The 280,375-nt window shown below is 41.8% G+C and overlaps 10 protein-coding genes, 3 long non-coding RNA genes and 1 other non-coding gene across 29 annotated transcripts; 8 read left to right on the top strand and 6 right to left on the bottom strand.

Moving 5' to 3' along the window:
* The first annotated feature begins 9,384 nt into the window (after window positions 1–9,384).
* On the top strand, window positions 9,385–20,014 carry tac3a (tachykinin precursor 3a). Of its 2 annotated transcripts, XM_061808020.1 has the most exons (9): window positions 9,385–9,450; window positions 9,923–10,009; window positions 18,554–18,670; window positions 18,892–19,007; window positions 19,095–19,200; window positions 19,317–19,346; window positions 19,438–19,491; window positions 19,609–19,675; window positions 19,864–20,014. In XM_061808020.1, exons 4-9 carry the CDS (start codon window positions 18,906–18,908, stop codon window positions 19,880–19,882), a joined length of 378 nt encoding a protein of 125 aa, XP_061664004.1. In that variant the 5' UTR covers window positions 9,385–9,450; window positions 9,923–10,009; window positions 18,554–18,670; window positions 18,892–18,905; the 3' UTR covers window positions 19,883–20,014. The 2 variants fall into 2 exon arrangements, with proteins under 2 accessions (XP_061664004.1, XP_061664014.1); XM_061808030.1 differs by lacking the exons at window positions 9,385–9,450; window positions 9,923–10,009 and having other exon boundaries at window positions 18,251–18,670; window positions 19,098–19,200.
* An 8,684-nt stretch (window positions 20,015–28,698) lies between these two features.
* trnaa-ggc (transfer RNA alanine (anticodon GGC)) lies at window positions 28,699–28,771 on the bottom strand. Its single transcript has one exon. It is a non-coding gene; the product is annotated as a tRNA-Ala (tRNA).
* A 5,532-nt stretch (window positions 28,772–34,303) lies between these two features.
* Window positions 34,304–49,886, top strand: b4galnt1a (beta-1,4-N-acetyl-galactosaminyl transferase 1a). Its single transcript, XM_061828737.1, has 11 exons — window positions 34,304–34,734; window positions 35,435–35,643; window positions 35,716–35,898; window positions 37,008–37,114; window positions 40,490–40,527; window positions 40,606–40,786; window positions 42,546–42,638; window positions 42,721–42,908; window positions 42,986–43,126; window positions 45,556–45,793; window positions 47,003–49,886. Exons 1-11 carry the CDS (start codon window positions 34,570–34,572, stop codon window positions 47,215–47,217), a joined length of 1,758 nt encoding a protein of 585 aa, XP_061684721.1. The 5' UTR covers window positions 34,304–34,569; the 3' UTR covers window positions 47,218–49,886.
* Window positions 49,887–50,075: 189 nt separating this feature from the next.
* slc26a10 (solute carrier family 26 member 10) lies at window positions 50,076–60,614 on the bottom strand. 3 transcript variants are annotated; one of them, XM_061828711.1, is made up of 18 exons: window positions 60,155–60,614; window positions 58,867–58,977; window positions 58,633–58,790; window positions 58,354–58,518; window positions 57,652–57,804; window positions 54,951–55,033; window positions 54,718–54,865; window positions 54,538–54,651; window positions 53,254–53,331; window positions 53,080–53,175; window positions 52,667–52,773; window positions 52,334–52,403; window positions 51,559–51,741; window positions 51,401–51,455; window positions 50,988–51,076; window positions 50,858–50,912; window positions 50,634–50,740; window positions 50,076–50,555 (listed from the first exon to the last, which is right to left on the bottom strand). In XM_061828711.1, the coding sequence occupies exons 1-18, from the start codon at window positions 60,420–60,422 to the stop codon at window positions 50,517–50,519; spliced, it is 2,079 nt and encodes a 692-aa protein (XP_061684695.1). In that variant the 5' UTR covers window positions 60,423–60,614; the 3' UTR covers window positions 50,076–50,516. The 3 variants fall into 3 exon arrangements, with proteins under 3 accessions (XP_061684695.1, XP_061684705.1, XP_061684712.1); XM_061828721.1 differs by lacking the exon at window positions 53,254–53,331; XM_061828728.1 differs by lacking the exon at window positions 57,652–57,804.
* LOC133505585 (uncharacterized) lies at window positions 60,312–69,066 on the top strand. The gene is made up of 3 exons (XR_009796293.1): window positions 60,312–60,451; window positions 68,608–68,698; window positions 68,781–69,066. It is a non-coding gene; the product is annotated as an uncharacterized LOC133505585 (long non-coding RNA).
* LOC133505595 (uncharacterized) lies at window positions 65,666–68,027 on the bottom strand. Of its 2 annotated transcripts, none has more exons than XR_009796298.1 (3): window positions 67,874–68,027; window positions 66,889–66,978; window positions 65,666–66,775 (listed from the first exon to the last, which is right to left on the bottom strand). It is a non-coding gene; the product is annotated as an uncharacterized LOC133505595 (long non-coding RNA). The 2 variants fall into 2 exon arrangements; XR_009796299.1 differs by lacking the exon at window positions 67,874–68,027 and adding an exon at window positions 67,629–67,765.
* A 10,046-nt stretch (window positions 69,067–79,112) lies between the features above and the next one.
* LOC133505591 (uncharacterized) lies at window positions 79,113–83,270 on the top strand. Its single transcript, XR_009796296.1, has 3 exons — window positions 79,113–79,239; window positions 79,354–79,561; window positions 82,116–83,270. It is a non-coding gene; the product is annotated as an uncharacterized LOC133505591 (long non-coding RNA).
* An 18,339-nt stretch (window positions 83,271–101,609) lies between these two features.
* sp5l (Sp5 transcription factor-like) lies at window positions 101,610–103,892 on the top strand. Its single transcript, XM_061828698.1, has 2 exons — window positions 101,610–101,792; window positions 102,760–103,892. The coding sequence occupies exons 1-2, from the start codon at window positions 101,739–101,741 to the stop codon at window positions 103,813–103,815; spliced, it is 1,110 nt and encodes a 369-aa protein (XP_061684682.1). The 5' UTR covers window positions 101,610–101,738; the 3' UTR covers window positions 103,816–103,892.
* Window positions 103,893–108,680: 4,788 nt separating this feature from the next.
* Window positions 108,681–169,824, bottom strand: arhgef25a (Rho guanine nucleotide exchange factor (GEF) 25a). 3 transcript variants are annotated; one of them, XM_061828677.1, is made up of 18 exons: window positions 169,805–169,824; window positions 167,715–168,567; window positions 165,962–166,073; window positions 125,812–126,110; window positions 124,822–124,935; window positions 121,403–121,536; window positions 119,239–119,305; window positions 118,103–118,206; window positions 117,929–117,998; window positions 116,074–116,163; window positions 115,139–115,231; window positions 113,546–113,596; window positions 113,376–113,453; window positions 113,070–113,261; window positions 111,898–112,078; window positions 111,531–111,760; window positions 111,334–111,447; window positions 108,681–109,370 (listed from the first exon to the last, which is right to left on the bottom strand). In XM_061828677.1, exons 2-18 carry the CDS (start codon window positions 167,808–167,810, stop codon window positions 109,248–109,250), a joined length of 2,148 nt encoding a protein of 715 aa, XP_061684661.1. In that variant the 5' UTR covers window positions 167,811–168,567; window positions 169,805–169,824; the 3' UTR covers window positions 108,681–109,247. The 3 variants fall into 3 exon arrangements, with proteins under 3 accessions (XP_061684661.1, XP_061684652.1, XP_061684670.1); XM_061828668.1 differs by lacking the exon at window positions 169,805–169,824 and adding an exon at window positions 169,208–169,327; XM_061828686.1 differs by lacking the exons at window positions 165,962–166,073; window positions 167,715–168,567; window positions 169,805–169,824 and adding an exon at window positions 148,022–148,466.
* Window positions 169,825–173,189: 3,365 nt separating this feature from the next.
* On the top strand, window positions 173,190–181,178 carry ankrd33aa (ankyrin repeat domain 33Aa). Its single transcript, XM_061828654.1, has 3 exons — window positions 173,190–175,500; window positions 176,928–177,279; window positions 178,757–181,178. The coding sequence occupies exons 1-3, from the start codon at window positions 175,243–175,245 to the stop codon at window positions 179,575–179,577; spliced, it is 1,431 nt and encodes a 476-aa protein (XP_061684638.1). The 5' UTR covers window positions 173,190–175,242; the 3' UTR covers window positions 179,578–181,178.
* A 2,626-nt stretch (window positions 181,179–183,804) lies between these two features.
* On the top strand, window positions 183,805–196,694 carry acvrl1 (activin A receptor like type 1). Of its 3 annotated transcripts, XM_061828633.1 has the most exons (10): window positions 183,818–184,159; window positions 188,955–189,026; window positions 190,251–190,487; window positions 191,380–191,585; window positions 191,671–191,770; window positions 191,858–192,004; window positions 192,092–192,367; window positions 192,456–192,653; window positions 193,882–194,012; window positions 195,617–196,688. In XM_061828633.1, the coding sequence occupies exons 2-10, from the start codon at window positions 188,957–188,959 to the stop codon at window positions 195,761–195,763; spliced, it is 1,512 nt and encodes a 503-aa protein (XP_061684617.1). In that variant the 5' UTR covers window positions 183,818–184,159; window positions 188,955–188,956; the 3' UTR covers window positions 195,764–196,688. The 3 variants fall into 3 exon arrangements, with proteins under 3 accessions (XP_061684608.1, XP_061684617.1, XP_061684626.1); XM_061828624.1 differs by having other exon boundaries at window positions 183,805–184,210; window positions 191,858–192,367; window positions 195,617–196,692; XM_061828642.1 differs by having other exon boundaries at window positions 183,900–184,159; window positions 191,858–192,367; window positions 195,617–196,694.
* Window positions 196,695–201,799: 5,105 nt separating this feature from the next.
* On the top strand, window positions 201,800–222,172 carry acvr1ba (activin A receptor type 1Ba). The gene is made up of 9 exons (XM_061828613.1): window positions 201,800–202,005; window positions 214,361–214,597; window positions 214,677–214,934; window positions 216,351–216,581; window positions 217,619–217,786; window positions 217,866–218,022; window positions 219,376–219,500; window positions 219,583–219,713; window positions 220,280–222,172. The coding sequence occupies exons 1-9, from the start codon at window positions 201,942–201,944 to the stop codon at window positions 220,403–220,405; spliced, it is 1,497 nt and encodes a 498-aa protein (XP_061684597.1). The 5' UTR covers window positions 201,800–201,941; the 3' UTR covers window positions 220,406–222,172.
* An 890-nt stretch (window positions 222,173–223,062) lies between these two features.
* Window positions 223,063–266,491, bottom strand: kmt2d (lysine (K)-specific methyltransferase 2D). 8 transcript variants are annotated; one of them, XM_061828612.1, is made up of 55 exons: window positions 263,359–266,491; window positions 260,888–260,970; window positions 260,603–260,714; window positions 259,609–259,811; window positions 259,392–259,501; window positions 259,134–259,296; window positions 258,339–258,510; window positions 258,108–258,222; window positions 257,789–257,967; window positions 257,422–257,705; window positions 250,075–250,194; window positions 249,237–249,979; window positions 249,052–249,165; window positions 248,833–248,946; window positions 248,632–248,736; window positions 248,358–248,539; window positions 247,948–248,112; window positions 247,600–247,709; window positions 247,177–247,218; window positions 246,915–247,100; window positions 246,651–246,821; window positions 246,447–246,569; window positions 245,229–245,350; window positions 245,008–245,143; window positions 244,834–244,911; window positions 244,673–244,750; window positions 244,432–244,590; window positions 244,285–244,354; window positions 243,893–244,131; window positions 243,713–243,786; window positions 243,467–243,517; window positions 241,686–243,290; window positions 241,440–241,613; window positions 240,673–240,812; window positions 238,603–240,356; window positions 238,391–238,514; window positions 238,123–238,204; window positions 237,979–238,045; window positions 237,632–237,864; window positions 234,613–237,486; window positions 234,358–234,507; window positions 234,095–234,259; window positions 233,864–234,011; window positions 233,699–233,780; window positions 233,447–233,619; window positions 232,591–232,715; window positions 232,363–232,498; window positions 230,977–231,098; window positions 229,542–230,895; window positions 229,292–229,428; window positions 228,701–228,831; window positions 227,438–227,723; window positions 226,535–226,608; window positions 226,197–226,305; window positions 223,063–225,511 (listed from the first exon to the last, which is right to left on the bottom strand). In XM_061828612.1, exons 2-55 carry the CDS (start codon window positions 260,934–260,936, stop codon window positions 225,419–225,421), a joined length of 14,907 nt encoding a protein of 4,968 aa, XP_061684596.1. In that variant the 5' UTR covers window positions 260,937–260,970; window positions 263,359–266,491; the 3' UTR covers window positions 223,063–225,418. The 8 variants fall into 8 exon arrangements, with proteins under 8 accessions (XP_061684596.1, XP_061684595.1, XP_061684589.1 ...); XM_061828611.1 differs by having other exon boundaries at window positions 263,441–266,491; XM_061828605.1 differs by having other exon boundaries at window positions 263,446–266,491.
* A 1,307-nt stretch (window positions 266,492–267,798) lies between these two features.
* Window positions 267,799–274,440, bottom strand: dhh (desert hedgehog signaling molecule). The gene is made up of 4 exons (XM_061828603.1): window positions 274,161–274,440; window positions 273,249–274,082; window positions 270,450–270,711; window positions 267,799–270,318 (listed from the first exon to the last, which is right to left on the bottom strand). The coding sequence occupies exons 2-4, from the start codon at window positions 273,642–273,644 to the stop codon at window positions 269,531–269,533; spliced, it is 1,446 nt and encodes a 481-aa protein (XP_061684587.1). The 5' UTR covers window positions 273,645–274,082; window positions 274,161–274,440; the 3' UTR covers window positions 267,799–269,530.
* Between the last annotated feature and the right edge of the window lie 5,935 nt (window positions 274,441–280,375).

The following is a 280,375-nucleotide window of genomic DNA, read 5'->3' as shown; positions in this document are numbered from 1 at the left end:
TTTTTCTCTTTCAAACATTCCTGAGTATCCGACTGCGGCTGTCAATACTCATACAAACAACACAATGCGAGGCCACTAGATGGCCATCCTGTACTGATTCTAGTACTGATTCTGCGGATGATGCATGAAAGACTGTGACACAACCTTTACTGAGTTAAGGCACACAAAATCTCACGGTGCACGACTATACAAAATATTACAAAAGGGAATGCACACGTGAATTCCCATCTGATGACACTGACATAGAAAATGACCATAAATACATCAAATAAATTGTAGTCACTATTCTGTGTTAAAGTGAGAGAATTACTTAAAAATTAAATAAGCCTATGGGGGGCATATCTAAGATGATGTGCTGAAGTTAGGTGTCTTTTTGTTTTGTTGTTACACATTCATGTTACTGCGTCACAGAGTTTTAGGTGGAACATATAAACTCTACACAGGTGAGGCCAGATTTGGACCCGGGTCCTCAGAACTGTGAGGGAGACGTGCTGAGCAATTATCGACCGTCCCACTTGTATGATAGTTATTGGCTTTAAAATTATCCTTTTAACAGTGCCTTCAGAGTTAATGAACATTTTATGATCCTGCTGCCTATAATTTTCTGTTTTAAAATGGCCATGGACATTAACCAGCAACCCAGAATTGATTGTGTTCAACATTGTTGTAACCATTGTATGTCATGTTAGCTTTATGGAGCATTCTTGACAGACAGAAAATGCCAGATGATATATCATATGTGGTTTCATCTTTATAAATTAGAACAGTGTAGAAAGCTTGTGTGTGTGAAAGACTGAAGATTGTAGGACTAAAATTTAAAAAAAATAAAACTTTCTGCTCTCCAATTCAGATGATGTAAGGATTTCAAAATCAAGATTCAATCTGGAGCTTGAGTCTACTTCTACCAGTATAATGATCCATACAATCCATTCTTGCCAAGTTCAAATCATCTCCAACTGGTTTCTGGTACTCGACTGGGAATGGCTTCACTCAAATGGCCTCCGCAGTCACAGAGCAATTTGAAAAATGTGCCCAGCACTTTGCTGAACCTTTTCTACAAAGAATTAAACATTACGCACCCCTCACAAATACAAACCGTTCCTAGGTGTCTTAATAACATCTCCAAATACCCAAGGATCATGAATTACAGGATATTGGCCACCATGCTTTTTACAGCACTGCTGAAAGCCGATACTTATTTTGTTCTTGTCGGCTCTCTTTGGGACACAGTACCATCAACCCCTGCTTTTTTTTTCCCTTTTTTTCCTTTTCCTTTTCTTTCATTTGGCCCATGATAATTTATGTTTGCAAATACTGGACTCTGCCTCACAGTAAGAATCTATGCAAACTTATGTGTCCTACCTAACTGGTTCTCCAACCAACTCTTTTTATTCTTGAAAACGCCACTGGATTTTAGCACATACAATTAGCTAGCCCATAGAGTTTGTTCGCATGAAAATCGTGACACCAAAATGCAAAAGTGACATGGGACAAACCTCGGCGTCTGTGAAAGTATAACAATACATGACTGGAGTACTCGGTGGCACAGTAGATCAGGTGGAAAGCATTGGCCTCACAGTTCTGAGGACTCGGGTTCAATCCCGGACGCGCTTGTTCTCCCCATGCCTGCGTGGGTTTTCTCCAGGCACCCCAGTTTCCTTCCACATCCCAAAAACATTCAACATTAATTGGACACTCTAAATTGTCCCTAAGTGTGATTGTAAGTGTGGCTGTTTGTCTCGATGTGCCCTGCAATTGGCTGGCAATCAGTTCAGGGTGTACCCCGCCTCCTGGCCCTTGACAGCTGGGATAGGCTCCAGCACTCCCCACATCCCTCATGAGGATAAGCGGCAAAAAAAATGGATGGACCAGAGCAGGGCTCAGCAACCTTTTTGAGGCTGAGGGCTACTTTCTGAGCACCGATCGTATGAAGGGCTACGTGACCTGTTTGTGGCAAATTTCAGATTCAGGTCATTACACGTACATAAAATATTTTTGTTTTAATTTATTGTAGTAAATGACATTACAGGTATTTTGAAATTCACATAAGCGAGTCAGATTCAGAATTTTAAAGCACAAATAATAGTAACAATTTGTGGCCTATGGTATTTTTAGAACATACCACGCCTTATATGGTCCTCGTGGGCGACCATTCGCCCACGGCTTGGTGACCCCTGGACTAGTGTACTCCTCAATTCCTGCAATGAACCCCTGAACACCAATTAAAGTATAGCTTTGCTGCCATCTTCTGTTCATGTTATCAAGGAACTATGTTGAAGCATTAAAAAAAAAAAAAAAAAAAAAAAGAGTACCATTTTGCTGCTGTATTTTGGCAGCTATGTCATTTTTTTACTTGGTTATTGGGTGTGGGGTTACTACTGGAGCAATGAGGTGGGAATACGGATACTTGGCTGCCCTAAAAATAGAAAAAGCAAGTTGTTTTTTTTAAACTGTATTTTCACCTGTGGCAGTCGTACTTAATCACCACTGGATGCCAAGTACACCGCAGTAGCTAAGAGCCCCTGTACTTCATTTAATCATGATACTCATCCTGCTGCACATCTGACACTTCTTTTGTAGCATTAGTAGACTTTACAGAGGACAAAGTAAAATCCACTCTGGTAAACATTGCACATTTCCGAACCATATAAAGCCACTCTCTTTTGACTGCCATAAAAAGTAGATTGTAAATCCTACTGTCATTGCCTGTGTTGCACACAAGGTCAATTGGCCTCGACCACCCACTCCACCAAGAAGGGCTGCAGTCCATTCGCTCACAATTGCGCTTCTTGTCTCCAGCTGCTGCCATGCCAACAAGTTAGCCGCCCGCCTTCTGTCTTCTGGCTGCACAAACTGCTGGGACATTTCAGACATTTTTTAGATGTTAGCTCAAGGTTTTCCTAACTAAACTCCTCTTTATGATGAGATCACCCGGAGGCACTGGAAGTATTTTGTGAAAACATGAAGTGGGAATCTGTTTGTTGTGAAAATGGCTGCCACTTAATTTCCCTAAAGAGAGCAGCATAGTACTGAGCACTGGACCCATCCTTGCCTTAAATTGAATTTATAGAGAAGCATTTGTCATTTATATGAAATGAAACCTGAGTTCACCTGATGAATTCTTTCTTTCATTGTATTCAATGTTCTAGGTTCTATTACGCTGAACTTTCATCCAAACCCTTACATTCCGTCAATTGCCCACCGCGTCACCCCAGCAACATTGTAAAAGTCACAGAACGCCTCTGTCCCTTCCCATTTTTAATCCTTACACTATTCTCCAACCTGAACGGCTTCCTCACACAACACTTTGGTGCCTTGAGCTCGAGAGAACAAGGAAGCAAAAGCAGTTTACTCACACAGTTAGGTAACCCTGGAATCGTGAGATCATGTTATAAATTATCAAGAGTCTCCCTGTTAGAGACAACCTTTTCTTCATGACAGTATATGATTGTGCTCCTAAAAAGTAAAATAACAATATTGTGTACTACAATAACGGTTTCGTGAGCATAAAAAGATCTAATTGCTCACGTCTCTGCCCTCTAATAGGGCAGACTGTGGATTCATTATCTCTTCCTTGAAGTTCCTCGTAATGCCAGTTCATTGCAGACGTCTGAATTATCCTCAACTGAGATGGAGAAAAATAACTCTTCATAGCAATCACGTCGGAATATTGGTGTTACACGCTGTAATGAGAATTTGCATGCTCTAGCTTGTTGGGCTCAAAGACCTGAATATGTAGCATCTTGATTGAGCTGATTATTGATTATAAGATGTCCTGTTCCCTCACCTAGATCGTTAGAATTCCAGAATGGTGATGATTGATATACACTATATATAAATATAACCGACTGTATTGTGCCAGCCATCATTGCTTGATGTGGGTCATTAAGTTTGCCCTTTAGCAATGACATTGTATACAGTCAGTGCTGAAAAGTCAGCGTCATTTAAAGCGTGCTTGGAGATGATTGAAAAGCTTCAACCACGAGATTCATGAATCTAATACACAACTCTATTAATGGAATTACATAATTGTATTCTTATTTTTCAGTTCAAAGCAAAAAATCAAGCTCACATCTTAACAAACAGAAAACTTGCGAGTGGCACCAAAGAACATTTTGTCTTCTCCCGGGTCCAATATCCACTTAGAGGGAAGTGCTGGCGTATACCGACATCTTTAGATTTCATTTGAAGACAAATGGAATCTGATTTTCTCTTCATCACTGCCACATTATAATGCTGAATGTCTCCAGGGTGAAGATGTTAGACCTGCCTCGTCTTGCTGTCAACTGCAGAAGCGCCTTGCATGTTTTTACACTATGCAATTGTAATTAATCCATGGCACAAGCATGCTTGAATAATATTAAGATAAGATGTGTGGTATAAAACCAATGGTATATACAATTAAAGCAACTGGGGTGTTTCCAACTTCCCTCCAATATACAAACAGGCCAAACTATAGTCTAAATGTTACCTGATAGAAATGTTGATTGTTCTGCTATTTCCTCCACTTAGAAAAACAAAAAAAAAAACAGTTCAGTTTTTTCCAACAGAATTACCACTTCTATACATGTATTATATTAATTCAGTAATTAACATTAATTTTAATTCTAACATTAATCACTAAACCTGATTTTTAAAACGTTGTCTCAACCTAAAAGATTCTAAGAGGTTACTAAAATATTAAAATGTTTTATTTGTAAAGCCAGGTAGATTTCATGTTGGAACATTTTTGAACATATTAGAGTAATATTAATCGATTAATGTACTAAGGAGTGTGTGCGTGTAACAGTATTTTTTTATGAGTGTTATTAGATCCTCCCCCAATTGCTACATGTCCCTGTAGTTCATTTAGTTTTACAGTGTTGTGACAGCCATGGCAATGAAGACAAGACAGTATTGCAACCATCTGTCCAGTCGGCATGCGTGTTTGTGTTGCACTTGACCAGCCAGGAACACAAACTAAGAGCTATTCTCTACGTATGCAACGCATATTACGGGGGATATGACGATAAATAACTGTCATAATGGCATCAACAGAGCCGGTAAACAGCCGTTGACTCCTTCTGATAAAACTAATCACGATAACTTTGGCTCCAATTTGGTAATGCGTCCAATTGGCCATGACAGTGATAGGGAACCGTAAATAAATAAATAGAATTCAGCCATCATTTGTTTTAGCATTTACGTGTGTGTCTTTTGACAAGAAAAATAAATGAATATATAAACACCCTGCTGGTGGAGCGCAAGTCAGCAGATTGATGGTGGTCTGGTGGAGCAAACAAATCCCTCACATCCAAACAGGTCGGCACATCTCCCGAGGTTGACAAGAGCATGTAAGTGGTGAAATTGAGCAGAGTGTTTGCTTTGGGGTCTGATAACTATGCTGACGTGAACAAATGATCAGAGTAGGTCATCAACAGGAAACGAATCGTTCCAGGTATTGTCACAACGGGGGCTGTGTCATCAAACCTATATCCATCCATCCGTCCATCCATCCATTTTCTGAGCCGCTTATCCTCACAAAAGTCGCGGAACATCTACACTATAGTGGTCCATAATGATATATTACCTTGGATGCTGCTCCTTTTGTTCTAGCATTAGTGTTGCTATTAAAATATCCGTGATTCTATCTCACCATCAGGTGTGGTGCATGAAGATTATTTAATTACTGCCCTGCAATTAGCTTTCAACCAGTTCAGGGTGTACCCTGCCTCCTGCCCGTTGACAGCTGGGATAGAATTCAGCACTCCCGCGACCCTTGTGCGAATAAGCAGCTAAGAAAATAGATGGATGGATGACTTACGAGTGTATCAAGATACCACCCTTTGCATAGTTTTTGACTTGAGTTGCGAGTAAAATTTTGAGATTCAAGCATTGTATGTTCGGTAACAGTTCTTCAAAACGGAATCTTTAAGCTGTCTATTGCCCCTACCAGTTGGAGTTAACTGTCAAACTTAAAAAAAATAATGATAATATTTACAAGGAATGAAATACATGCTGGGTGTTTCAAACAACCACTTGGGTTTCCCTTAGGATGCTCTGCTTAGCTTAATGTTGTCAAACAATTCAAAATTCCATACATAAAATAACCATGATGTGATAAGTGATAAGATTTAAGCAATGGATATTTGAACACAAATGGTCTAGCAACACATTTACTTACTTACTTACTCACGCGTAATTTTTCCTCTGTGAAAAAAATGACTAACATTACTTAGTGGATCTTACTGAGGAGTTGTCACCGTCTCAACGTAATATCTGTAATATGCTCTCAGGTGGACTAAAAGCACACAGCACACACCACAAGGCACAGATGATAAAAAGTTAATCATGATTCACAGTATCTTATTACCATGGTTTTATAAAGTACAATACTTGAGGGTGCTATTTTCCTTACGAATAAACTCATTACAATTTTTTGGGGGGAGTGAGGGGAGGCTGGAGCGGATTAATAGCATAGTAGCATTTCAATTAATTTCAATGCAGAAAGATGATTTGAGATACAAGAGTTTTTAATTATGAGTTACAAAACAAATTCTTCTTCTCAAGGCAGAACTGTGGCTTTTTTCATACATGCCACTGAAATGCATACCGACAATCAGATAAATTCAATGTTTTTCCACTAAACGGCAGAAGATGTAACAAACACGTGTTTCCAACTGTTGCCTTTCATTCAACAGAATAAGTCTTGACTTCCTGCAAGACATGATCCAATCATAAAAACCTTTACAAACATTGATGAATTTGATTCTTCAGCTTGGTCACTTCCATTTGCATTTTGTTGGAGTTTTGTTTGATATTAAAAGCTGAGCATTTTTTCCACATTCTGAGTTCTGAATTAATTGCAAAATTACTTCTGCTTGTTGACCATTGCTGCTCAACAAATTGAGCCGAACATTAGAAAAATGTACTTTGCAGCTACACTAAAGTAAGCATTGTGTACATTTTTATTGTGACATTATACAGTTAACATTTTATGTGTTTTTTATATAACCATAGCACAGGTTAGTCAAATTCCATATTAAATATTAAGATATCATAATATAATATTAAACAGCCAATGATGTTGTAGCGATACTCTCAACCGGATTTTGGTGCCGGCATTGTGGGTTCAGTTCCCACTCAGTGACGGTGTGAATGTGAGTACCAATGCTTGTCCTTGCTTATATATGCCCCGCGACTGTGTGTTGACCAGTTCAGGGTGTGGGCGGCTTTTCGCTGAATTCAGCTGGGATAGGCTTCTGTGGCCCCCGACCCTAACCATGTTAAGCGACGTTGAACATGGATAGATGGACAGATAATATTAAATATCGATGTAAAGGCCCATGGATGTCCTTGTGGAAATATCCTGATCACATGACAACAACAACAAAAGCTTGCGATCACAGGATGATGTGTGACTAATAACAATTTACGGCAGGATTACGGTCACAAGTGGAACCCAGCTAAATGGAAATGTTCCAGCGTTAACATTACAACACTAGTCTCTTTCCAAACTGTTTCCAAGAACAATTGTTTTGTCATGAGTCAACATCCTGTCAACTAAAACATATTGAAAGGAACTCTTATTTTAAGCAGTAATAAAGTGGCGAGGATTTTACTCGACACGCATCAACTTAGTCCAATTGCCTTCAAATATTAGATTATAATAAACAAATCATGATAATAATCAAGATTAAATTGCGGCAAAACTCATTACCAAAGGGATAGCAGATTTCTAATGAATTACATTGTAAGTCATCATGAGAATATAACGAGTTTATAATGTCTCACAATCGACTTTAGTGTTCCTCCTAGTATCTTATCAGCTTTTATCATCCTTTTCCGCCCCGACGTCCTGCGGCGAGGTCACAGTTGCTTCGGTAAGCGAGGGGAAATAAAGATGAAGCCCATTCGTGTGTGTGTGAATAAGCATCTGCGCATGTCTATGAAAACGCTATGTCAAGAAAGCAATGTATAATTTCACACACACTAAGCAATTTGCTTTCATGTTGAGCATGACAGACGCGGTGCCAGCTGTGTTTGCCGGGACGGTGAACGCTACGCACATAATCACTTTACCAGCCCCGGCCTGCCCGTTATGGATGGCACTTGTCATTTACAGAGTAGAGCCCGAGGCCATTGGTCATCTGAATGTATGAGCGTGCTTGTGTGTCTGTATGCATGCCGTGGCAGAAGGACTTGGCGGGCAGACAGATGAACACAAAATAAACAGGCTGGTCTCCATACAAGAAATAAGGGAAGATAAGATAGAAAATAAGATATGATGCGTTGTAGTGAAAGCAAACACCAGTAAATACCGTACGCTTTCAACCCTGCGGTTTATGTGGTGATGCGGCTAATTTGTGCATTTTTTTCTAACACCAGCAAGGGGGCACCCGAGTGGAAAAGGTACGGTGAGACCAGTGGAATATATGTGCCGAGGAAGTGACTTGTACCAGTATGTTTGTTTTTAATCAGCCCTGTTAGTGCTGTGCTAGCTTTAACAGTGTGCTAGCGTTAGCGCCACACTAGCGTGTTGCTGCTGTGTGACTGCCGCGTCTCAGTAATTTAGGTGTGTTTTTTTTTTTTTAACCAGCCCTATTCGTGCTACCGTATTGTTGCTATATTAAGCTAAGCTAAGGTATTAAAACTATGAAAACTCTTTCTGTGCACCATCTTTCTTTGAAAATATCTCGTGTTTCAATGTGGGTTTCAATGTGGGCACTTGCGGCTTTTACACAGGTGCGGCTTATGTATGTACCAAATGGTATTTACTATAATCAGCTACGCTCTGTAGGCCGAAAATTACAATAGTCATTTACACACACAAAGCACACACACTATGCATGATCATATTAATTTTTCTCAAAGAAAATTAGACATTTAATTAATTTATTCCAGGGTCAAACTGTTGCCATCATAATACCTATTAAATGTACATTTCCCCTTTTAAGATACCTGTCACACAGTACAAGTAATTAGAGTAAACCTACTTATGAGGGTTTTTTTTTTTTTAGATACAGCCGCCATTTTTTTTTCTAAACATGAGGACTGTATGGTGGCAAAGAACTCAATTCACCACAAGCCCCATGTCTGCATAATAGATTTAACTATAAATAACTTTTGAAAAATAAAAAATAATTGCAGTGGTGTGGTGGTCGACTGGTGAGAATCTCTGCCTTGCAGTTTAAGGACTGGGGTTCAAATCCCAGGCTCACCTGAGTGGAGTTTATATGTTCTCCCTGTGCCTGGATGAGTTTCCTCCCACATCCCCAAAACAGGCATGATAGGTTAATTGGAAACTCTAAATTATGTGCAGGTGTGAATGTTTTTTTTTTTGTTTATATGTGCCCTGCAATTGGCTGGCATCCAGTTCAGGGTTTGCCCCATCTCCTGCCTGCAGTTAGACGGCATAACCACGACCTGAGCAGGGAAAAGTGGTGTCTAAAATTGATGGATGGAGAATAGGTGGAGTACTTCAAAAATCCTGATGTGTGCCTCTTGAATTCATGGATGTGGCTTTGTGAAGGCTCAATTGAAAGTGAAGTCCAATAGCTGATATCTAACCTGTGGCAGATGCAGCTTATGTGAGATGATCCCTATAGAAAACCAATTTCACATTGTATTTTCTTTTTGGACCCACCTTGATGAACTACCCCAGGCACGACTCGCAGCCCCAGAAATGCTAATCTTGCTAATACCAGATACCACCACTGTCTTAATTGAAGCGCGAGTAGTTGAGTATACGTGTTATGCCTAAAAATGTCATTGAAATAAAATGTGCCATAGATGTAGTTCTAGTAATGCCATTGACTTGACAATCAAAACAAAGTTTAGCTGTGTACTGTGTGCAAGTAATCACTGAGTCGTAACGTTTAACTATTAATCAAACTTTAATCAAAGTTTGTCCTCTGAATCACTGCTTCTGCTTTCCTTTCAGAGAATAAACGGGACTCTGTGGATGTGTCAGAAACCATCAATAGGTGACCCCTCATACTGCCAAAGCAATAACAGCTGTTACTTGAAGGTATGTGGCAAACTTAGGTGAATGCACCGTGAATGATGACTTTCATTGCCTGCGTCTCTTTGGGCCAGAAAAAAATGAAAACAAAACACAACACTAAAAGGCCAGCAATCATCTAAAGGCATTTTTATTGTCTCACCTTCATGCAAGACTCACCTCCCGTTCTTCTGTGGAATTAGTACTGGACCATGCTCTCAAACCTTGTTATGCATCTAACACTTGAACCTACTGATCATGTTACCCGATGTAGAACAAAGCAATTTATTCAGCTCCTGCAGGAAATAACATCAGACAAGTGTGGAATGAGTTAGATTCAACAGATGAATATTTCACTTTAAGCATCTGAATAAAAGGTGCTGTTTGTTTTCAAATTGTGTGTCCAAGTTGTAGTTTCATTATATTGGGAGACAACTGACTAAATAACTCTTTGGTGCCCTTAAAATGGGGATTTTGCTCTTCCTTATGTGCTAAGAGCTACCTCTTCAGTGGATATATATTTAAATTAAAATTTTAAAACACGGTCGAAAACATGTTTATTTAAGCAGGCATCACTGTAAAACATATTGAAGATATTTATTTTGAGTTGATTTGACCAATTTGTGTTCTTGTATTAAATGTAGACTGTTGTGAATTGACATTTTGCACGATCCTGTGGTGGCGAGAGCTACAAGTGACCCACCCCACTTGCAAGCCATCGGTTGGATGATCTATCTATCTATCTATATCTATCTATCTATCTATCTATCTATCTATCTATCTATCTATCTATCTATCTATCTATCTATCTATCTATCTATCTATCTATCTATCTATCTATCTATCTATCTATCTATCTATCTATCTATCTATCTATCTATCTATCTATCTATCTATCTATCTGTCTATCTAGCTATTTGTTTATTTATTTATGTACTTATTTATTTTTCTATTTATTTATTTATTTATTTGCGTATTTATCTATTTTTAGCAGTGTATGTTGACAGTGAACTCAAGTTCACAACAAGCGGCACTTTGGCACTTCTTCACTAAAGAGGTTAAAGCCTTTTTGATGCCACTCCCTGTTGAAATATATGATCCAGGTGAAACTAAAATAAGAATTACGCTTTGTGCATTTGAAACAACATACACTGTATAGAGTAACTTAGATTAAACATCTGCTGACTTGATGCTAACACATAATGGGAAATGTCAAAGACAGTTAATGAATAGCATGAGTGTTGCTCATTGCGGCAACAGATACACTATTTTTATACAAACATTAGAGTAACACAAAGAGGCAGATAATATAACATTAAAATACTGGAGCAAAAGATATGGCAAAACCCATTTAACTCAATTACATTATATTGAATTATGTCCATAATTGATTTATACTTTTAAACAAGTACAACATTATAGAGTGCTATTTTTGTTATTAAAAAGCACATTACAAACTTTTTGGGGGGACGAGGGGTAGATTGGGACAGATTAATGGGATTTCAATGAGGAAAGATGATTTGAGAGACAACTGTTTTGAGGTATGAGCATGGTCACAAAATGTATTAAATCTCGGCACACTGTACACGTATGACTGCAATAGCCAATAGTATCGTGAGTCCTCTGTGGAAGGAAAGCAAGAACTGCAATAGCTGAAAAACAAAACTCGTCCTACAATTTGAATCACTTGATTTCCTCCCTCAGTTATGTCATTTTTTGAGCAATGAGGAGCAGCAGAAAGGTGGCCCGTGAGAGCATGCGTCGGTCAGTTTAATATTGAAGTGTTATGACCTCAATCTTTGCCATGGTCAGTTGCGTGATGCTAGTGAGACGTTGCTCTTCTAAAAAGACAAGAAGATTTTGCAGCAATTTAGTGCTGCTGTGTGAGATTAATGTGGCGGACTTGACAGTGAGGGGCTTCTTCCTTTGATTTGATGAAAGCATTGATGTGATAATTCCTCAATGAGGTATAGCTCTCACCTTCTCTTCACCGAGGATGCCTTCTGAAACAAAATGAAAAGTCCTCCCGCGGCGGTGCTTTCAACAGCAATTAACAAGAGAACGCGAAACACTAAGCATGCGGATGATAATTTGTCAACAGCCAAAACAAGCAGCAAATGAAATAAATATGGAGTGAGCATTCCATGTCAGCATAACAAATAGAGAAGACATCCTTCTACCATTTTTTTAATACTCCATACTGAGGGTTGTGGTCAGTAGTCCATCACATGGTCATTCACATGGTGCATATCACCAATTCATACATTCACAGCGTCACTCAACGAGAACTGAACCCACGCTGTGCACCAAGTGTACATGAGCGACCATGAATGGAGGAAACAGCTCAGTGCAAAAGATAAGAAATGAAATGGGAAAAGCAACAATTTTCTATTCCTATTTGGTGGGAAATCATAGTTGGTGAAAGAGTTGAACAATGAAATACTCAATAGTAGTGGTCACCACCCTTTTTGAGGCTGAGGGCTACTTTGTGAGCGCCCATCGTATGAAGGGTTTCATGACCTGTTTGCCGCAAAGTTCAGAGTCAGAGTTAATTACACATAAAATGTTAGTTTTAATTTTTTGATATTATGTGGCATCATTGTAAAATTTTCATTCATGTAAGCAAGTCAGATTCAAAATTTAAAGCACAAATACTACTAATAATAACCATTTGTGACCCGTGCGACGCGTTAATGCGTCCTCGCGGGCAACCATGTGCCCGCGCCCACCGCATTGGTGACCCCTGCAATATAGGTTTTTTACTGGGCACACAGGAAGACCAGAGCTGGGATTCAAACCCTCAGCCTCTGAAGTGCAAGGTAGTCATGCTAACCAGTCGCCCATGTGAACTATCTTATGTCTTGTTCAACAAATGTTGTGTTGGTTGCTGTTACAAGCATTCAAGAAGAACAAAAACCTCAATGATGTAACATTTTACACAAACAATCACATCCATATAATGCATAACGACAAAAAAAATGTTAACTCACTTCACTCAGTCGAAGTCTGTGACATGATCATTGAGCTTCCATCCACAAACTGATAAACTTACATAGATGAGAGCGAAGAAACAAACAAAAATTGCCTCTGTTTACAATAATATGTCTGCATAAATACAATATAAACAAAATGAGCAGCCTTGTCACAAACACAACCACAACACTTTTGTGGATGTGTGAGGTGAAACTAGAAGAGGAATCCAAGAGTCCAAGCTGATGTAGAGTGTTGCATTTTCTAAAGTATGGGGGAACAATACTTGCGATTGCTTTAAAACACTCAAATCAAAAATGTGTTTTGGGTCAGCACATCTCACAGTTTCACACCAAATGCACACAGTGTCTGGAAGGAGACCGTCACTCAGCTCGCCCTCCCCTCAAAAACAAAAAAAAAAACACACACACAGCCTTCAAATTTACATTTAGATGGGAGTGACGTATATGAGGACCTCACGAGTCAAAGCCCAGGGAGGGCTGCATCGAAACCAAAATGGCATCCATCAAAGTCATTTGCCATGCCTCCAAGTAAAGGACCAAGATGCATCAATGTTATAGCCCACCAATGGGATGCAAGCCTATTAACTCAATTAATGACAGGTACATCTTGTGATCTGGAGGGGCTTGATATCATTTTAATGTGCTTATTTTAGCCTCCATGTCGCCACAAGCAAGAGCAAACAGCAGGGATGGCCAGTGAGTGTCAAAGACTGCTTTTCTCTTCACACATGTACAACACCCTTTGGACTTCTCGACCGTAGAACTCCAGAGTTGTGCACGCAATGTCAAACAAACACAGAAATTATGGACACTTTTTTCACACATCATTCCAGTTTCCAAACGTTCTCATCGTTCTTGCAGACTTTTCCCGCCTCTGTCCAGTGGCACATCCTTTCATACAGCTCCCTCCCAAGCTGTAACGTCACTCTCCCGTGTCAACTCCAGACTGGAACTCGCTTGATCTTTTCTCTTTCAGGCCATGGCAGCATGAATAAAAAAAAAAAAAAAAAAGATTGCCAGCTCCATCAGGGAGACAACGTAATAGTACTGTAGCCTCTTATCTGCTGCAAAATGGCATGTGCACTTCTGGGTGCTTCCATCTGACCCCTAACAAATTGCGCTACTTGAGCTCGCCTACATGCTGTAATTTGTATGTAAAGAAACAAAAAAAAAATTACCTTCATGTCCACTATCTTAACCCTAACACTGGCCGACAAATGCGAAAAGCTAATGGACTCATAAAGATCCCGGACACTCACTTTTCTCCCCTGTTCCCTCTTGAAAACACCACAGGAAATTGAAGTCTTCTAGAACCTCAAGACTTAACAAGAGCTTCTACCACCAAACTGTGAAATCCAGCTGTCCCCCACTCCCACTGAAAGAACAAATAACTACAGCAGCCACCCCCAGCACCCTCTCCACACATAAGAGCAATATAATGGAAGGCTGTACAATATTGTTTCATCATTAACTACTAATATTACCTCCGAACAGAAGAGGTACGACTGTCTATCCACACAGTATGTTGTACTGAACCTTACTGATTAGCCGATTCCTTTCTATGTACAGCTTATCTGTATCTGTTGGAAAAGGCAAACACACATGAAGGAGCAGTACAATCTCAATTTAATTGACGTAAAAAATGTATGTTTTGTATGGATGACGCTGGGATGGATTAATGGTATTTCATTTTTTTTAAAGAAGGAATTGTGGATAAATGGCTTGGAAAATGGACATGGACATGGATTTGAGATGCAAGTGTTTGGAGATACAAGCATTTTAAGAGAGCAAATTCTCACTCAAAACTCAAATTCAATATTCATTTTTCAAGGCACTACAGTATATGAATATGATTTTCTTGGTTCATAATCCTGAGTTGGCAAACAAATTTTGTAAAATACACCCAAGGTTTCTGTGACACTCAAAATGCATGAGTGTTGTTTCCACATTTGATGATGAAGTGCGGTTGACGAGGGCAAAGAAAGTGTGACACGAGCTGCATGAATTGATCCACACGTCCTCATGCGTATTTATATTCACAGGGCTCAGCATGTTGGAGCGCTTTGTCTCCCACCCTCTGTTCTCTCCAGATATAACTGAAATGGGCCCTCCCGCTGTTGTGGATCAAGGCTTTATCGGGCGAGAAATTATCCATTCACCTCACTGATTGTCGGAGCTCTGAGACGATATCCGCCGCACACAAAGCATTCAGTTCCATCTCTTAATTCAGTAGTTTTCAAATTTTGTGGGGAGGCACCAATCCAGGGGTGTGTGTGTTGTTGGAAAAAGCATGGGGGGGGGGGCTGAAACAATCCACACCTCTTGTCATGTTGCTGCACCACAAAGGGATCCCCAAATTTGAAAACCACTGTCTTAATCGATTGAATAATTCTTAGGGCATTGAATCGATTGATTGCTTGCTTGCTTGAATTGATTGGTACTGGACTGTCCAGTTTGTCTTATAAGACGTTTCGCTTCTCATCTGAGCAGGCTTCATCAGTTCATGCAACTAGGCTTAGTGAGGACACACTTGCCTGTGTCTGTCTGGAAAACTCAACTATTTGTACTCCAACCTGTAGATTTGGGACATTCCGGTAATTTGGAGAATAAATAGTTGTGTCTTCTAAGACAAACAGAACAATCCAGTTGCAATTGGTTCAATTTTCTTAGAATGAAATCACCTAGATGAATGAGAATATTCACAGGCCAACCAACCAATCAGGGGTTAATCAAGGAAATGGTTGGTCCATCTGGCTCACAGTTCAATGCGTCGGGTTGACTCAAGGCTTAGGCCTCCCCATGCTTCAGTGTTTTTTCACCGGATACTCCCGGTTCCTCCCGCATTGCTAAAATGTGCATGGTATGTTAATGGAAAACTGTAAACTATGTCAAACACGGAGACAAGATTGAGCCCACTTTTTGTGGCCCAATAAAAACTAAAAAATGTGTCTACTTTATGTTTGTACCTAAATTGATCCCACCCACCCCCCAATTTGGCAGGACAGCTATATTAAAATTGTACTTTTACTCCACTTTATACAACTATAACGAGCATTATTTTTACCACCAGACTCCATCCATCCATCCATCCACTTTCTTCACCGCTTATCCTCACAAGGGTTGCAGGGAGTGCTGGAGTCTAACCCAGCTGTCAACGGGCAGGAGGTAGGGTACACCCTGAACTGGTTGCCAGCCAATCGCTGGGCACATTGAGACAAACAGCCGCACTCACAATCACACCTAGGGGCAATTTAGAGTATACAATTAATGTTTTTGGAATGTGGGAGGAAACCAGAGTTCCCGGAGAAAACCCACGCAGGGATGGGGAGGACATGCAAACTCCACATAGGCGACTCTTTCCTACGGTGCTGCCCCACCAGATTCCTTCTTCAAATAAACAAAAAAAATAAAATTTATACTAATTCATTTGGTTTTGGAATATAGCCCAGAAATTGCTTTTTTTTAATTGGTATTCCTCATTCACTATGAACTGTCATCTTTTCTGACAACACATTTTATACTCAGTGAAACCATAAAAAACGTTTCTCGATCCAGTGTGAGAGTCCTATCAAGCCAACGAGAATGAATGCTTTAATGGCGTCTGAAATGAGTTTTACTGAGATCCATGAAATGTGATGACATTCACCCAAAATTGTGGTGAAACTTTAGGTGTACAACTTCTTGAACTGCAACGTACAAGGGCACATAAAATAAGTGTTTCAGGGATGGCTGATATCAAAACAAAATGTTAAGTATTGGGTCATGTTATGTCGTTGAGGGTACTGTGACATCCGCTTGGCCCAGGATCCATCCCAGGAAAGCCGCTTTGGCATGTTCTGGAAAAACACCCCGTTTTAGGCTTATTCTGCTTTGATTAGCAAGGGTGTCAAAAACACTCATCAATAATGTAAAAACACTATTAATGACTTCCCCACTTCTGTCAGATCACTCAGCAGCAACCCCACCCCTGAGCTGCTGCCAACCCCTTGCCTTGCCTGTACGTTACTGCATGCAGCAACAGAACAAATATGGAAAGCGGACGTTAGCACAAAAACGTAGCAGTGGTAACCTTTTGTGAATTGACCCTTTGTTGTCTGCTAACACTTGATGACAAGCTATGTTTATAGGGCAAAAGTACCGAAGGTTGGCAGTTGCAGATACTACTGTAGCTGTGATCTCAAACTTTGATTTCATGAAATATTCACGTTGCTTTGCATTTAGAATGGGCACAACAGAAAAGTAATTGCTTGTGTAATTGCAAGATAAATGATGGATTTTGTGTGAGCACGAAATTTGGAAGTTTCTATTTCCGAGAGAGGGGAAATGGCTAAACAGAATTTAGATAAACACAGGCAAACAGGCAAAAAAGGTAAACTGTTTCAATCGGGCTACGTTAATGACATAAATGTGTGACGATTTCCACTCACACGGACAACACAATCCTGACAAATGTACACAAGATCCAACACCTCAGAAATAGCATGCTATTGTTATGTACAGTAGATTGCTGTTGTATAATATTGACCTAAGTCTTATTGAGGCTCATGATACGAATATACTACTATGAATATAAATAAATCAAACAAACCTTAGTAGTGCCTTGAGCTCCGAGTGACATATAGTGAACATTTTTTTTTTTAAAAAAGGGCTTCAAATTGTTCAATGTCAGTCCCGCAGTTGAATTTTATCAACATGTAAATCTAAAAAAAAAACAGAATCCCACATTCTCTTTAGACCTACCACTGTAGCTTTGTCTTTGATCAATCTGCTAGCGTAATGCCAACAGACAATGTAAAATGCCATGGAAGGGTGAACAAATAGCATCTATTCAGGAGTAAGTGATTTGAACACAAATGTTGGAGGAACACATGTAGACAGACATTATAGCAGTACTCACAGGCATCTATTCTTAAAAAAAAAAAAAAAAAAGATTAATCTTACAACAACATATTGAGGGCCTTATAGGAGCACTGGGGAACAACACGGCGTCCATAAATTATGTGGTGTGGATTCAACCAACACAGCAGTGTAGTTACTTGAAATAGTGTCCAGACCTTTCTTTATTTTCATACAAAAAAAAAATTGTGAAAATAAATATATATGTATTTTTAAATGTGAACATTTATTTCGTGGGAAAGTGAGCTCCAAGCGCAGCTGTGCGGCCCATCTTTCTTATCACATTCATCACCATCTTGCACTATGACATGCAGGGGCAGCTGCTATCTTTGTAATGACTTCCTAAAAAGATTAGGATCTCGACAGTGACCACGTCAACTGGTCGATGGAGTGGAAAGGCACCAAAGGGAGCACACTAGCATCGGCGCAATGAGATGGATGCTCGACAGTGAAGACAGGAAAATGGACTTTTTCATGATTGTCATGTTCTTGCGCCTTAATTATCCTTCTTCAACTCTGTGTGGGCTTCGTGACGATGGCTGTGTAGAGTGGCGCGCGCGCGAGCGTGCGTCAAGGGGTGGGGAGGACCCATCAATGAGCTGGCTCCCATCGTTTTTCATCCCAGCATGATATAAGACCTTCTACTCCACCTACGTTTCACTTTCTGATTGGCGTTCCGCAGGTATCCAGCAATTATTTATTGCCCCCCGAAGGCTAGACGCCCCCCATTTATCCGGAGCAGCTTTCATTGCACTCTGCGCTTGAGCACACAACTCAGCACCTTCTCGCCACGCACCAGGTAAGAAAAACTACTACATGTAATATCTCTGGGGGGAATTATATTAAATAATTACGTTATAGTTACAAAAGACCGAGTAATTTGGCATGAGGTGCGTTTGTCTACATGTGCGTATTTACGCACTGAATGCGCAACAAGTGCAGCCGATTCCCGGGTAAAAAAAGAACAGTAATCAGCGGCAAATTGATCTTTATGGGGCAAATGTGAATGTTATTTTTTAGGTGTTGCTGGGAAAATGAGAAGACGTTTTTTACTGGTGTCTCTGCTCCTCCTCGTCAAACTTCGATGCAGTCAGTCCAGATGCGAGGAGCCCGAGTCACGCAAAACAACTTCACTTGTAGGTGCCCCCCACTCTTATTTACTACTAAGTTTTCATGTATTCCAGACTTGATGTCTGATTTTATTTAACTGATCTTCGTTACAGCAGCAGAGTCTTGGTTTAAATTACGCCAAACCGAAGCTCGTGAAGAGACATAGCGACTGGGATTATGACAGTTTTGTGGGTCTAATGGGCAGAAGAGATGCTGCGGGTGAGCTGCTTCTTTCTTTTTTCTTTGATATTTATCCGTCTTGGTTTATTGATTTGTTGGGATTCATTCCTTTAAATTTTGCTTCAATATTATCAATTTCCCTAAAATAAATGTAGATAAAAACACCGTGCAGCACCCACAAAAAAGTAAGTCTGAATGTTTACGTAACAAGATTAATATTATTATTATTATTATTATTTGTATTGAAGGACGATATTGGATTTTGCTTCTTTTCAGGGGAAATGCACGATATATTTGTTGGATTAATGGGAAGAAGAAATTCTGAGCCTGGTGAGTGTGCCATCTGTCTTCACTGGATTATTATTGTTATTTATTTATTTTTGGGGCATATGTGTACCTAAAATTATGGCCAATTTCTTTGTGGCACTTTTTTTTTTTTAAACCCAGATAACACTCACTGGGGGAGAACACTACCTGAGAGGAAAAGGATATTTGTGAATAAGTGCAGGCTGAGGTGAGGGACGTTTTTCTTTTTTAATGAGAATTTACATGTGTCATTAAACTAAAATTTTAACAGCATACAACACCATCTTTAATGAATGGTGGAGCCTTGAAAACATTTGGTTTATGCAACTATTGTTTTGAAGTATCGGTGTAAGAATAAATGTTCATTTCAAAGCTGCCTGGTGTGTTTTTCTGCAGGTTTCTCCAGGGGCTGTAACAGCGCAGACAGCCGAAAGCATCATGAAGGAGACGACTGATGGAAAACCCGCGATATACTGCAAACCTGCCAGATGGCAAATGAAAAAGAACATGCGTTCCACTTTATTACTTGATTGAAAATTCATAATAAATAAACATACTTTGATATAAAATGTTTTCTTTTACTGTGATGACAAACACTAAATGATCAACTACATTTGTTCTCATAAATTTGCTCCACAAGGATTCATATTATGATTTAATAGTTTTGGGTTTAAGTGTTCTCAGATGAAAGTACATGGTACTTCATGGAAGAAGTTCTTTCTTTTTTTTTTTTTTTCTTTTTCTTTAATGAATTCTGCTGGCTGTAGAGTTTGGGACAAATGAGCAAGAAACAGAACAAAGACATTTTCAAGTATATAAAAAAAAAATCAAACATATAGGAAAAAAAATTGCTCGATATTTCTGAATGACCTGACCTTTAGAATTTGAAAATCATACCAATTGTGTTACATTTTACAGTGAAGAAAATAAGTATTGAACACCCTTCTATATTGTAGGTTCTCCCGGGGTCTGAAATTTTCATCGTGGTGCTTGTCCACTGTGAGAGAGATAATATAAAAAGAAAAATCCAGAAATCGCAATGTATGATTTTTTTAATGATTTATTTGTGTGATACAGCTGCAAATAAGTATTTGAACACCTGAGAAAACCAATGTTAATATTTGCTACAGTAGCCTTTGTTTGCAATTACAGAGGTCAAATGTTTCCTGTAGTTATTCACCAGGTTTGCACACACTGCAGGAGGGATTTTGGCCCACTCCTCCACAAAGATCTTCTCTAGATCAGACAGGTTTCTGGGCTGTCGCTGAGAAACACAGAGTTTCAGGTCCCTCCGAAGATTTTCTATTGGGTTTAGGTCTGGAGACTGGCTAGGCTAAGCCAGAACATTGATATGCTTCTTATGGACCCACTCCTTGGTTTTTCTGGCTGTGTGCTTTGGGTCATTGTCATATTGAAAGACCCAGCCACGACCTATCTTCAATGCTCTGACTGATCGAAAGAGGTTGTTCCCCATAATCTCACAATACATGGCCGCGGTCATCCTCTCCTTAATACAGTGCAGTCGTACTGTCCCATGTGCAGAAAAACACCCCCAAAGCATGACGCTACCACCCCCATGCTTCACAGCAGGGATGGTGTTCTTGGGTTGGAACTCATCATTCGTCTTCCTCCAAACACGGTTAGTGGAATTATGACCAAAAAGTTCAATTTTGGTCTCATCTGACCACAAACTTTTTCCCATGAATCCTCTGTATCATCCAAATGGTCATTGGCAAACTTAAGACAGGCCTTGACATGAGCTGGTTTAAGCAGGGGAACCTTCCGTGTCATGCATGATTTCAAACCATGACGTCTTAGTGTATTACCAACAGTCACCTTGGAAACTGTGGTCCCAGCTCTTTTCAAGTCTTTGACCAAGTCCTGTCGCATAGTCCTGGGCTGATTCCTCACCTTTCTAAGGATCACTGAGACCCCACGAGGTGATATCTTGCATGGGGGTCCACTCCGATTGAGATTGACCGCCATGTTTAGCTTCTTTCATTTTCTAATGATTGCTCCAACGGTGGAGCTTTTTTCACCAAGCTGCTTGGCAATTCCTCCGTAGCTCTTTCCAGCCGTGTGGAGTTGTACAATTTTGTCTCTGGTGTCTTTGAACATCTCTTTGGTCTTGGCCATGTTATAAGTTTGAGTCTCACTGATTGTATGGGGTGGACAGGTGTCTTTATGGAGCCAACAACCTCACACAGGTGCATCTGATTCAGGATAATACACGGAGTGGAGGTGGACATTTAAAGGTGGACTAACAGGTCTTTGAAGGTCAGAATTCTAGCTGATAGACAGATGTTCAAATACTTATTTGCAGCTGTATCACACATATAAATCATTAAGAAATCATCCATTGTGCTTTCTTGATTTTTCTATTTAGATTATCTCCCTCACAGTGGAGATGCACCTACGATGAAAATTTCAGACCCCTTCATGATTTCTAAGTGGGAGAACTTGCAGTATAGCAGGGTATTCTTCACTGAACATGGCACTCCACTTTCAAGAAGGATTTTGTGTATTTTTGGTGTCCCCATCTAGCAATGCTCATGACATGAATTGGCGAGGACGTCCAACTGCAATCCTTTACTCACATTTTGTCTCTGACAAATGATGTGAAATGACTTGTGGAATTAAAATAAACAGAATATCCCACGTGAAAAAGAAATCGGGCATGCAAAGAGATACCGTGTGCCAGAAATACGTCACTTTGTGTTACATTAAGAAAGAAATCTACATACCGTTATTGTCAAAGATGATTACGCAAAATCCAAATAAAGTTTTCTTTTCCGGCTAGGGTGGGGGGGGCAGTACCCTCTAACACTGTGGCCAGACCCCCCACCCCATGCCTCCTTGTCCATACAGGTAATAGGTCACTTGCACAACTTCAGACCAAGTGCATTGTGGGTAAGAATTTTTTGTGTGTCGGCCATGTTGGGTGTTTGTAAACAGTTCTTAAAGTTTGTCTACATACCAGCATCGCGTTCATTGTATCTGCACTTTCTATGGCATTTTCCAAGTATTTCGAGGATCTGTCGGCTGATCTGAAACCCTACTACAGGCAGAAAATCAGTTTATGTGAGGATCTGGACCCGTATAGTCTATTGAAGGCTGATTTTCCGACTGAAAAATGTTGGCCGAGAGTGGAATACCCCGACATTGTGAACTACTTGGTGCTTACAGCCAACAGCCTTACTAGCCAACAGATGAACGCCTACAAGTCCTTGGAGGCTTACAATTACTTTGTAAGCGGGTGGATTTGTTGTCTGAAGAAAAGGATTTAATTGTTGCCCGAGTAAGTAACTTGTAATCACCTGGGACGGAGTGCGTAACTCACTGTTGTTGTTGTTGTTGTTTCTGCTTAGCCATTATGGCCTTTTCAGGTCCGACAAATCGGACCGATTAGGGAAAAAGATCTATGACAAATAAATATCACACCATCTCTTAAATTTATTTGAAGGAGCATTAAGTAATGTGACAATAATTAAAATGTACAAGGTGTAAATTACTAAGTACTAACAAATTATAGCATATAGGGAGGCCCCGTAGCTCAGTGGTTATAGCACTGGTTTGGTAAACCAGGGTTTGTGGGTTCGTATCCCACTGGGGCCTCCACTCCCTGAGAAGGGTTGCATCAGGAAGGGCATCCGGTGTAAAAATTGTGCCAAACACATATATGCGTTCATCTGAGATGATACACTGTGGCAACCCCGAAAGGGACAAGCCGAAAGAAACACACACTATAGCGTGAATGTCTGAATGTAGCCCTAATAGTAATAATAGCCCAAATACAACAGTAGCGGCTTGCTATTTGTTCACATTTGCCGTACTCAAATGTCTGCCGCTACTGTTGTATTAGGGCTAGCGTGAATGTGTTTCATTTTGTGGCAAAATAACAAACATTTTGGTACATGTACAGATCGAAGTTCAGGATAGATGCCTTCAGTTAAGACTAAGTCAGAATTCAGTCTCAGAGGGTTTCGTATTAAAAGTTTCAACTCCATCAAAATGATTTTTTTAACTTCTTAGTTCCTCTGAAAGACAATTCAGATACATGCAATTCATTCCATTTTACTACATCTCTAATTTTTTTTTCAGTGCCCATTCTCAGCTAGAGCTCTGACTGTAGATGAGGCAGTCAAAACTCAGTCAGTAATTCAGTCTGTGTAGTGTAAACTGCATTCCACAACCCATAATCGAAAGTGTCTTGAGTATGGTTATAAACACCAATCAATGAAACAAAACAGACTGAATAAAGGGTTAAAAAGTCTTTACGTATTCTGCACTTTTACATACTCTTAGTGAAACTTTGTTTTTTTTCCCCCAGATTCAGGCTCAACTCCATGTATCAGGCAGAGATTATTGTGACTTCATTTTTTGTACATCGAAGGACTTCTACGTTGAACGAATACAAGCTGATTTCGAGATGTGGGAAGAAGCTGTTGAGAAGGCAGAGCTTTTTTTTCGTCGAGCAATCCTTCCAGAGTTAATGGGACGAGTGTTTTCAAGCTCTGCAGTCACCAGCAACACACATGTACTGCCCAGCATGCCTGATGCCGGACAACAAAGGCCATGTACATGTGGAAGAAAGCTGAGAAGCAAAATGGTTATCTGTGCTTCTCCAGACTGTCAAATTAAGACATTCCACTTAAAATGTGTGAATTTAAGGACGACACCAAGGCACCAGTGGTTTTGTAATCAATGTGAGAACAAGGAAAATTAAGTAACAAAGACTTTGATAGTTTTATTGACTATGAAAATAACAAACTATATATATAACTGAAACACCAACATATTTATTTCAGTGACAGGATTATTTGTACACAAACTTTTTTCTGACACATGTATGTAAATAGAATAAAGTGATGGTCCATAGAGAAACTTGGTGTTGTACATCCCCTAATGTGCATATATATGGGTTACATTGTAAATAAGATCTACACTTCAGCCGTCAAAAATATATTAAAGATAAAATTACATATCATACTCAAGGAAAAAAGGTGAAAAAAGGGAAACATGGTGTGCTTCCTTTTTCCTTGAGAAAAAAAATATATATTCATAAAGCATGTATATAGATATATATATATATATATAAAATCTGTAAATATTTTCAACTTCTTCTTTCAACAACCCGGTGATTTCTTGAAGTTGCAGTCTCCGCTGTGACGGTGAGTTTAGTATGACCAAGCTTCAATGTAGGTGTCCAGTCTGGGTGTTCAGGTGGGAACAGTGGAACAGGCTGACCTATCAAAGAAAAAGTATATAAATATATATAATTGTATATATATAGAAGAGGGTTATATTCCAGATTCAGGCCTTGACTTAATTACGTAACAAGTATATCTATTTACTTTGTCACATTTGCCATTTTACATTTTAAGGTACCGGTACCTAAAATATCACCCTGGTAGGTAGTCCAACAGGGCGTTATGACAGAAATACTAACCTTAAGCCTAAATACCTAATTTATCATTTTGACATTAGCTGAGTATACCAAACAAATGTCAAAATAACAAAGAAAATGGTATTTTATGGGCTGGCTCGGACAGTTTTGGTCGGACTATTTACGCATAGTAACCTGCACAGTGCATTTCACCAAAAGTACATTGTTCTCAGTTCTACAAAACGTGATTATTATGTGGGTAGGTGCTACATGCATACTCGTGTTGTTTTTAATATATATACGGTATATTTCCTTCTTAAAAATAATTTGACGTTTAGAGACAGTGAACAGACAGCAAACGCACAACACACATCCATACGTTTGTATACTAAACTGTAGATAAAAAGCCTGTCACTGGCGACCGATTTCGATCGGCAACCGAGTTGGCTGTACATGTACATGTAGACCTATCAAACATCGTTAGTCTTGTAAAATAAAACACAGCAAACAACACATACATGTAAAAATAGCGGTAGGAGGATATGGTCAAAGTGCAATACTAGGCTTAAACTTACCACTTATGACGTGATCGCTGCACACACAACTTGAAACTGTGGGACGAGTGAGATCTGCACGCGAGATATTACTGAGCCACTTCGCTTGCCGTTTGCTCGACATTTTTTCTGTTTGGGGTCCTTGGTGCGTAATTATTTTCGGAAATCGGAAAAACCGTCTGTTCCCTTCTTTGCTGAACTTGTTATAGCAGCCAATAACACAACACATGTGCACCATGGTCTCAGAAGTCAAAAAGCGTCTCATGTAATCTAATATAAACAGCGAAATGAGACCTCCCAATATGGCGGCCAGAAAAAATTCAAACGGATGTGACATCACCTGCAAGTCACCTATAGGCAGTACCCTGGCCCAAGCCCGCACCCCAATGAAATTCCTATCAAACTACCACCGAGGTGAAAGCAACTTTATTGAATATAAGTAGTATGGAAAATGGATGGATGGATGGATGTTTTGTTTTTCTCTAATGTACACATATGGATATCTAGAAAAAGGTTGTTTAAAAATTAACAACATACTCCATACCATAATCAAATCAAACTACTACACTGGCCATCTATCAGTTTCATTTACTTGTGCGTATTTTTATTTTTTTTCTTACAACAGCTATTCAAAAATGACAACAAATGTCTTCTGTTTATATATTCGTTATTATTATAATTTGACATCAAAAGCCAATTCAGTTTTATTTTTTGTCAGTTTGTTGGGCTTGTTAGGATGAATAAAAGTGGCAATCCCCTGGCTGCCAAGATCAGTAATGGATCTGCCTCATAGGAATTGCTAATGTATTTAATTGCGTCGTCAAAAACAAATTGAACAATTATCCCTTTTGTTGACAGGGCAGCGTGTCCGCTGCAATCATCTACTTTAAAACGAGCTCGTCTCTATTTCAATGTCCGTGTTCTCAGGTGCGGGTCAGGTGCACAATTTAAATGCATCAGAGACATATTCAATTAGTATTGTCATCATCTTTTTGATAGCAAATTTATATGTATATCGTTGCAGGAGAACTTCAGTAAGAAAACACAGATGTGCTTCTGAAAAAAAAATAAATGACTTCACTTTGTGTCATGAATACTGCACTCGGATATTCATGAAATTTCTTCTCTGCATTTTAATCCATCACTGTACTGACTACGGCAAACACACGCACACTGGAAAACTGGTGACACAGCACACAGAGACCATTTCAGCGTTTCGTCATCGTCTTTCCTCATATTTTAATTTCCTTTACTGGTAACATGCAATATAGCTCTTATTTGCTACCCTATTCTAATACCTGTAACAAAAAATGGATTTCCCTTGAGCACTCCCGCGACCCTTGTGAGGATAAGCAGCTCAGAAAATGGATAGATAACACAATAGACAATTTTTTTTTTAATGCAGTGTTTGGGGCACGAGTAGCTAAAATGGCTGACGCCCCAAAATTTTTGGTAATTTCCCACCAATGCCACAAAATGGTCACAAAGCCTTTTTTTTCTGTTGGACAATATTTTTACTCTGTAAAGCAACATAGCATGATGAAACTTTCAAGGTTGGATCCCGGGGTTCAGTATCTTCCGGAAGTTCAACTGTTGAGTATTTAGTAAAATCACTTTGGAATAAGATGTAATGGAAGTCATATATCCAAATTCAAAAGTTCTTATATTGTGATATAATACATGAGGTCTTAGTTAAACTGTTTCTGTGGGACCCTTGGATAGTCAAGGTCTGGGACTTCCCAGAAGTGGAATGGTTGTGTGAAAGCAGGAGGATTCTTTCTTATTTCGAGTGTGGCTCTTTAAATCAGATATAATTACACTTCGATATGCAGGCTTCTATTTTGAAATAATAAATGAGATCAGAGTGACTATTAATGGATCCAAATGTCTACCTGCACGTTGTACCAATCAATTGACCCCTCAGTACAGGGCACTTAACCACACCTCAGGAAGTGACGTCACGCCACGTGCGCTTACGTCAGACAAACCATTAGCAAAAATGGCGGCGCAGCAAGAAAAGAATAGAGCGAAACTGTCCGATTTACCGGGTGATTTCTCACTCACATTCTTAGCTAACAGTGAAATATCGTTGAAAAGCAGACAGCAGGGCTTCAAGTATTTCAGCGAGAGGTATTTCAATGGTCATTACATACATATCGACAGAGAAGCCATTGATATTGGCTCGAGATCTTTCCAGAGTCAGAGGAAGACCGAGAAGCCACATAATATAATATATTATAACCCAAAGACGAATTCGTCATTGACAGTTTCCTATTTTCGTGTTAACTATCACACTTGTGTGCAGAATCTGTATGTGTATCTGTATAGCCGTTTGTGAACCACCGTATGAAGGAAGAGAAGGCGATGCTTGATTCACGACTCGTTTCTCTCGTTTTCTTTGTGTAACGTCACACGCTCCCCTCAATAATTATTCTTAAATTAGTGCCGAACCTACGTAAGTCCCGACCGAGTACGACAATCACTACTTTAGTGTCCTCAAACATCCTTCCTTCAGTCTTGGTGTCTTGGTGCACGTCGAAGGCTTTTATGACCGCTAGTCCGGTTTAGCTTAGCTCACCGCCAACAAAGAGACACATTTGTGCAGTCAGATCATCCCAAAATATCACTCAACACAGATCAAGTGTGTCAATCATTCACACGTAGCTATGTTATGCAAGCGAAGAACTGCTAATTCATTTATATGAGACATGTATTGAAAATCAAATATAGGGCTTACCTTCGTGCAAACATATCTGTTCCGGTTGATGGATTCAGTTGATCATGCGGTTTTCCACAAAGTTTGATCCATTGAAGCCATTTTTCGTACTCGGTCTTCTGTTCCGGTTGATTTTAGATGCATTCAGTTGATGATGCGGTCTTCCACAAAGTTTGATCCATCGAAGACATTTTTCGTACTGGGTCTTCGGTTTTGGAAAGGGTACGAATTGAACTCCACCAACTAGCCTTTGAGGATACCTGTCGTCACTATTACAAAGTCCGTGACTACACCTCTTAACCATATCTATTGTTAAAGAACCCAAATACGCGATAAAACGGTAACAAAAGCTATATTGGACCATCCAACGTTGTCTGAGGGAACGGCGAGTCCAAAAAAAAGGGGCATGGTTCATGCAGATCTCTGGCCTCTGATTGGTCAGCAACACATGTGTTTCTTTCAGCTTGTCCCTTTCAGAGTCACCACACCATGTCATCTCAGATGAACACATATATATGTTTGGCACAATTTTTACACCAGATGCCCTTCCTTACACAACCCTTCTCAGGGAGTGGAGGCCCCAGTGGGATATGAACCCACAACCTCTGCTTTGCCAAACCAGTGCTCTAACCACTGAGCTACAGGGCCTCAATTGGTCAGTGACGCGGATGACGCAATTTCTACGGAGGGGTCAATTGTGATAGACAAATGCTACATTGACGTAACATAACTCTGAAACTGCAATTTGAAAATAAGATGGTTACCGATGATGTAAACAACCAAACAAGATGCGGCTTTTTGTGAAAATGAATATTGTACCACACAAGCATATGAAGATGGGGGTTGATGTATTTTCTTGAAACCACTTAATTCCAGAATTCGTTCATAGAAATGGTAATGGAGTACAAAACCAGTAGGGCTCTGAGGTCGGCTGACTCAGGTCTAAAAATGGAGCGCAAACACGCAAAAAAAAAAAAAAAAAAAAGGAAGAAGTAGCCAAACAGAGTGTGAGTGTTTCCAAAACCAGAAACCGGATTAAAACCTCTTCTTTTTCCCCGTGCATTTTAGAATACTTCCACTTTTCAGTGATATTTCTTGCACTAAAATCCGTTTTAATTGTACTTTTTCAAATGTTTTTATTTATGTGTTTGAATGCTTTTAACCATATAAAGCCATTGACTTACCTTGTGTATGCAAATAAATTTGCTTTGCTTTAGTTGGAAGGCAGCATACTGTAGCCTGAAGAGGCGAAGCACAAAAATCGTGTTTGAACATTCCTGACCACTAGATGCCCCCCTAGCAGGGCCAACAAGTACTATATTCCCAGTTTCAAGTTTCAGTTAAATGAAAGCTCTAAGTTACATTACTTTTTCACAAAAAATGAATGGCACACCTTATACAAGTCAACTAATCAACTCAAGCTGTTGTATTAAAAAAGATTTACTCATAAAGATTTTTGATATGGAGACTATTGCCCAAGATTAGCATAATTTTCACAATTAATATAAGCAGTTATTTCGGAAAAAAATGATTACTCACATTATTTTCATAATCAGGGCTCTGTCCTGATCACTATACTAGAACTAAAGATAACTTGTTTTCTCCAATAGGACCACAAGAATGGAAGGAAAATTCCACCAGTGGATTCCAACGGATCAGTTTGAGCCAAAGGCAGATGCATGTTACAGTACTTGGCAGTAGTTTCAGGATTTCCTCTTCCTGTTGAGTGTGTTTAGAGCGTCACTGTGACCATCTGCTGAGGCAAAGGTCAGGCGACTGTCCGGGGAAATGATGCCAAGACATCATTTTTGTTTTACAACATTGTTCTTCCACAGCAAGGCCTCTGTCTCAATCTTCAGATAAAAGCCCATCTGATTTTTCACATTTGCTCTGACATAAATTATACTTCAACAAGCTAATCACGACCAAGCTACAATGAGATGTGAAAGGTACTTTGTTCATTCAGTATGTGCCCTGCGATTGGCTGGTGACCACTTAAGGGTGTACCCCACCTCTCGCCCGGATTCAGCTGGGATAACCGATCCTAGAGAGGAGAAAATGAATTGGTTGATGCTTTTTGTGTCATGTCAGTCAGAAGTGTGTCGGAAAAGTTGCAGGACTGGCGTCATAAAAGATCAATTTCAAACCCAAATCATAAATTATGATTTTGTTCCTCTTTGATGTGGGCCAGACGAGCAAGCAGTGCGTCCACAAAGAGATCTGTGGAGTTTGCTTGGTCCAGTGCACAAGCAGAAGCGAGAGTTGTGGCAGGACAACTCATGGCTCTGTATATATATTGTGATATGCAGTGAAAGCAGGGAGCATGCAGAGGAACAATTAGAAAGATGGAGACATGCACTGGAAAGGAGAGGAATGAAGATTAGCCGAAGTAAAACAGAATATATGTGCGTGAATGAGAAAAGTAGAGGGGGAAGAGTGAGGCTACAGGGAGAAGAGATAGCGAGGGTGGATGACTTCAAATACTTGGGGTCAACAATACAGAGCAATGGAGAGTGAGGTAAGGAAGTGAAGAAACAGGTCCAAGCAGGTTAGAAGAGCTGGCGGAAGGTGTCTGGTGTGTTATGTGACAGAAGAGTCTCTGCTAGGACGAAGGGCAAAGTTTACAAAACAGTGGTGAGGCCGGCCATGATGTACGGATTAGACACGGTGGCACTGAAGAAACAACAGGAAGCAGAACTGGAGGTAGCAGAAATGAAGATGCTGAGGTTCTCGCTCAGAGTGAGCAGGTTGGATAGGATTAGAAATGATGCTCATTAGAGGGACAGCCAAAGCTGGATGTTTTGGAGACAAGATTCGAGAGAGCAGACTTCGATGGTTTGGACATGTTCAGAGGCGAGAGAGTGAGTGTATTGGTGGAAGGGTGCTGAGGATGGAGCTGCCAGGCAAGAGAGCGAGCGGAAGAGCAAAGAAAAGGTTGGTGGACTTTATGAGGGAAGACAAGAGGGCTGTTGATGTTACAGAAGAAAATGCAGGAGATAGGCTAAAATGGAAAAAGATGACACGCTGTGGCGACCCCTAACGGGACAAGCCGAAAGGAAAAGAAGATACACAGTTAGCTTTCATTGCTAGCTGTTGTTCTTCATTTAAATAAACGCAGTCATCTTAGTTTTGTTACCAAGAAAACGCCCTCCTCCCTGTACCTCGAACTTTCCCCAACGAGTTTTTTTTTTTTTTCTTCTTCTTCTTTTTCTCCTGCAGTCTCGGGAGCGTTTCAAGTTTACTCCCCACACGGTTGCGCCAGAGAGCCAAGAGTCAAAGATTCCCCACATTATCTGCAGCGGTCAGTTTGGCTCTTTTCGAAATGACAGGCCGGCTGGGACGTGCTGACTTCCGCTGCACCGGGCTGCGGTGAGGCCCACCCAGAGCGGCAACACGCTTATCTAGGAGCTCTCGAGGGGGTCTGGTCTCCGCCCACAGACGCGCCTCTGCGCCCATCTGGCACGGCAAAACTGAAGCAGGTCTTTCAAGCCGCTGAACACGGTAAGATTAGCACACGCGACTCACACATTCATACGGTATGGCGACTTTTGGGTCCAAAACACGTTCAGGAGGCTTGTAGGAATTCAAAAGTAAAAGTTTTGTTGTTGTTATTGCTATGGACCTTCAAATAACGTGAGCAAAATAAATTGTGCTTTGTGACTCTCCGGAATGAACATTAACGTGCTTTTCTGTCCTTCTGACCGGTCGTCATTAGACTTTAAATATTTTGTATTTTCATTCAACGACAGCTGTATCAGTTTTTTTGCTTGGCGTCGTCATAATTCCAGCTACAATGTATCTGCAACGTTAATTCGCTTTGCGGTAATGACGCCACTGTTTGACATTTGTGTGTATGAAGGATAACTACAAATCATCTTGGGAATAACAAATGGTGTCTGTGCAACTGCGTTGTATCTGTAGCTCCAGTTTGAATAGCTAAACTATAATTCTAGTTCATACGAATTTCCCCCTAGTTAATCTCTAATTGAAGGTACCTGAAAAGGAACGTAAATTAAAGATCTCTTGAACTGGAGATTATGATTTGACAGAATCAAATTGTACTTGGGGAGGATTTTATAATTAGCTATTCTTGGCCAAAATTCTATTCTGTGTAAGAAACATCATCCTTAGTCAAAAACACAATACAAGTGTTTATACTTAACCAGTTGATGTTTACAAATGAGGAACTTTTTTTTGCCATAATTAGAGTTACAAATTTATGGAAGAAGAAAACAGCTATCTCTATGGTATCGAGCTGTGGTTCCCCCCCCCCCCTGCTGTCTCCCCTCCAAAAATATAAGAATGAGAGGATTTTTTTTATCTAGCTGTCGCTTTCATTTTACTGAATCATATTATCCATCCATCCATTTTCTTTGCTGCTTATCCTCATGAGGGTCGCAGGGAGTGATGGAGCCTATCCCAGCTGTCAACGGGCAGGAGGCGGGGTACACCCTGAACTGGTTCCCAGCCAGCCGTTGGGCACATAGAAACAAACAGCCACTCTCACAATCACCCCTAGGGGCAATTTAGAGTGTACAATTAATGTTGCATGTTTTTGGGATGTGGGAGGAAACCCACGCAGGCACGGGGAGAATATGCAAACTCCACACAGGCGGGGCCGGGTTCGAACCTGGGTCCTCAGAATTCTGAGGCCAATGATTTACCAGCTGCGGCACCGTGCCGATCATATTATCCCCTTTGTTAACATTAACTCGCCAAAGTGGGGTTCAAATGTAAAAATGAAAGATAGGTCTTAATTTGAACATATGTTTGTTTCATAATATCATTGTAAATAAAAGATTGGAATGCGTAGAGCATGTATTATTGCTCAAAATGCAATGCTTTTTTGTGGGGGGGGGGTTTAAAAGTTAGTATTTTGTGAGTTCTGTATATGACAATGACTATCTTTGTTTATCTTCAGTGGTTGTGCAGACTGGAGCAGGTTTTCACCCATTTTCATTGACATGAATAAAAGCTGCTTCTACTCAGAGTGCAGTTAAACGTCCGTGCTAACTAACCAGTGTGACTACTACAATATGTTTGAACTTTGACTTTAACACAAACAAACCAACAATTTCCTCATACTTTAGAAAGATCTTATCTTATTTTACTGCATGACTAACTTTCCCTTTTCATACAGACAGTTTTGAGTGCAGTTATGTCTTGTGTGTATTGTGGAAATTGTCTGTTTTTGTTTCTCTTACATGCAACATGCATTTCCACACTTACCCAAATGAAATTGCTGCACTGTTTGGATTTGATACACGTTCTTGTCAAAAAACAGTGGCTAAGAAAAGTCTACACACCTTTTGCTACGATTGGCTGGCAACCAGTTAAGGGTGCGCCTCGCCTCCTGCCTAATGACAGCTGGGATTGCCTCCAGCACTCCTGCGACCCTGGTGAGGATAAGAGGCAAAGAAAATGGATGGATGGATGGATACACACCTTTGACAATGAGAACCCTATGATGGTGCGGCAGTTCTCTCCAGACTATGATTTGTACTGTAAAATGTGACTAAAAGTGTGCTAACTCATTAAGACTTGAATAACATTTTAAAGGCAGTCACATATCCAATTTTGAGTTTTTTTTACACATCCGTCCAGCCATTGTCTTAGCCGCTTATCCTCACAAGGGTCGCAAGAGCGCTGGAGCCTACCCCAGCTATCCTCAGGCGAAAGGCGTGCTACACCCTTAACTGGTCGCCAGCCAATCGCAGGGCACGTAGAGACAAACTGCCATTGGCACTCATGGTCACACCTCTGGTACGTTTAGAATTTTCAGTTGACCTACCCTGCATGTTTTTAAGATGTGGAAAGAAACTGGAATTCCCGGAGAAAATCCCTGTAAAGTCCACCAGGCGGGGTTGAGATTTGAACTCCGGACTTCAAAACTGAGAGGCAGACACTCTAACCAGTCATCAACCATGTGTACACTTGTGCACCCATATTAAATCACTTGTTTGCATTTACTTCCCTCATTTTTTTACATCACTTGTAGCAGATTAGAAGGCACCTTAACTGTGGAAAAAGTCTGAATTATATATCTGACACAATTTTTGATATGACAAAAACCTGGGATTTGAACAGGGTTGTGTAGACTTTTTGTCTCAGTCACTGGCTTAGTGCACTGTGCCACAATTCAGTGAGGCGTGGGCCGCAACTGAAAAATAAAAAGTTATATTTCACATGTGCGATATACATGTAACATTTCTCAGTCTTGAGTCCAAGCCATATCCTTGTCAACCCAAATTTCCACCATAGCTAATGTTCCAGCACTAAGGTCCAAACACTTTTTCTGCATAGTTAGGATTTGTTTTATTCATAGTCCTTAAACAAACACGAGATCTCTTTGTGACTTTTTCCTTCCTTATCACTGACAAAAAAGCAAAAGTGTACCCAGAGAGCACAATTTCTAATAACGTGCTATATTGTGCACTGTGTTGTCAATGTCTAACATAAACCACACAAGGGAAGTAAGCAGGGGTAATTACTTCTTAAATTCACTCTCATATTTGCCAGATAGAGTCACTGTAACTGTAATGAAATATGAGGACATGAAAAAGGGAACGCATTTTATACATGAAGAGGAAGTGAAGCGCATCTCGATAAAGGTGAGTTCTGTGACTTGGACGAGCTTGTTGTTCACTCGAGCTAACTTGTTCAGGTCTCAGATGGTTGGTGGTTGATGTGGCCACATAATCATTTTCTAGTCAAATTTCCTATTGGCTGAACTTGCTGGCTAGGCACACTTTTTTTTTTTTTAAATATCATCACAGTCTCTCGGAAACCTCTCATGCCCAAATAGCGTCAGTAATTTTTTTTTAATGAAGTAATACTATTTTTTTAACTTCTTATTAAGCAATCTAAAATGTTGAAAATAGCTTGAGAACAAATCAGTGAACTCTCCTGAACGCTGAACTGTGAGAGAAGTGCCATATTACTCCACCTCCTACCACGTTCTGCAGGAGACGTGCAGCATCATATTTCCTCAAGATTGAAAGTGTGGATGTTTTATTAACAATAAAGCTTGAAAATACCTTAGATACATGTGAGTAAGCTAAGTTTTGTCTGAAAGTGAAGGAATTGGTCAGCCACAAAGCTGAGTGAGTGCATGCAGAATTTGTGTCAATGTGGGTAAACAATCTTATATTCTAGCAACATATCTTGTAATACCAACTTGAACAATTATAATTTGGTAACTCAAGCAAGATGAATAGTGTTTTGTTTTGTTTTGTTTTGTTTTTTTCCTGCTGGAAAGTAGTTTTTGTGTACTATTTGTAGATTACATTTTCTTTGTAATTTGCCTTCTAGATGCGTATCTCCTGTAAGAAGTTTCTGCTTGTGATCAGTGGTTTCACGCTAGTAGCGTTGTTGCAATCTTGGAGGGCAGGAGGAGGCTTAGGAGTTGACCTATGGACAGGAAGGACCAGTGAAATGGAGGCGGTCATCATAGAGAACCTTCAAGACATCTTTAATGACTATAATGACATTTCCTATCACATAAAGAAGGATGTAGCATGGTGGGTTTCACTAAATTAATTTTGCTCTGCAGTTCTTGATCCTGGTCGTCACATATTTGTTTTCCGATACAGCCGCTTGGCAACAAATACGTGCGTCTGCGTGGCTGATAAGGAGACTTTTCGCCTGCCTTTCTCCAAGCTGCTTTTCCCACGCGTCCGGGCCTTACACCTGGACATGAGATATTTACAATCCCATCCCGATCCTGAGGGTGTGAAGCGTCACAGAGCTCAGGAATACAGGAGTGTTCAGATGAGGTAAAGTAAGGTTTTTGATGAAAATCACAAGTTCACTGCATCAACTAATTATAGAAAAAGTTGTCATGATGGATGTATATAGCTCAGTGGTGTGCAAAGAGGGGTGGCGCTGGCATCCACCCATAGGGGGACAAAAAATGTTTGAAATACTGTAGGTTTGGCTATAGCTGTATTTGTATTTAAATTTAGAGCAAAAATAGGTTTAGTAATATTTTAGGTGTGTCTGCTTAAAAAAACATTCATGATGAATAAGGTGGTTTCAGTTAATTTAATTAGTTTAATTAGTTGGTTTATTTTCGGGTTACATTCAAACAATAGGACCAAATCTCCAGTTAATTCCAAGTAATCATCATGGACTCTCATTGAAAGTAGCCAACTGAACAATTCCACAGTTCCTTAACTCGGAATCGAAATTATAGGTTTCCAGAACATAACCTGAAATGTTTAACCCCTATGTAATTACCCCTTTGATACACCTTAAAAACGGCTCAACACAGAGCACAGTATTTTATTTTCTTTAAAAAGATACTTGTGTGATCTGGCAGTCAGACAAGTAAAACCTGGAACCTGCATCAACCACCGGGCCTTGTCAGACATTACAGTGAACAGGAAATAGCACTGCCGGTATCTGCCGAAATGTAACCAAAACCAAAAGGCATTGCAAACTTGGTAATATTTTAGCATTCCTTGAGTTCACTAATATCTAATTCAAACAGTTGTCTGACTATCTCAATTTGTCCATCCATTTTCTGAGCTGCTTATCCTCACAAGGGTTACAGGAGTGCTGGAGCCGGGGTGCACCCTGAACTGGTTGCCAGCCAATCGCCAGGCACGTAGGGACAATGTAGAGTCTCCAATTAATGCATGTTTTGGGGATGTGTGTTAAACCGGAGTCCTTGGACTAAAACCACGCAGCCATGGGGAGAACATAGAGACTCCACACAGGCGTGGCTGGGATTTGAACCCCGGTCCTCAGAACTGGGCGGCTAACGCTCTACAGCTGCGTCACCGTGCTGCCAGTGAATACTTAATCGCACGAATCAATTTGATCACATCAACTCTGTCCCTTCATCACATAAAATATAACATACAACATTTTGTATATGAAGGTCCTCAAGCTCTGCAGATGTGCTGATCGTAAATGAGGCAAACAGTCCTCTTCAGTTTCCCTCCCAAGGTGTGGCAGTGCGACCCCTCAAGACAATCATCATACCAGGTAAAGCACTGTGAGATGTGTGATATTAAAAGCAAGTTGGCGGTCTGGTGTAATTATTACACATTTACACTGTTCTGTGATTTCAAAAGAAAAAAAAAAAGATTATTATTTTTGTATAACGACAGATTTGTATTTTTTCAGTAAATTGACACAAAATGTATATTAATTTTCCAAAATGAGTCAGTGACATGTGCAAGTTGCATTCGGCTGAGTAAAACTGACATTACCCTATGAATTGAGTTGATGTCTTTCTTGAAAAGTCTATTTCAGTATTCAATTATTGTATCCATGTACCATAATTTTTCAAAAATAATGTGCAATTTTTTTCCAAAAACATTTTCAAAAAGTCAATAGAGCGCATTATATTGAGGTATGAATGAAAAATATTTGATGTTAGAGAAGAAAGGCAGCACGTGCTCTGGCATTCATTCTTTTTTTTCGTTCTTTTCAACGCTATTACTTATATAAGGAATTGTGTGTTTAAAAATGTTCATGGTAAAGGGGAAAAATGCAGTTGAAGTGTTGGTGGAAGATCTGAGAAACACAGGAAGTAGGCTGCATATTTTATTTTGAAGCCACATTGAAGCTCCTGGCACCAGGACACCCACTTTGTAGTCATGTCATCGGATTTACGACCACATGTCTTGGACACTCGGATGAAGAGAGGGGCAGAGCTATCAATTAATCACCACCTGGTGGTGAGTTCACTCCGATGGTGGGGGAAGATCCTGGTCCGACATGGCAGGCCCAAATGTACTGTGAGGCTCTGCAGGGAACGGATAGCAGATTCCCCTGTCTGAAGGAATTTCAACTCCCACCTCTGAAAGAACTTTGCTCACGTTTCGAGGGAGGTGGGGGGCATTGAGTCCGAGTGGACTATGTTCCGCGCCTCCATTGTTGAGGCAGCCGACCGGAGCTGTGGCCCGAAGGTGGTCGGTGGCTGTCGTAGCAGAAAACCCAGAACACGTTGGTGCACACCAACAGTGAGGGATGCTGTCAAGCTGAAGACGGAGTCCTACCGGGCATTTTTAGCCTGCGAGGCGCCCGAGGCAGCTGATAGGTATCGAGTGGCCAAGCAGAATGCAGCTTCGCCAGTCACTGAGGAGTTTGGTGAGGCCATGGAGTACACCTTCAGGACAGCTTTGAGGAAATTCTGGTCCACCGTCCGGCGTCACAGACGGGGAAAGCAGTGCACCGCCAACACTGTGTATAGTGGGGATGGGGCACTACTGACTTCAACTCGGGATGTTGGGAGTCAGTGGGGAGAATACTTCGAAGACCTCCTCAATTCCACAAACACGCCTTCCCAAGAGGAAGCTGAGTCTGGGTTCTCTGAGGCAGGATCTTCTTTCTCTGGGGTTGAGGTCACCGAGGTGGTTAAAAATCTCCTTGGTGGCAGGGCCCCGGGGATGGATAAGATTCACCCAGAGTTCCTAAAGGCTCTGGAAGTTGTCGCGGTGTCCTTGCTGACACGCCTCCGCAACATTGCGGGGAGAGTACTTCTGGATTGGCAGACGGAGCCAATCAAGAAGGGGGACCGGAGGGTGTGTTCCAAGTAGAGGGGGCTCACACTCCTCAGCCTCCCTGATAAGGTCTATTCAGGGGTGCTGGAGAGGGGGGTTCGTAAGGAAATTCAATCTCAGATCCAAGAGGAGCAATATCTTGGCTGTGGAACAGTGGACCAGCTCTACACCCTTGGCAGGGTCCTTGAGGGTGCATGGGTGTTCACCGAGGCAGTCTACATGTGTTTTGTGGACTTGGAGAAGGCTTGAAGATGATTTACAGGCGAGTCTTGTGGGGGGGGGGGGGGGTTCTTCGGAAGTATGGAAAACTGAACACCTGCCCCTTGCTGTTCGGTCCCTGTACGACTGCTGTCAGAGTTTGGTCTCCATTGACAATAAGTCGGACTTGTTTCCGGTGAGAGTTGGACTCCGCCAAGGCTGCCCGTTGTCACCAATTTTGTTCACAACTTTTATGGACAGAGTTTCTATGCACAGCCGAGGCGTAGAGTGTGTCCGGTTTGGTGGCCTCAGAATCGCATCTCTACTCTTTGCAGATGATGTGGTTCTGTTGGAGTCATCAGGCCGTGATCGCCATCGCTCACTGGAGTGCTTCGCAGCCGAGTGTGAAGCGGCTGGGATGCGAATCAGCACCTTCAAATCAAAGACCATGGTCCTCAGTCACAAAAGGGTGGCATGCCCTCTCCGGGTTGGGGATGAGACCCTGCCCCAAGTGGAGGAGTTCAAGTATCTTGGGGTCATATTCACGAGTGAGGGAAGAATGGAGCGTGAGATCGACAGATCGGTGCAGCATCTGCAATGATGCGGACTTTGTATCGGTCCGTTGTGGTGAAGAGGGAGCTAAGTAAAAGGGTTTCCCTGATTTTTTTTTTTTAGGTCAACTTTGGGGGTGCGCATTATACTTTAGAACGCATTACATTTGAGAAATTACAGTATATCATGCGCGGCACGTTGGGGCAGCTCTAAAGCGTTGGCCTCAATGTTCTGAGGACTTGGGTTAAAATCCCGGCCACGCCTGTGTGGAGTTTGCATGTTCTCCCCGTGCCTGCGTGGGTTTTTTCTCTGGGATTGTCGTTTTTCCTCTCACGTCCCAAAAATATGCAACATTAATTGGAGACTCTAAATTACCCCTAGGTGTGATTGTGAGCACGACTGTTGTCTGTCTCCATGTGCGCTGTGATTGGCTGACAACCAGTTCAGGGTGTACCCTGCCCGATGACAGCCGGGATAGGCTCTAGTACTCCTGCGACCCTCGTGAGGATAACCGGCTAAGAAAATGGATGGATGGATTGGCCTCATAGTTCTGAGGACCTGTGTTCAATCCCACCCCGCCCTGTGTAGAGCTTGCATGTTCTCCCCGTGCCTGCGTGGGTTTTCTACGGGCAAGCCAATTTCCTCCCACAGCCCAGAAAACTTGCATTAATTGGACACTCTAAATTGTCCTAGGTGTGATTGTGAGTTTGACTATTGTTTGTCTCCATGAGCCCTGTGATTGGCTGGCAATGGGTTTCAGGATGTTCCCTGTCTCCTGCCTGATGACAGCAGGGACTGGATTCAGCACTCTCGCGACCCTTGTGAGAATAAGCAGCTAAGAAGATGGATGGATGAATGGATGTATATGCTTGTTCATTGACATAGCTATTGTCATGTATTATGGATTCATATTTCTCACAATACACAGCATTTCCTCAGAGGCCCTGTTCTCATCGCCCAAATACTGTGCATTACTTTGAGTTCCACTCTGTATCCTAAAATACATGCTTGGATTTACTTATTTTTTTTGGGGGGGTCAAAGAACTTGACCTCATCCTCATTATTCACTGCAGTAAATTCCTTTTCCTTGTCTTCAATTTAGGTTTGGGTCTTATTGAAGAAGCAAGATCGAACCATACAGTAAGTTCAGTCTCCCCACGATCTGCAAGATTGAAAATTGACCAATGATTTTATTGCTTTTGTGAAACGGGCTTCCAGGTATATTTGACCTCCACACTGGGGACTTTTGATGTCGCTGCGACTGTGGATAATGTCTCGCTTAAAGGAGAGGGAGAGATGCACATGATCCTCTCAAGTACTTCCCTCTCCGCGTTGAACAGGCAACTACAGTTTCTCACCTATACAAACACGGTGTTCCATCCCAGGACAGTCGACACAGGTGCGGTGGTCTCATATTAAAATAAATAAATAACTTTGTTTTTTTGTTTTTTTTTTTAAACAAATCCCGTTTGTTATATAGTTTACAACTTCACATTAGCACTTACACATATACATTACAAGATGTCAGAGGTACTGTTACTCTCAAAGGCATTGTTGAATTCAGTGCTATATAGTTAATGATCAGCCTTTGAGGAGAGCATGAAGTCTGATAGACCCATTACTACTGGCACCATTGTAAATGTATCAGAGAAACAATAAAAGGACTTTGGCCCTCTTTAAGTGTGGTTGGACCTTGGTCTCAAACTAAAGGGATGACAAGAAATGGGCAATGGATACACCTACAATTTAAGGATCACATATTGCATTAGATTACAAGCAAGAGCTGAATACTCATCGGAACCTGAAATTTGAATGTTTGAGCAAAAGAGTACGGCCTCGTGTCTTGCGTAATACCCGAAAAGCTTCAGCCTGGTCAAATTCTGCAGTTAATGCTGCTCTGGTAAGTGGTTGTTGGGCAAGCTTCGTCCTGGTTGGATATGTCACATGCCCAGTGTGTGTGTGTGTGTGGTGTGTGTGTGTGTGTGTGTGTAAACAAAGTCGTTACATGGAGGTCACCCCAAATAAGATTCAGATGTTCAAATGGGCTTTTCCTGACATTTTTGTAAATCATCTTCAAGCACAAGCTACTGATAGCTTCCACAGCATTTGATGGATCTCACTGTTCAAAGGTATAGGTCAGGAGGAGGGTACATGAGAATTCCCAAGGCATCATATACCATAGGTCACATAATCAGGTGGAGAACACATGATGGAACAGTTGCATTACCAAGAACAGGTCCCACTCATCTTGATTAAGAGATGATCATGTTTCTATGGCAAGTACTGACTGTTGAGTACAGGTCAAAACTGTTCTTTCCTCATATGTCTATCCAGTGTGGTATGGGGGCAGGATACAAAGAAAAATATCTAAGCCTGTCTATGACTTGAAAGAAAAAAATCTTCACACTTCTCACAAACACGTGCTATGTATTATTGTCTGATAATGCCATCATGTATATTTGACAAAAATACGGGGACACGGTGGTTCACCTGGTAAAGCGTTGGCCTCACAGTTCTGAGGACCCGGGTTTGATCCCGGCTCCGCCTGTGTGGACTTTGCATGTTCTCCCCGTGCTTGCGTGGGTTTCCTCCGGGCACTCCGGTTTTCTCCCACATCCCAAAAACATACATTATTAATTGGACACCCTAAATTGCCCCGTCGGTGTGATTGTAAGAGCGGCTGTTTGTCTCAATGTGCCCTGCGATTGGTTGCCAACCAGTTAAGGTTTTACCCCGCTTCCTGCCCGTTGACAACTGGGATAGGCTCCAGCACTCCCCGCGACCCTCGTGAGGATAAACACCAAAGAAAATGGATGGATGGATGGATGGATGGATGGATGGATGGATGGATGGATGGATGGATGGATGGATGGATGGATGGATGGATGGATGGATGGATGGATGGATGGATGGAGCTGTGCGTGCTCTTCACTTCAACATGAGCGTGAATGGGATCGTGTAATTGGGTACACAGAATGCAAGTCCAGATTGGATTGCACATGTCATGTGTTTGAAGTACATGTACATGTAGGTGTGGCGCTTACCTACTTGCGCTGCCCTCCCTTTGCAAACAGTAAAGATGGCAGCGGTGAGGAATGACAGCATATCCGTCAGTGATCTGAACGCTAGTTTGATTGCAGTTGTCTTCTACTCTACAGTTCAGTTTGCAACTGAGAGCCACCGCTCGTTTTTCACCATAAAAATTGGACATTCAACCGTCCCAAAGCTTTACAACTCTGGCTATTCAAGAGGTGGGCATTTTTTTTCCCTCTTTTGAATTGTTTGATCACATTCCGAAACTTAATCTGTGCCTTTGTGTTTCTCCCTCCCAAGAGAACAATATTAGCACTTTAGTCACCATTGTGACGAAGACATTTCTCCGTTATGATAAACTCAAAGACCTCATCCACAGCATACGACGGTATTATCCAAACGTCACTATAGTGATAGCAGACGATAATGAGCACCCTCAGCCAGTCACTGGACCTCACATTGAACAATTCATTATGCCCTTTGGAAAGGTAAACATTAATGCTATAAATATTGCATGTCGTGATTAGCAAACACTGCAAATTGCAGGCACTTGTTTGATCTTCAGGGTTGGTTTGCGGGGCGAAATCTGGCAGTGTCTCAGGTGACCACCAAATATGTGCTTTGGGTGGATGATGATTTCCTCTTCAGTGCAGACACCAAGTTGGAGAAGATGGTGGACATTCTTGAAAGGACCAATCTGGATCTGGTGAGATGAATGCAAGGAAACACGTGTCTATTTAGCAGCACTAAGCAAACAAAGAAGCCTTACGGAATGGAGGTCATTGTGTAATGTGTTTGTGTAATGTGTGTGCAACATATTGTGATTTTCATGGACTGTATTTGCCCATTTGTCGTTGCACCAAGAGAACTGCAATTTGCAAGCCCGTTTTCCTGCATTGCAGTTATGCTCGCTTGGGCGAGCATAAGAATTAATCACAGGTGGGTTGATTTGCCAATTATTGTACTCACATTAGAGTGCTGTTAGTTTAGAATAATACCGTAATTTCTCCAGTGTAATACGTCCTCAAGTATAATGCACACCTCCAAAGTCGACTTGAAAAATCAGGAAAACCCTTCTACCAATGTACAATGCGCATCCCCAAAGTTGACCTAAAAAAAATCAGGAAAACCCTTCTACCAATGTACAATGCACTCCACCAATTTACTGCTACTCATATGATTAAAATATTGGGAAATATCTGTATTTATATTTTTGGGGGTTTGGAGTTGTATTGTTTTTCAAAAAATTGTCCGTACAACGATCATGAATAATAATCATTGTGCATGTGCTAATGTAGCGGTAATATCATCTCAGGACAGGCCACAGGACACGCTTGTCCTGGTCCCTGTTATTGTCAGAACAGAATCCCTCAAGCTAACTAAAATAAATGCTCAACCATGGCATAACATTTTATTAATACTGTTGATAACACATATTACAGTCTTACATTAATAAACTATTTAACACTTTAACTTGATCATTTTTTTTTGCATAAAACATTTGTGCATAGTGTAATTTATCCTCTACATTATACATCCTTGGCCAAGACTTCAAAAGAACCATCTGACTCATCTCCAATCTGAAAAATATCCATTGTAGCTACCTTTGGTGCATCACTGTCGAACTCATCGATGACTTGGTACAGTTCCGGTGCTTCCTCCATTGAATCATGAACAGTGATCGTATTTTGCTCCCACAGCATGTCATCCCCTGTGCCATCCATGCCATTTGTGAGGAAACATTTTTTGAATCCCAAGAGTTTTGGTTAGTGCAGCCTCTCGCTCTCCGTTCAGCTCTAATCTGAAGCAGCTTTCCTATGGCTTCAGGTGGCTATCAAAACAACATGAGCACAAACTACGTAGAAACGAGCGTAATGGGTACATTGTTAAAAAAGCGACCATTTCAATTGTGTGCGCTCTCCCTTTTTTTTATGTGCCCATGACACTAGTATTACGTAGTTTGATACCCACCTGAAGCCATTGAGGGAAGCTATCGTTGTTTTGGACTGCCGCGCTACTTCCAGGTTGGCGGCGTCATCGGCACGAGTGATGACGAATTTCTTATACAACTAGCTGTTGTCGTCGACATCTTTTGTCTGAGTTTAAGTTAAAATAAACTCACGGGCAGTCGTTTCTGATCTTTGGTGGAGTAGAAACAAACATGTTACGCTAACGATCATAAAATGCAAGCTCCCTGAGGAGGTCTTAGAGCTCAGGTTTGGGGCGCATATTACTGTAATAAATATAAATGTGTAGCATAAAACATCGAATATCTTATCGAAATGTACATGTTTTTACAACTTTATGTACCTGTATGAAACTATACAATGTGATTTTATTTTTTATTTTTCATCCATACCTGAATATAATGCGCTCTATTAACTTTTTGACAATATTTTTGGAAAAAAATTCGCATTATTTTCTAGGAATTACGGTATAACTCAAGTAAAAGTAAAAATAGAAAATCGCCCTTCAAATAGTTACGTGAATAAGAGAAGAAAATACTACAGTGCTGTGTAACTAGTGTAAATATTGTGGGTGAGCGAATACTTTTGGCAGTATAATGTATGTTAAATTATTCATTTGGCTAAAGTGAAAAGCTTTGTACTGAATATCAGGCAAGAGCTACATTTACATTTTTTCAAAATAATCTGTTTACCATTTTAATAGAAATCCAAGATTAGTTTCAGATTATAATCAAATGTTTTGCAATGACAGTAATATATACAGTTTTAATTCTTAGTATAGGCAATTATGAAACAAAGTGGGGAGCACTCAATTTATTTTTTGAAGCAGGTCTTAAAGACTCATGATTAAGTAATTTTAAAATTTTCATCAGAGCATCAAAAAAATTGCAATGCCCTGACTAAAAGCTGTTTTTCTTTATGTACAGCGTAAGTAGAGTGAGGCAGCTGAACTCTTCATGTTTGTTAAAATCTTCTTGTTGTTTTCCAAAAACTTTCAAATATGACCTTGGCTACTATGCTGTTAGGCGGACGAGAGTGTCCTTCAGTTTCTTACTCACATCCTTAGTCAGTTGCAGAATTTTATCATGAATCTATGTTTGCATTATATATTTTTGCTATATTTGTTTTAATTGTTTCTTTTTAACATTTTGTGTACTAAACGCCACAGGTCGGGGGTGCGGTCCGAGAGGTAACAGGCTGGACTTCGACCTTCCGTCACACTATTTCAGTGGAAATGGGGGGAGAAGATGGTGACTGCATACATATCAGACGCGGCTATCATCACGCCATAGAGGGATATCCTAATTGTGTGGTCGCTGATGCCGTCATCAACTTCTTCATGGGGAGAACAGACAAAGTGCAGCAGGTTGGCTTTAACCCCCGCCTGGCTCGACGCGGCCATCTGGGTGAGTAGCTCCGCCTCCTGCCCACAAAAGTTGGATGTCGGATGGCTGAGTTGTGTTGAACTTTCTGCCTTTACAAATATAAATACTGTACAGTGGAGCCTTGCGATACATGTGTCATTTGTTATATGACCAGGCTTATAACTCAAACCCGGGGCTGATTAATGCTGGGGAAGAGCCAGGGGACGGCCCCCTCAAGCATAACCTCAAATCAAATCCGCGGAGGCTTCCTCAACTCCTCTGCTTCGTCTGCACCGAGACTAGAAACAGCCACATTATTTAAGGACAGCCATTTATTAATTACGTATGTTTGTACAATGTTGGGCGGCACGGCGGCGCAGCTGGAAAGCGTTGGCCTCACAGTTCTGAAGACCAGGTTCAATCCCGGCACCGCCCGTGTGGAGTTTGCATGTTCTCCCCGTGCCCGCGTGGGTTTTCTCCAGGCACTCCAGTTTCCTCCCACATCCCAAAAACATGCAATATTAATTGGACACTCTAAATTGCCCCTAGGTGTGATTATGTGTGCTGGATATGCCCTACGATTGTCTGGCAACCAGTTCAGGTTGTACCCCACCTCCTGCCCGTTGACAGCTAAGATAACCTCCACCACTCCCACGACCCTTGTGAGGATAAGCGGCCAAGAAAATCGATGGGTGGATGGTTGGATGTTGAATGTTGTTTGAGGAGTTAAAATCAGGTAATTTGCGTGGTGAGGCTGTCCGTCACCTGAGTTGGTGCGAATTTGAATTACAAAATAAGAGCATAACCAGAAGTATTCTGTTGCTGACTTAACATTGTTTTCATTAATTTGCTTTGTAAAGCCTACTGATTGATCCTGTTATGTGCCCTTGTCTAGTTGTTCTGTTTTTGCTCTTCTCACTTCAAAAACTGCAAAACTAAACAAATGCATGAGAGCGTGGGAATTGCATTCAAGGGGAAAACTGCAGATTATGTGAGAAAGTCACACAAAATTTGAATTTGCAACTATATTCATAAGTGCCACAAGAGTGGGTTGATTACAAATCCAATGTTGTTTTTAAACGTGTGATTGTGTGAACGAAGGTGTGTGTGTGTGCGTGTAGAAATGTAGTTTATCCAGTATCTTGAGTTGATTGTCCCTAATGAAGTGTTCAATGATTCTTGCCATAGCTGTAATGATAAAATTGCTTTATGATTGAAGTGTGCAAGTGTGTTTTCTTTATCTCCCCGCAGAGTTCTTCATAGACGGGCTTGGCTCCCTCCACGTTGGCTCCTGCGGTGATGTCATTATCAACCACTCGTCAAAGATCAAACTGCCATGGAGTGGTACAAAATCCGATGAGGCCTATAAAAAGTTTCGATACTCCAAAAGCAATGATGAAAATCACATTCATGATGAAGTCTTCTATTTCACAAACAGGTTCAAATGCATGACCAGGCATGAATGAAGTTTGTTCCTCTTTTGGATGCCAATAGCACTGTGATTATGTTCGAAAAGTGAATGTTGTATTTATAATTTGCCAAAATATGTTCACTTGTATAACGAGAAGTTTCTAACAGACGTCAAGCGCTATCGGTAAAATTTAGCCTCGTTTTCCAAAGTCTCAAAAGGCTTATTAGTGTGGTTCGGTCTGTGGTCTACTGGCATCGGCTCCACATGATAAACCGGCCTATGGCGCCCTCTTGTGGTTAATATTTGAGGCTCGCCCATCCATTCATCCTTCCATTTACCCATGTTCTGAACTGCGTATCCTCACTAGTGTCGCGAGGGTCCGGGACCCTAACCCAGACAGTATTTCACAAAGATGGGATCCTCCAAATCTGAACTATATACGTTCGCTTCCAACTTTATTTTCTCTCATATTTGTAGAAATGTGTCTCACATCAAAGTAGCAACATTCTAAACTGCCATACAAATAAATGAAAAGCTGTAGGACTCTTAGGTGACCACATAAATCTAAAATAAAATGATTAACATCAAAGGGACGGCTTACTTGGCAGTGCACATTTCATCTTTTTTTATTGCAACTTTTTTATCTCAACTTGCTGATAATATGAAACTTTCCAATTTGCATGTATACGGTAAATAAAACACCGTGAATACATTGTGGAAAAGTCCCCAAGTGCAACCACTGATGCAATGGCATTAAAAGTTTTGCCATGCATACGTAAAAGATAAAACATTGTTTTGTCAATTTGTTTTGCCCGAGTTATTCTACTAAATGAGATGCGTGTGTTGGTTGCTTTTAGTGCAGTAAGTTAAAATGTCCAACTTTATGGTCATCAACATATTATAAAATACTGGTAAACATCTGTTGTTGCATCACAAAAGGAAAAACCAACAACAGCAAGAAAGACTTGTGGGTTTTATAATACAAATGCTTGCAACTTGGAAATGTTTCTTTTTTTTGACAGATTTTAGAAGCGATGGAATTTGGAGGTTCCAGTGTAATCTGTTAACTGTGAAATATACTGATCTGCCATATGAAATATTATTAGGCTCTGTATCCAACCCATAATAGAGAGTACTGTTGACTTTGTCAGCTCATAGAAAAAGTTGTTTTTCTGTTATGATGCGAGAATGTGCTCTTCTGAGCAAAGACCTGCCTCCTGCCCAATAACAGCTGGGTTTGCCTCCGTCTCAGAAAATGAATGGATGGATTTATAATTTACAAGTATGACTATCAGCATGAGTGTAGAGGTAAATGTTGATATTGCCACGCCCCCGCGAGTCTTACGTTCTGCCATTTCCATCTTGGCAATTGTTCCAGGAAGTTTTACTTTCTTGCTTCAAGGCACTCCAACAGCATTTTACAAAGACACTTTGGGGTAATTGACTACAGAGAAAACCACTCATTGACACCCCAATGATGGGGTTATTCACTGCCATTCTTTCTATTACAATTAGGTTTAAGCATTTTTCCTTTGCTATTTTCACAGGCCTCGCCTCACACTATTCAGTCCCATGTTTCCTCACTTTATGTATTTCAATAAAATTAAAGGAACTACAAAATGAGACCGTCAAGATCATCCCGAGGAAACTAAAAGTGCATTGAAATGAGTTGGCTCGTGGCTGTTATCCATATAGTGTAGTTAATATTATTTGAGTGATGAGTCAGCCAAGTGAATACATTGTACTGTACTACAATGCCTGACTGCACTGTAAACAGTGTGTGCCTATTTCTTATTTGTGTTGGTTGCATCAACCGTGTGTCAAATACAATGGAAACTGCCTGACATATTTTGCTAGTATTTTGACCGAGATTAATAAGCATTCTTTTGCCAATTTACAAATGTTTTTTTTTTTTTTTTTTTTTTTTTTTATGTATGGTAACGTGATGTATTAAATTCAGTGACAGACACTGCACTGTCCCTTTAGTGAGAAAAGTAACCCTCTTGATCTTTCAACAGGATACCACATAGATAAAGTACATCTGCAATTCTTTCAGTTTTTCAAATAATCTGTTGTCATGGTGGTGTGTTGGACTAAATTGATTTGATGGATGATATCTAGCATTTTTTTTTCATCTATGGCTATTCTTTTATGTCATTAAGCATACCCACGTTAAGTCAACGGAAATAAAGTATTAATGCAGAAAACAGTAATGCAGAGCAAACAAATAAGCATGCTTCCACGTGTCTGTGATGGTGTTTTGCTTAAAATATAGGCCACTGTGCACGTTATTAGGCCTGCCTGTAGAATTTGGCTTGTAAATAGTTGGCCAGAACCTTCTGTACCATCCTCTAATAGGAGTGGTCTACTTTTTCCCAATTAGAGAAACCCTCCTTGAGCTTAAAAGGGAAAATCCACAGGGTACTGTGTCTAGAGAGCTCTTTGAAATATGGATTTGGAAAAAAAAATAATAACTTGGCTATCTAACATCAAGCGAGAACATAATTAGAATTTTGTCTCTTCTGTCCTTATTTTTTTTTTTGCTTTTTTTTTTTAATTATTAGGTCAAGGTTAGAGGTATGCGAGGACACGTCTCCTTTTACCACAAGAGAGCAGCAGAGAGCATGTGAGGTCATGTTTTGCCAGCTCGATTTTCCCAAATAAATTCCCATGATTAAAATGTTTCCTTCGGTGCGATCAGAGCAAAGCTTATTCCTCTTTGTTCCGGGTTTCCGTTTCACAGTCGTGCGGATATTGTCCTCGAGTTGCGTGTCTGTTTTTCATCAAGTTTCCATCATATCTTGCGTTTTATAATCCAAGCACCTGGCATGCTTCACATTCCTAACCTGTAATAAAATGTAACAAAGAAAAGTCACCAGATAATATATTGGTGAAGAAATTCAACCTTTAATAAAATATAGTCTCATTATCCTTGAAACGCAATATAGTTGTTATAAAAACAGCCGCTGGAGGATAGTTGCAGACAAATACCAAACAGTATTTGCACAGAATGTCCAATACACGTGTTTATATTTAAGCTCCTACAAAATATATAAATATACAAAGTATTTGACAGGTTCAGGGCAGTTTTCAGAATATTTGGTTCTGGATTACAATCAAATAATATGTTCTGTTAAAAATCCAGCACAGATAACACGACGATGCTTAAGTAACACTGTAAAGCCTCAATAATGCTACACGGGCTACTGCTTCTGAGAAACACAATTATTACACGTAACATGCGTCCCATGCAGGGCTGACAAGTCCGATCGTGCCTGTCCAATTTCTGTCCCAAGCACTTGATCGAGGAACACGAGCCGTCATAAATTTCCCTTCGCACTTTGCCACTTTGCATCACACCCAAACAGTCGTGGTGTTCTCTGGATGTTTTTCCTACAGGAAATAGCAAACGTTTGAGCATTTGACACATTTTTAAATCCAATGTGGCGTTATTGCTGTTTTCTATGGTACCTTCTGCTGCTGAATGTACATCACGGCATCGTGTACAGTGATGAAAATATGCTGAGGCTTCATGTAGTTCATGAGGCCGCTTGATGTGAGGATCTTTAAAACACTCTCTGGGGAAAAAGATGTCACGAATGATAAATTATTCAGCATCATGCACCTGTAAAGAACATTCACCATAACCTAAGAATAAAAATTAATAAACGATAAAAAACACACACAGGCCTTACCGTTACAGTTGGACAAATAAACGTGAACTCCAACCTTTTGGCATTCGATGCACATCTGTAATTATTAAAAGCAGGATGTTGGCATGGGGCACCGCCCAAGACGGTGTTGGCATTGTTTTTGCATGCTAACCTGAGTAAAGAGTCTCGCTCCTGCCACATCCACAAATATCACGCTGCTGCAGTCAATGAGCACGACCTGGACTTCATGCTCGGATTTTTCTGCAGACAGCGAGGGAAAAACAGAACTATTCTGATGAAATGTAAGAGTTAATTCCAATTACCATAAATTCATAAACATTACAAGTACACTAATGCCAAAACAGAATCATGTCACTGTGTTTAAAATGACAAAACAAAATCTAACACAGTCCATAACAACTGTTATTTCCGCAAGTGCAGAATTTTGCACACACCATACGTGAGTGTGTGTTTGATCATACGTGCAGCTGTAGCTCATGAAGTAAAGAGTTGACTCAATTATTCTACATTTATATTGTGTATTTCTATGGTGAGCGAGTGTGTTTACTCTATGGCATTACTTACCTGACTTAAAGAACTCGTTTTCTGAAGAAAAAGATGCGTTTGCAATGCCTCTTTCCTTAAAAAATACAAAATGATTAATTATAGAGTTCATGATACAATTTTACCATATTGTGTGTGTATTCCTGACCGCGGTCACGGGGTGAGTGCCGCACACGTACCACCGTGTTAACGTTGGTCTCTCTTTCACGCTTCTCCAAAGCTTTCCGGGCCTTCTCTCGGCTGCGGATCTTCTCTGACGTCAGTCCCAACAACTTACTCATCTCCTCCCTGAAGAAGCTCCGGTTTCCGTAGTATATGGGCCCGTTGTATGTCAGGATCTTCATCCCTGGTACTTCATAGCACTGGAAGGAACACAAGACAAGCTTTCTGTCTTTACACGGCCATAAGGTGGGAGGCCCGAATGCTATGAAACCAAACACCTGTTTAAATTTGTACTTTAAGACTCTGTGAAGTGAATTCAGACATTTGTTTCTTAATACATTATAACAAATTGCTGACTAAGAACTATGTACAGTGACTACAATATTTCTCTGAATTGTTGAGCTTTAGGATCAAACTGTTTTACCATTTTAGTTAGTCTTAAGTTGTTTGGGCCTAGTGATGCACTTGGGTGTCCGGCAATTCCTCCCACCCCTCCAAATAACCCCCCACCCTCACCCTCATGGCATGGAGTTATCTAGCTGGCGTTGGCTGGAGAGTGCTAACATTCAGCAGACATGCCCAAAATGTTTAAGAGTAGAGAAAATGTCATGATTTTTCAGACTTCTGAAGCCTTATTTTATATCCTAGGCAGTTTTTTTTTTTTAACCTTTACAATTCAGCAGAGTTGTTAACAAGACTCCCCTCTATTATTTCTCAAACTTAGAAAAGATGTTTTCTTTTCACTTTGCAGGGACTTTAAGGTGACTGTTGAGTATTCTGGCATCTCCTCACCTTGCTGTGATTCTCCACTGGTCTGTAAATTTCTGTGTTGCTTGCACGGCCGAGCACAGAGCAGCCAGCCCTGATGAATGAAACAGTCAACAGGCCTGACAGACATTCAGTGAGCTTTTTATCATTTACCTAATCAACCACAGTTAAAGGTAAAATAAAATTACTCTCAAAGAAGAGCCAGCACAAAAGTGGTGTGTACAAAAAGTGAAGTCAGTGAGAAGAAAACACACTTGCACCTATGGGGGATGAAAATGTCTCTTCTACTGGATGCAGTAAGGTTATAATGTGCAGAAAATAATAATACAACGTGGAGGTCAAAAACAACAAATTTACCTTTGCGTGCGGCAGATTACAGTCATCATTGAGAAGACCACCCCGATGGCTAAGCCGAGATCCACGTTGAGAACCACAACAGACAGCCAGGTGACCACCCAAACCATCTGTAGAAATGTAACGTTCTTAAAATGATACCAGGACACATTTTGCATCAGTAGACCGACTGCGTGATCACAACTCTAGGGCAGATTTTGTTTATATCTTTTTGAAAGCAAGATGACCACAGCTTCAATACAAAGCGAAAAAAGCCCAATTAGCTGGGTTTTTACAATTATTTGTTGATCAGATGGTAACCAGGGAACTAATTAGCCATCTTCAATCCCTGCTCACGGGAGTCTCGTCGTGCCTGGGGATCACATTCCAGAATAGATCCAATAACATCTAGTCCTTCAACCCTTCTGCGGCCTTACAAAGTCAATTTTGCTGATTCTCCACAGTTCCGGTAAGTCCTGGAACTGCAGAAACATTTGCCTGAGGCTGGTCACGTTGATGCACGCCAGTACCGCCTGTGGACAAACAAACCAAGCAGAATTTGGTGAGTTACGTCTCTTCTCCTTCAACTCCGATGTTGGACAATAACATACCTTAGGTAGGAAATGGAAAAGAGGCCCAATAAGCAGCAGAACAATTAGTACAACAAAACTGGTGAACAAGCCAGAGAACTGCAGAAAGAAATACATAGAACCGACATCACAGTCGGTGTTATTACACATTTACTTTTTCTCAAGCACATCAAATTTAAAGGAAAAAAAAAAAAACGGTGCCTCTTTATCGAAGGGCACATCAGTGTGCTGCAGGAAAATTCAATTTTACTGAATTTTCCTTAAAATGATTTATTGGCTATGAATCATGTACAGTATTTTTGTTCAGCTATCTACACTATGCCGGCAATATACAGTGGAAGGCAGAACAATTAATTAATTGCTCTTCCACAATGTGGTAGCTGATTAACTTGTGACATTTTAGTTAAAGGTTGGGAAACAATGCTGTAGTCTATCCTGAAGTTGCTCTAGTGTAGTTTATATCCATCCATCCATCCATCCATCCATTTTCTACACCGCATATCCTCTCACGCAGGTCGTAAGGTCGCAGCCGTGCCAGGGCCCATCCCGGCTCTCCCCGGGATGAGGGTTAAATAATGTGTTCTTGGTCTGATTCACCAGTCACTCGCTTGATTCTCTCTTTACTTCACTCCAGCACAGCTGCTACAGTGTCCTGTACGTTAGCTCCATTACTGCCATACGAGTGCTCTCACTCAATATATGTCCCAGACATTTTGCATGCGGTGCAATTTTGCACCACTGTACTAGTATTCCTGCATTGAATGGACTCTCAGAGCAATTGAGAGAGAAAAAAGTGATGACGAACAGCAAGAGGCAAACCTCCCACCCCCTCACACACCCCACACAGACGCACGCACACAGTGACACCTTGACCTATAGAAACCATTTTGCATTTTTTTTTTTTTTGCCTAGGTGGGTGTAACTATTCTCAATCAGTCTTAATTTTCTTAATTTTCAAAACCACTGTACTGAACTTTAGCAGCAAAATTTACTTCATTTTCACACTTATTATGTTGTTGTTGTTTTTTTTTAATACCGGAAAATCTGTGATTGGCTGGTGGCCAATTCAGGGTGTATCCCACCTCTTGCCCAAAATTAGCTGTGATAGGCTACAAGACGCCAGTGACACTAGTGAGGACAAGTGATACAGAAAATTGATGGATGGATGGATGGATGGATGGATGGATGGATGGATGGATGGATGGACGGACGGACGGACGGACGGACGGATGGATGGATGGATGGATGGATGATGGATGGATGGATGGATGGATGGACGGATGGACGGATGGATGGATGGCCTACCTGTGTGTATCCACCTGCACTTTCCAGTATATTTGTGGTGGCGAGAGTGGCCGAACTTGGGAAGCAAGTGAAAAAGGACGACACGGTGTTGGAGATGCCATGAGCCAGCAGCTCCTGCGACCAAAACATTTCAAGTTACTAGACTGGTAAGAAGCTTCAGCAAGCATTTATGGGCTTTACCTGGTTTGGATGGATGGAATAACCATGCTTGTCAGCATAGATCATTGCGAGTGACACAGACACAGCATAGCCAACAAAGGTGATAGCAACGGTGTCCCCGGCAATGTCAGGAAATGTGTGCAAGGAAGGCAACTGAGGCCTTGGAAAACTGAAGAAAGCACAAATACAAATTAAAACAACATATTTTGGGTTATTCGTGCTGTTAATGATTTTTTACCACTGAAAAATATTACCCTGCTGGAATATGGCCAACGATCTCAATGGCGTAAAAGGAATCCAGAGAGAACGCATAGGCCACACTAGTGGCAATAATCACCTAATGAAGCATTAACAAAAACACAAAACATTAATACACAGGTCTCCAGTGACTGTAATCAACATTGTGAGAAGATCAAGTCATTGTTGCAATGTCATTGAGATTTTGTCTACAATTTCGCCTTGAATTTTGAAGAAGGAAGTCTAATAAAGTGATATTTTGACGTGGAAAAAAATTTGCATATGCATATTATTTTCCTGTTGGGTCAATGCTGCTCATCGCCAGTTTTATAAGCATTATGTTGTTTGGTCATGCCTAGATCAGACCACAGGATTTTAGACCCAATGTTGGCCCGCTTAGCTGTTGCAGCCGAGTTCCCAGATCAGGCCCAGGATATTTTGTCGTGAAAAACAAAACCTCTTGTAGTGTGACAAAATTCACGGCCAACAATTTGACCCAACAATAACCCTACAACGCTAAAATGAAAATTCTAGCTGAGTTAGATTTTTTTGTGGGATATTGTCCACGTAGTGACGCATCAACGACAACTCTCTGTTAGAAGACCTAGACATCAACCAGTAGGATTGCATATTCTGATTCCCGCAAGGCCTCCCGCACTTGCAGATGTCAACATACTTGGTCAGCATTATCAATATTTACTCATGTACATAGAGCAACCTTTACCGAAGCTTTGTGCAAGCACTAGCTTGCTAGGCTATGTAACGTTGTTGCCTAGTTGTGTGTCGTATTGCATGAACAGTGTGTGAACATCCTTCAAGCTCTTCTAGAATGGACAGCCAATCCCGAGCACTTGTGACAACACTCTCTTTCCCTCTTTTTATTTTTTTTTCCCCCGAGCACAAAAAGATACATTGGGGAAATGCATTGCTGTTATCGTCACCATGGTATCGAGTCCATCAGGTCGTGTTGACTGACGACAAGTTTTGTTAGGTTTAATTTGAGATAAAAGAGAGGATGCTGTGCCATTAGAATAAATGTCACAGTTTAACCGAGAAACGGCAAGATTTCTCAGATTTCTATGTCAATGTGGTATATTTCTCAGATCAGAATTGAAAATGACAAAACTAATTGTTCAACCATCGCATCATTGTGTCATTTGTTCACATAAAAAAAAACTGTTGCAAATGCTCATCCACATCCATGCAAATGATATTGGACATTTTTCTCCGTTCCTTAATTATCGACTGCTTATGTCAGGTTGATGATGTGTTCTCAGTTGATCAGTCTAACATTTAAGAATTAGTTCAGCATATTTACAAGCAAAATTGTTCAACAAGGTATCATATCTCAAGCATATTTCTAGACATTCCCGTTAGACGTTTTTGCAAGGTGAGTATTGACTTTCTCTAAAAAAAAAAAAAAATGTGTGAATCCTTATATCAATGATCAACAAGTTCACTGAAATAACTCCTCACAGGAGAAGATATCCATTGTGATGTGGATAAAAAAAAAAAAAAATTGATCCAAAAGCCAGAAACGCTAGGTGTAGGAAGACTGGAATGTAATTTCTGCAGCATTACATGTTTTGTTTTCCCTGACTGTACTGTGTTCAATATTTCTACTTTTGTTGTTTTAAAAAAATAACAGTCTTTTTGCTATACATCACTTTTTCTTTAGGAATTGCAAGCAGAAAGACTATCAAAAAATGACAGTACAAACAGAATAAATGTAAGAGTGAAATTGTCCAGCGCCTTGCAATCAATCTCCCACATCCTCTAAGGCAGGGAATCCTCAATGCGTCGATCGCGATTGACTGGGCAATTTGGGTCGATTGCGACGGCGTGCCAAAAAAAAAAAACAAGACCTTATTTTTCTGACCTTTAGCTCACCGCGCATGTGCAAACAACGACACTTCGTACAGGAAAACACGCTTGTCAGCGAGTTCCCCCCTATTTTAAGCCTTCACTTAAGAAATCTTATCAAATATGAGTGTGGATGCTGGAGTAATGAAGAAGACAAAAACATATCACTTTCATACAGAATGAGAGGCGGACTTATTTTTCTCGATCTCATTTTCAAAGTGAGTTTGCCTCATCTGCCAATGTACTATTGTTATACCAAAGAAGGGAAATGTGGAGCGGCATTTTAGAACTGTTTATGGAAAATACGACGCCGACATTCTGCCAAAAGCAAGCTGATAACGAGAAGAGTGAACAAACTAAAATCCCAACTGGCCGGAAAGAAGTCACTTTTCACACAATATAGTTCAACAGCGAAAACCACAACCAAAGTATCTTTCCGGGTTCGTCACATCATCATTAATAACAAGGAGTCCTTCCGAGATGGAGAGATGGTTCCAATCTTTTAAAAATAAGGCGGAAATATTATCTTCCATAAAATCTCTGCAGCTGTAAAGGAGTACAGTTACACAGCACTGTGAAGCCATGGCTGATGTGTGGAAGGACATCTCAGATTGTGAGTGTTTCTCACTGCAGTTGGACAAATCCACTGATGTGAGTGACACACCCCAGGTGTGGATTTTCATTCTTATGGTGTTTAGTGATGTTTTGCAAATCTTGCACTTGATTGGAGATATGAATCGAAGTGACCGAGAAGAACCTGCAATATCCATCGCCAGGCAATTCTTTAGTTGACTTCCACTTCTGGGTTTATTAGTACCAGAGATTCACATTAAAAAGGACATGACTTGAACTGACCGTGAGGATCTCTACAGGGATCGGTGTACGCAGGCGCTGTCGGTAACGCGTGTTGATCTCTTTCACTGGGACCAGAACCGCCAGACATACCACAGAGATCAGCAGCTCCGCCATGTTAGTCTGAGACAGGTTCTCCATCACAGATGCTAAAGTCTGAATACACAAGTTGCTGAGCAGCAGGCAGGTGGTAGCCAATCACATATCACAACCCAGTTCACACAACTTAAAACATTACATTTCCCCAACATTTCACCCAAGTTCCGTCCCTGTTGACAAATTTAACACAAAAAACAATCTGTTCAAATCCACACACAAAGCTCACTTCTTCCGGATTCCCTACTCACGTTAACTTTTTAAGTTTTGTTACTTTGTTAAACTGCTTTTTTGTTTCCTTTCACTACATTTGTATGGTGACTTTTGAGTGGCCTAAAATGTGCCAATAAATAAAGTGCAATATTGACTGTGGTCATTATTTCAAGCAGGAGGTTTTTCGGGGTAACTTTAAATGCTGAGTGGCTACTACATCTGGGAAACCACTACCCACACTGGGTCATGAGTGAGAAAATTAATGAACCTTGAGTGCCTTCAACATGACCCCAGGTGTTTTTTCAGCAAACAACTGATGATAGGTTTCAAAAATTTTACACTTTTCTCTTCTAACCTAGCTGACCGGAAAGGTGTAATGTAAAAAGCTCTTCTCACCTTGAAGATGGAGAAAGTCCCCGTGTGTCGAGAAAGTCGAAGCCCTAGCATGCTTTGCAGCTGTGAACTTGTGACATGGAAAGCAGCGGCACTGGTGAAAGCCTTAACAATTGGCTCTGACAGATAGGTGGAGAGGAAGCCCAGCTGAAGACCAAACATACAAAGCTGGAACACAAAATAGTTCACTTGGGTTATTATCTTTTTTTTTTTTTTTTGGGCATAAACCTGGGACAAAGTGGCCTATGCCCTCTGTGATGGTCCACAAGTTTCCTCACATACCATAATAATTCCAGAGAGAAGTGCTACTGCTGAGGCTACACCGATCCTTTGGAGCTCAAAATCGGCTCCTTCGGGAGAGCTTGAGTTCAATTCCGTGGGTGTGGGGACCAGCTGCTCCACAACGGAACCAGTCATGAGACTCACCACAGCAAATGTACCTGCGAGATGGCCATTTGACTTCAGTGACACTGATTATATGGCTAAAGAAATTTGAAGATGGACTTTTTCCCATACCTGTGGATACATGGCGACCTGTGCCAAAAATCATATAGATGATCACGGGGAAGAAGGACGTGTAGAGACCAAATATCGGTGCTACAGAAGTGAGAAGTGCAAAAGCCATTCCTGTGTTGGGGAGAAAAGTCAAAGACCAAGTTTCAATCAGCAGCATAGCACCATGGATTTAAATAATAAGGGTTAGGAGATGAAGCGCAAGGAAGGACAATACATTAGATACACTAGTGTTTTATGCTTGTATTTTGTGAGTTTGCAGATTGTGTGGAGAGCAAATCTTACTTATGTATGTGTATATACAGTGCAATACTGTTGGGTGCATTTTTTTTCATTTAACAATTTTTTTAAAATCAGATGTTTAGTGGAAGGAATTAAGGGGGAGGGCTCTGGAATGGAATCATTTCATTTACGGTGCATTCCTTTCAACAGGGAAAAATCATTCAAGATTTAATTGTGATTTAATTTGATATACGCACATGGTCACAGAAAAATCTAAATTTATATCCCAAGGCACAACTGTGCACTGCTAATGAAATAAAGGTCATTCAAACACTCTTTAATGAAATTATAATAATGCAGAGGGCGACACAGTGTGACATCGTTCCCATCAAAGGCAATGTAGCTTTATTGGAAATAAAGCAACAAATTGCTCACTTCACAAAAGATTTGGGGATTCTGTGATTGAACCCTAGACGTCAGAACTGTGAGGCAAACTCTTTACCACTGCTACACTGTGGTACCATCAATTAATACAGAATCATAACATCATATAATATCTATGAGTATTTCCTATGCCACAGACAACCAAGCATTCAGACTCACATTCAGACTGCTGGACTATAACAGCAACATGGTTTGACACCGCTGCTGTGGGTAACATTGTAAATACATATAACATTGTAAATGCAGATAACAATCATATATAATATAGCAAACCTAAAAGAATAAATAAAATGGATAACTGTGAGAGGAATTTTAAAAATAAAGTATTGTGACTCTTAGAGTGATAAATACTACAATTAACATCATGGTAAGTATCATTATTTACTGCCTTTTCTAATTGTAATGACACTGTGACATAAAAGATTTTAACCAAGTCCTCTAATAGGCTTGTTTTGGCTGTCCTTTTTAATTCTTACTTATTATTTATCGTTTCTACGAACGTCTGCTTATTTTATTTATTATATATATATATATATTGTTGATTGGTTTTTGGCAGTGTGTTTCTTCCTTATACTGTGTGCATTATAATGAACATTTTGACTGTGGATAACTGCTCATCACTAACCTTGCGGAATGTGAAGAATGCCAACAGTCAATCCGGCGATCGTGTCTCCTAAAAAACATTTCTTAAATCGGTATCCCGGCAGCCAGCTGAAGATCGGGACTCTCTGACGTAGCAGGTGGAGGCACGCCCGCCGCGAACACCTGCACCGCGCGGCCAGCCTGTCCCGCAGCCCCACACCTCCGCTCGTGCTGTCCTCCTCGGATCCGTAGGCCTGCTTGAAGCGGTCCTCGGTGAAGATGCTCCGGTACACGGCCACGGAGGCGCTCATGTTGTCCCTAGGGTAGCTGAGACGACCAGGTGAGCCGTGTGTCTAAGTGCGCACACGCGTGGATTGCGTCATGATTTTTATAGCAAAGTGTGCCCCTGCTGCCTCGATGCTTTCCTTCTAGCCAATGACACGCTCAACTTTTCTTGTTTCACTCTTGACTTCTTCTCAAGTGGACACAGGAGACACACACACACACACACACACACACACACAAGGTGAGCTGGTGCAGGTTGTCATCGGGTCACCAGGCTCTCAAATCCTCTGGGTCCTACTGCTCAAAAATTCACACATGTACTGAAGAAGTCATATTGCAAATATGTATTATCAGTGACTCCTGAACGGGAGGCAGGGTGCAAGCACATCTGTCTCACAGATCTAAAGTTTTAGGTTTGAATCTCACCCTCTGGCCTTCCTGTCCAGGACCAACCAATCCGACAGAGTCGCAACATATGATTGCTTTTTGGTTTTCTCTGAGTAAAACGCCTTCCCCCCTCATTCCAAAAACATGCTTGTCAAATTTATTCATGGCTAGTCTAAATTGTCCATAGATGTGAAAGTGTCAGAGTATCTCTTGGACCGAATTGAAACAACTTGTTGTGTTTGGGGTTGCGCACCCATTTACACACCCCTGTTCAACGCCATGTTTTTGTGACATGACATATGAAACCAAAATAAATTATTGTTAAACGTTTTCCACCATTAACGCGACCCAAAACCTGTAAATTTTCAATTGAAACACGTTTTTTCAGTGCAGAAGTGCCACCATTTAACGGTCCCTTCTCTTGCTGTCAGGAAGTACGTGAAATGGTGTGGTAAAAATGTCGTTTGTACAGCACATACTGTATAAGGAATCGTTGCTGTTAGCGGGATTGGGGACCGAGCCTCAATGCAAATAGCAGCAATTTGCAAATAATTGATGTTTTTTTTGGACAAAATCTTGATTGTTGCCGATTGGTTATATGGTGTGAATTTTTCCCCTTGAGTATCCATCCAATTTTTACGCCACTTGTTCCTCATTAGGGTTGCAGATTACCTTGAACCTACAATGATAATAATGTACTACACTTATATTACACTTTTCTAAACACGCAAAGGTGCTTAACAATTGCACACATGATTGATTCACTGTACAGACCTTGTGGTTGCGGAACATACTCTTCCCCTCAGCGCCAGGGCACCCACAGGCCTAGACCAGCTGAGTTTGTGTGAGAGACAGGGTAAACCCCGGACTGGTCAGTCAATCGCATGGCACACAAACAACCAACATTACACCTATGTCAACCCGACATCCATGTTTTGGGCGCATGGGAATAAATTGTAGTCCTCGGAGGAAACCCACACAAGATTTTTGAGTCCTTATGTGAGATTAATCTGTAAAATTGGATGTTACCAGAGTTGGATGTGTTGTGAGCCAGGCGCATCCAAAGGATGTGCATTCGTCCAATGGTAAATGTACTAATGGAGAGTTTACTTTATTGGGTATACCCAAATACACAGACCAATCCCAATGTGTAGACATCCCTTCAGGTAACATGTCAGCTATGAGATAGGTGCAAGCTCAGACGACTCATCGAAATATATATCACTGCGACACTTCCAAGGACATCAAAGTGCTATTGTTGGTGGAGCCGAGATGTAACCTCAAACCACTTGTGTTCATCAGGAGTTCATTTCCGAGAAGGATGGATGTCTCTAATAGGTGGGTGTTTAAAGTGTGCAGCCCCAGGAAAAGAGTCTGGTACCCAGGAGACCCTTGTGAAACTCAATCACACATGTCAGGCTGGTTCATGGATCAAACCACACCTTGACTCTGATCAGAGGTTGTTGTGGCTTGATTTGGAGTGCTGTTCTTTGTCAGACAGGAGCAACTGCAAGGAAGCTGTGGATTAACATTAAATGAGATGAACAGAAATAGGATCTGTGTTAGAGTATAAAGGGGTTTCCATTTATCTGACGAGTACTGCTACACTTGGAAATCTTTAACTGCAATAAAAGTCCCTTAATTTCTCGTGTATATTATGCACTCGCATAGTCTACTTGGGCAATTATCTGAGTATGTGCACGTTATTAAAAAAAAAAAAAAAACACTGAAAATGGTATTTGATAATGCTAATCTATCTTTTCGATGCATATCTAAGGCATTTTTTTTTAATTTGTCAATCTTCGTTGCACTATAAAAATCCAGTGCGGGGTGGTAGTGTATGAATTAGCCCTGTTGTCACAGCTTAATCTGTCAAAATTCAGAAGAGTTTGCTCCCTAACATATTTTGGGAAATACACAATCACAAAATATTTACTTGGTTGTTCAAAATCTCACTTGATAGGCTGACAGGCACTCTCGAGACTATTTGTATTTGAGAAGCACATAGAGTGGTTTTGCAGGCCTATCATTGACTGGCAGTCTTTAGAACAGGTGCCACAGATACAAATGGAAGGTCTTCATGTTGAAATCTTTCATTCCTGCACGCTTTCTTGCCAACTAGATGAGAAACTTTGATTTTGTTCAGCAGGAGAGGGCTTTGCCTAAAAAATGCAGCAATACTTGCCAATGCAGTGTGTTCAAGCGCATCAATGATTGGGACTCTGTTTTGCCATTTCATATGTAGAAAACATCTAAGGCAATGGATGTGAAAACCATTGAGGCTCTTCACCTTGCTGGGGTACAAATCCAATCCAAGGCAATCAAAGAAATCTGGATAGGAAGCAACCTTGACAGATCATTAGTTCGGTCTTTTTCCTCAAAAAATGGTTGTTCCACACTCCCTTGTTAAACTTGGTCTTGACAACAACTGCATTGACATTTATGGAGGTGTTCCCTACTGTCCAGCAAAAGGATGTTTAAAACAGTACACCAAAGGAGTCCACGACCTCCAGTTGTTATGTTGATGGTGAAGACAGGAGAGGAGTCATAATCCTGCGCCGTGGTTTTGGTTTCCTTGATGCTGATCCTGAGTCCAAATTCCTTGGTTGACATAATGTCAATGAAGTGCTGCACACCCTCCATATATGTGATGTTGGAGAGTATGAGAACCTTGTAGAATTTGGTTTTAGAGCAGTCTTGGACTTTTCAGCAGTTTACCGCCAGGTGTCATGTCACTGTAAACACCTTCAGGATAGTCGACAAAGGCATGGTGAAGGAACATTGAGAAGAAAATCCCCAAAAGGGTCCATGCTAAGATGCGACCCTGTTTTACTCCACTGATGACAGGAAAAGCAAATCACACTTTGTGTAATCCTGTGGAAAGCAGAGATTGTTCTAAGGAGCTTCGGTGATTCAACCGATCCGCTACATGAGCTGGATAAATCAAATCAAATAAAACTTTATTTATATACCACTTTTCATGTAATGATATACAACTCACAATACCTTCCCACCACACACACACACAGTTTTAAAGAAGTAAGAAAGTAGACTGATTTATAGCTGGTATAGTGAAAACAAGTGGGAAACATCATCGCAGGGAGCCATCTGGAGAGCCTCGCTTGAACAAAGTCAAAGACTTTGGTCAAGTCCACGATAGCGAGGAACGACGCTGCTGCTGTTTTCAACACTTCTTCTGTAGTTGGTGGAGGGAAAAGATCATTTGCTTTGTGGATCTTTCAATTCTGAAGCCACACTGTGACTCAGAGTAGACTTGCGAGACAAGTATCTGCAGGCGGGACAGGCTGACCCGGCGGGCAAAGACCTTGCCAGGTATACTCAAAGGGGAGATACCACACTCATTTTTGCCTTTGTTCTTATAGAGTGTGACTATACTGCATTGGCATCTCCCATGTTTTGGGAACGTGTCCTTGGAGTCAACCCTAAGCCTTTACTGGCCTCGGTCCTCTCGTGTGTTCAGAATAACAACGTTGAAGACGCTCTAAGGAGGTGCAGTGGGAGATCTCTGTTGCATGACATCACGCAGGCACTCATGTTATGAATATTGAGCCACTTCCTAATTGGGTGGTGAGTCACCTCATCTGCCCAGTTAGAAGGAAGTGTGCTAATCATCCCCACATAGAGTGACCATGCAGGAGGCCGGTCAAATAACTTTAGCCTGATGTTCACTTTTAATTACTATTGTGGATTTAAACCGGAGCATATGTTGTGAAAAAGAAAACATTGCAAAAGACGCTGCAGGAGACAGGTTGACGAGAGGCCCAGTGATGCATGACAAGAGGCGATGCACTGGAAGAACACCTCTCATTGACGAAATCAACAGACATACATGTGTAAGGTCGTATTTCCTTGTCATATTTTTGAGAATAATGATAATCCTGGAATTGTGGAGATGCACTGATATAAGGGAGTTCCTTAAAATTTCAGGAATGCAGGCCATTGTGTTGATCAGCTCTGAAGGATTTATGAACATACAGTGCCAACAGTGCAGTGTGTCTACTAGCTGTTTAAACAAGATGCTAATCAGTGGTAAAAGGAACAATGTATTCAATGTAAAAGGATATGGAATGTTAACTCCAAACAAGAAGAAACCCCTCTAGTTCCTTCATAACATAAAAAGCACTCTCTACTGTAAATTAAAACAACAGCAATTTCAAATTGAGTGTGTAACTGTGCCAATCACTGAACGCAAGTAGCTTAAACCTGTACAAATATTCCTGGACAAGGAACATATTTGGTATGTGGGTAACCATGCACAGCTCACTATGAGCCAGTGGTAGCACCCAAATGCAGTATGGATCTTGGGATCTTTCTGTATACGCTTAGCAGTGTAGCAGTTCTTTATTGCCAAGGGAAGCCTATTTCTGATCCCTGATCTTTTACAAACTGCCCATAGCACAGCCAATTGTCTTTGTGGTGTCAGGACAAAGCAGTGCAACGCCCTGTAGCTGAATCTGAATGTGCACAGTTCTACAAAAACCAAGTGCAGTGAATAAGGGCCTTTATTTATACTTTTTGTTGGGTCAGAACACAGACAATTACTTGTCTGCATGCCAACAATACTGACTACCTGCTGCGAGAGAGATTTCTTTTTTATTTTTGTAGCAATTGACATACTGTTGAGACTTGCTGAGCCATTTTCATTTGCAGAATTCAAAGAATGCTTCACTAAGCTAGTTAAAATGTACACAATGCTTAAAGATAAGTTAGCAAGTAAGTAAAGGCAAATCCCCTCTCAATTTTATCCAAGTTTTTCATTTATGTCAACATTGAAATGTTACTATTGTTCATATTTTTGTTGCCATTTTGACTGAAAAGGATGTTTTGTTTTTAATAGTATTGCATGTGGCCTCGCAAATAAAAAAAATGGATCTTTGACTCATCAAAAAAACAAATTGCAGTTCATTAAGATTTGAATTTGAATACTTCTAACCTAGGCCATCTGAACTGCACTTTAGCGCAAAAGTTTTTTTTTTTTTTTAAACGCCTCAGAGTTCATTGCCATGCCACCAAATGCGCAAATCCATTCACAACTAAGACTTACATTACTGAGTCACATGCCACAGAGAGGGAAAATGGCCAATTGACATTTTAACTTGGGTGTGTATCTACTTTCGTTACCAGAGGATATCATTTATACAAATCTAAATTGCTCAAGTTCATCTTTTAACTACACATATTATAAATATTACCTTAGTGACTTATGCTGTATGTCTGTTAAGCCTAACGTATCCTTGGCAGACAATAAGCAATTTTGTCGCTTTGATGGCAACTGTTTTATGTTTAGCAAATGACTTTGTGACTCCATTTTCCCTGCTGCATTCAAGTTCACCCCGTCCTCTTCATCCAGCATGTGCGTCGGTCTTTCTATTCTTCTCATCCAAGGAGAGGCTACAGCCTTGTTGTTCCTGGAATTGTTCTTTATCTGCTTTATGGGATGCTTGTCCCGGCCCCCCTCTGGCATGTCAACCTCGTCTGTGGGCTGGAGTGCTGCTTGTGTCCCTGTCTCCTTACCTCTCCCATCCCTTTCCGCCAACTGCTCCTATCTGTCTATCAGTAGCTCCTCTCATGCTGTTAAGCTATTTACATTGTTTGATTTCATGAGTCCTGACTCTTGCCAAAAAAACAAAAATCTTCCTGTCGCCGCACGAATTTGCTCAAATTTGTCAGTCACGCCAACAAGTTGAAGTTCAATATGAAGAGCTAAGCACAGAAGTTAAGCGGGTCTTTACAAAGTGCTGAATATACATTATTTCTTAATGGGGGGCTTGTCGGCCGCCATTATTTTTTTATAATTCAGTAATTCAGTGATTCAGTGAGTGCATTGTGGCGGCACGGTGGGTCCCCCGGTTAAAGCGTTGGCCTCACAGTTCTGAGGTCCCGGGTTCAATCCCGGACCCAGCTGTCTACAGTCTGCATGTTCTCCCCGTGCCTGCATGTGTTTCCTCTGGGCACTCCGGTTTCCTCCCACCTTCCAAAAACAAGCAAAATATTAATTAGACACTCTAAATGTGATTGTGTGTGCGGCTGTTTGTCTCAATGTGCCATGCGATTGGCTGGCAACCAGTTCAGGGTGTACCCCACCTCCTGCCTGTTGACAGCTGGGATAGGCTCCAGCACACCTCGTGAGGATAAGCGGTGAAGAAAATGGATGGATGGAAAACGCATTGTATTCTGTTGAGAAAAACCACCGACTTGTGACATTTTGGCTCTGAAAAAGGTACAAACAGTCAAATTCTGAGCCTTTAGGAACAGATCAACAGTCAGATTATTAGCCTTCATGATATTTGAAGTTCGAGTTAACTGATGACTTTCCTGATTGGGACCAAGAAAGATCCAAGTATACTTCAGTGACTAATAATTTGCCCTCACCATATTTATGTTAACTTTATCCTAACATACAAAACATGACTCCTTCTACAAACTTAATGACTTGTCATAGGGTCCTCAGATGTACCAGGGAACATGTTTTACATTTTTAACCTGTGAAAAAAAAAAATCGATGTAAAAGTACATTGGAGTTAAAAACATTGTCCCATGAGATAAAGGATATTGTTCAGAGGAGGCAGTGTCTATCATATACCATGAAGAATGAAAAATAAACAAAGCTGAAATTAAATTCTAATCAATTGTAGTGCACTGCTCCTGGCTCTATGTTGATTTCAGTGTTTAATCCGGAAATGTCCCTGACTTCACTCATGTGAGCAGCTGTGAATCAGTTACTACAGTGGGTCATCAAGTGACGAAAGGGTCTCCAGTTTGAATCCCGACTAATGCTCTGTATGTCAAAATGTCCTTGGGCAAAACACTGAACGTTAACTTACTCTCAGTGTGCCTGGAAGCACCTTGCATGGCAGCAGCCACCCATTGATGTATGAATATTTATATGAAGTGATGAATGTTGTCACGTCCCATCGGAACGAGAGGTAGGACCCAAATGCAGGAACTCGGAAGACGCAAGGTAGTTCAAGAAGAGACACGTTTATTGCATGCAGAGTTCGGGGATCGAGCAGGCAGTCCGGTGCACGGGGAAACAATGCAGGCAGAAGTGTCAAGGAGTCAGGCTTACAGGGTTGGTCGGAGAACGGACGAAGGTCGGTACACACAGGTTCAGTCAGGAGTACGAGAGTGCTGGAACGGGACATAAAGCTCAACGAACTGGCAGAGGACCAGTCGTCACCGGGTCCTATATATACGGGGGATGATCAGGCCGCATGAGGCACAGGTGTGTGCCTCCCAATCAGCACAGCCGCACAGCTCGTGCTGAAGCGGCAGGATCATGACAAATGTGACGCTTTGTAAAATTTTCTCTGGGCGCTGTGATGATATAGATAATGCTTCGTACGAGTGTAGTACTTTTACCAGTCATCACATATCACAGCACATATCACACATATCACTCGACTTTGACTAAATTTGATGGGTTTGCAAGTCAACTTGGACTTGAACAGCAATGACTCGTGATTTTGGTGGGACTTGAATCCACTGACTTGGAAAAGGCTTGCTACTTCGACCAAAGCACGAAGAAACCAACACTTGTCACTTTACTTGTTCTATACAATAGAATCTATAGCTACAGTAAGTGTCCAGTCTACTGGTTTGTGACAATAAAATGCAAGACAAGACACCAGTATATTTCAGTTGTTAATTTTTTTTCTTTTATGTTGTTAAAGTGTCTCATACCGTGAGACAAAAATGTGCCCTGTTGAGTACATTTTGGTAGAGTAATCAACAAGACATCATTTTTTCACACACTATCTCAAGTATCCATCCATCCATTTTCCATTCTGCTTATCCTCACAGGGGTCAGGGGAGTGATGGATCCTATCCCAACTATCTTGGGACAGGAGGCAGGGACACCCTTAACTGTTTGCCAGTCAATCGCAGGGCACAGGTAAACAAACAACCATTCACACTATCACTCACACCTACGAGCAATTTGGAGTCTTCAATTAATCCATGTTTTTGGGAAACAGGAGCGCCTCGAGAAAACCCACGCAGCCACAAGGAGAACAAGCGAACTCTGCAAAAAAACAAACAAACAAAAACGATAAAAGAGCATAAAATAATATTCCAACTGTAATACCACATTTGGATACAGTTGTGGCTATATAACAAGATTAAAATTTGTGTTCCTGTGTTTTTTAAATCAACGCCGTGTGTTTTTGTTACTCGCAAGAAATGCCAGGTTTAAACTGAAATCAATTCATATTTGTGTTTGAAATTGCCACGCTAAAATTTAATTAGAGAAGAAAATGTACTTTCCTGCTCTGTAAAAATGAATTTAATACTGTTGATTATCCATTAAATGTGTGTGTGTGTGTTAAAATATATTTTTATCTTGTGTTTATTTTGTTGTTAAAACGACTCAACAGGTCTCCAAACTCAAAGTACAGAACTTACGATTTGAGTCGGGGCTTGAGGGCAACGACTTAACACTTGTGACTTGTCACTTGGCCTGTACAGGCCCTGTAGCTCAGTTGGGTTGGTAAACCAGGGGTTGTGGGTTCGTATCCCACTGGGGCCTCCACTCCCTGAGAAGGGTTGCGTCAGGAAGGGCATCCGGCGTAAAAATTGTGCCAAACATATATGCGCGTTCATCTCAGATGACACACTGAAAGAAACTTACTTACTTGCAAACTAATGCCTTGGTCCCATCTCTCGGGAGTTCTGCCCTGAACCCGATAGAACAGATTTGGGTAGATTTCAACTGTATAGTGAGCCGGGCCTTCTCATCCAACATCAGTGTGAGACTAAATATGCTCCCTCCTAAACCTTGTTGAAAGCCTTCCCACAAGAGTTGAAGCTGTTATAGCTCCAAAGTGAGGTAGACCAAGATAATGTTATTATACTACAGGGTTTTTTCAAATGGTATCTGACTTTAAAATCATATGCTATTCAAGCCACATGAGCAACTACGTTTGGCAATACTGCATAGCGTTAGTAAGAAGGTGCAATTGGTGATACACTCTTTCAACTGCTAGAAATTCATTTTTTTTTTTTTTTACCTAATTTTACGGTCAAGCTGCCCTGCCACTCTGTTTGACTTACATATTCGAGTATCTGCCTGCCAGTGCCTCAGCAGCCATGAACCTAGCTGTACTTCACTCATACGAGCCCACTTTCAGATGAAAACTTGCACACTTTATACTGCATCTAGGATTTGGGGATTTTCAGGGTAGCCTATACTCCTCTGAAGTTTTGTTGTTGAGTTATCTCTCTAACAGTTGTTTTTTTTTCTTTGATTGCTTGTATCACTTTCATACGGAATGCGAGGCCGACAACTTTTTTCACGATGTCATTTTCGAAGTGTGTTTGCCTTATCTGCCAGTGTAGTTTAACTGTTTATTGAAAATACGACACCGACATTCCGCCAAAAAGCGAGCTGAGAGTGAGAAAAGTGGATGAACTAAAAGCCCAATTTGCCGCACAGCAGTCACTTTTCACACATCACAGCTCAACAGCAAAAGCCGCCACCGAAGCGCCATTCCAGGTTCACAATTCCTATTCAAGAGCCATTTAGAACAAGGGAAAAGACACACCCCCGCGTGCTCCCAAGTCAATAATTTCCAATTATGGGGAAAAAAACAAGAATTGGCTGGTGAGGATCATACTGGTCTATACTCATCTACCTTATGGCCAAGGGTTGAAAATAAAAATGGAATAAAGTATTACAGTAATTACAGTGTTCATTTCTATAAATAGATACAATGCTTCTGCAGGGGGGGGGGGCACCCATTGTTTGCTTGCATGAGCTCTTAATTTCATGGCAATATACAGAAGAGTAATGCAAAACTTCATTTATTTATTTTTCCTCTCTTTTGTCTAGCCTCAAATGTTTGGTGTGTGAGTGCTGGCATTGTACAGGCCGGAAGGTGAGCCTGGTAGTGATCACGCGCACAGTTCTGAGTTCAAGTCTCCATGTTCTCCACCCAATATGGTGCACGTCCCATGTGGGGGCAGTGCAGTGATGCAACATCCTCTCTTCCATGCTGGAGCACAAACGTGAAGCTCCAGTGGCATACAAGCTTGCTCCAAAGGGCATGAGGATACCATTGTGGTATGTGAAATTTTTGTTTAGACAATGATAATCATGATTGACTGAATCCATCCATCCATTTTCTTAGCCGCTTATCCTTACAAGGGTCGCGGGGAGTGCTGTAGCCTATCCCAGCTCTCAAGGGACAGGAGGTGGGGTACACTCTGAACTGGTTGCCAGACAATCGCAGGCCACATAGAGACAAACACCTGCACTTACAATCACACCTAGGGGCAATTTAGAGTGTCCAATTAATGTTGCATATTTTTGGGATGTGGGAGGAAACCGGAGTGTCCGGAGAAAACCCATGCAGGCACGGAGAGAACATGCAAACTCCACAAAGGGAGGGCTGGGATTGAGCCTGGGTCCTCAGAACTGTGAGGCCAACGCTTTCCAGCTGAACCACTATGCCACCTAAGTGATTGAATGATTTATTTTGATGAGAGTTGATTTTGCTCAAGCCTTATTTAAAAGTAGTTAGGATACATTATTAGAAAAATATAAAAACTGAAAATAAAAGTGGTCACTGATGGTGTAGTAATCACTCAGCTGATTGGTGTAGACTGAGTGTGAGCGTGAACGGTTGTCTCCTTATGTGCCCAGTGACTGACTGCCGACCAGTCCACAGTGTTGTCTGCCTTTCAACCGAAGTCAAGCGATGTACCTACTGGTAGTTATTACAAATTTTTCAGAAGTATGCACAGGTTTATTGAATAGCATGTAAATCTTTTCATTCTCTCATTCCAGTAATGTAGCCATTTAAAATACTAACTGGGTGGTTATATTAAAAAACCCATATGGGTCCAGTACAGAATCTGTACATTTAGGATCACTGAATCATTTTTAAAGCAATAAGAGCAGCACAACATCGGCCCCCTGCACTCTCTGTGAGGTAAGACTGGCTGCAGGAGTGGCTCTTAAAGATCCACTCCGCCAGTCTCACGCACAAGACCAAATACTGAAGTAATGAGTGAAGCATGACTAATTTCACCCATGTTCAATTCGACCGTTTTATGATTATTTTTATTATTATTCAGGCAGCGCCAGTTGAGAGCAAGATCTCTTTTCCAATGACAGCCATATTACACACAACTCGTTCAAACATTTAAAACAGTAAATGGAAACTGTACAACACAGGTGTGAAAGTCAAGGAAATGGGGGCCAGATCCGGCCTTCCACATGATTTTATGTGCCCGCAAAGGCAAATCACGTGTGTCAACTTACATGATTCTTAAATCGGTATCAAAATTTCAAATTGTCATATCACAAACTATAACATTGAGAAATTATAAGCATTTTTGTGTTACCAAACATGAACAACAGATGAAAAACCCATTACCCATAAAAGTTATGTGTAAATATCATGAGGCAAATAAACATTTTTATGGTTTCAGTCATAAAGGCCCAAGAGGGAAACCGTAACTAAAATGTGGCCCGCGACAAAAATGAGTCAGGCACTCCTGGTGTACAGTAATCACAAGTAATCGAAGTATTTGCAATACAAGAATTTATGAGGTACATGCACATTTACAATGTATTGGGTCAATGATAAAATACTTGAAATGATTCAAGGCATCCACCTGAATTATTCAATCTTTGGAAGGAAAGATTATTCACCTTATGAATAAACAGTCAATAATACAATTTTGTACGCGTCACAGGGCAAAGCAAGTCCAGTTAACATTCTGACACTAATCGTGACTTATTTTCAGCTCAATTACATTTTCATCATCAAGAAAACCTGCACAAATAAAGAGACTCATCTTTGTCTTACATAACTACAGTACCTATGTCACCGTAACAGTTGAAAGTGATTCTTGAATCCAGCGGACTGGACAATACTGCGGGGGAGTCTCATATTGTGGTTCAAGGTTGTGTCAATGTTGTGTACCAGAGCTGCACAATGCTGTCGCATGTGCTAGGAAGTGCGTCATCCCACAAGCAGCCCCGTCTACAAAGAGCAGTTCTGTACACGTGTTGCATTCAAATGGAGAACTTAACTCGAGGAGATGGTAATATTTCATATTCTTTGGTCAGCTTTGACACCATGTATGATGTAAGTTAGGGAAGGAAAGTCGATTTAGTGTAAGAAATAATAAACTAAACCAGTGGTGGGCGGTCAAAGAAAGTTAGAAACCTAAATTCTTCCTTCTTCCATGCAATTGTAATCAATCTATTTTCAACGCTCTGCATTGTACCCCTTAGATTTAGTCCACACATAAAGGTAATTGGCCTGTTTTTGCTTCAGTTTAGCCCCTTCCTGATGAGCACATCCAATATAGACAATCGTAAATCTTACAAGATTATCCGATAACGTTGTCCTTAGTTTGTGACCAGTGGATGGGGAAATTAAGTTGACGGGAAGAGAAATGCGGTCTGCCACGGGTGCCTAGTAAGAATTCCAAATTTTGTGCTAATCACTTCAAACCTGCTTGTTTTGAGAAAGACTGAGCAGAAAGCCTTGTGTAGTTGGGCAGAGACTGAAACCAGCTGCGGTGCCAACTACTTGTCCTACAGCCATCGGGATGAAATCTTGTATCAAAACTAATCTTGCAGCGTTACAGCAAAGCAATTTAGACAAGAGGTGAGGATTTTCCTGCATATATGTGCAACTCCATTATGGCGCTGTGTTTGCCACTTGCACAGTCACTTGTGCAAGTTGCTGTGAAAAGAGTCACCACACCCCAGTGTCTTGAGCTTTGGGTATGTTCGAGCAAGGCTCATTATGCATCATACAACCTGAAATATTCAGCTCAACTATAGTTGACAACTTTCTGGAAGTGAAGTTCATGTATTACATTGCAAACAATGTAAATATGAATTTAGCTGACCCCATCAGATCTTTCTCCTCTAACCTTTGTACCTCTTGCCACCTTTCCCTTGCAACTGGCCTATGCTCCTCAAGCGCAGCATCAAAGAGCAGCGTGGCTCCAGCTGGGTGGCCAATAGATTCTCATTTCCTTTCAGTCTCCGCAGCCATTCAACAGAGGCGTGCTCCGTCAGGGCTGAGTGGACCCCTGGGAGTCCCCCAGAAGCCTCGGCAAAGGCGCTCACCGCTGCTTCCTGCTCATTCTAGAGAGCCCTCAGAATGGAGCGCCATTGTCCCGCCTGTTATCTGATGGCCTAACCGAACAGGCAGACAAAGCCTCGACGTGCCCCCGCGTACACACGCCCACTTCACTGGGCTGCATTGAAACTCTCCTGGGCTTGTTGACAACGCTAATGAAAGCGAACACACACTGCTGGATGTTAAAGAGTAGATACAAAAATAAACCTCGTCCACCGTCAGTAATACAGCAATGGGAATATTTTGTGATTCTCATTTGTGTGGCAAATCAGTGTCAACACCAATCGTGATGACCAATTTTTTTAATGTCAATCGACAAAATAAAAACACTGTCCATGAGCTGCAAACATGTATTTATTTCAACAATCATTTATCTTCATACCACGTACCTTCACTTGGATCGTGGGCGCCATCCAGGCTATCTTCAGAGAGGAGGCGGGCTATGCCCTGAATTGGTTGCCAGCCAATCGCATGGCACATAGAAACAAACAAGTTTTCACATTTACAATCACACATAAGGACAATTTGAGACTCCAATTATTATTATTATTATTATTATTATTGCTGTTGTTTTGTTTTGTTTTTTTTTTTGCTGTTTTTTAAAGTCAAAGTATGTTTTTGCAAAAACAAATAAAAACAGTTGGACAATAACAAATTAATGACCTTCTAAATATATATGTTTGGTTACTGGCTAAGAAACTTCTATTTTGATGCTTTTTTTATTGATTCTGGTAAAAGATAGCATATAGTTCAAAAGACATTTAAAACAAATAATTACAAATAAAACTAGTATTCCATCCCATACAATTTAGCTAGAATTGCGGCTCCTACAGATTCGTGATATCAATTTTCATTTGTATGAAGCACACCTGTCTGAGGTTCTCACGTGCCCTCTGTCTGGAGCTCCATGCAAGATCTTGCCTCAAAGAGCGACGCTGATCAGAGGAATGCAAGTCAGCAGCCACAAAGTATGCGGCAGGAACTTGTGAGTGTTCTGAAGGTAATTGGGATTTTTGTCACCAAGGAAATAATAACTCATTGCCACGTAATAGACTGAAATCCTTCTGTGCCTGCAAGTGACACCTGCTCAAGAAGGCACTCAAGTGAGCATCAAAATGACTTTGAAGGGTTAGGGATAAGTACTGTGGTCAGAGGAAACCGAAGTTGGGTTTTATGGCACCAAAGAACTGCTGCGTTTGAAAGGTGATAAATCTGAGCATGATCCAAAGAACACTACAACAACTGTCAAGATGGGAGGTGGAAACATGTTTTAGACCACTTTTGAGCTCAAGGCCACTGTACGGTCCAATTTATCAGAGCCAAGTATTAAGCAAAGCAAATATATTTGTATCGTACATTTCATACACAAAGTAACTCAATGTGCTCTACATGATCAAAAGCATTCAAATACAAATAAATAGAAATGTTGGAAAATGAAAGTAGAATTAAAACAGTGTACAGTCTAAGAAATGTTGAAAAGTGGAAGTACTCTAAAACACCTGAGAAAAAAAGAAGCGTTTTTAACCTGAATTCGTAAACATTCAGACTTGGGGCTGACGTCACTTCTGTTGGAAACGTATTCCATTTGTGCAAAGCATAATAGCTAAATGCTTCACCGTGTATGTTTTGGACCCTGCACGCCTTTATCAGACCTGAGTCAGACAATCTCAGAGGCCATCTTCCATGTATTCAGGACCTAAACCATTTAGTGATATATAGACCAGTAGCAGAACTTTAAAATCTATACTAAAGTTGACCGGAAGCCAGTATAAATACGTTAGAATTGATCTTTCGGACTGGCGATCTTAAGCTCTGGCAACTAGCTAAGGGTAGCTACAGTTGCCATGTCACACAATTTTCCAAAATGGTGACGATTCGCTATCGGGTATTCCAGATAGTATTGCGGTATGTTTTTTGCCAAATGCGTCAGACTTGTACAAGAGAGTTCTACAGAGAAGTCTCAACTATTTCACGCATGGATATGTACACAGAATTAAGATTTTGGACATAGCAGGACGCAGTGAGAGAATTACAGCAAAATGGCCTCACAAACATTATATTGAAATCCTGCAGGATGAAATAGTGGAATCGTACTGCACATGTAAAGCAGGGTGAGTACTTTTAACTTGGAAAGATCATGAGTAATATCATTGTAGTCTTTATAAGTGAGTTAGGTTCGATTTTCTACAAGTGCATTTAAAGCTCAAGTGTCATAAAATGGATGATTTTTGGTATATTATTAATGGAAAAACCCACAGCCAATATGGTCCCATGTGTTTTTTCACCACAAAACATGATTTTGACGTATACAGCTTTTTGTAACTCCCGCCATGAAAATCCTCTCAGGAATTTGTTGTCGAGAAGAAGCAGGAAGTGACGTAAAGGACAGTGGACTCGTTTGTTTCCATTAGTTTTACCTCCGGGAAGGTAGCTCGTTGTTCCTTCGTGTTAGCCAAAATCCCGGCTCATTGCATTGCTGGACATTGCTTGAACACTCGGGAGAATGGAATTACCCTTCATAAGTTTGAAAGAGACCCTGTTCGTTGTGAAAAATGGATTGCACGGGTGCAGAGGACGAGAGCTTCGTGGGTTCCAAATAACAGGTAGGTGTGTATATAGCTACTAAAAAAAAAAAATAGTTTGGGGAGCAACACGTCATCAGTCACTCTCATAATGTAACAAAAGATACGCGTATGAAATGTGTCGATGTGCGCGTCGCCCAGCCAACAATGTCTCACTCAGCCTGCAACATAGCTCTGCTCCACCCCCTCCTTACATAGCACGTCGGGCCGAAACTCAGCGGTCACATCTTCCGCGAAGCCTTCGCGTCGGGCTTTGCGACGGGGGCGGCTCTGAAGAACCCAGCCGAGAATGTGTTACTCAGTCACGTGCGAGCATGAAGTGCGGCGGCTCGACTGTGAACACAAAGCAGCACCGCTAGGCTCCGTCATAAGCCACACCGGCCGGCTGCGATGAGCCACGATGGCTCATCTCCCCCGCGGAAGTGGATCGGACGGGATGCGGTTTGGCCGTGATGGCATATTATCTGAATATAGCTTGAAACAATTGTGTAATCTTGCCCTGAGGGCTCGAAAAAATAGTGTAATATTCCCCCGGTAACTTCACTCGGTTGTATGGTGTTGTCCTTTTCGCAAAGAGCTTCCGTGTCAGAAGGGCCGTTGGAAAAATCCAAATATCTCTGCTGTTCGGTTTCCATAGTAGCAGGCACTGCGCGTTTTCAACGTGAAGTGACGATGACGTCAATGACAGATGACGCGATTAATATGGCGACCACTTGGATGTCGAGGGACAATCAATTGCGCAACTTTGTGCATGGATGACGCGCTCTCTGCTCACTTTTTTTTTGTATTGACATTGAAGTGAATACTGTTGTATGTATTTTTCATTAGACTATCTATTTTAGAATGTTTCAAGGGATCTCACCCCCACTTTAAACAATGGTGATTAACCACCATAGTCACCAGATGAAAAAGTTTGACTTGGCTAGTAATCAAAGCCGGTGCTCTGTCTTAAAAGTCTGATGTGATACAAATAGGCAGATAGACATTTCTTTTGCATGACATTGCGCATTTACGTATTATTAACCCGACTCTTTTGCATAAAACATTACACACTTCATTACTAACAAAGTGAAAGTTGTTCTCCTGGAATGTGTAAAGCACTGATAATAATTAAATCAAACTCAGAGAAGATACTTTTCCCGCACTTACCTTTGAACGTACCAACTTGTTTTTGTTGATATTTTTCACATTTACTTGTACCTGCGGTCTTTCGCGAGCCTTAATCCATCGTAGACACTTCGTCAACTGTGTTTTAGGCTTTGGAAAAGGAATCAACCGGGCCCCTTGTAATCTAGCAGGATATTTTTCATCACAATTACACGCTCCCCAAACGGACCTGAGGACCATTTTCTTCGTGAGATTAACATTTCCAAGCGCACGCTACTGACAACCAGGATTGCTTGTGGGACAACATGGCGGCAGGGGCGTGTCAAGCCAGGGGTTAAGACAATGCGGCTATCTGATTGGCTATTATTGTATGAGTGATTGACAGTTCGGAAATGTCCATTGGAGTTATATCCTCTGACCTCTTCGTTCTGGTCAGGGTTATTGTAAAATCTTTAATGAAAAAATCCTCTTGATGAGTCTTTCAGCATTACAATGACCCACAATGGGTTCAAGAAAAAGCATACTAAGGTCATAGAGTGGCCAAGTCAGTCTCAACACAATAGAAAACCTTTGGAGGAAGCTAATGCTTTGAGTTTCTCAGTGGCTGCCAAGAAATTTGAGGGATACTTTTTGTAAAGATTGAGTCAGAATGTTTGGAAGACATGGTGACCGCTGCCAAAAAAAAACAAAAAAAAAAAAAAAAAAAAAAAACTGTGCTTGCCAACAAGGGTTTCTCCAATAAATAACAGGAAATATTTGGAAGGCAAGATGAACATCCATCCATCCATTTTCGTTGCCACTTATGCTCACAATGGTTGTGGTGCGTGCTGGAGCCTATCCCAGCTGTCAACGGGCAGGAGGCGGGGTACACCATGAACTGGTTGACAGCTAGTCACAGGGAACATTGAGACAAACAGCCACACTCACAATCACAGCGAGGGGCAATTTAGAGTGTCCAATTAATGTTGCATGTTTTTGGGATGTGGGAGGAAACCGTAGTGCCCAGGGAAAATCCACACAGGCACGGGGAGAATATGCAAACTCCACACAGGCGAGTCTGGGATTGAACCAGAGACCTCAGAACTGTGAGGCCAACGCTTTACCAGCTGTGCCACCGTGCCACCCAAGATGTACATATACATTTTATATTGCTTGTCTGTTATTTATTTTTTAACCCATTTTTAATGTGTATTTACAATAAAAATCCTCAATACAAATTAGAGACTGCGGTTAAACAAAAGTTTGGAGATGCATTTACTCTATGTAGGTGAATGAAACCACAGGGATAGTGCGGGTTAAATACAACATGGGAGCGGTGCCCCCTAATGGAAGAAAGCGGGAGAACAAATGCACGAAAATGAAGCGTTCCGTCTCCAAACGCATCTGTCATGTGACTCAGGTATAGAAGAAGCTACGTGACACAAACGCACAGGTTCAAGTAGTTTCCTAATGAGACAGCATTGTGTGAGCTTCATCAAAGGAAGATTTGTCAAATTAGCTTTAGTGTTTGTGAGGTGATATCACCTGTGGATGCCCATCCGGGCTTCTCGGGTTTCGCAGGATCTTCTCTACCATGAGAGGCTAGGACCAAATCCTGATCACATCAAATTTAACTACAATTCTGCTCATCTGATACATTGGTAATAAGCAATCAACACGAATGTGCTGATCTTGACTCCCTTCTGTGACTTTGGCTGCTACCAAAACAGCACTGTCTAACTTCTACTTCTTTTACTTTCGGTTTGTCCCGTTAGGTGTCACCACAACGTGTCATCTCAGATGAATCCATATTTGTTTGGCACAGTTTTACGCCGGATGCCCTTCCAGCCGCAACCCCTCTGCATGCTCGCCGGGGAGAGAAGCTTACAGCACCTGGTATTCCCGAGCGGTCTCCCATCCAAGTACTAACCAGAGCCAAACCCGCTGAGTTTCCAAGATCTGACGAGATCGGGCTTTCTCAGGGTAGGGTAAGCTCTCAAACCATTACAGTACTATCGTTGATTACAAAAGCTTAAAGGTCAAGTGTCGACAAACGGATGATTTTTGGTATATTATTAATGAAAAACCCACAGCCAATATGGCCCCATGTGTTTGTTCACCACAAAACATGATTTTGACGTATACAGCTTTTTGTAACTCCCGCCATGAAAATCCTCTTAGGAATTTGTTGTCGAGAAGAAACAGGGAGTGACGTAAAGGACAGTGGCGCCCCCTCGTGGACTCGTTTGTTTCCATTAGTTTTACCTCCGCGAAGGTAGCTCGTTGTTCCTTCGTGTTAGCCAAAATGCCGGCTCGTTGCATTGCTGGACATTGCTTGAACACTCGGGAGAATTGAATCACCCTTCATAAGTTTGAAAGAGACCCTGTTTGTTGTGAAAAATGGATTGCACGGGTGCAAAGGACGAGAGCTTCGTGGTTTCCAAATAACAGGTAGGTGTGTATATAGCTACTAAAAAAAAAAAAATAGTTTGGGGAGCAACACGTCATCAGTCACTCTCATAATGTAACAAAAGATACGCGTATGAAATGTGTCGATGTGCGCGTCGCCCAGCCAACAATGTCTCACTCAGCCTGCAACATAGCTCTGCTCCACCCCCTCCTTATATAGCACGGCGGGCCGAAACTCAGCCACACCGGGTGAGGCGCCGCGTTCGGCATCTTCCACGAAGGCTGTGCGTTGGGCTTTGTGACGGGGGCGGCTCTGAAGAACCCAGCCGAGAATGCGTTACTCAGTCACGTGCGAGCATGAACTGCACCAGCTCGACTGTGAACACAAAGTGGCTCCGCTCGGCTCCGTCATAAGCCGCACCAGCCGGCTGCGATAAGCCTCTATGGCTCAACTCCACCGCAGAATTGGATCGGACGGGATGCGGTTTGGCCGTGATGGCATATCATCTGAATATGGCTCGAAACAATAGTGTAATATTGCCCTGAGGGCTCGAAAAAATAGTGTAATATTGCCCCGGTAACTTCACTCGGTTGTCTGGTGTTGTCCTTTTCGAAAAGAGCTTCCGTGTCAGAAGGGGCGTTGGAAAAATCCAAATATCTCAGTTGTTCGGCTTCCATGGTAGCAGGCACTGCGCGTTTTCAACGGTGGAAGTGACGATGACGTCAAGGACAGATGACGCGACTAATATGGCGACCACTTGGATGTCGAGGGACACTCTATTGCACAACTTTGTGCATGGATGACGCGCTCTCCGCTCACTTTTTTTTTCGTATAGACATTGAAGGGAATACTGTTATATCTATTTTTCATTACAATATCTATTTTAGAATGTTTATAGGGATGTCACCCGCACTTTAAGACAACCAATCACATGGCTATTAGTTCACCCCGATTGGAATGCTCCTATATTTATTTCTCTATTCTTGGAAATCTGAAAAATAATTTCCAATACTTTATTTTTTTTTCCCCACATATGGGGTCGGTGTGCCAATAAAACAACCATACTAAAGCAATTCCTCCTACTTTTATTTTGGCCCAGTTAAAAACTTTCAGCAGATAAATCTGGCAAGGCAACCTTCCAAAAATATTTGGAAGCCAATATTCGGTACAAAAGTTTCCAACATGCTTCTGAAATGTACTGTATAAATATAAACAATGTCTTTGACAATTGCTCTTTTGTCATTTAGAACAAGAGTGTCAACCATTCCACAAATGTCAGTTTTAGTGGGAACTAAATATTCTAATGGCGTTTTTGAAAAATAGTCGTAAGAGTGGCTGGAAAAGTAGCTAGTAATAGCAATCAAATTGCTAAATTTGCACCACTTAACTGTGCTTTTATTTGCCAACTGTAAACCCTCAATTTCCAGAGCCAAGTTGTTAGTGTAAGCAGGGCATATAGCGCCCAACGTTGGGTAAGTACTGAATTAAATTCAACTGAAGTTACTTTGTTTCAAAGGTGGAACGTTTTAAAGAAGCAAAGAACAATGTGCATCAATAACCTCTCGTACCTAGCCCAAAGTGAACTGGGGCAGCAGGGATTTCATTGTTTTGGTCGTGTTGTGTGTGGTGTGCACTGATCATCTCAACACAGAACACCACACATAAAGATTCTAACCCACCATTGATCTCTAATGTAGTTCTCCAAAACCGAAATCTCAGGTGATCAAATGTGATCTAACCCAAAAAAAAAAAAAGATAAATAATGGCAGGGCAACGTCAAAGAGGACAAAAAAAAATTAAAAATCCCCAAAAATTATTTCCATCTATAGTCCAGATTCAATTTGCAAACTTTCAATTTAAGATGAAAAAAAAATGAAGCTAAATATTATCTTGAAATCAATTTTGGTGGCATATGCCTCCACTCCCTGAGAAGGGTTCCGTCAGGAAGGGCATCCGGCGTAAAAATTGTGCCAAACATATATGTGCGTTCATCTGAGATGACACGCTGTGGCAACCCCGAAAGGGACAAGCCGAAAGATACTTACTTTACTTTTTATGAATACAAAACCATAAACACTGGCAATGTCCCAATCCCCCCGTACCTCACTGTGTCTTACCCACAAGCAGGGGTGCTGTAAGTGTGAGGAAAAATGGTCGGTGACTGGCGGCGGGGGACAGCATGCAAGGAAAGGGAGAACATGCAAACTTCACACTGGAAGGCCGCAGCCCAGACTCAAACCCCCAACATCAGAGCTGTCAGGACAACTTGCTGAGTGTCAATTTAGAAGCAAATGTGCATCATACTGGGGAGGATAAATGTTGATTGAACAACTGAAGAATTCTCTTAATTCAAACTGATTCATCCATCTTGATCCTCCCTACTTTTTCTTTTCTTTTTTGTGGGGAGGATATCAAGCAGTGGCAAAAAGTTGACTATTTCTGTCTCTTTGATCTGCGCACACACAAGTGAGAGTTCATTTCCATTTTTGATTTTCCTCTTCCTTTCTGTAAGAGTGCCAGCATCAAGATTTTTACCTTGGTGTGCAAATGTGCTGGAATAGGTTAAAAGGAAAGCTCGCTGCTCTCTCAAAGCACAAGTGCAGATGTTATGAAGTTAATTAAAAATTTAGCGATTCCTTTCTCCCATCCCAATTTAGGCTGCATCAAATAGGAGAAAACAGACGGAAAAACGACTTATGAGGGAAGTCCTTGCAGGCGGTCTGGCTTGGCGATTGTGTGCCAAAACCTTCTGTAATGTCAAAGTTCAGCATGTAATGAAGATGTTATCCAACGTTTGTCCATTTTCATACAGCGTGCGTTGGGGATGTAGGCTACGGCCTTAATTTAATGTGACTATATTCTCAAGTGTGGTACAAGTACCAATAGTGGTACACTAGCTGATTTAACTTCTATGTGAAAGAAAAAAAAATACTGAATTAAATGTTCAAAGTGTATATAATGTTACAGTGGTTTAAACTTTTTGTTTTTATTTCAGTACAGTACATGTAAGTACAGTTCAGGTGTATTTAGCTTTAAGTTTTTAGTTCAATATATATGCATTTAACATTTTAATAGTTTGTTTTCAAACATGTTGTTACCATCCAAATTTGATTTAACATTTGCATGTAATCCTTTTTAAATGAATCATTAAAATGATTGAATCTTTTTTTGTGTGTGTTTAAGCAGAGTCTTAATGGTAAAAATGTTCATCATGTTACAGTGACTTACAATAATATTAAATAAAACTTTCAGAAATACAACTACTGCTTCATTTTTAGATGAACACTTGGGGCTACTATACTTTAATATTGGTCTATAGGGTGGTACTTGGAGAGAAGTATTTATTAGGTGGTAACTGACATTAAAAAAAAAAAAGCTTGATCCAATGTTATTTCATCATTGTTGCTCTCTGAGTTTTTACAAAATACATTTTTTGTATCATTGTGACATCAGACTAATAAATTTTGCAAATATTTTAAAAGGAAAAGGTTGCATTACTTTCATTTATTTTGTTTTTGACCTAAATGAATTGAATACATACAATCATTTCTACTAATTTCCTTGGAAAATATTGAATATTACATATACACCTTATCTCTGTTTGTCTTTGGTAAAATATTTTGAGAATATTTTATTGCAAATTAAATCTGTATTGCACTGAAAGGTATTCCTTATATTTTTCTTAAATTATTTCGCTACTCTTGGAATCAGCATTTATAAATGCTGTGGGTTTGTAGATCATAATAAACAGAATTTTAAAATAACACCTCTTTGACAGTGTCAATAAGATTGAGCATTTTTAACTCTGAAAATATTTTTAGTGATTGATTTCTTGTCCAGGATCTGATTAGAATATGCGGTTGGACCACAAGTAGATGTAACATTCTCATTACTGTTGCTCCAAACATGGTTATAGAAATGTAATCTTACAAAAAGATCTACTGGAAGTTATTTGTTTTTGACATTTCTTGACATGCCTTGTGTGATGTCGGAGACAACTGAGATAAATATTTTTTGAAAGACTGCCCCCCCCACCTCACTCCAACTACCACAACCACCGACTACCCCCAAAGTCTCCCCCATCATCCAGTCTCCACCAACAAGTATCCATCTTTGTGTGTTTCCGAAAATTGCGTCAGTGTGTTGACACAAGCAACAAACCTTCTACCAACGGTTCAATCTCCTCCCAAATCATCTTGCCATCCAAAAGAAAGGATGTCAAGTCTCAAGGTGCTGCCCCCCTCCCCATCCATGTGTGGATGATGCTCCAGGAGGGTAGCAGCGGGGGGATTGTTTGGGGGTGGGGGGGGGGGGGGATTAGTGTCTGCACAGGTGTTGCAGCTGCATTCGTACATAATTCCTCTCTGTGCAGGCATTGCTCAGTGTTAGCCTCCATGTGCTGCCTTCCCCCGGTGGGACCCCCCCCCCCCCCCTCCAACACACACACGCACTCTCCACTCTTCCTACCAGCTAGTGATATTACAAGCAGCAGCCTTGCGCCTCTGATCTGCATGCGCCGGGCCCCCTCCTGGTCCTAGGTGAATAGCGCTTGACTTGTTCAATTTGTTTAGAAGGCTCGCTCGGTGCTTTGAAGCCACACGTTTTAGCATAAATCATAACCTGTCTCCTTGCGCACAACTGCTTTGAAATGCAACATCTGCTATTGAATCCCCTGCTTTACAATTAGCTCAGCAACATCAATAGATTGTCTCCAAATCGGTTTTTTTTTCCTGTTTGTTTGTTTTGTTTTGTTTTTGATTCTTGATGGGGAACTGCCCGAAGTAGCCTGGTTTGACTATCCAAGGTCCTGAAGGTTACATGTGGGTCACCATGTGGGGGGCGTCCTTAATTCAGACGTGTCAAATTGTTAACCTACTTTGGAGGTGTCATGGTTGTGGGCCATGTTAGCGGAGCCGTGTTGTTTACTCTTTCATCACAGCTTCTTCAGGTTGCCTGTTTGTTGGTTTGTTTTGCAAAGCACAGCCTTCTGTTCAGCTGTGGGACGAGCACGGCATCTGAGTCCCACAGAGAAACCCGACAGTGACGGCGAAAAGCTCGACCTGTCACTCTCCGTTTGTTTGAATGACGTTGACGCCCGGCCTGCTGGAAGTAGAATGCACAGGAGCCAGGTGCACGCCGTTGTGAAAAAGTCTTCTCACTCGTACTCGCACTTCAACTTTGCCTGATGAAGTTTGGCCAGCTCAAATTTGGAACTAATTGCAAAGAAGTGTACCAAAAATGGTGATGTACATCTGTGGGAGATGCATAGGAATATGTAAGTTCAAACTCTCAGAACATCAGGGAGGTGCATTAAGAATTCTTTTTGCAGCTTGAAGAGGCAAATAACAATTCCAATGATATTTTTTTAAAAGCATTTGATCAGTAGTCATCAATTAAACTTAGTGAGGTGCAAATGTGCACCACAAGGATTAGATGAAAGAGCCTCGATGTCATTCGCTCCCCTCCTCCGTCGAGCTCGGTTGGGTTCACAGCGCACACACATAAACAGTGGGCTGATCCATAGCACAGCACTGACAGGATGACACTTCGCCTCACATTACGCAGCCTGAGCTGACGGAGGAGCTTAACACATTGTGGCATCACAGGCCAGCATTTACAAATAAGTCTAGCGCTGTGCTGGCTGGGTGGGTGGCACTCCTCCGCTGATGTCGTCCCTTATAGCTCAGCGCCTGCTTTGCATGCCTGATTTCAACTGGATTCCTGCCATGAGATCCTGTTAGCATGCCGAATTTAGGCCCCCTACCCAGATGGCATGTCGGGCATCACATGGAATATTTATCATGTTTCAGGTTTGGCCTCTTATTTCTTTTTCCCACATTCAAGCATTACGGCACAAGGAATGAGAAGCGTGATCTGGATCAGTTTGTTGAGTAGGCTAAAATAAGATAGATAACCTTCATTCACTCTTGGGAAACAGGAATGAAGATTAGCTGAAATAAAACAGAATATATGTGTGTGAATGTGAGGGGCGGAGGAGGAGGAGTGAAACTCCAGGAAGAAGAGACAGTGAGGGTGGACGACTTCAAATACTTGGGATCAACAATACAGAGCAATGATGAGTGTGGTAAGGAAGTGAAGAAACGGGTCCAAGCGGGGTGGAACAGTTGGCGGAAGGTGTCTGGTTTTCTATGTGACAGAAGAGTCTCCACTAGGATGAAGGGCAAAGTTTATAAAACAGTAGTGAGGCCGGCCAGGATGTACAAATTAGAGACAGTGGCTCTGAAGAAACAACAGGAAGCAGACTTGGAGGTAGCAGAAATGAAGATGTTGAGGTTCTCTCTTGGAGTGAGCAGGTTGGATAGGATTAGAAATGAGCTCATTAGAGGGACAGCCAAAGTTGGATGTTTTGGAGACAAGGTTAGGGAGAGCAGACTTCGATGGTTTGAACATGTCCAGAGGTGGGAGAGTGAGTATATTGGTAGAAGGGTGCTGAGGATGGAGCTGCCAGGCAAAAGAGTGAGGGGAAGACCAAAGAAAAGGTTTATGGATGTGGTGAGGGAAGACATGAGGGGAGTTGGGGTTAGAGAGGAAGATGCAGAAGATAGCCTTAGATGGAAAAAGATTACACGCTGTGGCGACCCCTAATGGGACAAGCCGAAAGAAAAAGAAGAAGAAGAGGATTCTAGGGACAATTTCAACACCTGATTTATAAAAAATGTATCAGTATACTAAGGCAGAGCAATTCTAATTCTGGTGAGTCATTTTAGTCAACTATCGGCCTTTGAAGTCCTCTGAGAATCTTTTGTCATTAAGGCTACAAACTGAACTTGACTTGGTTGCTATTATATTTTGCACTTCAACACAGAATGAAAGTAGTTAAGCACCAAAATCCATTAAAAAAAAAAATCCCCCCAAAAAAGGGCCCATTTACTTCTTCTTGATTCCAAATACACAAATAACAGGCTCTGGCATGCAAAAGGGTAGAGGGTGGGGGAGACGGTGTGCTGGCCCCAGGGATATAGGTAGAGGTGGGCATCTAATGGGCAAGACTGGCACACACAGCACAAGTGCCTACTCACCCCCATCAAAAATGAAAAATAAAAAGTAAACCCGATGAATATCATTCACTTCCACTAACATATGATGACACTGGCACTCAAGTTAAAGAAATATCTATTTTTGAGTTTATTTACTTTTTTTTTTTAATTCTAAACTTCAATTTCTACGAAACCTTTGTCATAGGTGAAGCCAAGTTTCAAGGGTCCGACCAACTTCGAAATGGGAGTTGGCCCAGTTGCTGTATTGATGAGTCAGTAAAAGTGCACAGTGTAATAACGGACTGCCCTCAATATGTCAAAATTTGAACTGAACCTTGATTTTGATCTGCACTCTAATTCTCGATGACGCAAATGCTATCAAGGTCACCCAGTGAAGCTAAAAAAAAAATATATATATATGTATACATATATATATGTTTCTTGCTTTTGAATGATTGCAATAGAATGGCCAACTTTGCAGTGTTACATGAAACCAATCCTCTCAAAGGCACGGATGAATTGTTCAGCACTCAACCTCAAGTTACACTATTTCAAACCACTGTGAACAAATGGGGATGCCTGGCAAGATCTTTAAATTGTCCAAACATTTGCTACAGCAGTAATGAGTGATAGGTTGTAGTCAAACAGGATGCATGCAAAGAAGTCTGGTGGTATACAATGGGCGATAACACAACTTGGAGATGATACATATGAATCATTTTACAGTATTTGGATGTTCATTCTGTGGATGTGAAACTTCTCTTCTTGCCCTTTTGGCTTGTCCCATTAGGGGGCGCCTTTTCCATGTGCACCTAGCGCCTGTATCCTCCTCTCTAACATTAACTGCGCTCAAGTCTTGTCTCACAACATCCATCAACCTTTTCTTTGGTCTTCCTCTCACTCTTTTGCCTGCCAGCTCCATCTTCATCACCCTTCACCAATATCTATAATATCTATATTCTTCTTCTATATTTCTTAGATATTTGCATACCTCCACAGGTATGTCATCGGGACCAACTTTCTTTCCATCTTTCATCCTCTGTAGTGCCTTTCTAACTTTCCCCTTACTAATTATTGCTATTTCCTGGTCCACTATACTTTCCTTTTCTACTATTCGCTCTTATTTTCCTCATTCATCAACTCCTCAGAGTATTCTTTCCAACTATCCAACACACTACTGTCAACAGTCAAGGCATTTCCATATCTATCATTTATGACTCTAACCTGCTGCACATCTTTCCCCTCTCTAACCTTGTGTTTGGCAAACAGACATTTTTCTCCTTCTTTAGCCTCCAGCGTGGCATACATGACATTATATGCTTCTTGTTTGTCCTTTGTCACGTCTACCATTACGTTTCCATGTATTCATCTTTACTCTTCCTCTTTCTATAGGATAGACAGGATTTCTACAAATAGCATCCTGATAGAATCTTTTTCGTTTTGGCCATTAGAATGGCCGCTTGCACTGATGCTGAGTGTGCTGCCAGGCCAAGGCTGTGGACCTTCACGTTTCACCCATGGAAAGTCTGATCAGAACGAAAGAAACGTGAGGGAACCCCTCAAAAATTGGTGGGGCGGGAGAGCATCTACTGTACTGGAATCCGTGGTAAAGCATGGGCCAAAACTTTGTTTACCTTAAACCCTCCAGTGGTTAGACTGTGAGAAAACATAGCAAGACTTGTCCAAAAAATGGCCAAGATCCCGCAATGCACTATTCATCATGTAAACGAGGCGCTTCCAGGAACATGAATAAATGTAGCCTAACAGTGTTGTGTAGTCTTTTTACCGAATGTACAAAAACTCGAAAGTCCACATACCGTACATGTGCTCAAAGCATTGTACCCAAGAGAAATACCACAAAATTAAGACAATTGACTGTTTCCAAATAATTCCAATTTCATGGAACAAATTTGTAATTTTAAATTGTAACTGTACGTGTGTGCCTTTGGTAGAGTTGAGACCAGCAGAGAAGGCCTGGGTGGCCCTGATGGGTCAACATTGTCTAAGATATTCTTTACTGTATAAACATTCAGTCTTTCTAATGCTTGCCTTGTTTCATTCAGTAAACAGTAAACAACTTTTGGAACTTTAGAATCCTCTTTAATTTGAATTTCTTCTTGCTGGATGAAATGGCTCATTGGCATTTTACGTTCTGTTTTTTCCCCCCTCCCAAGTCAAATGAAATGTTATCTTGGTGGTGATTTAAAACAATTGAAGTCATTCTTGGTACTTCCTGCTAGCATCCAGCGCATGTGAGAGCAGACTGAATCACGATGACAGGTGCTCCTGTCGCCCAACGCCGAAGAACAAAGCCATCAGATAGATCAATTGGTGCCGCTCCCCGGATGCTACAATACCCACATTAACTTGATGGCTGTAAATGATATTGTCAAGCGTTACAGCTAATTATTTATCTTTGTTCGTCTTTGTCTAAATGTGTTCAGAGACGCTTTATGATTGATAACCCCTTTGTTTGTCCCCCCCCCCCTTTTTTTCCTCTGCGTTGCATTTTTATTATTCATTCCATGTGGCATTGCAACCAGAGGCAATTGTTGCAAATTCATCTTTTTAGGGAATTTACACAGCAACTGCAATGAATAAACAATTGTGCTTTTCTCGATAAATTAGTTGTCATCAATTTTGAATGGCAAACTTGGGGGGAAATGGATTAACAGATTTAGTGCATGTAGAAAAGAAGCGACAGACAGCACTTGCTACACACAGGTTCTGTGCAATACTGTGATTTGATATCAAGTAAATACCAGGCCACTGGACGAGGTGGGTGGGGAGAGGAAAGCCTGGGATTCCCTTTATAATATGTTCCCCCACCCCCACCCCCACCCCCACCCCCACCCCCACCCCAACCCCCAATTGAATGGATAATGCTACTACAATACATTTCTTTCATTTACAATAGTGGACAGTAAATATAGCATTACCAGGTACAGTATACATGATCCTATTATAGTTAACGGTAATCTGAATTGAGACCATCAAATAGGACCTGTATTATATTTTCGCATTTGTTAGAATTTCAGTAAATGTATTTATTCAATAACAAATTTCTTTGAGATATACTGCATCAAGGTCTTAAGCATAATTAATACATCGGCGTGCTAACATAGCAAAGGTCAAGTGGTGCTTTGACATTGAAACATTAATAAGCGTGGTTTGAAGATTACTGTTAGATAAAACTGCAGGAGTGCATCCAGGTGAGAAATGTGTGTATTGATCTCATAATAATGATATCAATCAGTATCAATATCAACATCAGTATTGATGGTAAAAAATATTATATTGCTCTGCCCATTCCATCAATGTACTGACTTTCAAGTATTTCGATAAAGTATTAATGCACCAGTTACGTTGTAAAAAAAATATAATGGAACTTTGACCTCATCTATCAAAGCATTGATAATTAACTCAGCTCTTCCGTTCATTACTTTTATTTCATACTATGCAAGAATAGACGGTGGTTCATCCTAATAATAAAATGGATGGATGGAAATTTGCATCGTATGAGAATTTGTATGTGTAACAATTGTCTGGACTGCTGCTTCTTTTTTCCGTCCTTGTTCAGCCTTAAATAAAATTCCTGAACGGCTTATCCGCACAAGGGTGAATTTAAATTTTTCACCAGGAAAGGAAAACACAATAGTTACTTTCTTTCTTTGGTTAAATAGAGTATTACAGTATTTAGTAGGCAACTGTGTGACTCGTTGCAAGTTGATGGTCCACAAGAGTTCTCACACACTTTCACATCAAATGTGCGGAAGCCTTCAGATGCGTGTCGTATCCTGTCGAGATGATGAAATGATTATGAAGCGGCATGAAAGTGACACGCGCCAGATGGACTGTGTTCATCTTTATCGCAGTCGAGCTCCTGCGCTACCCGCCTTTGATAAAACATGAAACATATGCTCTGCTCACACTTTCAAGATTCACCTTGATGGTTTTACGGGGTTGTCGTGAAATCTCGGATCTGCGTATTTCAAGAAGTCAATTTCATTCCTGGGACATGACATTCCTGGCACACATACGGTCTTGTCATATTACGAGTGCCGGTGAGATTGAAAATGTGTGTCGTGAATGATATCCAAGGCGGCTTTATTCGGGAGAAGGTGAAAGAGCCAGCGATGTGTTCAAGCCGTTTCTTTTTGCGATCTTCGCCCACTTCCCTTTCGTCTTCCGTCTCTGGGAGTATGGGTGCATGTCAAGTGATTGTTGAATTGAAATATTGATGTAGAGTATCAAAGCGTGGCGTAGCACTTCTGTGTTTCCAGAGCTAACCATGAAGCGCTTTGATCAGATACTCCTGTGATCTGACTTCTGAAGTTGTTAAGAGTGCTGGAAAACAAAATGCAAACAAACTTCAAGTGCTCTTGGTATTGATAAAAGTTTCCTTTGACAAGCGGAGATGGGACCTTTCTTCCTGATTGGAGATTAATGGGGGTGGGGTGTTAATGGACAAGTGATGAGGGACTTGTTGTAGTTGAGAGGCTCTCACATTGAAAAGTGGGAACAGTGCAATGCCATCAACAAATTCACACGGCATAAGTCAATTGTGTATTTACATCGCGTATTAAAAAATGACTTACATAACCTTTATAAGGTTTAATGTATTCCAGAGTGTCCACTTTGCTTCTGCTGACCTATATTGATAAAGATACAGATCTCAGCTGGATGTTGTGGGTCAACTTTGTCCCATGGACATTAATTTGATCTAGAGGAAGAAAGTTCCTGTATTCTGTGGGGTGGAGGGGTTACAGCTCGGCTTCAGAGAAACTGTGGGGGCTTGTAAAGACTATTAGTAGCTCTAGCCCTGTCTTTCTTTCTTTTTTCTCTGTAAATAACTTTTTGTCATAAAAAATACCACATGAAGAAAATTGCTTTGTTCATTATTATTTTGTGAAAAAATCAGTTTATCTTAATGCTGACAAGCAGTGCAAATGGGCTAACAAATGTGAGATATAACTTTAAGTAATGGATATTTTAAAGTAAACAGCAACACATGTAGACATGTGCCTTCTAAACACTTATTTTGTGATCTTGTGCTATACTGTATGGATAAAACATACTCCAAAAAACTCAAATATCCACCAATTCTTTATTCTAATGACAAGATAGGTGACTCTTAGGCAATAAGCAAAACGGAGTTAATCAATTATTCATTGATACGTTGCTATATATATATTTTTTTTTAATGGTGAATGAATTGCGCTTTCAAAGTTGGAATATTTGATGTGTATGCAATCAGGACCGAAAGTGTTTTCTTCCCTCTCCTTCGAAAGAAATAGACATTTGGCAGAGTAATGCACAACATGGAAAATAATTAGGTGCATGGGGACCTTGGTAATGAGTGAGAGACTGGTTTAAAATCATAAAGAGACAGGTGGCATGGCACTAGGTTTTTCAGGATGTGGATCCGCATCATGGACACATTAAAACCCGAAATTTCAACTTTGCCATCCAAAGAATACCTCTAATGATCAATATAATTCTTACGTATTTTATGTAATTTAAACATCTCATACTACAAGTCCCCAGAAGGCAGGCACCTTGATATCTAATGTGTTATTAAATTCATTCATCTACTCCTTCTGAAGAAAATTAGAATTCAGCAAGGTAAAAATAGTTTTTAAGAGGATACATTTAAAATAAAAATGTTTTCATGTTTGTTCGTACTCTCGTTAGGCTAGCTCACAAGTTCCCGAGTTGCCTAATAACCGCTTGAGTATGGCAAGCAGTCTTGGAGGGTCAAAATGCATTTGCTAGACTTCTGATTTGTGATCACTTATAGAATCAACATGTCAACTGTGACATCATTATGAATAGTAAATTTGAAGGTAGAATATGTTCTGCAGTCTTTTTATCAGCTTTCAAAAGAAATGGGCCCAGCCAAGTGGGTTTGGATCTGTTTTAATAAAGTTTATATCCATATTATTTATTCTGAATTCTTTTTTACACAAAAAAAAAACAGAACAATTTCAGATATTGGACAATCTATGCTATATTAAAAGGAATACTCCAGTGTGCATCTCATTGAAATGAGTTTTGGAGATGTGACATATTTACGATTTACCACAATCTTTGAGCCTCGACAATATTTTTGCATACAAGAAATGTTACATTTTTTCATGGAGTGTCTAAAGCATTTTGTAATTGTGATTCAATTGAAGTATATGATGTCATATTTAAAAACACTCATTGCAAAGTTTGCTGATAGAGTGGTGACTTGTGATCCAGGTTTGATTCAGTGTGTGACTGAAATGAATAAATGTTGTTTTAATAACAAAAAAAGCACAGTTTAATATTGTACTTTATAAAATCATGAAGTCCTGCTTAATCTAAATGTAACATAAACAAAATTTTTTGTCTCTTTTTGCCCCAATTCAAAGGACATTGTGCTGCTCCTTCTTGTGTCCATGCCATAGCCACTTAGCATTAGCGTTCACACATTGGGGTATACATGGAGACGGTCACGGCTCCTCAGTAAGTTGTCCTAATAAAAGTATTTCTTTGCAGAGGATAAAGAAAATGTGCCTGTCAGTATTGTTATATTGTCTGTCTACAATTCATGCATTGTTCTATCATTCAACTTTCACTGCTTGAAGGGTTCTAACACCATGCCACGGTACTATTAGTTAGGTTGTCTATGGTGTTTTTGCATTGCTTGTCAGCATTAGGCTTGTGGACAGTTCTAAGACAAAGTGATATAATAGTTTTAAATACATGTCTTTCATTATGTTTAAAATTTGACAGTTCAAATACGATTTGCATTGACATTAAACAGCTTGAAGCCTCCTTTTTATTTAATGAATCGTTCACTGTCTGTCACCCAACAGTGCTCCTACGTCAAATTCTTGATGCACATCAAAGCAAAAACTTCACCATTAACAACTCTTAGCTTCAACAACTTGTGAGCTGGGCCACTCACATCTCAATGCACCGCTATATTATAATATTATGATATTCTGATTCTGAAATTATAATGCAAGGTTCACCCCTCACGCTATGTGGTTCCCAGAAACCCATTAAAAGCTCAATGTCTGACCAGCATATGTCCCAAACACACACACACACACACACTTTGATCTCAATAGGAAGCAGGAAACAGACTCTTGTCTGAGGTATCAAATTGTTGCACTGTAAAGTCCAGCTGTTGGTGTTGCTCTTCATCCCCATGAAATCGTGTCTCATGCTAATTATGGCCCATCTTGTCCTGTCCTGGAGCCTCAACGGTTCTGGGTGAAGCAGTACACTTAGCAGCATGCTGTCTGTCTCATCCATTAGGCCACATTTGTCACACGAGGGCCGTTGAGCGAGCGGCATGCTGTAAAACGGCCTCTTTGACATGGCCACCAGCACAAAGGCCTCACTCCTCTATGGATCTCGTCCTTTTCTAGTGCAGATGGCAAAGACAGCTGGGACAATTTAGTGATGAGGCTTTCAAAACTTAAAACTGTCCTCCAGGCATGATTTGAAAAGAAAAAAAAAAAAAAACAACTTGACAATCCACTCAAATATTCTAGGTTCGCCTCTGAGCTTGAATATTTGCTGTTATTCTCAACCAAAAACTTGACAATAAGGGTATACTAAGGTACCATTAAATCCGCTTTGACACATTACATGCTGTACAGTATATACGTGCTGCATACTGAAAGTATATTTGTGTATTCTCATGTTATCTAAAATTGCTTTATGCCAAATGTGCTAGTAGACAGTTTGAAAGGCTCCTCTTAGCTTTTCACATATTTTATTATTGTAGCAATATATCGATTTTCACAAAGTTCTGGTATCATTACTATCACAAAAATATTCATACAACAAAATGGCCAAAATCACTAAAAAAGTACTTTTGATCTCTTCCTCTGGTTCCTTTTCTAATGAAAAGCTGAGATCTTCGTAACTCGAATCATATTATATGTGTAGTTGGTTAAAGGCCACTTTATACTCACACGGTCGCACGGTCGAAAATGCCCGCATTGCATCACGTGACCTACGCATTACCCTATAAATCACGAAGCTTATCTCTCGTGATTGGCCCATTTAGTCTCATGCTGGAATGACATAACCACCCATCCTCCTGCCTCCACATCCCACCTACGCCGCTTGCTTCTCAATCAATTATGCAGCATAATTAAATGTATCATCTGGTCATTTAGGTCCATTGGTTCCAGCAGACATTCTTCCACGGTCGCCATTGTTGTTGTTTTGTTCCTTGTTACAGAAAGGAAAGTAAAAACGTCTACAGGAAATAACCAAAATATGCTGAGGAAACTCCACCCTGTGGCGTCCTAGCAAACACCAACCGTAGAAATTTGAAATAGAATTGTTGAATCGGTCACCTTGCTAACTGAACCGTGTGGAAGCTCCCCCATGTGCTCAATAAATGCTAAAGTTAGCCAAAAATGTCCACCCTGTCACTAGGGTAACAGATTTTCTTGTGCGCGTTTCCATTGTCTGCCTGCAGGAAATGTATTATATCTACAACCTTTGAGTGATATTGACTCAAAAATGTAACAAATTATTGAGTTACTCTGCAATTCCCACGTCTAACCCCAAACATTATTACATACACACACAAATTGGCTCCCTCAACCAAGGTGTGGATTAGCTATGTCGCATAATGCTGGGTGGCAGCAGCTCAAATGCATTTTGGGAAGCAGCTACGATTTGAAGACATGGTTATTAAAAATTAAATGGCAGTGCGATGTAGCGATTACACGTTTCCAATGTGTTTTTCTGTAAAATATCAACAACAATAAAAAATACGTAAATTCAAGCTTTTAACCTTTTAACTGGTTCAAAACGCTTCAACCAGTATGACAGTAGACTCCTGTCTCAAGTATTTCTGATTTTAATTCTAAATCTTTTGAGTTCTGGGACTGCCATCCCTGTACCACTTGGTTGGTAGAGTGACAACAAGGACCGTGTGTTTCTTGAGATCGCTATCACAGCATTGGTGTCGGAGCTTTGACACAAAACAATGATCCTCAGAAGTGTAAAGATGGAGACAAGCAACATGCACTTTTGACCTCTGCTATCTTGGGTCAGAAAATTCTTTCAAATCAATGAAGTTCTTGCCCTGAGATTTAAAGATAGCGCCCTGGTCTATGGATTGGATTAGGCAGTAGTGAGCAGTCAGAACCAGTGGCCTACACCACTTTTACGACCTAAATTCAAAATATTCTTCCCCGAAATGGCGTAAATTTATTTCAAGCAGTGTATCTTTATCTTTCTTTCATAGTACATATTTCTTTTTGGCGCATTGCTTCCAATAATGGACGTGGGTGTTAGACTACTTTGTCCAATTAAAGTTCTCCCTCTATGTGTTCCGATGTCAACCCCATGTGCACAGGCACATTATAGTCAATTAATATAATAAATGTATAAAACAAAAATCACAGATATGAAGATATACTGTCTATAAAGTTAAATAGAATCAAACTGTACTTAACAAATTTAGTGTATTTTCTAAACAAATAATACATTTGGGAACCTTGGGTTTGTTTAAATTGTGTTGCACAAATAAAGTACATACTTTGTATGCATGTATGTTGATTGGATGATAATAATAATAATAATAACATGATGATGATGATCACGACGATGATGATGATGATGATGATGTACTGGCACATTTTTAAAAGTTTAAACACGTTATTTAGTGATACCACGTTAGTGAGCCCAAACAGTACTAGTGGTACTAGTGCAACAAATCACTGCTTAAAGCAATCACACTTCAAATTCATCCTCACAGGTTCGGGTCGGGCTGGAGAGTTGGGCTTTGCTAACATAAGCATTTTTCCACCTTCTGATGGTCTGATTGGAACACTTGTTCCAGCCAACTTTGACATTGATGAATGCATTTTAAACATCAGCATCTCTGGTGAGTCTGAATAATTTGTATTTTTGCCATGCAACAAGGTAAATATGGACTGTTTCAGATGACGTACCTGGCACAGTTGCATACTTTAATATTGTATGATATTGATGGTTTCTATAATTCCGAAGTGATAGTGGCAGTGGAATTAGGAGATGGATTAAGTCAGGTAAATCCCTACTGATGGCCCAGGTACCAAACGTACAGCCCCCACCGGGATTTGGTGATTTTAATGCATTTTCTACATGCATATAATCGTGTTCCCTCTTGAAAAGGAGTGTATGCCACTTCTTTCCCAGGATCGAAGTACACGTCAAGTTATCGCGTGGAAGCGTGTGGCCGCCACACAGTCAGTCGGAGCGGGCGCCAAATGTGTGACGGTGCGGGCCTGATTAGCGGCCATCTCAGCAGCTGTTTAATGAACACAGGGACCTCTTTCTCTGGAAAACGAGTTTTCCCTTGAAAATGGTGGAAGCCGTATCCAGGTCTATTTAAATGAGCTAACATGGGGAAGGTAAGCAGAGCCACATGAGCATTGTTTTCACAGTTCAAAGTGAGGAGAGAGTACTTTGCACTTCAAAGCCACTCATCTGGGAGGCAGCGCGCTAGGGGTGTGTGGGGGGGGGGGGCTGCGTCGGTGGGGGGGTATTTGGGAAGGAGGAGGGGGTTGATGAGAGGGGACAGGAAATAAGAGTCAGGGTAATTAACAACTTTTGCTCCGTAATAAAGCCGAGACAGCATACAGTGCCTCTGCCTCCAATGACCTCTCTTTCAATATTGGGAATTAGGCCCCTGTGTTGACCTTCCCCAGATCCAGGGTTACGCCATAACATCGTTAGAACGTTTAAAACATTAGAGTTCAATAGAGTTTTGTTCATTTGTATGTAGCAGTACAGCTTATGACAAAGTGAATAGTTTGATTGCAAAAGTAGACGCCCCAGTTTTTTTTTTTTTTTGTTTTTTTTTTTTGGGGGGGGAATTTTGTTATTTCACTTCTGGGCCAAGATTATTCCTAACCATTTTTTTAAAAGGTCTTTCATAGACATCCTTTCATTGATCATTTCAAATACCCAATATGTTCCTACGGTTATACAATCCTAACCATCGTATAATGGCACCAACTAGCAACTGATGCTTTAATTCAACCCTTAATTTATATCCAAAGCGGAATTTTGAGTGGCCCCTTAATTGTAATTTTTTTTTTCTTTTTTGGGGGGTGGGGGGGTTATAAACTTGTTTCCTCTACCCTACGTGATCAGTTAAGTTCTTCACCACTAGAGGGCAAAATCTCTTGGTAGCATTTCGGCCCAGTTCTTCTACATCAGAGAAGAATTGGAAGCTTTATATGATCAACAAATTTAAAGACAAGCCCGTCTCCCCAGTTTGCGTACTGATGCAATCAGCCATCTTCATTTTGAAGTACTGATGAAAAACTGAAGGGATGTGGCATTTTTTTCCCCTCTAAGAAAAGGACACTTTGTTGGACACTGACCAGCCAGAGCACTCTAGTATCATTTATATTTAGTTGGACTCCAAATTAGGCATATCGTATGACAGAACTGATTGGGAAGTTGCGAGATCGCACACAACTCACGGTCAAGATTTCATGCCGACAAAGTGCCACATAGATATAAACCGACTGCTAATTAAGATACACACTCAACCAAATACAGGTAACAGATGTTCGCTTGAAAGATAATGCTTAATGTCCTTACTACAGCAAAAAAATAAATACATTTTTATGCATGGCGCAATGCATGCTGGGAACCAAAGCTAATGCAATAAGTATATGAAACTGCCAAGCTCTCAATTCAAAAGTACACTAACAACAGTGACTTTTTTTTTCGTTGCGGAAGTGGTTGAGGAGTTACTAAAATGTCCTCCAAAAATGTGGACATATTGAAAACCATGATTAGTGCTGCAAATGCGTCTGGTGGCTTGGAGAAGCGGCAGGGACGGACGGGAGACATGCCAGCACTCCTTCACAAAGTAGACTGAACGGCACAATACTGCGAAGTCCAATAATTTGGTCGATTTGGAATGACACAGGAAAAACATAGCATAATATTACATGTTTTAGTTGGTTCTTAGACAGCATGGTGTAGCAGCTGGGAAAGCATTGGCCTCACTGTTCTGAGGTTCCGCGTTCAATCCCGGCTCCTCCTGTGTGGAGTTTGCATGTTCTCCCCGTGCTCGTGTGGGTTTCGTCCCTCATCCCAAAAACATGCAACATTAATTGGACACTCTAAATTGACCATAGGTGTGATTTTGAGTGCAGCTGTTTGCCTCCAGTGCCCTGGGATTGGCTGGTAACCAGTTCAGGGTGTACCCTGCCTCCTGCCTGTTGACAGCTAGCAGAGGCTCCAGCACTCCCCGTGACCCATGTAAGGATAAGCGGCTAAGAAAATGGATAGATGGATATTTGGTTCTTGCACCTAATCTTGGTTTACTTTGGAGGAATTTTGTTCTTTATTTGAGTGGGATATTTTTTATGCAAAAGAACCTTTTGGCCTCAGAAAAAAAACAAATCTGTGATTACATTTGATTGGCCTGGAAACCCTTTTAGTTGAAGAGTGGATCTTTGATACTTGCATTTGATTTTGAAATATATTAAGATGCTGCGATGTATATTTGTTCAGTAAGGAAAAAACAGACAGATACACATATTTTATTCATATTTGAAATGGCATTTTTGTCATTTGTCTGGTCGGAATGTGCATTCGCCTAGCAGTATTGAAACAAAATACGGCCCTCCATCATTTAAGTTGCACATCGCTGATCTATACAGCACAGTAGAATGAAAATATATTTCAATGCACTGTAATGCATTCTTTACCTAAATCATTCTGTTGCTTTTTGTGCAAAATCAGATATAGAAACCCCCCAAAATGCGCTATCACTTGTTTTCTTTTTTTTTTTCATTTTGTAATAAGAGTTTAGCTGCCTTCTCCTTGAGGTGTGTTTATTCAGGGATTGCAGTCGGCAGAACAAGGAGCAGCGGATAAATGGAGAGCGCCGAATTTACATGAGAAGCGGGTTCCCAGCCTGGATTTAAACTCTTAACATTGTAATGGTGAGCAGACTTACAGAATGAGATTAAGCCTGAATCTGCATTTAATGGAGCACATCTGAAGCGGCCTCCACTTGAACTCTCCAATGTGAGAATGTCACACAAGGCGGCCTATTTGATGTGTCACCTACTGGTGAGAACTCTCTTTGATTGAGTTATATCAATTAGCTTTGCGAGGGGATGTGGGTGTGTGTGCGAGGGAGGGAGGGAAAAGTATTCATTCTATTCCTCATAAACTTTAGAATTCAGAGTACCAATATCGGCAATAAACATTGATTCGGGTTTTACAATATTTCATGCTGTCACAAAAAACAAATGATCCGCGTGTGGAGATGTTGATTTTGGCGTCTCTTATGTCAGAAAAGTTTGTTGTGTTCCATTCCGGAGGTAATTGTTGAATCGGTTATGGATCATATTGATGTTTAATTTGCTGACTGTAAACCTAACGTTGCAGTTTCCCATATAAACGCGTGTGTCAGATGCTGCTGTGTTTTGAATAAGTCTATTATTATTCAAATTCCCACGGTGGAGTTGAAGCAATAGTTTTCATGTTAAAAATAGTTTTTGACAGAGCCGCCATTATGAATGTTTAATCATTTCTTTTCCTTTTTTTTTTTTAGTTTAACAGACTAAGCAGGATTTTTGTCCTCAGTGTAGTTGTTAAAAGTTGCTGAACTTTTATATTTTGTGTAAGACTTGTTCGACAACGCGTTACAAAAGTAACACACTTCCACTTACAGTAACTATTTCTAGTTTTTGTTGTAACTGAATGTAAATCATTCGTCATGAAAATAGTGAGAATACATTTTAATTTTTTAACTTTTTTCCACTTTCTCTGAAATATAAAACACTTCCGACCGGAATTTAAAAATTATTCATTCAGTTGGTATGTACCCTGTTGTGGTCAATGGGTTTCTTATTATGTCCCGACTAAATGTGGGTTGAGTTTATCTGTCAAATAAATGTTATTTGTAAATGTTTTGTTTGTATTTACATTATTGGAAGGCACTCTTTTCGATTAATAATCAAATCAAGGACTGTTATTGTAGTTGGTGTGGGTTTTTTTTTTTTCTTCTTAGCAACTTAGTTAATTTAATTAATTGTCTTTATGTGGAGTTGAATGGTCATGACTTTTAACAACAATTATCAACAATTTAACAGCCTGGCAAAGAGATAAATGTCAATATGCAACATTTTTCTTCCCTCCATCTGCGCAATCGTTAACCTGTGTAACATTCATTGGAAATCACAATGTCTCATCAAGTAAAGTAATTTTCATTAAAGATGATGTTTTATCTGTTGATTTCCTTTGAGGGATTTCTAATGTAGCGAAAAAGTTAACAATCATTTAAAAAAAAAAAAAAAGTAGATTTGAACGCGGCTGCCTTGACTGGAATTGCGTTTATTTGAGTGGAGGGGAGGAGTCACTTGCAATGCGAGGGTCATCTTTTGGTTGAAAGGCAGCGAAATTATGAGCGGCCCACCCCTTCATCTGACGACCCTCACGCCCCTCCTTTGCTCTCCTGCATCGCCGGAGACCCTGTTGAGCGGATCTTTCGCCTCTATAAAGACAAGAAGCCGCTCCGACTCCTCAGGAGTTGATCGCAGGGATTTGGCAGCGCGCATCTTCACGCCCCCCCGGTTCTGGACCCAACACCCGCCCGGACCTGGTTTTGAATGCGGCGGGATTGTCCCCGTGTGGCTGACCGTGCAGGGGCCGAGTGAGAGCGTCACTTTGGTGTACTTTCCACCAACGCGTGGGCTTTGGGTTGCATTTGCGTGGAGAAGAAGCACACATGGCTGCGCTCACCATCCAAAGGACTGACAACTTTTTGCACACCTTTTTACAGGTTGGTTGCACTGCGTGCCGATTAGTCGCATTATTGGAAATCCGAAAATGCAACTTTTTAGTAGTTCGGTGTACCTCCTGTATTCTTTATTCACACGCGTCTGTTAATAAGAATACCGCATACAGTAAGTACACAGTGAACGTCTCCGTAAGACATAGTTCAATGTAATTTCATCTATTGAAAAATGTCTCTTGATAAAAAATCTTAAGTGCAGTGACTTTGTGAAAACCACGTTTGGAATTCCATTAACGCACGATTGTGTCGGAATGATTTAAAGATGAACTTAAATGATTTCAATTTGCTGATGAATTGGTTTTTATGTGCAAGTTGCACGGTTGAGTTGAATTAGATGTAGATAGATTTCATGTTTTTTTGTTTAACTTAACTAACTGTTTAACATTTCTACACTGACCTGGTGTGGTTGAGTTGAAGGGACCAAATATTTGATTGGTATCATTACTAAGTCAATTCATACTGTATTCTTCAACAACTTTTGACAATTCAAATAATAACCTCTGGAAAAGAAGGTGATCAAACAGAAACAGATTTTTAGAAAAGGATTTTATTGAAGCGGATGATATTACATTTTTTTAAATATTTTGTCACTGCTATATATATATAGAATGGGTGGATAGTGACGGAACTTCTAGTATGAGATTTATTGAAAGAATGATTCATTTTAATTACTGATGAGAAAAAACTAAGTACATGAAATCAACTTTTCAAACAATAAATAAAAGTTATGACAGCCACTTAAGAAGATAATTCCTTTTTCTATCAGCCTGTTCCGCACAATTTTAATCTATTCTATATGATGTTTGTGTTGGATTAATTTATATTTGTGTTGACTGCTAAATACAATCATAACTTGATTGAGTAAAGATAACATTTGGCATTATTTACATTACCCGTCTTTGATGGGTACATTTTGTATCCATATTGTATAAGTGTGTTTATTCCAAACCAGGACCGCACACCCAGCTCCTCTCCAGAGGGACCCCCCAACGCCCTATCCTTCCTGGCCACCACCTGTAGCAAAGCGTGGCAGGTGGGCAGCACCACGGGCTCCGAGGGCTCCCAGTTCCCGTACGAGGGCACCGTCAGCTCCGCGTCTGGGATGTTCCAGCTCTGGAGCAACGACATGGCGCCCGGCGCGGCTCTCAGCACACACCAAATGACCTTCACCGTGCCCAAGGTGCAGTTTCCCGGACACGTGCAGTCTGGCCTGGGGCACCACCACCATCATCACCCCCACCACCACCACCATCATCATCATCACCACCACGAGCTTCCTCTCACCCCTCCGGCTGAGCCCGCGCCGTCGTACTCGTTCGAACTCTCCCCCGTAAAAGTTCTGTCCTCGCAGCCACAGGCCAACGGCTCCTACTACCCACAACACAGCAGTGTCGGCCAAAACTTCCCCAGCTTCCTCCAGAACTCCTCACCAAGGCATCACCTACCAGGAGGCCACGGGGAAGAAGGGCAGCAGTGGTGGAGCCTTCCCCAGACCAACGCGACGCCCTCCAACCATCCCTTCGCCCTGGGCAGGCAGCTGGTGTTGGGCCACCAGCCGCAGATAGCCGCCCTCCTCCAAGGGACCTCCAAGGGCCTGCTGAGCTCCACGCGGCGCTGCAGGCGCTGCAAGTGCCCCAACTGCCAAGCCAGCGGCGGAGGACTGGAGTTTGGCAAGAAGAGACTGCACATCTGCCATATCCCAGAGTGCGGCAAAGTGTACAAGAAGACCTCGCACCTGAAGGCGCACCTGCGCTGGCATGCCGGCGAGAGGCCCTTCATCTGTAACTGGCTCTTTTGCGGCAAAAGCTTCACACGGTCAGACGAGCTGCAGAGGCACCTGCGCACACACACCGGGGAGAAACGTTTCGGGTGCCAGCAGTGTGGCAAGAGGTTCATGAGGAGTGACCACCTCTCCAAACACGTCAAGACCCACCAGACCAGGAAGAGCAGGTCTGGGCAGCCGTCGCAGGGCACAGACACTCTGCTCACCAGCATCAAGAGAGAGTAACGTCTGCCGTTCCAAATCGAAATGGTCTTGTTCTGACTTGACGCCATAGGTTTGCACTCGAAGGCAAGCGGCAAGCTCCCCGCTTGGCCTGTTTTGTCAAAGCAAAATGTGAAAAAAGTTCAAATAACCCATTTTTGTTATAAATTAGAAGGAGCAGATTTAAAGGTAAGCCATCGAAGAAAGGCTAGGAATAATTGATAAAATTCCAAGATGTTGATTAGGATAATTACATATTTCAATTGTTGCCCTGACTTGTCTGCCTCGCTTTTCATTTTTTTAAAAATACGCAATCTTTAATTTTTTTGATTCGGCAATCAATTGTGGAACATTCCAATTTCGCTGTAAATAATGTACAAATGTGAATAATGTTATCGACGTTATGGCTGCATGTAAATTTTAATAAACAATCTTTGTGTTGAAAAGGACGCACTCTTCCTTAATGTTAGTTTTTCACACCTCAATAAGAAATGTATTTGCCAATGACAATGAGTTTCCCCTCATTTTTTTTTTCCTAAATGTGTGAATACCCCACAGAGCTCAGGGAAACCCTAACATTTCATGTACTTCTGAATGATCATTTGATCCTCTGCAGAATAGCAACGCTGCCCCATTGTGCCGCCGGTGGCGTGAAGGAGGCCCAACTTGGTGGGCTGTTCAAAGACCTTCATGCCTCTGAGTAAATACTCATCCCATTGATGGGCTGTTTGTCGCGCCTTCTGCAATCAAGTTCACAGTCATGTGGCCTTTTAATGGCTGTTTTCTTTCGCTCCACAGAGAAGACTGAGTCAACAGATGCACCGGCGAGGAATTCCCTGTGAATGGGACCCCTGTTGCCGAGCCCCCCTCGGTGGTGACAGAAACTCCCTTTTTTTTGCACCCTTGTGAAAGTTAATACCCCTCAAGCCGCTGCCGTTTATCACAGTCATGTTACGATAGGCGGTGTTTTACAGCCCAGAATGGGCTTTTATTCGGAGACCGGCCAACCAGATGTCTGCTCATCCAGGGGTTCCTTCTCTTTGTTTTGAAATCTGTTTGAACCTCCTTTAAGGGAGGTGTCAGAGCCTAGGAAGTATTCTTATCAAGGAATTCTAAAGCATAGCACACAAGGTTCATTTTGGAGTCTGAAAACCTTTTAATAACAGGTCTCAAAGGGTCTGGGTCCAGTGGATGACTGGCGAGCACCCTCACAGTTTTGAGGACCGGGGTTCAAATCCCAATCTTGCCTATTTGGAGTTTACAGGTTCTCCCCGTGCCTGCGTTGGTTTTCTGGGGCACGCCGGTTTCCATCCACATCCCAAAAACATGCAAAATTAACTAGAGACTCTTAATTGCCCCTAGGTGTGATTGTGAGTGCGACTGTGCCCTGCAACTGGCTGACAACCAGCTGCGGGTGTACCCCGCCTCCTGCCCAATGACAGCTGGGATAGGCTCCAGCACTCCCGCAACAATTGTGAGGATAAGCAGCTTGGAAAATGGAATGATGGATAGATGCTTTTGCTGATGGGAGGATACATTCATTCTTTTTCTTTACAGAGATCAGACATTTGGTGCCTTTGCAGAAAAACATCGCTAAAGCATGATGTTTCCATCCCCATGCTTCTCAGTTGGTATGGTGTTCATTGGATGCAACTCAGCATTCTTTTTCTCTAAACATGACAAGCTACGTTTTTGACAAAAAAAAGTTCTATTTGTTTCATCTGACCATAAGACATTCTCCCAATCCTCTTCTGGGTCATCCAAATGCTCTAGTAAATTTCAGACCAGCGTGCATATGTACTTGCTGGACAGGTCTGGAAGTGCAGGATTTAAGTCTCTGACACGACGTACTGTTTTACTGATGGTAGCCTTTGTTAGTTTAGTTCCATCTCCTTGCAGGTCATGACCACATGTGCTTCTGTGATTTTTGCTCACTGTTTTCTTGTGATAAATTTGCCCCTTGGGGTGAGATCTTGCCTGCAGTCTCAGATCGAGGGAGATTATCAGTGGAGTGGTATGTCTTCAATTTTCTAATAATTGCTCCCACTTTTGATTTCACACCAAGTTTATTATCAGTCTTCCCACCCTGGTACAGGTCGACAACATCTCTTTGGTCTTGGTCATAGTGAATTATGGACTCTGACTTGGGTTGTGGACAGGTGTCTTTTATACTGATAGCGTGTTCAAACAGGTGCCATTAATGCAGGTAACAAGTTAAAGGAAGGAGGAGCCTGTTAAAAAAAATCGTGATTGGTCTGTTGAGAGCCAGAAGACCAGCTTGTTTGTTGGTGACCAAGTACTTATTTTCTTCTATAGTTTACAAATAAATCAGTGATTTTCAGTTTATTTTCTCTCATTGGGGCTGTCATAAGTGAGGTATGTCTATGATGAAAATTAGAGGCTTTTCATCCTTTTAAGTGCAAACATGTTTGAATATAATACCAGATATAACGGACGTGGTAAGAAAAACTGCTTCTAAATGATAAAAACTCATGCTCAAATGATAGTAACTTGAATGATTTGCTACCAGAAATGTAAATCTATTTCTTTAGCAGAAATGTAATTCTATTTCTTTCGCAGTTATTGCATGGTATGTTGTGTGTTTATGTTTAAACGGACATGCAGAACACGGTAAGTAAATAAAGCATGCATAGTGGCTGAGATGCGCAGTCAATGAAATGATTTTGGATCACATGCACAATATTAAGATTTACATCATCCAACCATCCCTTGTCTATGGCACTTAAACTTTCTTAGGTCACCGACGAGGGAGCTCCAATCCCAGCTCAATTGGGATGAAGGTTACACTAAACCCTGGATTGGTCACCCATCAATCACAAGGCATCAATAAGGACAGAAAATCATTCCCACTGCATTTTCACTCACCATCAATGACCAGGTTCATGTTCTGTCCACATTGGTGAGAAATCAATCCGTTACATGATCCAATGAGGGCGTTGTAGACCACACAGGTGTAGGACTATAAAGAGGTCTTTGGTTTGCCTAGGCCATTCTGAAGCAGTAGTTGCCCCCATTGAACTGTTATATATACGGGATTGTTTTGTTTTTTGTTTGTTTGTTTAGTCGCCCACCCAAAAAAAAAAAAAGCCCTCCCAATAGCAAAAGCATTTTTCCATCTCCTGGTTGTTGGGGAATTAGAGTAGGCCTAATTCGAATGAAAAACATTTCCATTGTGATTCATGAATACATTTAGATGTTTTCCAGTCCTGAGGTTTGTGACTGAGTTATCGCTGTGCATGTTAATTTCAGAGGGGGCAAAAGTACTTACACTGGACTAATGTAGAGGTACACACACGTAAAAGAAAGAATTTTGGATTTATTTGAGTTATCGTTGTCTTATATTTACACTTGTTTGATGATCTTACGGTGGGGGAGCTGTGGAGCATTGGCCTCACAGTTCTTAGTACTGGGGTTCAAATCCCGTACTCGTGCATGAGGAGTTTGCATGTTCTCCCTGTGCCCCCGTGCCTGCGTCGGTTTTCTCTAGGCATAGATAGATAGCATTGTGTTGTCTTCTGTTGGACCCCACGGGAAAAAAAGACAAAAAGAGACATCTTCATTATCTGGTTGGTTCTTCTTATAATACATTTAAAGATCACCACTAGGGGGCTCTGTTAGTGTTTGTTTGTTTGTTCGTTCCATTTAACTGTTAAATCTTTACAGCTCAAACCGCTTCAGCAAACTTTTCCTAAATGCATGTTCATTTCAGAGCGGACAAAAGCACTGACACTGCACTAATGTAGAGGTACAAACACATTAAAAAAAATAAATAAAGAAAAACATATCACTGGTAAACGCATAAGTACTGATTAAAAATTGATTGAAGATTTTTTCAAGATAGAGACAAAAATTTAAAATGTATATTTTTACCGTTAATTATGTACAGTACAGTTTTATAACTTACCTGATAAAAGAAATAATAAAATTGGCTGACAATAAAAGGAAAATATACACTACACCTGTATGTGTGGGTCAGGTTTTTTTTTTTTTTTTTTTACAGATTTGATGGATATTTTTAAAAAACAAAAGGTAGTGATTTTTTTGTTTGCTTTTATTATATAACAATAATTCTTGTGGCCAACAATATGAAGCAATTCTCTGAGATAAGGCCACGTATTAGGACTATCTTGCTTCTCTGGACCTGTTTTTTTTCCATTCTTATAAGTTGATAAGATCCCGGCTAATCAAGTTCACAAACGCAGTTGACTTTCTCGCTTCCTATTTTGACTAATTCTGCAGTTGTTGCTGTTTTCCAAGAGAGAGAAAAATAAAAAGTCATCAGAGGGAAAAAAAAAAAACTCAAGGTCAGTACAGTACCTTAAAAAAATGGATTTCAGTACAGTAGCAAAATATTTTTACTGTGTTACTTCGCCCTATTGATTCATTTAAGCAATACTTTGGGGAGAAAAAAACAGGGGGGGGGGTTACAGGCTTTTAATCATTGGAGATCACGGTCACGGATCAGTCCTCTCGGGAAAAAAAGTCACTTCTTAAAATATTACTTTAAAAATGAAAGATACACCGGAGAATCTTGCGGTGAACAAATAAACACACAGCATGCCTCTTGAAGCCGCGTCTGCATCTTGGCGCCCTCCGGAGGTCTTCATCAGTCCGGCAAAAGCGCGTTGAAAGCAAAATGCAAAATGCAGCATATACTGCCGAAGATACTTCGTGCTCTACACTCTTCAGACTTGGCCTTCTGGTTGGGAACCATGTCTTTTTTTTTGGGGGGGGGGGTTTAGAGAGAGAGAGAGAGAGAGAGAGAGAGAGAGAGAGAGAGAGAGAGAGAGAGAGAGAGAGAGAGAGAGAGAGTGGAAAAGCATAATAGGCACATCCACCCGATGACAGCTGCTGCGTGTGAGAGTAGACCAGAGACGAAAGTCCTTCTTTTTATTGACCCTTAAGTTTAGCGTAATGTTCAGAATGTGTTACCCGAAATTAACATCTTAAATAGTCGACTCAATAATCAGCAGAAGAATTACTTGGTGTATTACTCTAGATGTCTTATGATCAGAGTACAGGAAGAGCCCATGCACATCCTTGCACACTCATGCAGGAAAAAAAAAATGTCCATATGTTGTTGCATACAAACAGAAAGGCACACTCCAGTAACCGCCCCAGTTAGGAATGAATATTTGATAGTCAAACCAACTCTCCCCACCCTTTGGCAAAACCCTTAACCTAGTAAAACGCAGTCATTGTCATCACACTGATTGTCCTTCCTTCGAGTGCCCTGCAACCTCCTGCGTGTGCACACCGAGTGGCCGTAGCGTGCCGGATTGGTCTTTTTTTTTGTTTGTGTTTATTTCAAAACGAGAAATTTTACAGGTGCTGCCTAAAGTTCTTTCATAGGAGTCCCAAACGTGGTGTAAGTTCTGCTGCAACAGACTTCTTGTCTCCATGCCGTCCCTCAGGCTAGCGAGACCATTTACAGTTCATAGGTCATCTTCAGCGAGCTGGGCGAGGTTGCTCGGGCGTCGTCCAGCTGAGGGACCCGAAAACGGAGCCTGGCTTCCAGAATCCGCCGCTTGACCCCTACGGCAGACGTCGCCTGCTCTCTGCAGGCAATACAGAACATTTGTCGCACCGAAAGAAAGTTTTTCAATACTGTGTGTTTAAGTCACCTTATTGTTTTTAGCAAAAGTGAAATCTTTACAGCATTTTCCTGCTCATTAAAATGTAACATTTATGCACCAATTTGAAAGAAAAAAAAAAGCCGTGTTTACAGCCTCAGTGTGAAGTTCCTCCTATTCACTGCGGTTCGGGTATGGGAAACAATTATCTGCTTTTGATAGGCATCACTTACCCACTTCCTCGTCTGGCTCAGCTCGCTTCCTGTTTGTTATGTACTAAGCCAGTCCAGCTTGAGTCAATTGAGAAAGCAGCAAAACTAACACCATTAGGCCCGAACCCCACATAGATGTTGATTTTAAAGTAATACTGGACATCAAGATGCAAACGTAAAAACATTTAAAGAAAAAAAAAAGTTTGCCTCCTTTGTACTGTATCTGTGATATGATTAAAAATTGATATTCAGCAATCGAAAGGCTGCTGCACAAAGTCTCTATGGAGTCTCCAGCTGTTCCAGAATTCTGTTGTTCGATAGCGGACATATGTTGTTTATATGTTACTCATTTTTGTCTTTCACCACTACACTACTTCCACAATTGGTATGTGCAGTACTTTCCGAACCCCCCTTTGCCTCTGTACATCTGTGACTACCAATAAAGCAGATATCATTCTACTGTTAAGAAAACTGAATTTATTACGCTGATCATCATCCCTGTATGGAATGTTTAATATACTCTCCACTACATATTTTGCATTGCACACAGATAGAACCATTATGCACAAATGCCAGCATGTAAAGAGAGATGTCAGTATGAAAGTGGCAAATCATAAACAGTGCTACAACTTTTGAGCTAGTGCATGGGAACAGTCCTTTGCTCAAGGGCAACTTGACAATTGCCAAGAGCAAACTAGTTCTCTACAGCGGGAATCAAACAGCTAGGTGACAAAATAATACTTAGATGTCCCATTGCCTTGAATTTATTTACTTTGTCCCCTCTGAGAGGTGAAATCCACACCAAAAAAGTATTTAGCCTTGAACATGATATATGTTTTAAAGAAATCTTGAAGTATATTATGACCAGCAGTATCAAAGGCAGTGCTGAGGTCAAGTAAAAATCCTATTCATCATGTGTCAATGGCCAAAGCTATTGAAAAAAATAGCGACTGTTGCGAGGAGAGTGATTTGCTCTGAATCCGAATTGAAGTGGTTCACATAGATCGCCACATTGAAATGTCTTGTGAATATTTACAAAAATTATGAAGATAAAGGGATTATATGACATTTGTCGATAGCTGCTTTGACTCGCAGTGTTAATGTTGCGTGTATTAAGCAAGGGTCTAATAACACTGTCTTAAAAGCTGCAGGTACAAAGCTGGAAGAGAGGGAGAAATGAATAATATTAAGAAGGGAAGTTCCAAGAATTGAAATCAGCTTTTCAAGAAATTTTCCAGGGAGAGGGTCGCACAAGCAGTTTTTCTGTTTTGGTTTCTGAAGTCTTTCAATAGTGAGAGAGTAACGCAATGAGTGCAGCTCTTCCATAGTACACTTGACAAGGAGCCTCACGGCCATTCATTCTTTGTGTGCTGCGGGAGCATCAGTACGCATTGATGTGACACGGCGTCAAAGCAGAGGGCATCCGACGCTCAGTGTTGCATCCTCGGACAGAAAATGTTTCTATTCTGGAGAGTTGATGCGATGACGTTAAAAAGGCTCCTCCAATGGAGAGAACCCGGAAAAAAACTTTCCTGTAACTTCCTGGCAAGCTGCTATATCAGCACTTTCACCCACTGCCTTCAACATTGAGCAAGTGCAGTGTGAACAACGCCCTTATTATCCCACCAGTTGAAGGATTTAACTGGGCCAAAGTCTCTGTTCTCTAATCTATTCCCGAATGAGTTCACTTTTTTGAGTAAAAACAATGTAGCACGAACAAGAGAATTTTGTTTTACCTGTGTAGTTTGAGTAGACAGTGTGTACAGCCCGTTTAAAACGGCGGGGCAGCTGGACGGATTCGACAAGCTCAGCTGAACGTGTGATGGAGAAATGGAGTCAGGAGAATTTGGCTGGATGAGAATAGCAAATATTCTGTTCAAGGGGGCATTTTGGGTCGGAACGACGTGACTGTATGGCAGTTGAAGTAACTTACATTCTGCAGTAAGTTGGTCTCACTTGGTCCTCGAGCTGGGCCTTGGCTGGGCAGATGAAGGGCGGGCAGGGATGTGTTATGGGAATGGAGGGAGGGCAGCCTGTGGCGGTCAATGGACGCTGAGGAGTGGGGCCTCAGGACACTGGCGGTGGACACAGGGGGTCTCATGCAGCGGCCCAAACTATTGGACTTGCTTTCCCGCCGTTGGTACTCAATAGGTGACTGTAAGGCTGAACAAAAACTTATTTGGATCAGAAACTGTCTAAAAGATAAAAGTTGAGAATTTTGTTGTTAGTTTTCCAATTGACTGCTGGGAATGTTTCACCAAAGCTGAAACATAATTACGGTTGTAGGATTTGAAGCTCACCGTTGAGGAAGTTGCGTTGTGTCTCTAAGATCTGAACCACGTCGTTGACCCAGGCTCTGCACGTCTCCGGCGAGGAGCCCAGCAACTGGAAGCGAACTAAGCTCCCGTCGGGATTGCGCGATGTCAACACGAAGCGTGCGTCATCACCTTCCACAGCAGGCTCAACCCCAAGGCAGCTCACCTGGAATACATTCCAAGAACTCCATCCTGTTGACTTCATATCACCAACTTGCACTATGCACAATGTTTTTTTTTTTTTGTTTGTTTTCTTCTAATGGTTTTGTCATCTATACTGACTTCACACAATAAAGTGAATGGATGTTTTTAGGTTTTATGGTTTATGTTTTGTTTGAGGTTTTCTTGTATTGTTTTTGAGGTGGTGGTGTCTTGGAGGAGTAATTTTGGCTCTTCTTTGTGTCCAACATATATTGAGGACTGACAATCAAATGCTTCTATTCCATATCTTGCTGACTTTATGGTGCCTTATATTCAGGCCCAAGTATTACACTCGCAACATGATTCACATTTGATAACTCCAAGTGTGAAAAAGAAATAAGCAGTTTCTCAAGTACTGGTATTCTCTGTTGAGACTCAGATATTCTGAAATCCCCTATTTGCAAAAATTAGAGTGGCAACCCCTGCAGATATGTTTAAATCTGGATATTAGACTTTGTGTTCTCTTCCATTTGGTTAAAGTACACATAGTAAGCAAACAGTCCTTTGACATCTTGTTTTTGGCCTGTTTTTCTGCTGCTTCCCTCCTCTCTTACCCCTGCTCCTGGGTATTGGTGGCAATGAGGGAACTGAGAGTGTTGCTGTGCAGCATTTGGCATCAAGCGACTGAAAAAAACCAGAAGGGAAGAACTTTCCTCGAGGCTTCAATCTGCAGCCTTTCATTTCATTAATGTTTCCTTCTCAGGTTCCAATGCAGCTTGGTCATCCTCAAATTGACTTCAATGCATCTGTGATCCCCACTTTAGATTTCTTCCTTTTTTATTTTTTATTTTTTTTTAAACAAAATGTGTTTTGTCAGAATTTTTCATTAACCTGATGTGGTGTTTGGCTGATCTTGCAAGGACCTTTGAAACTCTTTTGTAATCAAGGGCTACATAAATAAACTTGACTTGACTTAACCTACAGCATGAAGAGTCGCTTCCTACACAGGCACTTACCTTGATACTGCTCTTAAAGATGTACCCAGGGAGTGAGAAGCCCTTCTTCTTGTCAATGGGCTCACTGAAGATGACCAGCTGCTCAAACAGGAAGACCCTTCTTTCCTTGGCCCGGGACAGGAAGCCGCTGTCTTGCTCGGTGACGGTGAAGGTGTCCTGCTGGAGCAGCTTCCCCTGGGCTGTGATCTTCCCCTTGTACCCGCACCGCAAGAGTAACACAACAAAAAGAGGAAGTGGTTGCGCTATAGTTAGCACGAGGAGTGTTTTTTTGTCTTTTGACTCGCGTTCCAAAAGCCCGGGACTTACCTCGAAGCCTTGAAGTCGGCCCACATTCATCATGTCATTGCAACGTTTTGGCACAAAGCACATCACTTCTACTGCTTTCTGTTTAAAATTCAAAAAATAACAAAATGAAAAATATGTGAGTCAAGAGTAAATATACAACAGCATAAAACTTTATCAAGCAGAACCCCCACCTCCAACTCCTCTGTGTCCATCCCAGCTTTAGTGTAATACTTCAGGAAGTCCTGTTCAAATAAACACAGCATGGTCACCAGAGCATACCAGCTTTGCTACTCACAAGTTAAGGACATCTGGACCAGCTTTCATGGGTGCACCTTTCCTTTTTGTTTTATATTTACAGGTTTTTTTTTTTTTATCAAAACACTCTTAAATCACACCTTAAAAGTAGTTCACTAAATGGCCATTGTGTTTATACTGTATGTGCAGCTGACGCGTTATTAAGAACACCTGCACAGTCAAATAAGAGAAAATATTGTACACAAACTCTATCTGTCCTACAAAATAAAAGGGAAACATCAGAAATTTGACACGGCTGTCTTATTAGATCGGGGGAGTCAAACTTGTTTTCATCCAGATGACATCTTAGTTGTATTTGGCCTCAGGGGGTTAGTGATAATGACAATACCGTAAGGGATATGTATTTCTTTAAAAAAAAAAAAAAAAAAAATCATGAGAGGCAATGGTTGGGTTGGAGGAAAAAAAATACCAAAGTAACTTTCTTATCTTTTCTGAAAATGTAAAGATTCAGTGACAATTAAAATGAAACATTCTTCTTCTTTTCCTTTCGGCTAGTCCCGTTAGGGGTCACCACATCGTGTCACCTTTTTCCATCTAAGCCAATCTTGTCCATCCTCCTCTCTAACACCCACTGTCCTCATGTCCTCACTCACAGCATCCGGCAACCTTTTTTTGGTCTTCCTCTCGCTCTTTTGCCCGGCAGCTCCATCCTCAGCACCCTTCTACCAATATACTCACTCTCTCGCCTCTGAACATGTCTGCTCTCTCTCACCTTGTCTGCAAAACATCCAACTTTGGCTGTCCCTCTAATGAGCTAATTTCTAATGCTAACCAACCTGCTCACACCTAGCGAGAACCTCAGCATCTTCATTTCTGCTGCCTCATAACTCCAATTGATTTCGGAAAGAGGAACATCAATTGTTCTACTTATTTTTAAGAAATAAATGATGGAGACAAGTGTGACAGTAACTTTCTGAAGAGGGTCAATTATATGTATTTTATTTCACCTGACTACAGATGGGAGTGTCATTGATCTCTTCCATTTTATCAATCGAAAGATTAATTTACAATATTTAAAAATTGCAAAGGTCTCAAGCAATTGAATAAAGGGGTTCTGTTCTATTGGACTGGCCTCATCTGAAACACCTGAGAGATTACTTAAACCCTGTTAAAAGTTATGTATGTACAGCACTATTACAAACAAATGATGTAGCTAGCCAGGAGCTCTGGTAGCCAGAAGCCGAGCTGCATTGTATTTGTTTGCATACTAAGTGCAAGGCTAAAGTGCAAAGCAATTACAGTTCATGTCCCTGACCTAATTTGTTCTTAGTAGAACCGTAGGGATACAGTAACATAATTTCCCCTAGATTGGCTCACTATGACTGTTTTTATTTTTGGCCTAATTTAAAAAAAAGTTGGCAAAATTTGTGAGAACCTTAAAAAGACGTGGAGATCCAGATCAGTTTGACAGTGGTGCATTAGATTTTGCAGCAGTTGCTAATATTGTGATTATCTACCCTGCTGTTCACCTTGAGTAGCAACTGATACTTCATGATCCTCTGGACAGGTTTGATGAGCAGGTCATTGAGTTGCAGCCTGTGACCCAGTTGCTGACGCAATTCCTGGAAGCAAGAAAAGGAAAACAAGTTCAACACAACACACGAGAACATTATTATGTATTCCTAGTTTACCTTTCTATACTACTTGACGATTGGTTTTCAAGGGGGAAACACAAGATCAGCACCTCCTACCTGGTCACTAATTGGTTTTCAAGGGGTGCCACCAAAACATTGCCCACCCTGCTGAATATTATCCATCCCCAGCTTCTTTTTATGTGCTGTGGTTGAAAATTTGTGAATATTTAGATCTAAACTTTAGCTGTGTCTGAATTTCATTATGTTGTAATTTTTGCAACAGTGAATGTATTGCTTTAAAAAAAGTACAGTAATGTTTGCACAAGCGTTTTGATTTATTTAAACTATGCCCGTTCAGTGACACTGATTCTAAAACGAAAACCAGGGTTATCTAAAAAAATCTGTTGGCGTTTACTCGTTCGCTGTTGGTGAAATAACCAGAAACAGTTTCACAGATCCCCAGGATGAGTGTGTTTCTCAAAGTCAAATGTTTAGTTGCCACATATTGCAGTGCGTAACTTGTTTTTACACTTGTTTGACAAGTAGGAATGTTAAAAAGTGAGACGGGACAAATCATCTTCATGTTATGTTTACGTCATTAAAGCTGACAGAGGGGTTTTGATTTTATTTTACTGATAGTGTAAAATATACTCTTGTATATCACCTAAGAAATTGCCTTCACCGTTAATTTTGGTGATGGTTACAGCTTTATAAGTATTTTCAGTATTTCCTAAAGGAAAAAAAACAGCTGTTTCCAACAAATTACAGAAGTTCTTCTGTATTTTCAAACACAATGGTAGTCAGTTAAAAGACTTCAAAGAGTTACTCACCTCAAAGTAAGTTTCAATGTATTCCGAGACAATGTGCTCGGACTTGGGTTTGTTCTGGCAGTACACCACGTACATATGCAGACGTCTCTCCTGGAGGGCAAACATGGATAATTGGGTCAAACTTGATTTATATTCGTTTGATAAGTGAAAGTGAGGCGTTTCCCACTGCTTCACTGTGATGTGAGAGTCAGTGCTTCACAGAATTTCAAATACTGAAAAAAATATACTTTATGCAACCTCTGAAAATTATGTTTTTGGATAAAACAAAACCTTATGATCATGATTTCCTTCCCAGGTTTTAGCTTGTGTGATTAATTGACTTTGGAAGTGGGGCTGTTCTGAGAATCCTAATGCAGCATGTAAGTCATGTATAATTTACGCACATTCGCTCGTGTGTAACCGGAGACATTTTAGCGGCCGTCGACGGCACGAGGTTGTACCTAGCAACAAGCTTTGTTACTTAGACACCGCTGAGCTGCTCCACCTGAATATCGACGTCTCGTAACACTGCATGGCTGGGATTGTTATTCCATTTGCAAGTATGTTACGTGAATGTTTGTACGTGCACACATGCTGCATTAGAATCTGGTAGCTCTTGCTAAAAGCAGACTGGATCCTCTGCTTTTGATTAGTTCCCCCTATGCTTGTTTTTGCAGTGTGACACCAGGATTGGATTTAGTTACAAAAGTTTCTTTACTCCACTGCTAGTCCATTTTCTCACCTACTGAGTTTCATTAGTCATAGTTTGTTTCAAGTGAAGCGATTTGGCAAAGTTGGTCGAATTAGTCAGTGTCAATCTGTCGACATGTGTTACCACTTAACCAATAAAAACAAATCGAATTTTTCAACCCAGCGTTAGCCCTGTGCCTCCATAGCAGTACAAATTCTTCTAAGCAACAAATAATACATTTCATTCTTAAAGCAACAGTAAGGAAATGAGTTGTGTTGCTTTTTGCCTTAAAAATTCCATGTTGTTTCATGTATTTGTAATTCACTTATTGAAGTGAAAATCTTGATCAAATGGCTAATATCTCATTTAAGGAAGTCAAGGCAAAAAAATGGAGATGAGCAGAAAGCTAAAGATTTACCAGTTGATCTATTTTCCCACCATCATGAGTTGTGAATCGTTACGGAATGAACACAGATATGAGCGGCTCGAATGGGTTTCTTCTCTAGAGTGTCTGGACTCTCCCTTAGAGATAATTAGAGAACTTTGATCGTGTGGGAGGGGCTCAGAGTCGAGCCACTGCTCTCCACATCGAGAGAAGCCAAATGAGGTGGCTCGGGGATCAGGTGAGGACTGAAGATGGGTTCCAGCCAAGGGCCCTGAGGACACCCCAGGACACACTAGCTGGCCTGGGAATCCCTGAGGGATGCCCAGAAGGACCAGACAAAGTGGCTGGGGGAGGGAATTTTGGGATTCTTTGCTTGAGCTGCTGGCCTTGAGACTCAATTCCCAAGAAGTGGAAGAAAATGGATGGATTAAAGGCATGGGCACAGAAAAGTCTCCAGGTCAGTCCTTCAATATATGTGAAGCTCAATACCAACTGAGAGGCCCATGAAGTAATGTCAATAGACAAAAACAAGAAGGTCACACCCATCAAGATAAAAGTGAGCAAGTTGAACATTGTTTGCAAAGCAGCACTTTTGCCTAATCGTCCACTAACTTCTGGTGGCTATTCTTCTCCTTACTTTACCACCTCCTTTCCTTTCAGGTCTACTCAGGTGGGCTGACTGTTGGAACATCAAAGTACCACTCCATTATCAATAGACTTCCCACATGCATCCTTACCTCCATTTACCCTCTGGGATGGTTGTGTGTGTGTCAGTGTGTTTACACTGACACAATACTCACGTGTTTAATGAAGAGCTGACCCAGTCGCTCCGGCTCTGCCACACACTTCTCCAGCTCTCCCAGGAAGTAGCTAGAGAGGAAACATGAAGCATGAAGTCATTCCTGAGCCATTGTTCCTTTGTCCTCCACTTGACACAATGCAGCATGCAGGAGGAAACAAAATCAAGGGCTCACTCTTTATGCCAGTCAAATATTTGGTGAATGTTCCCAAAAACAATCTTGTCCTTTCCCTTCATGTCCTCCGGTATGCCTTTAGCGTTCATAGTGGCCATGTAGCCCTGCAAGAGAATGACAAATGCTATACTTATTTTTCACAATAGTGTTATGGGAAATGATATATCACAGGTAAACTTATGTGCAAAAACTCAGGGCCCTATACTCCTGTAGGTAACTTCAACACAATTCACCAGCATGTCAGACGATGTACATTTTACTCTAAGAACAAATGCATGCAAATGTATTTCGCGTGTTTACATTAAGCTTTATCAAGCAGGGAACCATATTTGTGAACAAGGAAAGTTTTGTTCCCGATCTAGTTTTCTACTGCTGTGTAACCGGGATGCTCAAATGGCAGACCAGGTCAGGGTGTCACGCGGACCCACAGTTAATTGCTGTTAACTAAAGGAAGAACGCGGCAATATTTTTCTTCATATAGGCCGCTATCACAGCAGTGTTGGACAAGAATGAGTCCAACAAAAAAAATGTACCCGAATAAGTTCAGATTTTGTGCGATCGTGAACTGAACATAGTTGATTTCCCCTGATGAATATTATTGAAATGTGCTCGTTCTGGCGTCTGTGAATGGTTTTTGAGTGACAGTTCATTTTTTGTTCAAGAGTGCCAGGTTTTGTTGGGGTCTTGCAGGACAAAAACTGATTCCAATAAAAAGACAAGGAAAAGTTCTCCAGGTTACACCGGTTAGGTTTAATGAGTGTAATACTGAAAACCTTTAAATTATGTTAACCAGAAAATGAATACTCAATATGTTTGAGTGTCAAAAGTAAAGAGCGCCTTTCTTTTTTCAGGTAAAATCCCTTGAAATTATCTTGTATGTGACCATGGAAGAAAAGTAACCCTGTGCAAAAGCACATCATCTTACTTATCCCAACATGATACTTTCAGAAGACGACAACCTCTGTATGAACCAAAGTACCGGGTATTTGAAGCTATCTCAGGCACCAGAGGAGACATCGCCTTGATGCTTCCCCAAGCTCATAATTCCTCAAATCTCTTTCAAACTGGAGACAGCGCCAGTTGGAGAAAAATGCCAAAATCGTCATGATAAGGATTTTGAGGTTCTTTCGTCTTACCTCCACTATGAGGCCCAGGTCTGCTACATAATGCTTCTCCGTCTCAATGAGCTCCTTTAGTACGTACCTGAAAAGAGACAAATGGTGAATGATAAGTGCATTTTTGATTTCATTTTCACTTACATGGCTTTGGAACGCTATCGTAGTGTTGTGGTAACTAAAAGGTAGACTTACAGTAGTAACCAGTGTGTTTCCTAGAAAACAAACTGAGATTTGTTTAGATCTACTGCAAAATCTGGTTAGGTCTTCCAAACATGGATGTGGAGATTGCTGTGGATTGATCCAAATTGTATCTTGACCTCTTGTGGGAGCTTACTATACTTGGGAAACAAAATGGAATATGGTGTATGTGCATACAGATAAACACATTTTTTGTTAAAGATGGAAGGAAATGATGTGAAAATTCCTAAATAAATGAACTAATTTCCATGTATGATGCAACATAAGGCTGCGTTCCCAAATTTAAAAAAAAATCCCCCTTTGATATTCACCCTGCATGTTCAACACATCTTGGCCTCTGCAAAATATCAACATCTAGTCTTCACAATCACTTGTTATTATTTCATCAACAATTTAAAAACCTCAAACATAAGTAATACCTCAAATACGACTAATAATGGACCAAAATCAGACATTCTAGATAAATACTGGCAATGACATAGTTAAACACATCCTTGGCATGGCACTAGTGAGTCATTCCACTCAAGATTTTACCTCAACGTTGCATAGAGACTGCAATTGACTTCTCGTCATTATCTGACATTTCTCATTGAGATTTCATTATGTGATTTCATTCTGGACACACATAGCTGAATAACCGCCCTATGTGTTTGTGTACGTGTAGGTGAAGACGTTCCACTGACAGAAAATCTAAGAAGTAAGAAGGAATAGACTAAAAGTACGAGTCATATGAGATGCAGAGTCGAGCGGGTTATCATTCGAGAAATACAGTGGACTCTGTAGGAGTTTCTGGACTTCATACGTTTACACTGTTTGGTAGGGGTGATCTGAAAGGGAGATGAGGCAGCCTAGAGAGAGGAGGTCCAGAAGCTCATAGCCTGGAGTCCAGGCAAGAATCTGGTACTGAACACTACAAAAACAAAGGGTTAGGGGATCATAGTGGACTTCAGGAGTAACAGAGCTGAACCACCTCCGCTCTTCATCAGCAGCGAGTGTGTGGAGAGAGTTCACACATTCAGGTTCCCGAGAGTCCTGATCTCCAATAACCTCTCCTGGGCAGACAACATCTCAGCGGCCATTATGAAGGTTCAACAATGTCTCCACATCCTGAGAATCCCCAGGAAAATTAACCTGGAAACAAAGTTGCAGCAGGCACTTGTACCACTCATCCACGGAGAGCCTGCTGACGTACTGTATCTTCATCTGGTATGGGTGCTGCACTGAGGCAGACAGAGCAAGGCTTCAGAGGACAATTAAAGCAGCACGGAAGATTGTAGGCTGGCTTCTCCTCTCCATGTCAGACAATTAAACCTCATGGTGACTCAGTAGCGCTCTAAACATTGTTAAGGACACTATACACAACAGTCCTCAACTGTTTGAGCTCCTACCTTCTACAAGGCAGTACAGATGCAGCAAAAGCAAGGACCAGCAGACTGGGCAACAGGCTTTTCTGAGAGAAATCACCACCATAAACGCTCATCTTTCTTCAAGCCATGCTACTAATTAACTGAAACCACACTGATTTCAAATCTCGTGTAACACCTTTTATAGATTCCATTATTCCTTGATTTATTTTATGTATTTATTTTCATCTTGCTTTTACAGTATGTATGCACTGACACAGGGGAAGCTCTCCTGTTTCATTGTAGCAATGTGTGCATAGGGAAAATAAATGTCATCCATTCATTCATTTGTTAACACCCACTGGCAGAACGTTGTTTGGGAAACTTAACTATTTTTTTACAATCGCTAGCCTGTGAGCTAAGGGCCTAGCAAGCTAAGGAACCAAACAGCTCACTTGAATGCAGATACATCGTTTGTCTCAATTTATTTATAAGCCTGTGGCTTGAATAACAGGTCTGTGTGCTCAAAAGATTCTCATTTGCTTCACTGCTACAAGCAAAGCCGTGAAATAAAGCATAATATAAGTACTGTACTGAGTAATAAGACAAGCTTGTGTTCAGATCTTGAATAGAAGACCCACAAGCTTTTCTCCAGAGCACTCCTCCGTTCCTCCTCAGTGTCAGCCGCTGAAGACCATTGACTGGAAGTGTCGTCCATCAGGATAGAGCCGCTGTCATCTGGCACAACAGAGGTAGACTGCGTGTCCAGAGTGTCCTGAGGACGGGAAGACAATAAGAGGAAGTTAAATCAAAGGTGGCGCAGCATTATTGTGGCATCGTATGGCAAATAATGTGCGTGAAGGGCGATAAACAGCAGGAGGTGAACAATAATGACGCAGGTTGCTAAGGTGACGAGAGGAAGCAGCGACACATGAGAAATTGAATGATAAGATCCGACGGTGTGAGTCACTGTTGAAGATCAGTCAACATCAATTGCATATAGATGGAGGTAAGATGAGGAGATAAGCATTAAAAGTTAGTAATGGAACTGAAAAATGAAGCTGTGAAGGGACTTGATTGAGTTTTGACTTCGGCGGATGAGCCACACAATGACACCAGCACAGTACAGTGCTGATTTATGAACTCATAAATGTTATTTTCTTGTTTACCATCTGACAATTTGAGCCCATATGCGATGCATCACAAGTACTGTATGTCCAGATTATGATGCGGCATTTCCGAAAACACCTCCTTCCTTGACTACGCGCATGCATGCAAAGTAGGACCAAGGTCGGTCAGAACTAATCGAGCATATTGAGTGGTATATAACGTTTCCCCTTCTCATTCTGTTTTCCTGTAACTGACACAATTTCGTGGCGCAAAATATAGAGCGCAGATGTATGTATTTTATGGATCTCGAATCAGTGCTAACTCAATCCTCCATCTCACCTGTTTTTATAGGCTATTTCTGACAGACATGATCATATTACAAAGTTGTTCCTCTATTAGGAGACACTGGTCGATGCACATTCCATGGATAGTAGAAACTGAGATTTACAGCTGTCTGTCTTGACCTAAATCCACGTCTACCTCCGTCGCAGTCAATCAGAACCTCACAAACTCAAACACACACCCTAAGTATAACTGTACACAACTAATCCTTAAGAAATAAAGATAAAGGCAGAAATGTGCTTAAGAAGAAGAGAAGTAAAGGGAATGTTTCTTTAAATTTCCGTGCCTTTTGTCACATTATCAGCTGCTGTGTATGACTGATTCAAGTTATGATCTTCTGAAATGTGGGAGTGGGAGAGAGAGAGGGGGAGAGAGAGAGAGGTGAACAGCAGGAGACAGGGAGGCTCCATGGAGACTGCGACTCCCCTGGCTGACTGGTTTTGCCCCACTAGGAGAGCTCGAGCCAGGCTGACAGATCATTGTGGATCCCTGATCACATCCAGATGTGCAGTGGCGAAGCCCACAATAAGAATAATCCCTGTCTCCCTCGGATGCATGTTTTGTTTTTCAACCAGCAACCCCATAAATAAGGAACATTATAAATCTGCAACTCTGTGAGACAAATCTTTGCAACATTCCCTTTTGCATAAATGTGTTATAATGTTGACGTTTGATGTGAAAACAAAATTGTTCCGCTTCAAGTCATGTCTGCCTGGTATTGCTTATACTGTATGTGGTCTGTATTAATTTTCTGTTTCTATCCCATTTATCAGGCACGCGGTCCAGACCCGATGAAGTCATTCAAATTCGCTGTTAGCGATGCTTGGTGGTAGCACAAATAATTTGCCTTGGAAGACGAGCCTGTGAGAAAGAACAGTTTGTTTCACATGCTCTCATTATGTCACAGTCTGGAAAAATGCATTTGAGCCGTTTTGTTGTCAGCATCCCATGCATGCCAAAGACGACTTTGACTATATCTCCCAATAGCAGTGCCACTTATTTCCTTTCTGTAAAACATTATATTGTTGTTGTGCTCTCAGAAAAGAAAGAAAACATTTAAATGTGGTCATCTGTTGCTTCAGCTTCCTTTTTAGGCTTTTTCTTGCTAATGCTGCCTAACAACAAAATGTTGCATAGAATAAGCATTACAAACCGTGCCAAGGATCTTGTGTGTGTGTGTGAGGGGGAGGTGGGAAGTGGCGGGCGGGGATTCGATTACAGACAATAGTTTGTTGAAAAGAAAAAAACAACACTGGATTTACGGTCAATGGAAGAGAAGAGGATGAGAGAGAGAAAGCAGATTTTCAAGAATGACAGAGCCAACACTTAATTGAATATACCTCCACCTCTCTGGTTCTCTGTCTTTAAAGATTGGCAGCAAACACACCAAAGGGCTGACCTCACGCGCCTGATGTAATCTTATTAGGCGCTTTTGATGTGTTGCTGAGACACACAAATTACAATATTTTTTTGCCTCCGGGCTCACATCTTGCTTTACCAGCTGTACCCAGGCACTGTCGACTCATTTGAGGCTCTGAAGCACACTGAAAACCTCACAGCATGACGACATTAGAGTATTCTTTATAAGCGTGCAGTGTTCTTCGTGGAGTCACCGGTCTGCACGTCTGCCATTGTGTGCTCTTTCACAACTCATCTCTGAGCATGTTATTTTTCTAACGTGCTGAATGTGAGTCATGCGTCTTAGAGGTTGCTTCCCTGCAGCCCTCTGACACATTGATGTATCCGGGGAGTAGGGATGGGCATAGAAAATCGATTTTTTTTTTAGAACTGTTACCCAATAATTCCTCGGAATTGTTTGTTTGCTTGCCCAATGATTACCCTTCAATCCTCTGGAAAAAAAAAAACGAAGACGCCGTAACCTGGGATTGGCTACTGGTAAGGCCGCTTGAAGCACCTCATGCTCAGACATAATTGTAACTGAATTAATTTGGGATCTTGCAGAATGCAAAAGAAGCACTGTAAATAGCCAAAATGTCATATTTTGGGGGATTTAAGCGTTAAAAAATTGAGCAAATGTTATCAAAGTGAGCTAATATCCTTGCAGGAATGAGGAAAGTTGTAAGCTTCCATTTGACTGCTATCAGTTAGCATGTTGAAAGTTGTTTTATCAGTTGGTCTTGAAACCCCAAATATTTCATTTTCTCTGCCCCAATTAAAGTGAAATTAGACCATTTTCTAATGTGCTCAGATAACTTTTAAGGCTTTTTGGAATCTTCTCATACTTGAACCTCATATTCATTCAGACCTCCTGACATGTGTTTGGGGTACATCAAATTTCTGCGTAGTTTAGCGTTTTTGTTTCTTTCTCCCATGTGGTGCACTGTGTTTTCTTTTCCGCCATAAATGAGTACTGCCCCCTACAATACAGTTAGTTATTACAGAGTTTACTCGAGGCCAATCGAGACAAAAAGAAATATGTCTGGGTCTGCACTCAGAAGAAAACCCCTTTCAAATGCTGTCTGCAGCTGTGCTGAAATGCACTCAAACTCATGTATAAAATGGACGATATTGCCAAAAAGGCCACTAATGTGCCTTGTGCTTTTTTACTACAAGATGTTCCAACGTGGAGTATTTCACAGAGACAGACCTGCGTGTGAAGCACCGATGTGCAGCCAATCAGTGAGTCAGTTATGTAAGCGGGGGACTGGAGTGTCGCCGGCGACAGATCCTCAGGGCTAGCCAGGCCATCTTTCAACTCCTGCTGTCCACAAAAACACACATGCAGTACGTCAGAGAAGGACAGATTCACAGGTCCTGAGCACTCACCGTGATTTCAGGTATTATTTGCATAATAAGGCAATGGTTTAACTTCTTGCTGTGATCACTTTCCAGCATATTTAAAGTACAGTGTGTTTAATATATACATATTTTATAAGCATTGACTGAAATGTTCAAAATTTACAGTAGTTCTTTAAAGATCTGAAATCACAAACCTCAAATATATACATATATATATCATATATACATATATATATAAATGATAAAAGTAAAGCTTATTTGCCAGTTTCAAAGAAAATATGGTAAACATCAAATGGCAATTAACCTTTCGCAAAGCAAAGCAATCAGCGTCAAAATATTCAAACAGAGATGAACATTGTTTTTTTTCTTGGTTGGTATCCAGCACTGCATAATTAATGACATCATTATCATCATACAGTTTGGAATCAAAGTTCAGGTTTTGAATAAACACTATACCCGCAGTTATTTCATAATAAACTTCAATTGACTGATGGTAAAGGACTGAGGATGAATATAATGAACATTAATCATCGACACTTTCTCTTATTTCCTCATCTGAGAATATGCATTATGTTCATGCATTAAACATACATTCAAATGTATTTTCATGAGGACTACCTAAGAGAGCCATCAATCCATTGCCATCAGCTAGTAATAATGTATTCTGTTGCATTACATTTCACTATACATATCTTCAATCCAAGACTTCAGCTTTCATAGTTCCCCTCAGAACCAGAAGTATAATGTTTATTTATTTCAAGTAAACACTGAATGAAAGCAGGCAAAGTGCTATGTGTTTGGACACATGGCGAGCAAAAATAACATTTTCACTTCTCACCAGTTCTGTATGTGTGACAGGGATGATAGTAAGAGGCTCATCAGGCCTCAGGGAGCCACCCAGGTCCTGGCTTTGACTCTGAGACGGGTGAGGAGGAGGCTTTCCCTCTAGTTTGGAGTTTCCTTTGGCCGTGGCCCCGGCGCTGAGCTTGCGAACGGGGTTTGTGAGCCACTTCTTAAGGGTGCTTACAGAACGCTTGGAGCCAGGGGAGCTGGGGGCTGAGCTGCTGGACGCCAGCGGAGGCAGGGACGCCACAGAGGTGGAGATGCTACCCTCGCTGCCTGCTGCCGAGTATGAGTCTGGAGAGAAAGCAAAAAGAGCAGAATATTATCACACCGTACCTCTAAAGGGCAAATCTACGTGCATCCGAATGCAACCTTACTCTCCATGTTCACTGTGCAAGAATCATGTCATCAATAAATCTTGGAGCAAAAACTGTCGTATTAAGTATTTTATTGGGTAATTTGTAAGTGCCAACTGAGGCAAAAATAAATGAAGGTAGTGGTGCAGGTCGCTGGGAGGTGGCTGAAGGACTGGAAGTGAGAAAGAAATAAAAACAAAGAGTGGATATACAAAAATAGCCTGGCCCCAAAGACACAGTTGTGGTCCTGTGAGCGGACTCGATGTTTACAGGAAGTAGACCATATTCAGTTTGAATCCAATCATGTGATTGAATGAAAGGTAGAAGAATATTCTGCTCACTTCAGCCTCAAAGATGAACAGTGTAAAGACTTGAACACGCCAGAGATATCTTGACATCAGACGTGCAAAAATGACCCAGAGGTCATTTACTTTGATTCATTAAAGAAAAGTGGGATGCCTGTTTCGGACTGTTTTTTTTTTCCTTGTTCCCCATTTCCATCCTTCCCTATCCCCTCCGACTCCAGCGGCCTTGTTCAAGCTCAAGTATAATCAACTCTTCCTGTGTGTATGTTCAACCATGCTTCATATCCATCTTTTGGGCCCTGACCTGAGTTTTGACCTTTGATCATTCCTTGCCGACAGATAGAGCAACATTCTAGAGCTGTTCATGAAGGAGCATTTTTAAGAATTTTTGAAAGAAGACAAACGCTTTGGCTGTTATATTTTCTGTCTAAAAACTGAAAAACATCAGAGGAATGATAGACGACAGGGCGTGTGTGTCGTCACTGAAAACTAGCTTGATAAACTTAAGTGTTACTGTTCCTGTGACCGGTGGAGACACCTTACTGCCATTACTCATATTCTAAGTAGAGCTCAACATTGTCAGAACAAGTAGTTCGTGGCCAATGGAGGCTGACCCGGGAGTGGATGTTGACTCCTGCTGCCTCCCACTCCCACAAGGGTTGAACCAACTCCCTCCTAAACCTAAATGAGAGTTAAAAGGAAAAGTGCTCCTTCCCAATCTCACAGAAATGACTCCCACTCTGTCCAAATTCCAGATGTTTAAAAAATCCTAACCAATGCTTATTTTCTGAAGAAAAAATTCCACTCACAGTGAGCTTGATCCCTATCTGGAACTAGAATTTTACAGAACCCCACTACCATTCGTCCCCAGGCCCTTCTTTATTATTTTTACTCCCAATCAGTCCTGATCTCCCACACAGTATGTTCATATAAACGTGAACAGGATAAAGGAAGACTCTCCCAAAAATTCACACGCACAATAAACCCTCCAATGTAAAGTAACATTATTATTACATATATTTTGGACATTAATTGAAAAAAAAATGGAAAATAAAGAACATTTTTGAAATCCAAGCAAAATCTGGACATGTGCCAGCTTTGACAGCCAGACCCGGAAGAAATATCCTTGACCTTGATGTCACCAGTGCTTAGCATTACAGACCATTTGTTCTAGCTAAGCCAAGATGCAGACGTGTTCTGCACCAAACTGCAGCAAAACTGAGAAAACGCACCCAAATTTGTCCTTCTTTAACCTCCCGGGGGTCAACCTGACAAAATAAAGCTGTGGCTGTCACAGTTGTTGCTCGTTCATCAGCCGGGAAAATTTGCACGCATATAATCATTACTGGTTATTAGCTGCTGAGTTATAGCCTCTCGTGCTGGTACTGTATAAGCAACAAGATACTTTATGAGATGGAACAGTGGCACAGCTGTTCAATCCCAGACCTCCGTGTGTGGAGTATGTATGTTCTCCCCGTATCTGTGTGTGTGTGGAACCTGCCTCTTGCCCACTGACCGCTGGGATAGGCACCAGCACTCCTGCGACCATCGTGTAGCTAAGAAAATGGATGGATGGATGGATGGATGGATATACTATACGTGTTAGTACACAACACTTCCCAGTTACTATATACGGCGATGAGCGCATGCAAATCCCCCTGCCCCCTCTCCCTCCATCCCCGCCGCCAGTCGATCGTGAGAAGCTCGCTGCTTGAAAAGTACAACTTGGGTTAAAAAAGTCTGGCCACACCTGCTGTATATTCTCTGCATCTAAACCAACTCCTCAGAAAATCATCAAACAAATCTCCACGGTCCATAAAATGGGAATGTTAATGTTCGTCGTCAGCACCACGCCCCTCTCCAACACATCAAGTTTCGTCTGTGTATTGTGGCTGAAATGCGTGAACATTGTCCATAGTTATTTTTGTTTTGTTTGCTCTACGGCAGGAGTCGTAATAACACAGAGCATCAGCTCGCTGTTATACTCACTTGATTGGCTCTTAGCACACAACACTTTCCGGTTACTATTTACTGCAATGCAAGCGTGCAACCCCCATCACCCACCTCCCGCCGCCGGTCGATCGCTAGAGGCTGGCTGCTTGAAAAGTAGAACTTGGGGTTAAAAAGAAGAAAAAAAAGTCTGGCTACACTTGCTGTAAATTCTCTCCATCTAAACCAACTCCTCAGAAAAGCATCAAACAAATCTCTGCGGTCCATATTTTGGCATAATTATTTGTTGTCCGTGCCACGCCCCCTCTCCAACAGGTCAAGTTCCACCCGTGTATTCTGGCTCAAGCACACAGGCTTGAACATTGTACATCATGCTATTTTTGTTTTGTTTGTTTGTAATTATTTTTCACAAAAATCGTCCACAAAATGCCAGATAGTGGACGTTCTCTATTCGGTGAAACGTATCCACGAGCAATGGCGGGGTCAGAACAGGAGCTCTGCAGGCGTGGCAAACGCTGATTGGCTGTCAGTTTTCCAGCCGGGCTCATTGGAATGTCTGAGCAAGAGAGGAATTTCGATAAAACTTTTCCAATTTAGAGATGTTTCCTGGTGAAATCTGAGGATAACTCTAGCATTAAAAGAAACACTGAGCCCTCATCTACAAACTTTTAATGTGTGCTCCCATTCCTATAAGTTTGGGGAGAGTCTTCCTTTAAGTGCTACGTAAAATGGATGGATCACTATTCATTTGGTTACTATTCATCAATATGAATTAACTATTCATATTGGTCAAAAAGTTTACACATCTCATGACATTGGTGCTAGTATACAAATATTAAGATGTCATTCATCTTTGCAAACCAAAAGCTGCCATCATATTTCCACAAGAAAGACAGAGTTTGCTGCATAACAAGAGGGTCCCCAGAAGAAATGTCAATGCAGTTGGCAAATGATATCTGGACCTTTGCAAGGTCACACCAACCATGGCCGGTTTCTCTGCCCTCTAACAGGCCGTGAAGGTTTGCATTTCCTAAAATTCCCTGCGTGACTTCATCCAGTCGGAGGTGAAAGGGTCACAGTGCGCAGACAATCCTGCTAAACAGCTCCTCATACCAGCAGGGAGAGCTTATCTGAAGAGCCGAAAATGCTGAGAGGTTGACACTCGTTCAACAAGCCAGTTGACAGAGTGGCGAGCACGTGAAGCTCTTTGCCAAAACGAAACGGCCACTGAATGAAGTACAAGTTATAATGTGGTCTGCACATAATTGGCAATGTTTATCACGACAACATCTGTCACCACGACAACTCTGCGGTTAACCAATCTGACCCAGCAAAGCCTAATCTTAGTGTGGTTATGAAACCATCAACAGGGTACCATGATGATTTCTGTGGAAGGTTTTAGTCAAAACAACAGGAAAACACAAAGGCAAGTGACGAGCTACAACTGAAAGGAACACATTCCCTCGACAACATTGCAGGATTGGTAATTTTATGTGATACACCCACACTGGAAATTGGAGTAAAAAAGGCTTCCCACTCTCCCTCGATCCTGTGGCGTGCTGATACTGTCTCGTACTATTCATTGTGATAATGGAGCTTCAAAGCCAAGCTTACCCACAGTAATTTAGGTAATGCAGCTTAACAACTGCGCTTGTGACAGTTCGGAAGCAGCAGGGCAGCATCAAACCGGTTTCATTCTTGTAGACGATTCTTGTGGTCCATGGTGCTGAAGTGTGATGGCAACCCTCAAGAGAGAAATTTGAGTTCATTTCCTTGATCAGCTATGGGGAAACCTGATTTTGTAGTATTTTTAATGGCATCAGAGACTCTCCCTCTGAATGTCTGAAACACAAGTTTCAATGCCAGTTGTGTACTGTATTGACAACACAACTGTTGATTAGGCAAACAGTTTGCCGAGTTTATCAAAATAATCAAATAACAATCTAATGGAAAGATCCCAAGATACAAAAAAATGGAAATCAGAGCAACTGGAGTTAGGGGTCGTGGGGGCACAGCCAGATGACAGGATTCGGAATTGATGCAGAATTAACAATAAATATATCTGCCCGATTGGTACGTTTATCACCTCGTTTTGATTTTTAACTGATTGTAACTTCCAAAAATGGTCAAACAATAACATTTAGTCTGATGGTAATTTTATGGAAGTAAGGCTGCAATCAAATCTTGCTAGCAGTTTTAAAATGGAAAACTTCTGCTTAAATGTAGCTTATTTTCCGATACAAGTCCTTTTTCAGGCACCCTCAAAAAACAATCAGTACCTCTTCTGTTTCTTCATTTACTTAATGATAATATTAATTAACAATCAAGGCCACGCAAAAAAACACAACACATTAATGATTTTGTTTTCTTGCCCGTGATATGGAGAATCTTCTCCCTGACTCTCATTTAAATGACACGAAACAATTACACATTACACAACAATGAAGTTTTGTACACACTGTTAAGGTTTGTGTGTAAAAGTTGAAAATGATCATCATTGAGCATGCTTTGTGTTTACAGTAAGCATGCTTGAGTGCACCGCACTTGAAAAAAAAAACAGTGGTGAGTCAGAGATTTGTTTGTACTTACATTCACTGTTGCTTTGAGTGTGGCTAATCACTGGATTCAGGAGAAAAAAACAGTTGCTAACTATACAAAAGGATATTGAAAATGATCAAACATTGCATGCATTAGCAAAAGTATTTCTGTAGGTCTGTGTGAACATGGATCATTTTAGCAACGCTATGTCTAGTTTGCAGAAATGCAAACGAAAACACGAGATCGGTGTGGCGTTAGCAGACCCTTATTGTGCTAAATTGGATAAACAAGTGACTTGCCCAGTCACGTAAGAGGGACAAAATATCTGATGGACCACTCTCCAGAGGGCCATAACCATCCATTTTCAACACCACTTAATCATGGTTAGGGGCACAGGGTGCTGGAGCCGTTCAGCTGACTTTAGCCAAAAGGCAGACTACACCGTGAACTGGTCACAGTGCACCTATAAACACAGACAACCATTCACGCCCAGATTCACACTGTCACTGAGTGGGAATTGAACCCACAGTCAAGCGAGTGAGTGTCCTAGTACACCATCAGTGACTTTCAGGGTCACAACCCTTTGACTAAATCAAAGCTGTCGAGCTTCACGGCAGATGGAGAGGAAATAAACATCAAATCACACAAGCAAAACAGCTTTGAGAGTGTGGATGGAGATGGATGGGCTGCGAGCGTCCCCCATGGTTTTTTTGTTTGTTTGTTTTTTGATCCACCTTTCCTTTAATATTGATCGCTTGGTCTGAGAGAGCTGCTGAACAGACAAATCAGGCTAAAAGCATCAGAGGTAATGGACCACACTTGTTCACAGCAACTCCACTTTGGAGGTCTCTGTCATCTCAAAGGCCCAATAGGACCATTGTACATAAGAGGCATTTGGGTGGGCCGGAACCAGATCTTTACAGCTGCAAAGATATCGAGGTGAGGCACTGCCAATCAATGACAACACCTCCAGATTACAACTGCAGGGATGTAGCAGTAGGGCAGTCGCACAAATAATACAACATCACACTTCGATCTCTTCTGCCTCACACCGATGACTTTATTTTCTCCATCCCAGATGCTACTGGTTAATTGCATTTCACCCACTCAGAGGAAATGGACACTCAGCAAGGAGGATATGCAGACTGAAAGGGAGACAACAAGGCACTTAGTAGCATAGCCGTATCGACTGGAAACTCCAAACGCTATTGTGATGGACTCCATAGATCAGTGATTCCCAAACAGTGTGCCGGGGTACATTAGTGTGCCCTGAACGCTCTTCAGGTGTGCCGTGGGAAGTTCTCAAATTTTATGTAATTGCTAAAAATAAAAAAAATAAAAACATTCATTCCAAGAAATAATGTATTTTTTTTCATCTATCTATGCCAGTGAGGGAAAATGACAGACAGAACAAAAAAATCCTCTTCTATTTGATGGCAGGAAGTACATACAGTAATTGATCGATCCATTTTTGGTGACATTTACTTTTGTTGGTGTGCCGTGGGATTTTTCAATTGTAAAATATGTGCCTTGGCTCTATAAAGGTTGGAAATCACTGCCATAGATTACCCGCTGTCATTCCCAAGGAAAAGGAATTTTAGCACTTCTACAGATCCATAATATTTCCTTTCACTTTCCACAGGCGCAGTCAACCCATCCGGTTTAGGTGGAATAACACTACTGGCTTATTTCGATTGCAGGAGCTTTACTCAAATTCGATAGATTAGAAGCACAATTGTGGGTTTGGATCACAGGAAGCTTTGTCAATTTTTTTTCTTTTTCTTTTTACTGTCACGACCCATCGGAACGGAGTTAGGACCCAAATGCAGGAGGACACGGGAGGCGCAGAGGTAATTCGGGAAAAACGTTTATTATTAGAAGGTCAGGGATCAGGCAGGCAGTCAGGTACAGCAGCGGTGGTCGGGACGTCGGGCGTAGAGAGCAGGTCCGCAGGCAGGCAGTAGTCGGTACATGGGAGGTCGATCAAGGAAGGCAGAAGTGTCAAAGGAGTCAGGCTTACGGGGTCGGTGTGAGAGCAGGCGGAGGTCGGTACACACAGGAATACGATCAGAGATACGGGGGTGCTCGAACGGGGCATGGACCTCAACGATCTGGCGGAGGACCAGTCGTCACCGGGTCCTATAAGTACTGGGCGTAATCAGCCGAAAAAAGGTGCGGGTGTGTGCCGACTAATTGGCTGGCCACGCCCAGCCTGGGCAGGATGCCAGGAGCATGACATTTACTGGGATTTTATCTCCCGGCTCAGGGGTTAGTATACTTTGTCAAAAGGTGCAGATGATGATTTGTCACGATTTATTTCACAACTCAAGTTTGAAGTCTGAACACTAGTTTTGAAATGTAATGCAGTGACGTGTGGAGAAATAAACAAATTAAGTTTTTTTAGATATGACCCGTCATTTGGTTCATTTCAGTTTGGCAGGTAGAATTTGTAAATATTCTTTTAAAAAAGAGCCATAATCTGTACATTTTTGTCAAAATAAGCCAAATGAATGAGTATTTCATCTGTACATTTTTGTCAAAATAAGCCAAATGAATGAGTATTTCAAACAACCGCATCTAAGGCTTTAGCAGTCTAGCTTTATAGTGATACTAAAGCATACTTAGAAATGGCATAGATTAGCATGTGTTGTAACCCTTTAAACAATGGATTTTAAACACAAATGGTGTAGCAAGACCTTTAGACTAACAATATAAATAATGGACACGGGCATTAATGGTATGTGCCGATGAAGTTTCTCAAAAAAAAACATTCATCATTGGTGCAGAGTGTTCGCATGTGTTGGGGAAGCATAACAGACAGAACTGAATTTGGTGTGGAGAGGCTTGAGAGTCGGGAGCCATCAAATACATTTGGAATGAAATGCAAAAGAGATTGTCAACCAGCAGCAACTCTATCAAGTACACACTGGTGAACTTTACAGATTCCCACTAACAGACTCCAAAAGAGTCCAGTATCTGTCATATCTGTCTATTGCCCAATATCTTTGTCCATTGTTTAAGTGTATACAGTACTCCCATTTTGCTCGCGCAGACCTGTATTGACTAAGCACCAGAAGTTGACGTTTCGCATCCTTTTTCCACAGTTCCTCTTTCCTTCCTCTTCATCTTGACCACCCTCTCAACCCAGCACTGTGTATCAACCACCCCCCCCCCAACCCCATCCCCCAAATACCTTTACCCTGCCACTGTGTCTTGTGCACTCTGCATTTGTCTGCACTGCATTATTGGCTGGGTCGTCCCCCTGGGATGTCAAAACATAACTCCCTCATCGACTGCAAAGCGCAGTTCCACCACAAGTCTGCTAGGAGTGGCTCAAGCAGGCAAAAGCAACTTGGTGGATAAAGCAGAGACTTTGCCTCAGACTTTAATGAAAGAAAAAATCAATTTCACCTCTTTTTTCGTGAATATGTGTTTGTGTATGTTAAATGGAAACTGTAACAACGTCAAAGTTTAAAGACAAATATAAGGGAGAAGTAGTTGGGGATAAGAGATACGAAATGAGATGTCATTTGGCTGATTTTTTGCTTAGAATTTGAGATACACGAGCTGTATGGTGGCACGAAACTCAACTTACTTCACAACGAGCAGCAGTTTAACAAATAGTAAACAATTATTCAAAAGGAGTCTAAGTTTGTTCTGTTGCCAATTCATGTTAAATGAAGCATATAAAAAGAGAATTATACACTTCTGTATTTAAAACATCCACATAATTTTGTGTATTCTTTCTCCTCGGGGAAAAAAAGTTTATTACCATTGCCCAGTGACCAATTGACCAAGTCATGCACACCAGAAGGATTAATTATTATGTACAAACAGTTTATTTACATTGTCTAATTGTGATAGTATTGTCTAAATTATGATAGTACTATATGCTTTACAGAGGCGGTTGGCTGTAACGGATTAATGGCATTTCCATTCATTTCATTGCACAAACATGATTTGAGATCAAATCCTGGTCACAAAAACAATTCAATTGGAATCTTAAAACACCGGTGTAGTTCATGAGTAAAGGTCTACCTTAAAGCCAAGCCGAGAAGAGAAACCAGTGTGTACCCACAAACGTTCATTATCATTTCATCCAGACGGAACTGCTGTTTTGGAAGACTGAATACAATCGGTTTTACTGAATACAATCATTTTTAAAACCAGGTCCCAGGGTGAGTAAATCTGAAAACACTGCCCTTGTCTTGCCGTGTTCACAAAACATATGCATTACTCCTGAAACGACAGGAAGTCCCATTGATTTCATAACCTTGCGCTTACGCCAGCAAACAGCAGCATTAATTGTGAGGATGCTTACAGCACAAGGGCTTCTTGTTCTCTGTTTTTGGTGACTTACTGTGACAGTGTTTCAGCATTTATGGACACTGGATACATACATTTCTTGAAACGTTTCAAAGGTTTTCAAAAGTGTTTGGACATGGCCTAAAACATTTAGTGGGACTTTGAGGATCAGAGGTTCTTTTCAAATGTCTTTAAAAACGCCGTTCCCTTACTTATTCATCGACATTTACTTGTTTATGTAATAATGACCCTTTTCCCTTGCAGCATATACAGTATATCTGTATATCTGTCTTTGTGTCTCTGTCTGTCTCTGAGTGTAATCAACACAGTGCAGGGAGACAGAGAAAGGAACAGAGATTTCCTGTCCTCCTACTGACCCACTTTTTAAGTAGACACACCGCCATGCTTTCAGGAGCGCACGGTCACAGTTAAGTAACATAGGAAGAAGCTAATCAGTGTGAAGCAACCGAGAAACCTCCATAGGAGAAAGGCTTGCTTGGCAATATACTTACAAGCACTTGCAAAAAATGGATGGATCCAAAAGTGTGTGGTCAGTACAGGTTTAAGTGCTGCATTTCAACTTTCCGAGCTTGGGTATTTATGTCACTGACCGCTGATGCGAAAACGTCCCCTGTCACCTGCATCAGCGATTCATGTTGAGTCTGATTGCCATCTTTGGAGGAGAGGTGATGCGCCGTCATTGGTGGTTCAGAACCTCTCAACACATTCTTGTATACTACACTTATATCAAAAGAGATTCACTATACTTGTATCAAAAGACATTCAATGTTAAGTCACTTCACAAACCCATTCCAGGAAGCTACTCTGCCGGAAAGTACCATAACATTTACTATACTAAAGTTGTCAGTTTATTTTGGGGGAGTTGTTGTTATTGTTGTTGTTCATTTTATTCATAAAGATAGCTTAAAAATCAGCTACATCAGCTATTTTAGTGGTCAAAAATTTGAGCGGACGAGCCTCGATAACTCCAATGTTATTGTAGTTGGATGGTCTGTTGCTACAGCAGCTCAAGCTCTGTCCACGCTTGATGAAGGTGACGTTATTTTTGCCCACATTCCTCAAACGGTCAGTGACTTGAACCGATTCCCCACGGTGGCAGTCGAAGAGCTTAACACCTTGGCCACAGAGGCCTTCATTTTTCTCAAAGATATTTTCTCCCTTCTCCTCAAGACAGAATCTCAAACTGGGCACACATGAGAGAAGCAGTGTGATCTTTATTTTGCTAAAGCTAATTGAGTCTTTCGTTATATGCAACTGTGGACCGGAAGTTCTGTGTCCGGTACCATGTTCATGTTCACTTAGCTAAGTTATTTTCTCAGTGCCGACTAAGAAGACTCTAGATTCGATACAGTATTCTCCTTCGATGAAGATTGCGGGCCTGCACAGAACAGACTGAAACAACATTCTTCTCTGCTTTTCGTGTCGAATCCATAACATGTGAGCCACTCACACTGCCACAACCACAGGAACTTTTCCGAATCTCGCTAAAACAACACTGAATTTGACTAAAAAGACTGAACATTATTGAGCTCAGTAGAACTTGGGGCATTTATTTATGGTAAAAATAAATAAATAAAATGTAAAAATGCCGAAGTCACTGATGTTGTAGTGGTACACACGTCTGACTTTGGTGAAGGCAGCGTGGGATCGATTCCTCCTCAGTGTCGGTGTTGATATCTGCCCTGCGACTGAGTGGTGACCAGTTCAAGGTGCAGTCCGCCTTTCGCCCGAAGCTAGCTGGGATAGGCTCCACCTTTCCCGTGACCCTTGTGAGGATGAGCGGCTTGGATAATGGATCAATGTAAAAATGCTAACTGTTGTTAGCATTGAAATGAAAATCTTTATTTCCTTTTCCACAAATAGATCATTTCTGCTTGTTTCTACCTCCAGCAATAACATTGTCACTCACCAGTATGCCTATTGTAACCCTCCTGAACCGAGTATACCTGGTCCAACCTATTAGAAAAGCAAATAACGCTATTCATGAATCAGGAGTCACTGTAGGCTTGTATATGTTAGTTGTAGGATAAAATGAGAAGAAGCAGAAATCTTTATTGTCCTTGGAAACAAGAACTGCAACAACAATGCCACTCATGACATAGTCAGCCATCCCTACATGGAGACTTCTTTGTTAACGCCCAATCATACCAGGACAGTGACCCAGTCGTGGGCTCATGCGTTCTGTTTTGATCACAGACAAAAGGGCTTCCTGATTTTAAAGTGTTTCAGTAGTGTGTATTATACTCAAGAGCATATTATACACAAGATATTTCGGTCCAGCAATTTGTTGTGGTTTAACTGAAGGAAATTTTTAACTCATAGAGTTATTTATTTGTTTTTGACTAGAAGATTTTTTAAATCTTAGTCATGGACTGTTCAATGTAAGAGCAAGAACATCTGAATCATGGAAAGAATGTAGCATATATCCGATATTATTTTATTCTTCTATTGTATGAGTTATTTTAATTTTGGTTTCACATTGTTGTGTGGCAATTAAAGAACACAGGGGGGGCCAACACATTGCTCCGGCACGCTATGCTGCTGAGATGTTTCGTTGTGCACTTTGAAGCCAGGGGTGCAGTTGGTAGCACACACTCACACACACACATACACACGCACACACACCCTGTTGATGATCATAATGATTATCTGGGCACACACCAAAGAACGGAAAGAGAATGAGTCACACATTGGTAAACAAGGCTGCCATTAAGTTGAAGATGGCTGAGAACACAGCGCAAATGAAAAGCGATTGCTATTCCATGTAACAACTGCGGGTGTCAGGATGAGTGGGAGGAGAACTTGGAGGTCAGGTGGTGCCAGCCTGGCCTGGGGGACATGGCTACAGGATAGCTTTGACCCCAATTACTCAGCTACTCTGATGCTATCTGATGTCCACTTGCATCATTCCCTTAAGTATTTTGTGCAAATGCGCGCATGTCTGGGAACTTAACAAACATTGTACAGCCCCATACGATGTGATAAATGTTGTGGAATCGCTATCCGTTGCAGCCTGGTCCTTCATCTCTGGTCGCTTCTTGAGGTTTTCTTTCAATCAAGTCAAATCAAATTTTATTTATAGAGCGTTTCTCATACAATATGCATCTCAAAGTGCGTCACATGGTTGAAATCAATCCTTCCCAATATGAATCTACACAAATGCTTACAAGTGCACACACACATGCACACACAGGGACACACAAAGAGTTAAAAATGTGATGACTTATGGCTGGGCACAGAGAAACCAAGTGGGAAACGTCATCTCAGGGAGCCATCTCCACCAAGACTGAGGTTTCTCCTTCGCATGGGGTTTAGATCAGGGGATGTATGTGATTGATCTTTTTCAAGTGTGGGCCTGCAAAGCACTTTGAGACTTTTTTTTTTTTATAGCGCTTGTGCACCTACGTCATAAAATCATGTGGCATCACAATATTGCAAGTCAAACAACGTATTGTTGAAAGTTAATTTCATTGAGACGAAACAAAAATATGTCTTACAGCACAACACCCAGAGTTTTGTCCGATACCGTTAAACATTTAGAAGGTGATAATAAACGAAGGTACATGTAAAAATGAGAAAGACTTGGCATAGAGGATCCATATTTAATGCCGCAGTCGATGTTTTCACCGATAAGAAATTGGAACGTTAATTCGCTTCCGCTTGTCTTGGACAACTGGATCTACACGTGGATCTGGTGAGTAAATTGTCGAGATTTAGACAGAAGAGTTTGAAAGAGAATACAAGTCTGGACGCAAACAAATACTTCATTGCTGGATCTGTTCTCAATCAAGAATAAATCCCACATGGTGCTGAACCCACCCAGATTTTTTCAATACAAATACCAATATTAAAATTATGACCCCTGGTTTTAGATAAATTCGCATTCATTACCTATGACTGGGAAAAAAAATTAGGGCAGGGAGTCGTCTCCTCCATACACGGAAGCTTATTGCTGCCATACGGTTACCTCCGTAAACCTCTAAAAGTAAAAGACAGACGGTTTATTTTTTTTAAATACGCATTGTTCTTAAATGAGTCAATTTGCCATTATAAATACTTTGTAATTTGAGATTAAGAATAATTCCTACCTGAAATGAAGCGATCGATACATAGGCATGAGTATTTGGTTGGGCACTACCCATCCGCTTTAATAGCCGAAATCCATCAATCCTTTCTCGTCTTTTCAGTTGGTATTCTATAAAAGGATCTCTTTGAAGAACTGTCTCATCCATTGTGACCACCAACAGCACAATAGGTCTCGGGCATTGGGAAAAAATGTGCTCCGTTTAGCCGACTCCCGAGCATCTTTTTTTGACCAACAACCCATTGATCTTTTTTGGTCTTTTCATCTGTTATTCTATAGAATGATACCTTTGAGGAACTGTAACATCTATTGTAACAACCAACAGCACAACAGGTCTTGGGCAATTTAAAAAATCTGCTCCGGTTCAACGACTCCAGCACTGCCAAGCTGCTGGGTTTGACTGCCAATATGGTGACATCACATGCACGAGCTCTACACAAATAAACTTGACTTTCTTGTGTCAAAACACATTATAATCATTTTTGTTGTTTTTGTTGTTTTTTTTTTAACGAATTAGTGTAATTTCCATTCATTACAATGGGGAGAAACCATTTGAGCTAAAAGTATTTGGAGTTACAAAATAATTCAACTTAAATCCCAAGGCACAGATTTAATCCGCAACCTTCTAACATTCTTGGCAGTCATACAAGTGTAAGAGATGTTCATTAAGAAATATGAAATGAGAGGATGACAAAAAACGATGATAGAACAGTGAGCTACAGTCATTTTTCTGAACATTACAGCAATTCTTTTTACAGATCTTTGTGAATGAGTATAATTTTATCACTGCTGTCATCTGTAATATGCAAAAACAAGAGATTTTTTTCCCCACTTGTGCTTTTTATCATAATTGTTGTCAAGTTGGCTACAGACATTTTGTTGACCTCTCTTTGCGCTAAGATTTTGTAATAGTGTGGACTTTGGGGTCCAATTGTTGAAGTGGAAAACCGATGACACGGGAGCACTCCCTGTCAGATGTCGGCATTCGGAGCACATTTGGGTGCCGTACGCGGTAGAACCGAGCTGAGCATGATAGGGCCACAATTGCAGACATGCACGTGGAACACTGACGATGTGCCCCCACTGTGCTGTGAGTGCAATTCTCAGTCACACTTGATGAGCTTTCCAGACAAATATTGTCATTCCTTTTCATGGTGCTCCACTTCACTTCCCGCTCATCCCCATAGCAACAAAACCCGAATGGAGAAAGTGAGGGACAGCCACACAAAAGATTACACAATGGTAAGCAGAGAAAACAACCTACACTTTTGGGCATCCAAACACAGGATATGGCACTTTTATGTGTCATAATTAGCATAGAATGTTCATCAATATTTATAGAGAAACGGCTCTGAATGTCATTTGTAAAGCAAAACTGTGGGCATAAAAGATGGTTTCATTTCAAATTCAAATCCTGTGCACCTGTAAGCCTTTGACTGTTCCACTTCAAATTTGGTACTTGAAGCATTCTGGCCATTACAAGGATGTCACACGCATAGCCAAAATCCTTCACCCCTTCACAAAGCCCACTGAATATGACCTGGATTTGGAATTAGCTCTAAAATATGACATAGTCATATCTCAGGTCGAGCCAATGGACTGTACGGTTAACTGCAGCAGTTGAGTGCAACACGATGTTCTCTTTTGTTATTAGTTTTAACTTTAGTGTCTTGGAATAAATACCTTTACGGAATGGTAATTAAGGTTTGTGAAGATGCAATGTAAAAATGATCCCAAGTCCAAGTTAACTTGTTGTGTTGAAAGACACAATTCTTCTGCTGTGGTATGCGACTGAAGTTCATCCATCTATCCATTTTCTTCACCGCTTATCCTGACAAGGGTCGCAGGGAGTGCTGGAGCCTATCGCAGCTGTCAATGGGCAGGAGGCAGCATACACCCTGAACTGGTTGCCAGCCAATTGCAGGCCACATCGAGACAAACAGCCGCACTCACAATCACACCTACGGGCAATTTAAAGAGTCCAATTAATATTGCATGTTATTAGGAAGTGGGAGGGAACCGGAGAGCCCGGAGGAAACCCACGCAGGCACGGGGATAACATGCAAACTCCACACATGCGGGTCCGAAATTGAACCCGGTACCTCAGAACTGTGAGGCCAACACTTCTCCAGCTGAACCACTGCGCCGCCCTACTGAAGTATTTATTGGAATTAACCGAAAGATGTATGGCAATGGTATTGGTCTCAGATGTTTCTCGGGGAGATTCTTGACAGCACTGCTAGCCTTTATTCTCAGAGCTATAAGAGTTTTTTTTTTTTTTCTTTTACTGGTGCCGGCCCCAGTATTACTTTGCACAATTCGACCCAACAACCATCACCAAAAACTGTTCCTTAAAAAAAGAACGATTTACAGTTCAGTTGCTGCTCTTGCTCTCCTGTGTTGTAGGAGAATTCTTTCTAAACAAGGTATGGAATGCACTCCTGTGTTTCATAATTTGTTCGCTCATTCGCCTCCTCTTCACATTTACAAATAGAGCCTTGAGGAGGAGAAAAACGAGCTTACATGAGAGGCGCACCGGAGCTGTGGAAATAAGTTAGGGCAAATGGAGCAAAAGGCAAAGGCTGAGCAAAAAAAAAAGAGGTAGACAGTGAAGTTTGTGAAAAGGGGGAGGACATAATTAATAACTGGTTGACTGGCTGTATGCCGGATTGTCTGAGAGAAGAGGAAGGGAGGGGGGGGGTCAAACGGGAAGGAAGAATCCTAATGCTCCACTTGCTGTTCAAATTCCAAGCAGACAAATCACACAACACTCGGCGCAAAATTCAATGCCGCCAACACAGGTCGCCTCGTCCTTTCCCTCGGTCTGTCCTCTCCTTGCAAACGTGAGGGGATTAAAAAAACTAAATAAACATACAATATGTAGACTTGTTGCACAGCAGACAGGCAGGGTGGGAGATGGCGAGGTGCAGAGTGGGCTCAGGGGCAAAGATTAAAATATCTCAGAACACGAGGTCAGGCAGCGGCAGTCCAGCGGCATACCTTCATTTCAGCTATTTTCGTTGCTTTTTCCATAATGTCTAAAGTCTGCCTTATAAGCTGATGGGAAAAACACGTTCTCCAGCTGAGACATAAAAAGGCAAGCTGCTTTTGTTGAGACAATTTTCCCCCACTTTTGCCAATAGGGCTGCTTTGTGTCTAAGTACAATCGATTTGTCATTAAAAAATAGTCACGTCTCTTAAGACTTAGACCCCGAAAAACTCTACTCAAGGACATCGACAAAGTGCTACGATTTTATATTGAAGTACCGTTTATGTACCGATATTGTATAAACCACACGAACAATTTATCTTGAGACAGTGATGGACGTTATCAGTTTGAAACACAATCTTTTTTATTTATTTCTTTAAACAAAAAAAACGCCTGAGCTCTATTGAATTAATGTCTCTGCCAGGTTGTGTCTCCATGGCATATTAAACCAAAACTGATTTTTAAGCTTTGCTCTAACTCTGACGGCTAATAATTCAATTTTGGATGAACTGTACTGTTTTCAATCAGAGTTACATTTGGAGGATACACACAAGCATTGGATTATTTGTGTGTTGTGTCTATGCGTGTTCACGTGTCTGTATGTGTGTGTGTGTGTGTGTGTGTTTGGGTTGCAATGCCTGAGGGTATCCTCATGCTAACCTATTACATGCCTCAGTCAACATACAAGCTGCGTCTTGCATTCAGTGCAAGACAAAGCAAAAGCAAGACAATGAAGAAAATTAGGAATACTGATTGTTGTAGGTGATGTCAAATGTGGGGAAATTTGCTGCTGTTCTGTGCTATCCGGTCTTCAGAACTGTGAGGCCAAGGCTCTAACCAGTTGCGTCACAATTACAGTCTTGTAATCTTTGTGCAATCTTCACTGCAAAATATTTTGCAAACATCATATCTCAAGTCACTTTCAAACTTCACATGGAACCTTAGTATGCCATGGTCCCGCTGTACCTCGTCAAAAAAGTGTGCAATTAAATCATGCGCTGGTGGAACGAGGGCAAAAATGAGTGTAGAGCCCTATGTAGGAATAAGGCAAATGCTCGACAAAGTAGCATCCAAGTTTCAAAATCATAATCGTGGTATGCAGACAATGGCTTGATTTTTCACCATTTTTGAGCTTCATTTTACACGCATTACTTCATGAATTTTTTAATCATCAAATTTCTCAGGGTTGTTCTCAACACTTTTCTCTGGTTTGGCTCAAATTGACATCTTTTCATTTTACAGGAAGTCTTGCATTGGACGTCACTGGTGAATCTAATGACATTACCAGTGAGTGTCCATGAACACTGTACACCAGGGTTGACCAGACTTTTTCACCCCAAGATCTACTTTTCAAGCAGCCAGCCTCTTGCAAGTTACCGACGACGGGTGGGTGTGGGTGGTGGGTGGTGGGGGGGGTGATGCTTCCAATGTTGTTATTAATGTTATGTGAGATATATATAATTTTATATATTTATATATATATATATATATAATTACACACCATCTCATCCTGCACTTTCTACTTTGGGTTCAGACCAGACCTTTTCCTCTCGAAAAGAGTAAATTCCATCCAGTTAAAGCACTTTTACTTCGATTATTCACATACTCCGACAGTCATTGCATCTTAAATCTTTTTTTTTTGTTTTTTTTTTTTTGGCACGCCGTTCCGTGATCGACCAAGACTGCCACGCGATCGACGCATTGAGCACCCCTGCCGTACACAATAAAAAGTGCTAATAATAATTGGTTTACTCATGATTTCTGTATTGGTTCATCAACATTTGTCATTCAGTGTTTGTGTGGTCTCATTTGTATTTTGAATAGCGGTATTGGCTTCACCATATTTGAGACGTGGCTGCATGTCAAGGGTTATCCTAAACATTAACCAACCTTTTTAAGTGAATTTCTTCTCTCGTTTCACAACCTTGATTCTGAACTGGTTTTGGTCAGTTGCTATCTGTTCCCTCGCCTGAACAGCTGCCCAAAGCACTTGTATAAGATCTGATTGGGTCAACCCACAGGTTGGTATGCTTTAAAGTATGGCAGCACATTCAACTGGTTGCCAACTACTGGGCGTAAGACTAGAAAACAGAAGCAGGAAAAATAATATCCGCTCCACATGTAGGTTTATTGCATCTTTTTGACGTTCCATTGATTTTACACTCACACCCCAAAAAATTCAAAGCAATAACATTATGATATGACTAAGAATAAGTCATGCTGTCAACATAGCAGCCTTGGCTAATGGCTTGTTTACAGTGCTAAATCTAGCTTGCTATTGCTAGCGCTGCTGCACTGTTGACACTGGATATGCGTTCTCTGGGACTGTTTATCACTTCTTCGCAGTTCTGTTATTTCATGCCAATGTGGCCACGTTTTGTGCGAGGGCACATTAGTGAGTGGCGAGGCTTTTGTTAGAGACATGAGGGCCGGGAATTAGGGATTTGAGGATGCATTCAAATTGAGTGAGCTGTTTTAAGACTGCAAAACTCCCCTTTATTGTGCTGTGAAAAACAGCACTGACATCACACAGCTCAAACGTGACATGGTTTGATGTTTACTTGCATTATACTCATCTTTCCACCTGTCCATCATCCCAGTCTTTCCACCCCAATGACCCCATCCTGATGAGTAGACTCCTTCTCCAGAGTGCATGGCTTGGACCGACGGATCCTGTTCTTACATTGGATTTTCCCTCATGAAGCCAGTGTCAGTTGGCCATAAAACAAAACTTACACTAGTCACTTTTTCATGTCTTTTTCTTTGGTCTAGGTTCCTGTGTTTCAACATTTCTTTGTATTTGTAAATAGAATTAAATAAATAAAATTGAGAGCTTACAGAGGATCTGTGTGTTGAGTTACAGGTTGTTTTAAAGCGAGGCCAATACTCTACTTAATTGTGAACCTATTGGAAGCAAGACTGTCAGTCATTAGATTAAGAGTGATATGATAGATTCAGAGAGGTGAAGGTCAAGGAATAACACATCCAAGTAAAGGCACTGTTCTATCGAGTGCTGAAGTGACAGGTACACAATTGTGTGAATGAAAGTCTACATATCGTGTCCAGAATGGCGCATGTGTGTTATCCAGCATGTACGTATATGTCATTATGCTTAAGTAGGGGATGACTCATGCCTTGTAATGCAATTTCATCAGCATCAATTGATTTTTTTGTTGTCGTTAAAATAAAAAGAATGGGGTTGAATAACTTTATGCCGCCGCTCCCTCATCAAACAAGACCAATGAAAAACGTTATGAACAGGAAGCTTCGTGTTTACTGTTGTTAAATAACTGACCATTTACAACACAAATCACTACGTTGTGATGTGCATACTAATCATTATTTAACAGTAATTCACATAAAAGAAACATGGCTAAGGGAGAGGAGTCATACAAATCAATGACTTAAAAGACAAAAAAAGTCATTCATAAAATGTTAAATTAAGCTGAGGCTCAAGCCATTTCTTTGGAAAATTGGCTTTTCCATTTTTTCTTTTTAATCATTAAATTTCTCCCTCTTCCGGGACGCTGGGTGGTGACAGATGGCCTGTTGTGACTCGTTCAGAAACAGCTGATCCACGGGGATTTGGATGCCCATCATCAACTTGATAGATTAGAGAGAGTGGCCTTAAAAATGCAAGACAAAAATATTTCATGGCTGCCCAGGAAATAAGGTTTATGACCGACATCTTAGAAGAAAGGCCAGAAGGGTGTGGGATGACAGCTGAGGCAAAAGTAATTCATGGGAGCAAAGATGCTGCATAGCATCTGTGGGCATGCAACACGTTCAAACTCAAAGCAGATGAGCTACTTTGAAAACAAGCACAGCTAAAAGAAAGTGCTGAGCACCAATGGAAGTCGGACAATTCACATGGGGCAGAGTCTCCTTTTGTGTTGAAGGCAAAAATCACTTTATCGGTTCAAAATATTGTAATTTATTGACTCCAAATAATGTATCTTTATTCGTCCATCTGTGCTGGCGACGCTTAGTGACAGGTAGAACAATAAAATGATGTTCCACAAGATGGCAGAAAGTACAATGAACCAATGGAATTGTAATAGTGTTCAGCAGGCCCAAATTTCACACAAAGTTATTATTTTGAGCCTCACGTAAATAGGTAAACTAAAAAGCCGCTGTCCATTTAAAATGGAGGCAACACAGCGCTGCCTTGATATATGAATTAAGTTCATTGCATGACCACGCTCATACTTCAAAACAGTCGCATGTCAAATTAGCTTTTCCCAGTGAAATGAATGGAATTGCCATTCATCTGTTCCAGCTCCAAATCAATACTGTAAATGCAACCTGTTTTTTAAAAAGGCAAATGGCACTCTATAATATTGCGTTAACATAGGGTAATTACATAATTAATAGAAAGAATAATAATTACTTTTTAAAACAGTTTGTGCTTCATGGTTTAATATGTTAATTCAATTTATTGAGGTGTTAAATATCCGCTACATAAAGCGTTATAACGCGGGAACAATGGATGCTAAGTGTTGAACTGTCAAAGCCATTTTCATTGTATGTTGGCATTAACTAGCGGAGGCATTCTTATTTGGCACACTCATGTCTCAAGGTAACACTGGACATAGGTTCCTATGCAGATTGTAAAACAACATCAATACATTTCAGCTTCCAACCGTGAAATACAGTGCAATGTGCATTATGGCAGCCCAAAGCCTCTTGTTGTGTTTATTCTGACTTCTTTTCACAGTGACAGCCTCCATTGGTCCAATCCCCCACATGTTTACACATCATGATCTAAGTGTCAGCATTTTGCTTCAATAACATGCCAGAGGTGCAGCGTAGAGATGTAAGCTATGGAAAAAGGAGAATATCTATTACATAAGAGATTAAATTCAAAGAATCTCTGGTATTTGTCCAAGAATGCCAGCCAATAACATTAAAGCCTTTTTTATGAGCCCCCCCTCCCCCCCGATCCTTTATACTGTATGTGGATGGCCACAGTTTATCCTTTTCATATAAACTTGTAAAAGGGGCCAAAACACACAACCTAAACACTGCAGCACATGTTGCCTCCAGACAGTATTGATTTGTTAAGTTTGTGATGCGATTGCTCAAAATAGACGGTGCATGCACACTGGTGGCAAAATGCTACACAGACTTAAATCTGACTTTTGTGTCCAACGAGAGTGTTGACTGCACACCCCCCGCTGCTTTTACTCAGCCACCCGATAGCCTAATGGACTGCTGCCGTTCCCGCTGAGCTTCATTCCAACATATACAGGACGGTTGTGGGGGCGGCAGTGTTTTGGGGAGAAGAATGTTTTCCCCCCGTATGTGTTTCATCCAGCCACGTGCCGCACGTTCCCGACTGACGCACTCTTCGGCAGGAAGACACTTCCAACTTGGCCTCACGTAAACACACTCATCCCGCTTCGGTTTTTAATGGAGGAATGTGTGATGCACATCCTCTTCTGTTCCCACTCTGCCGGTCTTTTGTGAGCGGCTACTACATTTATCACTCAGTCTCAGGAGTGTGAGTGTCACACCTGTTGTGGGGGGATTGAGGCGTAATAAATCAGAAGTGGAATCGAAGTGGATATAAAGAACAAATGTGGAGGAAAGGAACTTCAAGTTGTGTGTGCATGGCCGTGTATGTGTGTGGCCGTGCATGTGTGTGCAACACTGACCTCTGACTCGGGCATAGCAGCAGCCACACTTAGTCAGGACTTTTCGGAACAAGTGTTGGCAGCCACAGCAGCCTCGGTGGTGACGATGGTGATGGTGAGGGTGGCCCCTTTTCATGGCGTTGGACCATGAGCCAAGGTGGGCATGGCCCGGCGCTGCTGGTTGCAGGTTCAACCCACAAAGTTCAAATCCCACCAGACACAAAATACAGTTCAGTTTGGCCTCCTTCTTATACGACCGTTTATATGACGGCAGTTCTCGTCCACAGGAGTCCACCAAAGAAGCCGTGAAAAAATCCAGAGTAGGTGCTAAACAGCCACGCAAAGATTCCACTGAGCATATTGTCCTGTCATATCTTTTTATCTCTGGCTCGTCTTTATTGGAGTGTGCTCGCCTTGTTGAACTGCCTGGTCAAATGACAGACTGCTTCAGCTAAGAGAGACAGAGAAGAGAGCCAGAGAGAGGGGGTGTCGGGGGAGGGGGGACAGAGTAAGGGGAGGGTTGAGGATGGAGGGTGGAGTCTGCAAGCTCTCCTCACTGGCTATTCCAGGATAAGGTTCCCACTCCCCTAATTTTTTTTCCTCTTCCTGAACGCCCCCCACCAACAAACCCCAACCAAAGCCTCCACCTCTTCTTTCCTTCTCAGCTGTTTTTTCCTCTGCTTCCTTCTCACTCTTCGCTCATATGCTACCACTCTGCTCTCTTGTCCTCCCGGTTCCAGGATTTCTTACATTTCCACATACAAGCGCAGTTGAAAAGGGCCTCTAGATGGTCTGAGTTGATCCTACAACACACCGACAACCCTACTGGACATGTAATATTGTGAACAGAGAAGAAGCCGTGTTAGGGTGTAAGTGTAAAATAGTGCAGTTTCCTTACCAGTGACATGCAACAATGCTTTAGGCTGAGGAGTTTCTGTCTTTCCAGGTTCCGTCTGTATTCGTTAATGACTAAGAGTCCACTACACCAAGCTTTCTTTTCTCTTTGTTTCCATGCAGCGAGCAGTGGGGTCTCAAATTTCATCATGTTGGCATTCTTTGTGTGTGCTGAGTGTGTGTGTGTGTGTGGTGTGTGTGTGTGTGTGTGTGTGTGTGTGTGTGTGTGTGTGTGTGTGTGTGTGTGTCATTTGACCTGACAATTCATCTTCAAGTTCAGTGAATCTCTAATGTGTTAGGACAGACAAACATATCCCAGATGTACTTCATACACAACCAGGAGACAAGCAAAGCAAATGAGATCTGCTTTCAGAGTGCAGTATTGAATGATGGTGTCCACTGAAAAGAAATATAAATGCTTTTTTCATGAGTTGAAGTCAAATTTCTCCCAAATATTGTTCACAAACCTTTCAAAAAATGTGCTTTGGCTACCAATGTAAAAAAAGCCACTGTAAGTTGTGCAGTTTTATCACGCAGTACAATTCCAAAGATGTCCCAACTTTTGAGGGAGCGTGCAATTGACAAATTGAAGAGAAGGAACGTTCACCAAGGATTTTGCCCGTGAATTCAACGATCCAAATTTGGCACTTCATTAAACTGGTCTGATAATCACAACACCTGCAGGTACATCGGCCCAGGAGCGCCACATCTAGCATCTTCACCTCCAAGATTGTCTGAGATCAGCCACTCAGAGAGCTGCTGCAAAAATTACCTGGCACCACCAAAGAATTTCCACAAAAATTGTTAACAACCTTCTCAGGGAAGCTCATCCACATGGTCGTCGACCTCATCGGGGTCTCAGGCTGAGCGCAGGTCATCATCATTTCCAACTTAATGGCATTTAACAAACACGGTTGCGTTCCATTGATGGCATATCGAGATTCCGTGATCAGATCCTGAGGGCCATTGTTGTCCCATTCATCCACGACCATCACCACAGGTTGCAGCATGATCATGTAAAGACCCAAGTTTCAAGGATCTAGACAGACGTCCTGGAAGCTGAAAACTTTCCAGTGCCTTTGTACTCACCAGACAAATCACCCAACAGCACAGATGACAACGTATACTAGTTCCTTCCTATATCCAGAAGCTTCACACAGTCACGAAGAACAGTAGATTAACATTCTACAGACCACAATGAACAATATGATCAATCAAATCTATGCAAAGGAAATGTTTTGTATTGCCTGTTGCAAATGATAGTCACGCCACATACTGGTTTTCTGGGCCCCCAAAATATGTTCTTAATTTTCTGCCAAATGCGCGCTTTATTGTCCTATTATTGTAGGCAGCCCAAGGCAATAATGCTGTCTAATCAGCACCCCGCCATGCCACACCTGTGAAATGGATGGATTATCTCAGCAAAGAGTAGTGATCACTAATGCAGATTTGCACGGACATTTTTGAATTTTATTTCCAGTAAACTAACCTCTTGTGTACGAAGATGAAATCATGGATCTTTTAGTTCAGCTCCTGAGTTCATTCATTTTTATTCAGCCATCCATTTTCTGAGCCGCTTAACCTCACAAGGGTCATAGGAGTGCTGAAGCCAATCCCAGCTGTCATCGGGCAGGAGGGAGGGTACACCCAGAACTGGTTGCCAGCCAATCGCAGGGCACATGGAGACAGACAACAGCCACACTCACAATCTCATCTAGGGGCATTTTAGAGCGTCCAATTAATATTGCACTTTTTTCTGGGATGTGGGAGGAAACCGGAGTGCCAGGAGAAAACCCACGCAGGCACGGCGACAACACGCAAACTCCACATGGGGTGGGCTGGGATTTAACCCCTGTCCTCAGAACTGTGAGGCCAACGCTACAGCTGTTCCAACGTGCCACCTCATACAACTTTAAAATATGTAAAAAATATATATTTTTAAAACACTTCCTGGATTTTACTTCAGTCAGCTCATTTAATTGCTACTCGTGATCAAGCAGGCATGATTAAATAATCCACAAAATGATATCATCTAAATAAGGTTGGTACTGATGCTAGTACAGAGCATCTGTTTGGAAAGCTAAATTTGTTTCATGCAACAAGAAAAGCAAAACCTTTATATGGCAAAATAATGTGACTCAGAGTGTGGTCTCATCTCACATTAGCAACAGCATCATGCAGATGGGTCTGGCAAATTCTTCCGATTGCTGCGGCAACCACACCACTCCAGTTTTTGGAGTATGAACATCATCTGGCATGGATGCTTATCAAGGAGTTGCACATCCTTGAGGTGTGTTGTCTTTATACATCAGCAGAAGGGCACCCTTTGCATTGGAGAGCACTCAAAAGTTGCATTTCACTTTTGTTCTTTGAGTTCCCTAAATACAGCAAATGAGCAAAAGCTACAAAGCCAAATTTACAATAAAGCAATTTCAACGTCAAAAGTGACGGATTAGCAAAATAACAATATCAGCATTTTTTGGACCCATTACACTGAGGTACCAAATGGAATTGTACGGTGTCCCAAAAGTGGAGGATTAAGTGGATTTAGTGCAGATATAGAATGGAAATACTGTAACAACAGCTCATTAATAGACACACTTTAATAGATCTCTTAAATGGGGCCTGGTTGTACAATTTGAAACTCCTCCAAACCTTAAACCATAAAGTAGGATTGTAAAATCAGACAAAAAAATCTGATTTGAACCATCATGACCTCATGTGACGCTTAACCATACTTTGTAAGACTTCAGCTCGATGAGTGAGATTACACATTCTTCAAGTGACACAATCCGGATACCTAATATGTACATGAAATAAGATATCTATGGGTTGGAATCACAAGTGTTCCAAGGGAAGTGGTACAGAAAATGAATGGATGGATGGATGGATGGATGGATGGATGGATGGATGGATGGATGGATGGATGGATGGATGGATGGATGGATGGATGGATAGATGGATGGATGGATGGATCAATGGATGGATGGATGGATGGATGGATGGATGGATGGATGGATGGATGGATGGATGGATGATGGATGGATGGATGGATGGATGGATGGATGGATGGATGGATGGATGGTCCAGAATCAGGCCTTTTTCAATTGTGCGTAGAAATCTTGACAGAATCAAACACTATATCTGCCAATGTAACTCCAAAAATACCGCAAACTAAACTGCACCAAAAACAGAAATATGGTTTACCAGATTGAAGATCATTAAATAAGGAAAACTATGGTCAACGACGAGTAAAATAGTGCAGCTCAGCGAGAGGTACATGTAGATCAACGGAGGAAAGCATCAACGAGGGCCAACTAATTGCCATGACATGTTGAATATTATTTGTCAATTATTAACTGTTTACCTGTTATTGCATCAACATATATAGATAGAGTTATACAGGATAAAAGACACTGAAATCTGAATGTAGCTCTCACATGCACCGTAAATCAAGCCTTAAAGATTAACTCAAAAACTCATGAATATAATGTCCATTCATCTTCTATGGAAATTTGAACAAACCTGAAGTGGACCATTCAGGATTCTACTCTATTTAACCCTTTAGTGTTCTGCATCGCTCTTCCTTGTTCAATTCAGCATTAAATATGTTGATTTAATTGATTTAACACTATTGACAAGACTGTCGCCATTCCACCAATGGAGTATGGACACGGATGAAAACACCGGTTCCCTTGGAGTTGAGAAACGCCACCGTTGTGGACCAACTGTAAAACTTTGTGGGAACATGAATGGGAAGAACAGAAGACAACTCAAACCTAACAACAACAGATAACCTCATCTATTCTTAGGCATGGGAATGACACTGGTTTACCTCAACAAACAGATAGGGATACCTCCCTGTCCTCCCAGGTTCCTGCTATCTCCCAGTTTCTTTTCCTGTAAGGGATGCTTGAGGTATTAGTGATTAAAGGGCTAATATGACAGAGGGAATATTAAACAATATTGCTGAACAGCTTTACCTGTCTGATGCTAATATGGCCTCCAAAAACTGCACGAGCAGATTAGGACATGGGTTCAGAAAATGGATTTGAACAAAGAGAGGAGGATTTGACGTGACTCATCAGTGGAGGTCAGTGCGGGGATTTTGACAATGTTTTGTTGGGCGGATTCAACATTCATTAAGGTGATGTTGAAAGCAAGAAGCTGCCAACGTGTGACTGTACAAGATACCAAGTAGGGGGAATTTGTATCTATTGCATAACATACATCAAAACTGTTCATGTGGTATGGAGTTTCCTAATCATCAGAGACATTTAACAAGAAACTGACTTTTTTGGTGTCAAGCAATCATGAAAAAAAAAACCTGTCCCAATCCTGGCTACACACCCAAAATCTGTGCAGAAATATGGAAAAATGTGTTCCTAATCTTCCCCCAATTTGAAGGGGGAGTGCAAGAGAGGTGAGGCGCGTATTAACACCCATTTGTCTCTCTGCTTTTATCTTTCTCCTTAACTCACCCACGCCTCTCCCTGCATGTCCCACGTACCTCACACATGCACACGCACGTACACCACGAAAGACCAGCAACACACAACAGATGATTCAGCTGCATGTGTAAGCTTATTGGTGCTTGAGCTGTCTCTAGGAACCTACACATTCACATTCAAATTGGCTTTAAAATGTTTTCTTTTTTTCCAGGTTACATAACATTTATTTGGTCAGGTGATTTAAAGACCCTGTATAATAGTGAATTCAGAAATGTGTTTCCATCCATCCATTTTCTGAGCCGCTTATCCTCACAAGGGTCACGGGAGTGCTGGATCCTATCCCAGCTGTCATCGGGCAGGAGGCGGGGTAAACCTTCGACTGGTTGCCAGCATTTAAAGATAATTGCTCAAACTGTGAATTGTGATTTTTTTTTTTCCTATTTGGAAGTTGCATTTTGTATTCTTGGCCATATTTTGAATCATTTCAAATGCGGTCGTGTCTTTAACACTCTTCTTTGTTTTGTGTCAAATTTAAAAGCCTTCTTTTCATTTTACAGGGAGAGATGATCATTTTAATGCATCTTGCACACATTTACAGTGACCTTGTTTCCACGGTGCTGTCGTACTGAATGATGCACTTATGCTTGATTTAATAAACACAAAAAAGCTAGACATTGCAAGAGTGTCAGCTCAACAGATACGCATGGAGTTGCTTATCCACGGCGTCATTCCCCAACCTCCCACTGACATTAGCCTCAGTCCATCAACCAGCCTAAATCCTGCCAAAATGTTCTCAGATTTTTTTTTCCCATCTCCGATTCCCTTGCCTCTTCTCCTTCAGCTCCCTTTTTTCTCTACCTTCATCTCTAAGCTCAGAACCAATTATGGAAAACCGGCATCCTGGACATGCCGACGTGAGCGGGAGATTTTAGGCTTTTGGCCGACATCCCCTCAAGAAAAACAGTCACTGTCATGTTTCCAACTCTGTTGTCCTGGAGAGGTCTGTACGATTTGCAGTTTTTGCCCAATTACAGCAGCAGCAGATGTTGGAGGCGTGCAGCGGGGAGTAATTTTGGGTGTGTTGAGCCGAGTTACTTGACACCCACCATCCAGCGGCAGATCTGCACTCCAGAGACATGCACCACCTGCAGAGTTGTGGTGCCTCACCACATCAGAGTCTGGAAAATGTTACCTGCAATCGGTGATAAAGTGTGGAGAGGATTTTTTTTTTCTTTTTATGTAGTCATTTTCTTGTGGAGACTTTGAAGTCAACTCACTTCAAAACTAGCACCAGTTTGGCAGAGAGTAAACTTTTTTTTTTTTTAAATGACCCAAAAAAAAATTATGCATTGTGTATTTAAAACAACCACATACGTTTGCCTTAAGGGCCACACTCTTAATGCTAATAAATCAGATATGTCATAGAAGGGATAAGGAATAACATTGACTGGTATCAAATATTTGAACAGAAATGGTGAGCAACACATGTAGACAGACAACAATTTAATCCATCAGCGATACATTATTCACTACTGTGTACTAATGTGATGGGCAAAACGTGATTTATTACTGACAACACGCTGCAGGTTTTGTTTCCCAAAATTGTCACACAAATCCATCTATCCATTCACACACACCCATAATGTAAAAGTTAGCCTGAGAGTTAAAACTCATAACAGTTCAGTATTTTGGATCTCAAATGACGTCATTGCTGTGGCTCCATTCACGTTCAAGACTGACTGCATCCTTCCCTTTAAAGGGTGGAGGGCGGTGGGGAGATTGAACCTTCAGACAAAGGATGACAAAACTAACTCAGAGAAAATGTTACACTCGAGACTCAGAGTCCTGGGAAGCACATGCCATGGAAGCAATGAGTCTCCACCCAGGAACAATGAGTCCCTTCAATTTATCATCACCCAATGAAGATACAGTAATTCTACGTTTATATTATAGTTCTTGCTTTATGGTCCCGCTGTATTGTAGATTTTTATTGCAGGTTTTAGTCTGTTTTTTTTGTGTTTGTTCAATATTTTTCAGTCATCGATTCTTCTCTTTTCAGCATTTTATTCGTTTAGGCCTGTGATGATAGCAACATTTTTAGGACAATATATTTTCCCCAAAATAATTTTGAGAAACAATTTATCATTGAGGTTTTTTATGCCACTGACTAATAGTAATTCAAGTACATCTTTTCAAGAAAGTCTCCAGCTTTTCTTTGAATGCTGCTTTGTCAACATTAGAAATAGTTACATATTTTAGTAGTATTAATAGTAATGCCAAACGGTATATAATGTGAGCATACATGCCCCATAATCCTGTTTATATTTGCATTGGTGGTCAAATGGTTCCATAATTGCAAGGTGACAGGAAACAGATGTCTCACCGTGTTTTTGCCATCCCAGCTGGGGAAATCGGGTGATTGAATGAATTTTTTCACTTTGAGGTTTTAAGTCATGTTGTCTTTGTTCTGATTTGATACGAATTTGTCATCCCAGTTTGTTGGCGTTAGTGGGACGGCCGCATTCATCTGGCTTGAATCCGAAATGTTCCCACTTCTTCGTGGTGGCTTGAGGCTTTGGAACTAATTCCATTTATCCTGCTCAATTTTCTGTAACTGCAGCTATCTGGTCGCTGTCTGAAAAGTTTTCCTTCGTGTGCGTTCAAATGCAGAGAGGGGGTCCCCCTCTACAATATCTCTGATTGGTTTTCGAGACCACAATGAAACTCTGCTTTCAAGTCATGGAAATCATTTTTTTCCCTTTTTCTCAAGTGACTGGCCACCTGTTTTGTTGTTTTTTTCTGCACCATGCAGGAATTAGGGCCAACCCAACCAAATTAGTTACACGCAGAGGTCTTATCCTCGTAAGTTTCTTTCGGCTTGTCCCGTTAGGTTTCGTCACAGCGGGACATCACAGATGAACGCTCATATTTGTTCGGCAGTTGTTACACCGGATACCCTTCCTAACACAACCCCTTATGAGGAGTAGAGGCCCCAGTGAGATACGACCTCACGACCCCTGGTTTATCAATCCAATGCTCTAACCACTGAGCTATGGGGCCTCACAGAAGTCCTATCCTGCCCCCCCAAAAAATGAACACATCTGATTTGATACTAAGCCATGCATCTGACACAGATTGATCGTACTTTTTACATCCATGCTCTTTTGTTGTTGTTGTTGTTGTGCATTTTAGACAAAAGATAAATAACATCAAACAACAGCCCGCTAGGAATTTTGGTACAATATTGTATTCAGCACATTCTGCGTGTAATGACTTTGTAAACTTCATGGAGTACATCAGATCACCAGCGCATTTGGACAACGTTATCATGAACAGTTAATAGCATTTGATGCTAGTTATTAGTATCAGGTCAGATTAGGGCCGGGGTCGGCAACCCGCGGCTCTGGAGCCGCATGCGGCTCTTTAACGCAGCCCTAGTGGCTCCCGCGAGCTATTATGAAAATAGAAAAGATGGGGGGAAAAATATATTTTTTGTTGCAATGTGACTTATTTAGTAGAAGGACAAACATGACCCAATCATTCTTAATGTTTTCTAATGCTGTAAAAATGTATCGAATGAGTATTAAGTGTCAACATTTCTCTCAATGAAGATTGTGTCATAGCATGCAACACATGCTTCTTTGATCTCGGCGTGGCGGGTGCCTGTCTTACCATTCGCTGAAAACTAAAGAAGATAATGCACAGAAATAAAACTTAAACTGTAATTTTAATTTTATATATTTACCTTTTTGAAAGGCTGCTGTTTTATTTTTATAATTGCAGGCTGCCCTTTATTATCATGGGGAGGTCTGAAATTATAGGAGGCATGTTCCATTATCTTTATATTTGAATCGTCAAAATAATAATGAAAATTTGTATCTTTCTGCAATTTATACTTTAAACTGTCATGATCCTGCCGCTTCAACACGAGCTGTGCGGGTGCCCGCGCGGCTGCGCTAATTGGGAGGCACACACCTGTGCCTCATGCGGCCTGATCATTCCCCGTATATATAGGACCCGGTGACGACTGGTCCTCCGCCAGTTCGTTGAGCTTTATGTCTCGTTCCAGCAGTCTCGTACTCCTGATTGATCCTGTGTGTACCGACCTTCGTCCGTTCTCCGACCAACCTTGCAAGCCTGACTCCTTGATCCTTCTGCCTGCGTGGATTGTTTCCCCGTGTACCGACTCCTGCCTGTCCGCTCATCTGTTCTCGTCGCCCGACGTCACAACTACCGCTGCTGCACCGGACTCCCTGCTCGATCCCCGACCTCTGCGTACAATAAACGTGTCTCTTCTTGAACTACCTTGCGTCTTCCGAGTTCCTGCATTTGGGTCCTACCTCTCGTTCTGATGGGACGTGACAGAACGAACTGGCCATCACAAGACCCAGCAGGAAAGACCCGGCGTCGCCGGGACCGACGCAAGGTAGACCGTCTGCCGGAGGACCAAGCCTGTCCAATCCGGGTAGGCTCCCTGACGTCCTCCACTTCCGTGTCTTACGCTCCGCCAGCGAGGTATGAATACATCCCGAACACGACCCGTCCGGCTCCTCATATTCTTCTGGACTCTGACTTTTCGGAATATGAGGAGGACCACGATTTGTTTGACCGGCTGCCTGAGTACGACTCCAATTATTCTGACTATGAATCTGCTCGTCCGATCTTTCATCCCAGTCAGTTTGTTTCACCTCCCCGCGTTTCCAGCACCCGAACGTCTTCACCCGGTAGATCAAAGTACACCAATCGGTACGAGGGAACCCGATTGGCCATCTACCCGGGACCTCCGCGGGGCGGCCAGAGGAGACGCCCCGGCCGGGCGCTTCCTGGTGTCTCTCGCTGCGCGGCAACGAAGACACCGTCCTCCCACTCCTCGCCGGCAACGGTGAGACCGGCAGACCCGCAGCTGGTGGCGAGGCTTCCAGCCCAGAGGGAGGAGGTGCCGCCAAATCACGAGGCGTTCCGCCTCGAACTGCGGGCGGAGATTGAGCGGCAGAGCACGGAATTGGCGGCTCTCACGGTCCTGGTCCGGCAAAGATTGGCGATCCAGCCGAGCTTCACTGACGTCGCAACGGCGACGGACTCACTGGTGACTCAGGTTCACGTTGCCGTGGAAACCGACCCGCCCCCTTGCCAAGTGCACGCCACAGTGGGAACGGACTCGCCACTTCAAGTGCACGTCGCAGTTTTGGCTGTTCCGAGCAGAGTTCACGCGGCAGTCGGAACTGACCCGCTCCCGAGACATGCCCACGTGTCAGTTTCGACTGACTCTCCGCCTACTCAGGTTCACGTTGCCCTGGAAACAGATTCGCCACCGCGCCACGCCCACGTTGCTGTTTCAACGGATGCACTGCAAGCTCACGTGGCAGTGGGGACCGACCCGATGCCGCCTCACGTTGCTGTCCAGGAGGTGGCGACGTCTCCACAGCCGCTTCTCGTCCGTGCTCTGGAGTGGCAGTGGCGACCGGCCCGCGGCCGCTCCCCGTTCCTGCTCTGTCGGCGACGGGCACGCCCTCACGTTCCTGTCCAGGAGGTGGCGACAGTTCCCCAGCCGCCTCACGCTCCCGTCCAGGAGGAGGTGGAGTTGGTGATGCTGCTGCCGCCTTCTCACGTTCCTGTCCAGGAGGCGGCGGCGACGGGGTCGCTGCCTTCTCAAGTTGCTGTCCAGGAGGGGGCGGTACTGGCGCCGCCTTCTCAAGTTGCTGTCCAGGAGGGGGCGGTACTGGCGCCGCCTTCTCACGTTGCTGTCCAGGAGGGGGCGGTACAGGCGCCGCCTTCTCACGTTGCTGTCCAGGAGGGGGCGGTACTGGCGCCGCCTTCTCAAGTTGCTGTCCAGGAGGGGGCGGTACTGGCGCCGCCGCCTTCTCACGTCCCTGTCCAGCAGGAGCTGGGGAGTTCTGTGGAGCCACCCAGGAGCTGGAGAGACTTCGGGGTGGCGGTCATGGCTCTGGTCCTGCTCTCCATCATCTTCTTCGCTCCTGAGTTCGCCCAGCCGCTTCAGGACCTGGCCAACCCCTGGTCGTCTTGCAACGACGGCGTGGGAGGTTCTCGTCTGGAGCAGTGGCCTGCCTCGTTCTGGTTCCTGCCTCACTGTTTGGTTCCTCACAGAGGTCGTCCGCCCGAATCGCCCCATGGGGACCCTGGTGCTTGGCGTCCGGGTCGTCCTCCTGACCTGTCCGCCCGGACGCCTCGTGTTTGGTGGCCTGGATGGCCACCAGTCTGGGGTTCAGGGGGGGGTGTGCCCTCCTCCGGACCCCCTTCCGCCCACCCCTGCCTGTGTTACTTTGGTCTGTTTTTTCGTTTAGGCACGTCTGGGAGCCGTGCCTTTGAGGGGGGGGGTACTGTCATGATCCTGCCGCTTCAACACGAGCTGTGCGGGTGCCCGCGCGGCTGCGCTAATTGGGAGGCACACACCTGTGCCTCATGCGGCCTGATCATTCCCCGTATATATAGGACCCGGTGACGACTGGTCCTCCGCCAGTTCGTTGAGCTTTATGTCCCGTTCCAGCAGTCTCGTACTCCTGATTGATCCTGTGTGTACCGACCTTCGTCCGTTCTCCGACCAACCTTGCAAGCCTGACTCCTTGATCCTTCTGCCTGCGTGGATTGTTTCCCCGTGTACCGACTCCTGCCTGTCCGCTCATCTGTTCTCGTCGCCCGACGTCACAACTACCGCTGCTGCACCGGACTCCCTGCTCGATCCCCGACCTCTGCGTACAATAAACGTGTCTCTTCTTGAACTACCTTGCGTCTTCCGAGTTCCTGCATTTGGGTCCTACCTCTCGTTCTGATGGGACGTGACATAAACATTATCGTACAGGAGAGTTGTCACGTGATACGTTATTCTCTACAGGAAGCGCCTTGAATCATGAATGTTCATGATGTCATTTGGATAGTGAGACATACAGCATGTATTGCCTTCACCATAAGGCTTATATAAGGCTTTTATTTTTTTGCAGCAGATAAATTTGTTTTGGGGATTTTTGGTCCAACATGGCTCTTTCGAGATTTTGGATCGCCAACCCCTGGGGTGTAGCATACCTTTAAAGCAAGCAAAACAAATAATGTACACGAAGCTCTTTTCCTTTTCAGACAAGAACAATAACAGCAAAACTCTTTAAATTACAGAAGCAAAAAATTATGTACATTGAAATTGATTTCTAAATCCCAATCAGTTGTTTCAGAAAAGCTACATAGAGCACAAAGAGTCATTGTGATATGGAAGTTGTACATTTGTAAATAAAAACACTGATGAATAATAAGTGTTGAAATTGAAATCGATCAGTTTTAGGCAATGTTTCCCTCTAAAATGTGTAACTGCTAATGGGAATATAATCTGAACCTTTTAATGAGCCATGTAATTTCAATGGATGAGATTTATCTGACCACATTGCATACGTCTAATGTGGCTCACAGTGGTCAAAGGGAGCTCTCACGGCCTTAGTGTGTTTGCTCAGAAACGTAAAAAATTAGAGGGAACATTGGTTTTAGGAAATTTCATATTGCTCGTGATTTGAAACTAACACAATAATCAAATGTGAATATTTTCCAAATATACTTTTACCAACATTTTTCCACTGAAATGGGGATAAAATGGTAATGCCATTTTGTTTGTTTGTTTTGTTTAGGCAATGAATGTAATACACTGGTCCGCCCACTTGAGATCAAATTGGGGTGAAACTGGCCCCTGAACTTAAATGAGTTGGACAACATCACGATAGAATGTACTGGAACGTAACACAATTCACCATTATTTCAATGTAGTGCCCCACGATCCTTCATGAAATAATATAATAATAATAATAACCTCTGGACTTTCCAATGCAATGTGATGCAGCTTCAGGTTGATGTCTGCCCATTTAAGGTCACATGCACAGTTCATTCCCAGGGGCCTCGGGGATCAGAACTCTCCCACCCTCTGGCAAAACTTGAAATAAATGATTTAATGCCTATTCTGCTCACTTCCCCTCATATTTAATGCCATGTGTTTAAAGATGCTGTTGTAAGACAGATGTTGAAACAAGGTGGGCTCGGTGGTTCGAGACAGTTTATCTCAAGCAGCTCTTTTTACATTTCTATTTTAATCTCTGTTGATTTGAAACAGGACTGTTTTTTATAATTATTCAAAGAAATTAAAATGAAACTCTTATTTGTTACTGAAGAAATATGTAACCGTGATCCATATGTGTGCAAAACATTGGCCTGGAGCCCCAAGCCACAAGGGGGCTCGGGAGACGACTGATATCAATATAATATCAATGACGGAGCACAACAATGCAACAACATGTCTCTGTCACGAAGGAGCTGTTGCTGGCTGGTGGGACCAAGAGGGAGCTTCTTATTATGTTTAATTCAATGATGTTTTTTTCCATCTGAGTTTCAAACATCCTATTTTCTTGACTATCCTTGAACACACCTTGCGCCGAGGCAAAAACCGAACATGAAGTTTGGTTTTGCTTCTTTCCTAATCCTGCTGTTGATTGCTTTTACAGTTGCAATTGCCTGTATTTCATCATGTGTATTTTTGTGTTGTTGTAAACGTCAAAAGGTGACGTTATTCACTTACATTGTTTATGTTGTGCTTTTTTAAAGCATATTTGTGTACTTGTGTGACGTCACATCACGCTGTGCTAGACAAAACTGTGACTATAATGGTGGCCACAAAGGCTTGTTGAAAATACTGTGTGGTATTTGGTAAAGGAAAATCAACTTAACAATCAGTGCAGGCAAAATGACAAAAAAGCAAGAGGATTAAGAGAAATAATTAAAAGAACAAGATAGTGGTAAGTGTAAATGCTCATTATTTTCATAAGAAAAAGTAATGAGACCAGTTTGTCCCAGTACTACCAAGCATCAGAACTCTTTAATGCACATTATGAAGTAACATTAGTTTAACAGCAGACCTCAAGTTGAAACAAAACAATTCATCTATTTGAATTTGTGTACACAAAACACGTGTATACCATTATTGGCCAGGTTGCAAGAAGCATGGTACCAACACTGTGCTTCCAATGAATGCATTGGTTGTTCATCCTCATTAGGGTGTGCTGGGGCCTATCCCGGGTGACTATGGGCAACAGCCAGGGTACACCATGGACTGGTCGTCAGCCAATCGCAGGGCACATATAGAGTAAAAAAAAAAAAATTAGAGTTCACAATTAACCTATCAGGAGTGTGGCAGGATATGAACATACCCAAAGAAAATCCACGCAGGCACAGATTGAAATGCCAGACCTCAGATATTCACCGTGATGCCTCACATATTCTGTCAAAAGTGAAAATTGACATCAAGCTTAATTCTGATGTCATCTTAGTCAGCCCAAGCAGGGGTCAAAAAATGGCCTGGTTGTACCAAAAATGCTGACAGGATGGAAAAGAAAGGAAATAGAAATACTGTAGCTAGGAAACTGGGTGAGTGAGAGCAAATAATAAAAGGTAAAGCCCATCACTTTTTTTGTAAAAGAAAAAAAAAGCAATGGTCACAAGAGTAAAATGGTGGGATGTAGAAATGGGTAAAATTGAAAAAAGGATTTTTTTTTTTAGATGGTTGGCGCCAGCCTTTGATTCCTGCAAAGCCACATGGAGGCATCTAGTTTCTAACACATAACAGATGGCCCTTATGGCCCTCCGAACCATGGCAGAGGCCTCTCCTTTTCCCATCTCTTCCACAAACACGAAAACAAATGGAAACAACACACTGACCTCTGCTAGACAAACCACACCATAGTGCAGTCACGCGTCCATCGTGTCACTATCTATGTTGATGAGTTTAGAATAATATCGACACACAATAACCATTCTATATGTGATCGAATTCAATGCACAGTAAATCAAAAGAGCAAAAGAAAGCATTAATTAAATTAAAAATAAAGGTTGGGTACTTGTTGCTTAATGTGTATAGGAAACAGGTTCAATATCCAAGTCCTAATTTGACTGTGTAAGATTTTGTGAGGGAGTTCAAGTAGATTATACAGAACCGCTATACTCTATTTCGGCTACAGGTAGACAATACAAACATCATTTCAAGAATCAAGCTCTATTTTGTGATATTTCAGATACAGTGATGCCTGAGGATACGAGTTGAATTCATTCCGTGACAACACTCGTACCATAGAGCACTAATACCTCAAATCATCTTTCTCTATTGAAATGAATGGGAATCCCACTAATCTGTTCCTGCCTCACTTACTTTGCTCGCCTACCTTTCTCGTTTTAAGGATGAGATGAGGCAGCAGCAAAAAAAAAAAAAAAAAGGAATGATTACATCCCATACTAATACCTCAGATTGAAGCTTGTTCGTAACCTGTATAGTTCAAGGAAGACTGTTTTGAAGTGTATTCCAGACTGAGGATGGCGCTTTGAAATGAGGGTCTCCTGCAGAGATGTCTTGGTACAGTGGAACCTCGATAATATGGATCGGATATAACAGATATCAGATAAAACGGACCATCCGGACTGAACAATATGTCAAAAATGTGGTTTTATCACTTAAACTGCTGTTGACAAATTCTGCTAGTTCGAGGATTGGTGGCTATTCTTTACTGGCGCTGTGGTACAATATAGGCAGAGCATGACAAAGATGCATTTCCAGGTCACAGGCATAGAATATGACTAAATCCAGCCAAGATAATAGCCCGTGCCTATGCTCTAGCCATGTTGAATATGTCAAAATTCTATCAAAGGCAATCCATTGACATATGGTGACCATGTTGAATGTCGCCAGATTTCGGGGTATTGTAGTGAGGTGGCAGCCATGATCCCAAAAGTTCTATCTTTTGTTGAGCAGAGTTCTAAGATGAGAGGGAGCAGCATCAAGTGGATAGCTTTTTTCATCATGGCTCATGAAAGGGACCCGCCCAATTTTCCAGTAGTGTTCTGCAAAAGTGGGTGGAGTAGCCAAATATTGTACTCAAGTAATAGTAATGTTACTTTAAAATAATATGACTCACATGGCAGTTTTTTTTTTCCCCAAAATGACTCATTTTGAGTGGCTTGCAAAGACTACATGCACAGTCATGAGATTGCCTTCTGATTGTCATCTGATTGGTGAATTGGAGTCAAATGACATGATTAATCCCGCTAGATTGGTGCAACGGGAACCCTATGCAGAAGTCGATGACGGTACTCATCCAAAATGCTCGCTAGCCTTTTTAGGCATGCATATATGTAATAATGGTTTGGAAAATGCATTGTTGTCCAGTTCGTGCCTTGGCTTAACCATTTTGTACTTTCTACAGTTTCATACTAAATTCCCAATAATCCAATGCCTTGAAAGCAATAAAGTGAACAGCTCTGGGCTTCTAAAAGTTGACCATCTACTGTTGTGATCTGATCTGGAGGTCTTCCTGCCTTGTCTTTCACTCATTTTCCATCTAATTTCCTATCAGGAGGAAAATTGGACAATATGTAAAACCACTCAAGTGGAGACTTATGGATAGAAGTTGAATAAACCGTTTCCCTTTTGGTCACCTTGATTCAACATCACCTTGTACTGCGTATACAGTATTGCTTTAACTTTCTTTTCTTTTTCCCCCTAAGTAAATATATTTGACCGGTTTTACCAGCACACCCAATCCAAGTCAGGCCATTCGAGATAAGCAGCTTCATCTGGCCCCACACCCAGCCACTTCAAGAACCTTTTTGGTGCACCAAAAAAGCGTTGATATCCCTCAAAAGTTGGTGGCCCAGCTATATGCTCCCCACCACCAGAACTCACAGCGTATGTAGACACACCATCCAATCCAAACTCAAATTCAGCGACAAAGCTCCTTTTGTTCCACTGCAGTCATGCAAAAAAAGGAATGGAAAGCAAATTGGCTGCACGAATAAGTGCAACCAAGTGAGGTGGCAAAAGCCAAAGAACCTGTTTTCTTGACCTTACAAAGTATATCTGTTTGTTTCGTTTGGTCCTATAAACTTTTGGACTTAAATGACAGTGATAACATTCAGATTGCTTTTACTAAATTGCTGATTGCAGCAATTTATTATTGCAGCAAATTAGCAGTGTTACTTCCAAATTTATGGAAAAAATGACAAATTAAAAACTCATATCTCAAGGCAACACTCATCTATTTCCTAATTTTGTCTATTTCCAAGATGACAAAAAGGGATAATATTCACTTGCCAGATTTTAAGTCGCACTTGTACTCATCCACATCGGAATTTTTTTTAATGACTTGGACATACAGCGTGACATCACAACCCATCAGTGGTGGTCGAAGGGAGAGAGGCCATGATGTTTCACGGGTGATGTATGAATGCCAGCGGAATACTTTTTACATGTCCCACCAGTGGACAAAAGATGCTGTCTGGTCATATTTGACCACCATCAGAAATAGGCACGTGGCACTGCTTCCATTCAAAATTAAAATCATGACTAAATAAATGGCCCATGTCATGAGACAGGTATATTTTGACTGAGCTGACTCCAGCTCGTACGTGGAGCTCAAGTGATTGAGTGGCTGAGCAGGGTATTTTACAAGCCTGACATGTCACATAAAGACCCAAAGCTGAGCTGGGAGGTTTCGGTTTCTGACTGATTTGGTGAAGGCCAGTGTTTACGCAAACATTGCGCCCTGTTTTGGGGTCTGTCACGCTCGGTGGAGCTTTCAGGTCCTACCTGTTCCTTCTTTGGGCTGCTCCCAGTCCTGAGCCTCAGGCTCACACTGGCCCTGGACTGCCCCCCTTTCCTCTTCGCTTGATGGGAGGTCTGTCTCACCGCCCTCTACGAGCTGCACACAGAGATGCCTTTGTCAGATGGGGTCCTGCTCTCCAGGAGGATGTCTTGGTAAGAGCGCAGTGATTACAGTCACATAACCACAAAACCTAACTCTTGCGCTTGTATTTTTCCATAATGCCTTCAGTAGCTTTTCACTATTCCTGCATTCCTTCATGAGCAACAATTCAGTGGAAATTGTTGAGGGCCATTCTTCGGCCCTCGAGCAGAAGCTGCAGTCCATCCAAGCTCACTGGGCCAGAACTCACTCTTATGCTGTGATGGTGGTTTGAATACAATTTAAAATATATATTCATTCTACCCAAAAAAAAAAAAGTAAAAATAAAACCAAATACCAGACTCTATGTATAGTCATATAATACCAGATGCTTTCTCGCAACTATTTAGATGTCATCATGTTCATGGAATGAATTTCAAATTAATGTGGCTCCTTACAAGGCAAGGAACTATATTTGGGGATTCATAATAGAAAAAGAAATATTGTTCACCAGCACAGTGTACTTGGGGTTATGATATCTGCCTCACAGTTTTGGGTTTGGAGTTAGTTACAGACTGTAGATTAGAGTGAGATTAGATTAGAGTTAGATAGATAGATAGATATATAGATAGATAGATAGATAGATAGATATAGATAGATAGATAGATAGATAGATAGATAGATAGATAGATAGATAGATAGATAGATAGATAGATAGATAGATAGATAGATAGATAGATAGATAGATAGATAGATAGATAGATAGATAGATAGATAGATAGATAGATAGATAGATTAGATAGATAGATAGATAGATAGATAGATAGATAGATAGATAGATAGATAGATAGATAGATAGATAGATAGATAGTAGATAGATAGATAGTAGATAGATAGATAGATAGATAGGTAGATAGATAGATAGATAGGGCCAAAGTCAGTTGGGATCCACCCCAGTTAACCAGTGATCCAAATGATAACAAGCAAAAATAGAAAATTATATATAATAAAAATAAATAGAATAAAAATGAAAAATAAAGTCATAACAAAATAAAATAAAGATAAATGTTTAAAAAGTAAAAATGATTTTCAAAAAGTTACAGTTTCACACTCAACTTTAAGGCAATAAATTCCCAATATCTCACCAGCCAATTACCAATGAAAAGTCTCACTGATAAAATTTTTACATTCCATGTATTTTGTTGAGCTGAATGGGTGAAAGAGATGATGACTAATTTAATACAATTTTATCTTGCCTCACGTGTTGATTCTGCCTTGTTTCATCGCTAGTTTCTAAATTCCTTCCAGGCAATGAAGAGAAACTAGTCACAGAAGTCTCCTTCTTCTCTGACTCTCAATTTAAGATTAAGACTTTCAGTCAACTAGACGTCCAAAGTGTTCAAGGCCTCTGGGGATATGCAGCGATATGTAAGTATGCAAGTATGTATCATATACCTGTAGACTAATGAGTCTGGAATTTATAGCCCACATTGATCATTTGCCAAACTGGAATTGTAGGAAGCAGCCAAAATACCTCCAGAAAACTACCACGAGCGCATTGAGACCACGCAAACACCCCAAAGATATTTCAGATTTTGAGTTGTTGTGAGGCAGATACAATATGTTAACCACGTTCTCAGTCACAATTTACCAACTCACCCACTGTTGATTGGGCATTGCCACAGAAGTAAGCATGTCAGCTATGGCTCCCAACATCTGGTCCGTGCGTCCCTGGTTCTTCGGAAGCCCCTTCATCCTTGCCACCTAAGATTCACCTCTTCAACTTTAGTCACAAAAAGTCACCCTCATATATTGTGCTTTTTTTTCCTCTCTTTCTCGTCCTGCCGCCTTTTTTGTCTCGAGGTGTACGGAGCCTGTGTGTTGAACTGAGCCGCAGACTTCATGCAAAGGAATGATTGGTTCTGGAGGAGGAACGGGGGATGTGCACTTGTGCAGGAGCTCTTGTTCCCATGTTATAATGAAAAGCTCCTGTGCAAACACGCATTCCAAGATTTATTTGGGCCTTCTTGCGCCGTTTTCCTCTGCATCCGTATCCTCTTGTCAAGTTTTTCTAAACTGTCCTGTCCTTCTCCGAGTGTCCAACTGCTGAGCCGAGACTCATCACCCTCCCTGGAATCCTCCTGTCTAGATCTTCATTGGCTGCACAAGATCACCTCCCCTTCGCCCCCACAAACTCTCCTCCCTTCATCTTCCATTATTTTTCTCCTTCCTTGCTGAGTATCATAATAGTTTAATTTGTGCTCCATCTTCTTGCCTGTCTTTGAAGAAAACTTTTACCGCTTCTCTCCCTCACCACAAATGTGTCCAAGTTGCAGTCAGTGACACAAGGAGTGTATAAACCCCTGAAGAGTCAGGGCAGGCCCAAATAAGGTATGAAGACTCAGCCCCAGAAGCCATCTATTTATGAGACTATCATCAATTGGACCGATGTCTTCTTTATCCCGTTGAGATGTAGAGTGTTGATGAGCAATTAAATATTTCTTGATGCTACCTAAAAACGGATGAAAACCATGTGTTTAGAAGCACTGCTGAAACATGAATACTTCATTGGATATTTCATTAGTGTAAAAGTTAATTGGGTCTTTATTTGAAGTGAGTCAACTGTAACGGTCATTAATTCCAACAATGAATACACAAAGAATAGAGGTACTAAAGTCTCACAGATGCTAATTTAAAAAAAAAAAATTCTCAAAGACAACCACTCATCACACTTGAAAGTTCCAGAATGAGTTATTATAAATGTAAATTATAATTGGGAAGAATATAAGGCATGACAACTTTAGAGAACACGCTATGCAGATGAATAAAGACAATGAGGCGCACAATTCTAAACCTCCATCCATCTATTTTCTTCACCGCTTATCCTACAATTCTCATCCTCTTTTTTGGAAATATTATCTGAATTAAACTTGTTATAATAATTTATGTTAGAAAGGTGAAGAGATCGACACACATTGTGCCTCTATTTTAATGCACATCACAGATATTCAAATGAATATTAATTGTCAGAAATATCACCCAAAAAATTTGCATTTTGAGGCTTTCTTACATTTTACTGAAAAAGATACAAAAATTTAAGTTGTGCTGCAAAACTCTCTGCAAACATGTTACAATGAGCTACATCTTTTCACCTTTATTTTTCTTGGACAGTTGTTTGTTGCCATCTTTCTGCATTTTCCAAGAGTTTTCCCTTTTCACCAGATGGCATTTTGATACTTTGGGACGTGATAAATGGTAGCAAATCTCAATTATAGTCAAATGAATGGTGGTTAAACACCCGCCCCCACCCCAACCCCCACCCCCACCCCCCGTGCGCCCACCACCACCACACACACAAGCTCACATTTGTCTCTTTAGTCAATTGACCTAAAATGTTCTTAGCCACACTGGATCATATCAAACTACTGCAGCGAGGATGCCATGTACGGACTACATGGGCCCCAAATTGAGCCAAGTGACATAATCCCATGTCCTTGAGTTGAACACAATTACCCACTTCTCACAGTACTAACTTTCCCTAAAGCGTTCTAAATGTCTTTGCCTGGCATGAATACATTCGGTTCTTTGTCCTCACTGACTTCCTGCCATTTATTTGATTCCCGAAGGATGCAAAAGCAGGCTAGGATTCTTTTACATGGAAAAGTTAAGTGCTGTAAAAACCAGTCCTGGACATAGTTCCAACACTCTAATATTAGCTGAGCACATGGCTCGTATGCAGAATCACTCACTAAGTAGGCTAAATTTAGCCTGTATTTCCCAAGCCTCTCTCCATCTCTTCTTCTTCTCTCACACTGACCTCTGCTGGGTTGAATTATGGATGCTGAGGAATTGCACTTGAGAGGTCCAGAAGGGCGGCAGGGTCCTGCAACAAATTTCAAATAAAGGATTCATTAGGAAGTTAGAGTTTTGTGCAAATTAGAGTGTGTTTGTGCATGTGTGCGAGCGAGGTTGCTTTCCTGTTTACACAAGCGATATTTTCTCCTCTCAAAAGCAGATCATCTGTAATTTACTGAATTGGCAGCATTTCATTCTATTTTGTAATTTTGTGTGCAATTTGTCACAATATCTTTAAAATGGCTTGATAGTGACTAAAAGTATTGTGATCATGAATGGTGTCATCATAGAGTTTCTGAGTGTCAATGGTGCAAAGAACAAACAGGCCTACTTTGTTACTTTTCAGGTGTACTCTTTGTACTTAAAGACCAACTGACACCAAAATATTTAAAAGAGCTAGTTATGAAAACTACATATAATATTGTTCACTGCGATGTCAATACAAAAAAAAAGTGAGCGGAGAGCATGTCATTGATGCACAAAGTTGCGGAAGTCTCACTCGACATCCCAGTGGCGGCCATGTTGTTTGCGATATCATTTACGGATGTTACAGTGGGACAGTCACCATTGAGAAGACGCTGATAAACAAAAGTGATTTTCAGATTTTTCTGACGCCCCTTCTGACACGGAAGATCTTTTTGAAGAGAACATGTCAGAAGCAAGTGAAGTGACAAGGGCCGCATTACCCTATCGTTTTGAGCCATATTAGATGATATGCGGATTACTTCTAACTGACAAGAGACTCCCCGACAGACAGACGAAGAGGACGAGGACCCCAATGAAATATTCAAAATGACTGGCCCATAATTGTTCGATTTCCTTTTACAAGTCTTGTTTATATCGCGTACTCAAGGAGGACCCATGATGGGGAAAGTAAGTGCCCAGACACTGGGAAGAGCTCCTTTCTCCTCCCCGCACGTGGCCACCCACCTACCCGCCGACCCACCTCCAAGTCAACTAACAGTTACACTGGCTTCCTGGAACATTCGCTAGAAATAACATTTGTTCAAATTTGGTGACTATACATTGTTTGGCTGGTTAGCTCAAGTTACACACTACTAAATTGTCTTTGTAATCTATTTTGTTTTTGTTTTGCGCTGTATTGTATTGTGTCTGATTCAATTATCTTAAATGCAATACAAGTGTTTTGTTATATTTTGCCAGTTTGACTAAGGGAATTTATTCTAAATTCACAGCTAACATATGCTATAAACTGTGGGACAAACTAGCCCCCTCCAAATATTATTTTTTTTTAATAGCTCTATACACGGCATCACAGTGGCTCAGCTTGGTAAAGTGTTGGCCTCACAGTTCTGAGGTCCCAGGTTCAATCCCAGACTCGCTTGTGTGGAGTTTGCATATTCTCCCCGTGCCTGTGTGTGTTTTACCTGGGCACTCCGGTTTCCTCCCAAAAACATGCAACATTAATTGGACAATCTAAATTGCCCCTAGGTGTGATTGTGAGTGCGGCTGTTTGTCTCCATGTGCCCTGCGATCGTTTAGCAACCAGTTCAGGGTGTACCCTGCCTCCTGCCCGTTGACATCTGGGATAAGCTCCAGCACTCCCCGCAGCCCTTGTGAGGCTAAGCGGCAAAGAAAATGGATGGATGGATAGGTGTGATTGTGAGTGCGGCTGTTTGTTTCAATGTGCCCCTCGATCGTATGATGATATGATTGTATAGTATATGCACCAGATAAGCATGACTCGCTTACAAGTGCTGCATTTCTCTGTTTGATCTCCGTGAGGCAGACTTGATCCCCAGTCAAGTGGAAGTGTTGCACAACCTCGGCAGCATGAGCAAGGGTGACAGATAGCACAGCAGGGTTAATCTGTTTACATGCAGTGACATGTGATCGAGGCCCCGATGTGTTGAAGAAACTCATTAACGCGATGTGCTTGTCCACATGTAGTCAGTTTCTATGATGCATAAATAGGGTGCCACGGGGTCCAAAATTGGAGAAACCACGAGTTGAACCATCCTAAGAATCTTGAAATGGGATCCTGTAAGAAATCACGATCCACTTTCGTTGTTGGTATAAGTCTTGGACTTAGAGTAGAAAGAACGGCAAAACTAATACATTTTTTGAGACATGTAAAGTTCTCCATTGTGATATGTGAGTTTCGGTTGTTATATGACTATGCATTTAGCTCAAAACACTTGACAAATCATCTTTCCCTAATAATGTGAATAAAAAATGGCATTAATTAATTCCAGAATGTGTGTTTGTGCATGTGTGTGTGTTGCCTCAGCATAGCCACGTGCTTCCACGCATGTGTGTGTGTGCGTGCGTGTCATCTCTGTCATGGGAACAATTACCACCCACAGCCCCCGTGGCTTAGCGCAACGCCAGGGGTGGGTTTGTTTGTCCCAGCATATGGATTTGCATGAGAAAACAGAATCAGTAGTGACTCCCAAGACACGATGTGGCCTGTGATTCAGGCACAGATCTGATTTGGACATTGAGAGGTTTGCTCTGATGACACAACAGACGGGCCGAGGAGGCTGTCAATGGACTGAGAGAGCTGTGGAGGCAAATGAGAAAGATGAGTGAGAGAGAAAAGGCGCGGTGGGGAGGGATTATCAGACTACTTTAGCAGACTGTGAGGGTAGCAAGGGTTGCCACTGTCTGTTTCTTTGGCTTAATCACTAAATCTTCTGTAATCGGGATGAGAAGGAGAGAGCATGATGCCCTGATTTAGGACTGCACAGTCTACGTTAGGACCTGCAAGGACAAAAAACCTTACTGGCCGTTACAAGAGATGGAGGGAGGGGGCAGAGTAGAGCCACAGCCACATTGGGGAACTTAAATCTAACACGTTTCTGAGAAGAGAAGAGAAGAGAAGAGAAGAGAAGAGAAGAGAAGAGAAGAGAGAGAAGAGAAGAGAAGAGAAGAGGCGAGCGCAAAAAGATGCTTTTCAGCCATCAACACAGAGGAAAAAGAAGAGGACCCTCGGGTTGGATTCTTTTAGGGTGAGATTTATTGCTGTGAATTTAAAATATGTATCATGTGGTAACAGGGAAAAATAATTTACATTCAGGCAGCGCAACCAAGGAGTCGTGGGTCATGTTTGGAAGTTAAAGGAAGCTTGAGCAGTGAAGAGGTGAAGCGGAAGATACGGCTTCGGAGGAAGTTGAAGTACAGAACATTAATTGCAGAAGTACAGAAGTTGAAGCTAAAGAAAGGTGAGGAGGGAGACATACATTTTTGTGCTAAAGTCATTTTATTTTAGTGACAGAAAATGTGACGAAAACACAATATATGCTATAGTCGGGTAAAATGACTAAAATAATAGTGCATCTAAAAGATGCCAAGTATAACAGATGTGAGCAGGTGGAACACACTTGTTATGGTTAAGACATTATCAATTTTCAAATGTTGAGCTGTTAGTTACAAAAGAAGTACTTGCATGATGTCAAACGAAAAAACAGACAGGGCCGTTTGGAGAAAATCCAAAAGAGTTTTGTAGTTTTTGCTTCCTCTGTTTGGAAAAGAATAAATATTTTAATCATGACCAAATTAAGGGGAAAAAACAATGTATTTTGTTTTCATGCTCCTCTTTCAGTCTCATTCACCCCACATATTCAGGCTATTCAATACACATCATTCACTCAATGATGAACATCAGGGGTTGATGACAAGTAAATACAGGTGGTGTAGTACTGTACTCTGTCTCTTTTCCTCCAGATAAACATACCAGAAAAACATGGTGAACCTTTGACTGCAGCCTCTTTCAGGGTTGCTGGTAGCGGTTTAGGGCCCCCTGAAAATCCCAAATAGCATTCCACTCCAGCATGTGACGGCCGCCCTGACTCAGCCCGAGAAGAGTCACTAGCGGATCTGCCGCATGTCACTTCGCAGCATTGCTGACGTCTGGACAGTCTGACTCGCAATTCTCCGCCACATCTGTTGGTGTGTTTTGAGGAAAATGCAGGAGCCTAAATGCTCTCCGGTGTCCTTTTCATGATGTTAATAGCCCCACTTTGAGGCTAGAGGAGACTAAAAGGCTATAAATAAATAAATAAATAAATAAATAAATAATAAATAAATAAATAAATAAATAACTACATAGATCTGATTCCAAAATTCGTAGATTCCTCCTCAGCTCCTCTGATTCCAAGATGTCATTTGTTAAGGGTCATTCCTCCAAATTTGTCCCATTCGCAAATACACGATCAAATCAACTGTAAAATGTTTTATATTGAGCAAAGTGTCCTAAAAATGTAACTGACTTCATATTTAATACATACAATTTAAAATATTCATCTAAACCACCTTTGTTGCACTTCCATGCCTCCTAAATTCAAAACTTCACCATAAAATATGATAACGAAAATTATGATGAGTCATGAGCCTATCTCAGAATTCCGGAAAAGTCCACAAGTCACATATTCCAAGGAAGGTTGCATAATTCGGCTCAGATGCAGCCCTATTGGAAGGCCAAAAGTAAGTTCACGCATTTATTTTTCTGTATGTTTGACAATATTCAAAGTACGACTTGGAGGGAGAGTCGAAATCTCAACGTGGTCCGTTACTTAAATTTTTTTTTTTACTGCAATTTGGCAAGTATTAGCATGCTATTTGCATAAATGCTATGTGACTCTATTTCATATATTAATTGTATGCTTAAGACTGCTGTTATTTTCTGTCCTGTTACGCCAATGAGTAGTTTTGCTGTATTAAAAGAAAAGAAAATTAGCTGATATGGATCAAAACAGATCTTGTGTTATCAGATTTAGATTTGGAAAAGGGTTGCCAGTGTTACAGGCAAATGCCACCGATTCAGTGGAATGGCCCAAATACACCAACATTGATACTCTGGTCATAGTACGGCCTTCTTTATCTCCTTCCTCCAATGCTGCTATTCATTCAGAGTAGTTTCACAGTTTACGGTGTAAGTCAAAATAAAGATTGATTGATTTGAGCGGGTATTCAGTGATGCTACGTTAATGGTCTGGACAAGTTAAAAACCTAAACTATCCACAGGCGGCTTATGCATCAAGTAAATCAGGATAAGTAGGGCTGGGATGAGGTGAAGCACCTGATCCTCTTAAGGCCTCCATCAAGCCGTCTCAGCTCACCATCAAACCTGCAAATGCTAATAACAAATATGCTAGATTTTTATCAAATGGACAATGAAAAAAATGTGATTCTTTGTGGAGAATGAGTGCGCTCTCTCTGGGTGCTTTAGCTTAATCCACCTGTTTCGGTTAGTCAAATGACCACACAAGGGAGTTACCGGTATACATGTGTAAATATCTTTCCATTCCAGATGAGAAGACAATATACCAAGGTGTGATCCTGTCAGAAGGAGCCGGGCGGTCGGGGGTCAATGGCCTCGACATGTGACGATCCCGACTTGGGCGAGGGCCCATTTGAAGATTCTGAGAGGAATCTGGATGATTCCGACAATGAAAGTGTCTTCTCTGATGACTCGACGCTTCCTGATTTTGAGAGTGACGCCAAGTATGCAGAGTCTCCGAAGACAGTATATGAGGCATGTGTTCAGAACGATCCCGTCTCCCTGCGAAGGATTCTGGAACGAGGCGTGACTGAGGAAGAGGCTATGGAGCTGGATATTAACAGCAGGGTGAGAGAAATTGCAGTTAACCTCAAGACAATAACAGTTTTCACAAAGATAATAATTATCTACGTAAGTAACATTTCTTTGTACACCTTTTATATTGGACCTTATTGGGTCCTCACTTCAACCTTACTAATTTTATATTTCCTAGACTTGTATCTGTCAATAAAATAAAAAAAAATAATCCAGCGGTGCCTTGAGACATGAGCTCAATTCGTTACCTAACCACATTCATAACCCTAAACACTCCTATCTCAAATCATCTTTTGCCATTCGGGAAACCCATCCATCCATTTTCTTTGCCGCTTAGCCTCACAAGGGCTGCGGGGAGTGCTGGAGCCTATCCCAGCTGTCAATGGGCAGGAGGCAGTGTACACCCTGAACTGGTTGCTGGCCAATCGCAGGGCACATGGAGACAAACAGCCGCACTCACAATCACACTTCGGGGCAATTTAGAGTCTCCAATTAATGTTGCATGTTTTTGGGATGTGGGAGGAAACCGGAGTGCCCAGGGAAAACCCACACAGGCACGGGGAGAATATGCAAACTCCACACAGGTGAGTCTGGGATTGAACCCGAGACCTCAGAACTGTGAGGCCAACGCTTTACCAGCTGTGCCACCGTGCCGCCATTCGGGAAATCAACATTTTTTTTCTGTTTTGTTTTGCAATGAAGCACTCTGTAAAATTTAACTTACAAATACATAATCATAGAAAAAAATGTAGTTGCATCTAAAGAATTAAAGCCAAGTGAGTTTCACATGCATTCATCCATTTTCTAAGCCACTTATCATCACAAGGGTCCCCTGGAGCTGAAGCCTATTCCAGCCAACTTCAGACGAAAGGGGGGAATACACCCTTAACTGGTCGCCAGTCAATTGCAGGGCACAGTTGCAGGAAGGTTGGTTGTTTTTCACAGAGGATGAAGAATATACTGTATGTATTATTGTTTGTCTGACTAAATGTGTTGCTGGACAGTTTTTTCAAATATATTTTGCATAAAGAGTCAGAACACAGACACACCGATGCTAAAGGTTAGCCTGCTCATGGAGTTCTGCCTTGTTTGTTAGTAATAGGATAAGTGGATTGTTTTAAATACACAATATATAATTCTCTGTCTTATTTTTAGCTTGACAGACTGGCAATAAACAGCTTGAAGCTTATTTTTTGAAGAATTCCATCTGCCAAACAGCTGACTGTTTTGAAATGAGTTGCTTTCACTGCCAATATACGACACTAATATCTTGAAAATGACGCAAAAAAAAAATCAGCTGAACAACAGCAAATATGTGAAAAAAATCTCAAGTCATGTCACTTTTACCTCAAGGCACCCCTGTATAAGAAAAATGATCAGTGAAAGAGTGGGTAGATTTTTTTTTTTTTGGGTGGGGGGGGACACGGTTTATGTATCTTTTCTATATTGTTGCTTGTCAGAATGGACTGATGGTGGCTGTGAGCAAAGGATTTGTGGACATCGTCACCACACTGCATGTATGCCCTCTAATAGACGTAAACCACCAAGATAATGATGGCAACTCTGCACTCATGATTGCAGCCCAGGCTGGTAAGTTGCACCACAATTGGGCTACCACACACCCAGGGATCAGGCCACCATTCATTTCAGGCCAGTGTTTTCTTTATCCAGGCTTTGTCACTATTCTAAACTACATTCTCAATTACTACTCTGGTGTGGACACTGAGGTTAGGGATCCCCGTGGCTTTACTGCCCTGATCAAGGCAGGCTTGCAGGGCAGAGAGGATTGTGTGTCGTCCCTGCTTATGCACGGTAAGTCAATGCACGTCCTTTATCTATAAGAGGATGATTAAATCATTTCCATGTGCTATTCTTTTCATTGTGAAAAGCACTCTGTTAATTAATTACTACAACCAGAACTTTGAATTAATTAATCTTCTAAACTAATCCCTAATAACAATTGTTTATAATTGCATGCTACTGCAGCTAAATATGGTGTCAGGGAATGGCAAGAAAATGTAACATTGAGAAGCTAAGTTTGACTATCCAGCATTAGTGTTGTTGACATCAACAATGTCTTTCTGACTGGTCATAAATATGTTTTAAAAGTTCAAATTTTAATTTTAAGCATCTGTAATCTAAAACAGTGGAAACCGGCTATCGCAGACACCTCACAGTTCAGAGTTTGCGGGTTTGAATCCAGTCTCGGGCCTTCCATTGTGGAGTATTTTCTTTGGTTACGCTGTTTTTTTCCCACATTCCACAAACAACCGTTTGTGTTAATTGATAAAGTCTAATTGTCCTTACGTGTGAATATGAATATGTTGCTTGTCCCTATGTGTTCTACAGTAGACTGGCGACCAGTCTAGGGTGTACCCCGCCTCGTGCCTCAAGTTAGCTGGGATCAGCTTAGCAAACAGGCGACCTTAATGAGGATAAGTGGTGTAGATAATGGATGGCTGGATATCTGTAACACAATTATAACTAGTCAAAATAACTAATTCACAATAACTAAAATTAAATTGTTCCCATTCAAACGTTTCGCTTTGGATAAATGACGTCACATTTGCCATTTATGAGTATGGTGTTTGTGATACAGATGTAAATAATTGAATGAATCTGATGGTGAATTACTGATATCAGCAACTTAATTAGCGATATCTGTGATTATAGATATCTTCAACTTATGGTAATTAAAAATATCTTGAATTGGAATTATTGCTATCAAACAACCTTGTAGATATTTCAAACTGCATACGTAATTCATTTAGTGAATATCTGCAACTGAAGTGTACCTCATATCTGGAATGACATTGCATGTACACATATCCAGTCTAGCTGTTTAATGTTAAAAGGGCTTTCCATCATCAGTTGTTTGTCCAGCCACTCAATGAATTCAGTTCCAAACGAGGCCACATGGTGGGGCTATTTGAATGTCTGTGCATCCGTCCATTCCTTCTCTGAACCCATCCATCCATTATGATAAACCGCTTATCCTCACCAGGTTTGCTGGAGTGCTGGAGCCTGTCCCAGCTATCGTCGGGCAGGAGGCAGGGTACACCCTGAACAGGTTGCTTGCCAATCGCAGGGCACATACAGACAAACAACTAGTTGCTCTCACAATCACACCGATGGGCAATTTAGAGTTTCCAATTAATGTTGCATGTTTTGGGGATGTGGGAGGAAACCGGAGTGCCCGGAGAAAACTCATGCAGGCAACCAAGTTGCTGGGCGGACTCTTGTCCTCTGAACCACCCACTAAATACGTTCCCTCTTCTGAAATGTGCAGGTGCTGATATGAACGCAATGGACTATGTTCAAGGGCGCGGTCTGAAAGATTGGGTTTTGAAGACGGGAAGATTTGAGACATTGAACAGAATACGCTATCTACAGGCTCATCCTGTCGCTGAACAGTTTTGTGCCAGCTACGCACCTGAGTGGCCAGAGCTCAAGCAGCTGGTGGAAAAGGCGACCGCCACTAAAACCACGGGTCAGAAACTGCGGCAGCGCTTAAAGGACAGCTTCTCGTTCAGCTTCCCTCAGGACCCCCAGGAAAATGGGGTGATGGACCACATGGTGCGTATGACTACAAGCATCCACAGCCCCCTCGTAGCCACTGCTTGCCATCCGCTGTGTCCCAGCAGTCCCCCAGAAATCGGGAAAAGGCGCTTTGCTGTTCCCGAACTACTTGAGAAGCATAGCATCAAGGAGCTGGAGGAAAGCACCGTGTCTCACAGCAACAGCTCTCTTGCCTCCTCTTCTCCCAGCGCTGCATCGGTCACCTCGGTGTCCCTGACCTCCTGCTGCCAGAAGGCAGAGCGCAGGGAGAGCGCACCACCCGGTGGCATAAGAGGTTTTATTCCTCGCAGCATGGCACACAGGAACAGCATATTCCCCTCTGGATGTGTTCCAAAAATTGAAGTGACCAGATCTGGCGATCCTACGCCGAAGAAAGAGAAGAAGAAGAAAAGACAAAAGGGCTACCTGGAGCCTCCTGTGTGGAAGTACAAGGAGGCCAAGGAGGAAAAAAAGAGGGAGAAGAAACAAAAGGAAAAGGAATTAGAGCAAGAGAGAATATCCAAGGGGTCCAAAAATAGAAACCAAACATGACCCAAAATGAACGTTTCCATAGAAGATTGTTGATTCTGTTGAAGACTATTTTGAGACAAAGATTGTAAATGAGGTGATAGGGTAAATATTCGATGCGGACTGAGGTTTTACAAACATGCCCTGTTCTCTGATTAGGTTTTAGCCATTTGTATACTGTACGTCCATAAAACATAAAGAAGCTGTTTTAATGGGTAGTGAAAGTGTCACTTGCTGTTGCGCTGGCATTATTTTAGCAAGTTAAAGTGCCTGGAAAGTGAAATTTTACACACAACAGAGAGCTGTCGTTAACCACCCTGGCAAATTTGAATGATTCAAACAAGTTCCCAACTTCAAATTTGGAAAAAAAAATCTATTTTTTTTACCTCCACTCTTAAACTCTGTGGCCATGTCTGCTAAATGTGTCAAACAACGTCCTGCTGAAAAGGAGATTCTATTTCATTCAGCAATTTCATGATCGCTACACATTCCGTCATGTTTGATGATCAAAGGTATGTCCGGGAGATGCTACTCACCAGATACAAGTAGCTTGCAAGCTAACTTAATTCTAGGACTCCTCTTAGTCGGCAAATGAGCGGCAGGACAGTCCACAGCGTCACCTCATCACTTGGAATTCAAATAATGACACTGAGCTGTTCTGTAAATTGTGAGGGCCAGGAAAGATGCGCATTTGAGGTCTTGGCATCGCTAGCTTGCTAAACTGTACGCTGTGGTCAAAATTATAGGGTGGGGGAGGGGACAATTCATGTAGCATGCCCGAGCGCTTCACTTAGTAGCTATGCCCGCACAAAAAAATCTGAAAAACTGAAATGGTGAAAAATAGTTTAACGCCATGTCTGCACAATTTTGTCAAAGTTTTCACGTTACACAAAATGGTCTTCAAACGTATATTTACAGACAAATCTCTCGATTCACTTTACAGGTTCTTTAAGCACAGGGATCAAATTTTGACCCGTAATAAGGAGGTCATTTTTGGCCACTTTCAGTTTCATAATGAGGCAGCACGGTGACAGACTGTGTAGAGCATTGGCCTCACAGTTCTGAGGACAGGGGTTCAGATCCTGGCCCGGCCTGTGTGGAGTTTGCATGTTCTCCCCGTGCCACCATGGGTTTTCTTTGTGCGCTCCGGTTTGCTCCCACATCCCACAAACTTGCAACATTAATTGGACACTCTAAATTGCCCTTAGATGTGATTGTGAGTGCAACTTGTTCTTTGTCTGTATGTGCCCTACGATTGGCTGGCAACCACTGCAGGGTGTACCCCGCCTCCTGCCCATAGACAGCTAGAATAGGCTCTTGCACTCTCGCAACCCTCGTGAGGATAAGCGGCTCAGAAAATGGATGGATGGATTGAATGTCATAATGGGAAGCTGTTTTGACCACAATGTATGATGAATATTTTGACTAAAGAAAAACACAGGGGCTACTATATCTTTCTCAATGCATAATGTCGCATCTACCAGATGCTTTTTGCGTCCTCGTGGCAGGACTTTTATCACATTTCTCAGGGAGGTACACCCATTAATTTTCACTAAATCTTGGGTTTTTTATGCTACCTACCGCTGAACAGTCTGGAAAAAGATTTTTCTGACTCAAATGTACTGTGTGTCTGTCCATCTTATTAAATGGAGACAATTATTCCAAACATCATCAGTCAGATTGTTTGTGGATTTTTTTCCTCAAGCTAAAAATCCCATCAACTCAACTGTAACGTGTTGTTTCATGTGGTACCACAACACATCAAGGCAACGTAGAGTTCTAACGTCCTGCATCAAACCTATACTTTACAAAGGTATCTCCATAATTGTAACATAAAAGTTTACTTTTTTATAGAAATTGTGAAAACAATTCATTTACGGTACATAACACTGTAGATGATGTTCCTCGTCGGACACATAATCTTGGCTACTCACTGACAATTAAGTTTCGTTGAGTTATCTTAATTATCTAATTATCTTATCTTAAAGCACCAATAATGGCTTTTTGAACTCTGCAGCTCAGGAATCTTTTAATCCGATGTGCAGGTTCATTACGAAAAAATTAACTTTTATTGGCTAAATGTCTCTTCTGTGTTTGTGACGAAAGCTTGCTGTTGCCATCCTTTAACGAGTGTTGCGTCACGTTCGAATATTTTTAGTAATATGTCTCATTTCCTCTTCTCCAAGGGAACTTGCTGACTTTAGGTCAACGCTGGAATAAATACATCTCCGGAGTACAGTGAAGGAACGCATCAAATGAGTAAATAAGGCGTGACCTGGGCCAATTAGATCTGTGACAGTCTCCTTAGAAATATGGCCAAGTTACAAATATACAGCGACAGCTGTACTCTAAAACCAAACAAGGCTTTTTTTTTGTTTGTTTGTTTTTTTTACTGAAATTAAGCAACCACTAATAAAGGCCCGTGTAAAATTGCAAAGAACAACGTGCTCTCTTTTCTTTTCTTTTACACGGCAGCTAATGTGAGAGCATCCAGCTGTGCCTGAAGCCGGAAAGCAAAGAAATGGCAGAGAAGTGCGGGGTCGAGATGAATAACAATAAAACCTTTTCACCCCTGGCTCGTTTATTTTTCCAAACCATCTTTCTAGCATCAAAGAGCATCAGGAAAAAGTTGTACTCCCACCAATAATCCAGACTTTTATCTATTTTGCCAAATGTGGAAGTAGGTTGCAAATACCGTACACTAGATTGTGCTCCCCTGATGGCCCATAATACCCAAAGATCCCGCAAGATGGCTCCAACCACTAGAAGCTATACAATGTACTTCAACATAGTTTCATGACACCATTATGCCACAAGATGGTGCCAAATCATCTATTCATTCAATCATTTTCTGTCCCGCCTATCTTCACTAGTGCCATGGGTTCAGTGGAGCCTATCCCAACTATCCTTGTGCAAAAGGTGGGGTAAAACCTGAACTGGCCAATCACAGGGCACATTGAAAAAAAGAAACCCCTCATATTTACACCTACAGACAATTTAGTCTTCAATTAACCTGCCATGGATGTTTTGTTTTGTTTTTTTTGGGGGGGATACCCCGTTAAAACACAGTCAGGTTTGGGGAGAACATACAAATTCCACACAGGTGAGGCCAGATATAAACCTGGGTTGTTAGAACTGTGAGGCTGATGTGCTAACCAGTCGTCCACGGTCCTGCTGGTGCCAGTTTTTTTTTTTATCAGGAAAGGTGGGTAGGTTTAAAAAAAAAAAAAGGTTAATCAAAAATACACTTGGGACTTCATGTCCCTTATCTGATATGTCGTGTGATCTTGGTATGCTTCTGGATGGGTACCGGAAAATATAAATATAGTGGTGTCTTGAGAAATGAGTAACTAGACTAACAACTTCGAGGAAAGTCTACTTAGCTTAATGGTAACAAATATATATATATATATTTGGTCCATAGATGGGTGTGGTGGTCACAGAAGAGAGACGAGAATGCAAATGTCAAATATCTGGTGGGATCCAGAAATGCCAACTTTGGATTTATACACCAAAACTGGACTGTATCGTAACCACAGCAGACTGCACTTCTAATTATGTCAATCAAAACTCAGCATTTTTATGAGCGTAAAAAATGAATTATTGTGGTTGCTCCAACTCTTGTTTTAGATTTCCAAATACTTTCCACTGAGTCCAGTTTATTGCTATTTCTATTTTGTCAAACTAAAGAAATTATAAATTGTTCTGAAGTTGGCAATTGCATAATGTTGTTTCCACGTGTGTGCGTGTGTGTGCGCGTTTGTGAGTGATACCTGTATTTCCTTCTATGAACTTGCAAACGGATGTATGTGCAGCATTTTGAAACTCTGCTCACGAATCTTGAAAGCACCCAAATGTAACTGTCAGATTTTCCAACGCCATCGAGATGATATGTCCTCATTAAGAAATAAATGTTTCTTTCTTTCTCTCTCTGATGGAGGAACGTGTGAAACAAATAGTATTAGCGCTTTTGTCCCTCACAAATAAAAGTGCTATTGTGTCATCGATGGATCTTCGAAAAACATTCCTGTGAGTGTGCAGTGCAGACTCAGTCCACAGGGGAAAGGGAAAATGAGAGGTTTAGCAACAGGAAAACCGCTATGAGAACATTCCAGGCAGAGCAGAGTTGAGTTGAGCGGGACAATGAGGGGTGGGACAAAACTGTACACTAAGTAAAAAAAAAACGAAAAAAATGTAATCTTGCCTTTTGATCACGGTCAGACATCAACAAAAGGCCTCCCTTCATGGGACAGAACTTGTTTGAGCAGCCCTCACAGGGGAGAAGCAGTCTGGTTTTGGGCCGCAAGTAGATTTAGAACGAGATCCGAGATGAGATAATCTTACACGGCTGCGTCTTCGATTGTTTTTCACTTCTCCCGGGTTTATGGACCATTCCAAAAACGCCGCAGCTTTTGGAGGACAACTTTGCCCACAGGGGAGGATGCGAGTTCTCTTTGGATCAAATATCTGCAATTGAGCTTTTCGCGGAGGAAGGAAAGTCGCGAAAGTCATGGACGCGTTTGTGTTGTGAACGTGGGGCCGCGAAGTGGACATGAAAGACGTGCGGTGTTCACACGCATCACGTTAAAAGGAATACTGATAACAGGTAATGGCGTCAAATTGATTTCTGACGGATGAGTTGAGTTACCAATTTCAGGTATGAACTGCACCGCATGTCGAACCGTAAATCACATGTGTTTCAGCGAACTAACAGGTGTCGCCAGTGTCCACTTGAGATGGAGATTAAAAACAAAACTTTTTTTCCCCGGTTTCCACTCGCTACCAGCTACTTACCGCAACAGATCAATATGTTTTATTGGAATATGTCAAGGCCTTAACTAGTGCAGATATAAGACTTTTATTGCTAAGTTATCACATGATTGAAAAATCAGATTACCTGTACATCTAGTACAATATCAGTCCAAATTTCACTTACTCATTCAGTTAATGTTTTTGTGTAACTTGGTATTTAGACTTTTACGATACAATATATTCAAATGTAAATGAAACAGAAACTTGGTTTTTGTGTCTAACTTGTTCGGCCCAGTTTAGTTTATCATAAATTGACGAAATGAAATAACAGATTTAATTTATTAATTTGTATTTGAAACATTTCTGTCGTTCTTGTACTGGTATACTCTATGTAGAATAAACGTAACATTAATTGTCAAGTGTGCTGGACATGATATGACTAAATTACTCAATCAATAATTTAGCGTAGTACTTACAATTTTAAGAATATATTATATATGGATATTGTATTCATATGAAATACTGCAGTGTATACAGTAATCCCTCTTTTATGCGTTAGGTTCCCGCCCACCCCTGCAGTAGGTGAAATCCGCGAAGTAACAGAATTTAACAATGGAGGCCCTGTAGCTCAGTGGTTAGAGCACTGGTTTGGTAAACCAGGGGTTGTGGGTTCGTATCCCACTGGGGCCTCCACTCCCTGAGAAAGGTTGCGTCAGGTCTGAGATGATATACTGTGGTGAACCCGAAATGCACAAGCCGAAAGGAAAACAACCGCACAATTTAACAATGAAAAAACCACCCCACATTCTTGTTAATCTCCCCACACTCCTATGGACCTCTGCCATAAACTCTTTCTATACACTTTTTAAACTCTTTATGATTTGTTTTTGTATGTTTACAATTATGTTTTAGGGTAGGAAGTGTTAATTCTACCACCAAAAAAAAAATACAGCATACCCTCGCTATCGCTTGACATGGAGAATTGTGCCCAGTATGAAAAAGAAAAAATCTGCAATGCACTGAATAGTAAGTGAACCGCGATAAAGCGAGGGATCACTTTACAGTACAGTCTATTGACACTGCATTCGTTACATATGCACACTCGTGTTTACAAAGCTAGCAATCCTCAGTTTCTATTGACAATTTAACGTTTATTATTTATTGTTGCAGTGGTAGTTTGCAGTACTGTAGAAGTACAGTACACCATGGGAGATGTTTTACTTGTCCCATGGAGCTAAGATTGGGTCTCTGAAATATTACTATAAATACACTAGATCCATCTAGTCACTTTCTGTACCATTCTTACGAGGGTGTGTCCCAGCTGACTTAGGGTGAGAGGTGAAGTACATCCTGGACTGGTCAGCAGCTACAGCTCATATACATATACAATAGATAAATTCGCACTCATACTCACACTCAAGAACAATTCTGCGTCTTCAGTGAAGCTAGCGTGCATATTTTGGCAATTTAGGAGCAAGCTAGCAAACCAACAGAAAACCCAGGCATACACTGGGAGAACCTGCAAACTCCACACAGGAAGGTCGGAGCTTGGATTCAAATCCAACATGCTCCTACACACACATTTGACAGGGTTAACCATATATTACAATACTGTATGAATTTAAAAAAAAAGTCACATCAGAGTAGAACAACTAATGTTCCAGTCTCCACATCAGACAACTGGAAAAAAAAGTATTGATTTTATGCCCTTCTTTGCTAATCCCATAACACTCATGCATGTGAGAGCATGCAGGCACTAAGTGAGCCATGAAGGCTGCCAAGCCTTGTTTTGTCTGCCAAATGAAGACACACGTGAGTCATTCCAGTCTGGCTTTGTAATTTTCGCAAACTCCCAAAAGCTGGATTTGTGACTTTTGGATTGGGCAACATCAGCACATAACACACAAGCGAACAATCTAATAGAATGTTGTATATTATTAACTGGCAGGATTGCTTTATATTAGGACGCTTTCAGGTTATTTTCCAGAGAGGTTTTGATTTTGTACGGTGAGGCGAGTTCGGGGCGTTCGCAGAGGTTGTTTTCTGTTGCGTGCCCCCACCATCCACGGTTCGAAACGCGCAGTCATCCAGATGGAATGAAAGATCGGCCTCCTCAAGTCTAAGTTGTCGATGGGAGGAAGAGATGACAATGGATCTTTTCCCCTTGGGTCACAGGGGTGTAGCGTTGGACAGAACGGAGACAAACAGGAGAGGGCTCAGAGAGGAAGCGTGCTGGAGTCGGATGTCAGACCGGCCTACGATGGAAGACACGATTAGGGCCCCCTCCTATGTCGGTTCCCGCGAACGATAACGTGATAGCTCGATAAATGAAAGCCAGCTGTGCCCCTCCGCTTAGTATTGGAGCGAGCGGAGTTATGTTTATGCAAGACTTCAAGATTTGCCAGCACAGAGTTGCAGACTACATAATGCAGGAAGCTCGAGCTAATTTTTGGTCAAATATGGTGTGTGGTTTAAAGATGTGAGTGGAGGAGGCTCTTAACCGGATTTGCAAGGGGTTGGGGGTGGTGGCAAGTGGGGTGTCAAGTCTAAAGATAGTTCGTTAGGTATTTATCAGATTTTCATGTCAGGTGGAAATGGTGTCGAGCGGGGATTTTACATTTGATTTAAGTCATCTTTTTTATTCAGGTAGAATCGCCCCACCTCCAAAATGACAACTTTTCTGGAGAAAAAAAAGTTAAAATGACGAGAGAAACTACATAGCTGGTACAGACAACGGAATCTACTATATTAAAAAGTGGTCATTTTAACTCATATTTTATGTCCTAGACTTCAGTCAGTATCCACCCACCTCCAAAATGAAAACATTTCAGGAAAATAAATTACAGCTGGCTTGATTTTCCAGACAACAGTTTACTCAAGTTAGTCTTCTACCTTAAGTTGCTATTATATTTTTATGCACTCTCATATGAACAATATCTAGCAACCCCAAATTATGTTCAATTGCTAATTGGGGTATATTTTGTCAAACCAACTTTTTCTGGTATTTGGGATGTAATATTGTCTCTTTGGTGCCTCAGTGAACATGAAATATTAATTAAAATCGCATTTCTCGTTCTAATTTCTTATTATTATTAATGTTTCTTATCTATGTCACTCGTGCTCTCTGCCAATATCTCCACTCCTGAGCCAGTCCTGTAAATGTAACAAAAACATGCTTCTACAAGTGGGTCTTCTGCACAGAGGCAACCAGTCAGAGGAGAGGCGGCAGGCGGCAGGGCGATATTAGCTAAATATGGACAAAGTGGATAAAAAACTGGGTCAAACAGAAGTAGCTGTTTTTTCTGGACATTCAGATGACAAAACCAATGTTCATCCATCCATTTTCTGAGCCACTTATCCTCACGAGGGTCGCGGGAGTGCTGACCTATCCCAGCTGTCAACGGGCAAGAGGCAGGGTACACCCTGAGGTGGTTGCCAGCCAATCTCAAGTCACATGGAGACAGACAACAGTCAGACTCACAATCACACCTAGGGGCAATTCATAGTCTCCAATTAACGCCTGTTCTAGGGACATGGGGGTGAACCGGAGTGCCCGGAGAAAGCCAGTGCAGGCACGGGGAGAACATGCAAACTCCGTACAGACGGGGTGAGGATTTGAACCCCGGTCCGGAAAACTGCGAGGCCAATGCTCTAACCAGTTGCGTCAGCATGCCGGCCAAAACCAAAATAAATTTAAATAAAGTGAAAGTCCATGTTAGAGAGTTACTCCAGTTTAGGTCTCAATAGCCAAACCTTGCTGAATATGCTGATTTAGACAAAATACTTCAAACACACACATGATGGCAGGCGTCCGCAGTGACAGCCCGTGCCGCATATTAAAGTTTGGCTGTGATGCACAATCCCACCAGGCCTCCGACAGAAAGGCTTTCTTTGTGCTCATTAAATGCTAACATTGGTTAGAAATGTCCACTCTGTCACACTATCAGCAAGCTCACATATTTTTATTTCTGTTTGTGTGTGTATTGTCTACTTGTAGTTAATTTAAAAAAGTAAAATGGGATATTAAACTCAACTATAGGGGAGCCCCGGAGCCTAAGACAACAAACCTTGACAAGTCGTACTTCTTTAAATGATGGCTTTAATGTACTTATCGGGCAATTTGATATCGATAGCCGAAGCCTGTGAACACTGATCCAACTACGGCACGCTTCCGCATTGTATGAAGGCTGTGCTGCTTGCGTGACCCCCGGCAATGCGGCCCTAAACAATGAGCAGCCGGAGTCTCGCCGGCCAGCCGGGTGGGGCCACTCAATGGCAGGAAACATCGCCATCAATATTTACACTGCAAACGGGGCATTTCAGGAGGCGACAGGCCTGGAGCCTGGGTAGCGCAGCGCCACACGCAGTCTCAGCCCACTTATACAAACACTCTGGAGTGCTGTTACAGAACCCCGCCCCACCACCCCTTCCCCAAATCCTTTTTTCCCCCATCTACAGCAATTAGAACACGGGCAGACAGGCTGGGTCCACTGACCGTTGTTTTGGACCTCGCAGCTTCCTCTGTGGCTTTGTTCACCACTTTAGATTTCATTCACAGAGCTGCTAAAATGTCAACAAAAACACAATTCAGGTTTCTAATGGAGTTGTTTACTTTAGCTGTGTTTAATTATTTTGTGTCTTGTTCACAGAGATGGAAGGCACTCTTGGTTTCACAGTGGCACTAGTTGGACTGTTGCTGTTAATGTCTGCGTGCTATGCAGGTAAGTGAATGATAAAGCTTTGCATACTAGTGCCCTCCCTACTTACAATTGTGTCAAGTTCGTTTATGCAAAAAAATTCATTCACTCATTCATTCATTCATCTTCCATTCCACTTATCCTCACAAGCGTCGCAGGCGTGCTGGTGTCTCTCTCAGCTGATTCTGGGCGGAAGACAGGGTAGACCCTGAACTGTTCGCCAGCCGATTGCAGGGCACATAAAAACAAACAACTATTCACACCTACGGGCATTTGAGACACTTCAATTTACATACCCTTCATGTTTTTGGGATGTGGGAAGAAACTGGAATACCCGGAGAAAACCCACACAGGTACAGGGAGAACATACAAACTCCACACAGGCAGGGCTGGAATGTGAATTCAGGTCCTCAGAACTGTGAGGCGGATGTCATAACCAGTCGTTCTCTGTGCAATCGGGTTGAAGTTTAAATATTTTCTTAAGTTTATGAACTTAACTTTATCATCAGATTAAAATCTTTGGTTATGAAAACAAACTCCAAAATAGCGTGAGGTCTGGTCCCTTTTTGGGTGTATTGCAGTGTATTTGAATGCCGCATAAAGTACACATCTGAGTGAATGACATTTCCCTTTAGTCGTAAAAATAAATAAATAAATAACATCATAATTAGACAAATTGACTGGGATGCAGTTCAGGATGTACCCCTGAGGACAAGCGGCGCACAAAAATGATGGCTGGATGAAATATATTATTCCAAAAAAATGATGTGCAAATATTAAAGCCATATATTGCAGATGATGCCAACTATTTGTTAAAGTTCTCCGGCTAACCGCATGCCTGGATAGAGACGTTCCATCTACCCGTTTGTCCATTTTTTTATTTTTTTTTATCATATGTGCACTATATCCCAGCTAATTTCGTGTGAAATGCCCTGAAATGATCGCCTGTCAATCAAATGACTGACACATTGACACAGATACCGTACACGTTTTGTAAGGGAAAGTAGAGGTATGGGAGAACATTAGAATGTCCTAATAAAAGATGAAAAATAGAGCTCCATTGTCATCATCTTAAACTGCTCCTCTGCCTCCTGGTGGGCAAAAAAATGTAAATCAGTTCCCCACAAAACTTGTTTTATTAGTAAGGTAATCCCACCATACTGTCTGGATAAAAAGCAGGTCAAATCATACCTCTCCAGAATTGGGTCATAAATACAGGCCTTTACAATATTTCTTTGTAACCTCCAGATTCAAAGGATGACGGGAAGCTGCTGTGTACGTGCGAGAATGAAAAAGGAACGTGCGTGAACGACACATGCAGGGGGGACATCTGCTTCTACACGTGGGTGCACGGCCGCGAGGAGAAGGGGTGCTTCTTCAACCGCAACTACAGAGAGCAGTGCTTCACGTCCTTTGAACGCTTCCACGTCTACTGCTGCAAAGAGAATCAATGCAATGCCTTTGCAACGCCACCTCCAAACATCAGTCAGTACCCAAAATCTTCGCAGCACTGTAGTGTATATGAACTTCACACTTTGAAAACCTTGAAGTCAGTGCGCTCTTGTGTTGATAGGGCCACCCCACTTTGAACAAATACGTCACTCACAAACTGTTGGCTTTTGAATGAAATTTCATAATAAACCTTGACTGCACTGTAAATTCTACAGGTGAACTGATGCATGAACAAATATACTTGACAAAATGGAATATTTCTTTTCACAATCTACATGATTCATACTGACATAGTTGCGCGGATTCTACCTTACCCATATTTGACCTGTAAATTGGTCAGTGTTTTAGTGATTTTTTTGCACAACTTGCTGTTCTCTAACACGAGGCTGAATGGAAAAATTCACGACAGGTATTTGGTCCGCTGACATTTCAGAGGACATTCACTTGCATGGCTTTCTGTGACTCTTCCAGTACCTCTGTTGCCACCTGCTGATACTGTAACACTCTTAAGCAACTAAGATACCGCTTTATTTTTGAAATCTCATACTGTTGATCGATTGCTATTTGGTGTCTCGGTCTCAAAATGTGAGGACTGTTTAAATACACTTTCTAATCATTCACTTAAAGAATTAAACACCGGTGCAGATCTTGACTTTCAGCTCTTTGTTGTAGAACAGAAAGTTGTGCTAAAGTAATAAAACATTATTATTATTATTATTATTATTATTATAGTATTCTAAAGTTTAGAGAAGATCAAATAAGGTTCACCTGCAATGGTTATAGTTAAATGGCACTACGGCTACTGTTTTTGATATACTGTACTTTAATAATGACATCATCAGTTGCGGTCTAGTGACAGTCAAAACGGAGCCTAAATTGATATAATCCATGTTATGAAAATGAACTATGGCATTTGTGAATGCAGACGGCGAGAAGACCACAATAGCGCCACAGCAAACCCGCCCAGAGCTGTGGATCACTCTGGCGCTGCTGCTCTTTTTCATGGCTGCCAGTTTGTGCGGCCTGCTGATCTTCCTGCGCTTCCGGCGCATGCACTTCCACCTTAAAAATGCCGACGACCACGAGGTCACCATGTGCAAAGTCCCGAACGGAGAAGACCCCACTTACGGTGTAAGGGATTTGAAGTTGAATGTGGTACAGTTGAAACATATTACAGAGTTTGAATTTGGACTATCTGTGGTGTGTTGTTTTCCAGGGTATATATGATGAGTTCTGTACATCAGGGAGTGGGACTGGGCTTCCCTATCTGGTCCAAAGGACTATGGCCAGGCAGATTTCTCTTGTCGAATGTGTTGGTTAGTCTTGATTATCATCACCACTGACCGCCGTTGCCGTCTGCCATTCATGTACATCACAAAAACATTTCATTGGTGATATCGCAGGTAAAGGCAGGTATGGCGAGGTGTGGAGGGGAACTTGGATGGGGGAGAATGTAGCAGTAAAGATCTTTTCCTCAAGAGACGAGCAGTCCTGGTTCAGAGAGACTGAGATCTACAATACTGTGCAGCTTAGGCACGACAACATCCTGGGTACTGCGCTACATTTTGTACCAGCAGATGTGCAGTATCAGGCAAAACCCCAATTCTGTAAACAGCTGTCTTCTATTCTCACTTCAGGTTTCATAGCCTCTGATATGACATCCAAGAATTCCAGCACACAGCTGTGGCTCGTCACCCACTTTCACGAGCTGGGTTCGCTCTACGACTTCCTGCAATATAGCAGCTTAGAGCCCGAGAGCTGTCTGAAGATGTGTCTGTCCGTGGCCTGTGGCCTGGTCCACCTCCACACCGAGATCGTCAGCTCCCAGGGAAAACCTGCCATCGCCCACCGGGATTTGAAAAGCAGAAATATCCTGGTGAAGAGGAACGGCCAGTGCTGCATCGCTGACCTTGGTGAGAATTCAGCACAAGCCACTACGGCTCCTCACAATTTAGAAGCAAGACTTATAAAGGGTGCCACCCTGTTTTATTTCTTGGTCAGGTCTGGCGGTGATTCACTCTCAGTCCAGTGACTATCTGGATATGGGCCACAACCCTCGTGTGGGGACCAAACGCTACATGGCGCCTGAGGTGCTGGATGAGAGCATACGAATGGATGTCTTTGAATCTTACAAGCAAACAGACATCTGGGCCTTGGGCTTGGTCTTCTGGGAAATTTCACGCAGAACAATCGTCAATGGTAACCACACTAATGGCTTTGTAGAGTGTGTAGGGGAGAACCTCAAGCCGAACGGTGCGGCGGTCAAACATTTCGGAACTTAACCACAGATTTTTTTTTGGGGGGGGGGATAATAGTTGCTATGCAGGGGTGTCCAAACTTTTTCTTTTGACCGCTGCTTTCAGGAAAGTTGAAGGATGCAAGGGTAAATTATATTTTTAGTTTAGCAGGGTTAACCACAACATTTTCCCCCGTGCATATTATTTCACTCTTTGGTAAACTACTAAAAATATCTGGTGAGCCAAATAGTATCTTACGAGCCTTCCTTTGGCAAAGATTCGTGATCTCAGATTCTGGTGTCCCGGCACTTTTGTCAGTATATTATAGTCGAACTTATTCTTTTCATGTTTTGCAATTATCAGCAGATAATCATTCTTCTTGTGCGACCATTTATAAATGTTAATCACTGATTTAAACATTATTTGTTACAGTATAATACAGTGATAAACAGATGTTTTTAAAATGAACTGTGGAAACAATTTATTCTAAAGTCAAAGAAAGTCATATTTGTCGAATGTCACGACTTTCAAAGTTCTCATATTGAGTTTATGTAAAGAATGAAAGAAAATGCACTGTATTCTGGATATGTTGTGTTTTGACTGGTTCCATGTACATTAGAGGCAGTTAGTCCCATGTCTCTCAGCACTGAGCTGTTTCCCTTGTCTGTGTCGGTCTCGAGTATCCTCTCTCATGATTAGCACTACCATAATTATAAACAGTCTTATCTGGTGTCAGCACTCGCTTGTACATACACCAGACACCGGAGTCCCAGTATGCAGATGGATACATGCACATAGTTACAGGCACACATTCACACACACCAGTATCTTACCGTGCTGGATGCTTACACACATCCATACCATTTTGTGTGCGCAGTTCCCTAATCCCACCATAGTCACTTGGGAGTTTCTATCTTTTCCTGTGTTCTTGTGTAATCAAATGTGCTCCCACCAAAACCAAACTCAATAAGGATTGCTATTTCAGGCCTGCAGTGCAGAGACATCCACGTTCTCGGAAAAAAAAAATTATGTCTATAGGAGGTTCACAAGTCGTCTTCTCGCAAGGGTGATAGTCTCACAACTTGACGGCATTCCAGCTGGCACAGTTTCCCCCTCAGCCTCAAGGAATATGTTGCAATATTTCTCAGAGTAGAAGTTGTGCAGTTTAAACTTCTTTTTTCTTTTTTCAGGGATTGTGGAAGAGTACCGTCCTCCCTTTTTTGACCTGGTGCCCTCCGATCCCAGCTTTGAAGAGATGAAGAAAGTAGTCTGTGTGGACCAGCAGAGGCCCAGCTTGCACAACCGGCTGCACTCCCACCCGGTAGGCCATGAGTACATATTAAATCATCCCCTCTCAAATTGCCTTGTTCACTTGCATGGTTTTGCATTGGTTTTATTTGATATTAATATTCAGCATGCTCTTGATCTGGAGGGATACTTGTCAGACAGCAACTCATACTTTTGACACAAAGTGGCTGGCAAAGTGTGTTTCATGGGGTCAACGTCACGCCCTAGCCAGTTTTTCAGTTACAGTACTTTCCACACAGAAGCTGTCCTGCCACATACTACCTGTTCATCCGAAGAAAATAGCCTTTGTCATACACTGATGTTTATGACACTACTACGATGTTGTCATATGACTTTGTGTCGTTTGATTGGTGGACTTGAGTCAAACATCAGTGTGGTAACATTGGATTGGTGCAATGGGCGCCCTGCACGGAAGTCGAAAATGGAGTCTAAAATTAGACACCCACATGCAAGAATTGATCAATGGGGGCCCCATAGATCAGTGGTTAGAGCATTTGGTTTGGTAAACCAGCGGTCATGAGTTTGTATCTCACAGGGGCCTCCACTCCCCAAGAGCGTTTGGGTCAGGAAGGACATCCGGCATAAAAAATGAGCCAAACAAATATGAGTGTTCATCTGAGGTGGCACGTGGTGGCAACCCCTAACGGGGCAAGCCGAAAGAACGTACGTGCAAGAATCGATCAATAAAATCAGCATACGGCATGTCAATCATTCAAACAGAGTAAAATTATCAATCTTGCAGATGAATATCCAAGTAAAAGTAAAAAGTATGGTGCGTTTAAAGAACTGACAAGTACAGTACACAGTACACAGTGGCACATCTGGAAAGGGTTAGCCTCCCAGTTCTGAGATCTGGGGTTCAATCCTAACCCTGCCAATGAGGAGTTTGTATGTTCTCCCCATGTCTGTGTAGGTTTTCTCCGGGCACTCCCGTTTCCTCCCATATCCCAAAAACATGCATTAATTTGACACTCTAAATTGCCCACAGGTGTGATTGTGAGTGCGGCTGTTTCTCGCGATGTGCCCTGCGATTGGCTGGCAACCAATTCAGGGTGTCCCCTGCCTCTTACCCGATGGCAGCTGGGATTGGCTCCAGCACTCCCACGACTGTTGTGAGGATAAGCAGCTCAGAAGATGGATGGATGTATAGTTTGACTGCAAACTTTCACCAGGAGTGGCATTAAACGGCTTAAAAAATCTTTTTTGTGTTCACTCTCTGCCAAACTGCTGTTTGCTCTGAAGGGAGCTGAGTTCAGTGCCATCATAGAGCTCTTGTCTCTCATATTTTTGCTCACAAGTCAAGACAAACAAAAATGGGACCAATAAAGGCTCATTTCTTGAAAATTTGATCAGCTGGGTCACTCGTCTCTCAAGACACCATGGCAGTTGTCACTGACAACAAACACACGGGCAAATAAATTCTGACTCTACTGTGACATCAGTAATACACAAATTTTTGGGGCCTCTCCATGTGAAGGCACTCCCAAATACTACCTCTACATCCAGCCTATTTGCACCTCTATCCTGAACCACCCCATTCAGTGTCAGGGCAGAACATTTTCAGTTTTAAGAGCCAGTGTGTATGCTGTATATATAAATGTGTGTGTGTGTGTCCAGATAATGTTGTCCATAGTGAAGATCATGAAGGAGTGTTGGTTCCAGAACCCACCAGCTCGCCTCACAGCACTCCGAGTGAAGAAGACTCTCTCCAAACTAGACCATGACAGTGACTTCAGCGAGAAGAAACTCAAACAGGATATCTAGACTACAAGAAGCAGACCCAATGAGCTTGAAATGATTTTGTGCCACATTCCCACCAGTACATTGGTGAATATCACCATCATATAAGATGTTCATGACTCACACACATACTCCATTTTATTCTAACAATATTTTCAGCAGTAGTTTAAATCTTTTGCTCCGTGGGCTATTTGTCTTCCCCCTGACCAGATGGTGAAAGAGACTTTTGCGATGAATAAGAATTACTATGCTCAACATAGCACAACGCCTGTTCCATAAGCACCTTTTGACATTTTTAATAGCACAGACACTTGAGTATGTAGTTGTGTATATACTGTGTAGGGAACACAATTTATTAAAAAGTATTGTTCTAAATTTTGTCTCTTGAAAACAAAAAGGTTTGTATCTGTTTTATTATATATTTTAAATAAAGTCATATTTTTCAAGTGTTTTAACTTGATTTACAGTATGGGCTGTAATCAAATGTAATCATATTTCTGACCACTAGATGTCATCAAACATCGGTGGAATAGAAGCGAGAGTATTTAGTTTTGCAGGTTAATGATTTGTTTTTAATAAAGGGATTACTGGCATTGGAGAGGAATGATTTTATGGATAATATAATAATATCAATATTCACATTTCCTCTTAGTATCTTGTATTACATTTGAAAACAAACAGGAAATCCAAAACAAGACGCCAATGAAATTAAAAGCTCAAATGGAATAAGAAATAAATAACTTTCCCCTATGGGACTAATGAAGTAAAAAAGCAAGATTGTGTGTTTATTTCTCACATGCTCAAAACGGTTGCATCTGCCAAATGGTTAAGCGTTGTTTTCATCATGATCTATTTTCTATGTCCCATTTATTCTGTTTGGACTCACCAATTTGAAGAGCAAACACGGTCACACTGGAGCATGAAACAGTGAATTTAATGTGAAGCAAATCAGTAATAAAACGCCAGTTGCAATTAAACTCTGCAACCAAGTGTAGCCTCTGGTTGGTACAAAAAAAAATTCCATCGTGTTGTGTGGGCGTGTGTGCGTGTGTGCGTGTGTGGTTGTTGAACTAACCCCAGAGAGATAATAGACCCTCAAACCCCAGGCTGTCTGGTCAGTCAGATGCAGAGCTGGTTATTTTTAACACAGCAGGGGGGTTGTTGGAGTATCAGAGAGGCCTGGCTGGTTTGCTCCGAGTTCACTTCTTCTTCCGTTTCACTCTCGTGTTTTTGCTTTTCCTAGAGCAGTATGGAGACATTTGTTGTAAGCAAACAGAGATACAACACAGCGGACGGAAAAGCCCAAGTCGAGACACCTCGGACTCACTTCCAGTATGCTTGACCTCACATTTATGAGCATTGCAAATAGTCGGACAGGCGATGGTAGCAAGTACAGAGAAAGTCCCAATGGCAGATGTAGTACTGTACTCACTTGAACGCCATTATGATTGTGTTAACCAGCAACAAACACCTTGTCATCTGCAGCTTTTATGTTACAAGCAAATGTAACATTATATTTTTATCCATTCCCCGGAATTGGATCAGTGGACTGCAGATGGAAAGCCAGATAACACATCTGGTTTGTGGCCCAGGGCTTCAGAATTGATGATCAGTCATAGAGGTTGAGTTGACATAAACTGACATCTCAGACCAGAGACAACCAAGTTCCATTAGTCTTAATCCAATTAGGCTCTTCTAGTGCTGGCCTCAAACTAGCCTATTCACTCAAAAAAAAAGATATTTCACTAAATTATACGTCTGATATATTTATCACACTGTTTTTTTTTTTCATCTTTAGTTTGCCATTGTTTTTTTGTGTGTGTGTGTTTTTTTAGTTAATGAATGTAAATGACCCGATTAAAGCAAAATGGAAAGATTGTGAAGTATATTTTCAGCAATAAGAACAGGTGTTCGAAAATTAGAGGCAAAAACTGTTTGATTTTCTCATAAGAAAATTCCTCCTGGGGCTCAGTCTGAAGTAAATTATGAATTGTTGAATAATGTATGAAAGGAAGTCTTTTCTAATGAAATACTACTTCTAAATAAGTGAGTTCGCATGGACCACATTTGCTTTACTATTGCTTCTCTTTTACAGGTTTTTTTTTTTTGTGCCTAGTCTATAACCTAAATTCATATAATTATCACCCGCCCCCTACCAAAAAAAAAAAAAACAAAAACGCACTGCATGATGGTTTTGAATTCAAAACATAGTAACAGTCATAAACATTAGTAAGTATCCATCCATCCATTATCCAAGCCCCTTATCCTCACAAGGGTCACGGCAAAGCTGGAGCCTATCCCAGCTAGCTTTGGGTGAAAGGCAGACTACACCTCTGAACTGGTCGCAGGGCAGATATCGACACCATCACTGAGCGGGAATCGATCCCACGCTGCCTGCACCAAAGTCAGTCGTGTATACCACTACACCATCAGTCAGTAAGTAGCGATAACCGATTTAATATGTATTTGTTTAGAATTAAACAGAAACCTTACATGAAAGGAGGTAGTACGAAAAGTACAGATCCCAATTTGGATCAGAATTCAATTTTATATTTACCCACGATTTAGCGGTCCATTGTGTAGTCGGGCTTTCATCTAAAGGTATCTGGGACAGGCTACGGCTCTACGCAACCCCAAACACTATAGCGATAGAAAATAGATGGATTGACCTATTCATCACCTGGAGAACATACGAATGCCACACAGGAAGGCCAAGTCAGAACCGTGATATTGCTTCCTTCACCAATGCAATTTTTCATCTTTAGCGGGGTTAGCCATTTAATCCCCCTTCCAAGGTGGCTACCCCCGGGCCACCACATTCCCACTAATGAGCTATTTAGGGTTGCCAATGAACCTAACATTCATGTTTTTGGAAAGTGTACAGAAGAAAAGCTATTTAAGCAGGATGAGAACATGCAAAAGGCCCACATTGGAAGACGCCGAGACTGCACGTGACGTCACCATTTTCACGGCGCCATATTGCTGGCCGGTCCAACAGAGCTTCTCGACATTGTGGGAGACATTGAACCGGAGGAGAATGTTTACAATACCCAAGACCTGTTGTACTGTTGGTTGTCACTACAGACGAGACAGATATTCAAAGTCATTCTATGGAATACCAGCTGAAAGGACCAGAAAATATCGATGGATTTCGGCAATTAAACATGATGGATGGTGCCCAACCAAAATACACACACGCCTGTGTAGCGATTGCTTCATTTCAGGTAGGAATTATTCTTCTGAATCTCAAATTACCAAAAAGTATTTAAAATGCCATGTTGGCTCATTTGAGAACTGTCGCAGAGGTTTACGGAGGTTAAGTGTGTCCCCCATCGCTTCCATGTACGTCCCATGGAGACGACTCCATCCTCTTTTTTTTCCAATCATAGTTAATGAATGCGAGTTTGTGTAAAACCGAGGTTCATTTATTTAAATATTGGTATTTGTATTGAATACTACCAGAAAAGATTGATTCCGGCAAAGGTCAACGTGTTGCCTAACACACTTCCGTGTTTACAAGCTGTCAAAACCGTCACTATGTGGGATTTATTCCTGATGAGAAAAGATCTGGCAACAAAGTATTCGTATGCGTCCAGACTTTTTTTATGCTTTCAAAGTTTCTCGTTCACTTCAGCATTAAATACGGGTCCTCTATGCCGATTTTATCTAATTTTTCCACGTACCGTCATTTATTTTCACCTTCTAAATGTCTGACAGTATCGGACAAGACTGGGCATCGTGCTACAAGACATATTTCCGTGTCATCTCCAACAGACTTAGCATTGAGCAATGCTTAGCTTGACCAGCAATATGGCAAGGTAAACAAAAGTTATGTGATTTTATGACGTAGGTGCACAAGCTCTATACAGTAGTAGTACTGCAATGTCCCAGCTAGTAGCTCTGAGTGTGGGCCGTTCTGGGCGGGCCGCTGATTAGTAACTTGAGTGACTTGCAGGTGACGTCACATCCGTTTTGAATTTTTTCTGGCCGCCATATTGGGAGGTCTCATTTCGCTGTTTACATTGGATTACATTAGACGCTTTTTGACGTCTGAGACGATGGTGCACACGAGTTGTGTTATTGGCTGCTATAACAAGTTCAGCAAAGAAGGGAGCAGACGGTTTTTCCGATTTCCGAAAAATAATTACGTACCAAGGACCCCAAACAGAAGAAATGTCGAGCAAACGGCAAGCGAAGTGGCTCAGTAATATCTCGCGTGCAGATCTCACTCGTCCCACAGTTTCAAGTTGTGTGTGCAGCGATCACTTCATAAGTGGTAAGTTTAAGCCTAGTATTGCACTTTGACCATATCCTCCTACCGCTATTTTTACATGTATGTGTTGTTTGCTGTGTTTTATATTACAAGACTAACGGTGTTTGATAGGTCTACATGTACATGTACAGCCAACTCGGCCGCCGATCGAAATCCGCCGCCAGTGACAGGCTTTTCATCTACAGTTTAGGATACAAACGTATGGATGTGTGTTGTGCGTTTGCTGTCTGTTTACTGTCTGTAAATGTCAAATTATTTTTAAGAAGGAAATATACCGTATATATATATTAAAAACAACACGAGTATGCATGTAGCACCTACCACCTACCAGGGCATCATTCACGCTAGCCCTAATACAACAGTAGCTAGCGGCTTTCTATATGCTGACATTTGAGTAAGGCAAATGTGAACAAATAGAAAGCCGCTACTGTTGTATTAGGGTTAGCATTACTATTAGGGCTACATTCAGACATTCACGCTATAATTTGTTAGTACTTAGTAAATTACACATTGTAAGTTTTAATTATTGTCACATTACTTAATGCTCCTTCAAATAAATTTAAAAGATGGTGTGATATTTATTTATCATAGCTCTTTTTCCCTAATCGGTCCGATTTGTCGGACCTGAAAAGGCCATAATGGCTAAGCAGAAACAACAACAACAACAACAGTGAGTTACGCACTCTGTCCCGGGTGATTACAAATTACTTACTCGGGCAACAATTAAATCCTTTTCTTCAGACAAAGAATCCACCTGCTTACTAAGTATTTGTAAGCCTCCAAGGACTTGTAGGCGTTCATCTGTTGGCTAGTAAGGCTGTTGGTTGTAAGCACCAAGTAGTTCACAATGTCGGGGTATTCCACTCTCGGCCAACATTCTTCAGTCAGAAAATCAGCCTTCGATAGACTATACGGGTCCAGATCCTCACATAAACTGATTTTATGCCTGTAGTAGGGTTTCAGATCAGCCAACAGATGCTCGAAATACTTGGAAAACGCCATAGAAAGTGCAGATACAATGAACGCGATGCTGGTATGTAGACAAACTTTAAGAACTGTTTACAACCTCCCAACATGGCCAACACACAAAAAAAATCTTACCCACAATGCACTTGCTCTGAAGTTGTGCTGCAAGTGACCTATTGTGACATCAGTAATGATGAAAAGTGTAAAGGTACAATTAAGATTTGCACGTTGTACCTGCTTGCAGATTTTGTATTCATGTGCTTTCTGTTGCTGCTCGTGGGAATGTAACGACTGAAATCGAGCATGCACCCCAGTCCAATTACGAGGGCATTACAATAGTAGTAAATTTCAGAATTACAAAATAATGATAATAAATAAATGCAAATTTCCTCATGGAATTCCTGCATTACCAAATACTCATTGATTCACGGATTAAAGTTAATCACGCATAAAAAAGAAAAAAAAAATCTTGAATCCGCGCCTTTATTGAGATCAGCACACATTATTTTCAGGGTTCCTTTCCGGCCATTGCCCCCCCCTTCCCTCGCCACTCTCAAAGGGAAAATGAGTTCACCAGCTTTTATGCAATCCCAAATACACATGAGCGTAGTCAATATAACACGAACACGCGGTTTTATTGTCGAGTGTTTTAATAAACAGTCTTACTGTATACATAAATAATGTAATGATTTTCCAGTATGTTGCGTGCGGAGCGCCCGTGAAACTGCTGCTGTTGACCTCGGAGGAGGACACGCGGACCTCCCCTTTAAACTGGCACAGCCCCTTTAAGTACGTCACGCGCCTGGCTAGCCGTGCGCTCGTGTAGCGTGCGCGTGCGTGCGCGGCGAGTGCGGTCCGATTGTGGCTTGGCTTGGCTTGTGTTGTGTTGTAGCCAGTCTACTTTTATTTTTCTTTTAAACCCCCCTCGTGTTTAGCTTGCATAGCGATGGGAATGTGCGAGCAATGGCTGTGAAGTACACTGGCCGAGCGTTGCTGGCCCTGCTCGGGTTGCTGGCCGTCGGGGACGGTAAGTTTCAGCCGATCCGATCACCCCTCTTCGGCTTTTGTCTCGCTCGCTCCCCGCCATGGCGGCGGCGCTGCCGCTGCTGTGCACTGGAGGGGATTTGGTTAACCGCCTCAAGCTACGCGCTGACCTGAAAAAATATTTTTAAGAATATTTTTTTTTAAAGTATCAATTACTGGAAATTTGTTGTACTTTGCCGACACATTCGAACGAGCAGCTAAAGAACAGCATAACAACATGGTCGTGTTGCTTGTTTACGCCGGAGTGTCTGTTAGCTAACAAGATAACCATGCATTTATTTTTTATAAACAAGAGTACACGGACGTGTGGGGAACAAGGTTATCGCACATTTGTGCCATATTTACGAAACAATTCTCCCTGTCTTATCAGTGTGTGTGTGCGCGTGTGCTTGTGTGTGCGTCTTGTTGCTGTGCTGCTAAAGACTCAGCTGCCTCGTTAAACGTGCTCAATGTGCTTTTTTTTGGGGGGGGGGGGGGACTCTCGGAATGGAGGCCTAACCTACTTAAGTGGCTGAAATGTGTTGTTTGGGAGTAAACACTGGCAGCTATTGCATTGGTGGCCATTTGTAAAGGAGTGAAAACGGCGCTTGCACGGCGCTTGCACGGTGCGTGAATGCTGGCAGGGGCTGCCGACCGCCGCGTATTCACAAACCCCAGACAGGGAGTCACAGTTCAAGTCTGGGTGCATTGTGATGGAAATGGGGCAAGTGGGAGTCTTTAGGGGCGCTTCTACGGTCGGGGCTGGTTTGGCCTGCTGCTGCTGCTGTTGCTGCTTTCAGATAATACCAGCTGCCCACACTGCCACCCCCCCCCCCCCTCAAAAAAAAAGAGACCGTAAAAGTAGTGACTGTGCATTAAATGGTAACCTGTAAGAATGGATATTACTTGTGGGGAAAGAAAAGGATAGACTGTTAGAAGTATTGGTTCAACTACTTTACTGAAGTCAAAATATAAAATCTGCAATGTACTCAAGTACAACTTTTGGGAGTAAAAGGCCTCATCACAATTAATCATAAAACTTTTCAACTGTTTCAAAAGTGTATTAATCATGTAGAGACCCTGTTTAATTTCTTCTTGTCCAAATTGGCTGGCGCTAGACCCGCAAAAGTAAATATTTTGAGATCTGTAGAGTAGGTCTTCCTATAGATAGAATGATTCTTTTGTATTTAAGCAAAATAAATTTGCAAACATCTGCCATTATTTTAGAAAGCGATCATTTTCCTACAGTCACACATTTTTGACCGAAGCTTGTTTATGGGGAAAATCTGGCAGCTAGTACAATGAATAACCTTCACTTGGTGTAGTTAAACCTGAAGCCAGATGTGTTAAGTAATGTAGTAGAAGTACTTCGTTACTGAAGTAGATTTTTTTTTTTCCCAGGTACCATATATTTCTTGATTCTTTGCATTTGCTCTTGACATTTTCACAGAAATCTATACTTTGCTGTCTTTACGTTTTAAAAACAAGCTTCTTGTTAACTAAACAATAAAACATGCTCTTTTAGCTATGGCTAACCCCTGAAAAAAATACACACTACCCTTTTTTTTCCCCAGATTAAACAGAGAATTGTTCAATATCAAAAGAGGTGATACTTAGCCTGCCACAATAGATTCATCATCAATCATTCTTAAAACTGACATTATTAGAATTCTCTGAAATAATACCACAGATGGGGAATATCTTGCTTATCCGACTCTGTTGGGCCGTCATTGTTACTCCCACAGAAACCAGCTCAGACTTCAAAATCATGTTAGCATCTCCACTATGGTGGATGTGGAAAAGTAGAATAATTGTTGAAGATTCTTCATTTATTTCCTGCTTGGAGATCTGGATGAATATGTAATGGAACATTATATGACTGTAAAACAAATAAAACATATTTATAAACTAGAATCTGACCATGGAAAAAGCTTTGAAGTTTTCCAGTTCCATTTTACCCCCAGGGAGTTATGAACAAAAGTCAATTTAATTATCTACTTGAATCCCTTATTTTCAACCCTGCTTACTGGTGACAAGACCTTTACGAAACAATTTGTTTGTTTTTAGGTGGAGGCATAGGGAGGTTGGGGGGGTGCACACCATTGTGTCATGTTAGAGTTTTAAAACAACAATATCACTTCACACTGCCAAACTTTTCTGCCCTTTCTTGTCAGCCGTGTCATCCATTGAGGCTTCGGCTGTCTTCCAATGTTTTTTCCAAGGAAACACAATATTTTTTTAATTGTTTGATTTTTATATATGTATAATTTTTTTTTTAGAACCCCCACTGCCTCCCCCTTTAACAGTAGAGCACAAATATTAGCATCCGTTCCATGCCGCTGCTGTGTGTGTATTGGCCTAACTTGGCATGGTTCTATTGATGCCACAGGATTAGTTCAGCATGGAGCAAGTCGAATTACTATTGTTAGCTATTTTTGTTGACTGTCAGAACATGGACAGACTGTAGCCAGTCAACGGCGAGACTGAGACGCAGATAGCTCACGCCACCTTGTTGTTGCTGGCCCCTGCAAGCTTTATCCGGGGAAGCGCAGTTTTTGGTTGCATCATTACAACATTGTGTTTTGGCCACAAAAATCTATCGGGCAAAAAAAGAAAAATGGACTTCTAGGTTTCACAATTTGATGGTTGTGCAATGTCACATTTACTGTAATGTCTACAAACTTCCTTCCCCTATTGCAGCTTGCCACAAATCTTACTTTAAAGTAAAATCTTATTCCTATCGTAGTCTTTTTTTTTTTACAGTAGTCCCCTTTTATTATTCAAGTTTTGAAAGATTGTACAATAATGAAATGAGCATTGTATGCATTTTTGTCTAAATCAAGTGTGGCCAGAGAACCATTTGCAGGTTCATTTTTAGTCTGTTGCACATTCTAAATAGAAAGTTAACGTGATCTGCATCAGAACAAGGAGAAGGATTAGAAACAAATAATAAGCCATTTGAAGTTGAACTGCACATTCAAATGTGCCAGGATATGACTGATGTAACTGTAAAATTAACTATTTAGTTTGCAGCATTCAGTGACCCAAAGCTGATATTTAGGGTGTTTTTTTTCCTCTTCCCCTTCCTATAAATATTTAACTACAGAGTGTATCTTGACCTACATTGGGATGTTTTTAGCATGTTAAATGAACACCTTCAATTATAGTATTGCCATAATTTATACATACAACAACCGCTTACAATATAATGATATCCAAAACTATGATCTGATATTCTGCCTTCACAAATATTCATTTAGAAATGATTAAGATTGTGGTTGCATTTTGCTGGTGTTCCAAATATTTATGACTCAACTAACTAAAAGAAGAAAAACCTCTGGGTGAGTGTTTGTGGGGTGGGAGTGGGGGGTGTATGGGTGATTGGTTTGTCCAGCTGGCAGTGAAAAGGGGGCCACTAGTGAGTGTGAAGCTGTGGTGGGGGCACGCTGCGGTGAATGACGCAATATGAGGCCCGTAACCAGACGAACCTGAAAGTGGCTTGGCCAGAGCAGATTCCACGGGTGTTGCGAGAGTAACTTCCTTTTATTGCCCTTGTTACGGTACAATAAAACACAATAATACCTTGTTTTTGTTTATAAGTTATAGACCACTTGTGAAATAGGGGAAATCTGCAATGTAGCCATGGCCAAAAAAAATTGATACAAATTTTAATGCTTTATGAAGTTTCCCAGACTCTTAATCTTTCTTTTCTCTTAAACTTACTTTAAATTACTTTACTCTACTTTAGTTTAAGCTCTTAAGGACCATATACTATGGACATTTTATTCCTTGTAATATGTGTTTGCATATATATATATTCTTTTTTTTACCACAGAGAAATACAGCACGCTATCAAAGTCCTGCGATTTGGCAAATTCTTGATACTACAAATATGAAAGAAAAACCCACATTGCACTGAATTCGCAATTGGTGTACTGTGATATAGTGAGGGAATCCAGTGGCTTTTTTTTTTTCCCCCCCAAACAGACTGCTTTGGCAAGTCACGCGTTGTTGACTTTATTTAAATTAGGAGAGGGTTATGCGTGTTGTGTGCTTCCATGACACAGTTTGCCTTGTGTGTAGTTGAAACACTTACAATGTGATCTCAGCGCTGTCAGCCACACAGCCGGGAGGTGGGGAGTGCCTCCCTCCCATATCAGTGTCCACAGTGCTTTATCAAGGTTGTATTGGTTCTTTTTTTGGATCATATTTGTAATTGTGTTTCTGTTGGTGCCACTTCATGCCACCTGTGTCCTCTTCAGTATATTCTGTAACATCAGCAAAGCAGGAGGTTATTTTTGTCAACCAGTTTTTGAATATTGTTTTAATATGAACTGATAAGATATAAGCACGACTCCATCCATCCAGTTTCTGAGTCGTTTATCCTCACATGGGTCGCAGGAGTGCTGGAGCCTATCCTAGCTATCTTCGGGCATGAGGCAAAGAAGGTTATCCCATAGAAACAAGCAACCATTCGCATTCATGACAACTCATTAGGGCAATCTAGAGTCTCCAATTAATGCACGTTTTGGTGATGTCCGAGGAAACATGAGCGCCCGGAGAAAACCCACAGAGGCACAGGGAGAACATGCAAACTCCACACAGGCGGGGCTGGGATTTGAACACCAGTCCCCAGAATTGTGAGGCTAACATTCTAACAGATCACTCCACCGTGCCCGAAAAGCACAACTCATACGCACAATTATTTCTCATTTTGTAGTCTGCATTGTTAGAAAATGCTTCAATCAAGCAATTCTTCATAGAACCAAGGTCAGCAATAGTAGGTCTCAGGTAAAACTGACCCATCCATTGAATAAAACACAATTATCCAGTAAAGTGCATAATAACAAAGTGTCCTAAGATTATTCTGCACTGATATATAATATGGGAGAATTCCTGCTTCTATTTCATGGTATTCACATCTACAAAAAGGACATGAGATAGGGCACCTTTTGTTTGAAGTCACCCACTTTTTAAGTGAGCAAAGGTATTGCAACAGGCATTATTGAATGAAGTGAAAGTAAAGTGAAAAAAACAATATTTTCTGGCATCATCTTTACTTTGAATAACTGCATTAAGCCTGTGACTCGGACTTCATCAGACTGTTGGATTCTTCTTTTGAAATGCTTTTCCAGGCCTTTACTCCCGCTTCTTTTGGTTCTTGTTTGTTTCCTGGGGTTTCACCCTTCATTCTCCTATTCAGGAAGTAAAATGCATACCCTATGGAGTTAAGGTCTGGTGATTGACCCAAGCAGTCTAAGACCTCGATGAATTCCTTTGTTGTGTTGGCAGTGTGTTTTGGGTCATTTTTTTGTAGCATGATAAAGCATCTCCTGATTAGTTTGGATGCACTGTTCCATAAATTACCAGCGAAAACGTTTTCATAGACTTCATGAGTTACATAATCAAGAAAGACTAGTGAGCCCGTTCTAGAAGCAGCCATCTCACCTTCACAGGTGAGCTTGTGTGTTTTGGATCATAAGCACATCCTTTTTCTCCATTACGATGGCCTTTCCATCACTTTGCTAAAGGTTAATCTTAGTCTTATCAATCCATTAAACTCTGTTCTAAAACATTTGTGTCTTGTCTTTGCACTTCTTTGGTAATACCAATCTGGCCTTCTGATTCTTTTTGCTGATGAGTTGTTTGCTTCTTGTGGTCTGGTCTGTATATTTCTTCTCTCGTTCTTTGAACAGTGGATTGTGATACCTCTGCCCCCGTGAAGGTTGCCAGCGATGTCACTGACTGCTGTCTTTGGTTGTTTACTTCACAGCTACCAATGGATATGCTAAAATGGTGCATGGACTGGAATTGTATAGTGCTTGACTGATGCCTCACATTTACCCACTCACACACACATTCATAACCCAATGGGTGACTGCTGCCAGGGCAAGGCGCGGTCAAGGCCACTGGGCGCAAACTAGCGTTCAGTGTCTTGCCCAAGGACATGCAGACATTCGTAGCCAGGATTCAGATCACTGGATGACCTGCAGGACTATTTTCCTTTAAGTAGCAGACATTCCAGCCATTTTAAATGTTAACTACATGTTAAACCTGCATGTCTGTATTATCCTAGCCCGACCAATAATATCATTTTTTTTTTAAACCAATTATTTCTGACATTGCGAGTGTGCTGCACAGATTCAGGTCAGGTCTGAGGTGGTCTACTGTCAATAATGACCTCTTTTGGGCCCGGAGGCTCTGGGTCCTAATTGGTGCAACAGACAGCATGCACTATGACGGACCCGGCGCCGCTATGACTGATACAGCCCCACGAGGGGATACTATCACTGCAGGACCCACAATTTGACTCAGAAGCACCCTCTGCTCCATGTCCATGCCCTTAATTCAAATGCAGAACATTGACCAGATGGATGATCCAGTAGCAATGGAAGATCTTGTCTGGAGGGCCTTATGTCGAGCCCTTCAATCTGCTTTCCAAAATGCTGTTGTAATGCAGAGATGAGACAGATTTTTCTCTAGTACATAATGACTGTCCCTTTTAGTTGTAATAGTAACCCATTGTAGTTTCACAAATGTCCACCTGTGTCAAACTACTTTTTGTAGAGTGCAATACACCAGTCATGTGTCCAGGTATACCTATACTTCAGTTTTCTCATGAGTCAGGACCTTTATTATGGGTGGAGGTGTGATGCATTTCTGTGTTGTAGATTAAATGTTGTTATGTCATTAGTCTGATATATTATGTAGGACATGTAGTCCTACATAATACATCAGACTAATGATAAACAGCATGCCATACATTTTGTTCCTCAAAACAATGTTCCTTTCACTGATTGGAAGAAACTGTTTGCAACCACTACTGTGTAAGCCATTTTTGGCAACGGTTGTGTCTTGCAACGATGACACTTTTGGAAAACACGAGTTAATCTTTACCCGTTCTGAATAAGTGGTGTTGACAAACCTCAATCAAAAACATTGGCATAAACAAATTAAGAAGACAACCAATGAGGCTTAAAGAGTTTAAGTCCAACATTTACCCATTAGTAAAAAAAAAAAAAAAAAATGTTTAGATAAATATTGCAATATTTTAGTAGTTAATAGTAGTAAGTTTGAATTATTTTGCTCTCATATTAAATTCTAAACTTGCTTGAAAAGTCATTTGGGTGTTTTTTTTTTTTTTTTTTTTTTTGTGGGGTGGAAGTACTGTTGACCATTCATGCAAGCGTTTTATTGTGCATATGGGATGGGAATTTGAAATCGTGACGATTTCTTATTTTGTTAACGGTGTCACGATACATCAACTGTACGATCATTGATGTATTGGAAGACAATCAGCTCAGGATAAAAAGTGAAGTCAAAACACAGTGAGACTTTAGGCATTCAAAAACCAATCACATGAATTAATTGAAAAACGTAACTTTCTCATGATTCCATCAAATAATTTGATAAACAAGTAATCTGTGTTTTTATGAAATTTTAAGTAATCAAACACGTTTTGGCTCAAAACTGCATACACAGTAGGAGAAATGTAAACGCAAGTGGATTTTTATTTTTGAATACATCCGTTCTCCGAGCTGCTTATCCCCACAAAGGTCACAGGAGTGCTGAAGCCTATCCCAGGTTGTGATTTGGAGAAAAAAAAATTGTTGCCTTTAGACTCAACATTGAGCACAATAAATTTTATAAATTGTACTGATCCGGTTTTGACCTTGTCGTGTCAGTCATTCTGTAATGTCTTATAAAGATTCAAAGTCAGTCAGCCCTGGTACCACAAAAGGTATATTTCAAATGCAAACTACTATATTTCACCATGAAAGTAATCTGATTGGATTCGAATGTACTTTTTGAGCCTTTTCTGCCACACCTTCATGCACCCTTGGTAGGATTCTTCTGGGAGCCTCCGCAGTTCCGTCGCCCCATCCGTCTTTCTTATCCACTCTTCAAAACAGGTCCCCTTGCTGACCGCCTTGAACTTGGGAAAGATGGGGGGGGGGGGGGGGGATTCCATGGAGCCATGTCGAGTGAGTAGGTGATGTTCCGCCTGATAACACAGGTCATTGTTGTCCTCCACAACTCTGGACTCCTCTCATGCAATGAATAAAGCAAACCCCATGGATCTGGTTGGTTGGTTGTCCGGTCCCTGCCGAAGTAGAAAGCTTAGTTTGGGTTTGAAATTGAAAACTTTTCATCTTTTGTGACACCAGGTCTTGGAACTTTTGATCCCTTATAAGTCACTGCAGCGTGACTGACATGACAAGGTCAAAACCAGATCAGTAAAATTTAGACTGTCCATTTTGCTCAGCGTTTTTTGACACCGAGCTTTTAATTAGTCAATCATCTGTTCAAAACAAAAATGTGTTTGCACTTGAAACAAATTAAGAGAAGTCTGTCAAGTTCTCCTTGATGTGGTTGTGAGTCTTCATCCAAAAAAGGAGTGGTGAACAACAGATAGCCAAATGTTGCAAAGAGGACATTTTGATTGGTTTTAGACTGAGCTTGATGTCGAGCCATTGTGCGTATTGATGCCGGCACGACAATACTGTTCCAAGAGATAATGATGCAATATATCAGATTTTATTATCTACAGCTGCAAACTGTAACCAGAATAATCAAGTAGTAGCATTGGTACTAGTTCTGTGATAGAGGTTGCTGCAGTCCCAGAGACCGTAGAATCTGATCAGTCATTTGACTCTGAGATGTAGAAAAAACTAATGACCTTCGCCGTTCCTCTTTCATTGATTCAGACACACTTGTGCATAGTGTGTGTATGTTTTGTGTGCTGCAACTGTCTGGTGGCGGCGTTTTGTCTTGATCAACTCTGTCTGGTATCTGTAGAGATCCAATTTCAGCCAGTACATTTGGATAATGGCACTGTGCTGTTCACACACGTGCTCACAGTGCCTATGTGCTTTTTGTGAGTCTCCGCTTTGACGCAACTGCTCGGAAAGGGAAATCTGAACAACACGTGAATGCACTCAACGTCGATACACTTAGAATGGAGTCAACAAGGTGTATTGTATGCTGTTTGAAATGAATGGAACTATGCTGTGGGTTTGTTGTGTGGTCCAAGTTGGGGCAAAGCTAGTTTGGGCAACAACGTTTTATTAATCCCTTCCTTACTACAACTGTCATTTCCTGCCTCAGCATGCACGGAATGATTGGAACTTGACAAACATGCACAGTGCTCAATGTGTTCTCCCCTTTTTAACTTCACTGTTCCTGATAGTTGCCCCCACCCTCCAATAAGTCAAAGTCTAGACTGGGTTTTAATGACGTTTACAGCTGGTCCCTTGGGCGAACCCCAATCGCAGCTGGGGGCCCCTATAAGCCCGGCTCTTTTTACACCCGCCCCTTTTATATTGTCCAGCCCCTACACCCCCCCCCCCACCCTGTCTGGCCCTCAAATATTGGGGTTGTTGCCACTCACCATGTCGTTCCTATCCACCCCCCACTCAGCTCTTTGTTCATGCAGGGGCTCTGCAATCCTTCCTCATGTCGTCTTAATCCCAGCACAAAGCACTATTGTAAAGACCAAGAGTAATGTGCATACAAGAGCAGAGTTCACCAAAAATAGCAGTCGAGTACATCAACCCTATTTTTGGTTCTGTGATGATGTTTCTTGAAGTATAGCTGCTTTAAATCTAATACGCAGACCTGGTGTTAATAATTTGTCATTTTTGCTTAGTTGCCCCCGTCTTTCGCCAATTCCTGTATTTTCTCACTCTGCTCCATTCATTGAGTGCAAACTGCCACAAAACAAACTTTTGGTTGACCGCAAACCATCAGTGAATGACCTCTAGCATTAATGTCGGCCTCCAGCCATGTTTGCTCTCATATGTGTCTGCGCGAGCCACCTTAAACCTCTCTCTCATTGGGGCACCGCAAACTGGAAAGGGACAATACTCGATGGATTTCTACTGCGTTCTTATTGTAAGGAGCCATTTGGCCATTTTCCCCCTCAAAACTATTTTTTTGTATGACCCAACTTGCTTCACCTCTCCCAGAAATTCCTTTTGTATGAAAACCTGAGTCAATTTGCCAAGATTCAAGCCTCTTCCCATTCTCGTTCTGTATAGCAAGCCGTAGTAGAAATATTCCTGTAAGCCTGTTCTGAGTGCTCCTTCATTCCAGTAAACAAGCATAAATTAGTCACGTCGGCATATGTGACGTGTGAAGGAAGAAAAAAAAACTGCTACACAGGATGAGGCCTCTGTTTGGGCAGAAAAAAAATTCTCTGAAATTGCAGTTCTTGCATCTTATGTATCGATGGTGCAATTGATGCAGTAACATTTTGGGATATGTTGTAAGATAGTCCCAACATGCATCAAAAACTGTAAAGAAAAATCTGCTCAGCCGTAGTTGTAGCAGCGAAGTTTTGCGAGAGCGTCTCTGGTCAAAGAGACCCTCCGGATAAGACAAGATTAGTGGAAGCTTGCCATACTTAAATCTTTTCTTTCTCTGTGTCAGACATTGTTACTGCTTGAACTGACTGTCACGCTTGTCTGGAAAAGAATAAAGATAAGAATTCGTCTTGTCTTGGCGTATTGTTTCTTCGTGGACCACAGTCGAAGTCTTGAGAGGTCCCCTTTTTATTTCGATTGAAGAATTACTTGTTGGCGTCCGACATCTTACTTTACAGACTAGAGTTTTCTTGCAGGGACATTTTTTAGTTGCAGTTGGGATGGAGTCACTATACCCCCGCCCGGTTCTGATTTGCAAACCTTGGTAGAGGTGTTTTTGGTTTAGGGTTAGTGTTGACCAGACGTAAATGAAAACATGTGCTCTCAAAAGTTCTTCTGCGCCGGTTGCTCAGCCGTCTGTGGTACTGGTTAAGCCCTACGGACCTTTTTTTGCTTCGACCTCAGTTTTTTATTTATTTATTTTCTTTTATTTAGCCCTCCGGTGAGACGATGTGCTCACTTAACAGATGAGATGACCTTACAACCCTCATGGGTCATAACCATTTATTTTTGTATGGCACAGGTCAAATTGTGACTTGAATGCCCAGCTTTAAACTGTAATGTGAGTTAGTCTATTGTAAAACCTATAAGGAAATGAAAACAGGGTTGTAAACTTTACATCTGGTATTTTTATTTATTTATTTTTGTCTTGTAAAGGTCAAATGGAAATGTAAAAGTACTGGTATCTCTCAGTGAGGTCTAAAGACTGGGGCGTGAAATGAAGCCTAATGCCCCATTGGGGATTTGGCAGGAGGCCTCTCCCCTTGTCGGGTTTCTGTTTGTCTCTCCTCCGGGCACTTCGGTCTCCGCCCAGCCTCTTTGGGTCCATCCGCGGTGAGGGCTTTGATTTCAGGACCATCTCGGCGCTGCTGCTCTGCGTCTGACATCACAAAATGTCTCCAGTTTAATTGGAACTCTTTACATTGCCTTCAATTGTGGGCTTAGCTTTCCCCCTGCTGGACATGATCCACATGGCAGTACTTTTGACTCAGGGTACACACACTATCAAAGTAAAATACTAAATATTTTCACAGGGTGTAATATCTTTCTGAACAACTAAAGCAATGGGCACTGTCATCATTGTTCATTCAAAAGCTAACATTTATTTGTATCCGTGATACCGCTGGAAGACCATGGAACTTTAATAATGGCAGTAAATTGTTACTTTTAATATGAAAGGGATCCAGGAAAAGTAATGGGGTGGTTGGTGTTTGGGTATTGTTGAAAAGTCACATACTGGTGGCTGTATCAAAATGCCGCTTGTTCACAAAGAACTGCAAAAAGTATCTAAAAGCACTGAGGATCCGCTATTGATACTAGTAACCCATAGCATACTGCATCTCTCCTCAGCACACCGACTCACACTAATCCGCCGACACCACTATAGCAGCCAACCTCTGGGTAGGATGGGTTAGAAGCCATGTCAGCTGTATGGCAATACTTCAAAGTGAACCTGGATCATAATACTTTATTATCAATGAATTATGCCCTGCAAAGTTGATGCTAAATTCTGCTCGGAGCGGAAGCAACTACCCGTGAGTTGTGGGGGCGGGTTGGATGGCAAGCGTCACGTTTCATGAGCTCCATCACTCGTTTTGTTCTGTTACTCTAAAAAGCAAATGAAACTTGTGCCGGGTTCAAGAAAAGTGGTGGTGAACAATATTTAGTCAAACATTGTTGAGATGTAATGGCTTACTCAATTGTGAGTAATTGTACTGCAGCCAGAAAAGTGGTTCCGTAGCGGTACATCTCTGGACAATCATTGTAAAATGCATTCCAGATGAGAAGAGGGCACTCTTATCACTTTATAGGGAAAACATTACGTGCATGCACACCATTTCCATGTTATTCTGTCCACTAAACTATGCAATTATGTGCTTTTGGATTCTCATGACAGCATCTCTCTGCATTCATTTTTTTTTTTTTTCCAATCAGCTCTTCGTTGTAACTGCACAACATGCGAGAAGACGGGCTATGAGTGCGAGACGGATGGCGCCTGCATGGCTTCCACGTTCACCATCCAGGGAAAGGAGCAACACATGCGCATCTGCATCAACAGTGACGACCTGGTTCCACCCGGGCAACCCTTCTACTGTCTGAGCGCTGAGGGTCTACTCAACACTCATTGCTGCTATGTAGACTACTGCAACAGTATTGACCTGAAAGTCCCTGGTAAGGCTCGCTCAGATCAGGAGCATGACCCGTTCCCAGAATGAGGCTGACTTGAAAGTATTCATCTATGTGCTCCCAGTCCCCACGAAGGAGGACCTCTCGGGCTCGGGCGGCTCCTGGGGCCCTGTGGAGCTGGTGGCTGTCATCGCTGGGCCCGTCTTTTTGCTCTGTGTGCTGCTCATGGTGGGCGTTTTCCTGTTCCAGTATCATCAGAGGGCTTACAGTCACAGGCAGAGGCTGGAGGTAGAAGACCCATCCTGTGACCATCTTTACTTGGCCAAGGACAAGACCTTGCAGGACCTCATCTACGACATGTCTACCTCCGGATCAGGCTCTGGTAATCACCTAGTATACCATATTTTGTATCGGGAGCTTTGTTTTCCTGTGGTCGTTAAGTCATGACCCAGTTTTATAAAAATGTTGGTCAGTGGCAGTAAATTATTAGATTTCATTTGACAAAAAATATAAACATCCATGGCATTGAGTGAATGAGTAAAACTGAGGAGTACTGTCAAGTTAAACAAGGCCACATGTGCCTTTTGAGTACAAACCTGACAACTGCCTGTGGGGGGAGTCAATAAAATGCAATTGAGTGTGTGACTGCCTCAAACTAAAGTTATATTTTTCATTTATCTCGGCTTTGAGCATGATCATGCCTAAGCTACATGTATAAAACTGTCAAATACCCAAACTTTATTACATCTCACACTGGACCTTATGACCCATTTTTTGTCCAACCCCACATGTACAAAAATCCAAATTTTAAAAGCTCAGGTAATAGTTTCACTTCCCCTTCTTGCCTCAGAAATGTAACATGTTTTAGTGATGAATGAATACACAGTATTGTACACTTCTTTCTCTACTGCTGGACGTTCCTGTTGCAAAACTTTTAAAAAATTCATTTTTGACCCACTTTGGTGTCGCACCTACCACTTTGTAATCATAGGGTCTATTGGCTTAATTCGCTTCTCTTACTTCTTTCTGAAAAATGGTATTATTGGCGGCGGCACAGTGGCTCAGCTGGTAAAGTGTTAAAGCCTCCCAGTTCTGAGGTCCCGGGTTCAATCCCGGTCCCGACTGTGTGGAGTTTGCATGTTCTCCCTGTCCCTGCCTGGGTTTCCTCCGGGCACTCCGGTTTCCTCCCACATCCCAAAAACATGCAACATTAATTAGACACTCTAAATTGCTCCTAGGTGTGATTGTGAGTGTGGCTGTTTGTCTCTCTGTGCCCTGTGATTGGCTGGCAACCAGTTCAGGGTGTCCCCCGCCTCCTGCCCATTGACAGCCAGGATAGGCTCCAGCACTTCCCACGACCCTCGTGAGGGTAAACGGTGAAGAAAATGGATGGATGGATGGATGGTTTTATTGGCAGCATCTTGTCATTTTTGTAGCTTCCAGAATTAAACGTAAGTCAAAGTGACCTCAAAAAAAGTCTTATCGCAATACTTACAATGATTTGTGCTAGTCACAGAGATTTTACAAGTCTGGAGTTTTTGCATGAGAGCAATTATTTTATCTGTGGTTCCAGGGATATCAGTGGAAGTAGTTTGCCGTTCCATAGTAATCTGCTCGGAATGTCTGCAAACACGTCCATGACGGGAACGTGCAATCCCGTGCCTGATGAGGTCACGTTGCGCTCAGGCAACTTCGAAACACGCTTTCTTTTTTAAAAGTAGATGTTCTGCTGTTGGTGTCGTAATTGGTTACAAAAACCAGCCTGAGACCATTTATCATTGTCTTCTGCCCCCTACAGGCCTGCCCCTGTTTGTGCAGCGGACCGTGGCCAGGACCATAGTTCTGCAGGAAATCATAGGAAAGGGCCGCTTCGGGGAGGTGTGGCGCGGCAAGTGGCGCGGGGGGGACGTGGCAGTGAAGATCTTCTCATCCAGGGAGGAGCGCTCCTGGTTTAGGGAAGCCGAGATCTACCAGACAATCATGCTGCGCCATGAAAACATCCTGGGTTTCATCGCCGCGGACAATAAGGGTGAGGCTTGGAGAGGAAAAGACAGAAAGATGGATGGCAAAAGATCCTCGTTAAAGTGATTGAAATGAACTTCACTATTCATTCGTCTATGGGTGTCGTTTTGCATAGTCGACATCGGATTAAACGTTGCTGTTTCCGCATGCAGCCGACGGTGATGTTTTTCTTAAAGTTCTCGCACAAGCTACAACGTGCTGCGATGGTCCTTTCCGAAATGCACACAAAAACAACAACAATGGCAAATCAAGCAGAAGGGGAATCCTTTATATTGACGTCAATGACGGGCATACCAAAAAAAAAAAATGTTCAACGAAACAATCTGTAACTTATATAATAAGCCCCCACTCTTTACGGGGGTTAGGGACTGAACCCTGCCCCTAAGAGATTGAGAAATACAGTACAGCACAAAGCCTGATCCCTCAAGTCATAATTTCAAACTCATTTTACAGGACTATGAAAAATAAATGGCTTACAGATGATTTAATTTGGGGAAAAATGCACCACAACCACTGTAACTTTAACCAACAACCCAGGCTAAACTCAGCCCATGGCCCACTTACAAAGATGTTGAGTTCGGGACACGCATAGGCTTCGGTCAGGCGGACGTGTAAAGTGACAGACGGCAGACACGCAGGAATGACAGCACCTTTGTTTGGTTTCCTCATTTCTCTTCCTTGCCTTCTGAGCTGATTGGCTACCTTCCAGCCAAACCCAGTCACAGGCAACACTCACCAACTACCCGATCTCTGAAACTCCATGTTCGTTTCATCGGTCAGTTGAAAACCTTTGCCCTGACTTTGTTTGTGTGTGTGTGTGTGTGTGGGGGGGGGGGGGGGGGGATTAGTGCCATTTTGTGGCACCTTAGAAGGTTTTAGAGCACAAAAACTTTCTTTGCGCAAACTTCAAGAATATTTTTTCCCCCTAACTGTCCATTTGAGTTTACTAGTAATGCAGCGTACGTATCAATTAAAGGGATACCATAAATGCACAAAAATATACTTTTCTGCCAAAGTATTTATCCTGATTGTGTTCCTATTCAGACAATGGCACATGGACTCAGCTGTGGCTGGTGTCAGACTATCACGAGCACGGGTCCCTTTTCGACTACCTGAACCGCTACTCGGTCACCATAGAGGGCATGATCAAGCTGGCGCTGTCGGCTGCCAGCGGTCTGGCTCATCTGCACATGGAGATCCTGGGCACTCAGGGTGAGAGGATGGAAACGTCACTGAGGCCGCCGAGTTCTTGTTCACAAACTTCATTGTACGTTTTCGGGCCTTTTCGCAGGCAAGCCCGGCATCGCGCACCGTGACCTCAAGTCCAAGAACATCCTGGTGAAGAAAAATGGCATGTGCGCCATCGCCGACCTCGGCCTGGCCGTCCGCCACGAATCCATCACGGATACCATTGATATTGCTCCGAACCAGCGTGTGGGGACAAAAAGGTGGGTTCATGCATCAAGATGGCTGCGTTTTTTTGGGGGGGTGGGAGGGGGGGGGGGTCACTCTCTATTTAGCCAACTACAACATTTAAATTACAGTCAAAATAAATGTGATCCATAATAATGAAAGAACATTCATTTCTTTTATTCTGGAAGTCATGCGAAATTGATCAGTTTTCTTTGGTTTATTTTGATAGATGCAATGAGAAAAATAGAACAAAGGAATTTACTTAATGTTGCAAAACAAAGAGCCTGCAGGAGAGAGTTGTTCCAATTTTTTTTAGTCTTCCTTTTAATTTGGGGGATTTATTTGTATACCCTTTTAGTCCCGTTTTTTTTTTTTTTTTTTAATTGTTCATCATTCATTCCGATTTCACGTTTTTTTCTTTTGATTTCCTGTCGATCAGCTTTAATTTCCATCCACTGTTTTACTGTTGGTGTGTCTGAAACCAGTTTTGGGTTTTGTCAACAAGTCCTTGAAAATAATCATGAAGTTGGGTACGACAGTTTTGCTTTTATTTGGTCAACTTTGCAAAAGAAAATTTCACATTAAGATGAACTTATATTTAACCTTCCTTAATTTATAAATTTGGACAAACTTTTTATCCGTAGGTGCTACTTTTTACATTTTTGAAATGGACAGATTTGGCCAGATCTCAAGGTTGAAAAAAATAAATAATTTGAATAATTCATCCTCATTTTTTAATACAGTTTATAATTTTATTAATTACTGAATGGGTCAATGAAATGTAATTGTTTTTTTTTTTGTATTTGATTTACACTACAACTGTTAAAGTATGCAAGGAAAGTCACTAAAGACAGTTTTGTTTAAAAAAAAAAGGGGGGGGCTAGATATACTATCATCCATCCATTTTCTGAGCTGCTTATCCTCACGAGGGTCGCGGGAGCACTAGAGCCTTTCCCAGCTCTCTTCGGGCAGGAGTTGGGGTCCATCCTGAACTAGTTGCCAGCCAATCGCAGCTGGATAAATTAATGCAACAAATATTACAGGACTTGATAATGTAAAAGCTCTCATGGATGGATGGGCTCTCATGTTTTTTTTTTTTTTTTTTTTTTTAAGTCGTTGGTTGCATTTTTTGGAGGGAGTTGGGGGGGACTGGTGTCATAAAAATAGTGACCAAATCGTTATGTTAGCAACACTGACTCTGCTTTTCAGTAAACAAGCTCCTTTTATTCTTGCAATAACAATGTTGTTAGTGTAAGCAGTGTAAGCAGCTATAAATCGAAATTTGAAATAACATATTGGCGTGACCAATTTGGTGCAATTAATGAACGGCGGGCTCAAGCCTGCTTTCAGGCTTCATGTTCAGCAACGTCCCACGTGCGTCCTCGCAGGTACATGGCTCCAGAAGTGTTGGACGAAACCATCAACATGAAGCACTTTGACTCGTTCAAGTGCGCCGACATCTACGCTCTGGGTCTGGTCTACTGGGAGATCGCACGGCGCTGCAACGCGGGAGGTGAGCCGCTCCGCCTCCGCTTAGATCCCGGGGTGGGGACGAGCCGGAAAAGCTGACCGTCCGCGTCCCGTGTGTCCCGCAGGCATCCACGAGGAGTACCAGCTGCCCTACTTTGACGTGGTGCCCTCGGATCCCTCCATCGAGGACATGAGGAAGGTGGTGTGTGACCAGAAGCTGCGGCCTAATGTGCCCAACTGGTGGCAGAGCTACGAGGTAGCAAGCCTTTGATTTTCTCACTCTATTCGTCTAAAACTGCAATTGCACTCAAAGTGGCCAATAGCAACATTGCAAACATTGTACAAATGTAGTACTAAAGTACTAAAATATGTTTTTTTTGTGACAAGATTTCAGCGAGATTGAGTTTCTGCAGAATTATTGAATCAATTCATTCAAGTCGACATCAGAGGGCAACAATGTAAAAAAAAAAAAAAAATTGCAGTGAAGTTTAAATATTTTTGAGTGCAACAGCCCTTTTTTTTTTTTTTTTTAAAGAAAATTAATTTTAAAAATTGGCTTTACACGGCCAGGATTTCGTGAGTTGATCCAATCACAAGATAGTGCAACATGTCTATGTGAATACTTACTTTATATACTTGTGCAGATTGTATCAATTTATGGTAGATCTAGAAAGATAGATGTTGGTAGATAGATCATTCCTAAGACATTTATGAATTACTCATGTGGCCTTTGGCTTGGTATACTGAATTTGAATCACGTCTCAACACTTTTTAAACATTTCAGGAGAGTTGTTGATTGTCTCCCCCGTTTGCATGTTGCAGTCGCTGCGCGTGATGGGCAAGATCATGCGGGAGTGCTGGTACGCCAACGGCGCTGCCCGGCTGACGGCGCTGCGCATCAAGAAGACTCTGTCGCAGCTCAGCGTGGAGGAGGACATCAAGATGTGAACGAAGCCCTGCCAGTTTTGAAGCCAAGGCCTACCTCACCTTTTTAGCCAAAACTACTGAGACCCACCGACCCTGTTCAATGTCCCCGTGTCTCCTCAGACCGCCCCCCCAGTCCACCACGCCCGAACCGCTTCCGCTGGGGATGGGCCACAGCACTACCACTGTTAATATCATCTCACTCGATTGTTTCATTTTCACCTTCCAGATGGCAGGAACTACTATTGTACAGTAATCTTTTCTTATTATTTTTGTTTTTAATGAAAGAAATCACCTAGATAGCGCTATGGTGGGGCAACTAACTGGTTAGTGTGTTCGCCTTAGAGTTCTGAGAACCCGGGTTCAAATCCTGGCCCCGTCTGCGTGGAGTTTGCATGTTCTCCCCGTGCCTGCACCCCGGTTTAGTCCCACACCCCAAAAACATGCATCAATTGGACACTCTAAATTGCCCATTGGTTTGATTTTAAGGGCGACTGTGGTTTGTCTCTTTGTGCGCTGTGATTGGCTGGCAACCAGTTCAGAGTGGACCCCGCCTCCTGCCCGATAACAGCTGGGATTGGCTCCGGCACTCCCGCACCCCTTGTGAGGATAAGCGGCTTAGAAAATTAACAAATAAATCAATCAAATTGTCCCACACACATACACCTGTGAATGTTTGAGGAAGGCGAAGGCCATGTTTGTAGTCCCGTGCGATAGAACTACAAACACATCCCCTCGTCACACCCATCACTCCCCGGAGAAAACAAAACAAAAAAAAAATGTGACCATGTGTAGCTTCGTCTGTGCAACCTGCAGGCAATCACTGGACTGGCAGGGAAACATATATTTTAATTTTTTTTTTTTTTTTTTTTTAAACTTGTGGACGAACACTGTGAGATGAGCGGCGTGTCGCTAATCGGCGCTCTTGGCATCTGGCGTCGCGATGACATCGGGGCACCGAGCCGAGGTGTGTATCAAAATGTTTTTATTCTTTTTAATATATATATATCTATATATTGTGCGTTTCTGTCATGAATCGTGTTTTCTTTTGTGACTTTTGAAACTACTGATGGGTACCTTTCTTTTTTTTTTTTTTTTTTTTTTTTTTTTTTTTTTTCCCTTTTTTGATAACACTCCCCATCCACAAGCAACAATGTGAACAGTGACGGTACTTTGTCGTCCCCCCCTCCGCCCCCCCAAACAAAACAAAATCAATCTGCTGCATTTTTTCTTCTTTATTTTTATTTATTATTTTTTTGTCTCCCTCATTTGTTGGTACTACTGACCCCACGTGTTTGCTGCAGCTGTTTTCCCTTGTTTTCATGTTTGGGATTGCCAAGCGAATCGTTTGCAGGACTCAGCAATGCAGGTGTGATTCAAACACCACCTCTTACTAACACTGGAATATTCTTCGGAGTGAGCTGGAATTCTGGATCCGGTTTGATTGCAAAACATGATGTCATAAGTAGTTCCTGGAATGGCTGCCAAAGTGAAGCTGCATGTTTTTTATCCATTTTCGTTTGCCTCGGCAACGCCGAGGTGTTGATCAGGAATCCGTGTCTCTTTGTGTCCGCATTTGTCTGTCGTGCATGCAACCGGGGATAAACGGGAGATACAAACCGTCCAAAAAGTACAACTGCCCTGGCCGTGTTTTGTTTTGTTGCCATTGACATCCTGTCCATGTGTAATATTTCATGATAGAAAAATCCATGTCTTGTAGATGTTTTAAGATTAGTGTATATAGGTGATAAACAATAAATTCCTTCTTTTTTTCTTAAAAGTGACTGGCTTCTTTAATCCAAACGATTTGAACTACTTGCTGGCTATGGTGATGTGCATTTCTAGGCTATATTTGGAAGTGCTTAAGTACCTGTAAAAATTCATTTTTTTCTTTTAAACCCCATTTCCAATGAAAATAGGATGTCATTCCATCCATTTTGCATACTGCTTATCCTCACTAGAGTCACAAGCATGCTGGACTCGAGATCACCTATCTTCAGGCAAGAGGCGGGGCACACCCTGAACAGGTTGCCAGCCAATCACAGCACATCTAAACAACCATTCACTCACATTCACACATTTAATTGAGAGTCTTCAATCAACCTACAGTGAATGTTTTTGGAATGCAGGAGGAAAAAAGTGGTTAGGGTTAGAAAATCCACACAGGCACGAGAACATGCAAACTTCACGCAGGCGGGGCCAGGATTCGAACCCTGGTCCTTAGAACTGTGAGGCGAACCAGTCATTCATCACCAATGCTTTGAGTTGAGAGGTGATTTGTGTACAACACTCAGTTAAAAATCATACAAATCTTTAATCACCTTATCATATTTGCACAAAATTTATGAGCTAGTTTCGGAATCAAATCAAGGGTAATGGGTTCTTCAACCATTGTTCATGTTTGGAAACACAAAATGGTTTTATCTCTATATTGTTACGTATATGACAATGTAAAATTAAAAATTTTAATCATGAATTATAGAAGGTGACACGATTCGCCTTCATGGGCAAAAAGGAAAACGCACATTTAAAATGCATTTTTATTTCCATTTACAAGAAACAAAAGCAGACAAATAAGATAAGGAATGGGGGAAAGAGTGGGAAGCTGAATATAAAGAGACCTCTGACTTCCTGAAAAATATGTACATTTCAAAAGAATATTCATACAAAACATGCCACAATAAAAATCAATATATTTATTTGTCATCCCTAAAAGTATATCTGCTGTACAGATGCGTTTTTTTTAAAGTGAGGTTAAAAAAAAAATTCAATTTGAGCAAAACTTAAATTAAAAGATAAAGACAACTTAAATTAAGATTTCAGAAAAAGTTAAAAATGTCTCAGGCTAAAATCCAGTGAGAGGCGTTATGTCTCATTATGGTCTTCCCTTGAAATAGAAACAAAGCAAAAAAAAAAAGAATCACTGCTTGGGATACTTAATCAATATCTACCACTTAAGCAAACATCTCCATTATATATAGATAGATATATATAGAGATAGATTTATGAGGGAGTGCAATTCATTACCAGGTTAAATCTGGGGTTGATTTTGGGTTTATTCCACACATGAGGGAGGCCAAGTAAGCATTTCACAACACATTCACTTCTAGAGGGAAGATACAAAAAAGAAAACATGACATTAAGAAGAAAAAAAAGCTTCCATTCACAAGGATTTGCATTCAATTGGAGCCAAAGGAGGGACATGATTTGGTAAGCATAAATACGAAAAAGAAAAAAAAAAAACATCCCAACATATTACATAAATACAAATGCTATGCACTGGTGTGTGATGTGCATTCTGCACACAGATCCTCTTTTTTTGTAATCGCCTCGGCTTCTTTTCTCACCACATTATTTTCAACAAAGGTGTCTCTGAGAGCTTATAGCAAAAAACACTCATAAAAAATTGGTTAATGCAAAAACACTCTGGTTCATATACATAGAGATATTAGTTTGCCATTTTACATATATTTATACGTATGTACAGCTTTGTTAAAATGATATCCAGTGGTTGATTTTTTTTTTTCTTCATCCATTTTATGTCTCTACACTTTGATTACAAAAGGGGCATGCTGGGTACAGAGGCCCCGAATGCATATACCGTTATCTACATTTATACAAGTTTGCATTTTCTTTCAATCCTGTGAGGTGTTAGGTGTTTTTCCGGGGAAGGAGGAATATAGCAGTGTCGGAAGTTTAAGTAAAGCTCCCTTTAAAGACCTTTATATATTTTTTTTAATTCCTTTTAACTCTCAGGTAGACGAGGAAACAAATGCCCTTTTATCCAATCAGTCTTTCCCTGCCAACAGTTCAGCCTGGAGGATAGAAAGTACCGGTGCTGGAGAAGCGCACGCACGCACTCACACAATCACATGGGAAATAGAAACGCTGCAGGCTGCACTCGGGCAAAAGGAAGACCTACTACAGTAAAATATTTTCTCCACTAAATCCGACAGAGAGGAAGAGAACACGATTGAAAAAGGACATTTTAGTAGTCATGCGTCCACTGGCAAGGAAGATGGATGTCGTGGTGATTTGGTGGCAGACGGGATGTGATGTCGAGCTTCTGATTGCCTTTTTGTTTTAATGCTTATGAAAAATGCTCATATAGTTCCTCGGTATAAATAAGTCACGATTAATGATCCTCGCCGAGTTGGCTCTGTATTGTAAATGATCATCAGCATAGAGTAGACAGCGCAAACCTGCCGCTAAAAATTCCCTGCTTGTCCAAGAAAGACCCCCCTCCAGACCCCCGACGCCTTAAATTCCACAGTAGCAGTTAACAGTTTTAGCTTGCTTTCTTTTTTTTTTTTTGTCTTTTTTCTTTTTCTTATTTCTATACAAAGCAGTCACGTCCCGCTTAAATCAATGAGGTAGACCGGGTCCAACAAACCTTTTAGGACTGCGCACTGTTCAAGGAAAAGAGCACTGCAGGCGCCTCTGGAGTCACTAAAAGTTCTTTTCAACCAAGATTGTCTCGCTAGCCAACATCTGCGTTGTCTTCATTAATGATTTGATGAGGGAAGGGGGGGTGAAAAGTGCCTTTTTGTCGCAGGGGTGTAATCAGAGGTGAGAGAGGAAGTACTGTAGGTCCAATTTAAAAACAAACAAAAAAAAAAATAGTTCATTCAGCGTATTTTAAAATGGCTTTTTCTCTTATTGATGCATGGTGCTTGCGGGTATGATTGTTCCCGTACTTTAAAAAAAAAAAAAAAAGTTTTTCACAGCCCAGCAAAAAATGTGATTGGGAAGAAGAAAAAAAACAAAGAAAAAAAAAAGCGCCGCCTCGTTGTTGTTATCCACCATCAAGAAAGAGGTGGTGGTGTGTTGATTAATGCTCGTCAAACCTTTGGCTACATGCTCAAATGTCACTCGGAGTCATCCCAAGATGGAGGCCAGCCTTCCTCCACTTGGATGAGAGCAGCTTATGCACTGGCTAAGTCAAGTTAAAAAAAAAAAAAAAAAAAATTAAAGAAACACTAAATAGGCTTTGGCGCAGAAAGGAGGCGATACGCCGCATTCTCTCCTTCCTCAGTCTCAGTTCATCCACTTTCGGCAGTTCCAGGCTCCGCAGTGGCACGGGATCTTGTGCTGGTCGTCCTCAAAGTCAAACTGGTAGTCGTAGGTCAGCTGCAAAGCAAAACACGGACGCTCACAACAAGTCATCTGCAGCCTTTCCCTAAAATCAAGTAGAGCACTTATGGAAAGCATTTCTTTCCTCCACCTTCACCCCGATACGATGTGTTCAAACGGAAAAGCCGTCAGACACGATTGAGACCAAACAGAGCCACGCTTACGAGGGGACATTGGTGCATATCTGAACCTTGCAAAACCAAACTACTAGTGTGCAAGATTGGAGAAACCGCCAAGCGCAATACACATTTTGCAGTTTTTTTTTTTTTTTTGGGCTCACCATAAGCCCAGTCGCGGCAGCCTTCTAATAAACTGGCCCTGCATATTCAGGATATAAGTGAAGCGTCCACACTAACACAAAATGGGGAACATGAGGGGTTACACACTTCAGCACAATACTAAAACAACTGAGACCTACCAGGAATGCTTTTCCTATTTTTGCCTCCCAGTATGCAATTCAACGTAAAGTGGCCTTTAGCTGTGTTTGGCATCCACAACAAGGCCCATTGACCCCTCCAGCTTGCACTTAATAAGGCAACAATGGCTAGACCCTGAAAATGCATTTTCGCCGGATGCCTCAATTTACACAACAGCTTGGTAATTTTTTTTTAAGCTCCCCCACCCCAAAATGAGGACATTAAAAAGCGACAAATTGACTTTTTCAAGACACGGGCAAGCGTACCTCCTCTCCTTTAGGGATCCTGCGACTGGAGATGATGATTATCTTGTCCTCTTTGTCAAATGTTACGACCTCAGCGACACAATTGGGTGCGCAGGAGTGGTTGACGTAGCTGCACAAGAGAAGACAACATGAATATAAAACAACTCTCAATACAAACTAGTATAGAACTTTGAGTCAAAGTGAGAACAAGAACCAAAGAATACTTTTTAAACTTTCTTGAAATAATTTTAAGTGAGTTTAAAGAGATGAAGTGTTTAAAGGATGTGGGAGGGATAAATAGGGGGTCACTGTAATGCAAAACATCGCTTAAAATGACTTTTTTTGTTTTGTTTGCTTACCGAGCTGGGCCGCCAGTCAAAGTGGCATCAATCACCTGCTCATTGTTGATGCGAAACATGTAGATACCACGATTCTAGGACAAAGAAAACAAAACACTCAGGTGGATGGGCTTAAGTACATACATCCAAACACCAAAGGGACGAAAAAGGGGTCTGGAAAAACAAAAAGGTTTGTCGGCAGCTCCCACAGAAAATTGTTTTGATTTGTTGATCTATAAATTTAAGGTTAAAATTAAAGCTGCCTAATTAGTTGCTTTTTTTTTGGGGCCCCCAACTTGAGCTCAATCCATCTCCAACTGGACATGATGACCGCTTCAAGCTGTGCTCATTCTGGAACAGAATTGACTTCGCTTCATTTTTCATCATTACCAATTTCAAAGGCTAATCTCACGTGCATCCTCCAGGAAAATATTAAGTACAAGATTTTCCCGTTTTTATTGGCCATTTCTAAATTTGAAGTTAGATCATTCTGTGTTGTGACATTATCCTGGACATCACTACATCACCTAATACGTTTAACATTAACATCCATGAACTAAAATCGAAATCGAAAATTGTAGGCACGTTTCCTAATTAATACAAAATGTACTAGCGTGTGCTTGTCGGTTCGGTTTCCCTGGTACCACAACCGGGGCCACGACCTGCAGGACCTTAATGCAAAAATACAAAAGAGCAGTGCAACAAATACAACACTGGCTAATCTGATGAATAAAAATGTTGCTTAAATCTAAGTGTACCAACAGAGGACATCCGTTGCAGTGTGATTGGGGGGGGGGGGCAGGCAAATATTTTACTTCGGTAAGAGGACTGTTACTTGACAAAAATCTGACTCGATAAAAATAAAAGGTAGTCCTCCAAAAAATGTCTTATCTTATTCTTGTCACAATATTGATAGTGACCAACCTGTAACTCGTAGATCTTCTCTCGGCGGTTTGCCACCTCATTGCGTATGACTGTCCCGATATATTCGATGACCATAGTGTGCTTCTCCAGATCTTTAGCGGCATACAGACCAAGGCCCTGAATGCGAGAGCGAGCCAGGTACACGTTGTTCTTCCACTCGGTCTTCAGCCGTCGATACTGCGAAGACTTTGAGTGGACAAACTGCTTGCTGTATGGTGTGTTCATCTCACAAGTGAAGGTGCTCTGGTAGGCCTTGGACACACTCGTGCTGTTCAAAGTATGAGGCCTGAGGACAGATGACAAATGGGCAAGAAAGACAGTCACAGCTGGGTTACAAAAAAAAGGTGATGGCCATTTGAAGATATTTGATAATACAAGCAGCAGTGTGGAGCACATCTGCCACAAAGTTCATCCATCCTTCCATCTTCTGAGCTGCTTATCCTCACAAGGGTTGCGGGAGTGCTGGAGCCAATGCCAGCTCTCATCGAGCAAGGGGCAGGGCCCACCTTAAACTGGTTTCCAACCATGTTCATCCTGTGCTGGCGTGGGTTTTCTACTGGTACTATGGCTTACGCTCACATTCCAAAAACATGCATGTTTGGTTCACTGAAGAATAAAATGTCCACAGGTGTGAATCTGTGCTTCAGTTTAGTCTCGTTTCACCCTGTGATTTTCTCGTAACCTGTCCATGGTGTAGGCATGTCCAAGTCACTCATGACAGCTCATCCTTTATTATTGTCAATTTCCTCTCTTTGTGGCAATCTGCCTTTTCCCTGACAACTCCACCATGTTTCTTTGGTTCACCCCAAAAAAATAAAGAATAAAAAAATACAGTATATTTTATGTGTGCCTCAGAACCTGATGCAGGGGAACAATTTTTCTGTTGCAGTGCTTCTGTACATATGCAGTGCGCTTGGTGCACGGTAAACAGTCACCAAGAGTAATTTTTGCGATGGTCCACTTCAGACGGAAACTGCACTTGATGTGCGGTGAGCTTTACATGGATGTTTTTCAGAATGTGGGAGTACCAGAGTACCTAAAGAAAATCCACGTAAGCAGTAAGAACATGCAAACTCCATACAGGAATTTTGGGAGCCAAAATTTGAACCCATAAATCGCCGACTGTGGGGCCAACTAAACACTACCCACCGTGCTGCCGAACAACAAACTAATTGGGTGAACGTAAATCAATTATGCCCACTGAGAGGCTTTAAGATATGGCTCAAAAATGGAGAACACATACCTAAAAATAATGTCCCTTACCTCTTGCACTGCGTTGGGACTTTGGGCTCCGAGCGAGCAGAACCTGTGGGATTGATCATGAGGGGAAGCTCCATCAGTGGATGACGTCCGTATCGGAACTGGTAGTTCTGGCAGTTCTCCACTCCAGGTAACTAGAATTCAGGAATGGTGAGATAATCATGTTACATTTTCATTAACTTGAACCCAGTACAGCCACAATCGATCCATCCATCCATCTTCTATATAGAGCACACATCTTGATCACAGAGGACCAAAAACCTATCTCATTTGATTTTGGGCGAGAAGCCGAGTACACCCGCCACTGGTGGCCAAACAATCGAAGCCCACGTAGACAAACAAACATTTACACTCACTTTCACACTCATGTATCTTTAATGAATAAGGACAACCCGGAGAAAAGCCCCACACAGACATGGGAAGAATGTCCAAACTGCACAGAGTAAGGTTGAAGCTGAGGTTTTGAACCTCAGAACTGTGAGCTAAATGTGCTAACCACGCGATCATCAAGCTATCTAACACAGCCATGAATCGAGTCATATTCAAGAGAGCGGCTGTAAATTGTCAAGCTTTCAAATGATTTTTTTCTCTTACCGATTCAGTGATGCGCATGACGGCATGTATGGTGAGGCCAAACATGTCTTCTCCTTTGACGTGCTCAGTGAACAACTTCAACATGGACGAATCATCTCGGAGTTTGGCAACCTTGTGAACCACCTGTTCCCAGATTCCTACCAACAAAATGGGGTCAACCATTCTGTCACTGTTACGTTATATTTAGAAGGAAAGAAAATATCCAGACACATGATTAACAGTAAGGACAGTCTAGAAATCCGAGTCTTACCCTGCGGACTCATGTCACGGTAGTGCAAATCCTCCATGCCATGTTCCAGAACACGCACTTCGAACAAGGGGCGGCCTTCATCCTCGCTGATGCGGCAACGGTAGCGACAGCGCTTGTTGGGCACACGTGTGCTCCAGTAGATGCGAGTGGCCTCATAGCCCACAGGGAAGATGGCAGTAGGCGAGTGGAAGATGGCCATTTGGGAGGGTAGCAACTGACCGACGGCGTGAAAGATGAGACCGCCGACGCGGAAAAGGTGGATGCGGTCCCCTCGCTGCAAGATGCTGGCGATCTGCTTGACCTCGTCACGCTCAATGTAGACCCGCCGTAAAACGGCAAAAGAGGAGAGTTCATCTTCACTGGGGCCCTTCAGCTTGTGCTGGGTGCACAACATGGTTTTGTCTTTGAAGAACATGCATCGGGCGCGGATGGCACAGGCAAAGTGGTAGACATTTGGGCAGCGCAGTCGGTTGCAGCTGTTGGTCGCACCCGTTTTCTGGCAGCACGCGCACATTGTACGTAATCCGCGACGCAGCGCAACCTCCACATTGATAAGCGCGCCGCCCTGCGTCTCATATACCTCAGTAGACCACAGAGCGCAGTTGAGGTGCACCCACAGGTCCACGTCAATATTAAGTAAACGGGCAGGCCCGTCCGTGGCGCCGTCACCCTCTTCATGGCAGAAACAGCATTTGCGTTTATCCCGTGGTAACCTGTCAGGTCGGAGAGTAATACGGAGACGCTCCATCAACTCAGATACCTCACGGCTGCTTTCCTTCTTCGAGCCACCCTTACGTATCGAGATGACAATCTGCAGGCGCTTCCAGCGAATCCCCTTCCATTTTTTCACATTTGGGAGTAAGACCTCATCAGGGGAGAGGGGTCTGCGTTGCTTTATGGCCTTTGGAGAGGACTCCAGGAGGCAGGAAGAATCTGTGATGAGAGAATCGCTGACCAATTCCTCCTCCTTGGCAGCAGGAGTCAGATGATCCTCTGGGGGAACAGCGGGATCGAGACCCGCAGGGTTAAATGCTGGATCAGGGGCCGTATCTGGAGCGGAACCTGTCGACATAGTCAAATCAACCCCTTCTATCGGAGGACCAGCATCCTGCTCAGGCTCCATCTTGATATGGACAGCAGTGGGAGTGGCAGGCAATGGGGGTGAAGGGACTAATGTTTTGGAAGGTTCTGCCTCATGCGTTGGAACTGGATCGGGGGAGGAAGGAAGTGGAGGGGACGGTGATGGAGGCGGTGATTCCTCCACTGGTATAATCGGAAGGTGCCGCACATCCAAGTCATTTACATTGGTTGTGTAACAGTGCTGGACTGTTTTGTCTTCATTATCTTGGAATTCCTACAAAAATATGCGCACGACATATACACTTCAGGAAACATACAGAAACCCAACAATGCATCAAAGAGATATTTTACTGACCTGTTTTATCAGTGTCAGAATGTCCACTTGTTTCTTTAATGTGCAGCCTGGCAGAGAGACATCAAATTGCCTTAACCACTCATCCTGACTGGATGCAGCATTGTCCTTAAGACAGACAGCACCTGGAAAACACGGTTAGTCATAAACAATGAGATAACGAACACGTACGCTTACTTTCTCTTCGTTACAAACTGCATAGTAGCGATATTGTGTTTCAGTTCAGCATTCACAACCCTGCTACACTGCCTTTTTGTAAGCGATTGTTTTTTTATGGGTTTTTACAGTGTGCTTACTGTAATGCCTTTGGATGTGGGAAAGAACCAATCACCAGGGATGAGAATGACCAATTTGGAAAAACACTGAAAAGGCTCTGTGGTGTGGGGGGGTTGAGTTTCCTCCTGGATATTTTTTGCTCCTATCGGAACACAGAGTGCACAGCACTTTGCCAGGAATGTCCACTTTTTGTATGTGTTCGGTTAGACATGTTCATACCGTTTTCGGTCCTATCTGCACGGTTACACTTTTTTCAAGCCATGCCCGTCTGAAACAGTTTTTGATTCCAGCATCCTTGTCAATTGCCCTCGCTCGATCCTCATCATTTTTTTCTAACACTTTCACCATCATAAAACTTTGAACACACCGTCGCTCAGTTCGCGCTATCTCAGTCCCACGCGCCATTACTTGGCTAACTAACAAGTTCCACTGCGATTTCTGAGAACCCAGAACACATGTACATGGCAATGGTGAAACTCGATTAACCACTAACACGATTGAATCGTTATGCTGTATAACTCTGTTGTCCAATCGAGTAATCTGCCACAAAGAGGTTTTCATGTTTATGTCGCAAAATGCAAATATTTACACTACCGAGCAAGTTAGAACGGCATATGATAGTTGTGCTTGTGCTAGCACGAAGCTGAACTTGCAGCTCGGAGCCCACCACCGAGAGGCAGGCGCACGATACCCGACCCCTGAAATTTTCTCAACGGATTTGCACTTATCTCAAGAGTGGTCATTTTGGTCTGAAAAAGTCGGAAAACCGCCGATCGGCGGAAAATTCTCATCCCTGAATCACTGATGCAACCACAGCTCACTTAAATGCCTACATCAACATGGCACCCCAACTGGGCATACCTCTTAAAAGGCGCATCCATATAGAGACACACTACAATATGTATAGTATTTTCTGCACAGTTTATGCTTGCAAGGTTTTTTTTTGTATTCAAATATATTTACAATGTGTTTAAAAGGTCTTTTAATTAGTTCAAGAGTATTTAGAGGAGTTTAAAATGTTTGCAGAATCACTTCATTTTGCGGATTTGGGGATTTGTTGCGCATATTCTTACTGCAAAGGCAGAAACATAAAACATCTTTCTGAGCACATACCTGACTGGACAGGCCCTTTCCCAGGATCATCCACTCCCGGCATGTCGAGGTTTTGGGTAGGGAAGGTCACCTCGTAGGAACCTGGCATCCTTATTTTGAGCAGCTGAGCCATTGCCATCATCACATGGTTAAGTTTCTGAGAAAACATTAGGTTAGTTTTCAATTTTGAACTATGCATGTTGGAAGAATAAGGTCAGAACAATATGCACTAATGTTGTAGTCTTATACCTTGGCTGCCATGGAGGACAATGTGAAGGTAACAGCCACCTCATTACTTTTGGTTTTATCCCAGTGATTGGATAAAGAAACCCCTCTTCCATCACCTGCTTCAAAGGGTTTGCTCTCTGAGAATGCTAGCAGAGAAGAACACATGAAAGACTTTATTTTTGTAGCTTTGTTAGAATTCAATGAAACTCAATATGCTGACAAATGCAAAGTCATTTAAAGTGAAAATGTATTCTAAATTATATACAGAATGTGAACAACCCTGTCAAATTTTATAGTATATAAAAATCAAGCTTCAAAATCAAGATAGAGCAAGCATTTCTCTCCGCTCTCTGACACTTTGGGCATGTCTGCTGACTGCACACTGCTCAACTCTCAATCAAATACAACTTCAACAAACTTGAAAAATGGCCGACAATGAGGCTCTCGAAAGTGGCCATACCAGAAGACAATGTGACGGAATGATGCATTATCTAGGTCTAGTCATGGATAGAGAGCTAACTGCACTTCACAACTGTGCTGTATAATCCTTGACGCAAACAATGGAGCTTCAGTTCGTATACAGTGTAGGAAGAGCTAGTCATGCTGTGGCTAAAACAGGACCCAGTGACCCAGCCACTATGCCTCCTCCAAAAAAAAAAAAACCCTGAACAAAACTAAAATGGTGAAAAATAGTATTATGGTACATAAAAAATCGTGTCATGCTACACTTTCATAGAGTATTACACAACTCTCAGTTTTTTGCAATGTTTTCATCTTTAAAAAGGACATTTTTTCAAACAAATCTCTTGATTCACTTTGCAGGGACATTAATTTTTTTATGGTGAAGAAGTCTACTCCTTATATCGCTTGTTATTACCTGGGATTGCAGTGCGAGGAATGACGGGAATTATGGGGGATATTGCTCTCTCAGTTTCTTCTTCCTTTGGCTCCTGCAGGCGAGGGAAACGTGGAGTTTCCTCTCCAACATTACTTTCAGGAGAGGATGCTGGAATGATGCTTTCTGGAGCATCCTCATCATCACTCTCCATCCTGGCAAGAAGACATCTAAATTTGCTTAGCTTCCGAGCAAAGAAATGAGTGACAAAGCATTAAAGAATCCCTGCTTTACCTGATGTCCTCATTCTGGTTATGCGGTGGAGTGGGAAGGGCTGCAAGAATGTCCACACTCTTTGTCTCCTCTGTAATCGCTTCTGCACAAATACAGAACATTTAGAAGCAAGGACTTTGCATGATTACTGAACCTGAAAGCCAATTTGATGCAATCATTATTTACCAATTGGTTTCTTTTTTGACTCTGCAATTTTCTGACCCCGAGAGAGTTCCTCCACAGGAGTCACGCCATTGAGCAGCTTGTGCTGTACAGAAGGCGGGGGTGTTGGTGGCAGAGAAGATGGAGGTGTTGGCGGGTTGCTAAGGTTGCTCTGTGAAGGTAGATAATTCCCTTTGATAAACATCAAAAAATGAGACAGACCGAGGGCACAGATTTTATCTGGGCTTTCTTTACCTTGCTGAGTAACTGAGCATAGTAGTCTGGGATATTGTCTAGCATTGCATTTCCAAAGGATCCATTGAGCTGGGGTTTTCCATTGGCTGGGCTGCTCCCAAAAGGGGCAAACAGATTTAGGCTAGCTGTGATGGAAGGTTCCATCAAGGGCAGCAGAGAAAGACCCTGACAACATATATATATAAATATATATATACTTAAAATTAGCACCCGTTAAGGAATCAATCAATTGAGGAACGCGTGTATTTTTGTCATTCACTTACCTGTTTTAATTGCTTTATGAGCGCTTCAGTACTTTTTCCAACTTCTTCCTTCTTAGTCTTCTTCCGTACGTTAAGGCCCCGTTCTCCAGGTGCTTTATTAGTGCGCTTTGGCTTTTGTGCTGGAGCTCTTTTACTTATAGACTGTAAATCCTGAATGTGTCAAGAAAATACAAATCAACTTAACTCCATAGAAGAACCAAGTGATGGAAAAAAAAAAAAAAACATATTTGGGCCAACGAATAAAAGAAAACTTACCTCCATATTTCGAGGAGTCCCTTGAAGCTTTTGTTCCAGCATTGCAAGTTTGCTGTTGATGTGGCCATTGATCTCATTGTGGATGCCTTCAGGGGCCCTTTGGGCTGCAAGCTGAAGGTTCTTCGTTCTCAAGAGTTTCTGGAGCAATTGTTGTCCAGTTTCAGACCTGGTGTCATCTGTATTAATAAATGCAGTGTTGCTCCCAGAAGAAACCATGTGAGCGGTCGCTTCTCGCTTTATAGCATCAGAATGGGCATCTCCTACACTATCGCACTGTACCTCCCTCGGCTCCTGTTTAATGTTCTCCAGGGTCAACTTGCAAAGATCCCCTTCTGCAAAGCCATGCGACGGGTGAGGAGCATGGCTTCCTGCAACTTGTGGAGACTGTTGTTGGATATTTAAGCCTGTACGAGAACCATTTGGTATCGGTGACGTTGTAGGAGATTTTTCACTGACCGATGTCTGCGATTCAATTTTCAGCGCCGGAAAGTCAAGCAGAGTTTTGGTTCCCGGTGACCTGAGTGGAGACACCTTGACTTGACTGTATGGACTTCCCCTTCCAGCTCTATTGTCAGCTAATGAAGGTGAAGAGACATGGGATGGCAACGGGGAGGCTGGGTGGGTAGGACTCATGCCAAAAGGACCTCTTGGAGAATATGCGTGCGAAGGGGATCCCTGCATACGGACTGCTGCAGCTGCCATTAGTGCCTGCTGCTGGTGCTGGTTAGGAGTGGGTGGACGCATTCCTAGTGCTTGGTTCAGCGGGTTTCTGAGATCGCCAGGATGTGTGGGTAACGATTGACGTGGTGATGTAGGCCTGATCATACGACTGTGGTCCATAGGAGATTGTGGTACTGGTAATTGTCCTCGCATAACCTGATGTTGTATTGCCTCTCCTATTTGTGGTTGCCCTGGGACCACCATTCCTTGCTGAAGTTGAGTAGAACTACTCTGTTGTTGAGTGCAGATACCTACAGGCTTCCCCATGGCCCCATACGGCATATGTTGCCCTTCCATTCTTGGCATTTGTTTACCAGCATGTGCCACCTGTCCTGGTAACATATGAGGTCTCAACTGACTTTGTTGTTGACCCATTGGCATCCGCACCATTGGTCCCTGATGGAGCTGCCTCTGGGCAATCATAGCTTGGATGTGTTGTAGCTGTTGATTTGCAGGAAGATTGCGTAGTTGTGGATTTTGAGCAATGATAGCCTGGACCTGAAGGTTGATAGGGCTGCGTATATGAGCAGGTGGAACTCCAGGCCTCTGTGCCATCATGCCTTGCTGATGAGGTCTAATCCTGCCCATCATAGCCTGCTGTTTTTGCTGCAGTGCAATGAGGGTTTGCTGTTGAGGATTATTAACTACAACAGACTGTTGCTGGCCAATATTCTGTTGCTTGATGTTGGAATCTTGAGATTGCTGCATGACATGCTGAACTGTTTGTAGTTGCTGTTGTTGCTGCTGTGGCTGTGCTAAGAATTCTACAGATTTTCCTTCTTCTTTAATTGCCATCGACGAGGGCTTGTCAGTGGTATCTGAATCTTGCCTCTGTACAGCAGTTGGCAGTTGTGGTGGCTGTTGCTGAACCACATCAGTTTGTGAATTTACAACCAGATTGGATTGTTGGTCAGGAAGTAATAGTTGTTGGTGCATATAAGCCTGGTCTTTGTGCTGCTGCTGAAGTTGCTGTCGCCCCAAATCAGACTGCTGATCATTAGCAGGGCCCACCTGGGTCATATGATTGGGGGTGGAGGGTCCACTATGTTGTGGTGTTCTAGTATCAGAGCTGAGAAGGTCACCCTCTTTAGCCTCTATTTGACTATCTGACGCTCCTAAAGGCTGAGGCGTCGTACTCCCAGTCGAAGGAGATGAACCCATCTGTGGCGTGGACGGTTGGGAAAGCCTCCCTTGCTCTTGGCTTGGTTGCATTGTCAATGGGGTTGCAAGCCTTTGTAGTGCCATCGGTTGCTGCTGAAGTTGAGCAGAGGTCTTTGGGACATTCTGCTGCTGCTGAGCAGCAAGCATGCGTTTTGCAACCAGAATGTTCTGTTGTTGTTGAGACATCTGGCCCTGGGGACTCTTGAGGACAGGATGACTTGGACCTACAATAATTCCCTGGTGACCTATCATTGGAGCCCTCTGCTGTTGTTGTGAAACTGGCTGGTTCCCAGTTAACCCTGGCTGAGATGGCCCCATGACTTGAGCCTGGTTATTGGGTTGGCCAGCACCAAAGTTCTGTAGAGTTGGAGGCACAGACTGACCTGCGCCCATTATTTGTGGGACCTGAGCTATGCTCTGCTGATTCACCTGACTGGGTAACATCTCCTGTTGAAGATTTGCCTGCTGCTGGGACATAAGTTGGTTCCCAATCAAACAAGGCTGTGGCTGACTTATTAAGGCAGACTGTTGATTTTGATGTTGCTGCTGGCCCATCATCGCTTGCTGTTGTTGCTGGAGCTTTGCCATGTGCATCCGATATTGAAGTTGTCTGTCTTGGACAAGCCTGGGGTCAGCATTCTGCATTCCTGTTAGGCCCTGTGGGAAGTATCCTGTTGGAGCACCAGGGGGACATGTGGGTCTAGAACCATTGACTCCAAGAGTGACTGGAAGTTGGGATTGGGGTCTTCCGATGAAAGGCTGACCTTGGGGCATACGAACAGGAATTCCACTTTGTGGAACCATTCCAGGGTGTTGGCTAATGACTTGAGTTCCCTGTTGCCCCATCATCATCTGGCCAGGTAATTTGGGAAACATGTGAGGTGGGGTTCCATGTCCAGAATGTCCAGCAGCGAGAAGACCTGGAGTTTGCTGCTGCTGCTTGCTTCTATATTCTGCAATGAGATTGGTGTGCTCCTTTTGCTGCTTTCGTACCTAAAGCAAAACAAATATTTAGAATTTTTAAAGCCAAAATCCATTTTCCTGTGTTGATGGACTTGAGTTTAAACAGCTACCGTGACAATCATCTTACCCTCATTCAGATAATATGGATTAATGGGTGACATTTAAAGTCACATACCTGGTCAAGCTGTTTCTGAATTTTGCCTTGTTCTTCTGTGACCAACTTGAGTTTCTCAGCATCTGACTCAGCAAACTCTCTGCCAGCTTTCTTAGCAGTACGTTGCTTAGCACACAGTGCCTTTCGGGATTTTCGATGGACTCCAATTTGTTCTTCCAAGAATTTTAACTGCATTTGGAGTAACTGCTGAGTGTGAACAAGCCATTCCTCATACTGGTGCTGTTCTGAATTGTCTGTGACAAGAAAATTACCTTAGAAATTTACACGGGAGATGCACAAGCAAGATGGCAACAGCAAGGTAGGAGCATTACAAGTTAAGTAATGTATTTGTTATTGTCAGGACATACTGATGATTCCTTGAACAAATTGAGGAGGGTTTGGTCTCGACTGGGTCGGATCACTGGTTTCACCCTCCTGAACACAAAAATACATTTAAATTGGTCACATAAAATGACATTAAAATATATCCCTTCCCTGAAGTAAGAGCTTACCTTTGGAGGCCCTGATGAAATTTGACCTGGATCTGTACCTGAGGCAGATGAAAGTCTTTGAGCAAGCAGAGAAACCTGTTGCCTGAAAAGGAAGGAAAACATATACAAATGTATGACTGCATTGCTATAAAATTATCAACACATAAACCATTTGTCTATCGAGCACAAAGCGTTGTTATGTGGTAGATATGAGCTTATGTTTCTATATCGGTACAAAAACAAATAAAGACAACACATTTTTAATACAAACATATATAGCTTTTAGTACCTGTTGATGCCAGGGGGCACAACCATGGGATCCTGTGCCAACACTCTTTTGATACCTTTAAGAGCCACCATTTTTGCCTTGGCAATGGGATCCATAATGTCATCAGTAGCAAATTTGTCTAAATCTACAATAAAAGACCAACAATATCAGTTGATGTAGTGTGGAAAAAGTAATGTTACACAATAATTACAGATAAAAGCCACTGTGGTTACCTTTGTCTGGGAAGTAATTGTTCGCCAGAGGTGACTGTTTCACAGGTTGCTGCGGTGGATGGTTAAGACCTGCATGCATTCCTGGTTGCCCTATTCTTACCATGGCTTGCTGCTGGCTCAAGGCCATGTGAGGTGAGGGTGCCACTGCACTTCCCAAAAGTCTTTGTTGATGTTGCATCATGTGTGGAGCACGAGGTACCATGCCAGGCTGAGTCATCACTGCTTGGGATGGCGAACGGTGGTGGTGTTGCGGCAACATTAATGGTCCAGAAGCCTGTGGGTTTGACTGTTGACTTGGAACACAAGAAAAATGAGGAGCCATGCCTCCCTGGTGAAGAGAGCTGAGCTGTTGCTGCTTCTGCTGTTCTTTCTTTTCATGCTCCAAAAGATCTTGTATCAGTAGAGGCAGCTCACCCTCTAATGAGCTTTCGACCTTTGCCAAATCCACAGCAGCAGAGTGCTGTCCTCCAACATCGGGCAGGTCGAGTGCATCATCACAAATATCTGCATGGGCAGCAGCTGTAGGAAAAGGCAAAGGACCATCCTGGCCTTGTAGTGGGTATGAAAGCCCCCCTAAACGGACAGAACTGAGGGAAGCTGGCTGGTGTTCTTGCTGTGCAGGCATGGCCGAGGGTGTAGTTCCACCAAAAAGTAGGGAGACAGCCTCTACCATCTCATCTTTTACAGTAGCCTGTCCTGACAGTAGCTGAGGAGTGAGAGTTTCTCCCTTTATTTTGGAGTTGTCGGCTGTTTTAGGGGAGGGTAGCATTTGGGTTGATGACCTCCCTGGTGAAGCTGGCGTTGTGGAGAGTGATTTCTGCCCACACTCCAACTTGCTTTTTTCTTCTACTTTAATGAGTGCAGACCCAGAGGCTGATGAAGGGGTTTCACTTTCTGCTTCTACTAAACGCAGCTGGTCTGAAAAGCCATCCTTGGGGTCTCCTTGGTCTAGTTCAGGGTCAGTATAAGCCAACAGGTCAAATTCATCACTATTCAATAAATCATCCAGATGTGGATCATTAGTTTCCAGGTTGTCCAGGTTTCCCAATTCATCATCTCCTTTGTCTGGGTCCAAGTCAAGAGCTAAATCCTCTTCATCCTCCACACCTGCATCTCCTGGCGCATCCGCAAGGCCCTCAAGATCAGGCTCTGGTAGTGCCTCATTGTGTTCTACTCCAGCAGCTTGGTTTTGTTCTGTGAGAAGACTTGATTGTGACAGCTGTCGATGTCCAGAACCAGCAGTGTTGGGAGTCAAAGCTCCTGCTTGGGGCTGCTGTGTTCCTAGGACTCCAAGCTGCGGAGGTAATAAAGCTGACAGTTCACTCTGCTGTAACCCTAACTGTGAGTTAATGCCGCCATCTGATGGAATAGCACTAGTATGTGGTATGGGATGCTGTTGGAGATAAGGTGCTGGGATCTCTTGTGGGGCAAAGAGACGTTGTCTGGGCTGAGGTCCACGAGGCATAAACTGGGATCTAAGTGGTAACCTCTGTGAGTTGTGTCTCAGTTCAATAAAGTGTGGTGGGGGTCCTTGACCTATTGGTTGCATAGTCTCTCCTCCATGTCCTGGTATCATGGGGTGAGAGTGACCCACAACTTCCATACCCTGGATGTTGCCAGCATTTGTGAGATTGTGCCTTAAGGCCATACCCTCCATGCCAGGGTGGGGGAACCTCCTTGGTCCTGGAACATGCCACTGAGGAGGGAATGATGGGGAAGGAAACATACCCTGAGGCTTGGTGTGCCCTGGTGGCCTGAGGGATGGATGAATACAAGAGACGGGAAAGAAGAAATGGGGTGAATTGAGGTCACGCAATATATCACAAAACCACAGAGTTAAAGTATTTTTTGCCATTAGAATGAGATTTGTTTTAATTGCTCCTTATTTAGCCATTTTCAACAGTTACAATCTGTAGGGTCAAAATACAAATTTTCCCTAATAATGAAAGAACAAGTTGGCATTATTCTGATACTAATGTGAAACTGGTTTTACATTTACTTTGCGTATAAAATAACAAAAAACAAAAATAATCAATACCATAAAAAAAAAAAAAAATAATGCATGGATACCTAAGTGTACTAGAATCTACGATGGCAGGGGTTCCTGCGGATGGTGGACAAATGAGCTTCTCGTCCATACCACTTGCAATCTCAGGGATCTTTCCCATAGTAGAGGGCTGACCGCCAGCAGGCGTAACAGCAACACGGTCCTAATCAAACATATCAAAAGGAAGCACAATATGTTGGATTTGACATTTGTTGTACATCACAACACCCACCCCGCAGTGGTTGCAGCTGCCCTCTGGAAGGTCCCACTGGTCCATCAGGACCCGTTTTAACAGACTCAGGCAGCCTATTTTCCACAAGCAACTACATAACAACATATAACATCATCATAACAACAACTCATTCCATCTTGCAGGTTCTTTTTTACTTTCAAAATATTCCTGTCAAAGTACATAAAACATGTGGGTTACTAGATTTTATTTTTCAATTTTTTTTGTATTCTTGAAACAAGGGTTGGAATTTTCATGATCCCTTACTGAATAAGAGTACAGGGAAGATGTTTGCAGTGTTTAATTTGGTCATTTGAATATTCTCAGAATTTCCTTAGGGAGGATGGCCTGTCCTTTTGTTTCCTGAAAAACTCACCAATTCACGATTTTTGTGCTCAGGCCAAAGCAATAAGAGTATGACTTTGCCACTATCTTGTGGCGTCTTTGTGGCAAGGAACTCTGTTGAGGCAAATTTGTGCTCTGCTGCCATCTTGTGGCATCTATAAACAATTAACATTTTAGGAGGGTCGCTATCCCTACAAAAAAGGTTTTTTTTTGTACCTGTGGATAAGGTGGTGGTGCTCTGTGGATTTTGTCTTGTTGAAATGCACCCAACTCTCCTCCTGGCCATCCAGGAGATGCGTTGCCTACAGTGGCTGCAGCTGCCTCCTTCTCTTGTCTCATGGTGTTCCGTTGCATTTGTTGTCTTATTAGAAATTCCCTCAGTTTCTGACGCTGAAAACAAGAAACATGGATTAAAACCTAAAATATTTCTAAAAGATTATTCTGTGTGTAATATTTTAATACTTGTCTGTGCTTCTCCAGCTCAGAGGGACTCGGGACCACAAGTCCAGGGTCTAGCACTGCTGACATATTGGGCTTTTCTTGCGTGCCCGGCAAGGAAGCCAGATGGGGTGTATCTTGTGGGCAGACAGCTGACAGTTCTTGGGATCCAGAAGGAGGTAGCAGTCTAGAGCTGTAGCTGTCTGCAACAGCTGTCTTCTGTGCTTGCTGCTGGGGTGGCTGTGGCTGACCTGCTGCCTGCTGTTGGGATATCTGAATTGTTCCTGTGCTAGGGCTGAATGAAGAAAGGGATGCTAAGGGTTTGCAAGAAAGAGGATCCCTGATGGGACTACTGTTGGAATTTAACTGAGGTGATTGATTTGAATTGGGTGAGCTTTTGAAACTTGTAGTTCCATCTGGTGCAGCAGATGTGGGGCGAGCTGGTTTGTAGATAGTCATGAAAGGGTCTCTAGATTGTGGCCTTGAAGGAGGCTGAGAACAGTGATCTGGGGACTGGAAACGTGGGGTTACAGGAGACTGTGCAGAGTAGGCATCATTAGAGAGCCCGCCAGGAGTGAGGGGAGACTGACAACTCCCCTGTGATTGTGGGCTGGAGGGAACTCTCAAGCACAATTCCTGTTGAGTTGCAGGGTGTCTCTGAGCTCCAAGAGAACAACCATCACCAGACTGCAACTTGGGAGTTAGTGGAGACTGAACATGGTGGTCAGAGAAAGTGTGTGAGGGAGACTGCTTGTATCCTTCAGAAGGGTGGCTTGGCGAGGCTCCAGGTTGAAGCGCTCCACCGTCCCCTTGATGCATTCGTGGTGTCATAGGTGCTTTAAATAACCCATCCCCAGGCTCAAGCATCCCAGCAGGGGAGCCAGTGCCAAGTTCAGGTCTTCCGACAGGAGTGGAGCGAGGAGAAGGTGCACTCATATCAGCCCTATACTGGCTGGCAGGTGAGGATGGAACTGAGGGTACAGGGGATGAACTGTAATCTGTCAGTAGAGTTCTTTGAGGGTCTCCGTAGTGTGTGTTATGGGGTGGTGAAAAAACGGGTGACTCAACCCCTATTCCAGCACTTCTTGAATGAGGACTTTGTTGAGGTGTAAAGGACTCTTGAGAGCCTTGCTGAGATTTTGATAAATGACCCTGTTGATGCTGTAACTGTGATCTAAAATAGGGATCAACCTGCTGAGCCCGTCGGGAGGCTCCTGAAGTCCCTGGTTGCATGTCAAAGGGGCCAAGACTAGCTGGCCGTCCCTGAGGAGGACCCTGTGGGCCGGAAGCAGAATAACCTGAGGAGGAGGCCTGTATGGGGCTAGCCCCAGCATAGGATAGAGGAGTTGGTGGGTGTGACTGAGAACGGGGTGACTGAGGCGGGACCTTGGCAAAAGGATCTGTACGGAATTCAGCTGATCCTGGGGTCTTTGCTAAACCATCTGAGAAAAAAACAGAGGAAGATCCTGAATCTGGGGGTAAAGGAAATGGGCTTTCTGCCGAGCTTGGCTGAGACGAGATGGACATAGATCGGGAAGGTGGGGGAATCTGGATGTGTAAACTCGGTCTTTCCCCTTTAACACGCACTGGATCCATCTTAACAGGCCTGCAGACCTGACTCTCTGCCTGCTATAAGATTAAAAAGGAAAAATGACAGCAAACGTCACAATTGGTTTTTTTTTTTTTTTTTTCAACATTCACTTGTTGAGATTGTGATAAATGACCCCGTTGATGGTGTAACTGTGATCTAGAATGGGGTTCAACCTGCTGAGCCCGTTGGGAGGCTAATAGAAGTTTTAACTCACCTTCTGTGCCTTGTTTATCCTCTGAGCTGCTCGGTTATCTTTGGCCTTTTGCTATTAAAATTAAAAAAAAATATTACAGAAAATTCATTGCAATTAATTGTCCATTACAAATATCTGTCACTTTTAGCCACTCAACAATAAACCAAAAGGAATACATTTCGCTATAATTACACTGGCTACAAAAATTACTATAAAATACAATACAATATAATTTTTTTGTTCCTGTTGATAAAAATGAGGACCTACCAGATAAGGAACCTTGTCAGCTGCTGACACTTTCCTCCATATCTTCATGATTTGCTTACAGCGATTTGCCCAGTCTGGGAAAGGGAAAGATTTGCAACTAATGGCTAACATGTAACAAAGCAACAATTGAACAATGTTCATCAAATGATAATAGACTTCCACACACACAAACGCGCACACCTGGGTAGTCCTGCTTGAGAGTGGGAAAGTTGCTATTGGCGTAAAGCACAGGCGAAATGGTTGATAACTCTCCCAGCTCCTCGTCTTTCTCCCATCGCTGGAGACTGCGCTGGTTGTAGGACAGTCCATCACCTTCTGCCTCAGTGGGGGTTGGTGGGGAGGAAGGAGTCGCTGGCGTGGAGGGAGTAGCCCAGGGACTCTCCTCACCACCATTGGGACTGAAAAGCCCTCCTTTGTCCCTGAATACAGTTTAAAAGCATTAAGGGTTACATATTTTGACATCTGAACCAATCCACCCTCATAAAAAAAATAACATACAAAAAAAAATTGCATGCCTTGTCAGTGGCATAATTGATTTATGGATGCTAAATAAGAAATGTAGCAGTTCCTACCGCATGTCAAAGAACGATGACTGAGAGAGGGCAGGGAAAGCATCCATAACTCCAGTTGAGGGCAGAGACCCTACAAAACATCCATATCTCCATTTTAACCCAACATCAACTTCACTTACTCTATGGTAGGCATCATATTGTACACACCAGAGAGGAGAGCTCTTTGTGGCAGAGCACTACAATTGAGTTCTCCCTTATTGCCCTCTGTGATGGGCTTCATACCCTCCAAGCTGGAGCCTTCTGACACTCCCAGAACTTTCCTGAAAAACTGCTCAGAATCCTGATTCTCTACTCCTTGTGGAAGACCTAATATGCAAAGAAAAACCAACACCTCTGAAACATTTTTTTTGTGCAGCGTTAAGTCCAAGGTGTCATCTGCAAGCATTACCTTCACTTTTTTCTACATCATCGTCATGACGATCAGTTGACCCCAGGTCCTTCAGTGTTGTGAATGGTGCAGAGACTTCTAGATAGAAAGATGAATGTTAATGCTAATACACTTACCTTCACACCAAACCAATTCATTTGTGGAAGTCTTTAGTTCCTAACCCGCACTTTGTCCCTGAGCCTGGGGTGCCTCACCGCCCTCTTGCTTGAGATGATGGACCATACGATCCTTGGCCTCTGCTAGTGAGAAGTATAAAAATTACACAAGAGCTCTTAGCAAACAGTCAACTTGTTTGTAGTTACAGTATGTGTCAAGGTTTAAGTAGTTTTGCTTACTTTCTGGGGATGGAGTTTTAAACACCGATGGTGCTGGTAAAGAGGGCTGAAGAAGGCATACAGCTGGCCTCTGCCCAGGGGTTGTCATTACAGCCTTCTTACTCAAATCTATAAGTGTCTTTCCAAAGAAAGCCTCCTGCATCAAAAAACAAGCATTGCATATGAGAATGACATATAAGTCTATTGTCCCACAAATATTGAATTTTTCAATAGTGACAAACCTGGAGGTATGCTGGAAACATGTCCTCAAGTTTGCTCTTCTTTCTTCCTCGACGTTTCTTGGCTTGCTCCTCGCCCTCCATTGGTTTAGGATCCATGATGTTGTCTGTATCTGGATGGGGTCCTACACAGAACAATCAAAATTAAAAAAATGAAAAATAAAAACAGGAAGGAGTAGAATGATGCTCAGATACATCCATTCATCCATTCTCTCTATTGCTTATCGTGACTATGATCGGGGGTGTGCTGGAGTTTATCCCAGCTGACTTTGGGCGAGAGGCGGCATACACAAACTGGTATGCAGCCAATTGCAAGACAAATAGACACATCAAGACAATTTACTCTTCAAGTCATCTGTGATGCTTGTTTTTGGCTTGTGGGAGGAAACTTTATTACATGAATGACAGATTACATGACAATTTTATACAGGAAGGCCTGAGACCGGACTTGAACCCACGACCTGAAAATTGGGAGGCAGATTTGCTAACGACTCATCCACCATACTGCTCAGACACATAACATTAAAAAAATTCTCATGGACATGCAAACACTTGTCTTTCCTTTCTGTATAACACCATGTCGTCTTCTCGACAATTTCAAACTGAAAAGCCGGTAAGTACGATAATAGCACTATGAGATGAATAAGTGGAGAGTGTCCCATGATCAATAACAATGGATAATTCTGTGGGTTTTTTTTTTTTAATGAATTGTTAACGTGGACATAAGGAAAAATGCTTTAGTTGACAAATGCTTCAGTTTCTGGTGAAGGTCTCACCAAAAAGTATGAATGAAAATAAACTCAATCTTTTGTAATTTGCTGATTTGTGAGTAAGTGGTTCTTCATTTCCACGCCACTGTAAAAGTGGGGCTCATTTAGTGGAGATTGGGCATTTGTGTCTGGCAGTGTCCACTGAATGCACTACATAATGCATTAACTAATGCACTAAATGACAAGTTTAGTATATATATGATGTATTTATTCCCCAAGTGGAAATGCTGTCATTCATTCTCCTTACAGGCGCTTGGTCCCCACCCCTCACACCCCCCAAGTAAGAGGGTCCACTTCTACCAGTAGAAGCCACAAGCAATACTTTATCCTTTGGGAATTTTGACAAAAGCGCGTCACAGAAATCTTCAGACAGCCAGTAACTCCTTTAAATTGTTGGCAAAAGGCATATATCTCCTTTCAATAAAAATGGTCAAACATTGTTGCTACTGACCCTCTTCGATGATTCTCTCTATTGGCTGACCATCTAAAGTAGTCTCTCCAGCCAGCTGGGCAAAAAACTCTTTCTTCAACCGTGTGTGACACTTCCTTTGTCGCACCATGAATCCGCCAATTCCTAACACAATGAATTAACACATTATCTCCAAATTAATTTCAAAAAGTAACAAAATAGGATTTTCAAATAATGTAAGCTTACCAGGCCTGTAGGGTTTCCGTTTTCGTTTTTTACCATCTTCTGTATCGTCTACTCCCCCTTTGAGAACATCACATTCAGCCATGCCATCTGCGCCTCCATCAACACCACCTTCTCTGTCAGGGCTTCCAGGGTTCTCCGTCTTAGTGTCGCAGTCCATTGACTCCCCACAGACTAAATCAGATAAAATTAAGTTTGAAAACAGTGGCACATTTACAACAGATATCACTGATCACAAGCAAATAGATTAGCAGAAAATCTTCCAACCTTTTCCGTCTTCTGCTTCCCCCTCCTCCCTCACATCCATTCCATCAGGGCCTCCTTCACAACACAAGGCTCCAAGGCGAGAGCGTCGCTGTCGTCTCTTGAGCAAGGGAGACATGGAGATAGACCGCAGCAAGGACATTCCAGATTCAGTCAGCCAGACGCCCTCTAACCGGTAGAACTGGGGTTCTGTAAAGTTAATGAGGTAAAGGTAATTTTTTTAAGAGCAAAAAACACTGAAAAAAATGCCCAAAATGTCACTAACTTGGCTCTTTGATCCTTATTGAAGCCATAATGGCCGACTCAACTAGTGAAGAAAAAGGTATATTTAAAAAAATAAATACATAAAATCATGTATTTCAAACCCTTATTCAAATGAAGCTGAGACATAAATATTAACAGAATACAATGATTTGCAAATTTTCAACCTACAGTTGATGAAATGCACTACGTAATGCTCAAATGTGTTACAAGCATCAAATCAACAAGTGAATAATTATTTAGAAAAAAAAAAGTTTAAACAAAGGCTTGTCTTTGTCAATTGAATAGAGGTAGAAATGAACGTTAGTTCATTCAGTTTTTACTTACATAACATTCAATGTCCACACTTCATTGAAACTGGGCTTTATAATTTCATACAGCAACATTCCATTTAATTCTTTGCAATTTATGTCTGGTTCTGACTCACCGACAGGCTTGGGAACATACGGGCTGCATGATGTACATGCAAAGCCCTCATCAGATGCTTGTTCCACTTCATCCTCAGTGTATAAACTCTCACAGACAGCATGCACCCATCTTCTCAGGGAGAGAAAAATGAATAGCGATATGACATTAAGAATAAATTAAAACACTACAGGAAGTTATGACATATATTACATACTGTATATATACTTATATTTGACATCTTATATTAATATAATGTAATTATTTATTTGATAACCCCCCCCCCCCCAGTAAGACATCCATCATTAGCTGATGTCAAATAATTCATTAGATTTTTTTCACATATTTAGTTCTCCTGAGGGGTGCCCACCGATCGCAGTGTTGACACTGTAAGAGTAGCTCCTCCTCCATGAAGTTCTCTCTGCATACTGGACAGGTGACAAGGCTGGCACAAGGGCCACAGTGAGTGTAATTATTCTGCCACTCACAGTGGAAACCTGGCGAGTTGGAACCGCATTGCACACAGCACACACACCTTCGAAGTAGAGAATCAGACAGACATTACCAAATAGTCAACATAAGATTTAAAAAAAAAAAACACTGTATGCCACTGCGAGTAGGTAACAATTGCTAGTCGGTGAAATGTGAGTTGGGCCTTTGAATACGTAATCCAAGGTCTGTTTTACATAATATGTAAATGTACAGGAATTAATTTCCATTTGACCCCATTCAAAGTTACAAGGATGAACAAAGCTTTCAAAGATGTTTTTTTTTCTTTACCATTTGCATTTCCAACCTCCCTTGGGGACTGTGTGAAGGGGCGGGTCCAAGCAATATGTGTGGTAGCTGACATCACAGTCATCACACAGTAGCAGACGGGAAGGGTCCGAAGCCTTTCCACATACTTCACACACAATACATTCCAAACAGCGCCAGCCCTTCCGCAGCATCGTCTTTGTAATCTACAGAAAATATCAGTATTAATCTATTACTTATTATAAAGGACTTTGGTTAATAACGATGGAAAAAATATGAAGAGTAACATTTTACCTACCTTGCTGTTTACACAGTACGGATGGTAACATTGCGCACACTGAGCACAAGCCAATAACTGCCCCTCCGCACCCTTTCCAAAGCTGCCACATACAACGCACATATCCTAAAAGAGACCAGAATGGGAGAAAGAAAAATGATGTATTAACAATGACACATATGGTGAAATATAAAGGACTGCATTTAAGTCAGCATGCTATACCTGAAGCAAAACAAATTTATCAGTGTTCGAAAAAAGAACCACTGTGTTCTGCATGGTGTCATCTTCCTCATCATCATCCTCCTTACTTATTCCTGAGTCTGTGGTCATGCTTAGCTGAGGGCAAACAAAAAGAAAACAAAGTAGCAATAAAAGAATTGTATTCTTTATTGGTTCCAACAAACCAAATGTTGTCTTAGCTGTATGCAAAATTCATCTCACCAAGAAGGCATCAATGCAAGAGGCCATGGCTTTGAGGCGAGACCTACCACCACGCCCTCTTCCTCCACCTCCTCCTCGTGGTCTACGCTTCCCAGGGAAACTATTGCTTCGACCCTGATAAAAAGCAGTCAGTCAGGGTTCTCAAATTGGCAAAAAAAAAAGGGGGTTTAAGAATGACCACTTACCTGTTTGACCCTTGAGCGCCCAGGGGATCCCCTGCGCTTCACCTTTTCTCTGTGACCTCCAAGTGGTTCGAAGGGCAGTGAATCATCTGTTTCAGAGCGGCCAAACTCCATTGAGAGGTGAGGATCTACTTCTCCAGGAGAGCCCAGGAAGCCACTGCTGCTCTCATCTTCATGGCTCATATTAGAAAGCTCATCCAACAGCAAATCCGGCTTAACGTCGTGCTCCTGTGGTTCCTCCTTTATGTCCATATTGTGTCCTTCTCTTCTCATTTGCTCGTCATCATCTTCTTCGTCCTCCTCTTCAGAGTGAGGTAGTAGCCTCTCCTCCATGTTGACAGCAGAGGCTTCATCTTGTGTGTCTGGTGTTAAAAGATGAGGACCTGCCTGGCATGGACTTGTGACCTGATCACCAAATAGATGCACATGCTCTGCTTCCACAGATGGTCGTGAGGGCGGCAACTTTGTGAGGGTCTTATTGAATGACTCTGCACTTTTGATGCCACCAGAATCAGCCTTTACAAACACTACTGATTGAAGCCTGTCGACAGAAGGAGGAGTCTCCTGCTTCTCCACATCCATATGTTCAGGGCCCTCCAGTGTTGCTTCTACTTTAGGATTTTGAGACCGTATCTCAGCAGGAGAATCTTGCAACTCCGCTCCAATCACTTGGCTGACTCCCTCTTCTGCTCTTCTTTTATCAGCAGGTAAACAAGGGGCACCCTGTTTTTTCGAGCACTCTTCAGCTAGGATTAAGGAATGTGTGTTACAAATCTTTCATTAGTTACAGAATGCTATGTGTCCACGTACAAATATGTAGGTCAACAGTTGGTTGTCCTACCTGGGGACTCCAATCGTGTGGTATATCCCTCAGAAGTGCAACCTTCTTTTTCTATCTTCAGCTCCTCCCTCAAGAATTGGTCACCGACATCTGCTGTCTCAACAGTGGTAGCTTCCGCACCTATTGAGAGACTGATCTATCAACACTGATCTGATCGTGTTGATGGGTATTGGCTGCTAATTAGCATATTATGCTGATCGGGTAATCAGCTTTAATGTCCCAACTCGACGGTAAAATCAATGATGCCATGAATCCGGTCCGTAAAAGACAATGCGCTTCATGGTGATTTTGTGTATGTTTGAATCCAAAAGCTCGTTTGTTTTTAGTCTACAAAATGTGACAGTACTGTGAACACTTGGTGGCCAACAAAGTATTTTTTTTAATCTTGGCGGCGCTGAAAGAACAAAAAAAAAAAAAAAAAAAACCCCATCAGCACTGTCTGACTTTTTTGAGGTGTCTGAGCCAGACAACACAAATGCCATTTGCAATATGTGCAAAACTTAAGTACCTCATGGGGGAATGTCATCTAAATGCTTAAATGCAACAAATTTGATCAGGCACTTGAAGAATGTACAGAAGGAAGAGGATGCCACATTAAAGCAATGTCGCATGCAAAAGGAGAAACTAACAACCAAACAGACGTTACCACAATCAATGCTGGACAACATTCGTCCGTATCGCCGTTACAGCAAGAAGGTTAGAGATGGAATGTCACGAACATCCATCCATTTTCTTGGCCGCTTATCCTCAGGAGGGTTGCGGGAGTGCTGGAGCCTATCCCAGCTTTCAATAGGCGGGAGCCAGGGTGCAACCTGAACTGGTTGCGAGCCAATCGCAGGGCACATAGAGACAAAGAGCCACACTCACAATCACATCTAGGTGCAATTTCGAGTGTCCAATTGATGTTGCATGTTTTTGGGATGTGGGAGGAAAATGGAGTGCCCGGAGAAAACCCACACAGGCACAGGGAGAATATCCAAAACTCCACATAGACGGGTCCAAGATTGAGCCCGGGACCTCAAAACTGTGAGGCCAACGCGTTCCAGCTGATCCACCGTGCCGCCAATATCACTATCAGTTGTTGTTAATTTAATTACAACAAAGTGACTTTGACTAAGGTAAGCGCTCACCTGTTATTTGTGTCTCAAGAAATGTTGGTTTGACCCGACTGAACTTTAAACTTGTCAGTGGCCAATGCCTGAATTCCCACAGAGAGAATAGTTGAAGACACTCAGTATCAGTCACTCACATTTGGAAAAGGTACGGGTGTTTTCAGTCATGCACGAAGATATGAATTTACAGGTGTGATTGGGGATGGAATCTCAAGACCTTAAAATAACTTGCTGAGTTGTTATACCAGAGTAAGTACGGTGCCCATCATAATTATTGGCATAGGGCAGGGGTGCACGGGGAAATCGTCGCGACTGCCGTAAATAGGGGGCCGGCTTGCTAGGACACGCTTTTATGTGCGTGTGCTCGACGTATCGGCCACACCTGAATCAAGCCATAAGATGGATGATAGTCCAACGTCTTTTTTTTCCACACGATCAACCAAAACTGCCTCTCAATCGATGCATTGAGCACCCCTGGTATAACTGAATTTACTTTGGCATTGCTCATGATGTTGATGACTTTCAAAGTAAATGCGCTCGTAGTACATGAAGCAGCCACTGATCTTAAAAAAAAAAAAAAAAAAGACTGGATGACTCATTGGCCACCAAAACTTAAGTCGCCATCCGCCATCTTGATACTCCCAAAACAACGACGCCGACCTGTGCAGCGACAGTGATTAACTGTTAATCGCCATTTTCGTGGTTCTGAGAAAACATTCCACAGGTAAGTTAGAAATATTTACTTTGATACTGTTAGTTTGTTTGTAAAGGGTTTTTTATTTTCTGATTAGCTTAATTCACTTGAACAAAGTTTTGTTTACGGTTGTTCACTGTTAACTCTCTGCTTCACCTTTATCGGCCAACGGTTTTTACACGAAAAAGTCATGTAAATATTTTCCCGAAATCCATCAGTGGATAAGCAAGAAAACACATTTTCTGTGACATTTTTGATGAATTTCATAATATAGAATTCGGAAAATTGAATTTTATTTCCAAATTCCAGGAAACAAGTTTAAATTTTCTGTCTAAAATAGGACATTGCAAAGACAACAAATTCACAATGCGTTTAGCATGTATTTTCCCATTGTGAATCCTTACTTCCAAAAGTATATCTAACTGATTGATTTAAAATTTAATGTTTTTGAGACAAAAAATGCTTAGTTTTTTGCTATGTTATGATGGTAATGCTTCGCAGCGCATTTTGGGAAAAGTTAACGTCACGGAAATCGGGCCCTAGGTAATATGCAAGGTTTCTTGGTAGTCACGGTGTTATATGTCTTTCCTTTGCACTTAGCTTTTTTTTGGCTTACCAAGTCGAGTTTAAAATCCTTCATGTTATCAGAACTGAAGAAATGTCAAGCTCGCGCGACAGTTTTAATTCTACATGCCAAACTTTAAGAAAAACCCCACCATACTCCAACCTGTGAACCACATTGTCCACACGTTTTGGGAGTACCAAGATGGTGGCCAACTGGCTTCAACCAATCGACATACCGCTTGATGTGTATGCGCTATCCGTCTTATTTTTATTTATTTATTTTTTTAGATCAGCGGAAGCAGCTCAGAACATGTGCTTTTGGCAGCAATTCCGTACATGATCAGTACAGTTAACTTGCATTTCCTGTTTCCGGGTGAATACTAATTGTTCAGGAGCAGGCTTGTTTTGTTAACGTTTATGAAATAAACACGTAAATTAATGTCATGACCAGTTTCAATATCTATTTTTTCTACTCGTAACAATTTTACGTGTGATTTTTCGTGCTCGGCTGTGCAGATTTGTGAGAGTGATGGCACGAAAGTGCATGTCAAATGCGACTGACTGCAGTATACAATACATACAGTCATGAACAAGTCATTTAAATACATATTGCTCCATTTTATGATGGGATCAGCGATTGGTTATTTTTTTAAATACGCTGGTTCCAAAAATTCCAATTGTGTAAAGCCTTGAGAGAAGCTGTTTAACATGTCACATAGATGATACACACACAAACATTAACACATACACAAACATTACTTTTACTCCTGTGACTCATTTACTGTATCTCATGTTTGGATAAGAGCTGCACTGGTACAAAAAAAGTAGTGTGGTACCTTACAGTCAAAACAGTGCAACCCATCTATCCATCTTTTATACCGCTTAGCCTCACTAGAGTCATGGGTGTACTCGAATCCATTCCAGCTGACTTTAGGTGAAATGCTGGCTACACCCTGAACTGGTCAGGAGCCAAATCCAAAAAAACAATACAATACCACATTTTTTAACTACCAGTGCTAAAAAAAACAAATCCAGCAATTTAACAGTCCACCCAAGTGGGTGGTGCCTTTTTCAGTATGTGTGCAAGATGGAGAAATAAAATATAGAGATAAGAAATGAATACAAATTTTCATGGACCCAAGGACCTTGCATTTCTCGCAAAGAAATGAGGCATGCAGGGCTTTGTGGAATTATTTTCCCTACAAGATTCACAGACAGTTCAACCCAGCAGATGCAGCAAAGCCCGTCTACAAGGTGCGCTGTATAGCTATTCTGACAAGAGCGTATGGGAAGACTTCCAAAATCATTTAACCACCTTACTAAACACCGTCCTGACTTATATCACAAATTTAAAGAGCAACAGGTTAGCAAGTGACATTTCAATAAGTTTCCCACATGCAGGAGTCAAAAAAGTGTGAATTATTCTGTGATAAGTAATCTTGCTCTTGTGTAGTTCCATTTGACGAGGCAATTAATAAATATGACTATCCAAGAATCATCCCCTGAACAAATCATGTGGCGTAAATACAGTAGAACCATAATCAAAGTAGGTTGTCACACAGCACATTAGTAGAAAGACAACAGCATCTCTATGCATTAATATTAATTTAAGCAAATGCATTTAGTGAGGTTTGTCAATGTAATCCACACTGTAATACACACACCACAATTACATGTAAAATCTTATAAACACACACGTTAAAGAATAGTGCTAGGAGAAATGCAGACACTGATCAAATTCCAATGTAAAAACAAACAATCAGAATTTCACATTTGAGTGCAAACACATGAAATCATGCATTTTATTCTGGCAGGAGTTGCAACAATGTGAAGTCATCCGGCCACGTGCTCTGCTTACTTGTCATATATCATACGCATTATGGTGCCGGCTACCCTAAAACCCTGAGACCCTCAGACAAGAATCTCTGCAGAACCAAGGATCTAATCAGGAGAGCTGCACAAAATATTAATGTCATCCTGTGACCACAATAAAGTTGGACTTTACAAAAATTATGCATCTCCTCTACGTATACCTGTATGCTCTATTAGCAGGTTTTATTTTTCTACAAAGGTTTTGATGAACTGTCCAAATAATATATATATTTTTTTTTCTAAAAAGAGACAGGACCTCTAGTTTTTACAAGTGTATCTTTTGTGAGAAAAACTGTGTTTCTCTGAAACAATGTTATAATTTAGGGTACATAACTCGGCAGCTGCGAAAATAATTGTCAGTTTTGTTTTTATTTTATCTAGAAAGATACAGCCCCACCAGAAAGTATTCACACCCCATCACCTTTTCTACATTTTGCTGTTACAAGAAAAAAAATGACATCCAACATCAAATAATAAAGTAAAAATGTGTTCATACAGTTGTGCAAATGTATTGAAAATGTAAACATAGGCACATAAATATTCTCACCCTTGGCTTAATATTTTGTTGAAGTACCTTTGGTAGCAATCACAGCCTCAAGACTGCTTTTTTATGCCACTACAAGCTTAGTTCAACTGTTTTGGAGCATTCTCTCCCATTCTTCTCTGGATATCCTCTCAAGTTTGGAGGTTGGATGGGCAGCGTCGATTGACAGTATTGTCATCTTGGCTGTGTACTTTGGTTCACTGTCGCATTGGAAGGTACAGTGCCTTGTGAAAGTATTTGCCCCCCTTGAACTTTTCAACCTTTTGCCAAGTTTCAGGCTTCAAACAAAGATAACATTTTTTTGTCAAGAATCAAAACCAAGTGTGACAAATCGTGAAGTGGAACGAAATGTATTGGATATTTGACACTTTTTAACAAATAAACTGAAAAGTGGGACATGCATTATTACTTACTTATTATTATTATTATTTACTTTCAGTGCAGCAAACTCACTTCAGAAGTTCAGTGAGGATCTCTGAATGATCCAATGTCGACTGATGATGTTAAATAGAATCCACTTGTGTGTAATCAAGTCTCCTTATAAATGCACCTCCTCTGTGATAGTCTCTGGGTTATGTTTAAAGTGCAGAGACTACCATGAAGACCAAGGAAAACGCGAGGTAGGTCCGAGATATTGTTGTGGAAACGTTTAAAGCCGGATTTGGATACAAGAAGATTTCCAACTTTAAACATCTCAAGGAGGACTGTGCAAGCAATCATATTGAAACAGAAAGAGTATCAGACCACTGCAAATCTACCAAGAACTGGCCATCACTCTAAACATTCACCTCGAACAAGAAGAAGACTGATCAGAGATGCAGCAAAGAGGCCCATGATTACTCTGGATGAACTGCAGAGATATACAGCTGAGGTGGGAGAGTCTGTCCGTAGGACAACAATAAGAAAGCCATTTCTCAAAGATATCCATAAAAAGTCTCGTTTAAAGTTTGCCACAAGCCACCTGGGATACACACCAAACATGTGGAAGAAGGTCCTCTGGTCAGATGAAACCAAAATTGAACTTTTTGGCCACAATGCAAAACAATATACTTGGCGTAAAAGCAACACAGCTCATCACCTTGAACAAATCATCCCCACTGTCAAAACATAGTGTTTGCAGCCTCATGGTTTGGGACTGCTTTTCTTCAGCAGGGACAGGGAAGATGGTTCAAATTGATGGGAAGATGGAGTAAAATCTAGGATCATTCTGGAAGAAAAAAATGTTGGAGTCTGCAAAAGACCTGAGACTGGGACGGAGATTTATCTTCCAAAAGGACAATAATCCAAAAGATAAAGCCAAATCTACAATGGAATGGTTCACAAATAAATGTATCCAGGTGTTAGAATGGCCAAGTCAAAGTCCAGAGCTGAATCCAATCAAGAAACTTGGGCAGAGCTTAAGACTGCTGTTCACAAACACTATCCATTCAACCTCATTGAGCTCGAGCTGTTTTGCAAGGAAGAAATGTGCAAAACTGATAGACATACCCAAAGCAACTTGTAGCTGTAATTGCAGCAAAAGGTGGCGCTACAAAGTATTAATGCAAGGGGGCCGAATAATATTACACCCCCCACTTTTCAGGTTTTTATTTGTTAAAGAAGTTTGAAATATCCAATAAATTTCATTCCACTTCACAATTGTGTCCCACTTGATTCTTGACAAAAATTTAGAATTTTATATCTTTATGTTTGAAGCCTGAAATGTGGCGGAAGGTTGAAAAGTTCAAGGCGGTCGAATACTTTCACAAGGCACTGTATATCGAAGCCCTAGTCTGAGTTCCACTCAACTCTGGAGCAACTTCTCAGAGAATTTCTCCATTTGTCAGCAGTCATTTTACCCTCTATCCGGACTAATTGGCAACCAAATACCCGAGACTACAGGGCTGCTGAAATTCTTTTGTATTCTTCCCCAGATTTGTCCCTGGACACAATCTGATCATGGAAGTCTGCAGACCTAACTTCAATGCTTGGTTTCTGCTCAGAGATGCAATATCAGATATAAATAGGTGCGTGCCGTTCCACATTATGTTCAATCAACTGAATTTACCACATGTGGACTCCAATCAAGTTGTAGAAGAATCTCAAAGATGGTCAAAGGAAATCAGGTCCAGGGAGCGTAAGTTTGAGTGTTATAACAAAGGGTGTAAATACTTTGTTTGCATTATGTTTGAATATTTACATTTTATAAATTTACACAAACGTGTGAAAATGTGTTTTTACTTTGTCATTTGAGTTATTTTGTGTTTTTTTTAAACTATACTCAAATCAAGCTAGAAACAGCAAAATGTGGAAAATGTAAAGGAGATTGAATACTTTCTGATCAAACTATATAAAGAAATTGATATTAACTTTATTTAATATCCTCCACCGCTTAATATTTTGAAACACAAAGCGATTGAAACTCCCTGTTTTGAAATTTAGGATTCCACTGATTTTGATATTGTTTTGGGTTTTTGCCATGGTATCATTTCAGAACCCAGCCAGACACTTTAGACAGGTATAGTCTTAAATTAAGAATTTTCGCATTGTAACAACACTAGTTGTGAGGGAGATGGACTAACCTAGCTCCATGGGTGTCACTTCTTCAACTGCAGCATCCTCAGACCCCGTCTCCGATGAGCCTCCCTGGTGTTGCGTAACATTTCTCTGCTCTTCCATCATCATGTCAGCCTCCGTTTGGATTGTCATCTCCAACAACTGTATCTGCTCTTCAGTACCATCCGCTACCTCTGCGGTTGATGTCTCTATGTATGCTTCGGTGAGAGGTTCCTGCTGATGTCGATCCTCCTTACAAAGCAAGCAAATGCTCTTGACTTCTGTGACCTCGCACTCTCTGTGCACCCACCTGAGACAAAAAATATATATATATCATAGAATATTTTACTGTGAGGCCACATAAGACTGAAACCCTTAGATTAACAAACTAACCTATGGCACATGGTGCAGCACTGAAGAGCCACCGACGGGTGCGCAGCTTTGCCACATACGCCACATATGGAGCTACGCAAACGTTGGCAGGCCTCGCACACAGCGTAGTTTTCAAACCACTGAGCTGAGCCCGGCAACACGAGTCCACGAATGCCACACTCCATACATACACGACACCTCTGGGAGGATTCACATAACAGAAAATAAATCAATGGATGAAAAAAACAAAACAAAACATGAATTTGACTGGAGCATGCTTTCTCAAGAAAGTAACATTTCTAGAAGGGTCCACTTTTAAAAGCTGATAATTATGACTTACTCTGCATTTCCATGGATCTGTGGGAAGAGAATCCATGGCTGGCTGCAGACAGAAGGTGTGGTAGCCCTTATCACAGGCATCACAAACTAACATTTTGGAGTCCTCACCTGGTTGTCTGGGGATTTGGAACATACCACGTGAGTGAGATGGCAGGACACACAAAAATACACAAAAATGTCACCACAGCCTATCAAGCAGATCTTAAGAGCGTATACAATTTTATCGACTCACCTGCAAGTCTGGCACACTTTACACTCTGGGCATTGCCATCCTGCCCGCTGGATGGGCGTCGCCCCAATCTCTAAACAGGCCGCGTGATAATGTAGGCCACAACCAGTACAGAACAGCAAGTCTGTGAGTTCCCCTGCTGAGTCACACACTGCACACCAAGACTCTTCCCCTGCTGTGAAAGTCAAAAAATAGAAGCATGTTGGGTTTGGTTCATTTTCCAGATCATGCTGCAAATGCTTGCAGCTAAAACAATGTCAGTGCTAGGTAGTGGTCCTCAGGTCAATACTAAAACCTTAATTTATCCCAACCCCTGAACCCCTAAATTTTGATTCTCTGGTATATGAACTCATTTGGGGAAGTGTGTGTCTATCCACAGGAAAGTGAGGTAATATGCTTGAAACCATAAATTATCACACTTTGAAGATGCACTTTTTGGCTGTGCAGGCATTAAATGAATTGAGACGGCTGCTTTTTCCCCCAAATACAAATCAAACTCCACCAATGCAAAATTGCAAACAGCTCGCAAGTATCCTGTGTTAAATGGCTATGATGAGAAATGGAACAGTATGCTTTAAGCATCCATTTTCTTCATAAATTTTAAGAAAAGGTTCTGAGTTTCTTGGAGATAAACAATAACAGCAGTTTAACAAGAAATAAAATCTACAATTATCATCAGCAATGACTGATTAGATGAGGAACTTGCTCTACAGTTGAAAACGTTTTGTAATTATTTGTAGGAAAATGCATGATGTAATTGTGTTAGCAATCATGAAAAGATGTGTTTGGTTGTCTTACCTAACTCTTCTGCTTTGTCTATGTGGTGTGGACAGAGAAGTGCCAACTGCTTCATGGATTGGAAGGATCCACTCGCTGCCGCACAGGGGAAGTGGTAAAAAATTGAACAGCCCTCAGCATGGCATCGAATAGTTGCGCCAAGCCTTTTGCAGTATTCACAAAGCTGTAACAAACCAATAACAGATATCAACTGCATCAAGGAAACTCGTTATTCCCAACAACATCTGAACTACATTATAAAATAGACGGAGCACTGACCCGCTGTGTCCCTGAGATAACAGCCTTATCCACGTTTTCCAACCTGCCTTCCTCCATTTGTTTCACTCCTTCTGACCACACTGCACACCAGTGATGAACCCAAAAACCGCCTGCATAACAAATCCCATAATTCAGTCATCAAATCTTGATTCACGTCTAATGGCTGTATGTTGTGACAGATCTCAAGATTTTAAGCAATTAATGTTTAGAAATTAACCTGAGTCATCAAATAAGGATGACAGACAAGGGGTGTCCGAAAATCCAATGGTAGACAACTCATCATTTCCAGGCTGGATCAGAGGAGAAGCTGAAGGCTGGAGGTTTGGCAGTTCTGAAGTCGACCCCAAATGTCTGAGTTCCCGTTGTCCATGAAGGCTGCGCTCCACACAGTTGCAAAGAGCACAAGCCCTCACGCCTTCTCTATTCAAAAAACATTTGCAGAGACTCATTGTTTAAGTCAATCACTGCAGTAGATGGTTATAGTCGTCATCGTAAACTCCAACCATTTACAGCCACGAAAAAATATATTAGCCTGTAGCGCCGGAGAAAAGGAGTCGGAGGCGGAGTGTCGGACACAGAAACAGAACTTGCTTTATTGTTCGACATCACCAAAAAACTCGCGTAACGGCGGGAACTCTGTTAACCTTTTCCTCCGGAAGCGCAACAACAAAAACAATCCGTGCGGAACCCCGCACCCCAACTCGAGGTCCCGCGGGTGAATTATGTAAACACCACAAGCCAAATACATTATTCAACGAGTAGGTGTGGAACAGGGTCTCACCCAGACAGGTTGTGAGGTTTGGGTTTGTAAACCACTACAATCACTAACATCTCTTGCATCTCTTTGGATTCGAGATCAGCACAGCTTTTGAGTGTAAGATAAAGTTATGGTAATGAATCTCAGCTTGTCATCCATCATGAGGGTGAGAAATGCCAACACGTTGGAAATTGGAAATTTAGGAATCCCGCATAGAAACACACACATAACTAGTCTATAGCTGTATGTATGAGTCATGCTCATGAGAAAAGCAATGAATGAGGAACGCCATGTAAAAAAAAACAAACAAAAAAACACTGATGTTCCACTCAATGAAGATTATGTATAGCACTTTGTAATATGGAGAACTCTGCTTTGGGAACAGCTGGCAGTTAATGAGTTAAAACTGTCAACAGTGAGGAGCTCTGATGGGAAAAGTGAAAAAGGAACATACATAGGTGCACTTGAAGAGGTGGCAGTAGGACCAGACGGACCCTCAGCAGCAGGAAGAGCTTGGGACTCTCCTTCAGAGGAGACAACTTGCTCAGCAGGAGCGTTATCGTCAGCTGAAAAAATGAATTACAAGCACAGTTAACACATTTTAAAACATACAAAGCAAGGGGCATTGACAGTAGTTTTGATAGAATGCTGATATTATAAATGTGATTGTAAATACTTCTTACTTACTCAACATATTACATGCTGAGATGTTTGGGTGTAGAAGACATTCAGTGATTACCTGTTGGCTCAGAGTCGCTTTCGTCGCAGGTGGACTTCTGCTCGTCCATGCCCCAAGCTGACTTTGATCTCCTTGACAGAGATCTATAGCCCCAGAATACAAATGGTTGATAGTAATGCAACACTATTATTATACTATTTTCAAACTATGCTAAAAACCTGTAATCGTTTCTCTGTGACCTTTACAGCAAGCCTATTGCCGTGACTACAGTGACAGCATGATAATAAGACAACAAAAGCAAACTGTAAGCAGATGCCTTCCCTTACAGAGATCAAAAACATGCAAATCTGGCCCTCAAAAAATAAAATGGTCAGTTATTAAAAATAAGTATTCATAGCATATTTTAAAACATATTTTAAAAGTGTAGTGTAGTGGCCCAAGTGGAGAGAAAAAAAAAACCTGTGCATTATAATCATATAGATACAACAGCGATAGTGAAGCCCAAGACAATGCAGGAACCTAACAAATCCCACTGAGACAAGGAAGGTTGACGTGGAAGTTACATTTTAAAATTCACAAACCTAAAATGATATGGCACATTAAGACTAGTGAGGATCGTAAAATAAATGAATACATAAGTCAAGAAATCAGTAGAACATTCCAATTCTGAAAGATCCAATCACGCAAAAGCCAGTCTAAAAAAAGTGTTTCAAGAAGTGATTTAAAAGATGCCACTGATTTTGCATGTCTCAGCTCCACAGGCAGATCATTCTAAAGATATGATCCATGTGCTGTTATCCCGTTTTAACACATAATAAAAATAAGTAACTCGGGATCTTGCGTGCATTCAATCCAGTGTTGTACAAATAAGCCATTGACTACCATTAGCAATAATGCAATCGAACATGCTTGCAAATAGGGCAAATTGATGAGAGTTCCAGGAAACTGATTCACCAGAGACACACCGGAATTCATAGACAAAGTGCTTATTCACCCAACAGTGGACATTCGAAAGCGGTTGGATGGTAAAACAAACGCATACACAAAAAGAGAAACCATAAAACGTAATTGGGGCGTTTCGAATGTGCAGGGAATTTATTTCTTTCTTTTCCAAACTCAACCATATATGAGGATACACAAAGAAACCAACTTCCGCGTTGAAAACTTCCTGTTGCATTGCTGTTTGTGCCGTGCGGAACCGCAGTCACTCGAATTTTAGTTCCGTTCGGAGCTTCACGCTGTCGACCAAGTACAGCACAGTAAATCATACGACGGCCTCGCCATTGTTTCAACTACACAACAAATAACACAGTCGCTCCGTGGCTTGTATTAGCCCAGCGATCGCGCGTTCTGCGTCCCACTAATGTCGACGGAAAGAGACTTTTTTTCGCACGCAACTCCGTTTCAGCGTAATGATAACATGGCATCGTCCCCAATGTGGGCTCGTATGATGTTAATCTCCCATGTCAGAAAATAAACCAAATGAACGTGCGCAACGCGGCCGCGCCAATACACACGCACAACTACCACGTTGTGTTCTACAACTTGGGTGTTCAAGTCGGCAAGTTACAGAACAAACACGTATATCAGTTTCGAAGTGAAAAGCATCATGTGTTTCTATTTCCACACTCAAACACGTTTTCGTGAGTCAAGCATCACTGAATGGAATTAATACTTAAAAAACAATATCACGTGCAAAGAAATCACAATCGTGCGCATTTCAGCGGCATGTTTTAAAAACAGCCGAACGAGCAATGTGAATGAACGCTATTTAGAAGAAAATAAGGCGAACAATAGAGTAAAATTGGCGGATCACCGTTGCGTTATATGGCCAGATCTTCAAAAATGTGACAGTGGAAACACCGCGATAACAAGAGCACATAACGAAGCTAGTCAATTAATGAGCCTAATAGTTTTGTTGGATTTTTTTTTTTTTTTTTGGGGGGGGAGAGGGTTGGTTCTCATAAAATGCATTTGATAATGCCTCGCTTAAGTGGTAAGCGATGGGAAAACAGCGTCCTGGTTAGCTGGGTTGACACTGAAACTAATCAGAAATGAACTTTCATAGTGATCGTGCAACCTTCCATTGTGGCGATAATAGCAAACAATATCTGCATCATGCTGCCATGCCAAAGAAATCATAATAATGTTCGATGATAATAGTCATTTCAATCGTTGCTCAATGTAAACACCGATTTGAGGGTTTCGAACTACTCCAGCAAATAGCCCGATCCCCATCCCTGGCGACCGACCGAAACGGAAAATTGAACAACTAGAGATGGTGACGTAGCAGCTAAGTGTCCCGAAGACATAAAACTGCGAAAACTCCACTCAGTCGCAAGCATAACTGCATTCTCTTCTGGAAATGACAGCTGGTAACTTCGACGTAAAGCCCCTGCACACAGTCGCCAGAGAATATTAATCAAGCTGAAGTTAGCGGCCAGGTAACACAGCTAGTTCTCCAGCAAGTAGACAGCGTCATCTGCTACGAGCTAACAGCTAAAAGCTACCGATAGAGGGGCCAACATTACCCGGTCTAAGGTCAGGGTTAGTGTGTCTCCATTTCTGCCTGGCACGGGAAGTTGAGAAAAGTCACGATTGACCGCGACTGACCTTACGAAAACAAAAGCGTCTCCTCATACATCAGCAAAATCCAAAGAGCCACACGGCAGCAGCTTCCCTTAACGCTTCTGCTCGCTTCATTTTTATGTACCGGACTAACGCTGCGGCTAGCCGGCTGGAGCGAGAGAGAGAGAGGGTGGGGGAAGTGTACACAACCAGGCGGAAGGCTGCCGAGCTCACTGCTCACTACTGTAGTACTGTGTATACTTTACACAAGTACGCGGAGAACGCTGGCTTTGCGAGATAACCGCCGCTACGACTTGGTGGCCGCAGGCACTCAATCGACAGGGGAGTGAAGAGGCACCGATACTATTGGTGGTACTACTGCGACTACAGTCCCGTTCAATGTTTTCTCATCGTCTTTCAGCTACACGACACGGCTAATGGATGGAGCTTGAATGCTAACTGCTCGCCTGCTCGCCTCGGTGGTGTTACGGAATCCTCGCGAGCTCGCAGATTTGCGCAGAATCGTGTAAACAATCATTTGGCGTCATATTTTATTCGGCAACATGCTATAATTGTCAGTACCGCTGGAGATGTCGCAGTTTATCGATTAATTGACAACTCATCCATCATCAATGGATCAGTATTTTAATCATCGATTAATCGTTCAGGGACCTTGTCCAAATCGTCTATCAGTTTCTCAACAATAAATATTGTCTGATATCTGTAGACCTTCATGAAAGCAAACTGATTCGGTTTTGTTTGTTATAAATACGACATTTACAAACATCTGCTTTTACTTTGGAAAACAATGAGCAACATTTTTCCCTATTTTCTGTCATCTAACACACCAGACCTGTACCTGAATCATAATCATAATCACTTCATGAAAACGTCATTTTAATACTGTTGAGAAACAAGTATTTGCAACGGTAGTGAGGAGTAACTTGTAACTGACATGTAATTGAACGTTAGGTACACTCAAATATTAGCCATTCACATGAATCGCTACCCAAGAAGTAGCTATCAGTTTCAAAAATGTTGGCGAGTACAACGGAACTCTCTGTTGTGTGATATTGTTTAATTGCCTTTTATTTGGGCTTCAATACTCATCAAACAATAATCGATTAGTAATTGTGAAAAAGGGATTTTGCAACAAACCTGGATGCAAAATTCGTCTGTATCTGATGAATCAATATAACAGCTGAGAGAATCATCAAGTTTAAAAAATATATTCAGTAGTGACAGCCTTAAATACCACCACATGTACACATTTAACCAGACCGCGCTGCTCATTTCGCCAAGAGTTGAACATTTACCAAAGCTCTAAAATTTAATCAAATGGTGTAAAAAGGAGTATTCAGTGTGTCGACGTTAGGGTGTCTAAAATTAAGATGCTGTTGTGCTTTGTTTATCACTTCCTGCACAGAACTGCACACGAGTGTGCTTGTTGGCAGGCACGGCACGGAAACATGGAAGATACTACAGTACACTCGATGGTACTGGAGGTCATTAAATTTTTCCAAAGCATGGAAGCCATAATCATTAGGTTGTTAAAATTCCAGGAGCAAGACTATCTTTGTGCGACGGATGCATCGGTCTAAATGAGCAAGTTGCTGATTTAATTTTTTTACCCATCAAATTCAACTCTGCAAAATTTGTTTGCCATAAGCCTTACTTATTTACACTCTTTTACAGTCTACTGATTCTGCATGGTTGCACCTGGTTGTTTGAGTCATTAAAAAGGATAATTGAAACTAAAAAGTCTATTTTAAGGCGGCACGGTGGCTCAGCTGGAAAGTGTTGGGCTCACAGTTCCAAGGTTTGATCCCGGACCTGCCTGTGGGGAGTTCGCATGTTCTCCCCGTGCCTGTGTGGGTTTCCTCCAGGCACTCCGTTTTCCTCCCACATCCCAAAAACATGCAACACTAATTGGACACACAATTGCCCCTGGGTGTGATTTTGTGTGCGGCTGTTTGTCTCTATGTGTCCTGCGATTGGCTGGCAACCAGTTCGGGGTGTACCTCCCCCCTCCTGCTAGTTGACAGCTGGGATAGGGTTCAGCACTCCCACGACCCTCGTGAGGATAAGCGGCAAAGAAAATGGATGGATGGAAGTCTATTTTAAGCATAAGTGTACACCCTTGATTGACGTTTTTATTTGCGTACACCCATTAAACCTTCCAGAGATAGGCAAACCCAATTGGTAAGTTAGGTATATACACGTCAACTTGTCTTACCTGATTTGATCAGCCCTATGGTGTCGACGGTCACGATCATAAACTGACAATTAATAATCCCGCAAAGGCAATATTAGGGATTACAGAGGTCTTGGTTGCGGGCTGTGCGTCTATTAACCACTGGCACTGATCTGCACTTTTGAACCTGGAACTTTTTACTATTGACCTCTGTTACTCTAAGGGACCCCCCTGCCTCCCCAAAAAAAAAAAAAAAAGAAAAGAAAAAGAATGTTATGTATGTGACCAGTCGCTTCAAATGAAGAATCATGGCACGCAACCTTTATCAAAGCTGTAAAAATGGTCCCATAAGGTCACCACCCAAGTGGTACTGTCATGCCATAAAAGCAGTGTATTACATATATTTGTGCACAAAGTACGCAGGTTTTCATTTGGAAAATAGGTTGTTACTGGGTCCCTGCAGAGGATTAGTTAACTCCCCATTCAGCTTTAGCAAGATTGGATTAGATTTTTTTTTAGGAGGGTGGGGGGGACGAGACTGGTTAGAGGACAGGCTGATTGGCCAATGGCTGTAAATAGAGGGTGGTATTAAGGGCACCCAATTCTTCCTATTCGTTCTTTCCCATCTGCCTCCTGCATCTCCAGGATAATCCTTTAGAATACCTCCACAGATGTTTACAACAAAGCACGAATCAGGATGACATGGACGCAATTTGGAGGTTAACTTTTTTTTTTTTTTTTGGCAGATTTGCTCATAGTTGGCATGTATTGGTTGTTCTTTCATTTTGCCTACTCTTCTGACTTTTGTGCTCATTGTTTTTAGTTTGGCATGTGCTCCATTTGGATATTTACTCAATTGAGGGTGATTGCTTTTTTTTAAAGAAAGTCACTAATCATTTTTCTGCATAAGATCCACTTCACCACATAAGAGTTTTTGTGTGTGTCTCTGTGTGTATGTTCAGAGCTTGGTAAAAGTCATTTTTCAACATTAAATAAAAATGTACAGGCAATGTAGTGTACTGTTAGGTTCTTTATTTATTATATCAATTCTGTAAGTTTTCTCTGGGTGCTCCAGTTTATGCCCATATTCCCAAAACATGCATGATTGGTTAATTGAAAAAACTATTAAATTGCCCGTAGGTTTGAATGTGAAAGCTGATGATTGTTTGTTTCTGTGTGCCCTGTGATTGGCTGGCGACCGGGTTGGGGTTTACCCCGGCTCTCACCAAAAGACAGCTGGGATAGGCTCTTGGATGGCTGAGACCGTAGTGAAGATAAACATTCAAAAAGATGAATGAATGAATGAGTATGTCTGAATGGCAAAAGGTGGATATTGAGGATGGGCAAGTAGGGATACCTACCTTAAATCAAGGAAGCAGGTACTCATGAAGGCTGCCGACACACCAGCCAGTAAGCCCCCGTCCTCAAAAAAATAAATCTGACATAGAGGGTGAATGAAGGGTGAGTCATGACGTATGTCAGAAAAAAAGATCACAATCATCTGTTTATTAAAACTATTCTGAGCCGCTTATCCTCACAAGGGTCACGGGAGTGTGGGACCCTATCCCAGCGGTCATTGACTACACTTTTTGACAGCCAATCAGAGGGCACATAAAGACAAACAGCCGCACTTACAATCAAACCTTGGGGCACTTTAGGGTGTCAAATTTGTTGCATGTTTTTGGGATGTGGGAGGAAACCGGAGTGCCCGTAGGAAACCCACGCAGGCACGGGGGGAACGTCCAAACTCCACACAGGTGGGACTGGGATTTGAACCCCAGAACTGCGAATCTGTGAGGCAGATGGTCTAAAAGTCGTGCGCCGTACAAGAAAGTCAAATGAAGGAAAAAAACAAACTTGTAAATCAGATCACTGGTATCTCAAGGCACGTCTTTGTGTTCAATAATAGTGTTACTTCACTTTTATGCCACCAAAACGTTTTCCTTGCGAACTACGTGGAAAATGTTCAATTAGCAAATGATAACTCAAAAAAATGAACCACTTGTTTTTTCAGACTGACAGTGAATATTAATTTCAAAAGGTGGTGGTTTAGGCTGGCAGAAGAAAAAGCACATTTGCCACAATTCATTTTCGCAGTCCCAAAATTGTGACTTCGATAGTATACCTGGATAAATTACGTTGATACTCAGACAGAAACAAAATGGCAACAATCTCAAACATCAGTAAAAGAAGAAAAAACAACTTCAAATACTTTTATATTTACTTTTATTAATTCAGAACATTACAATAAACTTGAAAAATTATGCAATAATGGAATTAGCCCATTTTTAACATTAGTCATTTTTATAAATAATTAGATCAATGGCTGAATATTCATATACAGGCATATGATTAATATGTATAAAATTGAACTATATACAGTATATATGATATATATAAATATTGAAACCAATCTTGTTTCTTTTAATACCTGGTGCCACCAAAGGCTCATTGTATTATAATTTTGGTTACTATCAAGAAAATAATGGAAATCAAGTAGCGCTAAATATCAGCTCTTATATTGATCTCTTATGAGCTATTTTGTTGTCATTATATTTGTCCAAATCTACCTTTAGTCGCAACTGACACAAATCAACAAGGGGTCTAATATTTTTTCCACGACTACTGGTCTATTATTTCTATATTTTGACATACGTTTCTCATATTTAATACTGTGTATCTAAAGCTTTCAAGCTTTTTATCAAGCCTTTAGTGTGCAGTATTCTTGTATTTGACCGCATTTGATTTCTCCCATTGTAAGCAATACATTGTGCACCAACTGAGTGGCCACTGGCCAAGCAAAAATTGGACCTTTCAATTCCATGTGTACAAAACAAGTGGTTTTGCTTTAGCATTTGGTTTGGATTTTTATTCATCTAGAACTCCCCAATTTCCGGAGTGGTCCCCGACGATGAGTGTAGTGTGTTTCCGCGTTGGAGTACTCTGAGCTCGGGTTTAGTGCAGCGGACACCCGTGCTAAGTGTCCCATGCTATCGTTGCAATCGATCTGCTGTTGATAACACTGAGTCTCGTGAGCACCGAATGTAGAATTTCACGAAAAAGTACAGGAAAATTGCTGCATATGACAATGATTTTGCTCACAGAGCCTTGTGAGCTATGGACTCTAAGGTTACGTCCCAGTGGCTTTTTTGATTTTTCAATTTATTTTGCTTATCCGACATCAGGTCACGGAGGCAGTAGCTCTAGCATGGAAGTTCGGACTTGCATCTGTCCAGCAACTTCATTCTGCTCCCCTGAGGCATTCCCAGGCATGTCCTGGGTCGTCCCCGGGGTCTCTTCCGAGTGGAGCACGCCACTCCTTAAGCCATCATCTTATTGTGGTGGAGGGGTTTGTGTATCCCAATGTTTGTGGGAGTTAAGTTGTCTGTGGCTTTGTGCCCGTGGCAGGGTCACTTATGGCAAACAGGTCCAAGGTGAGGGACCAGACCAGGCCCTGTGGAGCAAAACCTGGAGGTGGGGCTCAAAGGCAAGCCCCTGGGGGCTGGGCCTGCACCTATGGGTTGGCCAGGCATAACCCAAAAGGGTAACATGGATCCCCCTTTACATGGGCTCACCACCTGTGGGAGGGGGCAATGTGAGCCTGGAAGTGACCGAAGACAGGGACCTTGGTGATCTGATCCCCGGCTACAGAAACTGGTTGTAGGAACATTTTTACATTTTTCTTTGATGAAAACAAAGTGAGGACATTACATACTAAATATGGTGCAATTATTAAAATATGAAATATATATATTACATTTCAGACAGTACAAAAATATATTCATTTGAGACTAATTCTAATGCATGTGGGGAGGCGGGGGGGACAACGACACCATGATAATACTGTCTATAATCAAAACAATAATTATGGCTAATCCAGTGCGCAGACAACAAAGAAACATTTGAAATGTTAGTGATCATACTGTAAAAAATAAAATAAACTACTTTTCAGGATAAAAAATGTTCAGGTCTGAAATGATAGATCCCACACTATACAATAACCGAGCATACCAGTGCACGTTTGACGTTTTTTGATTGAGTGTCCCTTTCATTTCCATTCTCCAAGCTCCGTCCACATTGTGATGTACAATAGGAGAACTATTACTCACGTAGAAATGTGTATTACAATAACGTGAGCTTGTGTTAGTGCAAGTCGTCTGCTCCCGCATTGTGCTTTCCCCCCAAAGTACGCGTTTGAATGAGGAGATGAGTCGCAGAGGTCCAAACGCCCAATGTGCCAGGGTGTGCCCTTCCACTAGTGCGTAGCTGGACACGAGCACTCCGTCCACGAACAAAGTCCCGTCTTCTGTCAAAGGTGCATACGCTCCTGTGGTCTCTTGGACCGAAAGGGAACTGATTCGAGATGGACGTATCCGACCGTCTGCTCGGTGGATTAAGACGCAGTGCTGCGCTCGGGCTCTGCTGGCAAATCGCGCTTGGTACTTACTGTTATCAAGTGCGCAGTCGGAGTTTAAGAAGACGAGGTGGTGTGGCGTGACAGCTAATCTATGGCCGTCTTCTGTCTCCAGAGACAGAACGGTGACCAGGGCTTCCTGATCCAGGTGCAAAAAGAACAAAATTCGGCTAAATACCATTTGACCTGTCATAGACATGGCCATCACTTTGTCCCCAGGAGTTAGTGATGACATGCGCTTCTCCCCCCCTCCAGCAACAGTCACCCGGGCCCAGCCTGGGAAACAGCCTCCTTTTTCCACCGCCACCGAGTGATCTGCACAAAGAAACAAAATAACATACAGTGAGTGCAAACGAGCTGCTGCTGGATAGCCAGCTAGGCTTAACAGCGTCCTTCGACGTTACAGTGACGCTCCTCAACGGGACCTTTAGTGGCCAGAATCTTACCAGCTTTTACAGAGCAATGGATGTGATATTTGGACTCGTAGTGGACCCAGTCGAAACCCGCCTCCACTGCCAGCTGGGCGAGCAGTCCATATTTGTCCGTGTCTCTGTCGTCAGTCGTGATGTCCACAGCCCGGCCTTCGTAGTGCAGAGATCCGGGGGGGTGGTGACCATCCTCGTCCCAGGCCTCTGTCACCCTCAGGTGCACCCCTGGCCACTGGTTCATCACAGCTATCGCCAGTCTGTTCAAACACTCCTTGCAACGCTAAAATAAGAATAAAAAGCTGGAAGTGAATATTCAGATAAAAAGAGCCTATGTCACAAGCATATAAGAATATAATAATTTTAAAAAACCCACAGGAAATGATATTTTTTTCCTGGAGAGATGCCAGCTCCCAAGTATTGCCAGCATGCCCTTCATCTGAAAAGCACTGAACCCCTCTCCAAATGCTCAGGTGGATTTTGTGACTCAGATACTTAAAATGAAAAAAACATTATTGACTAAATTAATTGGTTTATTGGCTGATTGTAAATAACGGGAAAATGTGATATAAAATAATCAGATACAGTACATTACAGTTGTTTCATTTGACTACTTGGTTAGTTAATTATATTCATATTATAAATGGAACAAAAATTATACACAGACACCTTAACTTTTTATGAATGTCCTGGCCCAGCTTTCTATTTTTAAAAATAAAATGCGGCCCTTGAGCAGGAGAACAAACGTTTGCCCAATGCCCACGTGGCCCTGAAAGGAAATCCAGGGGACCAGCTAATTCTATGATGTGTTCTTTCCTTTGTGCACTAGAGGACGCTAACATATTTCTTGACTGGCAAATTGAAGCTGCTGTAAAACAACTCGGGAATGTATTAAACTACACGGTTGATGGTTGCCGCGACTACAAAAATAAAGCTAATATTTTGTAAATGAATACGGAATTTCTCTTGTTCAAAACAAAATCAAAGTCATGTGAAAATATGTATCGTCCCCCCATGTATGTTTTTACATCTTTCGTAATGCTACAGAAATGTAATATCTATTGAAAGCAATAATTGTTGAACTACCATATATCATTGCATGGGGATGTTTGGGTTTCTGGGTGGGGTGGGGAAACGTTTGCCTTAGGGCGATTGCACATTTTTGCATATTTAGTGTGTACTTAAGTGAGGATAATATGAATATGGATTGATTCTCGACAAAGATTACCATTGGCCATTTCTGTGGTGTGTAGGGTGGATGGCATGTTTGAACTTTGAATCCCCCTCAAGCGCAAATGTCCAATACTTATCATTTATTAACAGGGTTAAGCTTCTGTAAGTGCAATATGTGACTCCATTACACACCTCGGTGCTCTCAAGTGTGACCATGAAGAAATCGAGTCCACTTTTTCCAACACTGCCTCCCATGTTAGGATGCTTTGCCGGCCCATAAAGTCCTCCTCTCCCTCGTCAAACAATCGGGATGTGATTAAAAGTTTACAGTAGCTAGTTTGCCGCATTCCGTTGCCCTTTTCCTCAGGGTGACAAAATAATCAAGGCCATTCTCCGTCTTTGTCGGTCGCGCCAAGCATGACTTTCACCCCTGAAACATGTTATCAAAATTGTGTCTCCTAGGTATTTCCAACTCCCAGCAGAGTTGCACGATTGGGGGGGGGGTGGGGGGGCGTTGGTGTCGAAAGGGATGCGCCCATTAGTTGGGATGCTGCGAGCCTTCCGGCCTTTGGCTGAATAGCGTTCGTCTAGAAGTTGTGGAAAGCCAAGCATGGGAGAGAGTCCCACTACGCACAAGACAAATGGGAAAATGTATTGGCATGCACTTCGGAATGTGATGGCAAAGGGTGAGAAAGAAAGGGACAGAAAGAAAACGAGATACATTTTTCTCCCAATGCCATTGAAGAGAGACATTTCATTGTCACAACTACAATAGTGGCTTTTCCAACGGTGCCATTACTTCAGCAGGCGGGAATTTCGTATAGGCGACCTTTCTCCAAGTGACGCACAATGAGCGTCTTTCACATCTGAGCAAAAAGAGGGGCACAGCACACATAGACATGCTCGAAAGTGGGCATGAGAAGGGCACACATTACAACCACTCATATTCATCACAGAGATTTATTTCCTAAACAAGCAAAGTAAGCTGAAGCATCACTGAAGGGGAAAGCGTCGCTTCCTGTCGCATGTGTGGATGCGTGGGAAAATTGCTGGTTTAGGCTCAAAAACCCATCCAGCCAAAAACTTAGCTCACTGAATTCATGATGAGCAGGTCCTTCCCATGCACACCTGTCACTGCAGTATCACCAAGGTGTTTGGTTAAAGATTAAAAGCTGCTGCATGTTTCTGAATGGGGAAGTTGTCTTCTTATATGGTGCACTGGCTGGCAACCGTGGTGGGTAAACCTCAACCATCAAAACGGGTCAGAGCGGACATGCTGGGTTTGTATGAATGTATAGATGGCCTCAAATAGACAATTAGTTTTCAAGGTGCTAAACAGGAGCTGAACCCCCTTCCACATTGTTGATTAGTTTTCAGGGGGCATAAAATACATCGCTGTGCCCCAGGCAGCGCTGGACCTTTGCTGATGTGCAAGCGTTGGATGGACCCTAATTTCTCAAGAAAAGGGGGGGGGGTTGCTTTTGAACCAACTCATTCATTTGTTTGTGTTACGAGCCTGGCAGGGTCACGGACAGGCAATGAATGAAGTGGATGTCACTGATTTCATTGGTGCAAAGTAGTAAAAAGTAGATGGAGGTCTCACTAGGGGGGCAAATTAAGGGAAATGACCACCAAAGTCAGTCTTACCTTAGTCATGAAGCGGTCCGCGTTGGTGTTCTCTTCATCTTTAAAGACAATATCTGGGTTGTAGTTGCACACCAGTTCATTGAAGCGCTCCGAGCTCCTTGTGATCTTGCCCTCCGCCCTCCCGCTGGCCCCCAGGTTGTTCTCTGAGAAGTTGGGGGAAAATTGCTTGTAGTGCATGGGCATCAGCTTCCTGGGCCTGGACCGGACGCCGTAGCCGGGGCCCGGCCCGCATCCCTCAGCCAGGTACAGGCAGGTCAACAAAGCGAGCAGGCCGAACTCGGCGCTTTGGGCCCGGCGGGGCTGCTTCTTCATTGGGGAGGCTTGATGCTTCAGGTAGGGGACATGTAGGCTGAGGGCAAAGGTTGGTCCATTCCAAAGCACTGGTAGCTCGAGCATGAAAACTCAATTTGTGTTAGGACATCCTTTTGGCTCGAAATGAACAGAAAAGCGCAAGTTCGTCAGCTCTTAACACCAATAACACATTGCAGTAAGATTCTGTGCTACGCTTGTACTCATGTGTATTTGCTTTTTTAAAGCCACCTCAGCATTTAAAGTCATCTTCATCCTCTACCTGTCACGACGCGGCCGCTTTTCCACACAAGAGGCGCTCCAAATCCACCCCCCGCCCCCACACCTCTCAGCTTAAAATCCAACTGTCACAGAGTCATCCTCTTTTGTCTTCCTCCTTTTCGCCCAGCGTCCACCAGTGGCGAGTCGCAGCACTCCTGGCCACCTTGCAGTAGCCATTGGGTCTTATTAGAGTCCGGAGCAGATTGCCCTCCCTTCCTCTGCGCGCTCCCACTGCGCCGGGAGAGCACACGCCTCCAATTCACCCTTTGAAAGGACACATGATTAGTCTACTTGTGTTAACACAATGACACCACTCCACCCTCGCCATCCTCTCTCACTCACAACACTTCAGACGTATCAGATCAGGACACCGGCCACTTGTTGCTTGCTTCCAATTGCGAAGACGAATGGGTGTGACGCTTCAAATGCACTTTTGGGCTCATCCATCAATAACCAGGAAAAACAGGCCAAATGTTAAGGAGCAAAAAAAATTCAAGTGTGTTGTTAAGAATAGACAGACTTGAAAGTGAAGGTCGTGGAGAAAAAACAAGTGTCCAGCCTTGACACCCCAAAAAAGGTTCCCCTACTTCCTGTGTTTGAGGAACCAAGTTGGTGCCCCCTAGACCTTTCTGCTGGAAACACTCAAAAACAACATTTTATTTATATCCAGCTCAGAACAATAGCTGGGAGAGCCATTAAATGTGTCTGATAATAATGCTATAAAGTAGGTGAGTACTATCATTTGCAGTCCCAAGGCTGACATCTGCTATCACGCGGTTACCAGTTTAATTTGTTTTGCAAACACACTCGTAAATTTTGTATCAAAACATTTTTCTCAGCTGAAGTGAAAGGAGAATGCCATTAATCCCTTCCAGCCTCTCCCAGAAAACAAAACGGAAAGTGCATTTTGGAAGACGCTGTATTTGCCATTGATTTGTTTCTGAATACAATGTTTGAAGATAAATGCTGAAACACATAGGCGTGTTTAGCCCATTTTCAGAGGGGTGGAGGGGGGGGCAACGCATTTCTAAAGTCAATAAAAGCACCCCCAAAATGTGAGATCTTTTTATAAAACTTTTTAAACGGCTGTCCTTTTTAAACTAGCAAAATGTAACAAATAAAATATTTAACCTGGTTGAAATGTATAATTTAAACACAAAAATACCGCAAAAATAATTTTATCCACCCCAAATTTTCAGAAATGTTTAGATTTCTTTTTTAAATACATAAAAAATGGTTTAATCCACTTCTTCCCTCCCACTTCTCCTTTTCTGTGTTCTGTACTGCACTGATCAATACCCTCCAGTGAGTTCCAGTCCATCTGGTTACCTTGCTAGAACCAGGTTATATGGCAAATGTATGAACTTCCACTCAGTACCACATTATCATCAGGGGTCCAGCAGCAGAATATGGGGCCCCATACGGCATCCTCACTGATGACCCCATTGAGGAAAAAAAAACAAAACGTCAACAGGGGTGTGGGGTTGGGAGTTTTCCTTCCAAAAGTAATTTGTTGGAGGAGAGGTGAGGGCGGGGAAGGGGTTTGGCAGTATATGGACTATTCATCCAAAAGGGGGCCCTCCAAAAGACTCAGTGTCCTGGGACAGTTAAAGTTTAAGCGGTGAGTGTTTTCAGAGCATTCAGCAGACATGCACACAGTCTGCCATTATTTTTTTTTATCATTTCATCATTTTGGAACATTTACAACCTGCTGTTCTCCTTGTTTTGCTGTATGTTGAAAATGATACTGAACTTCAACTGGAAGGGGCAATAAACACCTTGTAGCTTCATATCTTAAGGTACCACTACACGCGGAAGTTGAAATTAAAAAAAAAAAAGTCAGAATGTCTCAACATGCTACCTCTAATATATACTGCAACAGCCCCCCCCACCCAAAAGAGGCGATTTTGCACCCAATTGTTGAAACCTAACAAAAGTAAACAGCAAAAAGTGTTCGTATTTTGGCAATTAACTTATTTAGCTATCTGATCTATCTGCCTGCTTACCTACCTACACTGTTTACTGTGGGAATAACAATGTAATTTCTCATGTGCCGGATTATGTTCTAAATAAGACTTGCAATCCCGTAAAGGTCACCAAAGGTCGGGTCCTCGCCAGGGAAGATCCCGGGATGTTGTAGGGAAGAGTGGCAAGGTGAAACAGCATTTTCCTGTCTTAAGGAATAAACAAGACAGAGCACAAGTCTGGTGCATGCAGCACAGATGAGAGATATCAGCTTCCATGACAAAGGCGGGACTTGACTCAGACACACACACACACACACACATACTCACAAAAGTAACAGTTACATCTTTGACATGTTTCATCAAAGCAATTTAAGAATGTAACATGAAAGGGAGTAAAGGAAGGAAGCAAGCATCTCTGGGCTCCAGATGGAAATAAAGTTGTTATTCTTGTTTTTTTTTTGTCCAATTTTGGCGCCCAATCCTTCTGCCTCCCCCTTGTTGCCGCTTTCTGTTTCTTCTGAACTTTTTACTCCCCCGTTTCAGGATGGGAGTACATGGTTGGGTGACTGCATGAGCTTCCTGCAAAGGCACACCAGGCATTACAGTACCTTAGTTGCGATACATTTTTCCTCCACTTCACGCGATCTGATGCTCCTAACTCTAATTTTGGTTCGCAACTCAATAGGGGTTGGGGGATGGGATCCACTAAACAACAGCTTGTCACTCTAAAAGCTCTCAATCTGGAGCTCCCATCTTCTTTTTTTCCCTTTCGGCTTGTCCCTTTAGGGGTCACCACACCGTGTCATCTTTTTCCATCTAAGCCCATCTCATGCATCATCTTCTCTAACACTGTCCTCATGTCCTCCCTCACAACATCCATCAACCTTTTCTTTGGTCTTCCTCTCAGTCTTTTGCCTGGCAGCTCCATCCTCAGCACCCTTCTACCAACATACTCACTCTCTCGCCTCTAAACAAGTCCAAAACATAAAAGTCTGCTCTTCTCTCTCACCTTGTCTCCAAAACATCCAACTTTGGCTGTCCCACTAATGAGCTCATTTCTAATCCTATCCAACCTATTCACACCAAGCGAGAACCTCCAGTTCTGCTTCCTGTTCCTGTTCTGGAGCTGCCATACATACTGTATTTGCATGAAAGCGTTTTTTTTTTTTTTTTTTGAAGGCTCCGTCACACCATGACGTTCTGGTCAACGTCCTCTGAACATTTCAATCGTTTTCTTTTTTTCAGCGTTCTCAAACGCGGATGACACATGTGGCATGTGATTAACGTGTGTCTAACGCACGAAAAGCGTGTAACAGCAACCAAATAAGATACCCCTAAAAACCATCAGCGTGTGCAAACGCGTCATTTGGGCGCGGCGAGCGATTTGTCAACGTAAGACGAGTGTGTTGAGTGGGTGACCAATGGGTGAATAACGACAGAAAAGCGTTTTGCTGGTGTCAAATTTTTACAGTGGAACCGGCACTAAAACGTTGGAAAGTTCATAGTCACTTCAGTTGTTGTCGCGAGTTAGAACAGTGAGCATAATGCCGCCGAGAAGAAAAAGAGTTAGGGCGCGGACTTCAGCAACTAGCCATGCTAGGAAGAAAGCTAAGCCTCTTTCATCACGAGCAATGTGTTTGGAGGAAAAACAACAGCAGGAGGAAGAGCACGTCCGTGAAGTCACGCACCATGTGACACCCCCTGGGGACCCTAAACACCTTGCAAACCCCAGTGAGGACGGTCCGACAAAGAGACAAAAGAAGCAGAGAAAGGATTGCAGGATCCTGGACCGGGCTGTTGAGTGGAGTTTTTCCGCGAAAACGAACTGCTGCTTTCTGGATCTTCCATAGTAGGTGCTCTCTACTGTAGCTTAATATTAAATTGACCTTGCTTTTACAAAGCATCGGTTTATATACCCATATGCATGGAAGTTCGGGAAATGCTTAAATGACACTCAACGGACACCAAACGACATTCGTTTCACTTTGGTTACACGCTGTGTGCGCTAGGGGATTGTTCAGTGGGCGTTGACAGGTCGCCAGTGAGTCGTTCACTGTAAAGCAAACGATTAAGTAACAACCAAGTAAAGCTAGAGTTACAACTGACTAAGGATAGGCAAACGCGTGCAACGCTCGCCGAACCTTAGTAAAACGTTCCACAGATGTTCTTGAACGTTCTGCAGCGTTTAAAATTACACGTTGATAAACGCTGGTCTCGGTGAGAACTTTTGTGCATGTTCAAAACTTTTTTTCTGAACCGGCGTTTTCCGCCGATTCCCAGCGATCACTGACGTTCACTGGCGCGGAAACAACGCTACTCTGGAGCTATCCCGGCGAGCACGGGCAACTACCAACGTTTCCTCAAACGCTATAGGACGCTGGCCTGAACGTCAAGGTATGACGGGCCCTGAACAACAGGATTATGCTGAAATTGATTTTCCTCAACTACTTTAAACACATTTGATTTGCATATAAAGAGCTAGCATTCAATTTTGTAAGTTCATGATTTATTAGATATTTATTTTATAAGAACATCACAAAAACATTGGACAACCAGATGCATTAACATTTTTGCAATGGAGGCTTAGAAAGTTGATATCTTTTGATATGGATGTGTGTAATGTATTTATTCCCATAAATTCCTGTGGAAAGTTTCCAGTATTGAAAATTTGAATTTTGCAACACTATTATTATATGAGCTACTTCCAAAATCAATCCATCTATTTTCTATTCCACTTGTCTGATCACAGAGTGGTCACCAACCAATAACAGGGCAGGCACCTGGGGACAGCGATTAACTTATGAAATAAAAGCATTAACTAACCATTGCAGTTAATTTCTAGTGTGCTCCAGTGCAAAATCTGACAGCACTTAAAAAAAAAAAAGATTGTGAAGTAAACTTTATTTGAAATGATTAAAAGTGCATATACAGTACTTCTTTTTGTCTCAAATATACAAATTACAAATACGGTTTACATATTTTAAACATTCTTGTACCCACAAAAATATACACCCCTACTACTTTGTGTCCCCCCCCCCCCACTTTTTACAGGTGATTCTGGTCCTAATTATCAGTAAAAAAGAAGGGATTACTGTACTTAAATGGAATTTTTTAAAAAAATGACCAGAGCCTTTGTTGATGCTGTAGTTTGTTTGAGAGTGTCATCTACTTGGAGCTTGCTCCGTGTTAGAACAGTAAAAATGGAGCATGTTTTATGGCCCCACATGTGGCTACAGCATAACTGTTCCGAACATCATATATAGACAGTGCTGTAATTCAGTTTTCTTGGCATATCATTTGTAATTGTCCCACAATCTTCCCCTCTACTGGATGGATCTGTTGTAAGATCAAATGTATGCGTTGGAACAATGCTGCCTTTAACATCTCAAGTGTTTGTCTTGTCTCATGGAGCTGAATAGACGCTCTGCAGGTTCCACTTCCTCAGATGGAGGCCGCTTAAAGGGTCGGGGGGAAAGAAAAGTCAAGGATCTGACACTGCTCCAACACCCATCCTTTCTTTCTGCCCACCTCCATCTCTCACTATGTTATCAGTGCAGGAAGAGGCAGGGTGGTGGATTCTGAGATGGCCGCACACCCCATAGCTCCGTTTTATGTAACTTTGGTCAAGCATTTTATTGGAAAATGTTATCTAAACAGAAAGTGAAGCATGCATGTGAAAACTAGATTATGTGGTTCAATGAGAGACCCCCCCAAAAAAACAAAAAAAACCTTGCAAAGCTTAAGGCTCCCTTAAAACCACAATAAAACAATTAAAAAAAAAAAAAATCAGTGGCCTACCCGTGTGAAGCAAGCGTGCCGTGAGCGTGCATGCAGGATGTTGGGCAGAGAGTGAGAGCGCCATTATCAGTTGATTTGCCGACAAGTCTCGCCTTTTTCCTGTGAGTGCTTCGGTCATTTGTGAGCACACAAACAAGGGTGCAACGGCATCTAGTTCATTTTGGCATGCAGTTCAAACGCCCCACTGTCAGGAAAGCTAATCTGCCCCCCCCCCCCCAATTCATTCTTATGTTTTGACAATAAAGATAGCGTATCTCATCTCATTAGAAGCAGCCCGTCTGTTGCCTTGCCTGACAACAGTCTAATGGTGTGTGTCACCCGATGGGACTGCTGTAACACTTTGATTGCATCACTGTGTATGGCTAATATAGTGTGTGGCATGGAGTGCCACAGTGGTAACCACAGCGGAATCACAACTGATATGAGCCGAAGTTTTGGTGAAATTAAAAAAAAAAAAAAAAAGTAAACAACCCAACAGCTGTTTTTTTTTTGGAAAAAAGGCTCCCTTATTTTAGTCACGATTATGGAAAATAGGTCCACAACAATTTGTCTGACATCCTAAATTCAGTGGTGCCTTACAATAAGAGCTACTGTACTTAATTTTTGTCTTTTAGACACAGTTCATTGTTTTTTGCTTTGACATAAAAGCACAAATTTCAGACAACCACTGTATGGTGACTGAGTTTCAGTTCATAGTTCATGTCATGATTTTAAAAAAGCCTTTTAGTAGATGGTAAATAATTCTTCCAGATAAGCTTGAAGATTTTAAATGCCAACGCAGAGGAAGTTTCC

This window comes from Syngnathoides biaculeatus, chromosome 2, assembly GCF_019802595.1.
Source record: "Syngnathoides biaculeatus isolate LvHL_M chromosome 2, ASM1980259v1, whole genome shotgun sequence".
Lineage (NCBI taxonomy): Eukaryota > Metazoa > Chordata > Actinopteri > Syngnathiformes > Syngnathidae > Syngnathoides > Syngnathoides biaculeatus.
The sequence above is the reverse complement of the archived record's forward strand: the minus strand, read 5'-3'. Positions and strand labels throughout refer to the sequence as shown.

Coding starts and splice junctions, on each gene's coding strand:
- tac3a (XM_061808020.1), top strand. CDS start 18,906: ATGAGAAGACGTTTTTTACTGGTGTCTCTGCTCCTCCTCGTCAAACTT. Junction 19,347..19,437: donor CGTGCAGCACCCACAAAAAA/GTAAGTCTGAAT, acceptor GCTTCTTTTCAG/GGGAAATGCACGATATATTT. Junction 19,492..19,608: donor AAGAAGAAATTCTGAGCCTG/GTGAGTGTGCCA, acceptor TTTTAAACCCAG/ATAACACTCACTGGGGGAGA.
- b4galnt1a (XM_061828737.1), top strand. CDS start 34,570: ATGTCTAACATAAACCACACAAGGGAAGTAAGCAGGGGTAATTACTTC. Junction 34,735..35,434: donor TGAAGCGCATCTCGATAAAG/GTGAGTTCTGTG, acceptor TTTGCCTTCTAG/ATGCGTATCTCCTGTAAGAA. Junction 40,787..42,545: donor TCCCAGGACAGTCGACACAG/GTGCGGTGGTCT, acceptor TCTACTCTACAG/TTCAGTTTGCAACTGAGAGC.
- slc26a10 (XM_061828711.1), bottom strand. CDS start 60,422: ATGAGCGCCTCCGTGGCCGTGTACCGGAGCATCTTCACCGAGGACCGC. Junction 54,866..54,950: donor GTTGGCCATATTCCAGCAGG/GTAATATTTTTC, acceptor TGCTTTCTTCAG/TTTTCCAAGGCCTCAGTTGC. Junction 50,556..50,633: donor TGTACATTCAGCAGCAGAAG/GTACCATAGAAA, acceptor TATTTCCTGTAG/GAAAAACATCCAGAGAACAC.
- sp5l (XM_061828698.1), top strand. CDS start 101,739: ATGGCTGCGCTCACCATCCAAAGGACTGACAACTTTTTGCACACCTTT. Junction 101,793..102,759: donor TTTTGCACACCTTTTTACAG/GTTGGTTGCACT, acceptor ATTCCAAACCAG/GACCGCACACCCAGCTCCTC.
- arhgef25a (XM_061828677.1), bottom strand. CDS start 167,810: ATGAAGGGGCTTCCGAAGAACCAGGGACGCACGGACCAGATGTTGGGA. Junction 166,074..167,714: donor CAATGCCCAATCAACAGTGG/GTGAGTTGGTAA, acceptor CTCTGTGTGCAG/CTCGTAGAGGGCGGTGAGAC. Junction 113,262..113,375: donor GCCGACTTCAAGGCTTCGAG/GTAAGTCCCGGG, acceptor TGCGGGTACAAG/GGGAAGATCACAGCCCAGGG.
- ankrd33aa (XM_061828654.1), top strand. CDS start 175,243: ATGGCCTCGACATGTGACGATCCCGACTTGGGCGAGGGCCCATTTGAA. Junction 175,501..176,927: donor AGCTGGATATTAACAGCAGG/GTGAGAGAAATT, acceptor GTTGCTTGTCAG/AATGGACTGATGGTGGCTGT. Junction 177,280..178,756: donor GTCGTCCCTGCTTATGCACG/GTAAGTCAATGC, acceptor TGAAATGTGCAG/GTGCTGATATGAACGCAATG.
- acvrl1 (XM_061828642.1), top strand. CDS start 188,957: ATGGAAGGCACTCTTGGTTTCACAGTGGCACTAGTTGGACTGTTGCTG. Junction 191,586..191,670: donor GAGAAGACCCCACTTACGGT/GTAAGGGATTTG, acceptor GTTGTTTTCCAG/GGTATATATGATGAGTTCTG. Junction 191,771..191,857: donor TTCTCTTGTCGAATGTGTTG/GTTAGTCTTGAT, acceptor GTGATATCGCAG/GTAAAGGCAGGTATGGCGAG.
- acvr1ba (XM_061828613.1), top strand. CDS start 201,942: ATGGCTGTGAAGTACACTGGCCGAGCGTTGCTGGCCCTGCTCGGGTTG. Junction 202,006..214,360: donor GTTGCTGGCCGTCGGGGACG/GTAAGTTTCAGC, acceptor TTTTCCAATCAG/CTCTTCGTTGTAACTGCACA. Junction 219,501..219,582: donor ACGGCGCTGCAACGCGGGAG/GTGAGCCGCTCC, acceptor TGTGTCCCGCAG/GCATCCACGAGGAGTACCAG.
- kmt2d (XM_061828605.1), bottom strand. CDS start 263,471: ATGTATGAGGAGACGCTTTTGTTTTC. Junction 248,737..248,832: donor ATAAATTTGTTTTGCTTCAG/GTATAGCATGCT, acceptor GGTCTCTTTTAG/GATATGTGCGTTGTATGTGG. Junction 240,813..241,439: donor CACCACCACCTTATCCACAG/GTACAAAAAAAA, acceptor ATGTTTGATTAG/GACCGTGTTGCTGTTACGCC.
- dhh (XM_061828603.1), bottom strand. CDS start 273,644: ATGCTCGAGCTACCAGTGCTTTGGAATGGACCAACCTTTGCCCTCAGC. Junction 270,712..273,248: donor CGGACCGCTTCATGACTAAG/GTAAGACTGACT, acceptor TTCTTATTTTAG/CGTTGCAAGGAGTGTTTGAA. Junction 270,319..270,449: donor CCATTGCTCTGTAAAAGCTG/GTAAGATTCTGG, acceptor TTCTTTGTGCAG/ATCACTCGGTGGCGGTGGAA.